This window comes from Heterodontus francisci, chromosome 35 (assembly GCF_036365525.1).
Source record: "Heterodontus francisci isolate sHetFra1 chromosome 35, sHetFra1.hap1, whole genome shotgun sequence".
NCBI classification, from domain to species: Eukaryota; Metazoa; Chordata; class Chondrichthyes; order Heterodontiformes; family Heterodontidae; genus Heterodontus; species Heterodontus francisci.
In genome coordinates, this window is record NC_090405.1 from 38,376,607 (window position 1) to 38,588,424 (window position 211,818).

The window sequence follows — 211,818 nt, forward strand, 5'->3', positions numbered from 1 at the left end:
TCACTCCCTTCACCACCGGCAGCAGTGTGCACCATCTACAGGATGGTGTGTGAATTGGAGGGGTACTTGCACTGCAGCAACTCACCAAGGCTCCTTCGACAGCACTTTCCAAACCCACGACTTCACAGTCTCTGGGTCAAAATCCTGGAACTCCCTCCCTAACAGCATTATTGGTGTACCTACATCCTAAGGACTGCAGCGATTCAAGAGGCCGCTTACAACCACCTCCTCGAGGGCAATTAGGGATGCGCAATAAATGCTGGTCTAGCCAGCAATGCCCACATCTCATGAACAAATAAAAACTGATGGGACAGCACAGTACAATCAGAATTGTAAATTAGTTTTTCACCACTGGGCAAGTAAGGGCCCATTTTCACCTGTGAATCTAGAGCTGATCTAGTCCATTTTGTTCTCGATCCATGAGTAGACACTGCCTGAAAGCGGGTAGAAGCAGAAATCCAGATCCCATTTAAAAGATAATTGAATATGCACTTGAAGTGCCGCAACCTATAGGGCTACGGACCAAGGGTTGGAAATGGGATTAGGCTGTTTAACTCTTTTCCGGCTGGCACGTACACAGTGTGCCAAACGACCTCCTTCTGTGCTGTATACTTTCCTATTTTTCTAAGAAGCAGCTGGTCATGAATCTGGGAAAACGGCTAAGATTTGCCCCCAACAGGAAAGTAAAAAATCAAGAATGAAAAAGCAAAGCAATTTCAAATATGATCCAACAGTAGATTTTCCTCTATCAGTGCCCAGTGGGGGCGCACAACCTCGGGTGCACTGCACTGGAGAGAGAGGACCTCCTCAATATTGTTTTTGCCCACTCAGACAATCTTGGGGAGGAAACAGGAGTGCAATTGCACTCCTAACTGGGACCATTGTGGCCTTTTCACTGCTGCTGGAGAACAGTAGCCAGGTGGCTGAAATGACTTTTAGACCATTCAGAGGGAGGGTGGAGGAAAGATCAGAAAATAGTTTAACTTAACCTGCTTGATCTTCAGACTGCTCTTAGCACCCTTGAAAACTCTCCAGTCCAGGGGCTGGCCCATGCGTTGGGTATCTTCAGGGCCCAATGGGCATAGCTAGCACAAAAAAAACTGGTCCTCAGGCTGAAGTCCTAAATTGGGGGAAGGCTAATTTTGATGGCATCAGACATGAACTCTCAAAAGTTGAATAGGAGAGGCTGTTTACAGGTAAAGGGACGTCTGGCAAGTGGGAAGCTTTTAAAAGTGAGATAGGAAGAATTCAAGGCCGGCATGTTCCTGTTAGATGGAAGGGCAAGGCTGGCAAGTTTAGGGAACCTTAGTTGACGAGGGATATTGAGGGTCTGGTCAGGACAAAGAAGGAGGCATATGTCAGGTATAGGCAGCTGGGATCGAGCGAGTCCCTCGAGGAGTATAAAGGATGTAGGACGACACTTAAGAAGGAAATTAGGAGGGCGAAAAGGGGCCATGAGATTTCCCTGACAAATAAGATAAAGGAGAATCCCACAAGATTCTATAAGTATATTAAGAGTAAAAGGGTAGCTAGGAAGAGAGTAGGTCCCCTTAAGGATCAGTGTGGCAATCTATGTGTGGAGCCACGGGAAATGGGCGAGGTCTTAAATGAATATTTCTCGTCCTTATTTACCGTCGAGAAGGTCATGGAAGCTAGTGAGTTCAAGGGAGGGAACAGCGATATCCTGGAGCATATCAACATTACAAAGTAGGAGGTGTTGGAGGCTTTGAAGCGCATTAAGGTGGATAAATCCCCAGGGCATGACCAGGTGTATCCTAGGATGCTATGGGAAGCAAGGGAGGAGATTGCTGGGGCCTGGCAGAGATTTTTGTATCATTGTTAGCCACTGGTGAGGTACCGGAAGACTGGAGGATAGCTAATGTTGTGCCTTTATTTAAGAAGGGCAGCAGGGATAAGCCAGGGAACTACAGGCTGGTGAGCCTTACATCAGTGGTGGGAAAGTTATTGGAAGGGATTCTGAAAGACAGGATTTATATGCATCTGGAAAGGCAAGGTCTGATTAGGCATAGTCAGCATGGCTTTGTGTGTGGGAAATCATGTCTCACGAATTTGATTGAGTTTTTTGAGGAGGTGACCAAGAAGATTGACGATGGCAGGGCGGTGGACGTTGTCTACATGGACTTTAGCAAGGCCTTTGACAAAGTCCCGCATGGTAGGCTGGTCCGGAAGGTGTGAACACATGGGATCCAGGGTGAGCTAGCAAATTGGACACAAAATTAGATTGGTGATAGGAGGCAGAGGGTGGTAGTGGAGGGTTGTTTTTCAAATTGGAGGCCGGTGACCGGTGGTGTGCCACAGGGATCGGTGCTGGGCCCTCTGTTGTTTACAACAGGATATAGATCAACTGGGAAAGTAGGCAAGGGAGTGGCAAATGGAATTTAACACAGACAAGTGTGAAGTGATGCATTTTGGGAAGTTAAACCAGGGCAGGACATATACAGTGAATGGCAGGGCCCTGGGGAGTGTTCTTGAGCAGAGAGACCTTGGGGTGCAAATACATAGTTCCCTGAAAGTGGCAAGACAGGTAGACAGGGTGGTGAAGAAGGCGTATGGCATGCTTGCCTTCATCGGCTGAGGCATTGAGTACAAGAGTTGGGACATCATGTTACTGTTGTACATAACGTTGGTTAGGCCATACTTGGAGTACTGTGTGCAGTTCTGGTCGTCGCACTACAGGAAAGATGTGGTTAAGCTAGAGAGGGTGCAGAAAAGATTCACAAGGATGTTGCCTGGTTTGGAGGGCTTGAGTTATAAAGAGAGATTGGATAGGCTGGGTCTGTTTTCCCTGGAGCGAAGGAGGCTGAGAGGGGACATGATAGAGGTATATAAAATTATGAGAGGCATAGATAGGGTAGATAGCCAGAGTCTGTTTCCCATGGCAGGGGTGACTAAAACTAGAGGGCAAAGATTTAAGGTGAGAGGGAGGAGGTTTAAAGGGGATCAAAGGGGTAAATTTTTCACACAAAGAATAGTGGGTATCTGGAATGAGCTGCCTGAGGAGGTGGTGGAGGCAGGAACAGTAGCGACATTTAAGAGGCATCTGGACAGGTACTTGAATGAGCAAGGCATAGAGGGATATGGAATTAATGCAGGCAGGTGGGATTATTATAGATAGGCATTATGGTCGGCATGGACATGGTGGGCCGAAGGGCCTGTTTCTATGCTGTACGACTCTATAAAAGAATTGATGGGGTAGTGCCAAAGAGAGTAGTGCGGGGAAACGTAAAGAAACAAAGGATATGTCCAGAGGAGGTGTCAATGGCACAATAATGAACAGCTGCCATCTGAAAGCAAAAATAAGAGATAAGAATAAGCGATTAAGGCTGAAAAAATGCAAAGAAAATGAATCAAAACGGGGCAGAGATTACGGTCTGAAACTGTTGAATTCAGCGCTGAGTCCAGAAGGCTGTAAAGTGCCTAACCGAGCTTCCAGTGCGCTTCATTGGAACACTGCAGTAGGCTGAGGACAGAGATGTCAGCATGAGAGCAAGCTTTAAATTAAAATGGCAGGCCACCGTAAGCTCGGGGTCATGCTTGCAGACTGACCGGAGATGTTCCACAAAGCAGTTACTCAATCTGCGTTTGGACTCCCCAGTGTTGAGCAGATCGCATTGTGAGCAGCAAATACAGTATACTAAATTGAAAGAAGTACATGTAAATCGCTGTTTCACCTGGAAGGAGTGTTTGAGGCCTTGGACAGTGAGGAGGTAAAAGGACAGGTGTTGCAACTCCTGCATTTGCATATGGAAAGGGACCATAGGTTTTGGGGTTAATAGAGGAGTGGACCAGAGTTGCAGAGGGAACAGTCCCTTTGGAATGCTGAAAGGGGAAGGGAAGATGTGTTTGGTGGTGGCATCGCGCTGGAGGTGGCGAAAATGAGAGAGGATGATCTGTTGAATGCAGAGGCTGATGGGTTGGAAGGTGAGAACAAGGGGAACCCTATCATCATTCTGGGAAGGAGGGGAAGGGTGAGAACAGAAGGGTGGGAAATGGGTTGGATATGGTTAAGGGCCTTTCAACCACAATGCGGAGGGAATCCTCAGTTGAGGAAAAGGAAAGACATAAGAAGTGTTGGTATGGAACGTTGCACCATTAGAACAGATGCGTCGGAGATGAAGAAACTGGGAGAATGGAGTGGAGTTTTTACAGGAAGCAGGGTGTGAGAAAGTGTAGTCGAGGTAGCTGTGTGAGTCAGTGGGCTTATAATGAATATTTGTTGATAGCCTATCCCCAGAAATGGGGACAGAGAAGTCGAGGAAGGGAAGAGTTGGAGATGGACCATGTGAAGGTGAGACAAGGGTGGAAATTGGAAGCAAAGTTGATGACGTTTTGCAGTTCAGAGCAAAAGCAGGAAATGGCACAGATACAGTCATCAGTGTACCAGAAAAAGAGTTGAGGGAGGGGGCCCAAGTAAGATGGGAACAAGGAATGTCCCACATATCTCACAAAAAGGCAGCATAGCTAGGGCCCATGCGGGTATCGTAGCAACACCTCTTATTTGGAGGAAGTAATATGAGTTAAAGGAGAAGTTGTTCAATGTGAGAACAAGTACAGCCAGGCAGAGGAGGGTGGTGGTGGAGACTGGTTGGACCTCTGTTCAAGAAAGAAGTGGAGAGCCCTCAGACTGTCCTGGTGGGAGATGGAGGTGTAGAGAGGTTGGCCATTCATGGTGAAGAGGAGACAGTTAGGGCCAGGAAATTGGAAACTTTTAAAGTGATGGAGGGCATCAGAAGAGTCACGGAACATGACATGTCTGTAATCAACCGCTGGGAGATTCACATGTAGAGTACACAGCAACTCACTTTTTGATCATCTCTCCCACTCTATGAGGAATGCCTTTTATGTTCTTTGAGTCTTTTCCTTTCCTGACTAATCAGCTGACATTGTGAGTTTATTGTGTGGGGGCAGATCCACCTCATACTGTGCAGTAATGTGTGCGTCAGTAATGCATTGAAAGAATTTTCTCCATATTAATTTTAGAGATTGGTATGTTGGGTTGTGTCATTGCATTTCTATACATTATAAATACCGTATCCATGAAGTTGTTTATATGTTTGTCAAAGGAATCTTCATATCCACTATTTGTATGCAGTATGTTTTGTGCTTGTTGGATTTTGGCTATATCGCAAGAAAGAAATTACTTGTATTTAGATAGCAGCTTTCAGGACCTCGGGAAACACGGCAGTCAATTGTGGACAGCAAGGCCCCACAAACAGCAATGAAATAATGACCAGATAATCTGGTTTAATGATGTTGGTTGAGGGATAAATTTTGGCCAGGACACCAAGAAGAACTCCCCTGCTCTTTGAAATAGTGCCATGGAAAATTTTAGGCCACCGAGAGGGCAGATGGGGCCTGGGTTTAACCTCTCATCTGAAAGATGGCACTTCTGACAGTGCAGCACTCCCTCAGTACTGCACTGGAGCGTCAGCCTAGATTACGTGCTCAAGCCTTTAGCTAACTATTCAGTTTTCAGTTTGTGTTGGCAACATTATACCCACTGCTGCCTTTGGGCTGTACAGTAAACAGTACCTTACACAGGCAGCACAGATATTTTCCACTGTGTGAATTTACACATTAAATAAAATAAACCAAGACATCCAGAAATAGCAAACACAGCCATTGGGTGTGCAGTCTGATGGGGACCTTGAGAAACCACCACTCTCTAAACTTAAAAAAAAAAAATGATCCTATCAAAACATTTTTTTACATATCAGTAAAAATGCTAAATAATCTCAATATATTATGACAAGTTTAACGCTCACTGGCTTTGCGATGATGTCTTAATTTCCTTTAATTGTCCCACTTCCATCAATTTGATGTTTTGTTGACTTACTTTTGCTGTCAAATAATATCTCGATAGTTGTTTATAAAACTTTGATCTATTGATTCATTCTGGAATTTTCTTAAATTTCATATATGCAAGAATCCAGAAAATGTTTGCCTCAGAGTCTAGCAGTTGGTTTAGTGACAGGTTGCTACGACATATTAACACCACATAATGTAAAGTGAATGGGCCATTTTCTAACTAATGATAAGCGCTGCTTTGTTTTCAGAGGTTGGTGGCAAGTGCCAATGAATTCCAAGACCTTGACTGAGTAGTCAATCCGCCTTCTGCTGCTGCACACCATAATGCAGCGGGCTGACTGTTAAAGCAGCAGATCTAGTCAATGCCCAAATTTCTCACTGTGCGGTTTCTTTATATAAATAGATTCATTCCTATGGGGCTCATAAGCCTGCAGCGTTTCACCCCACGTTGCTTGTCACGGTTGACACGGTTCATGTTGAATGAGGCCCTCTGCTGGGAATCTTCAGAACTGTGTGCCAATTTGTAGTGTGGTTATTTACTGCATGCCAAAAACATGCCCACATTGGGCATAGTAGTGTAGTTAGTGGTTGTATTACTGGACTGATAATTCAGACTATTTCCAGCATTTTCTCTTCTTACATGTGATTCAGAGGCCTGCATTCATAAGCCAGCGAATGCTCGTTCAAATCACACCATGGCAGTTTGAAGATATGAATTTTTTTTATTCGTTCATGGGATGTGGGCGTCGCAGGCTAGGCCAGCATTTATTGCCTATCCCTAATTGCTCTTGAGAAGGTGGTGGTGAACTGCCTTCATGAATCGCTGCAGTCCTTGGGGTGTAGGTACACCCATAGTACTGTTCGGAAGGGAGTTCCAAGATTTTGACCCAACGACAATGAAGGAACGGCGATATAGTTCCAAGTCAGGATGGTGTGTGGCTTTGAGGAGAACTTGCAGGTGGTGGTGTTCCCATGCATCTGCTGCCCTTGTCCTTCTAGGTGGTAGAGGCCGCGGATCTGAAAGGTGCTGTTGAAAAAAGCTTTGGTGAATTGCAGCAATGCATCTCGTAGATGGTACGCACTGCTGCCGTTGTGCATCAGTGGTGAAGGGAGTGAATGTTGAAGGTCGTGGATGGGGTGTCAGTAAAGTGGGCTGCTTGTCCTGGATGGTGTCGAGCTTCTTGAGTGTCGTTGGAGCTGCACCCATCCAAGCAAGGGTTGACAGGCATTGGGGAGTCAGGAGGTGAGTTACTCACCGCAGAATTCCCTTGGGAAGGTGGTGGTGAGCTGACTTCTTAACTGGTGCTGCCCTAAAGTCTCTGACCTGCTCTTGTAGACACAGTATTTATGTAGCTGGTCCAGTTAAGTTTCTAGTCAATGATAGTGGAGGATTCAGAGATGGTAATGCCATTGAACTACAAGAGGAGATGGTTAGATTCTCTCTTGTTTGAGATTGTCATTGCCTGGCACTTATGTGGCGAGAGATGTTAATTTTGGAAATAAAAAGCTGGTATCAGTATACCATGAAGTTGTCAAATTGTTGTAAAATCTTAATTTCCTTTAGGGAAGAAAACTTCCCTCTGAAGTGGCCTAGCATGTCAGTCAATTGTACAAGGGCAACTAGGGACGGACAATAACTTCTGGCCTTTCACAGCAACATCCACATTGATGAATTTAAGAAGTTGAGCATTTGGGGCAATTGCTGGTATTAGGGACAGTGGAGCATAACCTGCCCTATACTAAAATTGGGGTTAGAAATAAATTCTCTTCTTCCATCTCCCAACTTGGGCTGTGCCTAATCTACATGCCGCGAGTTTTCAGAAGAATTTCTTCATGTGACAGCTTTCTTTAACGGCCATCAATACGTAGATGGATCCAACTGCGTTACACAGGCGCTAATACAAATTGAAGAAAATAAATTTAAGTGCAAATAGTTAACAACCTTCATGCTTCTGAAAGTACTGTTGAGTATCATGGGCCAAAAAGTAAAATCAAAGGGTAGTAACCTAATGACCTGGTGTAGTGACATCCTTCATCATGGAGCTTGCACCATGCTCCAAGCAGCAAGTTCCCAGTCTCGTTCAGACTGCCAGGAGAGGTCAGGGTCTAGTAGGGAGAAAAGTTAAATCATGCACCTACTGACAAGATATCAGCTATTTCCTTCCTTTCTTTCAGTTGAGGACTGGGTTATGATATGTGTCTTGGAAAGGAACCTAATAAGGTCAGAAAAGCGACTGAAATATGAGGCAATAAAATTAAAAATGACCCATCGGTGTGGAGTTGAGCTTAACTGGTGCTTCTATGAAGTCAGTAGCTCAATGTCACTCCTAGCAGGCAGTAGCAGTATTGCAGCCACTTGCCCAATGACTAGATGAGGACAAACATACATTAATACAGTGCTATATCTTCTTCTTTGGCCTCCTTATCTCGAGAGACAATGGATAAGCGCCTGGAGGTGGTCAGTGGTTTGTGAAGCAGTGCCTGGAGTGGCTATAAAGGCCAATTCTAGAGTGACAGGCTCTTCCACAGGTGCTGCAGAGAAATTTGTTTGTCGGGGCTGTTACACAGTTGGCTCTCCCCTTGCGCCTCTGTCTTTTTTCCTGCCAACTACTAAGTCTCTTCGACTCGCCACACTTTAGCCCCGTCTTTATGGCTGCCCGCCAGCTCTGGCGAATGCTGGCAACTGACTCCCACGACTTGTGATCAATGTCACAGGATTTCATGTCGCGTTTGCAGACGTCTTTAAAGCGGAGACATGGACGGCCGGTGGGTCTGATACCAGTGGCGAGCTCGCTGTACAATGTGTCTTTGGGGATCCTGCCATCTTCCATGCAGCTCACATGGCCAATCCATCTCAAGCGCCGCTGACTCAGTAGTGTGTACAAGCTGGGGATGTTGGCCGCCTCGAGGACTTCTGTGTTGGAGATACGGTCCTGCCACCTGATGCCAAGTATTCTCCGGAGGCAGCGAAGATGGAATGAATTGAGACGTCGCTGTTGGCTGACATACATTGTCCAGGCCTCGCTGCCATAGAGCAAGGTACTGAGGACACAGGCTTGATACACCCGGACTTTTGTGTTCCGTGTCAGTGCGCCATTTTCCCACACTCTCTTGGCTAGTCTGGACATAGCAGTGGAAGCCTTTCCCATGCGCTTGTTGATTTCTGCATCTAGAGACAGGTTACTGGTGCTAGTTGAGCCTAGGTAGGTGAACTCTTGAACCACTTCCAGAGCGTGGTCGCCAATATTGATGGATGGAGCATTTCTGACGTCCTGCCCCATGATGTTCGTTTTCTTGAGGCTGATGGTTAGGCCAAATTCGTTGCAGGCAGCCGCAAACCTGTTGATGAGACTCTGCAGGCACTCTTCAGTGTGAGATGTTAAAGCAGCATCGTCAGCAAAGAGCAGTTCCCTGATGAGGACTTTCCGTACTTTGGACTTCGTTCTTAGACGGGCAAGGTTGAACAACCTGCCCCCTGATCTTGTGTGGAGGAAAATTCCTTCTTCAGAGGACTTGAACGCATGTGAAAGCAGCAGGGAGAAGAAAATCCCAAAAAGTGTGGGTGCGAGAACACAGCCCTGTTTCACGCCACTCAGGATAGGAAAGGGCTCCGATGAGGAGCCACCATGTTGAATTGTGCCTTTCATATTGTCATGGAATGAGGTGATGAATGAGGCAGTAGCAGTATTGCAGCCACTTGCCCAATGACTAGATGAGGACAAACATACATGAATACAGTGCTATATCACCTCTCAGAAAACTCTCAAAATGCTTCACAGGCAATGTTACTGCTTTGACACCGAGTGACATTTTTTGTAGGCAAACACAGCAGCCAATTGGTACACAGCAAAATTTCACAAACAGCAACTGGACAAATGACCCGTTAATCTGTTTTGCCAGCATTTCTTGGAGGAGGGATATTAAAATACATTCTTGTGGTATTAAGGCCTCAGAATGTGAAGGGATTTTGCTGTCTGATAAGGTGTCTTGTGGGATTCTTTGGCACATATCTTATTGTATTCAGTTACTGGTTGCAATATAGTTAGTGATTGCAATACGGTTACTAGTTACTGAACCAATCCAGTTCACAATAATTGGGATGTTGCACTACTCTGAGAGTATCTGAGGGTTGGAACTGGCCACAGAAAGAGTTAATGGCCTTCTGGGCTTGTTAAAACAGAAGGGCAAGGACTGAAGGAATTGCTACTGCTCAGTAATTGTAGCTGTGGCACTTCATTGTTGATTTATGACATCTTTCAGTGTCACTGTTTAAATACTTGCCCAAGATCTATATCTGAACACAATTTGAGCACTATCATTACCACATTATCACTGTCATTATAGGAGCAGCTCTGTCATTACATTTTCATGCACAATGTCAGAATACTTTACTGCTAAAGGCAACCAGTTTAGCAACAGGAATTCTATAAAGCATTTCACAAAACACTACATATTGCCTGTGTCTCTTTATCTTGCTCTGTCTGTGTGAGTTTCTGTTTCAGTGTTGATTTTGTGCAAGTCTGCTTCTGTGCATTTTTGTCATGCTGATCATAATACTATTGACAGGATCCTTAAAAGAGGAATGCTAACCTATGTCACAATCTACTGCCAAGAAAAGGACAAGAAATCCATACCTTTTCTTCCTGTCATGGAGCAGTTCTAACATAAGCAGAACCATTTGTAGCATTCGAGCTGAGATCAACTGACAGCACAGATCAGAGACACGAAACCTTAAGATAGCTCAGGGGTTGTCGGGAGGCTGTTGGATGCTGTGATGGGATTGTCTGTTTCAATGGAAGGATGGGCTGAATGGCCTTCTTCATCTGTATCCACCTTGTGGTAAAATATGATGCTAAGGTTTAGGGGACTTTTATAGACTTTATTATTGTGGTTCCCAGCCTTACCCAAGACCTTTGATCACATGACACTTTTCTAGTACATACTTGGAGTTAATCACAAAAGAAACATACTACAGAAGGTGCTTCTAATGAGGGAGTCCTACGGAATACAGCATGTGTTATTGAAGATTGTACACAATGAACTTAATATCTGTATATGTATCTCAGAGAAGCTATTCTCAGTTTGCACAGGACATCATTTAGATAACTCGTGCGCCATCTGAAATGTTAGAAAAATCAACAACAGTTTGTCATGCTCCCAAATGTCATTCCCTCTCCTATGGTAAGCATATGACACACTCCATTTGCAACGTGGGATTGATTTCCAATTATTTCTTATCTAGCACAAATAAATAAAATGGTATCAGGTATTTCTTTGGTGGGATTTTTCAGGTGTCAAGTGTTAGTGCCTTTAATGGTGGATTTATTTTGTGTACCATTATTAAAGAAAGAATGAAAGACTTGAATTTACTTTATAGTCAATGAAGTACTTTTGAAGTGTAGTCACTGTTGGTAAGATAGATAACACATCAGCCAGTTTTACACACAGCAAGGTTCCACAAACAGCAATGTGATAACGACTGGATAATCTGTTTTTTTAGTAATTTTGATTGAGGGCTAAATATTGGCTAGCATGCCAGGGAAAACTCCCCTACTCTTCTTTGAAATTGTTTTATTTTTTCATGGGATGTGGGCATTTCTGGCAAGGCCAGCATTTGTTGCCCATCCCTAATTCCCCTTGAGAAGGTGGTGGTGAGCTGCCTTCTTGAACCGCTGCAGTCCATCTGGTGCAGGTACACCCACAGTGCTGTCAGGGAGGGAATTCCAAGACTTTGATCCAGTGACAGTGAAGGAACGGTAATATATTACCAAGTCAGGATGGTGTGTGACTTGGAGGGGAACTTGCACATGGTGGTGTTCCCATGCGTCTGCTCTCCTTGTCCTTTTAGGTGGAAGAGGTCGTGGGTTTGGAAGGTGCTGTCGAAGGAGGTGTGGTGAGTTGCTGCAGTGCATCTTGTATATGATATACTCTGCTGCCACTGTGCATCACTGGTGGAGGGAGTGAATGTTTAAGGTGGTGGATGGTGTGCCAATCAAGCGGGCTGTTTTTTCCTGGATGCTGTCAAGCTCCCTGAGTGTTGGAGCTGCACTTATCCAGACAAGTGGAGAGTATTCTATCATACTCCTTACTTATGCCTTGTAGATGGTGGGCAGTCTTTGGGGAGTCAGGAGGTGAGTTATTCATCGCAGAATTCCCAGCTTCTGACCTGTTCTAGCAACCACAGTATTTATGTAGCTGTTCCAGTTCAGTTTCTGGTCCATGGTAATCCCCAGGATGTTGATGGTGCAAAATTCAGCGATGGTAATGCCATTGAATGTCAATGGCAGATGGTTAGATTCTCTCTTGTTGGAGATGGTCATTGCCTGGCACTTGTATGGCACGAATGTTACTTGCCACTTATCAGCCCAAGTCTGAATGTTGTCCAGATCTTGCTGCATATGGACACAGACTGCTTCTGTATCTGAGGAGCTGTGACTGGTACTGAACATGGTACAATCATCAGCAAACATCCCCACTTCTGACCTTAATAATGGAGGAAAAGTCATTGAAGAAGCAGCTGAAGATGGTTGGGCCTAGGACACTACCCTGAGGAACTCCTACAGCAATGTCCTGGGGCTGAGATGATTGACCTCCAACAACCACAACTATCTTCCATTGTGCTAGGTATGACTCCAAGCAGTGGAGAGGTTTCCCCCTGATTCCCATTGACTTCAATTTCGCTAGGGCTCCTTGATGCCACACTCGGTCAAATATTGCCTTGCTATCAAAGGCAATTACTCTCACCTCACCTTTTGAGTTCAGTTCGTTTGTCCATGTTTGGGCCAAGGCTATAATAAGGTCAGGAGCTGAGTGGCTCTGGCGGAACCCAAACTGAGCATCAGACAGCAGATTTTTGTAGTTTAAGTGGTGCTTGATAGCACTGTTGATGACACCTTCTCTCACTTTGCTGATGATAGAGAGTAGACTGATGGGGTGGTAATTGGCCGGATTGGATTTTTCCTGCTTTTAGTGGACAGAACATACCTAAGCAATTTTCCACATTGTCGGGTGGATGTCAATGTTGTAGCTGTACTGAAACAGTTTGGCTGGGTTGCCGCTAGTTCTGCAGCACAAGTCTTCAGTACTACAGCCAGGATGTTGTCAGGACACATAGCCTTTGCAGTATCCAGCATCTTCAGCTGTTTCTTGATGTCGTGTAGAGTGAATTGAATTGGCTGAAGACTGGCATCTGTGATGCTGGGGACCTCAGGAGGAGGGCTGAGATGGATCATCCACTCGGCACTTCTGGCTGACGATGGTCGCAAATGCTTCAGCCTTTTCTTCTGCACTGATAGAAACAGAACAACATAGCAAATAGGAGCAGGAGTAGGCCATTCGATCCTTCGAGCCTGCTCCGCCATTCATTATGATCATGGCTGATCATCCAACTCAGTAACCCGTTCCCGCTTTCCCCCCATATTCTTTGATCCCTTTCGCCCTAAGAGCTATATCTAACTCCTCCTTGAAAACATACAATGATTTGGCTTCAACTGCTTTCTGTGGTAGTGAATTCCACAGGCTCACCACTCTCTGGGTGAAGTAATTTCTCCTCATCTCAGTCCTGAAAGGTTTACCCAGTATCCTTAGACTATGACCCCTGGTTCTGGACTCCCCCACCATCGGGAGTATCCTTCCTGCATCTACCCTATCAAGTCCTGTTAGAACTTTAGAGGTTTCTATGAGATCCCTCCTCACTCTGCTGAACTCCAGCGAATATAATCCTAACTTACTCAATCTCTCCTCATACGTCAGTCCCACCATCCCAGGAATCAGTCTGGTAAACCTTCGCTGCACTCCCTCTATAACAAGAACATCCTTCCTCAGAGAAGGGGACCAAAACTGCACACAATATTCCAGGTGTGGCCTCACCAAGGCCCTGTATAATTGCAGCAAGACATCCCTGCTCCTGTACGCAAATCCTCTCGCCAAGAAGGCCAAGATACCATTTGCCTTTTTTATCGCCTGTTGCACCTGCATGCTTACCTTCAGCGACTTGTGTACAAGAACACCCAGGTGTCGTTGCATATTCCCCTCTCTCAGTTTATAGACGTTCAGATAATAATCTGCCTTCCTGTCTTTGCTACCAAAGTGGATAACCTCACATTTATCCACGTTATACTGCATCTGCCATGCATTTGCCCACTCACTCAACTTGTCCAAATCACCCTGAAGCCTCTCTGCATCCTCCTCACGACTCGCCGTCCAACCCAGTTTTGTGTCATCTGCAAATGTGGAGATATTACATTTAGTTCCCTCATCTAAATCATTAATATGATTAGATTAGATTAGATTAGAGATACAGCACTGAAACAGGCCCTTCGGCCCACCGAGTCTGTGCCGGCCCTCAACCACCCATTTATACTAATCCTACACTAATCCCATATTCCGATCAAACATCCCCACCTGTCTCTGTATTACCCTACCACCTACCTGTACTAGTGACAATTTATAATGGCCAATTTACCTACCAACCTGCAAGTCTTTTGGCTTGTGGGAGGAAACCGGAGCACCCGGAGAAAACCCACGCAGACACAGGGAGAACTTGCAAACTCCGCACAGGCAGTACCCAGAATCGAACCCGGGTCCCTGGAGCTGTGAGGCTGCAGTGCTAACCACTGCGCCACTGTGCCGCCCACAGTGATTTCCCTTTTGTAAATCCATGCTGACTCTGTCCCATTCTACCACTATTCTCTAAGTGCTCTGCTATAAAATCTTTGATAATGGACTCTAGAATTTTCCCCACTACCGGCGTCCGGCTGACTGGTCTATAATTCCCTGTTTTCTCTCTACCTCCTTTTTTAAATAGTGGGGTTACATTAGCTACCCTCCAATCTGTAGGAACTGTTCCACAGTCTACAGAATATTGGAAGATGACCACCAATGCATCCATTATTTCTAGGGCCACTTCCTTAAGTACTCTGGGATGTAGATTATCAGGCCCTGGGGATTTATTGGCCTTCAATCCCATCAATTTTCCCAACACAATTTCTCTACTAATACTGATTTCCTTCAGTTCCTCCCTCTCACTAAACCCTGTGTTCCCCAACATTTCTGGTTTGATATTTGTGTCCTCCTTTGTGAAGACACAACCAAAGTATGCATTTAGTTGGTCTGTCATTTCTTTGTTCCCCATAATAAATTCCCCTGCTTCTGACTGTAAGGGACCTACATTTGTCTTCACCAATCTTTTTCTCTTCACACACCTATAGAAACTTTTACAGTCAGTTTTTATGTTCCCCTTAAGCTTATTCTCGTACTCTATTTTCCCCTTCTTAATCAATCCCTTGGTCCTCCTTTGCTGAATTCTAAACTGCTCCCAATCCTCGGGTCTGTTGTTTTTTCTGGCAAATTTGTATGCCTCTTCCTTGGATCTAATGCTATCTCTAACTTCCCTTGTAAGCCATAGTTTGAATACCTTTCCCGTTTTACTTTTGCGCTAGACAGGAATAAACAATTGTTGCAGTTCATCCATTACCTCTTTAAGTGTTTGCCATTGCCTATCCATCATCATCCCTTTAAGTAACGTTTCACAATCCATCATGGCTAACTCGTGGCTCATACCTTCGTAGTTTCCTTTATTAAGATTCAGGACCCTAGTCTCAGAATCAACAACGTCACTCTCCATCTTGATGAAGAATTCTATCATATTATGGTCGCTCATCCCCAAGAGGTCTCGCACAACTAGATTGTCAATTATTCCTCTCTCATTACACAATACCCAGTCTAGGATGGCCTGTTCTCTAGTTGGTTCCTCAAAGTATTGGTCCAGAAAACCATCCCATATATACTCCATGAATTCCTCCTCTACAGTATTGTGACTAATTTGATTTGCCCAATCTATATGCAGATTAAAATCACCCATAATTACAGATGTTCCTTTATCGCATGCATCTCTAATTTCCTGTTTAATGCCATTCCCAACATCACCACTACAGTTTGGGGGTCTATATACAACCCCCACTGACGTTTTTTGATCCTTAGTGTTTCTCAGCTCTACCCTACAGAAATCTACAGATTTCACATTATCAGAGCTAATATCCTTCCTCACTATTGTGTTAATTTCCTCTTTAACCAGCAATGCAACTCCACCGCCTTTTACTTTTTGTCTGTCCTTCCTAAATACTGAATACCCCTGGATGTTCATTTCCCAACCCTGGTCACCCTACAGCTATGGCTCCGTAATCCCGACTGTATCATACCAATTTACATCTATTTGCGTGATTAATTAATCCACTTTATTGCGAATGCTCCGTGCGTTAAGGCACAAAGCCTTAAGGCTTGTCTTTTTAACATTGCTTGTCCCCTTCCCACTATTTTTCACTGTGGCCCTGTTTGATTCTGGCCCTTGATTTCCCTGCCTATCACTTATTCCCCTTACTGTCTTTTGTTCTTGTCTTTGATCCCCCCTCCTCTGACTCCTTGCAAAGGTTCCCATCCCCCTGCCATTTTAGTTTAAACCCTCCCCAACCACTCTAGCAAATACTCCCCCTAGGACATCAGTCCCTGTCCTGTCCAGGTGTAACCCGTCCAGTTTGTACTGGTCCCACCTCCCAATGTCCCAGGAATCTAAAACCCTCCCCCTCACACCATCTCTTCAGCCATGTATTCATCCGATATCTCTTGCTATTTCTACTCTGACTAGCATGTGGCACGGGTAGTAATCCTGAGATTACTACCTTTGAGGTCCTACTTTTCAACTTACTTCCTAACTCCCTATATTCTGCTTTTAGGACCCCATCCTTTTTTTTACCTACGTCGTTTATATCAATGTGTTCCATGACCACTGGCTGTTCACCCTCCCCCTTCAGAATGTCCTGTAACAGCTCTGAGGCATCCTTGACCCTAGCACCAGGGAGGCAACATACCATCCTGGAGTCTCGTTTGCGGCCACAGAAATGGCTATCTATTCCCCTTACAATTGAATCCCCTATAACTATTGCATTCCCACACTTCTTACTCCTCCCTTGTGCAGCAGAGCCTACCGTGGTGCAACAAATTGGGCTGTTGCTGCTTTCCCCTGAGGCGCCATTCCCCCCAACAGTATCCAAAGCAGTATATCTGTTTTTCAGGGGAATAGCCTAATCTCAGAATGTGCTGGGCTCCTGCATCATTGAGGATGGGAATATTTGTGGAGTCTCCTCTTCCTGTCAGTTGTTTAATTGTCCACCACCATTCATGACTGGATGTGACAGGACTGCAGAGCTTAGATCTGATCCATTGGTTGCAGGATCGCTTAGCTCTGTCAGTTGCATGCTGCTTCCACTGTTTGGCATACAAGTAGTCCTGTGAAGTAACTTCACCTTGTTGACAGCTCATTTTTAGGTATTCCTGGTGCTGCTCCTGGCATGCTCTCCTGCACTCTTTATTGAGCCAGGGCTGATCCCTTGGCTTTATGGTAATGGTAGAGAGGGATATGCCTGGTCATGAGGTTGTAGATTATGCTTGAATACAATTCTGCTGCTGATGGTCCACAGCGCCTCTGGGCTGCTAAGCTTTGAGCATGATAATTTGTTCTGAATCTATCCCATTTAGCACAGTGGTAGTGCCTCGCAACATGATGTGAAGTCGGGACTTTGTTTTCACAAGGGTTGTGTGGTGGTCACTCTACCAATACTGCCATGGACGGATGCATCTGCGACAAGTAGATTGTGAGGCAGTGAGGGGACACAGTTGAGAAGAGACAGTTGCCTGAGTGAGTCATTAGCCAGAGTGAATTTGGAAATTTGCTGCATGTGGGAATTCGGTGCAGATCAGGAAAGAGGGGTTCATTTTCCTATCTTTTTCAGTCTCCGGCAATTGGTGAGTCTTCTTCCTCTGACTGCAAGGCAGGTGAGTGCAACTTTCCATTACTTCAGCTTGACTATTTAACTAATTAACTAATAGAAGATTATACAGAGATGGCAGGGCCAGTGGTGTGCTGCACCTGCAGCATGTGGGAATCTGTGTAATGCACTGCAATCTGTCAACCATATTTGCAGTATTGTCTGCCGTTTGCACGACTCCAGCTCAGTCTTAACATTGCACTTGGAAAAGCATAGTATGATTAGTACAAGTCAGCATGGTTTTACTAAAGGGAGATCCTGTTTGACAAATTTATTAGTTTTCTGAGGATGTAACTAGTAGGGTAGATAAAGGGGAACCAGTAGTACACCTGGACTTTCAAAATGGCATTTGATAAGGTTCCACATAAAAGATTAATAGGCTCATGGTGTTGAGGATAATATGTTAGCATGGATAGAGGATTGGTTAACAGACAAGAAGCAGAGAGTGGGCATAAATGGGGCATTCTCAAGTTGGCAGGCAGTGAATAGTGGGGTGCCGCAAGGATCAGTGCTGGGGCTTCAGCTATTTACACTCTATATTAATAACTTAGATGAAGAGACAGAGAGTAATCTATCTGTTTGCTTATGATACAAAGCTCGGTGGAGAGGTAAGCTGCGGGGAGGATGTAGAGAGGCTGCAAGGAGATGTAGACAGCTTAAGTGAGTGGGCAACAAGATGGCAAATGGAATATAATGTAGGGAAGTGTGAAGTTGTTCACTTTGGTTGTAAAAATAGAAAAGCAGAATATTTTTTAAAAGGTGAGAAACTTGTAAGTGTTGCAGTTCTGGGCACCACACTATAGGAAGGATGTGATTGCATTGGAGAGGGTGCAGAGGAAATTCACCAGGATGTTGCCTGGGCTGGAGCATTTCAGCAATGAAGAGAGACTGAAAAGGCTAGGGTTGTTTTCCTTAGAGCAGAGAAGGCTGAGGGAGGACATGATTGAGGTATACAAAATTATGAGGGGCATTGATAGATTAGATAGGAAGAAACTTTTTCCCTTAGCGGAGCGGTCAATAACCAGGGGGCATAGATTTAAGGTAAGGGGCAGGAGATTTAGAGGGGATTTGAGGAAAAATGTGTTCAGCCAGAGGGTGGTTGGAATCTGGAATGCACTGCCTGAAGAGGTAGAGGCAGGAACCATCACAACATTTAAGAAGTAGTTAGATGAGCACTTGAAATGCCAGAGCTTACAAGGCTACGGGCCAAGTGCTGGAAAATGGGATTAGAATAGGTAGGTGCTTGATGGCCAGCACAGACACGATGGGCCGAAGGGCCTGTTTCTGTGCTGTATGACTCTATGTCTCTACGACTCTATGTTCAGAGACACTTGGGAGTACTCGTACAAGGAATGCACAAAGTTAACATGTAGGTGCAGCAGGCTATTAGGAAGGCAAATGGTATGTTGGCCTTTATTGCACAGAGATTGGAGTACAGGAATAAAGAAGTCTTACTAAAATTGTACAGAGTTTTGATGAGACCGCAGCTGGAATACTGTGTGCGTTTTGGTCTCCACATTTAAGAAAGGATATACTTGCACTGGAGGCAGTGCAGCAACGATTTACTAAATTGGTCCTTGGGATGAGGGGGTTGTCCTATGATGGGAGGCTGAGTAAATTGGGCCTATAGTCTCTGGAGTTTAGAAGAATGAGAGGCGATCTAATTAAGACATACAAGATTCTGAAAGGGCTTGATAGGGTAGAAGCTGAGAGATTGTTCCCACTGGTCAGAGTATCTAGAACACGGGGACACAGTCTCAGGATAAGGGGTCAATCATTCAGGACTGAGATGAATCTTTGGAATTCTGTACTCCAGAGGGTTATGGATACCCCATCATTGAATGCATTTAAGGCTGGGATAGATAGATTTTTGGTCTCGCAGGGAATCAAGGGATATGGGGAGCGGGCAGGAAAATGGAATTGAAGCCCAAGATCAGCCATGATCGTATTGAATGGTGGAGCAGGCTCGATGGGCATATGGTCTACTTCTGCTCCTATTTCTTGTGTTCTTGTGTTCCCTCATGTCAGTTCCCTCGCCACCTGCAGCAGGTCCAGTCTGGCAGACATGTCCTTCAGGACTCAGCCAGCTCGGTCAGTAGTGGTGCTACCAAGCCACTCTTGGTGTTGGACATTGAAGTCCCCCACCCAGAGTACATTCTGTGCCCTTGCCACTATCAGTGCCTCTTCCGAGTGGTATTCACCATGGAGGAGTACTGATTCATCAGCTGAGGGAGGGTGGTAGTTGGTAATCTGCAGGAGGTTTCTTTCCCATATTTGACCTGATGACATGAGACTTCATGGGGTCTGGAGTCAATGTTGAGGACTCCCAGGGAAACACCCTCCCAACTGTATATCACCGTGCTGCCACCTCTGCTTGGTCTGTCCTGCTGGCGGCACAGGACATAACCAGGAATGATTTTGGTGGTGTCTGGGATATTGGATGTATGGTATGTTCCCATGAGTATGACTATGTCAGGCTGTTGCTTGACAAATCTGTGGGACAGCTCTCCCAATTTTGGCACAAGCCCCCAGATGTTAGTAAGGAGGACTTTACAGGATCGACAGGGCTGGGTTTGCCGCTGTCGTTTCCGGTGCCTAGATTGATGCCGGATGTTCCATCCAGGTTTATTCCTTTTCAACTTTTGTGTAGTGGTTTTGTACAACTGAATGGCTTGCTAGGCCATTTCAGAGGGAAGTTCAGAGTCAACCACATTGCTGTGGGTCTTGAGTCACATGTAGGCTAGACCAGGTAAGGACAGCAGATTTACTTTCCTAAAGGGCATTAGTGAACCAGGTCGGTTTTTATGACAATTGATGGTAGTTTCATGGCCATCATTACTTAGACCAGCTTTCAATTCCAGTTTTTTATTAATTCATTGAATTTAAATTCCACCAGCTGCCGTGGTGGGATTTGAACTTGTGTCCCCAGAGTATTAGCCTGGGTCTCTAGATTACTAGTCCAGCGATATTACCAATATGCCACCATCTCCCCTTTACAGGATCCTTTACATTCACCTGAAAAAAACAGTTGTGCTCTTGGTTTAATATATCATCTGAAAGACAGTGTCCCCTTAGTACTCTACTGGAGTACCAGCCTAGATTTTGTGCTGAAAAAATATCATCAATATTGCCATAACAAGACTTGTTCCTGGGTACTCCACTGGTCATGGAAGTTCAATTAACACCATTGCTGTTGGTGTTTGACCTCCTGCCCAATCATCTACCCAACTGGTGTGGAACTTGGATATTACGTGTTTTACTTCAGCCATAGGTCTGCTCCGAGGAATCCTTTGTTTGAGAGGAGATATTAAATATAACTGACTTGCCATGCATATTCTGATGCAATTGTGACAATGGAAGCAACGCATAGAATTAAGAATTCTAAATTAGAGTGTCAGCAAGGTAAGAACATTTGATGACAGCACTGCCTTAGGACAAGGACTAAACACATAATCAGAAAATTCAATTGAGACATAATCTAAAGAGGTGTTGACATTCATTCACATGTCATCCAGCAAGACTCAAAGTGGAATTGATTAAACTGGTAACATTTCACTGTATCCAGCAAGGTAATTGGTGTTCTTTGAAACTGTTTAAAGTAATACTTTGAACTATCACATCAAGCATTCTGCCTCTAAATCTAGTAAATTAATTGTATTTAATTCCTTTAATAGCTAGATATATGTCCAAATCCCACTTGTAAAGGTTATCTTTCTTTATTCATTCATGGGATGTGGGCATCGCTAGCTAGGCCAGCATTTATTGCCCATCCCTAATCCCTCTTGAGAAGGTGGTGCTGAGCTGCCTTCTTGAACCGCTGCACTCCATGTGAGGTAGATATACCCACAGAGTGTTAGAAAGAAAGTCTGCATTGATATAGCAACTTTCATGACCTCAGGATGTCCCATTTGGATGTGCCAACTGAGTACTTTTTGAAGTGTAGTCACTGTTGGAAATCCTGGAACTCCCTTCCTAAAAGCACTGTGGGTGTACCTGCACCCCAAGGACTGCAGCGGTTCAAGAAGGCAGCTCACCACCACCTTCTCAAGGGCAATTAGGGATGGGCAATAAATACTGGTCTAGCCAGCGATGCCCACAACAACCCATTAACAAATAAAGAAAAAATAATGCAGGAAACGCAGCAGCCAATTTGCACACAGCTAGACCGCACAAACAGCAATGTGATAATAACTAGATAATCTGTTCTTATGATGTTGGTTGAGGAATACATATTGGGCAAGATACCAGTGAGAATCACCTGCTCTTTGGAAAAAATTCCATGAAATTCAATGGACATTCACATTCCTGTCACCCACTCCCTGATCATGCCTTGACAGTTAACACCATTGATTATCCTCTAATATGAAACTCCATTTATGCCCAACTGATACCCAATGCCTCACGACAAGAACTTGAGAGGGAAGACAAGTTAGCATCTTATCCACAGTTCCCCTAACAATACAGCACTCCCTCGGTACTATACTAGAGTGCCAGCCTAAGTTTTGTGCAAGCGTGCTACCAACTGAGCCACAGCATCAGCTAATTTTGAAAATATTCCTTGTGAATGAAGTGGCTTTTGGCTTGGAATTTACAAAAATATTCCATATGTGTCCATGAGGCACTAATTTTGAATAAATCCAGTTTCAAAATGGAATCCATTTCATGTCTCTGACAGTTTATAAAAGTATGCTTCAATATTGAGGAATGATTGTGGGGTGTAGGAGGATATAATATGTACTTGTTGATATGTTCTGGTATTGTCATCGAGTCTCCTTCCTTTGGCTTGTGGTTATTGAATTTTCCAAATCCCTCATGGGCATTCACATTCCTGTCACCCACTCCCTGATCATGCCTTGACAGTTATCACCATTGATTATCCTCTAATATGAAACTCCATTTAGCATTCCTAACTATCCTGACGAACTGGAACAGTCAGAAACCTTAAGGGAAGATGGTATAGAAAACTGACACCCTACAAATACCTTTCCTCATGTCTTAAAATGAAACCTTGACATCTGGAAGCTGAAGAGAAACTATTAAGACAACTGAATGGACCATCTACTCTCTGCCCAACTGATACCCAATGCCTCACTCCAAGAACCAGAGAAGTGGAGTATACACTTCCTTCCTCTATACCTCTACCTGTTTGCTCCTGATTTATAGGCTAATCTCATGAAATAATCAAATGAAGATCATTTGAAATTGAGCAAACACTGCTGTCATTCTCATGTAACTATTAATTGTGGAATTATAGTGTGTCAGCAGCGCTTGAGATGGCTTGGCCATGTGAGCCGCATGGAAGATGGCAGGATCCCCAAAGACACATTGTACAGCGAGCTCGCCAATGGTATCAGACCCACCGTCCGTCTATGTCTCCGCTTTAAAGACGTCTGCAAACGCGACATGAAATCCTGTGACATTGATCACAAGTCGTGGGAGTCAGTTGCCAGCGTTCGCCAGAGCTGGCGGGCAGCCATAAAGACGGGGCTAAAGTGTGGCGAGTCGAAGAGACTTAGTAGTTGGCAGGAAAAAAGACAGAGGCGCAAGGGGAGAGCCAACTGTGTAACAGCCCCGACAAACAAATTTCTCTGCAGCACCTGTGGAAGAGCCTGTCACTCTAGAATTGGCCTTTATAGCCACTCCAGGCGCTGCTTCACAAACCACTGACCACCTCCAGGCGCTTATCCATTGTCTCTCGAGATAAGGAGGCCAAAGAAGAAGTGACACAGAAATGCGTGCTTTTTCCTCTAACTGTAATAAACGTCTCTAATACAAGTAAAAAGCTTATTTTCCATGAATGTTTTCTGTAGCTGCATTGAATATTGCACAGATTTCGTTTAATACTGAAGATTGACTCCCTTCAATGATAAGCCTTATAAGAAGTGAAATTTATAACCAAATCAAACACAAACCAGACTGTAAAGATATTAAAGTGCCTCTGTTTGTTGAGAGATGCGGTGAATTCGTTCTTTTTCTTAAAATCCAATTGTGTGAACTTCACTCCAAGTGATTAAGACTTGACAGGGTCTGCCCTGTGTGCTTGGAAATCAGCTAATGATTGCTTTAAGATGACATCATTTGTCCACAAGGGTTACTCAGACTCTGTAAATTTGTATGAATGTCACAACAGTTTGACAGATCATTATTTTGCTTGCTTGAAACAAAGCCATACGTCAAGTGATATCTCGCTCTCCTTCCTCTTACAAATTATGCTATCACAATCTATTCATCCAACACTGTTGCACAGAAGCCTGACGATGCATTATTTTGCATTTGAAACTCATCAATCATGTGTTGGTATCTACTTTTTCTCATTATTGCAAACTTGAATATCCATATTTTCTACAGGTCTGGAATTTTAAATAACCTCTCTCCCCAAAAGACTGTGAATGCTGGGATAATTGGAGCTTTCAACACTGTGATATTTCTGTTAGTTAAGGGTATCATGATATGGAAGCAAGGTAGAAAAGTGGAGTTGAGGTACAGATCAGCCATGATCTCATTGAATGGTGGAGCAGACTAGAGGGGCTGAATGGCCTCCTCCTGTTACTGTTGATTCTAAGGCCTTTTATAGATTTTCTCAATTTAAGTTCCAATGAAGTGGAAACAACGTTGACATTCTTCACAAACTATGCTTTTGCCACCTCTGCAACACTGATCACAGTGACCTCTACACATTATGGCTGCTGTTCTAATGGTGCACCTGTAGAACCATAGAAAAGTTACAGCAGAGAAAGAGGCCATTCAGCCCATCGTGTCTGCGCTGGCTGAAAAAACTAGCTGCCCATTTTAATCCCAGCACCTGGTCCATAGCCTTGCAGGTTACAGCATTTCAGGTGCGTGTCCAGGTACCTTTTAAATGAGTTGAGGGTTTTTGCCTCCACCATTGATCCGGGTAGTGAATTCCAGACACCTACCACCCTCTAGGTGAAAAAGTATTTCCTCATGTCCTCTCTAATCCTTCTACCAATCATCTTAAATCTGTGCCCTCTGGTAATTGATCTCTCCACTAGGGGAAACAGGTCCTTCCTGTCTACTCTATCTCGGTCCCTCATAATTATGTACACCTCAATTAAATCGCCCCTCAGCCTCCTCTGTTCTAAGGAAAACAACCATAGCCTATTCAATCTTTCCTCATAGCTGCAATTTTCCAGCCCTGGCAACATTCTTGTAAATTTCCTCTGTACTCTCTCCAGAGTAATTATGCTCTTCCTGTAATTTGGTGACTAGAACTGTAAACAATACTCCAAATATGGCCTAACCAGTGTTTTATACAGTTCCAGCATTACATCCCTACTTTTGTATTCTATACCTCAGCATTCCAGATACCTTCATCACCACTTTATCTACCTGTCCTGCCACCTTCAGGGACCTGTGGACATGCACTCAAAGGTCTCTCACCTCCTCTACCCCTCTCAATATCCTCCCATTTATTGTGTATTCCCTTGCTTTGTTTGCCCTCCCCAAATGCATTACCTCACATTTCTTCGGATTGAGTTCCATTTGCCACTTTTCCGCTCAGTCAACCAAACCACTGATATAATTCTGGAGTCTACAGCTATCCTCTTCACTATCAACTACATGGCCAATTTTTGTGTCATCTGCAAATTTCCCAATCATGTCTCCCATATTTAAGTCCAAATCATTAACATATACCACAAACAGCAAAGGACCCAAATCTGAGCCCTGTGGAACGCCACTGGAAACCACTTTCCATTCACAAAAACATCCATCGACCATTACCTTTGTTTCCTGTCACAGAGCCAATTTTGGATCCAACTCGCCACATTCCCCATGGGCTTTTACTTTTCTTACCAGTGTGCCATGTGGGACCTTGGGCTGAATTTTCCTAACTCGCTGCCAATCTCGGCAGTGAGCTTCAAAGATGGCGGGGCGCATGTGCAGGATTTGCTCTGTGGAGCTGCTGCGATATTCAGTGCGGCTGCTCATTTATGTGGCCGGGGCAGACATTTGAATTTTTAAAGTGGGAGGCATTATGAATTTAAAGTAAAAACTTTAATGAAAGTTTCAAGCCATTCTCCCACCCGACCCCATCACTAAACAATTTATTACTTGCCCTCTCCCTCCACAAAAAACTTACCTTGCGATCCTGACCTTCCCCCCACCAAAGTTTATGAACTATGAACTTTACCCCTTCCAACCACCCCCTAGGCCAATCAAAAAGATTTCACCCCGTTTCCCCCCACCATGAAAACTTACCTCCTCCCCCCTTCCCGTCAGCATTCCGCCTCGGATTTCCGGACAGAGATTCAGAGGTGCGGGAGTCCCGGCAACCAACCGGAATATGGCAGCGGGACGGCCACATTCATTCATTAATGAATTAATTCATTCATTAATTAAAATATTTAATCATGCTCCTGTCGCCAAGCGGCGGGTGGGGGGGCGGGGGGCCACCACGAGACTTCACTGCTGCCGGTAATATGGGGCGGGGCCTTCCTGGCGTTGAGGCCCATGGCGGGCCTCTCCTGGAGAAATTCTCCGTGCCCCCCCACAACGACTCCCATGTCGGGAGGCTGGTAAAATTCGCATCTTGTTAAATGCCTTACTAATATCCATGTAGACAACATCCACTGCACTGCCCTGATGCTTGTTACTTCCTCAAAAAAATTCTATAAAGTTAGTAAGACACAACCTTCCCGTAACAAATTCATGCTGACTATATCTGATTAATCGTGCCTTTCTAAGTGATAGTTTATCCTATCTCTCAGAATTGATTCTAATAATTTGCCCACCACCGAGGTCAGACTGACCAGCCTATAATTATTTGGCCTATCCCTCGCACCCTTTTTAAACTATGGTACAACTTTCGCAGACCTCCAATCCTCTGCTGCCTTGCCTGTATCCAGTGAGGATTTGAAAATGATCCTCAGCGTATCTGCTATTTCCTCCCTGCTTCCTTTAACAGTGTAATCACTGTTGCAATGTAGAAAACGCGGCAGCCAATTTGCACACTGAGCAGCCACAAACAGCAATGAAATAAGCAACCAGTTCATCTGTTTAGGAGTTGATCTGTTTTAAGTGTTGAATAAGGGACAAATGTTGACCAGGTTGATGGGGAGAACTCCCCGGCTCTTCAAAACAGTGCCATGGGATCTTTTATATCCACCTGAGAGGACAGTCAGGGCCTTGGTTAAAGACCACATCCAAATGACAACATCTCTGATAGTGTCACATTCCCTCAGTCCTGCACTGGAATATCAGCCTAGATTTTATGCATAAGTCTCTGGAGTAGGACTTGAGCTCATAACCCTTGTGAGTTAGAAGCAAGAGCATTACCCACTGAACCACTCATAAATTCTCCAATTCTTTCTGTGCGGGAGATGATCCCATTACGATGCAATTTCACACATTGGACCATGCCAATATTGCAAATTTTAAAAGACAATGAAATGTGAGCTAGATTAGCTTCTCTATACTAATTTTAGCAAATGTAAACATGAGTAATAAAATGCACCAGAATATTACCACGGCTCTAAAGAGTTAGATTATGAGGAAAAAAATACATGAACTAGGTTTGTATTCCCTGAAATATAGTAGATTAAGGGGTGATTTTATTTAGGATTTTAGGATTTTGAAAGGAATTGACAGCGTAGATAGGTAGGGAATTCTAGGACAAGCAGATATAACCTGAAAATCAGAACCAGGCCATTCAGGAAAGAAATTAGGAAACATTTCTTCACACGGAGGATGGTAGAAATGTGAAATTCTCTCCCACAAAAAGCAGTGGAGGTTAGCTCAATTAATAATTTTAAATTTAAGAATGATAACTTTTTTGCTAGCCTGGGCTATTCAGGAATATGGAGCCAAAGTTGATGGATGGAACTGGGATGAAGATCAGCCAAGATCTCATTGAATGGCAAAACAGGCTCAAGGAGCTTGTTCCGAATATTCCAAAGGCATGTGATGTTGATACAAAGCACGAACAGACTGTTTTTAACTTTAGTGCTGATCTGAAGATTCGAAACCTTCCAAAAATTGATTAATGAACACCAACAAAATGTAGGTGTAAAGTTCTCTACTTTTTGTTGCTCTGTAAGACTTATTGAAGATTAATGCAGATTTTATTCCAGATTTGATGATCTTCAGCAAACTCCTTAAATCAGTGTCAGTTTTAGATCAAAAAGCTGACAGTCGCCAGTAATAGCTCAGTTTCCATGTGTTAGTTTGAGGATGAGCTACTAATTCTGTGAACTCCTCATATGCTGCGTTTGGTGCTAAAGTTACATCAGAACAATTCACCAAAGCTCTTTCCAAACAGCACCTTCCAAACTTGCGACTTCTACCACCTAGAAGGACAAGGGCAGCAGATGCATGGGAACACCACCACCTGCAAGTTCACCTCCAAGTCAAACATCATCCTAGCTGGGAACTATAACACCGTTCCTTCGCTGTCGCTGGGTCAAAATCCTGGAACTCCCTCCCTAACAGCACTGTGGATATACCTAAACCACATAGACTGCAGCAGTTCAAGAAGGCAGCTCGCCACTACCTTCTCATGGGCAATTATGGATGGGCAACAAATGTTGGTCTTGCCAGCGATGCTCACATCCCACAAATTAATAAATAAAAAAAATTGCTTAAGTTTGTGTAATACATTGTACCATGAAATGAGACATCAAAGATTTTAAGATTGAAAATAAGTCATGAAAAATGTGAAATTGTGACTTTAGAAAGAGCACAATGGGACTCATAAGCACATTAGCTTAGTTATCTTCCAATTTATAATTCATGATTTACTCTCAGTGTGAGGTGTAGTCAAGAACAAATGCAAGAGTTTTAGGTTCACTCTGTTCCAAAAAGGCCAAATGAAAAATTACATTCTTATATTGACCGTTATAGAAAAGACATTAAAGCCACAGAGATTGCATAGGATGGATTCATCAGAATGATGCCAGGGAGAAGAAACTGGTTATGAGGAGATAGTTGAAATACCAAGCCTATTGGAGCAGAAAAGGCCAAAGGATGTAATAGATGATTTTAAAAATTTGGAAGGGTTTTGATAGAGTAACTACGAAAAGAGTTAGGATGGAAGCTGAAAGGCAGGACGAGCAGAGTAGTAATCTCAGGATTGTTACTAGTGCCACGTGCCAGTGAAGCTAGAAACAGGGAGCGAGTGCAGCTGAACACGTGGCTACAGAACTGGTGTAGGAAGGAGGGATTCAGATATGTGGATCATTGGGATACCTTCTGGGGAAGGTGGGACCTGTACAAGAAGGACGGGTTGCATCTGAACTGGAGGGGCACCAATATCCTGGGCGGGAGGTTTGCTAGAGCTCTTCGGGAGGGTTTAAACTAGTTTGGCAGGGGGATGGGAACCGGAGCCACGGATCAGTGGATGGGGTAGCTGTTGAACAGGAAGATACAGAGTGCAGAGAGTCTGTGAGGAAGGTTAGTCAGTTGACAGGGCAAAGTTCAGCCAGTATGATGGGTTGAAGTGTGTCTATTTTAATGCAAGAAGTGTCAGGAATAAGGGTGATGAACTTAGAGCATGGATCAGTACTTGGAGCTACGATGTTGTGGCCATTACGGAGACGTGGATATCTCAGGGGCAGGAATGGATGTTGGATGTTCCGGGGTTTAGATGTTTCAAAAGGAATAGGGAGGGAGGTAAAAGAGGTGGGGGAGTGGCACTGTTAATCAGGGATAGTATCACAGCTGCAGAAAGGGAGGTCGTCGAGGATGGTTTGTCTACTGAGTCATTATGGGTGGAAGTCAGAAACAGAAAAGGGGCAGTCACTTTGTTGGGAGTTTTCTATAGACCCCCCAATAGCAACAGAGACATGGAGGAACAGATTGGGAGGCAGATTTTGGAAAGGTGCAGAAGTAACAGAGTTGTTGTCATGGGTGACTTCAACTTCCCTAATATTGATTGGAACCTCCTTAGTGCAAATAGTTTGGATGGAGCAGTTTTTGTCAGGTGTGTCCAGGAAGGTTTCCTGACTCAATATGTAGATAGGCCGACTAGAGGAGAGACTATGTTGGACTTGGTGCTTGGCAACGAACCATGCCAGGTGGCAGATCTCTCGGTGGGAGAGCATTTCGGTGATAGTGATCACAACTCCCTGACCTTTACTATAGTCATAGAGAGGGACAAGAGCAGACGGGATGGGAAAATATTTAATTGGGGGAGGGGGAATTACAATGCTATTAGGCAGGAACTGGGGAGCATAAATTGGGAACAGATGTTCTCAGGGAAATGCACGACAGAAATGTGGAGGTTGTTTAGGGAGCACTTGCTGCGACTGCTGGATAGGTTTGTCCCGATGAGGCAGGGAAGGGATGGTAGGGTGAAGGAACCTTGGATGACAAGAGATGCGGAACAGCTAGTCAAGAGGAAGAAGGAAGCTTACTTAAGGTTGAGGAAGCAAAGATCAGACAGAGCTCTAGAGGGTTACAAGGTAGCCAGGAAGGAACTGAAGAATGGACTTAGGAAAGCTAGAAGGGGACATGAAAAAGTCTTGGCAGGTAGGATTAAGGAAAATCCCAAGGCGTTCTACACTTATGTGAGGAACAAGAGGATGGCCAGAGTGTGGGTAGGGCCGATCAGGGATAGTGGAGGGAACTTATGCCTGGAGTCGGAAGAGGTAGGGGATGTCCTAAATGAATACTTTGCTTCAGTATTCACTAGTGAGAGGGACCTGGTCGTTTGTCAGGACAGCGTGGAACAGGCTGATATGCTCGAACAGGTTGAGGTTAAGAGGGAGGATGTGCTGGAAATTTTGAATGATATGAGGACAGATAAGTCCCCAGGGCCAGACGAGATATACCCAAGGATATTACGGGAAGCGAGGGAAGAGATTGCTGCGCCTTTAGCGATGATCTTTGCGTCTTCACTGTCCACTGGAGTAGTACCGGATGACAGGGGAATTGAGTTTAAGAGCCACGAGGTTATGCTGCAGCTCTATAAGGCCCTGGTTCGACCACACTTGGAATATTGTGTTCAGTTCCGGTCGCCTCATTATAGGAAGGATGTGGAAGCTTTAGAGAGGGTGCAGAGGAGATTTACCAGGATGCTGCCTGGACTGGAGGGCATGTCTTAAGAAGAAAGGTTGAGGGAGCTAGGGCTTTTCTCATTGGAGCGTAGAAGGATGAGAGGTGACTTGATAGAGGGGTACAAGATGATGAGAGGCATAGATAGAGTGGATAGTCAGAGACTTTTTCCCAGGGTGGAAAGGGCTATCACCAGGGGGCATAATTTTAAGGTGATTGGAGGAAGGTTTCGGGGAGATGTCAGAGGTAGGTTCTTTACACAGAGAGTGGTGGGTGCGTGGAATGCGCTGCCAGTGGTGGTAGTAGAAGCAGATACATTAGGGGCATTTAAGCGACTCTTGGATAGGTACATGGATGATAGTAGAATGAAGGGTAGGTAGTTAGTCTGATCTTAGAGTAGGTTAAAGGGTCGGCACAACATCGTGGGCCGAAGGGCCTGTACTGTGCTGTACTGTTCTATGTTCTAATGTTGGGAACTAGTGACAAGCGTAACAAGTCACTGAGAAACTGAGGAGAGGTTCATTGTGATCTTTTCATGGGTTCTTTTACATAGAATTTCCAGCACAGAGACGGGCCATTCACGTAACTATGCTCCACAGAACTTTCCTCCCACTCTATTTCCTTCATATCACCTTGACATTGACATATCCTCTATCCCTTTCTCCCTCGTGTACTTAAATCCATCCATGCAATTCACCTCAACCATTCCATTTGTTCCATGTTGGAATGTGGAATGCTTTGCTTCATGGAGTAGTTGAGACAGGGCCCATTGCATCTTTACAGGAAAAAATAGATAAATTGTTGAAACAGGGGAAAGGCAGTTGCATTAGTTTTGGATTGCTCTTGCAAAGAGGTAGCACAAAATACAATGGGCCTAATGGCTTCCTTTGGTGCTGTAAACTTGGACAGTTCTATTCTGGATTATAACATATCAAATGAACAGATGTATTACTGAAATATTCTTAAATGCTCCCTAGATATGGATGGCTCAGGATCAGCAACAGAAGTGTTTTGCAATTAAGTATTAATGATGAAATTCACTAATGAGGAGGAGGTGAGTGGCAGGTTTGCAGCATTGTATAAGGACTTAAGCCCTCTGATGTCTTAGTGGTAGGTTCCTGCTGGATGTGGCTCAACTTATACACATCTGAACGAGTGAAAGGCTTTGATTTTCTGTGGTTCCCCTCCATCCAGCCACTGGAGGTGCATTCTCCAGCCTCTGCTGACTGTAAAAACAGCATTTTGAAAAATAACTTGCTTCTCCGTCTACTTCCTGAAGATGTTGTGTGAATGCTTATACAGACTCTGTGTCAAAGGAAATGTTCCACCAACCCCTCCCCATTCTGCTGTCCTTCGAAGGTTAAATACCTGACCCTAATACATTTGCCTTTATTTTCCATACAGCCACGCACATCAGGGAGGGCACCTTCTGTGCCACTAGACTCAGTCACTGGGAAATGGAGGTGAGTTGGAGATGTGGTGAAACGTGTCCCTGAGCACTTTTCCACAATGGCCACTCCAGATCTACTGAAAAATTGTCAGGGGCTGGGATTGTGGGGTGGTGGTGGAGGGGGGGTGGGGGGTGGTGGTTGGGGGTTGTTTGGCCTATTTTGTTGGTACTCTGGCTAGGCTTTCCATCCATTGACCATAAATCTAGTACTCAATTTCCATGTCTGTCTGGCCAGCTTTGAGTTAGAAACAAAAAATCTCACTACCATATTAGAACACAGGTCCATTTAGTCTGTTTTACTGCTGCCTTAGTAGCTATAATGAAGACATTTCTCTTCAAGATACTTGTCCAATTTGAACCTGAAGAGATCTAAACTATTTGCACTTACCACGTCCCAGGGGTATGCTATTCCAAAAACTGGTCACCCTCTCAGTAAAGTAATGCTGTTTTACACCCTGCCTGAGACTACTCATTTTTAGGAGGTGTGACATTCTCAGTCATAATTTTACATCCCTTTTCTCCAAATGAAATTTCTTTTTCAACTATTTCACTCAGTCCTTCTACGGCTTTTCAATTATTGTAGCATCGCAGAATAGAATTCCAATTGACAAAGTTCCCTTTTGATTGCTTAATACTACATTACTCGGTGTTATTTTTATGCAGCCAATACTGATTGGAATTTTTACCCTGAGACCATTTAATGTTCAGCATCACACAATGTTTCTGGTACACTTCCTTCCTCAGCTGCATTTTATCTTGTAAATATCAACCATTGTGTCTATTCGTAATGTCTATCATGTCAATGAAAATGCTATTTCCACTTCTAATACTTTACTTACTACATCATAACATCGACGCTACAAATTACTGTTGTTGGTACTTGTGGTCCCCATTAAAATAAAAGACACGGAAACTGTCAACATATATAAACTAGATTTTCTGCTCAGTGTTAGAACTATAGATTTTTACAACACGGAGGAAGGAATTCTTCTATTGTGGGGGGCAGGATGGGGGTAATTTAAATTTTGGACAAAGGTGTAAAACAGATGATATTGAATTAGCTGTACATTATGCCACACCTAATTTTCCTGTGCATTGATGTCAATAGCAGGTAAAATTTGGCAGGGTGTATAAACAGTGGTTAATTCAATACCACCTGCTTTACATAATCATCCGTAGTTAAAATTACCCCCATTGTGTCTGTGTTGGCTCTATACTAGAATTATTCCAAACTAATCCCACTGCTCCAATCTCTCCCCATAATTCTATATTTTCCACTGCTCCCAATTTTCTGTTTAAAATAAATGGCTTAAAGCTGGTGTTAAAATAACTGAACAGTATTCATCTGACTATTCATCTGCTAACCTTACCAGTAATAACTATTAACTGTCTGTATTTCTCACATATATCATTACTTTCCTACATGTGCATATATATACCATGCTGCTACTTGTCCTTGTGCTCTTCTTTAGGTTCTTCTTTCTGATCTCCAGCCAGGTCATAGGTTCATAGAATCTTACAGCACAGAAGGAGGCCATTTGACCTATTGTGCCTAGGCTGACTCTTTGAAAAAGTTATCTAAATAGTCTCACTTCCTTGTTTTTTCCCATAGCCTTTGCAAATTTATCCTTTTCAAGTACATATCCAATTCCCTTTTGTAAACTACTATTGAATCAGCTTCCACCACCCTTTCAGGCAATACATTCCAGATCATCATAACTTGTTACGCAAAAAAAAACTAATTTCCCCTCTGTTTTTTGACAAATTGACAGTGTGTCAGTTGTGCCTCAGTTGGTAGCATTCTCACTTCTGAGTCAAAAGGTTGTGGATTCAAGTCCTATTGCAGTGACTGTTGGAGGTGCCATCTTTCAGACGAGATGTTAAACCAAGACCCTGTCTGCCTTCTCAGGTTCCTTGACACTATTTGAAGAAGAACAGGGAAGTTATCCCCAGTGGCCTGGCCAATATTTATCCTCAATCACATCACAAAAACAGATTATCTGTTCATCACATTGTGTTATATCTGGGAACTTGCGCAAATTAGCTGTGTTTTCTACATTACAACAGTGCCTGCACTTCAAAAGTTCTTAATCAGCTGTAAAGTGGTTTGCGATGACCTGTTGTCGTGAAAGGCGCTATATAAATGCAAATCTTTCTTTATTATCTCAATTCCTACGACCAGTTCATTCTTTTAGTGGCACACTGCTGGGCTTTGCACCTTCTTTGATTCTTTGGGAGCCGTCCTCTGCCAAATGTTTGCTTGTGATTCTCCATGACAGTTTTTGCATTATCAAAATTGGCATTCAGCCTTTTTCCTCACAAATAGTGCACTGCACAGCAGGAAATAATATCATTCAGGCTAGTTAAATAATACATCAGTAGTTTGAGAAGCATTTCAGGATGAATACTGCATATGTGTCATGACTGGTTGCTCAACATTATTTTTGCTACTAACAAAACTGCATCACATTTTTTAATGGAGTGAGTATTGACACTACTGTATCAGTCAATGAGTTGGAGGCAGGGCAGGACTTAGGCAGTACGTACAGCAAACAGTCTATTTAAACAAAATCTCTATGAACTACAACAAACAGAATGTATTTTACAGCAAGCAGAGTGTATTTAAACAGAGTTTCTATGAAATACTCAATCAGAACTCATGAACAAAACTACAGCAAAGTCTCCTGATAAAAGCAGGATTATTTCTCCAGCAAAATCAAGTGATTGGAGAGTATTTACATCATACAAATTGTGTGCGTAAAATCAATCCCAGTCACTTACAGCAGTGGCGATTGACAAAGGGAATACACCAGGCATGATTGACGAAGGGAATTACCCAATCAGCTCCATTCTGGCCAGGATTTGTGGTGTTACTATATGCCACCATTAATAAAGACAAGAATTCCTGTCATTTCATTAGTGATTGATAATCCTCGTTGAAATCCAGGCATTCCTCTTGCTTTTTCATTAAGATGAAAATCTAAGCCATAGTGCGGCAAAGATATAATTACCAGGAATTTCCTCGCGGGTTCTTCTGAGCGGCCATGGAATTGTTAACGGCAGATGGGTAGGAATCCTGTTCATGCAGTGTAAGATGGCTTTATGTTGAAGTTACAACAACAAAGCAGAAAACACCCACACACCCAAAGAAATCCACCTCCAAAATCTCCCAGAGCTCTGTGATGCTTCTAGGCCCTAAAATAAGTGATGCGACACCAGTTTCATGTCAGTCTGATGCATGTAACTCAGCGGATAAGACTATATAGAATCATGGAAGTTACAACACAGAGGAAACTATTGCACCTGTGCTAGAAGACTTGCATTTATATAGCACCTTTCATGAACCCAGGACATCCCAAAGTGCTTTAAAGCCAATTAAATATTTTTCAAAGTGTAGTCATTGTGATAATATAGGAAACGTGGCAGCTAATTTGCGCTCAGCAAGGTCCCACGAACATTGATGCGATAATAACAGATAATCTGTTTTTAGTGATTTTGGCCATGTTTCCTACATTACAACAGTGACTACACTTCAAAAAATGGTTCATTGGCTGTAACGTACTTTGGGACATCCTGAGGTCAGGAAAGTCTTTCTTCTAGCACAGGTGCAATAGTTTCCTCTGTTTTAACTTCCATCATTCTATACAATCTTCTCTGCTGAGTTGCTTTCTTTTACCTATGTGTAAAAGTACCAGAAAATTGTAATGTAGTTTCAATATTCAGCCAACATTCATGAGATGTAAGAAGTTAGTTTTACAACTACTGATACCATCAGGATCTTAGAACTGAATGCTGCTTTGCAGCCCAGTACCACATGTATTATAATTCAATTTATTGCAACTTTTACTTCCCTAATCGTGACTGCAAATCGTGAGAGCTAGCTTCACTTTTAACAATAATAAAGTAACTGTAACCTCAGGTTAAAAATAGAAGTAGCACATTATACATGCGTCAGGCACTTCAGAGAAAATGAGTCCCTATAACTACTTATTCAATTGTGTCCAAGCTTCATAGGAACTATGCATAAAGCTTATGTAAAATAAAAGTGAAATGAAAGCAAGATCTGGAAATAAAGACTTATATAATGGAGCTGCTGCTAACCTTTCTGTTAGCCCAATCAGTTTAACTGAAGAGCTGTCTTTGAATCTTTTCAGTCTTGGCATTGCAAAGTTTTGTTTGAAGTTTATTTTTCTTAAATTATTTAATACAAGTCTCCAAGATCTCTGCACCCCTCCAATTCTGGCCTCTTGCACATCTCCAATTCTGGCCTCTTGCACATCTCCAATTATCATTGGTTCACCATTGGCACCCATGCCTTCAGCTGCCTGGGCTCTAAACTCTGAAATTTCCTCCCTAAACTTCTCCACCTCTCTACCTCACTTTCCATCTTTAAATGCTCCTTAAAATCTACCTCTTTGATCAAGCTTTTGGTCACCTCTCCTAATATCCTAAAATGTGGCTATGTGGTAAATTTTGTTTGATAACACTCCTGTGAAGTGCCTTATGACATTACATTATGTGCTACCTAAATACAAGTTGTTGTTGTTGTTGTTAAAGAGATTCTGAGCCTTCATGGGGAAGACACATCCTAACCTGTTCTGCATAATGATATTGCAGTTCTCTTCCTCCTCTCCTAGAGTAACTGCAGTAGATCCTGACTTTGTGTGGGTGATTGCTAGTCAGCAGCCTGTTTTACCTCTCTCCCTATTTTTATTTATATTAACCTTCATCGAAGATCGATTAGAATTAGGAACTTTCTACTACATGGAGTGGCTGTGGCAAATAGCACAGATGCATTTGAGGGGAAGATAGATAAGTGATGAGTGAGAAAGGAGTAGAAGGGTGAGATGAAGTAGAGTGGGAGGACGCTTGTGTACATAAATGGCCTGTTTCTGTGCTGTAATTCTATGTTAGCTGATGTTTGCGCAAAACCAAGCACTACTCCATTGATATTTGCTGGGGGGCATTTGCACGGGTACTGGAAGTCATTCGGCGTGCAGTCCAAGTAAACATTACTCATGAGTGAGCAAAATAGTGAGCTAATATCAGCTTGTTACCTGACCATAGGGAACAATGCAGCCAGGGCATTCTTACCATTGCCGATAGAAACATAGGAAATGTACTGCACTGAAGGAGGCCATTTGGCCCTTTGCATCTCTGTCAGCCAAAAAAGAATTTTCCAGCACTTGTCCATCGCCTTGTAGGCTATGACATTTCAAGTGCATGTCAAAGTATTTTTTAAATGCATTGAAGGTTTCTGCCTCTACCATCTTTTCAGGAAGTGAGTTCCAGGTCCCCACAACCATCTGGGTGAAAATATTCTCTTCAACTCCCCTCTAATCCTTCTTCCAATTACTTTAAACCTGGTTATTGAGCTCTCTTCTAAGGGAAACAGGTCCTTCTTATCCACTCAATCTAGGCCACTCATAATATTATACACCTCAATTAAATCTCCCCTCAGCCTCCTCTGTTCCAAAGAAAACAACCCCAGCCTATCCAATCTTTCCTTATAGCTAACATTTTCCTGTCTTAGCAATATGCTCGTACATCTCCTCTGTACCCTCTAATGCGATTACATCCTTCCTGTAATGCAGTGACTAGAACTGTTTGTAGTACACTAGTTGTGGCTTAAATAGTGTTTTATATAATTTTAGCATAACCTCCCTGCTCTTATATTCTATGCCTTAGCTAATAAAGGAAAGTATCCCGTATGCCTTCTTAACCGCTATTTGCATGCACTTGTTTGTAAGTGTCATCGGATTGTGATCATTTGAGCTTTCTTCTAGCTCAGGAACACTGCAGCGAATTGCGACAACGCAATTGCTGCCTCGGTAATATCAATTTATACATATATTCAACCTAAATGTTCCTCTTTGGCCCCCACTGCTGCCAAGCATTGCCGTGCTCCCTGTATCCCTGGCAGTTTCAGGAACTGAGCTTGCCTCAAGACATTGTTCTGCTTTAAAAGGATTATAGAGGACCACATTTCTGTGCCAAACCTTCAAGAACACTGGCATATTGGATATGATACTGCAGAGAAGAAAGTATACATTAAGGAAGATAGTAGTGAAATGGTCTGTAGGCAACAGGGAAATGACACTTAGTTATTTTAGTCACTTTGTGCTTACCACTTGTTCTGTCAGCCCTTTTTTGGTGGGGATTGGGAGTATGGTACGACTGCTTTAAGTTATTTTTCCCTCTATGACTTTTTCTTCCATTTTCTCCCCTTTGCTCCTGTCCTGAATTTGTAAATCAGTGTGGACAGTTATTGCCTTGGTCTTGTAATGTGGGTGATGAAGAGGTGCCATGTTCCATTAATAGTGTAAAGGATGCGAGACTGGACTGACTAATTCCACATGTCCTTCACTTTAGTTCTGCCTCTTTGTACAAGGACAAGGGTAATTTCCCTGCATATTTATTTTGTGTCACCTTCAATTTTATGGCATGGGTATTTTTTTCAGTAATGAATTTGTCCAACCTGTCCATGCAGAAACTTTTGTGTCTACATGCTTACGATTAACTTCCACCCCTACAGCCTTGCTGACAATCAACCTTTCTATTCTTGCCTCAACAAAGTAGGAAAAGCAATTTATTTTCACTTTGCTGCTCTTTCCGGTTCTGACTACTTTGATCAAATTAAATTGTTAGTGCTAAAATTACAGGCCCTATTTTAGTTCTCACAAGCTGTGCACCATACTCTGATTGAGGAGCTGAATGAGCTACTTACTTATAGACGTTTGTAAATAGTTCACTTGAAAGGTTTGCCTGGTATTAGCTTTGCAAGGATCCCAGTTATAATGCCTACAGTTACAATTGAAGTCTAGTATTCTTTCCTATTCCCAGTGTATCAATTCTTCCCATTCACAATATTCCTCAATGTGTCAAGTCTTTTCCCATTCACAATTGCGTGCCAAACAGCATAAGCAGTGATCCCACAACCAACAGACCAGATCTAAGCTCTGCAGTCCTGCCACATCTCGTCGTGAATGGTGGTGGACAATAAAACAACTAACAGGAAGAGGTGGCTACACAAATACTCCCATCCTCAATGATGGGGGAGCCCAGCACATCAGTGCAAAAGATAAGGCTGAAGTATTTGCAACATTATTCATCCAGAAGTGCCAAGTGGATGATCCATCTTGGCCTCCTTCTGAAGTCCCCAGCATCACATCTTCAGCCAATTCGATTCACTCCATGTGATATCAAGAAACGACTGAAGGCACTGGACACTGCAAAGACTATGGGCCCTGACAACATTCCAGCAATAGTACTGAAGACCTATGCTCCAGAACTTGCCACATCCCTAGCCAAGCTGTTCCAGTACAGCTACAACACTGACATCTACCTGGCAATGTGGAAGATTGCCCAGATATGTCCTGTACACAAAAAAGCAGGACAAGTCCAACTCAGCCAATTACTACCCCACCAGTCCACTCCTGATCGATAGTAAAGTGATGGAAGGGGTTGTCGACAGTGCTATCAAGCGGCACTTGCTTAGCAATAACCTGCTCAGTGACGTTCAGTTTGGGTTCTGCTAGGGCCACCCAGCTCCTGACCTCATTACAGCCTTGGTTCAAACATAGACAAAAGAGCTGAACTCAAGAGGTGAGATGAGAGTGACTGTCCTTGACATCAAGGCAGTATTTGACCTAGCAAAACTGGAGTCAATGGGAATCGGGAAAACACTCCACTGGTTGGAGTCAAACCTAGCGCAAAGGAAGATGGTTGTGGTTGTTGGAGGTCAATTATCTCAGCTCCAGGACATCACTGCAGGAGTTCCTCAGGGTAGTGTTCTAGGCCCAACCATCTTCAGCTGTTTCATCAATGACCTTCCTTCAATCATAAGGTCAAAGGTGGGGATGGTCACTGATGATTGCACAATGTTCAGCACCATTGGCGACTCCTCAAATACTGAAGCATGCCGTGTAGAAATGCAGCAAGACCTGGACAATATCCAGGCTTGGGCTGATAAGTGACAAGTAATATTTGCGCCACACAAGTGCCAGGCAATGACTATCTCAAACAAGAGAGAATCTAACCATCTCCCCTTGACATTCAATGACATTATGATCATTGAACCCCCACCATCAGCATCTTGCGGTTACCATTGACCAGAAACTGAACTGGAATAGCCATTTAAATACCATGGCTACAAAAGCAGGTCAGAGGCTAGGAATCCTGTGGCAAGTAACTCACCTGCTGATTCCCCAAAGCCTGTCCACCATCTACAAAGCACAAGTCAGGAGTGTGATGAAATACTCTCCACTTGCCTGGATGGGTGCAGCTCCAACCAAGAAGCTCGATATCATCCAGGACAAAGGAGCCCGCTTGATTGGCAACCCATCCACAAACATTCACTCCCTCCACCACCGACGCACAGTGGCAGCAGTGTGTACCATATACACAGCAGCAACACACCAAGGCTCCTTGAACAGCACCTTCCAAACCCGCGACCTCTACCACTTAGAAGGACAAGGGCAGTAGATGTGTGGGAACACCACCACCTGCAAGTTCCCCTCCAAGCCACACACCACTCTGACTTGGAACTATATCGCCATTCCTTCACTGTTGCTGGGTCAAAATCCTGGAACTCCCTTCCTAACAGCCCTGTGGGTGTACCTATCCCACATGGACTGCAGTGGTTCAAGATGGCAGCTCACCACGACATTCTCAAGTGCAATTAGGGATGGGCAATAAATGCTGTCCTAGCCAGCGACGCCTACATCCCTTTGACGAATAAAAAAAAAATTCCTCAATTTATCAAGCCCCTTCCCATTCACTGTAAATCTCAGCAGCCGGGAAATTCCTTGGAGATTTACAACTGTATCTTCACTGGTAGTGCGTTGGAAAGCATGTTTACACATCTGGCAAAGTTTCAGCAGTGGAGCAGGAGCAGTGCTGAAGAAATTCCAAGCCTGTGTATCAAACTTCTGGCCATTCACTTTAAATCCCAGTTCGCCACCATCTGCTTGTTAAGAGGGACATAGAAGATCCATGGCAGTAATCAAAGAAGAACAATGGTTTCTCCCAGTTTCCTGACCAACATCACTCTGTCAACTCGCACACCCAAATCAGATTAACTGGTCATTTGTCTCATTTTCCTTTCGCTGACTCTTGCTGAGCACAAACTGTGCTGGGCTTGCCTATATAACAGCTGTAACTAAAATAATTCACTGGCTGTGAAGCATTTTGGGACATTCTGAGGACTTGCAAAGTGCTATATAAATACAAGTTTCATCTTCTTTCCCATTCACTGCAAATCTCAGTGTGTTGAATCTCTTGCTATTCCCATTGTCACAAATGGAGTTTTACAAGACTTTGTATTAGGACCATTTCTGTTCATTTTTTTAATTAACGAGGTGGGCTTAAATGGAGCCAGCATCAAATTTGCTGAAGACCCTAAAACGTGCACGGGAGTTAGTAATTGAGACCAAAGCAATAGATTGCAAGCTAAGTTAAAAGAAAGAAAAAACACTTGCATTTTTATAGCCCTTTTCAAGACTTCAGGGGATCACAAAGTGCTTTACTTTTGAAGTAGTCAATGTTGCAGATCAATTTGCACACGGCAAGCTCCAACAAACAACTGTGCGATAATGATCAGGTAACCTATTTCCGTGATGTTGGTTGAGGGATAAATTTGGCTAGGACACCAGGGAGAACCTCCCTGCTCTTCTTTGAAATAATCCCATGAGATCTTTGTGTCCAACTGCGAGGGTAGATAGGGCCTAGTTTAACATCTCATCCAAACGATTGCACCTCTGATAGTTCAGTGCTCCCTCAGTACTGCACTAGAGTGTCAACTTAGATTTTGTAGATAAGTCTCTGGAGTGGAACTTGAACTCACAAGTTTCTGACCTTAGAGGTAAGAGTGCTACCATTGAACTAGCGGCTGACACAGGATTATGGGCGGGTGCATGACAGCTGTCATTCAATATGGATAAGCAGTGCCATATGATTGTAATCAGGAAACTCCCATTATGTTTCTACATGTAGGAATACCTGTTAAAAGTAACACATCAAGGAAGAAATCTAGGTATAATACTTGAGAGGCTGTAAGAAAAACAAAGGATTTTAGTTCATAGAACCCTACAGCAGACAAGGTGGGCATTCGGCCCATTGTGCCTGAAACAGCGCGATGAGAAAACTATCCAATTAGTCCCACTCCACCACTATTTCCCCATATCCCTGCAATTTTTCCTTTTCAAGTAAATAGCTGTATTGTAAGGCTTATCAAGTTCAGAATGAAGCTATATAAGGCTCTGGCACATTTGTGCTTGGAGTATGGGAAAAAGTTAAGTTAGATGCCAGTAGATATTTCTGCTGAAAGTCATTTCTCTGTAAAACAGGCTGTCAGAACATGCAAGGGCTCAGGAGTCACTGCAATCCCTTCAAAGGGAACTTGGCAGGTCCATAAAAAACATTTCCCATTGGAGTGTTTTAGTTTTCAGTTAGCTGTGATTGAGATGTTGTGGACAATCACAATCTCCTGGCATTTGCTTGATTGCCATAGCGAGTTGAAAAGGAATTTTTCAGAGTGTACCTGAAGTGACCGCAAGTTGTTTTCTGTGGGTTTTTTTTTTGCTTCTCCTAAGGAATTACTTGATTATGGGGTGGGTGAAGAGTGTATGATCTTGCAGCATGATCTAGATAGGTCGGGTGTGATGGGCCTGATAGTCTATTCTCACCTCATTACCTAATCCCCATCTGTCAAACTCCACTGTAAATGCAAGTCTGTCAAAACCCTTCCCATTCATAATCCAATCCCAGTGTATCAACCCATTCTCAAAAACTCTCCAACCCCAGAATATGAAACTCCATCCCATTCAGCATCCAATTTCAGTGTATCAGTGTATCACTATAAGATAGTCACCAAGAAATCAAAGAGAATTCAGAAGAATGGTGAGAATGTGGAACTCACTACCACAGGGAGCAGTGGAGGCAAATACAAATGACATAGGGGATATGAGGATAGTGTGGGAAAAAGGCATTGAAGTGGAAGATCAGCCATGATCATATTGAATGGCGGGGCAGGCTCAATGGGCTGAGTGGCCTACTCCTATTCCTATAGTATAGACGCATTTAGGGGAGGTTAGAGAAGCATATGAGAGAGAAAGCAATAGAGGGTTATGCTGGTAGCTAGGTGAGGAAGGATGGGAGGAGACTGGAGTGCAGCATGGACTGGTTGGGCCAAATAGCCTGTTTCTGAACTGTAAATTCTATGTAATTCACTATTCAATTCTAATGCATCAATGTTCACATTCATCATTTAATCCCAGTGTATCAAACCCCTTCCCATTCACCATCCAGTCAATGTGTATCAAATTTTCTCACTCTAAAATCCCAACATATCAAATCCTATCTCAGAACTATAAATCACAGTCTAGCAAACTTATTATTATTGTTTAAAGAGTTTCAATTTTTCAAATCCATTTCATTCACTGTAGAGTCCTTTCTTGTGTAACCATTTAGCATGCAGCATAGGTTTCTTGCATAATAAACCTTTCGCATTTGACTATAGAATCCCAGCTTATCAACTCTGTCCTAACCACTTTAGAATTTCTGCTTACTTAATCTACAAGGAAAAGGATTCGTTGAACAATGAAATAGTTAAAGGAGAGAATCACATTAATCTTCACCTTGTTGCTTTGAAAATCATAATGATGAACATCTGATCTTAATCTAACATTGCCTTTGTTCAAATTGCTGGAGGAGATTGGTGCTAAATTTACCTTTGCCTGAATAAGCATTCAGTGGAAAGAATTGACGAAGAAGCCTATCAGCATTTACGGATAATTGGTAAAATATTAAATAAATGTTTTAAATCTGTCATTACAATAAAGGTTACATTTCATAATTGACACAATACATAAATTACCCTGTCATTGATTTACTTCTTCCGTAAAATAAAGCATTTTGGTTTAAGGCCAATGCTATATGGGGCCAGCCAATACAGAACAAAAGTCCGCTCACCCACTGGCTTTGCAAATTGATGGTGAAGTGAACTTACAGCTCCTAAACAGTTTAATTGTACTAAATATATTGGATTATTTATTATGCAGGACAGTGAAAGACCAGCTTCTCAAATCCCTATCTCATATTGCATGACCTCCAGGATCATCTGGCATAACCCGCATGTAGTCCTGAACAGATAAAAGCTCCCTGAAGGGTCAAATTTCTCTTACTGTAATATGTAGATAATGTGGATAAATGTGAGGTTATCCACTTTGGTGGCAAAAACGGAAAGGCAGATTATTATCTGAACAGCAATAGATTGGGAAAGGGGGAGGTGCAGCGAGCCCTGGGTATCCTTGTGCACCAGTCGCTGAAAGTAAGCGTGCAGGTGCAGCAGGCAGTTAAGAAGACAAATGGTATGTTGGCCTTCATAGCGAGAGGATTCGAGTACAGGAGCAAGGATGTCTTGCTGCAATTATACAAGGTCTTGGTGAGACCACATCTGGAGTATTGTGTGCAATTTTGGTCTCCTTCTCTGAGGAAGGATGTTCTTGCTATGGAAGGAATGCGGCGAAGGTTCACCAGACTGATTCCTAGGATGGCAGGACTGACGTTTGAAGAGAGATTGAGTTGATTAGGCTTGTATTCATTAGAGTTTAGAAGAATGAGAGGGGATCTCATAGAAACCTACAAAATTCTAACAGGACTGGACAGACTAGATGCAGGAAGGATGTTTCCGATGGTGGGGGAGTCCAGGACTAGGGGTCACAGCCTAAGGAAAAGGGGTAAGCCATTTAGGACTGAGATGAGGAGGGATTTCTTCACCCAGAGAGTGGTGAACCTGTGGAATTCTCTACCATGGAAAGCAGTTGAGGCCAAATCATTAAATATATTCAAGAAAGAGTTAGATGTGGTTCTTAGGGCTAAAGGGATCAAGGGATACGGGGAGAAAGCAGGAACGTGGTACTGAGTTTGAATGATCAGCCATGATCGAATTGAATGGTGGTGCAGGCTCGAAGGGCCGAATGGCCTACCCCTGCTCCTATTTTTGTGTTTTTCTATGTTTCTATGCTTCCTAATCTGCTCAGGAATCTGAAGGCCTGTTTCAAGATTATTATAGTGTACTCGGTAATTAACTTATATATAATGTTAGGGCCAAGGCAGGAGTAATGCACTGTTAATTCAGTCCCACTACTCCATAGGCCATAGCATATTATTAAAGTTTCCCACCTACCGGAAATTAGCCAAATTAAACATTTGCTTTGTCCCCCAGAATAAAGCACACCAAACCAGGTTTCTTTAAACAACAACAAAATTAACTATTTATTAATAAATTAAGTCTTAAACAATAATGAGATAACTCTATATGTGAAAGGATTCTTTTCAAACTACTTATTCTTCCTAACCCTCATGCACACACACATTTTTTAAAAAACAGTTATCCAGAGAAAAAGGCTTTTTTGGTTTACAACTGTTTCTTAGGAATAATAAAATAATTGAATTTTCACAGTCTGGTAGGATATTTCCGGGTCGGTGAGGTATCCCAGAGTCGAATAGTCGGATGCCACTCGTAGTCTCTCCAGGTGAGATTGACGAACAATTTGTGATGGGTAAGTGTTCAAGGCAATTCATCTGCAGAAGGTGTCACACAGATCTTTCAGCAAAAGGGTGTGGCAATAGGTCTGCTTGGGGTTTGTAGTAGCAGTATAGCAATAGAAACTTTCTTGAGATTTCAGGATCTCCCAAAACACAAAAGGCAACAGGAATCACTTTTGAGGCAGGGATTTTCCAGAGACTAGATGCAATAGGAATTTGTTACCTTTCAAGTTGCAGGGCTTCCTCTCTGCAAAGCAGTTTTCTTCCAAACAATAGCAACTCCTCTTTTCCTGGGTTTTTTTCTCTCTCCAGGGGTCTTTTCCTCCCTCCAGGCAGACCACAGCCACACCTCAAATGTAGGATTTCTTTTCTCAAGAGAGGCAAGTCTTCTTTTACAGAGAGTAGGTCTTTTCTCGGGTCTGCAAGCAAGTCCCAGCTAGCCTCCTGCCTGTCCAGCCCACTGGGCTCACAATGCAGAAGTGAAACCAAAACTCTAACAATAAGTCATATGACCTGTCATTTCCCTTTATTGAGTTGTTTGGAACAGGTGTCTTGCAGTCTGTCCTAAAGACCTGCTCGGGTCTGCAAATTAAACCCGACCCGAGCCCGACAGAACCACATCTGACCTGACCCGAGTCCTTTTATTTTTTCCCGCGCCCGACCTGACCCTACCCGACCTGACCAGCGGAATAAAGTTGATTATATTAAAGAGGTTGTGCTCTACCTTTGATGGAATCATTCACTGCAGACTAGTGCGGAGCGTTTCCTGAATTGACATCCTGGCTGTCACTGTGTCCAACCCGACCCGAGCCCGAATGCCTGAGCTGGAAGTGCGACCTGACCCGGAAGTGCGACCTGACCCGAACCCGACACATGTCGTTGGGTTCGGGTCGGGTAGCCATGCTCTAGTCTGTCCCACTCAGTTCAAACACCAAGTTTCAGCATTCAATGTTCATAGAAAAATTATTTTTCTCAGTTTTTAAACACACACAGAATTCTTAGCTTTCAAATTAAAAAAATCTCTTGTGGCAATAAAAAAAATCAGAACTCCAGCTATGAAAAATCCAAACAAAAATGACAACATAAAAACTCCACCTCCACCTAGTAATTTTTTGAGAGGGCACAATGTGCTTTGACTTTTTTCACCCACTTTACACAGGGGTGAGTTGAATGCATAGTGTTTACCTTTGAGAAAGTCAGGGAACTGCACAATGCCTCAATATAATGTCATCGTCATCAATCTAAGTATGAAGATGATGGTGTCAGCCATGACTCAGCATTCTTGCCTGAGTCAGAAGGTTGTGAGTTCAAGTCTCACTCCAGAGACTTGAGCATATAATCTAGGCTGACTCTCTAGTGTAGTACCGAGGGAGTGCTGCACTTTTGGAGGTGCCACCTTCCAGACGAGACGTTAAACTGGGGATCCGTCTTCCTTCTCAGCTGACATATGAGATTCCACGACGCTATTTCAAAGAAGAGGCAGGCAGGAAAGTGGACACTCAGATCAGCCATGATCTTATTGAATGGTGGAACAGGCTCTCGGGATCAAATGACCTACTCCTGCTCCTATTTCTTATATTCTTTTGTTTGTATGAGCAGGGGAGTTCTTCCCAATCTCTTGGTCAATATTTATCCCTCAACTAACATCTGATTATTTCCTGTAATATTAACATCTGAAATACTTCCTTCTTTCTCACTCACAAGAGCAATTTAGTCTGGCTGGAAGATGAAGTGCAGCCCAACACAGGCAGGGGCTCATTGATGCAGATTTCTACCTGATGTCCCGGCCTTTGCACTCCTCTGCAGCAAAAATTATTCTGCTATCCAGAAAATATGTATTATATCAACATATTCACACATGCTGATTATGCACAAGTGCTCAATAGCTATGTGGCAAAACAATATGATACAATCCAAATGAGTAAATGTGATCATGTGCCCATAAAAGGTTAAGTCAATAATCACATGTTCATGACGGGAAGCCAGGTTGGATGGCAGCACAGGATGGAGAAGTACTGTCACCCTGTATCTAATCTGTGCTCTCGTTGAACAAGGCTCCCCATTAGGGGATGCAGGGTTGATCAGTTTACCCTATTATGACTCAATTGCTCTCCCTACAGAGCTAGGAGAAGCTGTTGACTGTGACAAACAGGCACTGAGCAACTCTCGTCACCACACTTGCATTTCAAGTATCGGAACAGGCATTTTCTAACAATAAACAGCTGCAGCACAGATTTTAGAACTCAGAGTTCAATGTTAAACATAAGCAGCAGCACACAGAGGGAAATACTTAAAATACAGATCAGCCTTGAGCTAATTGATTGGCAGAATAGGCTCAAGAGGCTGAATAGCCTATGTTCCTTAATGTACAGTTGCAGAAATTGCATATGATTGCTGTAACTGTATCAAGGACATAAGTTGTCAAAAATAATTGGGATGATCACCCATTACTAGAATGTCAGAGAAGCTGGGCAGAAAGTGCTACACCATCATTATAAATAGAAATATATACATGTCTTACTAGTGACTACCAGCTGCGAATTCTCCATTATTTTTAGCAAGTCTTAAGATTCCATCGCAAAAGACCACTGTGTTGACCTGTGCATGTGTGATGTAGAAAACATCTGAATAGAGCCCATTTCAGGATCTATTACCAGTAATAAACCAGAAACAGCTACTCACAACTGAAAAACAAAGCAAGTGGATTAAATGAAATAGCATTTCATAACCTATCAGAGGAAAACTCTTTCAAGTCACAATTTTCATTGCTTTAGTAAAGTGGTAATGAAGTTCCATAATCTCTGTCAACCATTCCTGAATTAAGGATTCTATAACGATGGATGGAAATTACAAATATATTGGTTCTTAAGCTCTTAAAAAGTGATTGCATAGGTTATTAAATTAATTGATTCTTTAATAATTAATAAAAAAGCTACTAAAAGATAAATTATCTTTGATGAGATGTATTGAGTGTATTGGTTCTAGTGACTAATTGTAACTCCCATCCTTGGCTAACTTGGCTGAAGTCAAAGGAAACTTTTACCCATTTAAATTCTAAAATGAGTGATTCTGAACTGAATGGTTTTAATTGTGAAATCACTTAAAATCCAACAACTATATCGTAAGGTACCAGCAACTTCCATTATCTTCTATTTTCTGTGTACATTGTCATGAATGTGGTATGCTGAATGATGAGTTTTAATTCATCGGTTGGAAACCTAAATTCAGCTTTTAAAAAGAAAGCAGCTAAGATGAGGGATTACGAAACCTGAATTCCTAAAATTTGTGGCCAACAATTTTGCACTTGAAACTGAAGAATTGGAGACAGGTTTAGAGTCAGAAACAGACAAAGTAACATTAGCTAAGGTACAACTAGAATAGAGGAGACTAGAATTAGAATTCCAGAAGGAGACAGCAGAGAGAGTTTCAGGAAAGGGAAAAAGAAAGAGCTTTCCAAAGGGAGTTAAGGCGGCTTGAACTAACTAGGGGAAGACTCAATACACCCAGTGAAGGCACCATTAGTGAACGAGCTATCCCTGCCTCAGGACTAAGTTCTGAGCTCTTAAAGTTCTCGCAGTTGATTCCAAAGTTCAATGAGGGGGATGTGGAAGCATTTTTCATCTCTTTTTGAAAAGTTTTCAAAACCGCTGAAGTGGCTGGCAGAGAACTGGACCTTGCTATTGCAAAGCAAACTAACAGGAAATGCCCACGAGGTTTATTCACTGTTGCCTGATGAGAGCTCATCAGACTATGAAATGGCCAAAAATATTATCCTGAGTGCATACAAGCTGGTACCGAGGAGTACCGCCAAAAATTCCAAACCCTCCGAAAGCAGCCTGAACAAATTTATCTCAAGTTTGAAAGAGCTAAGCAACTCACTTTTGACAAATAGATACAGGCATTCAAGATAGAGCCCACATGTGAAAGCCTCAGGAGGTGATTCTTCTCAAGGAGTTCAAAAACTCACTTCCCCTTTCGAACAAAGGGTTCCAAGAACCAGGCAGGTTGCAACACTGACTGATGCATTTACGCTTGTCCACAAGCACTTACCCCAAGGGAAACCCTTCCCAAGTCACCTCCAAAAACTCAAAAAGGATAAAAAGTGGGAGGGTGATAGGAGCCTGAACAGCCATGGGCAAGAAGGGAAAGCTGAACACACAGGGGCCCTTCTCAGGCCAAAAATGAGGGCGCTGAGAGCAGGAGTGATGCCTGAAAGCCTGTGTGTTTCCATTGTAACAAGGCAGGTCACTTTCGAGCTGACTGCCGGAAGTTACAGGGAAAACAAATAGAATTAATCAGGGCACACTAGGCCAGTGCAGGAAAAGGGGCCCTGATGGAAAGCACAGCAGACCAGGCTGTGACTTTAACTGTGGCAACGAGACCCAGTAAATATTGCTGTGAGTGCGGGAAAGCATAACAAAATCCCTGAGAGTTACCAGGATTTTGTGTCCCGAGGAAAAGTGACCCCATATCCCTCAAGTGAGGCAAGCAAGCCCATAGTCATACTTAGGGGCCACCCAATCCCTTCTGCTAGGAAAAGACATGACCTTTCCCCCACAGAGTGCATTGAATGCTAGAGTGCTAGTAAATGGGCGGCATAGTGGCGCAGTGGTTAGCACCGCAGCCTCACAGCTCCAGCGACCTGGGTTCAATTCTGGGTACTGCCTGTGTGGAGTTTGCAAGTTCTCCCTGTGTCTGCGTGGGTTTTCACCGGGTGCTCCAGTTTCCTCCCACCACCAAAGACTTGCAGGTTAATAGGTAAATTGGCCATTATAAATTGCCCCTAGTATAGGTAGGTGGTAGGGGAATATAGGGACAGGTGGGGATGTGGTAGGAATATGGGATTAGTGTAGGATTAGTATAAATGGGTGGTTGATGGTCGGCACAGACTTGGTGGGCCGAAGGGCCTGTTTCAGTGCTGTATCTCTAAATAAATAAATAAATAAAAATAAATGGTGTCGGAGGAAGGTATATGCCCATACCTTTATATTGGGCGCACTTGGAGTGTGATCTTGTTTTAGAACCGGTAACTGTGGGGATTGTCCCTACTTTACTGTGGACGGGGTCGACCTGCTCCTGGGTAATGACCTGGCAGTGGTTTTAGAGAGACCAAATGAGATCCGGAAGACAGAGTAGTTGCAGGAGAAAGTCCCCCGCATTTTCCCTGACTGTGCGGTGACCCGGTCCGTGGCCAAGCAAGCTCTTTGAGAGGAGGCTGAATTGGCACTACATATAGATGACTCTACTGTCTGGTTATCTGAAACCTTCTTTAGGAGGTTAGAGGACTTCCTTGGTCGAGGCTCAGCAAGCTGACCCAGGGTTAAAAAAGTTAGCACAGACTGCCCAAACTGAAGCTGAAGGAGAGGGAGTCCCAGAGTGCTACTGTTTAAAGAATGAGGTGCTAATGAGGAAGTGGAGACCTTCTCACAGACCTGCAGATGACGAGTGGAAATTAGTTCACCAGACAGTGGTACCGCCAAGGTACCGTAAGGAAATACTGAGAATAGCCCACAAACTTCCAATGGCTGCACGTCAGTATACGAAAAACCCAAGCCCACATAAGACAGCATTTTGACTGGCCACAACTCCACAAAGATGTGGTGGAGTTCTGTAAAACTTGCCACACGTGCCAGGTTTTGGGGAAGCCCCGACCTGCAATAAAACCTGCATGCCTAATTCCAATACCTGCTTTTGGGGAATGCTTCAGCAGGGTGCTGGTGGATTGTGTGGGACGCCTGCCGAAAACAAAAGGGGGCTGCCAGTATCTTCTCACCATTATGGATGTGGGTACCCAATTTCCAGAGGCCATTCCCCTAAGAACTTTCTCTGCCAAGGTAGTGATGGAGGGGCTAACCCAATTCTTTACCCGATATGGGCTGCCTGCCAAGATCCAGATGGATCAGGGCACGAATTTCATATCTGGTATCTTTCAAAAAGTCATGGGTATTCTGGGCATAACCCAGCTAAAGTCAGCCTATGACCTAAAGTCACAAGGGGCTTTGGAACGATGTCACCAGACCCCAAAGACAATGATCAGGGCATACTGCTATGAGTAACCCCATGACTGGGACAAAGAGCTGGAATTTCTCCTGTTTGCGCCAGGGACTCACCCAATGACTCCACTGGCTTTAGTCCCTTTGAATTAGTTTATGGACACAAGGTGAGAGGTACTCTTAAACTAATCAAGCAGAGGTTTTTGAGACATAGGGATGAGCCTTCCATTTTGGACTACATTGCCATTTTCTGGGAGCAGCTCACTAGAGCCTGTGCAGTGGCTCAGGAGTACCTAAAAACCTCCAGACAGCTATGAAAAGGCAGGCAGATAAACATGCCAAGGCCAGAACATCTGGCCTGGAGACCATATATTAGTACTACTCCCAATACAGGGTGAATCCCTGACAGCCTGGTTCAGTGGCTCCTATATAGTAAAGAAAATTGGCAGGGTGAACTATTTAATTGACACCCCAGACCACAGGAAAAAAAACAAAGGTGGGGTCACATTAATATGTCAAAGCAGTATCACAGGCAGGAGAGGGACAAATAAGTCTGGTCTGTCAGGCATTCCGGAAAGAGGAGGATGAAAAGTACAGTGAGGATGAATTAGAGAAAGGCCTGGAGGATTCCCAAATCGAATCCCTACTGTCTGGTTAGCCAGCACTGAAATGTTAAGAAAATTAGATACTGTACTCTCCTATTTAAATGCAGAACAAAGAGGAGCCCTAACAAGGCTGCTCACAGCTTTTAAAGAAATCTGCAAGGAAAAAACAGGGTGCACAACCCTAACCTTACATGATGTGGATGTAGGAGACACCTGTCCCATAAAAAAAATCCCTATTGCCTAGGTCCCAGGAAACTGACCCAGGTTCAGGAGGAAATTCAGTATATGCTAGAAAACAAGCTTGAGCGCAGCCAGAGCAGCTGGAGTTCCACAATTGTTCTGGTGCCCAAGCCCAATGGCTCAACAAGACTCTGTATTGATTACAGGAAGGTTAATGCAATGACCAGAACTGACTATGACCCAATTCCTCGACTGGAAGACTGTATTGATAGAGTAGGAAATGCCACCTACATAACTAAGGTAGTTATAATCCAGGTACGCTACACAGTTGAGTAGGCCAGCCACCTTCCAAAGGCTGATGAGCCAGGTAATGGCTGGCCTACTCAACTGTGTAGCTTATCTGGATGATTTGTTAGTGTACAGTGAGACCTGGGGGGAAGACCTAGACCAATTAGAAGCCCTCTTCCGAAGGTTGATCCAGTGGTAAACCTTGCAAAAGCGAGTTTGCTGAAGCTCAAATAACCTATCTAGGGCATGTTGTAGGTCAGGGGCGAGTGCTGCCCAGAGCAGCAAAACTACAGGCGCTGATGGATTTTCCCATCCCAACGACCAAACAGGAAATAATGCGATTTTTGGGGATGTATGTGTTTTACCACAAGTTTGTCACCCCACTGACAGACTTACTGCAGAAAAGAGCAATGGTGGTGTGTTCAGAGAGATGCCACGCAGCTTTTGAAAGGCTAAAGTCCATAGTAACCAATGAACTGGTGCTTGCAGTTCCGAATTTTAGGAAATCATTTAAATTGGCAGTTGATGCTAGTGACCTAGGGGTAGGTGCCATCCTGCTCCAAGATGATGAGTCAGGCATTGAGAGACCAGTTGGGTACCTCGCAAAAAAATCAAACTGACACCAAAAGCGGTATATTCCACTGTGGAAAAGGAAACACTCGGAATGTTGCTAGCTCTCCAGCACTTTGAGGTCTACGTCCAAAATTGATATAGGGAGACTATAGTCTGTACTGACCATAATCCTTTAACCTTTGTGGAGAAATTAAAAAATCAAAATGCAAGGCTATTTCGATGGAGCCTGCTTTTGCAACCCCTACCAGTTAAATATTACCCACGTTGCAGGAAAGAACTATGTGATAGCTGATGCGTTGTCCAGAGTCTACCTCACTGCAGAATCATCTCCTGTTGTCACATTTCATTCCGTGTGGTGTGGAGGCGTCATGAATGTGGTATGCTCAATGATGAGTTTTAATCCATCGGTTGGAAACCTAAATTCAACTTTTAAAAAGAAAGCAGCTAAGATGACCACCACAATTTGCATTGAAATGCTTCACATTCCAGGGTAACGAGGTGAAGACATATGTCTGAATAGCCCTCATCCAGAACAATGGCTTGAGCAGTTTGAATGAGCTACCTGGTTTTGCCTTCATTAGCAAGATATTCAGAGCCATCTTGGAACATTAACACTAGTGGAGATGAACCTCAAGGGGTAAATATTGAAACAATAAGACACGAGAGAAATTGGAATTATGGGACAATCATGTGACATTCTCTCCATCTGTGTGACAACCTGGATACATCAGACAAGCATCTGAGATTTTAAAAGTGCAAGACCCAAGTGGTCTATCTGCCTCTCTCTCTCCAGTCAACACTGCAAGTTTCGAACCCTCCCTGTGGACTGCAAAACCTCCAAGCCTATCATTGCTGCAGGCAGAGACTGCAGGGAGAAAGCCTTCCAGATCACTGTCTCCAAGAAAGGATGGCACAGTGGTGCAGTGGTTAGCACCGCAGCCTCACAACTCCAGGGACCCGGGTTTGATTCTGGGTACTGCCTGTGTGGGTTTTTGCCGGGTGCTCCGGTTTCCTCCCACAGCCAAAGACTTGCAGGTTGATAGGTAAATCGGCCATTATAAATTGCCCCTAGTGTAGGTAGGTGGTAGAGAACATGGGATTTCTGTAGGGTTAGTATAAATGGGTGGTTGTTGGTCAGCACAGACTCGGTGGGCCAAAGGGCCTGTTTCAGTGCTGTATCTCTTAAATAAATAAAATAAAACCCTGAAGCAGGTGACCACCTCTACCAGCCAGAAACTTCAGGACCATGAGTTCCGCCAGAAGAAAACTGAATTACCAGACTCCACAGATTGTATATTATTTTATTTGTTCTGGATTCTAATCCAACCAATCTACTCTTCTTCACTGCATTTGTCTGCATGTGTGATTCTTGTGTATGTATGCGTGAAAGAGCAGTGGCACCACGGCTGGCACTGTTGTTCAGCAGGGAGAGACAAAGCGCAGAAGAGCAATAGTTATAGGGGACTCTATAGTCAGGGGCACAGATAGGCGCTTCTGTGGACGTGAAAGAGACTCCAGGATGGTATGTTGCCTCCTTGGTGCCAGGGTCAAGGATGTCTCTGAACGGAGAGGGGGCATTCTGAAGGGGGAGGGTAAACAGCCAGAGGTTGTGGTACACATCGGTACCAATGACATAGGCAGGAAGAGTGATGAAGTCCTGCACGGGGAGTTTCGGGAGTTAGGTAGTAAGTTAAAAAACAGGACCTCCAGGGTTGTAATCTCTGGATTACTCCCTGTGCCACGTGCCAGTGAGGCTAGAAATAGGAAGATAGTGCAGCTAAACACGTGGCTGAGCAGCTGGTGTAGAAGGGAGGGTTTCAGATATCTGGACCATTGGGCTCTCTTCAGGGACAGATGGGACCTGTACAAGAAGGACGGGTTGCATCTAAACTGGAGGGGCACTAATGTCCGGGCTGCAAGGTTTGCTAGCGTCACTCGGGAGGGTTTAAACTAGTGTGGCAGGGGGGTGGGAACCAGAGCAGTAGGACAGCTAGTGAAATAAATGAGGAAGACATAGTAAATAAGGCCAGTAGGACTAAGAGGAAGAGCAGGCAGGGAGATGTTGCGGAGCACAGCGGGACTGGTGGTCTGAAGTACATTTGTTTCAATGCGAGAAGTATAACAGGTAAGGCAGATGAACTTAGAGCTTGGATTAGTACTTGGAAATATGATGTTGTTGCTATTACAGAGACTTGGTTGAGGGAAGGGCAGGATTGGCAGCAAAATGTTCCAGGCTTTAGAAGCTTCAGGCGGGATAGAGGGGGATGTAAAAGGGGTGGGGGAGTTGCATTACTGGTTAAGGAGAATATCACAGCTGTACTGCGGGAAGACACCTCAGAGGGGTCATGCAGCGAGGCAATTTGGGTGGAGCTCAGGAATAGGAAGGGTGCAGTCACGATGTTGGGGGTTTTCTACAGGCCTCCCAACAGCCAGCGGGAGGTAGAGGAGCAGATATGTAGACAGATTTTGGAAAGATGTAAAGGTAACAGGGTTGTGATGGGGGGTGATTTTCACTTCCCCTATATTGACTGGGACTCACTTAGTGCTAGGGGCTTGGATGGGGCAGAATTTGTGAGAAGCATCCAGGAGGCCTTCTTGAAACAGTATGTAGATAGTCCAACTAGGGATGGGACCATTCTGGACCTGGTATTGGGGAATGAGCCCGGCCAGGTGGTCGAAGTTTCAGTAGGGGAGCATTTCGGGAGCAGTGACCATAATTCCATAAGTTTTAAGGTACTTGTGGATAAGGATAAGAGTAGTCCTTGGGTGAAGGTGCTAAATTGGGGGAAGGCTAATTATAACAATATTAGGCAGGAACTGAAGAACTTAGATTGGGGGCGGCTGTTTGAGGGTAGATCAACATCTGATATGTGGGAGTCTTTCAAACGTCAGTTGATTAGAATCCAGGTCCAGCATGTTCCTGTGAGGAAGAAAGACAAGTTTGGCAGGTTTCGGGAACCTTGGATAACGCGGGATATTGTGAGCCTAGTCAAAAAGAAAAAGGAAGCATTTGTAAGGGCTGGAAGGCTAGGAACAGACGAAGCACTTGAGGAATATAAAGACAGTAGGAAGGAACTTAAGCAAGGAGTTAGGAGGGCTAAAAGGGGTCATGAAAAGTCGTTGGCAAACAGGATTAAGGAAAATCCCAAGGCTTTTTATACGTATATAAAGAGCAAGAGGGTAACCAGGGAAAGGGTTGGCCCACTCAAGGACAGAGATGGGGATCTATGTGTGGAGCCAGAGAAAATGGGCGAGGTGCTAAATGAATACTTTGCATCAGTATTCACCTAAGAGAAGGACTTGGTGGATGATGAGCCTAGGGAAGGGAGTGCAGATATTTATTTATTTAGAGATACAGTACTGAAACAGGCCCTTCGGCCCACCGAATCTGTGCCGACCATCAACCACCCATTTATACTAATCCTACACTAATTCCATATTCCTACCACATCCCCACCTGTCTCTATATTTCCCTACCACCTACCTATACTAGGGGCAATTTATAATGGCCAATTTACCTATCAACCTGCAAGTCTTTGGCATGTGGGAGGAAACCGGAGCACCCGGACAAAACCCACGCAGACATAGGGAAAACTTGCAAACTCCACACAGGCAGTACCCAGAATTGAACCCGGGTTGCTGGAGCTGTGAGGCTGCGGTGTTAACCACTGCGCCACTCTGAGATAGTCTCAGTCATCTCATTATCAAAAAAGAGGAGGTGTTGGGTGTCTTGCAAAGCATTAAGGTAGATAAGTCCCCAGGGCCTGATGGGATCTACCCTCGAATACTGAGGGAGGCAAGGGAGGAAATTGCTGGGGCCTTGACAGAAATCTTTGCATCCTCATTGGCTACAGGTGAGGTCCCAGAGGACTGGAGAATAGCCAATGTTGTTCCTTTGTTTAAGAAGGGTGGCAAGGATAATCCAGGAAATTATAGGCCAGTGAGCCTTACGTGAGTGGTAGGGAAACTATTAGAAAGGATTATTCAGGACAGGATTTACTCCCATTTGGAAACAAACAAACTTATTAGCGAGAGACAGCATGGTTTTGTGAAGGGGAGGTGAGTTTTTTGAGGAAGTGACGAAGATGATTGATGAAGGAAGGGCAGTGGATGTTATCTATATTGACTTTAGTAAAGCCTTTGACAAGGTCCCGCATGGCAGACTGGTACAAACGGTGAAGTCACACGGGATCAGAGATGAGCTGGCAAGATGGATACAGAACTGGCTCAGTCATAGAAGACAGAGGGTATCAGTGGAAGGGTGTTTTTCTGAATGGAGGGATGTGACTAGTGGTGTTCCGCAGGGATCAGTGCTGGGACCTTTGCTGTTTGTAGTATATATAAATGATTTGGAGGCAAATGTAGCTGGTCTGATTAGTAAGTTTGCGGACGACACAAAGGTTGGTGGAGTTGCGGATAATGATGAGGATTGTCAGAGGATACAGCAGGATATAGATCGGTTGGAGACTTGGGCGGAGAAATGGCAGATGGAGTTTAATCCGGACAAATGTGAGGTAATGCATTTTGGAAGGTCTAATGCAGGTGGGAGGTATACAGTAAATGGCAGAACCCTTAGGAGTATTGACAGGCAGAGAGATCTGGGCGTACAGGTCCACAGGTCACTGAAAGTGGCAACGCAGGTGGATAAGGTAGTCAAGAAGGCATACGGCATGCTTGCCTTCATCGGTCGGGACATAGAGTATAAAAATTGGCAAGTCATGCTGCAGCTGTACAGAACCTTAGTTAGGCCACACTTAGAATATTGCGTGCAATTCTGGTCGCCACACTACCAGAAGGACGTGGAGGCTTTGGAGATGGTACAGAGGAGGTTAACCAGGATGTTGCCTGGTCTGGAGGGCATTAGTTATGAGGAGAGGTTGGAAAAACTCGGGTTGTTTTCACTGGAACGATGGAGGTGGAGGGGTGACATGATAGAGGTTTACAAAGTTATGAGTGGCATGGACAGAGTGGATAGTCAGAAGCTTTTTCCCAGGGTGGAAGAGTCAGTTACTAGGGGACATAGGTTTAAGGTGCGAGAGGCAAAGTTTAGAGGGGATGTGCGAGGCAAGTTTTTTACACAGAGGGTGGTGAGTGCCTGGAACTTGCTGCCAGGGGAGGTGGTGGAAGCAGATAAAATAGCGACGTTTAAGAGACATCTTGACAAATACATGAATAGGAAGGGAATAGAGGGATATGGGCCCCGGAAGTGCAGAAGGTGTTAGTTTAGGCAGGCATCAAGATCGGCGCAGGCTTGGAGGGCCGAATGGCCTGTTCCTGTGCTGTATTGTTCTTTGTTCTTTGAAAGTTGGAGTGTAGTTTATTTTTACTTAGATCGGATTTTGATTTTAAGTACAATAAACTAACCTCTTTCTTGTTTAAACTCAAGAAAACCTGTCCAATTGGTTCTTTTATGATTATAGCATATAAAGGGTTAACCACTCACTGAATTGGTAAGCACATCCACTGTTTAAAAGAAATAAACACTGTTGCGGTGAAACAAGGAAAAGGACAAGAGGGGAGCCTTTCAACCCCTCCTCACCTAATCGTAACAACATGGATTCTGATGCTGCAATCATTTCAATATCTATGTTTATTAAAGTTTCGAGAGCATCAATTACTCTTCAGCCATGTTTTGTACGAAACAGTAACAAAAATTGAATACGTACATACAAGCATACAAATTAGGAGCAGTAGTAGGCCACTTGGCCCCTCAAGCCTGCTCCACCATTCAATAAGATCATGGCTGATCTGATTGTAACCTCGACTCCACATTCCCGCCTACCCCTAATAACCTTTCATCCCTTGCATATCAAGAATCTATCTAACTTTGCTTTGAAAATATTTAAAGACTCTGCTTCCACTGCCTTTTGAGGAAGAGAATTCCAAAGACTCACGACCCTCTGATTGAAAAAATTTCTCCTCATCTCTGTCTTAAATGGGTGACCCCTTATTTTTAAACAGTGATCCTTGTTCTAGATTCTCCCACAAGGGGAAACATCCTTTCCACATCCACCCTTTCAAGACCCCTCAGGATCTTATATGTTTCAATCTTACTCTTCTAAACTCCGGCAGATACAAGCCTGGCCTGTCCAACCTTTCCTCATAAGACAACCCACCCATTTTTGGTATTAGTCTAGTAAACCTTCTCTGAACTGCTTCCAATGAAATTACATCCTTCCTTAAATAAGGAGACCAATACCGTAAGCAGTACTCCAGATGTGGTCTTACCGATGCCCTGTATAACTGAAGCATAACCTCCCTAGTTTTGTATTCAATTCCCCTCGCAATAAACGATAACATTCTATTAGTTTTCCTAATTACTTGCTGAACCTGCATACTAACCTTTTGCAATTGATGCACTAGGACACCCAGATCCCTCTGCATCTCAGAGCTCTGTAATCTCTCACCATTTAGATAATATGCTTCTTTTTTATTCTTCCTGCCAAAATGGACAATTTCAAATTTTCCCACATTATACTCCATTTGCCAGGTCTTTGCCCACTTAGTTAACCTATCTATATCCTTTGTAGCCTCCTTATGTCCTCTTCACAACTTACTTTCCTATCTATCTTAGTGTCATCAGCAAATTTAGCAACCATAACCTCAGTCTCTTCATCCAAGTCATCTATATAAATTGTAAAAAGTTGAGGCCCCAGCACTGATCCCTGCCGCACACCACTCATTACATCTTGCCAACCAGAAAATGACCCATTTATGCCTACTCTCTGTTTTCTGTTAGCTAGCCAATCTTCTATGCATGCCAATATGTTACCCCCTACACCATGAGCTTTTGTTTTCCGCAATAACCTTTGATGTGGCACCTTATCAAATGCCTTCTGGAAATCTAAGTACAGTACATGCTCAGGTTCCCCTTTATCCACAGCACATGTTACTTCTTCAAAGAACCGCAATAAATTGGTTAAACATGATTTCCCTTTCACAAAACCATGTTGATTCTTCCTAATAACCTTGAATTTTTCTAAGTGCCCTGCTATAACATCTTTAATAATAGCTTCTAACATTTTCCCTCAGACAGATGTTAAGCTAACAGGCCTGTAGTTTCCTGCTTTCTGTCTCCTTCCCTTTTTGAATAAAGGAGTTACATTGGCTATTTTCCAATCTAATGGAACCTTCCCTGAATCTAGGGAATTTTGGAAAATTATTGGAAATATCTAAAAGAAAAAGAAACAATTATTTCTTGCTGTTTTTAGCGACTGTGGGGTAGATTTTGACTTTATGTGATACTGTAAAAAGGGTGACTGAAAATCACCAGCTGCTTTTATATCTCCCCCCATTGACTCCAATGAAATTAATAATGAGATGTAAAACGGGCTGCTGCTTGCTATCACCCATTTCACAGTATCACACAGTCCAGGTCTGCTCTCTGGAGAGTTTGGTGAAATAATGAGAGGAAAATCAGTCAGCAGCCAATCCAGAGGAACTTCCAACAAACAAGTCATTAATTTTCATTTGATTTCAGGATTTATTTGGACCACTTCCCCCACAGGTCGCACCTGAGCAATTGTCTTAAAGAGCCAGACAGGTCAGGTATGCACCTCTGGAGATGACAGGAGTGATTTGCTGCAGCGGTTCTCTCTGCTCATCTGCCATAACCTCACCATTTTTCCTGGGGTTTCTATGGCTCTTCCACCAAAGTTACAGCAGACAAGGGGGAGAACCCCTGCCAACATTCAGTCCAGATAACCTGTGCTCCAGACTACATGTGAGCAACATGACAGTTGATCAGCTTGTGACAATACAAATCTCATTATTGAGAATTTACTGTCATAAATGGATTGTTCAGATGAAGGTAACTTATAAATCAAGTCACACTGCTGAGTTCAGGATGTTGAGATACTCCAATGGATAATCTGATATTCCAGAATTATTGGGGGAAATTTTAGCCTGAGTTACTTCGCTGGAATCCTACGGGATGGTGCAGAACACCCCACCCAATATTACCTTCCACTGACTTCAGTCAGGCAGGGTGTAAAACCAGTGTTACACCACAACCTGTCAGTTTTCCAATGGGCGGGCTAGGTTAAAATAGCGTCCATTGAATCATAGAGCGTAGAAGGAGCCCAATCAGTCTATTGTGCCTGTGCTGGATCTTTGTAAGAACTATCCAATTAGTCTCACTCCCCTTTTCACATAGCCTGCAAATATTTCCTTTCTAAGTATTTACCCAATTTTGTTGAATCTGCTTCTATTACCCTTTCAGGAAGTGAATTCCAGACCACAGGAACAGGAGTACGCCATTTAGCCCATCAAGCCTGTTCCGCCATTCAATGACCTAACTCCATATACCTGTCTTTGCCCCATACCCCTTAATACCTTTGGATATCAAAAATCTATCAATCTCAGATATAAAATCTTAACTTCCTGTGTATAAAAAAATTCCCATCATCTACCCCCGTTTTTTTGCTGATTATCTAAAATCTGTGTCCTTTGGTTTGTGGCCCTCTTCCAATGAAAATAGCTTCTCCTTATGTACTCTATCAAAACCTTTCCTAAATTCAAACACCACTTTTAAATAGGCATAGAGCTGCTAGTAAATTTGGGAAATTGTCGCAACTGCAGGAATAGGAGAAAGATAGGGGTAGATCTTGACTTTTTATTACATAGAATTTACAGTATAGAAACAGGCCATTCGGCCCAACTGATCTATACTGGTGTTTTTGCTCCGCACGAGCCTCGTCCCACTCCACTTCATCTCACCCTGTCAGCAAATTGTTCTACTCCTTTCTCACTTATTACTTATCTAGCTTCCCCTTAAATGCATCTGTGCTATTTGCCACAACCACTCCATGTGGTAGCATGTTCCTAATTCTAACCACTCTCTGGCTAAAACCAATGTAAAGAAAAATAGGGAGGGATGTAAAACGGGCTGCCAACTCACAATCATCTGCACAAGGTCAGGATCTACTGCAGTTCCTCTAGGAGAGGAGGAAGAGAGCTGGAATATCATCAGGCAGAGCAGGTTAGGATGTGTCTTCTCCAAAGTTTAACATAGTTAAAACCTACCCCATAACCTGTAATACAGGAGGCAAGTTTTTTTTAATCATTGCATAATTCTAAGGAAAGACAGGGTCAGAGAAATGGTGCCTCATTGTTGTAGCTCTGATTGTGTCTCATTATGGCTGCCTGCTGGGAGACAACATCACTGCGTTCATCCTACAGACCATTGTGTTAAGGTACTCACAAGAAAGCATCAGCTGTGGACCATATTGATTACTAAACAATGACAACTTGTATTTACATAGTGCCTTTAGAATAGTGAAGCATCCCAACTTACTTCATGGAAGCTTTATAAAATAAAATATGGCACTGAGCCACATAAGGAGATATTATGGCAGATGGCCAAAAGCTTGTTCAAAGAGGTAGGTTTTAAGGAGCAGTTTAGGAATGGAATCTCAGAGCTTGGGACCCAGTCAGCCTAAGCCACAGCCACCAATCATGCAGCAATTAAAATTGTAGATGTTCAAGAGGCCAGAATTAGAGGAGCGCCGATATCTCGGAGGGCTGTGGGTCTGGAAGAGATATCCGTTTAATTTGAATTCTAAGAAAATAATTTCTGGTTGACACTATTGACTCCGGCCCAATTTTCAATATTTCTTCCTTTCCTTCTTTCTCACTTGAGATTGTAAACGTTATTGCATTATTTCTGACTTATTGCAGGTGATAGAGCTCTGCGTCATTGAATCAGCAGTGAAGGGATATGCATTCTCTAATCCTGTTAAAAAGTGATAAAGGTCTGATTTTATGAATGACATTTAGAAGACAGTCTTTCATTGGAAGCTTGAATTGATTCACACTGACAGATCAGCACAAAATACTAATAATGTCCTCCGCTTTGCTGTCTCTTGTCTTGCTCCCCTCCCCCTTCCACTCCACTCGGACTAATTCTACCTGTTACTATCTGTTGGCTGAGACTGATTAGATCAGTAATTGCCTGGGAACTGAACCCCAGAGGTCACCCGCACACTACAAGCGCAATAAGATTCTGTCTGAGTCACACACTCTTCTCGTTGCACTGATCCTATTAAAAGGGAAATTAGCCGGTGACAAACAGAAAAACATCAGTGCTAACTGCATTCTGTAATCGCATATCAGAGCAAGTGTTGCACTATTGCAGCCCAGCACCTCGAGTACCAAGACCTTCAATGTCAAAGCAGTTATGCACGTCACGGCAAAGGCAATAAAATAAAACACAGAAAATGCTGGAAATGAATGGCAGGTCAGAAAGTTAGATTAACAGTTGCATCTTCAACTTAAGCATTAATTTATCTCACTCGTTCAGATACTGATTGACCTGCTTCATATTTACTTTCTAGTTTTACAGTTTTTCTTTTGTGGAACTCGCTACCACAAGAAGTAGCTCTGGAGAATAGCACAGATACCTTTAAGGGAAAGCTGGATAAGCAATAAAAGGGTGTGCTGCTACGATGAGAAGCTGGAGGCTCGTGTAGAGCGTAAACGCCAGTCTAGTTTAGTTGTGCTCTATGTCCCATTTCTGTGCTATAAAATTCTATATAATTCACTCTTTTATAAACTACTTTGCTGTTGAATATACCCCCACGGCATTACATTTTCATAAATGCTTTGTGTGCATCGGCATTACAATATTGAGGGAAGGATTGTGTTTCCACTTTTGGCATCCAGTGTCAGCATCGAGTATTCGACGTCCAGTAACAGGTTGGGAGATGTAGGATTGGGTTTCCTCTACCCCAACGATATGCTTTCATCCTTAACCTTGTAAAAATATCTCCTACTGCATTAATACGATGTTCCCATTTCCTGTACTTGCCACTTCTTATGAGTGAGATTATAAAGGCCAAGCAACAGATTGTGCCTTTTTTCCCTGGAACCAGGATTACATTTACAGCAGATAAGATGAATGTTCCACTACCTGTTGGCTGGAAGGGTCCTGGTGACAAGAGTTTGGGTATCCTCAATGCAATATCCTTGTGGTTTACCATGCATAAAGATGATGAGCGGCAATCCGCTAACAACCATTTTCCACTATCGCATGTTTTGCTACCGGCCTTTTTATACAAATGCCAGCCGCCATTATATCTGAAATAAAAACAAGAAATGCTGGAATCACTCAGCAGGTCTGACCTGTGTGAGCTTTATGCTGATATTGGTTGCCTGAAATGTAAAGTTATTCTTTCCCAGCACTGACATCCCTCACATTGGTGATCACAACATTTTTACAGAAAAATAAATCAGTAAAGACATCCAGCAGCAAATCCACTGCTTCCCACCTCCATTGTTACTACTAGCAGGTATCAGATTGTTCCAGACTGAAAAATTATGCCCATAGTGATCTCACTGACTGGTAATGAGATCAAGATGACCATCTGTGCATGAATGCCGCAATATTCAACAGAAAAGTAATCTCCAATCTCCCGCTTGTCAAAATGCCTTTAATTCTCCTGTGATGCTCATAATGCAGCTCACACACACTATGCTGCAATATTGAAGCATTACTGGTGTTAGGTTTGGGTTGAAATCAGGAAGCAAGGAAAGGAAAGAAGAGAGCAAACTACTGCAGATGCTGGAAACCTGAAATAAAAGCAGAAAAGGCTGGAAATACTCAGCATGGGAGAGAGCAACACAGTTAACGGGCTGAACTGTATGCCGGCGACAGGGATCCCAGCGGCGGGACGAAAGGTAGGGGGTGACTCCGCCTCAGCCTACTTTCAGACCCCAGGTGCAATTCAGCGGCGGGCAGCCAATTTTATTGCCTGCTGTCGGAGAGGTTGTCCCTTTAAGGCATGAGCTCCCACCTCCAGAGATGCTGGCCAATCGGAGGCCTGCAGTGGCAAAGATGGAGGCGACACTGGGATGCAAGTAAGTGAGGTCAGGGTCACTGAGGCCCAGTCAGGTAGGCCCAGGTGAGGGAGTGGGGAGGGTGTTGGTGAGGGTGGGGCCGACATTGCCACCAGGGGTGGGGTGGGGGGGGAGCCATCCTTGGGCAATGGATTTCCCCCAGAGGAAGGACACCCCTGAGCCTACCAGGAGGCCACCATGTCAGACCTGGCAGTGTCGCCATGCGGCAGTGGGCCCCTCCGATGTAGGCTAAATGCCAGTGGAGAGCGCCCTCAATTGGCCTCCCAGCCAATTTCCCGTCCACCACGATGACCGCCGCGGACAAAATGGCATGGGGGCAGGATAACATCGAGCCATGGATAGGCACCATGGACATTTGACAAAATTATTGACTCAGCCACAGACATGGGGACAACTGATTTGTATATAAAGTGTATAGCCAACCTAATGCCATCAAAACACAGTCTGATTTAAAACGCGTTTTCTCCTCATTTAATGAGTACCTGGCATTGTTTTTGCTTGCACTAGTAGTCAATGTCTGCCCATACACTTGATGTAGCGACGTCGAGAATCCAGATAGATGTCCATCTGTCAGAAGTGATCTTGATCTCTTTCTCTCCCCTCTCTGTGTCAATCCCTACCCCCTTAACTGTGTCCATCTCTCACCCCTCTCTCTCCCTCTCTGTGTGAATCCCTATCCCTGCTCTGTGTCCATCTCACCCCTTTCTCTCTCTCCCCCTCTCTCTCTCCTCTCTCTGTGCCCATCCATCTCTTCTCTCTTTCTCCCTCTCTCTACTCCTCTCTCTTTCTCCCTCGCTCCCCGCTCTCCTCCCTCTCTCTCCCTCTATCTCTCCCCCTCTCTCTCCAATCTCTCTCCCCCTCCCTCTTTCTCTCTCTCCTCCCTCTCCCTCACCTTCTCCAGCCTCTCTCCCTCTCTCACCTTCTCTCTCCCTCTCTCTCTTTCACCCTCTCTCCCCCTCCCTTACTCTCACCAGCCTCTCTCTCTCTCCTTCTGTCCCCCCTCTCTCCCCTGTCTCTCACAGCCTTCAGTTGCACAGCTGACAGGTGCTGGGAGTGGGAACAGCGGCTTCTGAACTCAGGACAAGTTCGGGGTTTCTCTGGCGGGCTTTTAAAAAAAAAAATCAGAACCTGCCAGAGAAACCCCGTACTTGTCTTGAGGGGGATTGTGATATACTTGAACAAATTAGCATTAAAAGGGAACAAGTATTAGCTGTTTTAGCCGGCTTACAAGTGGATAAATCCCCAGGCCCAGATGAGATGTATCCCAGGCTGTTATGAGAGGCAAGGGAGGAGATAGCAGGGGCTCTGACACAAATTTTCAAATCCTCTCTGGCCACAGGAGAGGTACCAGAGGATTGGAGGACAGCGAATGTGGTACCATTATTCAAGAAGGGTAGCAGGGATAAACCAGGTTATTACCATCAGTGGTAGGGAAACTATTGGAAAATATTCTGAGGGATAGGATTAATCTCCACTTGGAGAGGCAGGGAATAATCAGGGATAGTCAGCACGGCTTTGTCAGGGGGAGATCGTGTCTAACTAACTTGATTGAATTTTTCGAGGAGGTGACTAGATGTGTAGATGAGGGTAAAGCAGTTGATGTAATCTACATAGACTTCAGTAAGGCTTTTGATAAGGTCTCGCATGGGAGATTGGTTAAGAAGGTAAGAGCCCATGGAATCCAGGGCAATTTGGCAAATTGGATCCAAAATTGGCTTAGTGGCAGGAGGCAGAGGGTGATGATTGAGGGCTGTTTTTGCGAGTGACCAGTGGTGTCCCGCAGGGATCGGTGCTGGGACTCTTGCTGTTTGTAGTGTACATTAATGATTTAGGCATGAAAATAGGAGGTATGATCAGTAAGTCCACAGATGACATGAAAATTGGTGGTGTCGCAAATAGTGAGGAGGAAAGCCTTAGATTACAGGACGATATAGATGGGCTGGTAAGATGGGCGGAGCTGTGGCAAATGGAATTTAATCCTGAGAAGTGTGAGGTGATGCATTTTGGGAGGACTAACGAAGCAAGGGAATATACAATAGATGGTAGGACTCTAGGAAGTACAGAGGGACCTTGGTGTACTTGTCCATAAATCACTGAAGGCAGCTGAACAGGTAGATAAGGTAAAAGCAAAATACTGCGGATGCTAGAAATCTGAAACAAAAACAAGAAATGCTGGATTCACTCAGCAGGTCTGGCAGCATCTGTGGAAAGAGAAGCAGAGTTAACGTTTCGGGTCAGTGACCCTTCTTCGGAACTGACAAATATTAGAAAAGTCACAGATTATAAACAAGTGAGGTGGGGGTTGGGCAAGAGATAACAAAGGAGAAGGTGCAGATTGGACCAGGCCACATAGCTGACCAAAAGGTCACGGAGCAAAGGCAAACAATATGTTAATGGTGTGTTGAAAGACAAAGCATTAGTACAGATTAGGTGTGAATATACTGAATATTGAACATCAGCAAGTGCAAACCTGAAGAAAAACAACCTGAAAAAAAACAGTGGGTGAGCAAACTGAACAAACTAAGATGAACTGAAATAAATACAAAAAAAATTGTAAAAAATGTAAAAAGGAATGCCAAAAAAAAAAGGAAGAAAAAATAACTAAAAATGACTAAAAATGAAAGTAAAGTGGGGGGCTGTCATGCTCTGAAATTATTGAACTCAATGTTCAGACCGGCAGGCTGTAGTGTGCCTAATCGGTAGATGAGATGCTGTTCCTCGAGCTTGCGTTGATGTTCACTGGAACACTGCAGCAATCCCAGGACAGAGATGTGAGCATGAGAGCAGGGGGGAGTGTTGAAATGGCAAGCAACCGGAAGCTCAGGGTCCTGCTTGCGGACTGAGCGGAGATGTTCCGCAAAGCGGTCACAAGAAATGCTGGATTCACTCAGCAGGTCTGGCAGCATCTGTGGAAAGAGAAGCAGAGTTAACGTTTCGGGTCAGTGACCCTTCTTCGGAACTGACAAATATTAGAAAAGTCACAGATTATAAACAAGTGAGGTGGGGGTTGGGCAAGAGATAACAAAGGAGAAGGTGCAGATTGGACCAGGCCACATAGCTGACCAAAAGGTCACGGAGCAAAGGCAAACAATATGTTAATGGTGTGTTGAAAGACAAAGCATTAGTACAGATTAGGTGTGAATATACTGAATATTGAACATCAGCAAGTGCAAACCTGAAGAAAAACAACCTGAAAAAAAACAGTGGGTGAGCAAACTGAACAAACTAAGATGAACTGAAATAAATACAAAAAAAATTGTAAAAAATGTAAAAAGGAATGCCAAAAAAAAAGGAAGAAAAAATAACTAAAAATGACTAAAAATGAAAGTAAAGTGGGGGGCTGTCATGCTCTGAAATTATTGAACTCAATGTTCAGACCGGCAGGCTGTAGTGTGCCTAATCGGTAGATGAGATGCTGTTCCTCGAGCTTGCGTTGATGTTCACTGGAACACTGCAGCAATCCCAGGACAGAGATGTGAGCATGAGAGCAGGGGGGAGTGTTGAAATGGCAAGCAACCGGAAGCTCAGGGTCCTGCTTGCGGACTGAGCGGAGATGTTCCGCAAAGCGGTCACAAGAAATGCTGGATTCACTCAGCAGGTCTGGCAGCATCTGTGGAAAGAGAAGCAGAGTTAACGTTTCGGGTCAGTGACCCTTCTTCGGAACTGACAAATATTAGAAAAGTCACAGATTATAAACAAGTGAGGTGGGGGTTGGGCAAGAGATAACAAAGGAGAAGGTGCAGATTGGACCAGGCCACATAGCTGACCAAAAGGTCACGGAGCAAAGGCAAACAATATGTTAATGGTGTGTTGAAAGACAAAGCATTAGTACAGATTAGGTGTGAATATACTGAATATTGAACATCAGCAAGTGCAAACCTGAAGAAAAACAACCTGAAAAAAAACAGTGGGTGAGCAAACTGAACAAACTAAGATGAACTGAAATAAATACAAAAAAAGATTGTAAAAAATGTAAAAAGGAATGCCAAAAAAAAAGGAAGAAAAAATAACTAAAAATGACAAGAAATGCTGGATTCACTCAGCTTTGTGACCGCTTTGCGGAACATCTCCGCTCAGTCCGCAAGCAGGACCCTGAGCTTCCGGTTGCTTGCCATTTCAACACTCCCCCCTGCTCTCATGCTCACATCTCTGTCCTGGGATTGCTGCAGTGTTCCAGTGAACATCAACGCAAGCTCGAGGAACAGCATCTCATCTACCGATTAGGCACACTACAGCCTGCCGGTCTGAACATTGAGTTCAATAATTTCAGAGCATGACAGCCCCCCACTTTACTTTCATTTTTAGTCATTTTTAGTTATTTTTTCTTCCTTTTTTTTTTGGCATTCCTTTTTACATTTTTTACAATTTTTTTTGTATTTATTTCAGTTCATCTTAGTTTGTTCAGTTTGCTCACCCACTGTTTTTTTTCAGGTTGTTTTTCTTCAGGTTTGCACTTGCTGATGTTCAATATTCAGTATATTCACACCTAATCTGTACTAATGCTTTGTCTTTCAACACACCATTAACATATTGTTTGCCTTTGCTCCGTGACCTTTTGGTCAGCTATGTGGCCTGGTCCAATCTGCACCTTCTCCTTTGTTATCTCTTGCCCAACCCCCACCTCACTTGTTTATAATCTGTGACTTTTCTAATATTTGTCAGTTCCGAAGAAGGGTCACTGACCCGAAACGTTAACTCTGCTTCTCTTTCCACAGATGCTGCCAGACCTGCTGAGTGAATCCAGCATTTCTTGTTTGTGTAGGTAGATAAGGTGGTTAGGAAGGCATATGGCATACTTGCCTTTATTAGCCGAGGCATAGAATATAAGAGCAGGGAGGCTACGATGGAGCTATAAAAAACACTAGTTAAGCCACAGCTGGAGTACTGTGTACAGTTCTGGGCACCACACTATAGGAAGGATGTGATTAAACTGGAGAGGGTGCAGAGGAGATTAACCAAGATGTTGCCTGGGCTGGAAAATTTCAGCTATGAAGAGAAACTGAAAAGGCTAGGGTTGTTTTCCTTAGAGCAGAGAAGGCTGAGGCGGGACCTGATTGAGGGATACAAAATTATGAGGGGCATAGATAGGGTAGATAGGAAGAAACGTTTCCCTTAGCGGAGGGATCAATACCAGGGGGCATAGAATTAAGGTAAGGGGCAGGAGGTTTAGAGGGGATTTGAGGAAAAATTTTTTCACCCAAAGGGTGGTTGGAATCTGGAACACACTACCTGAAGGGGTGGTAGAGGCAGGAACCCTCACAACATTTAAGAAGCATTTAGATGTGCACTTGAAATGCCATAGCATACAAGACTACGGGCCAAGAGCTGGAAAATGGGATTAGAATAGATAGGTGCTTGATGGCCGGCCCAGACACGATGGGCTGAAGGGCCTGTTTCTGTGTTGTATAACTCTATGACTCAATGAATCGCTTCTGCCCTCTCTAAAGTGTCCAACGCTGGATAAAGTATTCTAACCATGGTCTAATAATAATTTCCAGAGGGTCACTTCTGGGATGCTCTGCAACATTAACGCAATCGCACAAAGCTCCTGCAACTACCGGTGTAGTCCTGGGATCCCCTGTCCTAACTTTCCAAAAGAATTGTCATCAGGAAAACAGTCCCATCACTACAGAAAATGCACTTTTTTTTGTGCAGCAACAGAAATAACATGAAGATAGAAAAGTTCACAAATCCGATGATAGATAAACAGTTTGAAAACCCATGGTCTCAGGTTTCCTGCAAAGTAAATGATGGACAGGAGCTTTACTCCAGTTGTATTGTAATCTGAGGCAAGAGGAAGACAACTGACATTAATCCAGGCAATCTTGGCTCTGTCAGATCTAAGGTAATTAAGGCAATTTACAAAGTTTACCGATGAAACCTGGCAGAAAACAGCCTGCAGTGACAGTTGAAAGTCTGAGAGATAACACGGATAATTGTACACGTTAATCAGCACTGCCATTCTCTTTTTTAACATCAAGAAGGCCACAATCTAAACATCAACATGGCAATTACAAATCTCTTACACAAGATTTCCACTCTTGTTTACTTTACAGAGTTGGTACCAGTCTAGAGCTTTAGCATACAAACCACTCGCTTTCCTTTCTATGTGCCAATGGAAGTGTTCCCCCAAAAATCTGGTGACAGGGAGTGCATTGGGACTTTATTCCCTCTGGCTTTTATGCCGAGATCAACAAACTGAACCACGATGGTCTGAGTACTGGTGGGCAGGCCTGTTATTTGTGCTCCCAGATGCCAGCACAAGGCCATGCCAGCAGGAAGAGCACTCTGGTGGTATAAATTGCCCAGGCCATTTGGGACCCCGGGCCTTGCACCAAGTGAAACTCCGTTCCAGTACAATGCACCCATAATGTGGATAGCAGCAAGGGCAATGAGGGAGGAAAATTGGCCTTAATAACTGGCAGTCACTGTCAACCATCAGCTTAGGGTGAATAGATAGATAGATGGGAGGAGAATTGAGTGCATGGGAGAGTATCGGGTGGATGGGAGAGGATCGAGTGGATGGGAGAAGGATCATGTAGATAGGAGAATTTCATGTGGAATGGAATAGGACCTAGTGGATTGGAGAGGATCTAGTGGATGGAAGAGGATTGAGTAGTTTGGAGAGGATCTAGTGGATAGGAGAGGATCATGTGAATGGGGGGAGGATCTAGTGGATGGGAGAGGATTGTGTGGATGGGAGAAGATTGTGCGGATGGGATCGAGTGGATGGGAGAAGGCAACGTAAACATTGTTGGTCTTGCATTGTAGGAGGGTATATCTGACACTCTGAACACTTACTCCGTAGCTACTGTGATGCCAGTACGTTTGTCAGGATTCACGTAGATCTGGAAAAGGTCCTTTCCTTTTACCCAGCTTCTCTCCTCATTAACACCACTACAATTGGCTTAAAAGCTCCTGGGCTAGGGAGTAAAAAATAAATAGTCAGAGTTCCTAGGCTAGATCAGTATCCAGGACAGTAGGCAGCATGTACATGATAGGAACCCTCCACTACCTCATCCAAGAAGGTGTTCTTTATGTGCCAGCTTAGACAATGAGAGGTTACAGGTTATTATATTATGGGTGCATTGCAACCTAGCTTGCTGATCCGGAAGTCTCAATACCTCACCTGCGGTGCACTTACCCATTCAAGCAAATTGAAATAACTCAGCATTACCTTCATGCTCCAATGCGCTCTTCCACAGCGCAGTATGATTGTAGCTGAATGTCCATCATTCCTGATTTCCTGTATGCCACTGGGAGGAAACTACTCCTCTATTGGCATTCACAGAATCAGGAATCAGGTGATTTGTCAAAGGAGAGACTGGGAGATATAAATTGGAGAGCAAGTAGATCACACTGATATTGCACATTACTTAATGACCAGGCAACAGCCCCTTCCCTCCTGTCTGTATAAAAATGCAGCCTGACAAGGTGAAGAGGAAAAAATACATATAAAACAATGAAGCTGCATTTAAACAGAGCATTCAACGGCCATTCCAAAATGCTTCACAGTCGATTAACTACTTTTGAAGTGTGGTCATGTGGGCAAAAATGCCAGCCAGTTTGCACAGCAAGATCCCCCACACGTTAATGAGATAAATGGCCAGATGTCGGAGATGGTTACATATGAAGGTTACGTACTGGCCAGGACACTGTGAGAACTCCCCAACTCTTTTTTTTCTTCAAAATAGCATTGCGCAATCTTTGATGTCCACCTGAACAGATAGATAGGGCCTCGATTTAGTGCCTCATCAAAATAACAGCGCCTCGAACATTGCAGCACCATGACCTCAGAATTTTATCCGTTGGGAGTAGGTTCCGAAGTTGGGACCATATGCAGGCAGCAGGACTGCATCGGCAATTTTCCCGCAGACGGCCTCCAAATTGGTTGTCTTTAAGCCCACTGTCCCATGAAGGACGGCGGGCAGGCTCTCGATTGTGCTGGTCCAATCAGAGGGCCGGCAGCTCTAGAACCTCAGAAGCACCAGTGGGAAAGATGGACATTGCTGAGGCAGGCCGGAGAACAAGAGGGCCCTTCAACATGGAGGCGCCCTCGAGAAGGTAATTTAAATTTTTTTTAAATTAGGTGGCCAAGGACTGTGGGCCCCACCAAATGGAGGGGAATCCTCTGCGGATGCATCTTTGAAGCTGCGGGTGGGGGGGGGGGGGCGCAGAACTTTCCTAGCCCTGGCCCCTGCTCCAGGTCATAGAGCCTCTGGCTCTGATGACCTCCGGAAACTGGCTGGGAGGCCACCTCCATGAAACTGGCAGCCAGCCCACACTGTGGGGATGGGGTGGGGGTAGGGCCATATTCCACTGCTGACAAAATGCTGATGGCTCTGGAAAATGGGCCTTAATTGGGTGATTGACTATTCAAATTAGCTGCTGGCCTCTTTTTTAATATTCTTTCATCACATATGGGCATCGCTGGCAAGGTCAGCATTTGTTGTCCATCCCTAATTGCCCTTGACAACTGAGTAGCTTACTAGGCCATTCAGAGGGCAGTTAAGAGTCAACCACATTGCTGTGGGTCTGGAGTCACATGTAGGCCAGACCAGGTAAGGGCAGCGGATTTCCTTCCCTAGAGGAAATTAGTGAACTAGATGGATTTTTACAACAATCGATGACAGCTTCATGGCACCAATAGTGAGACTAGCTTTCAATTCCATATTTTCATTAATTAATTGAACGTAAATTTCACCGGCTGCCATGGTGGGATTTGAATCCCTATCCCAGGGCATTAGCCTGGGCTTCAGAATTAATAGTCCAGTGACATTACCACTACACTACCATCTCTGTTCGGTAAGCAGCTGTTCCAGCATGTAGCCCGCTCTGGAAAACTTGTCTAGTGGCATGACTGCGTCGGGGAGCTGTCAGGGGTCGGCAACACGTCCATACACGGACACCAGTGTCTGTGGTAAAAATTTTGATGTCCATGACTGGCAATTTCAGAAATGAGAAATTTCTCATTGACTTCTTCTTTCCAGACAAGTCCGACTTTAAAGAAATTCTCAGCCATCAGTTTTAGTTTCACACTGACAGGTGCTGGAAGAGGAATCAACGGCTTCCGAACTCAGGACAAGTTCAGGTTTGTCTGGTGGGTTTCGATTTTTTTTTTAAAAAGCCCACCAAAAACCATGACCCTGTCCTGAGCTCGGAAGCTGCTGTTCCCACTCCCAGCACCCGTCAACTGTGAAACTGACAGCTATGAATTTTTTTTTAAAACTGACCAATCACAAAGCTACACTTGAGAGAGTTCCTGCACTCTGCAACTGTCAGAGAGAGAGGGAGGGGGAGGAAGAGGGAGAGGGAAGTGAGAGAGGGAGCGGGAAGTGAGAGAGGGGGAAGGAGAAGAGGGAGAGGGGAGGGAGAGAGGGGGCAGAGGGAGAGGAGGATGACAGAGGAGAGAGGAGAAGGGGTTAGAGAAAGTGGGAGAGGGGAGAGAGAGAGAGAGGAAAGAGAGAGGGGGAGGGGGAGAGAGAGAGGGTGAGAGAGTAGAGAGAGAAGAAAGGGATGGGGCGGAATAGAGGGGGGGCAGAGAGGGAGTGGGGGAGAGATAGAGAGAGGGAGAGAGGGATGGACAGAGAGGGAGGGAGAGAGAGGAGGGAGATGGATGGACAGATGGAGGAGGGAGGAGACAGAGATGGGAGAGAGATGGACAAAGAGTGGGGAGAGAGAGGGGGGGTGAGAGATGGACACAGAGAGGGGATAGGGATTGACACAGAGAGGGAGAGAGCGTGAGAGGGGAGAGAAAGAGATCAAGATCACGCCTGACAGATGGACATCTATCCGGCTTCTCCACATCGCTACATCAAGTGTGGGGGCAGACATTGACTACTGGTGCAGGCAAAAACAATGCCAGGTACTCACTTAATAGGGAGAAATGCATTTTAAATCGGATTGTGTTTTGACAGCATTAGGTTGGCTAATATACAAATTATATACAAATTAAATACCCCCATGTCCCTGGCTGAGTCAATAATTTTGTCAAACATCCGTGGTGCAATATGTTGGTTTCTATCCCTGGGAGCTGTCCTGATGCAGCTTCCCAGCATTTTACTGGCACACTCACCTCCCAGCCGGTGCCTCAGGGCTGGTAAAATTGGCCTACATGTTTGAGTCCCAGAGTGGGTCCTGAATCTCAACTTTCTGGCTTAGATGTGACAGCACTATTGCTGATTACCAACTGATGTCCCTATTTAGACAGAACAGATTAATGAACATTGTTTTCCTCTAAGCCGTGAATGCTAATATCCTCAAAGTTTATAGCATAATTTTTTAAAATGTCATTGTCAAAAATAAATTGGCATCTATTCATTATAATCACATTAACTCATACTATCAGCTAACCTTTCCAGCACTGTTGGCAACAGGTTGTTGGGTAGTTCTCACACACACTAGAACGGGTTGTTTTCATGGGCAGTGTGAGGCTGTTACTGATAAAACTTAATTAGAAATGACTTAAACGAAGCCATTGTTACGTGGTCCTAAATTCTAATCGGAAGCAATGCGGTAATGTCAAAATGTGACCTTTCTCACAAAATCCATTAGCATTTCTTCAGAATCTGCTGGCATTTCTGAAATAGAAGCATTTTGAAAAATAATCTATTCAATAATATGCTGATATTGAAGTGCCATTCTCTGACTTATTATAAATAAAGTCGGCGCATTTATTTGTCCAGATTGTTGCTGAGCAATCGCTATTGATGTCAGCACGTCACCGCACCTAGGACATTGACACTCACGCAGGCCGACGTTCTATTTTAAATAAAGATTTGCATTTCTATTGCACCTGCCACATCCTCAGGACATTCTAAAGTGCTTTATGGCCAATCCAAGTACTTTTAAAAATGTAGTCATTGTTGTAGGAAATGCAGCAGCCAATTTGTGCATGCGTGTGCTCCCACAGTGAGATAATGAGCATATCAGCTGTTTTAGTGATGTTAGTTCAGGGATAAATATTGACCAAGATATCAAGGGAAGTCCACAACCTTTTGAATAATGCCATGGTATCTTTGATCTTTTACCCAAAAATAAGCAGTGCAGCATTCCCTTAGTATTGAATTCGGAGTGTCAGTCTAGCTAATGCACTCAAATCCCTGGAGTTGGATTTGAACCCACAACCTTCTGATCAGAAGTGAGAGTGCTGCCCACTGAACCATGGCATCATCGTTGTCAAGTTTTAGGGTGGCATGTTTGTCTCACATCCATATGCCCTTTTGTACTTGATACCACCTAATTGGATTGACACTTGTGTGAAAGTATTCTGTGAATTGGAGATGCATTGCCAATTCCTCAAGAAACTGGTGTGACGATAGGACCAAAAAGTAGGTCTGCTTTTTTCTAATATAAGAATTCCCTGTCTGAAATGGTTGAGACTCCATGTGGAGTCACAACAATTGGTGATGAACTGAACAACAGTTTATTGTTGAAATTGCACCTGACTCATATTTCACTGCTGGACTGGAGACTGCTGAATACTGCAGGCAAGAGATTTATACACTGGAGTTGATGTCCCACTGCCCGACTGAATCAGCTTGGTCATTTAAACTAGAAGTGAGTGCAGATTGTAAACCAACAGCTGTATGTTGGCAGGTCTAACATACATTAGGAACTGAATTCTGCTAAGAAGGAATGTGGTATTTCATGCAACTCACTCATTGAACTTTGCATGTCTATCTGTACGTCTCTTACACAACGACCACATTGTGCAAGAAAGAACATCTATATAGATGGCATCTTTCACCACAATGTAGGAAATGCAGCAGTCAATTTGTGCACAGTAAGATCCCAACCAGCTGCAGTGCAATAATGACCAGATTATCTGTTTATATTGATGTTGGTCAAGGGATAAATATCAGCCAGGATACGAACTTCCCTGCTCTTTGAAATAATGCTATGACATTTTTTACATCCACCTAAGAGGGTAAACAGGACCTTGGTTTAACATCTCACCTGAAATACAGCACATCCAACAGTGCAGCACTCCCTCAGTGCTGCACTGGAGTGTCAGCCTAGATTCTGTGCTCAAGTTTCTGGAGTGGGACAGGAACCTATATCCTTACTGACTCAGAGGTGAGAGGGCTACAACTGAGCCATGGCTGGAGTACAACATAAATACACCATACTTTGGACCTATAAGAGTGGATTTACTTGTGAATCAAACTTAAATTTTCTCTCTTTTGATTGACTGATTAATATTGAAAAGAAAAGGTGCATTTTTCATGAACAATTTCTATGCTCCATTTTAGAAGAGGTTCTCACTGCATGTTGAGTTGCACGTACATTAGGTTTGCCGGGCCTGGGAGATTGGGTGACACTGTTGCCCTTTGATTTATAAAACCCTGGGTTTGATTCCTCAAACAAATGGGTTAAAGCCTTTTCAGTCTGATGGCTGTAAGAGTCCCAAAGAATATGAGCTTAAGTGAGCTTAAGTCAATGGCCCAGATTATGCTGAAAAAGTAATGGTATCGGAATGACGCACGCCATTAGTAATATGCGAAGTGAACAGTTACAAGTGTTCTGTCTCATTCCTTAACGTTGTGAATTGTTGGAGATTTTTTTTAAATGTTGTTTTTCATTTTTTTTGTCTTGCCTTTCCTTTCAGTCTCATTTCCTTTTCTTTTATCCAACTTTCTTTCTCTCTATTTCTCTTTCTGTACCTGATTTGATATTGAATTTACCCACTGCAATTTACACTTCCTTCTCTGTCCTTGTGGTGTTAAATTCCTAATCCTTAAATCTCATTGGTTAAAGAGATACCCTGATTGTTCTGTTGTTCACCAAGGTCCCAGATGGCCCATTGCCCTCACTGCACTGCTATCAGCATGCACTTCCAGCAGCCTTGTGGGCAAAATGTTTTAAAACCTAAAAATGCATGAACAAGTCTAACTAACTGGGCATGCACGCGATGCCCACTCCAGCACAGCCCAAAACTCACAGATGCCTGATGTGGAAGATGTAATCACAGCAAGGAGTATTTTTCTGACGTTGATATTGATGTTAAGGCATATAATTGCAAGTACATTTTGAAATTCCATGTTACAATCTAAAACAGGGTAAGACAAATTTAATGAAGCATAAATGCACATAAAGAAGCTTTGAAACATAAAACCCACATCAGGTTAAGTCTGGTCTCAGAGATATAAATGGAAATGTTATTATAGTGCTCTCGTTACACAAATAGTAATTACACAACCCACATTGATAAGGCCATAAAACCACCGACAACAATCTTCTAATGTGATCTTATCACCAGATTGATATTGATCTGCCATCACTTCCTGGTAAAATCACACTTTTACCTTCTGCTTACAGGAATGCAGCTCAGTGCTAAAGGGAGATATAGCGGAAGTGCTTATAAACCTTCCTACACTGCAGCCTGCTGCTGTACAAGCCAGTGACAGCTGTGGACAGTGCCTTCAACCTGAATGCAAAACCTTTTTGCCTTGTTTGAATTTCAATCCTTTTTCCTCTGTGTTGTTGACTCTTTCCAGATACAGAAATATCATGAGGTAGCAAAAGTTGCACAATCCTTGCAGGAGCTGAGACTTCACTCTCCACTCGTTCACACACATGTTGTATGATTGCCTTTAAGAGTGATGTCCATTTAAGATCTTAGTATGCTAATGAGCTAAGTACCCAGGATGTAGGCATGTGACATGAAGCCAGAGTCACTCTGCAACTGTAACACCATGGGGAAGATTCTATAAATAGTTTGCTCTGTACTGTATATAATAGTTTAGCTGTAATAAACCTTTTTGAGATCTTCAGCATAATTGGACTCCACACATCTCATTTATGTTGCATCAGACAACATAAAGAACTCATTGCATGGTGGCAGCTGTGGTGAAAAGACAAAGTCTAAGTTCGAAGACCGCAGGTAAAACAGCTCTGAAAGCGACCATTCCTACAGCCATGAAAGCAAAAGTTCAAGAGAAATACTGGCCCAAACAGTGAACAGAAAACAGAACTCATCTCCAGCTGTAGACGACAGAGCACAGAATGACAGGCTGCAAGTAAATCGGGTGAGTCATTGTGCCGACAGTTGAAGGATACTGGTTTTAAAAAAAGATAGTTTTGCTTCAAAGATAGTTTTTTTCTAAAGACTCCGTAAAAATGAAAGGGGAAGACCTGACTCCTTTCCCAGGCTGATCAAGGTTGGTGCCATTACAGTTGGTGTCCAATTGCAAAAAACGCAGGAAAACCTCGATCACGGAACAGCTTCCATTCATGCAACCACAGCTATAAAAAGACCACTAAACAACTCAAGTGTGAAGAATATAAACAAACTAGAAAAAAGCACCTAGTCCAAATAACAGAGAGTCGCTTAAAGGGGAAACAGTGCAGAGTCATAGAACAAGTCTTAAAGCAAGTTTTAAGCAAAGGAACAGCAGGAAGATGGATACCAAATTTCCCAGCATGAACTGAAATGCCATGGATATCCTATCCGAGTTTCAACTTTTCAAACAAAGAATGCTGTTATGCTTTACAGACCAAGTGATTGTAGAACCAGAGAAACAGGCTCTAAAATAATGATAACATTTGGAAATGAGGGATTATACAGAATCAATGTCTCTGGCTTATCTGAAGAAGAACAGAAAGATCCCACAAAGATATGGAAAGTCCTAGAAGATCAGCTCCGATTAAGAGTGAATTTTTGAATTCACTGCCTGGAATTGATGTCCTACAGGCAACAGCCACAGGAATCAATAGACCAGTTCATCAGCAGGTGCTGTAGTAAGGGCAACAAATGTGATTTTTCAGAAGCTGAGCTATCAGAGCAACTAATGGAGCTGGTGATTGTATCAGCACCCATTGAAACGTTTCAGAAAGAGCATTTGGGGAAAAAGAAAGGTCACAGCATTGATATGCTGTTAGAAGATGGCAGGAAATATGAAGGCATTGTAGCTGGGCAACAGCATCTGCAAGCACTAGGTGCAGCTAACAGTATCAGCACGATAACCAGGTTGAAAAGAGCAAGCAAGCTGTGTGGTCAGTGTGGTTGATTCCACTCATGGTGAAGTTGTCTTGCATTTCAAGACCTGTGCAAGGCGTGTGGTGCAAAAGAACATTGGGCCAGCCTATGCAAGAAATCTGGCTCCAGAAGCCAGAAGTCACAGTAGGACACAAATAAACAAAAGACAGGTGCAGCAGTAGCAGCAATGAGAGCTCCAGAGCCCTGCATAAACGCAAGCCGATACACGAAGTCCACATCAAAACAGACCTGAGGCGGCACAGAGAAACAGACATGGGGCGGCACAGTGGCGCATGGTTAGCACTGCAGCCTCACAGCTCCAGCGACCCGGGTTCAATTCTGGGTACTGCCTGTGTGGAGTTTGCAAGTTCTCCCTGTGTCTGCGTGGGTTTCCTCCGGGTGCTCCGGTTTCCTCCCACATGCCAAAGACTTGCAGGTTGATAGGTTAATTGGCCATTATAAATTGCCCCTAGTGTAGGTAGGTGGTAGGGAAATATAGAGACAGGTGGGGATGTGGTAGGAATATGGAATTAGTGTAGGATTAGTATAAATGGGTGGTTGATGGTCGGCACCGACTCGGTGGGCCGAAGGGCCTGTTTCAGTGCTATATCTCTAAACTCTAAACTAAACTAAACTAAAGACTCAGAGAAGAGTAATTCTGAGTCAGAAGACAAACAGGCATTTCACATTGTGAACATGACACATCATGTTGATGAAGCTTTTGCTACCATTAATGCCATGTGCCCAAAGAAAGCTGGCAAACATACTCAGGATTAAGATTGATTCCGGCGCTAGTGCAAATATGCTACCAATCCGAATCCTGAAGGATATGTAGCGGAGTCTGCATACAATGGGTCACCCATCCCTTGCAATAGCACACTAACAATGCAATGCAGATATGGCAAGTCGGCATGGAAACCAGAAATATTCTACATGGTAGACAAGAGCAGACCAGCTGGCAGGACTACCAGTGTGCAAGGACCTCAACATCATGACCATCCACAAGGTCACCTTGGTACCCATTACAGCAGAAGAGACCAGTGGTACCCACATTGAGTCAGTCCATGACCTACAACAAATGTACTTGGACAGGTTCGACGCCACAGGAGATTTCAAAGACGATTCTGTACTGAACCTCAGAGGGTGCAATTCTGTCAGTCAACCCTCCCAGAAACTGCAGTTTGCACATACAAGAAAAGCTTAAACGCGGGTTAGATGACATGGAACGCAATGGCATCATCTGTCATGTGCATCATCACACAGACTGGTGCAGCTCAATTGTGTGCGTACTGAAATAGGATGGAGCAATCAGGGTACGTCTAGATCTGAGGTGTCTAAAGAGATGCCCCCACAAGATTCCGACACTTGAGGAATTGAATCCCAAGTTCACAGGCATCAAATTCTTTTCCAAGTTGGATGCTAAACATGGATATTGGTCAGTACACCTGGCTAAGGAATCTCAAGAAATCACCACCTTCAGGATACCATTTGGAAGATATTGCTTCCAGAGACTATCCTTCGGCTTATCTGACAGTCAAGATCTGTTTCAGCAGCACATGGATGGAATTGTAGAAAACGTGCCTGGATGTATATGCAATGCTGATGACATTGCAATAATGGGCAAAACCAAAGAAGAACATGACCAAAATCTTCATTCAATGATGGCAGTAGCTCATTGCTAAGGGCTCATTTTTAACAGCAAGTGTCAGGTGAATGTAAGTCAGATCAATTTCTTTGGCTCCATCTATTCCGGTTGCAGAATCCGTCCTGACCCAGGCAAAGTTGAAGATGTAAGGTATATGCCTACTCCATAATAAAGGAAGATCGACAGAGATGTCTTGGATTTTTCAACTTCTTGGCACCATACATTCCAAATTTTTCTGATAAAGCATCATTGCTGAGAGAGCTCTTAAAGAAAGACGTACCATTTGTTTGGCAGGAGGACCATCAGCATATGTCTGAGTCTCTCAAACAAGCATTGTCAGCAAACACCTGTACCCTGCAGTACTGTTATCCAAGGAAGAAAACAATCCTGGATGACGACGTCTCACAGAAAGGACTAGGAGCATGCATCCTGCAGGATGGCAAACCAATTGCATTTGGGTCCAAATGTTTATCCCTTCAGCACAATCCAATTACTCAAACATAGAGCATGAAACACTTGTTCTGGTGTTTGGGATCACAAGGTTCCACACCTACCTGCTCAGCAAGAAGTTCATGGTGGAAACTGACCACAAACCACTGGAGATGATCTGGCGCAAACCATGGACAAGCACACCACCATGACTATAGCGACTCTTAGTGAAAGTACAGGGGCATGACTTCGACATCTGCTACAAACCTGGTATCAAAATGGTCACCTTGGATACACTGAGCAGATTTCCAAACTCGAACAAGAATGGAGAAGTTCCACTAGATCTACAAGTAGACAGCATGGACATCGACGTGGAAGATGTGCTCAAAATCTATTTATCGCATTTTAGCTGGCACAAATTTGACCATACAATCAGAAACAGTCAATGACCCACATCTGAAGGCATCGTGGAGGGTCATCATAGAAGGTTGGCTGGAAAGTGCCAGAAACCCGCAGGTGCTTTTGGCCTTATAGAGATGAGCTCAGTATCTCAAGAGTCATCACCTTCAAGGGAAAACAAGTGATTGTGCCCAAAGCTCTCTGACAGGACACTTTGTCACAACTTCACCAAGGCTATATGGGCAGAGAGCGAACAAGACGACTGGCACGAGACATTGTTTATTGGCCAGGGATCAACAGTGACATCGAAAGATTAGTGAGTATGTGTGAGGCATGACAGAGCCACCAACCACAACAATGCAAAGAAGTGTAGGACAACGAATCAAGACTTTCGTGTTCCATGCTCCACCTTAGAGCTACACCTATGGATATGGGCTTACCGTCACCAGCAGAGATCATGTTTTGGCAGACAAGTGCAAACAATTCTGCCAAGTCATCATCTGTCCAAATTCTCCGAGATGCAGGAGACACTGCTCGAAAAACAGGGGAGAATGAAGATGGTGCATGACCAACATGCAGGGGCGGAACTACCTCAGCTACAGGTAGGAAAAAAGACCAGTTTCATACACCCCACAATGAGAACATGGTCACCTGCAGAGGTATCTAAAGAATGTAGTGAGCCTAGGTCCTACGAGGTTACAACATCTGGAGCAGTGTTGAGAAGGAACCGAAGCCAACTGAGAGAAGTGTGCAATACTCCAATTGCGCACAGCAGACTCAAAAGAACATACTCCAACGATGAGGGTGTGACGGAACAACAGGACAATAACCAGCACATTGACCACATGCCTGCAAACCCAAAACAGCCAAGGGTGAAATCCACATCCCCAGAAGGTTATACCATAACTAGATCTGGATGAGTTGTCAAACCACCAAAATGATATATGGACTTTTAAGCCTCTGCCCTTGTAAATTGCACAAGCTTTATCCTGTATAACTAATTTTGATGTTATCTAACTATATGTATTTTTACTTTTAGCATACAAGACTTATCTTTGGAAAGAAAGGGATGTTGTATGATTGCCTTAAAGAGTGACGTCCCTTTAAAATCTTAGTATACTAATGAGGTAAGTACCAGGACATAGTCATGTGACTCAAAACCAGAGTCACTCTGCAACTGTAGCACCAAAGGAAGGTTCTGTAAGTAGTTTGCTCTGTACTGTATATAATAGTTTAGTTGTAATAAACCTATTTGAGATCTTCAGCATAATTGGACTCCACACATCTCATTCATGTTGCATCAGACAACATAGTGAACTTATTACAACACTCACACACACATAATTTCTCAAGTTCCACACAGATGAGACCAGCTGTAGGCTTTTCTATTGGAGCCTTTTTCCCAACATCCGTATGACACACAATTCTCTAGAGCTACCATGTCAATGGATATCATGCCCTACTTGATTAAACTGAATTCCTACTTTTGCCATCAGTCACTGGGCAGAAGCCTTTCAGTATAAAGTACATAATCCTTTATACAAATAGCCAATTCTTCTAACTTTTCTTGATCTACCTTTCATTGTTAGTTGAAGGCCTTCTCTGTGGGTATCATGAGGGTGGTATTTATTCTACCAAGGAAGGTGAGATGACCATGCTTTGCTGATGTTGGGCTAGATTTTCTGCTCATTCACAATCAATAGCTAAAATCCTAGCTGATCATGTAAGGGAGTCTTCATAAAGCTCATGAACTAATCCTTACTGTCTGCAAAGTAGTACTTTAGTCACTAGCTCAGCAACACGTTTCATGATTTTTATAAAACGGAACAGGAGAATTCCCAGGCACAGGACGGAGGGAAATAGAGTAGGGATGCGTTACATGAGGCGTCTAGGATTTCCCACGAAGGTTTACTGGGCTGAGCCTGTTGTGATGCATGCCTGTTATTGGTATTTTAGTGAGTTGTTCCATGCTTGTCAGGCTCCCACTGGGTATCCAAAAGGAAAATTCCCCCCAATGTCTTCTATCATATAAAGAAAGCTATCCTTTCCCTATCTATGAAACATGCACATACAGATAGGAACACAGGAAGATAGGAACAGGAGTAGGCCATTCAGCCCTTCGAGCCTGTCCCGCCATTCAATGAGATCATGGCTGATCCGCGGCCTAACTCCATATACCTGCCTTTGGTCCATATCCCTTAATATCTTTGCTTAACAAAAATCTATCTATCTCAGATTTAAAATTAACAACTGTTCTAGCTTCAACTGCTGTTTGTGGGAGAGAGTTCCAAACCTCTACCACCCTTTGCGTGAAGATGTACTTCCTAACATCTCTCCTGAATGGTCTGGTCCTAATTTTTAGACTATGCCCCCTAGTTTTTAAATCTCCAGCCAGTGGAAATAGTTTATCTATATCTAGGCTGTCTTTTCCCTGTTAATATCTTGAAGACTTCAATCAGATCACCCCTTAACCTTCTTAATTCTAGCGAAAACAGGCCTAATTTGTGTAATCTCTCCTCGTAACTTAACCCCTGTAGTCCAGGTATCATTCTTGTAAACCTACGTTGCACTCCCTCCAAGGCCAATATATCCTTCCTAAGGTGTGGTGCCCAGAACTGCTCACAGTACTCCAAGTGGGGTCTAACCAGGGTTTTGTACAGCTGCAGCATAACCTCTGTGTCTTTATACTCCAGTCCTCTAGATATAAAGGCTAGCATTCCATTAGCCTTTTTGATTATTTTCTGCACTTGCTCGTTGCATTTTAAAGATCTATGAACCTGAACCCCCAAGTCTCTTTGGACATCCACTGTACTTAACTTCTTCCCATTTAGAAAGTACCCTGCTCTATCCTTTTTTGGTCCAAAATGGATAATCTCACACTTGCCTACATTGAAATCCATCTGCCATAATTTTTCCCACTCACCTAGTCTGTCGATATCTCTTTGCAATTTTATGCTATCATCTAGCCTGTCTACAATACCGCCTAACTTTGTATCATCAGCAAATTTGGATATATGACTTACTATGCCATCATCCAAGTCATTAATGAATAATGTGAATAATTGAGGCCCCAACACAGATCCCTGCGGGACACCATTAGTCATATCCTAATCAGAGTACTTACCCATTATCCCCACTCTCTTGTCGCCTACCACTCAACCAACTGCCTAACCATGTCAATAATTTGCCCTCAGCTCCATGGGTTTCTACCTTAGATAACAGTCTCTGATGTGAGACTTGATCAAATGCCTTCTGGAAGTCCATATAAATAACATCCATAGACATTCCCCTGTCCACTACTTTAGTCACCTCTTCGAAAAAGTCAGTGAGATTTGTCAGGCATGACCTTCCCGTCATGAATCCATGCTGGCTGTCCCTGGTTAACTGAAATTTTTCTAGGAGTTCAATCATCCTATCCTTGATTATAAACTCCAGCAACTTCCCCACCACAGATGTCAGGCTAACTGCTCTGTAATTTCCTTGGTTCCCCCTTTTACCCTTCTTAAAAAGTGGAGTGACATGTGCAACTTTCCAATCCAGAGGGACCACTCCTGAATCTAAGGAACTCTGAAAGACTATAGTTAGGGCATCTACCTGTACTTCCTGTAACACCCTCAGATGCAAACCGTCAGGTCCTGGAGATTTCTCACTCTTTAGTTCCATTAATTTCTTTGTTACTGATGTTTTACTTATGTAATTTACTATACCATCTCCCTGGCCACTGTGTCACACTGAATAGGACTGTTGGTAACCTCTGCATCCTACTTGACCCTTAACTAAACCTCTAAGTCCATGTCCTTTCCATTACCAATACCACCTCCATGATATCGCCCATCTCCATCCCTGCCTCAACCCCTCTGCTGCTGAAATCCTCAACCGTGCCTTTGTTACTTCCAGACTCGACTACTCCAATTCTTTCCTGGGCAGCCTCTTATTGGCCATTCTCCATAAACTTTAGCTCATCCAAAATTATGATGCCTAGATCCTAACCAAATTCCATTCAGCCATCACCCCTGTGCTCACTGACCTACTCTGGCTCCCAGTCTGGCACCAACTAGATTTTAAAATTCTCATCCTCGTTTTCAAATGCTTGCCCCTCCTTGATCTCCTCCAGCCCTACAACCCTTCTAGAACTCTAATTTCATCCAACTCTGACCACTTGCACATCCCCCACCTTCCTTTAGAGTATCATTGGCAGCCATAACTTCAGCTGTCTTGGCCTTAAATTCTGAAATTCCCTCCCTAAAGCTGTTCATCTCTTCACCTCTCTCTCTTCTTGTAAGATGGTCCTTAAAACCCTTTGACGAAGGGCCACCTCTCCTAATGTCTTCTGCAACAGTTTTTGTCTGATTACGTTCCAGTGAAGCTCCTTGGGATGTTTTACTCCATTAAAGGCACTATGTAAATGCAAAATGTTGTGGTAAATCACAGCAACACTGGTGGATGCCTAGAAGATAGCCCTCCCACTTTCTTGACTGCAATCAGTATGGAACCTTAGGCGACCAGGAGAATATTGGAAGTTTTCATACCTCATAAATAAATATACGTCCTAATTGAAAAATCAATATTCTGTGACTAACTTGGAATAACTTTGTGTGCAAGTACATTGAAATGTGATACAACAGTGTTCTTAAGTGAAGACAAAGGACAATATCTATATTGTATTAAGCCTAATTAATCAGCAAGTTCCATTGACCTGGAGCTCTGTCACCTAGAAACAAATCTTGAGATGGCTCCTTGGGTTAGAGGCTGCTGGAAGTGCATCATTGGCGAACATTGCCCTCTTGTGGAAGGTTGGAGTTGAGTGGACTCAACTGAAATGGAAAGCAGCATCAACGTTTGTGCCGACTGGAATCATTTTGAAAATGTTCTTTAAGTGGGAGAAGGGGGAAGTATATTGGTGCTCCAGTGAAACGATCAGATGCTGTCATTAGGTGTGGGTGGAGTGGGTGTATGAGTGTAGGCCTTTTCTGCTAAGTAAACTAAGTTGGGCCAATTTATCTTCCTCATCTCTTAAGAATGTGAATTGGAGAACAGGAAAACCAGGAGTACTGTTCCAAGTAGGCTGTGGCACTTCACATTGAAGCAATTCTGTCCCACCAGGCAATCATGTTTTTATTTTTTAATTTTATTTATTTAGAGATACAGCACTTAAACAGGCCCTTCGGCCCACCGAGTCTGTGCCGACCATCAACCACCCATTAATCATATTCCTACCACATCCCCACCTGTCCCCATATTCCCCTACCACTTACCTATACTAGGGGCAATTTATAATGGCCAATTTACCTATCAACCTGCAAGTCTTTTGGCTGTGGGAGGAAACCGGAGTACCCGGCGAAAACCCACGCAGACACAGGGAGAACTTGCAAACTCCACTCACGCAGTACCCAGAATTGAACCCAGGTCGCTGGAGCTGTGAGGCTGCGGTGCTAATCACTGCGCCACTGTGCCGCCCGTTATTGAAATAAAAAGCCAAAATGCTGGAAACACCAAGAGTTCTCAACCTTAGCTGAACTGTTGTTATACAGACGACCAAATTCTATCTGTAGAGGAGGGAGAGAGATCTTGCATTTATATAGCATGTTTCAAGTCTTCAGGATATCCCAAAGTGGTTCACAGCCAATGAAGTACTTTGGAAATGTAATCACTGTTATGTAGGTAAACGTAGGAGTGAATTTATGCACGGCAAGTGAGACAAGTGACTAGTTTATGTGTTTTTGGCGATGTGGGTTAAAGGATAAATATTGGCTAGAACACCCATTTTTTAAATAGCGCCATGGGATCTTTTATGCCTGTCTCAGCAGACAGACAAGCCTTGGTTTAACAATACCTCCTGCAATGCAGTATCAAAGCATCAGACGAAATTAGGTGCACATGCCCTGGAGTGGGACTGGAACCCACAACCTTTCGACTCAAAAAGTGAGAATGTTACTACTGCATCACTGAAGTCAAATCAGAGTGAGTACAAAATTGTGCGGGATGTATAACGTGAGCAATCCACTACTGTCCTTGTGTGTCCCTCCCCAAAGTTGTAATGATCCCCATTAGCTATCCTGTAAGTTTAGGAATCAAAGCCAGTGCTGCAGGCATAGAAAACAATGCTGAAAAGAGTGTTCAAAAATAAAACATTATTGCTATGTAATAAATAGGCTAATAACTGAACGGCTGCACGGTCTTTAAAACTTAAAAATTCCATATTGAGAAGAATGGTAGCGGAGGAAGTGTGAGGCGAGTGGGACACCAATTTGCCGGAGATTGCCAATCAGATCCGCCATGCTGTGAATATAACACATCACATTCTGATCAGCATAATTGATGTGTGGAGACTTGCATCTTCATTTAAAAGGGTTCACCAACATCTATGTCCCTGAATCTCATAACTGCCTGTTGAGACGGGAGTGCGATCTTCACAGTCGTTTTTGGAATTCTTTCCAATTTTATTGACAGTGCAGTTGACAGATTAGTGTGTTGGACTTGACATGTATATTTCATACCAGCCCCAACTATTGCCAAAGAAGCGTAATTAATCTCTGTTTGAAAGATCTGCTTCAACATTGTCAGATAGTAGAGCTCTCTGTCAGTCTCGTTACACAGAGAAGGGACGGATGAATTGTCTTTGATATTCATTTGGAGCTTTACTCTCAAATTGCAAATCAAATGCTCTCAGTTACAGCTAACCAAGAACTAATTTATTATAGTTATAGTCTCTTTCTTTCCTCCTGCTGTTTCCTATGCCTCATTCACTCTGGAACTTGGTGACCCTTAGACTTCATGTTTTCCAATCTTTTCATAGAATGGTACCTGAACTGTACACTCCCACATTCCATCACTATATTCTTCTTTGCCTGCCTATTGATCTATTACATTAACTTATTACATCGACATTACAGAGTGAATAACTTTCTCAAAGGCTCCCAAATAACGTGCCCACCTGATGTCACTTTTCTCATGATATTCAGCCTCATTGCCTCTTTTTTGTACAAGTTCAAAGATCCTCTCATAATTGTTCTTCTGTTCCAGATAATTGTCTGTGACACCAGAACACAAGGTGCCTCCAGTTTGCTTCAGTGTTCAAGGCCCAACTTTTAAATCTTTACAATGCTGTTGGCACATTTACATAATTGCACGCATGTATCCAACACATAATTACTCTAATATAAAAGCAAAATACTACGGATGCTGGAAATCTGAAATAAAAACAAGAAATGCTGGAATCACTCAGCAGGTCTGGCAGCATCTGTGGAAAGAGAAGCAGAGTTAACGTTTCGGGTCAGTGACCCTTCTTTGGAACTGACAAATATTAGAAAAGTCACAGATTATAAGCAAGTGAGGTGGGGGTGGGGCAAGAGACGCATCTGCTCTGATGATGCTACCTTCCATGACGGTGCTTCTGATATGACCTCCTTTTTCCTCAACCGAGGATTTCCCTCCACTGTGGTTGACAGGGCCCTCAACCGTGTCCGACCCATTCCCCGCACCTCTACCCTCACCCCTTCCCCTCCCTCCCAGAACCGTGACAGGGTTCCCCTTGTCCTCACTTTTCATCCCACCAGCCTCCATATCCAAAGGATCATCCTCCGCCATTTTCGCCACATCCAGCGTGATGCCACTACCAGTCGCATCTTCCCCTCCCTTCCCCTGTCAGCATTCCGAAGGGATCGTTCCCTCCGCGACACCCTGGTCCACTCCTCCATTACCCCCACCACCTCGTCCCCGTCCCAGGGCACCTTCCCCTGCAATTGCAGGAGGTGTAATACCTGCCCATTTACCTCCTCTCTCCTCACTATCCCAGGCCCCAAACACTCCTTTCAGGTGAAGCAGCGATTTACTTGTACTTCTTTCAATGTAGTATACTGTATTCGCTGCTCACAGTGTGGTCTCCTCTACATTGGGGAGACCAAGCGCAGACTGGGTGACCGCTTTGCGGAACATCTCCGCTCAGTCCGCAAGCAGGACCCTGAGCTTCCGGTTGCTTGCCATTTCAACACTCCCCCCTGCTCTCATGCTCACATCTCTGTCCTGGGATTGCTGCAGTGTTCCAGTGAACATCAACGCAAGCTCGAGGAACAGCATCTCATCTACCGATTAGGCACACTACAGCCTGCCGGACTGAACATTGAGTTCAATAATTTCAGAGCATGACAGCCCCCCACTTGCCCCACCCCCACCTCACTTGCTTATAATCTGTGACTTTTCTAATATTTGTCAGTTCCGAAGAAGGGTCACTGACCCGAAACGTTAACTCTGCTTCTCTTTCCACAGATGCTGCCAGACCTGCTGAGTGATTCCAGCATTTCTTGTTTTTATTACATAATTACTCTAACTCTATAACATCAGCCTCAATTTTACAGTTTCCATGTTGCTAAAACAACCCTTTTGCAATTGCTACCCTACATTTCTTTTTTCCTTGGCCATCCGGTTCTACTGAAGTAACAAAGTTATCAAGTTAAATTTTAAGATTTAGCACCTCAGCAAGAAGCTTCAGCAAAGGGAGCTCCTACTGGGAGTTTGGACAGAGTTCAGCAAGACTGATTCATGACCCACATCATTTTCTATCCTTGTTTTAATATTCATTCATGGGTGACGCTGGCAAGGTCGGCGTTTATCTCCTATCCCTAGATGTCCCCGAGAAGATAGTGATGGGCCTTCTTTGTGAACCGCTGCAGTCTATGTTGTGAAGGCGTTAGGGAGGGTGTTCCAGGGATGTAAATAGTAATGCTATCTTTTTATCTCTGGGTCTCTGCACTGTATTGATTCACTTCCCTTAGGACATTAGGAAGACTCCATAATTGCATGTGATGTACATGACCTGTTGGATACAGTGGACAGGATGGGACAACTGACTTTTCCTCAATCAATCATTTTTTAAACTACTTTTTAACTACTTAACTGACATTTGGAGGCAAACAGCCAGAGTTATGATTGTACCTCGAGTTACCATGAAGGGGATGTGTGGGCTGAAATTACTCTCATCACTGTTTGCAATGGACATGAAGTACATTTGTACAAAATTCCTCTGTGCTATTTTGATACATGCATTTAAAACCAATGTGTTACAGTAGCTCACAGAGCAATTTCAGGCCAATGCAAAAGCATTTCTGTTCCAAATACTGCTGAGAATAATTTCAACCCAGTAGAGTCCTATTGGTTTGCTATTTATGAGACACTTTTATTAGAGAAAAGCAGCTTTGGTTCCATAATATATTAAACACAAGACAATCTGTACATCAGCTGCTTTTCCCCTATGTTTATAATTCCCCCCTCTGCAGATTGTAGCAATTTTTCTCTCACATTAGCACTATTTCAGTTACAAACTAACCCCCTTTTCTCCAGCACCCCCACTAACTTTCAAAGAAGGCTGTGGGGAACCTGCTGCTTCCTAAGATCCCACCAGTAGCACTACTGGATAGCCACAGGGAGGTGCAATGGACTGACCCACCAGTGAACTACACTGATATATAACATTACAGCTGCATCTCATCTTCCTCTGCACGCTTTGCTTTCTAAGAATACTGTGAATAAAATAGCTGTGCTTCGATATGAATCTTATGAAGGTTTGAAAAATAAATTCTCAGTAATTGAAAAAGGCAAATTTCAGAGGCAGCTTCCTAATGACCAAACCTAAGGGGTGATTCTACAATCCAGCGCTCCCGGCTGGGAGCTCTGCTCACAGGGAGCATGTACCAAGAATCCATGAGCTGCACACCCTCAACTTCCTGAGAAACTCTTCCTGCCAGTGCAGTTTCCAGTGTGAGCATTGGGTTGTGGAATCTTTCCTTCAGGGTCGTCTGGACTGTGACTGCGTGACCAGGACTGGGCAGTGAACAGTTAAGCAATAATCAGCCTTTATTAGCACCTACAGCAGACTTTTAGAAAATATGAAGAACCTGGCAGTGAACAATAACTTAGATTTATATAGCACCTTTAACATATTCCAAGTTGCTTCACAGGAGCATTATCAAACAAAATTTGACACCAAGCCACATAAGGAGAAATAGGAGAAAACCTTGGTGAAAAAGGCAGATTTTAAGGAGCATTTTAAAGGAGGACAGAGAGGCGGACGGCTTTGGGGGGAGGGGGAATTCCAGAACTTAGGGCCACGGCAGCTGAAGGCTCAGCTGCCAATGATGGAGCGATGAAAATTGAGAATGCACTATAGGCCAGAATTGAAGGTGTGCAGATATCTAGAGGGTTGCCTGGAGGAGATTACAGAAATAGGGAGGGGGCGATGCCATGGACAGATTTGAAAGCAAGGAAAGAGATTTGAACCCAAGAAGGAAGTGGAGGAAGTCACTACATCCTTGTCTGGCATACAGGCACAACACTGCAGTCAATAGAGCTCAGATGTGATGGGGTTCATGACATCCTTGGTTCACAAGGCAAAGTTGTTAGTGCTGACATGAGATGTTTTACTTCCTCACTTATTAGGAATTAAAATTCACAGAATCTTTATTTCCCTGCGAGGAGACAGGATCTCTATTTATAGGTTCGTAGAAGCAGACTTAAAACAGAATTTACAAGTCAAAGTCAACATAACATGTCATATTTAGTTGGTTAGGACATAGGTATTTAAATTCAGTCCCCTGTATTCTAAAAGATCAATTAAAGCATGGGGGTGTGTTGACGGTGGGAGAGGGAGAAGGAGAAGGAGGGGAAGGGGGAGGGTTTTACATGGGATGGGGGGTAGTTCACTTGGGGAGTTTATCAGACGAGGGGAGTTAGGTGGAGACTAGCGATGTGGGCTCTTTGGTCTTGTGGGATGATTTTCGCTTTGGGGTGCTTGATCGAAAGATATGAGAGGTCCTGGAAGAGCTCAGAATTCTCCCTAACTTCTAGATTCTTGTTATACAAGGGAATTAAAGGTTATCAGGGGTAGATGAGAGTGTGGAGTTTGTGACACCAACAGATCAGCCATGATCTTATTGAATGGCAGAGCAGGCTAGAGAGGCCGCGTGGCCTACTTCTGCTCCTAATTCGTATGTTCGAAAAGCTCCTACTACATTGCCCTTTCATTGAGATACCTGTGGCTATATTTCCTCAGAAAGAATTACTAAAGTTCCCTTGTTGCTGTGTGTTACTATTACTCGTCAATTAAACATGTGGGTACATCTCGGTTTCCCTATGTTGGGCTCCTACCCAATGAATTTTATAATGTTGGCTGGCAGTAATTGGCGAATCAGCATGTACCTGGTCTGATGCTGTTTTTCATACCTCTTAGAGGTCACTGGTGCTGAGTAATCATTATTACCTCTCAACGGATTGTAAATACAGAGGTGGAGTAAGGTAATTGGTATAGGCATGGGTCGTTCACAACGTTGGAAACTCCCACTTTTCTAACCAAGGCGACAGATACAGGAAACAAGATGATCTTTCTGGAGCCACTAACCTGCTTTGTTCCTAAGCTGCCTGGACTTGGATTACTGAGCTTAGAAACTATTGAAGATACTTGAGGATGGGCATAATACATAAACGGAGCCTTTACTACATACTGGGTTCACATATTTCAAGCTGACAATCCCATCCCATCCCTAATTGCCCACGAGGAGGTGGTGGTGAGTTGCCATCTTGATCTGCTGCAGTCTATGTGGTGAAGGCTTACCCACAGTGCTGTTAGGTAAAGAGTTCCTGGGATATTGACCCAGCTACAATGAAGGAACAACATATTTCCAAGTCGGGATGGTGTGCAACTTGGAGAGGGACTTGGAAGCGATGCTGTTTCCATATGCTTGCTGCCCTTTTCCTTCCAGGTGGTGGCAGTCATGAGTTTAGGTAGTGCTGGCACAGATTAAAAAGTGCCACGATAAAGCTGATAGCCTTTAACAAATCAGGTCTACAGTTATTTACCCTGCGCCTGATACAACGGTAGTGAAGTGCTACCAGTGGAGAGCAATACCATGAAGCCCCTTATTTAAGGCTGCGATAGACAGATTTTTGGTCTCTCAGGGGATCAAGGAATATGGGGAATGGGCAGGAAAGTGGAGTTGAGGCCGAGGATCAGCCATGATCGTATTGAATGGTGGAGCAGGCTCGAGGGGCCGTGTGGTCTACTCCTGCTGCTATTTCTTATGTTCTTATATCATTGAGTAAACTATAGTGACCCACTCCAATATGGAGGCAGTAGGAAGCACTCCTGTTGAGGAGGTGGGAGATATACAGCAGTTAGCACGTTCCATGTTCATGCTACCTTCTGAATGTGAGACAGATAAAGGTGTGGAAGACCATTCAACCAATAAAAGCTCATCCATTCACAAAAACTTAAAAGTGATACATCCAGCAATTATGCTGTGTGAGGCTACAAGCTAGAGAAGGCAACCAGGATGATTGCAGGGATGGAGGATTGGATTATGATAAGTGGCTATGTTAATAATTCAACTGTAGAGAAGGTTGAGAGGCGATATACTTTCTGTTTGTAGGATTTTTTTTATTCATTCCTGGAATGTGGGCATCGCTGGCTAGGCCAGCATTTATTGCCCATCCCTAATTACCCTTAGGAAAGTGGTGGTGCGCTGCCTCCTTGAAGTGCTGCAGTCCAATGTGAGATAGGTCAATGCCGGGTGGTCTGTCCAGTTGTATTCTTTATTGACTTCGTAGTGGTTAGATACAACTGAGTGGCTTGCTAGGCCATTTCAGAGGGCATTTAAGAGTCAGCCACATTTCTGTGGGTCTAGGGTCACATGTAGACCAGACCATACCAGGTAAGGACAGCAGATTTCCTTCCCTAAAGGACATTAGTGAACCAGATGGGTTTATACAACAATCAACAATGGTTTCATGGCCATCATTAGACTAGCTTTTTTTAAAAATTCCAGATTTTTATTAAATGAATTCAAATTCCACCTTCTGCCGTGGTGGAATTCAAACCCATAACCCCAGAGCAATACACTGGGTCTCTAAGTTACTAGCCCAGTGACAATACCACTACGCCACCACCTCCTCCGCTACAGGGACTTGATATTGTGGTTCATGACAAGCTATTTTACCTTGTCTGGAACCGTACAACAAGAGGACACAGTCTCAACTTGAAGTCTAAGTTCAAAACTAATCTGCAGAACAATGGGATCAATATCAACTCTCCGAGGAGGATGGGAGAGGGTCCTGGGTGGGGAGTTTAAGAGTTAAAAATAAACAATTGCAAAATGCAACTCAAGCTGCTGCATACCCACCCTTTTTACACTGTTACAGTGCCGGTGCAGACACGAGGGGCCGAATGGCCTCCTTCTGCACTGTAATAATTCTGTGATTCTGTGACAGGGCATGTCTATGTTCCACACTCGAGAAGGCAAAAGACTTCATTATAATATTTAGATCCAGCTCCCACTGTGCAACTGGGAGCCTTTAAATTTACTGGTTCTGTCTGGGTGTCCCAGGGTTGAGGAAAGTGGGTAGCAAAATGGAGAGGGGAGCTACAGACTCAAGCAGTTAAAGTGTCTTTTAGAGCATTCATTGTGAGTTAAGAGGGAGCAGGCGTGCTTCCTCTGGCTCTTCAAGCAAACCTTCTGCCAATCATGGCTTCTCCCCACTTCCCCTCTCCAGCCCCGATGTTTCCTTCCCTCCCTCGCTCCCGATGCTGGCCTCTGATTCCTCCCCCCCCCCACTTAAACCTAACCTTTCCTGATTGCCAGGAACCGTCCACAACGGTTCCTGGCTGTGCTTTTCCTCCATAGACTTTCCTGCCCGACAGTCAGTCAGCCTATCAAACTGTCTGGCTTCTGGGAAGGCAACAGAATAAAAAATAATATAATAATAATAAATGCCAGTGAATTCAGCAGGACCTCCCCTTCCCCAGGGTAATCCCACTACAAGCAAGTTCCCTCCTCTCCTCCCCGTAAATATAAGGGTGAGAGAGAGTGGTCAATCTACAGGATAGACTCCTGAGGAAGACAGTGGAAGGAGAAAGTGTTAATTCCTTCAAATTAAAATTATATAAGATTCCTTTAAGAAAATAATGTATCTTAGGGTGTAGTATATGAGTAATTTGAGACATGACATGAGGTTAGTGTAAAATGTATGGGAGGAATAACTGGCTTTGGACATATGGTTTCCCAAATCTCAAATGGGGGCTTTCCTTGCATCATATGTGTGCTTTGTTGTAGATTGATTGAGCGCTTGCTATGATCAGTCAACAACTCCAATATTGTTGTGTCACGCAATAGCCAGGATGGTAGAAAGAGTCCTAGATGATATTGGTCTAATTCCGTCTAGCAATATCATAATGCGAGATCAGCTAATTTAAAGGTGAAAGAGTGGAAAATTTCATCAACTTTGCTTCCAATTTCCACCCTTCTCTCACCTTTACATGGTCTATTTCTGACACTTCCCTTCCTCGACCTCTCTGTCTCCATCTCTGAGGATAGGCAGTCTACTAATATTCATTATAAGCCCACCGACTCCCATGGCTACCTTGACTACACTTCCTCACACCCAGTGTCCTCGAAGGACTCCATCCCATTCTCTCAGTTTCTCCATCTCCGACGCATCTGTTCTGATGATGCAACCTTCCACAACAGCGCTTCTGACGCCTTCCTTTTTCCTCAACCGAGGATTCCCCCCCCCACTGTGGTTGACAGGGCCCTCAACCGTGTATGGCCCATTTCCCACATTTCTGCCCTCACCCCTTCCCCTCCCTTCCAGAACCATGACAGGGTTCCTCTTGTCCTCATTTTCCACCCCACCACCCTCCACATCCAAAGGATCATGCTCCACCATTTCCGCCACCTCCAATAAGATGCCACCACCTTTTGTCCTCTTTCCCTTCCCCTCCCCTGCCAGCATTCCGAAGGGATCATTCCTTCCGCGACACCCTAGTCCACTCCTCCATCACACTCAACACCTCGTCCCCTTCCCATGAAATCGCAGGAGGTGTAATACCTGCCCTTTTACCTCCTCTATCCTCACCATCCAAGGCCCCCAAACACTCCTTCCAGGTGAAGCAGCGATTTACTTGTACTTCCTTCAATTTAGTATACTGTATTCATTGCTCACAATGTGGTTGCCTCTATATTGGGGAGACCAAACGCAAATGGGTTGACCACTTTGCGGAACACCTCCACTCAGTCCGAATGCATGACCCAGAGATTCCCATCACTTGCCATTTCAACACACCCCAGCTCCTGCTCTCATGCCAACATTTCTGTCTTTGGCCTGCTCCAGTGTTCCAGTAAACATCAACGAAAGCTCGAGGAGCAGCATCTGATCTTTTGATTAGGCACTCTACAGCCTTGTGGACTGAACATTGAGTTCAATAATTTCAGAGCATGACGGACCTTTTTAAAAATATTTTTTGTTTTACTTTATTTTTTAACCATGTGCCTGTTCTTCATGTAGACAGAGCTGCACATTATTCCAGTATTAACAGTTTCTCTGGACTAATGCTTTGTCTTTCACCACAAGCATTAACACACGCTTTGCCTTTGTCCCAGGACAACTTTGTTATTTAATCTCTCCTGCCCTCTGCCCATCACATCTCTTTCCCCCCACCCTATTCACATGCCTGAAACCTAATTCTTTTCTAGCCTTTGCCAGTTCTGATGAATGGTCACAGACCTGAAATGTTAACTCTGCTTCTCTCTCCACAGATGTTGCCTGAAGTGTTGAGTATTTCCAGCACTTCATTTTTATTTCAAATTTCCAGCATCTGCAGTATTTTGCTTTTATTTAAATATTTGGAGGGTGCTCTCAGTTCACAAGATGTGCTGGGAGAGCATCCAGGTAACTGAGGGAGGTGATCAGGCACCAGCCGTTGATAAAGGGCTGCTGGCTACCCTTAAAGCAGTGCCTTTTTTTAAAAAAGTTGCGCAAGCCCGTTTAATTTGTAGATCATACGATGGAGGCTATTCTATAGGAGGTACAGTCTCACAAGGTGTCCCTGCCTTGAGGAGAGGGTAACCTAGCAAACCAGTCTGTCACAAGTCTAAGGGATCCTGCCCATCCCTTAACAGCACAGGCCCTTTCCATCCATTGAACCGTAAAACTGCAGGCTCCCTTACAGGCATGCACTCCGCCTGACCGATCCCCCCCAGTGTGACAGGTCAAACCAACATCCCCAGTCATAGGAAGTTCTGCTTCATTATAACATAACAGACAAAGAGAAAACCAGGTTCTGAAATGGCACAATTTAATAATGTAACAAAAAAATCATAACACAAAAATATTCCCAACTCTACATTTCAGATAATTAAATAACACATTTAAAATTATTCAAGTAAAATTTATATATTAGTATCAAAGTACAACTTTAGTATCAACCAAAAGGTAAGCTCGCCAGTATTTTTGCCAGTTGTGTTTTTACTGTGCAGTTCTTTCCACACTTCTCCCTCACCTGAATATCCTGACTCATGCTGGTGTTTGGTTTCACAGGCCCTCTGCTATTTCAAGTGGTCAAACTTCACATGCCAACCTAAACAGTGATATGCTGGCTGACTATTTGACATTGGGGACCATCACAGTGATGCCATATCTTGGTCTCACCGAACAGTGACAGTGGTCAATAGGGGAGACCCTGGTTGTCCTTTTACCCTCCCTAACCTGAAGAAGCCAAGGCTTCTCCACCGCCGTCACAGCACAGACCAGCGATCAGTGCTGCTGTTCCTGACCAGTATGGTTTGTATCACAGCATGTGTATACAGTACTGTTTTAACTACAAACCAGAATCAGATTTCTGAATTAAAAGACAACTGGAGCCAGACTACTTACATCAACAAGTTGTAATTAAAAAGCACCTATAATATAGTAAAAGGTTCCCAAGGCACTTCACAGGGAGTGTAATCAAAGATTTGACACTGAGCCTCATAAAGCATTATTAGGTGGCCAAAAGATTATCAGAGAGGTAGGTTTTAAGGAGTGTCTTAAAGGAGCAGAGAAATGTGGAGAGGTTTAGGGAGGGAATTTCAGAGCTTCGGACCCAGGCAGTTGAAGGCATGGCCACCAATGGTGCGGCAAAGGAACTGGGGAATGCACCAGAGTACAGATTTGATAGATGTGTTCAAAATCATGAAGGATCTAGACAGAGTAGATAGGGAGAAAGTATTTCCATCGGCGGAAGGGGACACCAATTTAGGTTGAATGGAATAAAGAACCAAAGGCGACATCAGGAAAGACATTTTTTTTTAATGCAGCGACCAGTTAGGATGTGGATGCAGTGCCCGAGAGTGTGGTGGAGGCAGATTTACTCGGGGCTTTCAAAAGGGAATTGGATAAACACGAAGAAATATTTGCAGGACTATGCGAAAAGGTGGGAGAGTGGGACTAACGGAGTAGCTCTTACAGAGACACAGCACTAACAAGATGGAATAATTTTGTTTGAAGAGTAGGTACAGATGAGTTATTGGATGAAATAACCAAGCTTGAGTGTGAGGGAGCTGGAATAATGTCAGCAGAGAGGTACAGTTGTCAGTTGAAACCATGAGGATAATTTTAAACTAACTCGCCTGGTGGGAAACCAATCTGTTGGATCAGCCGCCCAATTACCATTCCACCCCAATTTTATTTTCATCGAATTCAAAGGGGATTTTAGATTCAAAGGACCTTTTATGTTTGTGCTAATTCAGCTCTCGATACTTTGAGGGGTTAGTCCTCTCACTTGTCCTTTTGCACGGCTGGTCTCTATAACTAAAATATTGACCCCCTCACACTACATAGTTTCAACGTCACTGCGGTGATTCTTCACATTGTGTAATAGTGTAAAACGGGTGATAGCGGGTTAACAGCCTGCTTTACACCTCTCCACTGGGACCTCAATGCAATAAAAATCGGGAGAGACTCACTATCACCCGAATGACACTGTTGCACAAAAGGTCAAGGGCTGGATTTTACCGAACCCCCAATGTCAGGCCTTGACACCGGGAAGGCCCGGCCCTATACTGCCGGCGGCGGCAAGGCCTCATGGTGGCTCCCTGCCGCTCGGCAACGGGGCCAACATTACCATAGTCAAAAAAATGCAATGTATGCATTAAATACTTACCTGCTCCCGCCATCCATTCCGTCGCCATATTAGTGACAGCTGCCAGCACTCCCGTGCTGCCGGATCTCCATTTGGAGATCCGATGCGGGACACAGATGGGGAGGGGGAGCAGGTAAGTATTTCAATGCGGGGGTGGGGGTGGGGGTGGGGGGGGGGGTTGGTGAAGAGGGGAAAACTATTCTGATTGGCCGAGTGAATGGTGGGAAGGGGTTGAAGGTCAAAGTCAAATGAACTTTGGCGGGGGGTGGGGTGGAAGATCAGGTATTCAAGGTAAGTCTTTTGGGGGGGGGGGGGGGGTGGGGCAGGGTGAGAGGGCAAGGAATAAAGTAAATGGATATGTTGGGGTGGGGGGGGGGGGGAAAGTGGGAGAGGGGATGGAAACTTTTCTTTCATTGTTCAAATGAAATGTAAAGTGCCTATTCCTTTAAATATTGAAATTAAATGCAATGGCTGGAAGCCCTTTAAAAATGGCAGTGACGCCAGACACCATTGCGGGGGATGGATTGCCCGCCCTCTTCATGTCATCAGTGACGAGCTTGTAAAATGCAGTCCAAGATCTTTCCCTGTGCCTCTCCTGATCCACCAGCCCAGCACCTTCAGAGCAAAGAGTTAGTCACAAAAAAAGAATGTTCAATAATTCTTTGTCACCGTTTGATTTTTTAAAATCTCATGATGGCATCAGCTCTGGCAGAGATATGGATCCAGTTACAAACATTTGCTGTAAACTGGGGAATGAGAACTGTAATTGAGGGCGGTTCTCCAGCCTTCTAGTGATTCGCCAGCTGAGAACTTTAGCCATCACCAAAAATAACATCTACATAAAAATAAATACAGCCTAATAAAATCTAAAGAAAGGTCCCATAGCTTGTTGAGAATGCATTAGCATCTAGCCAATGTAGTCCGCACAGCTCAGCAGTTAAGCCCAGAACCAGACAACATCTTACGATTCCATTTCTAATCCGATGCAGTGTAAAATATCAAAACATTTGACATCATCCTGACCAGCAGTTTTCCAACCTGGAGAGTAACCAGGAGATCAGTAGAAAGATTTATGCCAGCGTGTGCTATTAAAGAATGAGGAATAATGTTGAATTTTTCTATGAATAAATGTGCATTTTTCTTCGCACGATACCTCACTATCAGCAGTGTTCCGAGTATAATTTAGAAAATACAATTTTCCCATTGTGTGCACCATATAAAAACAATGCTGTTCAAGGGGGTTTCCTTATATGTGGGCCTTTTACTAATCACCTAATGTTGAGACTCCCAAGGGCAACTCTCATCTTTCTCCTCCTTCCCTGTGGAATGAACCCAAGGCTGGAATTTAAGCCCTCACACCCCTGTCCCCAACCTGCGGAGCAGGCTTAGAAGGCGGGGCGGGGAGAGGGGGGGTACGAAAATCATGTAGGAGGCAGGGGTGCCATGCCTGTTGCCTACCTGCCCCTACTGCTATTTTACCAGCAGTGGGGAGGTGGCAGATGGTCCAACTGCCTCCCCAACAGGCCAACTGAAGGCCTTAACTGACCAATTAATTGCCACTTAAGGGCTTCTTTCCACCGCCACTGGTATTTGCAAAGTACAATGCCATATCTTTCCTGAATCAGGTTCCCATGTCAACTCCTATCCTTTCTGGAAATCTGCAATGTACAGTGCTATCTGCTCCTAAGGCAGAGTTGCCAATGTACATACAGTGCTATCTGCTCCCAAAGCAAATCTGCTCTCCTTTATGGGGACCTGTCATCAGTTTCAATCATGGAAAACACCAAATTCTTTCACTAGCAATGGTATTAAGTGTGATTAGACAGCTCTTGTGCAGAAACTCCCATTTACAAACCACTGCAGAAAATGAGCAAATAAAATTAACAATTCCTTCAACAGAAATAAACAGGAGAATAAGGCTGAATCAGATTTTTCAACACGATTTGATCACTGATCAGTCTAAACAGGAACTACAGCTTCTGGAAGCTCACCCCAATTTCAACATCCTTGGATCATTTGCCACTATTTTATGCTCTTGGCATTCAATATTAATGCATTGTTTCCCATCATTTAGGACAGTGTGTGGGTGTCAGGATTAAGTAACAAAGCCCTTGCACAATCTGCCTCAAAAATACATCTTGGGTTCAGTGAGTTTATCCAGTAAGTATAGAACAATAATTGCCCAGGTTCGATTTCAGGTCCTAAAGTGTGTGCTAAGTTACCTGACCTTAGCCAGGAAGCAGGGCTACGGTAAAAGCAATTACGATTGGCTTTACCTCCAATAAGACAAAGTTGCTGTTGATCCCTATCTGGTGACTCTGCTGAGAAATACTTCCATGTGGATATTGGGTTTGCCCATATATATCCAAGCTCACCGCCAAAGTTCACTCATGAATACTTGACAATAACACATTGGTAGAAAGAAAGATGGAGTCCCTTGTGTCTAGTTCGTCAAAGCACATGGCAATAGCATTCATACGAATGACCACACCCACTTCAGGCCTCAGCTGTGGCCTCTGTTATATCTGACAGACTCACCATCAAGAACAAAGAATGTGATGACGTGTGAACTGCAGCATTCAAGTTGGTAAACGATACAACAGTGACCAAGGTCGAGACCCCAAGGCTTGAGGTTAGGATCAGATTATCCGGAAATCCTGCCATTGGCTGCAGGCCTTTGCATTGCACATTGATGGTACAGTTACATAACATTTCCTGACATTGGAGGCATCAGATTTTGCATTGAGTGGTTCCAAACTATTTTGAATGCTTACAAGAAATAAGCAGCAACTTTAGAAATTGGTGCCAGTAGGAGGTGGTTGGAATATAAAAGCAGCCAATGTAACATCACCCCAAGCACATGATGTGGCATGATAGGGTGTCTATAGGTTGATGTGGATCTGCATTCAAATTGGCAAGGGAAGTTAAGAGTCAACCGCATTGATGTGGGACTGGAGTCACATTTAGGTCAAACCAGTTAAGGACAGCATGTTTCCTTCCTTAAACGACATTAGGAAACCAGCTGGGTTTCTACCACTGCCCGACAGATTCATGATCATTTTTACTGATACCAGCTTTTTATATATTTAATGTTTGACCTTCAAATGACATTTACCTTATTGGTAGCCCCTGCCGACTACCCACATTCAGTGGGCTTTTGAGCTGAAATTGAATAGTGTGTTGGCCAGAGAATATTTTTGGTAGACATCTGCATTCTGAAGAACAGCAGGCCCAATTCTTTTCTAGAACCCTGTGGTAATTTGACGTCCAGTTTAAAGGAAATTTATTTTTGACCTTTCGTAGGTTTGTCGATACCTTCAGAATGTGTTGTATGTTCACACAGCAACAACAAAGATCAAGAGCAGTCGACTTGGCTTACATGGAATCACTATCCAACCTTTAGTGCACTTGGTGCAAAGCTTTACACACTGGGAGTTTTTATTAGGAATTGGGGTATGCACCAGCTGCAGTCTTTTACCCCAAATTCCTGATATGTGCTCCTGTGCACTGGGACAGCTCAGGGTTAGATGAAGTGATGGCCGAGTTATTCATTCTCTAGCATCATAACCTGGCAGTGTGTCGTCAAATGCATAAAATGAGCCAGTAAGCTAACCGTTTAGAGTATGTCAACAGCAAAGAGATGTCCAGATGGCAGTAAGCATTGACAAAAATGAGTCTTTAACCCAGGCATTAGATTTCCTTTGTAGCAGATTTTGGTTAGGTTTGCCTGGAACCTGTTGGCATTAGACAGCTGACTATCCGAGATGGCACTACCAGTGGGGAGTCCCCTCCCACAGTCCACGAATGAAGGGCCTCACTGGCAGCACAAATTCGAAGAACTACCCACCTAATTCCAGAAGCATGTAGTCATTTTTGGGATGGAAACAAGGTAATAATTTCATCATCTCCGAGAAACAAATTCAACAGGTTGGCAATTAAATTAACAACACAGACTTCATTCAAATTGGTGACTCAAGTCTTCAACACTGAATCCTCCCAATACCACTTACAGACCCCAGGAACTGACGAAGAGTTGCCCAGCAACCATGCCGACAGTATAAGTTTCTGACCTAAGTCTAATTGTTACCATTGAGTGCATAACTACAAATATTTAATATTTAGTACACTCTGAATAAAGCTTGATCTGCCCACTCAGTTCAATGCAAGGAGAATGTGCTACCGATTCTTATTTAATACTTCACTCTCATCATTTTCCTCTGGTTGGTTGAACCTTCTAGCCGGGCTGGCTGAGGGCTTGACCTCTCGCTTATTTGTTGACTTCTGTGTTCCCGACCCACAGGCCCTGCTTATATCCTTGGCGGCGGTACTGTTGGGTGCCAGGGCACAACCTTGGTTGGCGCTGGCGGTGCCCCCTTCTGCACGAGCAGTGGGCATTGTCCTGTAAAGCTCCAGCTGTGCCACCAAGGGGTGCCCCAAGTTCACCACTGTTGTTTCTTCCATCTTCGGACTTTCCTTAAAGCTACGGTACTGTAGGGTTACCCGTAGGATCAAAGGGCGCTGTAGAAACAGAAACGCGCATTAAGAGGAGTTCCTAAGGGCAGCTTTTGAAGGTCAAGTGCTATCACTTCAATTGTTACATTTATATAAAGCTCTGGTTAGACCTCATTTATAATACTGCTTTCAGTTTTGGGCACCATACCTCAAAAGGAGCACAGTACAGATTTACCAGAATAATACTGGGGTTGAAAGGGTTAAGTCATGAGGACAGGATATGCTTGTCTTGTCTTCAGTACAGAAGATTAAAGGGGTGTTCTGAGGGGATTAAGATGATTAATCCACTCTAGGAAAGAGGTGATTGCACTAGAGAGGGCCGAGAGGAGATTTACGAGGATGTTGCCTGGACTGCTGAATTTTACTTATGAGGGAAGATTGGATAGGCTGGGGTTGTTTTTTTTGGACCAGAGGAGGCTGAGGGGCAACTTGATTGAAGTGTATAAACTATGAGAGGTCTAGATAGAGTGGTTATGAAGGCCCTATTCCCTTTGGTTGAGGGGGTCCATAACCAGGGGGCATTGATTTAGAGTAGGAAGTTTAGAGGGAATTTGAGGAGAGATGTTTCACCCAGAGGGTGGTGGGATCTGGGACTCACTGCCTGAAAGAGTGGTAGAGGCAGAAACCCTCATAACGTTTAAAAAGTACTTGGATTTGCACTTAGTCCATAGCCTTGTAAGTTATGGCACTTCAAAAGCTGGCAAGTGGGATTAGGCCGGATGGCTACTTGTTGGCCAGTGTGGACACAATGGGCTGAATGGCCTCTTTCTGTGCTGCATATTCCCACAATTCTATGATTTGATAGATTAGAGGGGTAGAAACTATTTCCTCTGGTGGGGGAATCCAGAACAAGGGGACATAACCTTAAAATTAGAGCCAGACCATTCAGAATTGATGTCAGGAAGCACTTCTTCACACAACAGGTAGTGGAAATCTGTAGCTCTGTCCCCTAAAAAGCTATTGAGGCTGGGGATCAACTGAAAATGTTAAAACTGAGAGATAGATTTTCGAAATAAAAACAGAAAGTGCTGGAAGTACTCAGCAGGTCAGGCAGCATCTGTGGAGAGAGAAGTAGAATTAACGTTTCAGGCCTAACAGAATGGCGCGAAACAGGCATGAGGGGCTGAATGGCCTCCTCCTGTTCCTGTGTTCTTAGTTCATGAAGGGTGGCTACTGCTCAAAATTGCATTCCTTTTGTGGGCTACTGGTCTACCAACGAACATGCCAAGTGATCTACAGACAAGAAACATTGGCAACACTCCAAATAATCCAGCTGCAGCAGGAGTAATGAAGGCAGAGAAAGCCCATGCCATAACCTCTGGGCTGAGTAAGAATGGTAAGTGTTAGCAGTACCAATGCAGAGTTAACCATCCAATGCACTGGTGTCGCTCATGCCAGTGTTATCAACTATGTATGCCAGAGTCTGCAAATTGAAGAAAGCTCATAAGAACATTAATATTGGTTATCGATTAATGCAGCTCAGAAGTGCGCAGAGATTTTGGACATGAAATACAGGACGAAGGAGGACCTTGTGCTAATCAGCCTCTATAATCTCTGCATATTAGGAATGAAGGAACAAGAGGCCATTCAGCCCCTCTGGTCTGCAAAACCATTCCATTAGACCATGGCTGATCTGAACCTTAACTCCATTTACTAGACTTTCCTCTATATCCCTTGACTCCCCTACCCAATAGCAATATACTGATATCAGTCTTGAAAGCTCCAGCTGCTGAAGGCATGACTGCCAATGGGTAGGGGTGAAGAGCTTGGAGGGCTAGAGTTGAGAGTTCTCAAAGGCTTGTAGGGCTGGAAGAGGTTACTGAGATAGGGACAGTGAGGTCTCAGAGGGATTTAAAAATGAGGATAAGAATTTTAAATCTGAGCTGTTGGAGGATCAGCAGTCAATGTAGGTTGGCAAGCACAAAGGTGACAAAAGGTATGGATAAGGATTTCAACAGCAGATGGGCTGAAGCAGGGGTGGAGATGAGCAATGCTACAGATATGAAAATAGGTAGTCTTTGTGATGGAGGGGATATAGCATCGAAAACTCAACTCAGTGTCAAATAGTTTGTTGAGGTTGCTAACAATCTGGTTCAGCCTGAGACAGCGGCTGGGAAGGAGGATGCATTAGGTGCTGAGGGAATGGAGTTTGTGGCAGGAAGTAAAGACAATGGATTCTATCATCCCAATGTTTAACTAGAGGAAACTGCAGCTCATCATGACTGGATATCGGAAAAGCATTCTGACAACAGAGATGGTGGAACTGCCAAGAGAGATAATGGAGAGATAGAGCTGGGTGTTCACAACGTACACGTGGAAGGGGCAGCATGTAGTTGAGGAAGAGGAAGGGCCTAAGGATAGATCCTTGGAAGATTCCAGAGGTAATGGTATGGGGACAGGAAGAAAAGCCATTGCTGGAGATACTCTGGCTATGAATGGATACGCGAGGGCAAGCAGTACCACCAACGAGAAACGTTGAAGAATGGCAGGGTTGACTGTCACAAAGTGGAGAGGGGTATACAGGGATGAGAGGGGATACTGCACCATGGTTACAGTCACAGAGGATATTACTTGTGACTTTGATTAGGGCCAATAGGTGCTGTGGCAGGGGTGGAAATCTGATTGGAGGGATTCAAGTATAGGAGGTGGCAGTGAAGATAAGTAACAGCTTCATTTTTCTGGACCCACTGCTGTTTGGCCCACAAGCTGACCTTTAGAGTCTGTATTGCCTGGTGTCCGAGACTTGAGCACATAATTGAGGCTGACACTCCGGTATTTAGACAGCGTTACACTTTTGGAAGTGCCGTCTTACCAATGAGACATTCAACCAAGGCCCCATCAGCATCCTTGGGTGTATGTAAAAGATACAATTCTATTTTGAAGAGAAGGGGAGTTCTCCCCAGTGTCCTGGCCAATAGTTATCTCCCAACCAATATCACTAAAATAGACTATCTGGTCATTGTCACATTTCGCTTTTTGGGATCTTTATCTTGCTGTGTGAAAATTGGCTGCTGTGCTTCCTACACTACAATAGTTATCACACTTCAAAAAGTACTTCATTAGTTGTAAAGGACTTGCGGAGGTCCTGTGGTTGTGAAAGCTGCTATATAAATGCGTTCTTTTTTTTTTTTAGTTACCTCCAGTTTATGCAGGCCGCACAGTTTCAGTGTAGTGTCTGACTGTTGGTCATCATTGAGAGAAGACAGCAGGGAGTCGATACGGGACGAGTCTCCATCGAGGTCTGAAAAGGCATCTGCCAACTCCTGGGGTAAAAATAAGACATGTTAGTCATCTAACAAGCACTCAACATGTCCCAAAATTGTAAAGAAAGAAGCATCTGAAGTTTATTTATCCGCCCGCTCAGTCCAGCTTCTTTATTTTTCTGGTCCTCACTTGAACATCCCTTTGTACCACAGACCACTAATGAGATAGACCAATCAGCCACTTCCTAGATTGTGTCTTTTGCATGATTAAATCCTCTAGGTTGGCCCCTATGTCAGTCCAAGGTTTCAGGCCCTGTTGTTGTGAATAGAGTTGCTCCAGGCAGCCCTTTCTCATACCCTACATCAGCTGAGGAGGGAAGGAGATCCTGAAATGATGCTTGCTAATGAGGCAAAACAATTGAAGATATGTTCTGATAGGCAAAGAAGTATATCACCATATCTTTCCAGTTGGACAACAGAGGAGTAGTTTGAACAAAGTCCTCTTGCAGCACATTTCTGCCCTATAAGGTTTGATGTGTCAGAGGCATGAGGGTTTTGTTCATGTTTACTAACAGGGTCCAGGGCCATTCTTTTGATACTGACCCACGAGTCGACCATTGCGCAAGAGAAATGAGCTTTCGCTCTAATGGTTGTTGACTTGGCAGCTCATTCCACAATCCACCTCTCAATATACTGCTTGGTCACAAGATTACTGAGAGGTTTTTGTAATTCTTTGTGCTCTGCTTATGACCTCCAAGGCATGTGATGGCTGAAGGAATCTGGGTGTTGCCATATTTCATGGTGCTTCTGGCCTGTTGATGTCAGTCAGAACAGGGGGTATCAGTTGATATTCCAATGAGCTATCTGATCCAGTTGCACTATTTATAAGCATGTTGAGAACTCGTATCCTACACCCCTATACACTTGGAGAAAGGGAACGTGGCATCCTGCACCCTCACACTGGGACGGTGGAGGGATGGGGTGGGGTGGGGGGGGGGGGGTGGCGGGTGTAAAGACTCACTCACAAACTGGGACAGGGGGGTAAAGACTCAACCACACACTGGGGAAGAATTGCTCTAGTTGCTATGTGCAGTGACATAATAAAATCATCCAAAAGCAGAGTGGCTCAGTGTCCCCAAACAAAACAACCAGAGCTATTTTTCCCATCATCCCATAGAACCATAGAAAAATTATGGCACAGAAGGAGGCCATTCAGCCAATCGTGTCGGCGCCAGCCGAAAAAACTAGCCGCCCAATCTAATCCCACCTTCCAGCACTTGGTCTATAGCCTTGCAGATTACAGCACTTCAGGTGCATGTCCAGGTACCTTTTAAAAGAACTGAGGGTTTCTGCCTCCGCCACTGTTCCTGGCAGTGAATTCCCGACACCCACCACCCTCTGGGTGAAAAAGTTTTTCCTCATGTCCCCTCTAATCCTTCTACCAATCTGTGCCTCCTGGTAATTGACCTTTTTGCTAGGGGTGAGAGGTCCTTCCTGTCTATTCTATCTAGGCCCCTCATAATTTTGTACACCTCAATTAAGTCACCCCTCAGCCTTCTCTGTTCTAAGAACAACAACCCTAGCCAATCCAATCTTTCCTCACAGCTGCAACTTTCAGGCCCCGGCAACATTCTTGTAAATCTCCTCTGGAGTCTCTTCAGAGCAATGATATCCACAGTCCTTAATGCTTTGTCACACTCGGGCATTAATGAGTGAAGACACCAACAATCATGCAAGCCCGTATTAATGAAAGAAGGAATCTGTCACAAGCAGAAATAGGTATTCATTTACTGAACTAATATTGGGCTGCATTAGTACAATTTTTGTGAGCCTGCCCTTCAATGTTTGACTGAGTCTGTAGGTGACACTGACAGCATTGAATGAATGATAAGAAACTTGGACCTCAGGCCATGCCATTAGTATTTGGGTTACGGTGACTCACCTCTGGTTTCTGAAGGGAAACTTTGCACTCAGACACTTGCAAAGGCCTTGCCTTGATGTTGGCATAAACGATCATTACATTGGAGAATATTGCACTGCAGCTTAACTCCACCCCCACCCCACAGGGGAAGCGAATGGTCCTCCTCTCAGGCAGCTCTGGGAAAAGGTACCAAGAAAAGCATTAGGCAACTCTTCACCGATTATATATCGGAATACTGTGACCCTGACCTCTCGTTACACTAGGGAGTGGCAGAGGGAGGGACATTTGAAACAACTGGAATTTTACTAACTTATTTTACCTCAAGGAAAGATAGACAACCTTGACAACAACTTGCATTTATATAGCGCTTTTAATGGAGTAAAATGCCACAGTAGTGTTACCAGACATAATTTGACAATGAGGAGATATTAGGACAGGTGACCAAAAGCTTGGTCAAAGAGGTAGGCTTGAAGGAGGAGGGAGAGGTAAAGAGGCGGAGAGGTGCAGGGAGGAAATTCCAGAATTTAGGACTTAGGCAGCTGAAGGCACAGCCCCCAATGGTGGAGCAATAAAAGTCGGGGATGCACAAGAGGCCAGAATTAGAGGTGCACAGGAGGTTACAGAGATTGTGAGACAAGATATACACTCCATGCAAGGCACTGACATAGCTAAGGATGGAGCTGAAAGAAATCTCAGTGGACTCAACATTCAATACATCCAACCGATACACCAAAAGACAAAGCATACTATTTTATCCTTATAAAGCCCCTTGTGAGGCCTCAAGAACACTGTGTCCAGCTTTGGTCTCTTCACATAGTCGGAGATATTGAGGCTTTGGAAAGGATGTTGAAGAGGGCCATAAGATCAATTCCCCGGTTTAAACCAGTTTATTCAGAAAGATAGGCTTATAGAGCTGGATCTCTACACTTTTAGTAGACTTGGGGGGGGGGGGGGGTGATCTGATTGAAGTTTACAGGTTGATGAAAGGTACAGAAACTGTTTGTGTTAGACAATTTTCTTCCAACCAAATAGGTTAGGGAGGACCAGGGGTCACATTCTCAAGTTGTGTAAAGGTAGATTAGATGTTAGATATCGTTTTCCCAGTTAATAGTAGGCCAGTCTGCTGACTCGTCCAGTGAATGCTGATTCACTAAATTCCTTCAAGTGCCAGCTGGACCTGTTTCTGGTGAGCTGGAGGTCATCTCTTATAAAAGCGGATACTGTGTAATATTAAACAGGGCCAGAGTGCTCTGCTGAATGAGCTTTGATTGCCTAAGTTGGGGGTGGGGGAGGGGGCAGTCAGAGAGAAATTTTCCAGAATTGTTTCCCCCCCAATTACCCTGGGTTTTTATCCGGTATTTCACCTCTCCGAGATCCCATGGCATTTGGGCAGTGTAGGACATGCTGGTATTGTGACACAAAAGACATCACAACTGTGTGGGATATGCTGTAAAACCAGTACGTTCCATTTCCTGTCCACCATTGTTCACAATTTAGAGCAACGATCAATAAAACAAATAAATTGTTGAACTACATGGTCAGAACAGTAGAATATACATCAGCGGAAGTAGGGATCAAAGTGTATAGTACTCAGACCGTAACACTGTGTCTAGGTTTGGTCACCAGGAAACGACGGAGAGAGTCAGTCAGAGAAAAGTCACAAAGTGATCCATACTGTCAGATTTGATTTAAGATAAAATACTGGGCTTTTCATCTTAGAAGGGAGGCGTCAATAAGGTGATCTTATAGAGGGATGAAAGATTGTCAAGCAAATGGCTCAAAGTGTAAGCCCAGAATAAATTATGGGAGTAGGACATTTAGCCCTTTGAGACTTTTCCTCCATTTAATAAGATCATAGCTGATCTTGAATTTTGAGGGGCCTGGTTAGAGTGGAGGTGAAGTAAAAGCTGGCTACCCGACCCGAACCCGATGATGTGTTGGGTTCGGGTCGGGTCAGGTGGCACTTCCGGGTCCAGCATTTGGGCTCGATCGGGTCAGGCTAGGTCACACAGGCTCTACCACCACCTCCGGTAAGTTGCTCCAATGTTAATGTACTTTTTGAACTTGAAATGTGGTTTTGTTACAGTTATTTTAAGCTTGTGCAGATAAACAATAAAGTGAAAAACGGAAGGTAGGTTAAATGATGGTCGGGTGCGGGAAAAAAATGAAAGGATTCAGGCCAGGTTGGGCTCAGGGTCGGATGTGGTTCTGTCGGGCTCGGGTCGGGTTTTATTTGCAGACCCGAGCTGTCCTTTAAGGTGAAGCATCTATTCACCTTAGCAGAGAGGTCAGTGACGAGGGAGCATAGATTTAAAGTGATTGGTAGAAAAATTAGAGGGGAGATGAGGAAAAATGTTTTCACCCAGAGGGCGGTGATGGGCGGGAACTCACTGCCTGAAAGGGTAGTTGAGGCAGAAACCCTCAACTCATTCAAAAGGAGCCTGGATATGTACCTCAAGTGCCGTAAACTGCAGCTCCAGACCAAATGCTGGAAGGTGGGATTAGAATAGGTGGATCGTTTTTTGGCCGGCACTGACACGTTGGACCAAGTGGCCTCTTTCTGTGCCTTAAACTTTCTCTGATTCTATTCTATTTATTTATTATTTATTTAGAGATACAGCACTGAAACAGGCCCTTCGGCCCACCAAGTCTGTGCCGACCAACAACCACCCATTTATACTAACCCTACAGTAATCCCACATTCCCTACCACCTACCTACACTAGGGGCAATTTACAACGGCCAATTTACACATCACCTGCAAGTCTTTGGCTGTAGGAGGAAACCGGAGCACCCAGTGAAAAACCACGCAGTCACAGGGATAACTTGCAAACTCCGCACAGGCAGTACCCAGAACCGAACCCGGGTCGCTGGAGCTGTGAGGCTGCAGTGCTAATCACTGCGCCACTGTAATCTGTATCTTAACAATCCACCCGCCTTGGAATACACAGGTTCCATCGATATTAGTTAGGACTAGCATCAGGAAGTTCTTCATACCAAGAGTGATCAATGTGTGGAATAAAGCTGCAGATAGGGGAGTAGAGGTGGAAATCTTGGAATAATTCAAGAACAATTGGGGGACCTTTAGGTCTTTCGAGATGGATGAACCAGGACGGGCTGCCTGGCCTTCCTCATCTGCAATTATCTGGTGAAATCTGGAGATTGTAAACCTGCTCCCACATACAGGTGCCATGAGTTAGGAACATGTCAAGTTTGACACAGATACTGCACACATTACTACAGGAAGATCATGACCTCCATAACAAAGGAACCTGACCTGCACATCAGGAGACAGCAGGACCTCAAGATCAAAGAGGTCACAGTAACAATCTGGGCAGAAGTGATCTTAATATCAAAAGTCAAAGATAATCATGATAAAGAAAACCTGTACTTCTGACACGAGTTTACCAATGCTGCACTTGATGATGCAAAGGTTCAAGCAGCACAGGAGATTGAGATCGGTCACTGACCACTCATACACTCACATCACCAGATTAATCAAGGTACCTGGAGTGTTATAGGCTTTAAACTGATCCATGCCTCGAGATGATTTACACATAAATGGATAGCTGAGTGTGATTAACTAGCTGAAAATGAATCAAGGGTTCAGTGATCTATATATAAAATTGTATATGCCTGAAAATATGAGTTACAGGCTGGAATCTAACAGAGGGATTCAAGTGAAAGCGTGTAGCATGAGCATGGCCCCTGCAAAAGTTTTGAAGTATCCTTTGATCCTAATTACATAAAAATATTTAACTCACTACCTGTTCTGTTTTATGGAATGTGCAGTATGTGTGGAATTCTGCTCTTTAAAACCATTAGCATTTCTGGGAGTGTTCCAGGTCTCTTTTTCAGGAATGTTTAGCCTCTCCGTTCACTGCCAGGAGGTGATTACAGAATCCCCCTACTGCAGGTTTAGTAGAGTTTTCTATGTTGTAGATTTCAGGGAGATTTCCCCCCCCATGCACAGTACAGTATTAATTATAACTAAAATAACTAACACTGGCAGCTTACCCCTCCCCACACTATTCACTGTAGCTAAGGGGAAGTCAGGAACTATTCACACTATAGCAGCATTGTTATCACAAATGGTACTGCAGCCATTGCAAATGCTGCCTCATTTCGGACTCAGATCCTGAGCTGACCTGAAGGAACGAAGTGGAATAAGAGTCCCTAAAGTTATACAGAGCTTTGCTCCGATCCCATCTGGAATACTGCATTCAGTTCTGGGCACCACGCCTCAGGAAGAATATACTGGCCTCAAAGGGGCTGCAGCCCAAATTCACCAGAATGATACGTTAGAGGGTTCAATTATGAAGACCGGTTGCATGCTTGTATTCCCTTGAGTTTGGAAGGTCGAGGGGTGATCTGATTGAGGTGTTTAAAATGTTAACAGGATTTGTTAGGGTAGATAGGGGGGGTGGGAATCCAAAATTAGAGCTCAGCCATTCAGATTGAGGAAGCATTTTTCCACATAAAGTATATTAGAAATTTGTATGTCTCACCCACTCCCTGCCAGAAAAATGCAGTGGGGTGGGGGGTGGGGGGGGACAGTTAGACCTTTCAAGGCTGAGATCAACAGACTTTTATTAGGGAAGGGCATTGAGGGAATTTGGAATTAAAGCAGGTAAATGGAGCTGAAGCAGAGAGCAGCCATGATCTAATCAAATGGTGGCCTAACCCCGTCCCCAATGTTCCTAAAGATGTGAATAAGCCTGAGGGTATAATAATTGCAATCTAAAGGTGTTTCAAAACCTAATTATTGAGATATATGGAATGTGTTACCATCAACAAGGCACAAGTCAGGAGTGTGATGGAATAGTCTGCACTTGCCTGGATGGATGCAAATACAATAACACTGAAGAAGTTCGATACCATCCAGGACAAAGCAGCCCACTTGATTGAGTGTAGCCATGGCTCAGTTGGTAGCACTCTCACCTAAGTCAGACAGTTGTGGGTTCAAGTCCCACTCCAGGATTTGAACACACAAATCAAGGCTAGCACTTCAGTGTAGCACTGAGGGAGTGCTGAACTGTCAGAGCTGCCGTCTTTTAGATATGACATTAAACAAAGGCTTTGTCTGCCCTCTCAGGTGGGCATAAAAGATCCCATGGCATATTTCAAAGAACAGCAGGGGAATTATCCTCAGTAACCTGGCCAAAATTTATCCCTCAGTCAACATCACCAAAACATATTATATGGTTGTTACCACATTGCTGTCTGTGGGAGCTTGCTGTGCAAAATTAGCTCCTGCGTTTCCTGTAACAGTGACCACACTTCAAAAGTATTGCTGAAAATAGAGACAATCAAATTGGTTGTCAGTAGGACTCGCAGTGTGGCACATTTGCGTGTACTGGAAGCTACATATATTAATACACAGGGCCCTGTTCTTTGCAGACAGAAAGAATATGTACAAACATTGTGCCTGTTTCATCTAAACAAAATAAGTGACAGCTGGTTCATTCCTCAGGGCAATGCCTTGACCAGAGTCAAGCTGCCTGGCTTAAATTTCAAACAAAGCTTGGCAGTTCACTGTCAGTCACCATAAACTGGTGCATTCTCCATGGCAATGCCTCTACCAATCAGAGTTCACTTGCCAACCAATCAGCACTCTCTTCTCATACAGTATAAAATTGTTGTTTTTCCTTACATTGGTTATTCTTGTGGATTGTCCTTATGAGTGCAAGATGAAAAGCTTCGACAACCTGTCTCTATTTTCAGCAATACTCAAGTTCTGCACTACTAAATGACTTCAAAAGTACTTAATTGGCTGTAAAGTGCTTTGAGACCGCAGGTGGCAGTGAAAGGTGCTATATAAATTGAAGTTTTTTTCAGTCTCAGTCCTGCAGGGGGCAGCACTGCACAATAGTATTCACATCAAGCTCCAGACAATTTCATGGACTTTATCATTTAAGTCACAGAGATAGATTGTCTATTCACAACATTTAGGAGGAGAATAGTCTCAGAAGCAACAAATTTATATCGCAGTCATGTCACTAATCAGATGGGGGGGGGGGGTTTAATTGAAGTGGGGGGGGTGGGGTGAGGGAGGGATTACTAATTGAGGTGGGGAGCTGTTTTGCTGAACTGAAGCATTCCAGTAATTCATTAGCAGTTTAGTTCGGCTTAAAGATTCCACAGCAGAGGATAGCCTGGGTTCATCAGTAATGAGGTCAGATACTTGCTTTCAACAAATATCTTGCCCACAAAATAGTTTTGCTGGGGGAAGTACAAATGAAGAACCCTACCAACAAAGTTGGGATATATGATGCAAAATACAATGAAAAGAATACAGGGGCGTTACTTCACACTACCTTATGGATTATTGAGAGAGGGGGAATTAAGTTTTATTTTTTTAAATTTATTTATAGATACAGCACTGAAACAGGCCCTTCGGCCCACCGAGTCTGTGCCGACCAACAACCACCCATTTATACTAATCCTACATTAATCCCATATTCCTACCACATCCCCACCTTCCCTCAATTCCCCTACCACCTACCTATACTAGGGGCAATTTATAATGGCCAATTTACCTACCAACCTATCAAGTATTCCTGTAACTTAGTTGGTGAAGCTGGGCATCTTACCGTTGGCTCGTCTCCAGCGTTCGTTCCTTGCTCTCAGCTGCATCGTGTGTCCTGTGGCACAGATCTCATCAGTCAGTGCACGGCGCTCCTTCAAGGTGTGCCTGATCTCCATTACCTGCTTGCCAATAATCAGCTGGTCTTTCCCCATGTCTGTGGTAGAAAACAACAGTCACTGATTCAATGGGGAAATAGACCCAAAACATTGACAGCGTACAACTAGCCATGTTTCATCACTCACGGTACGTCTCTGTTGTTGAAAAAAAAAATATCAATCAGGGTTTAGAAATTCTTAAATAAAAGCAAAATGCTGCAGATGCTGGAAATCTGAAATAAAAAACAGAAAATACTATAAACACTCAGCAAGTCAGGCAGCATCTGTGGTGAGAGAAACAGAGTTAATGTTTCAGATCGATGACCTTTTATCAGAACTAACATTAACTCTGTTTTTTACCCCAAATCTGCTGAGTGTTTCCAGCATTTTCAGGTAGAAATTCACTGGGTGAATAATATTGGTTTTCAAATCATTCTTTTATTCCCATTGACTTCTGGATGCACACGGACTCTCACGCATCTACAGGTGCTCTGCAAGATTTCACTGTAATAGGATGTGTCAAAAGCAAAATTCTATATGAAGCTTTAAATTAGGAACAGCCAAGCTTTTTGTATTCATGGGCCATGTAATTGCATAATATGGTCCTTGGGTTCCATTACTGCCCATGCTTAGTTGAGAAGATAGTGACTATTTTTCTCGAACCACTGTAGTCTGTGTGAGTGATGGTGCTCACAATACTGCTAGGTAGGGAGTTGGACTCAGCGACAATGAAAAACAGTGATATATGGCCACCGAATGGAGTGTGGCTTGAAAGGGGACTTGCAGGGGATGGTGTTCCCATGCAGCTGCTGTCCTTGTTCTTTTGGGTAGTGGAGGTCATGGATTTGGGAAGCACTATCGAAGTATCCTTGGTGAGTAGCTGCACTGCTGCCATGATACATCAGTGGTGGAGGGGCTGGATGTTTAGGCTGATGGATAAAGTCCCAGTTAAACAGAATACTTTTTCCTGGATGATGTTGAGCTTCTTGAGTGTTGTTGCAGCTGCACCCATAAGGAGATGAATCATTTGCCACAGAATACCCAACTTCTGACCTGTTCTTGTAGCCATGACATTTATGTGGCTGGTCCAATTGAGTTTCTCGTCAATGGTGACCCCAAGGATGTTGATATTGGGGGTCTCGGTATTGTGATTTAGAACCAGCCACCATTGAGGTAACAATGCTAGAAGGAGCTCCTGGTACACATAATACATTAAGATATCTATAACAGGTAAAGTAACACATTTCAGAGAAACTTTTTATTATAGATTTTCCATAAGGTGGAGTCTATGATGTCTCTCCCAGTCTTGTCCTGTGGGTGGGGACAGATTGTGAACAATTAGATCAGATGGCTAAAATGTGATGAACTATTGGATTCAATCTGAAGTCGAAAACCATAAATGCAAATATAAGCAGTTTATTTAAGTCAACACATTAAATGGAGTGGTTTACATCCACCGAGGAAATAACGGGAGAGAAACCAACCACAGCTGGAGAGTTCCTTTGGTAGCCTGGCCAACATTCATCTCTCAACCAACACTACTAAAAACAGATTAATTGGCCAATGGTTTCAGTATTTTGTGAGATCTCGCCGTGAACAAACTGACAGTCTCATTTGCCTACATTTCAAAAGTGATGTGCTTTGAGATGTCTAAAGGATTTGAAGGGCACTTATAAACAACAATGAGAAAATGGATTTTGTCGATGGGAGAGCATCAATGGGGATGCAGGAAGATGTGTACATGTTGAAAGCTTCTCAGAATGTGTGCATCAATAGTAGAGGTGTCTGTGATGTGAATTATATGATCCTGTTCTCCATTTCATTCGTGACCAGTCCCACTCCAGAGACTTGAGCACAAAAATCTAGACTGGCGCTCCAGTGTGGTACTAAGGGAGTGCTGCACTGTCGATGCCAACTTTTGGATGAGACATTAAACTGAGGTCTCATCTGCCCTCTCAGGTAAAAGATCCCATGACACTATTTTGGAGGAGAGCAGGGGAGTTCTTCCTGGTGTCTTGGCCAATATTTATCCCTCAACCAACATCACGAAAACAGATTATTTCGTCGTTATCACATTGCTGATTATGGGAGTTTGCCGTGTGCAGATTAGCTGCTGCATTTCCTACATTACAAGACTGACTACACTTTAGAAGTACTTGGCTATAAAGATCAATCGGATGTCCTGAGGTTGTGAAAAGCACTACATCAACGTAAGTCTTTCTTACTCCACTCTAGAAGTAAGGCGAGCACAAGAACTGCTCCAAGGCAGCTTTCAAAAAGAGTTGGGTGTGAAGGTTAGTCGATCAAAGTTCTTCATACCAAGAGTGATCAATGTGGGGAATAAACTTCCAGATAGAAGTGTGGAGGGAGAAACCCTGGATTCATTAAAAAACAATCGGGGACTTTAAAGGTCTTTCTAGGTGGATGAACCAGGACGGGCTGAATGGCTTTCCTCATCTAGAACTATCTGGTGAAAATTGAGACATTATAAACCTTTGCAGTTAAGAACATGCCAGGTTTGACACAGGCACTGCACACAATACTACAGGAAGGTCAAGATCACCATAACAAAGAACTTGACCTGCACATTAAGAGACAGTAGCGACCTAGAGAACAAAGAGGCCACAAGAGGCAGAAGTGACCTCAATATCAAGAGTCAAATCATGATAAGAAAAAAACTGTACTCCCAACACGAGTTTACCAATGCTGCACTATATCATGTAAAAGTTCGAGCAACATACAAAATTGATATTTATTTGTTTTATTTATTTAGAGATACAGCACTGAAACAGGCTCTTCGGCCCACCGAATCTGTGCCGAACAACAACCACCCACTTATACTAACCCTGCAGTAATCCCATATTCCCCATCACCTACCTACACTAGGGGCAATTTACAATGGCCAATTTACCTATCAACCTGCAAGTCTTTGGCTGTGGGAGGAAACCAGAGCACCCGGCGAAAACCCACGCGGTCACAGGGAGAACTTGCAAACTCCGCACAGGCAGTACCCAGAATCGAACCCGGGTCGCTGGAGCTGTGAGGCTGCAGTGCTAACCACTGCGCCACTGTGCCGCCCCCTGACCACTCATACACACACATCACCAGATTAATCATCAAGGTATCTTGATCAAACTCCTTAATGAGACTGCACCTTCTTCTTACAAAAGCTCCCACTATTATTGTATTGCATGACTTCCGGCATGGTAGAGGCTCGATAAACCTTGTCCTGTTTGCGTCTAGCAATTCCTATGTTCTCCTTTCCACCCACCATTCGTGACTAATTTAATAAGTCACTATGAGGCACATGAATGTGTTATGGGACATGGGATGACCTTAACAGCAGACCACCTTAAGAGCTAGAAGTGAAAATCACAAGAGGAAATGATGTCGCATCACACATGACTAGGGAGTTGTGGGTGTAACGTGACAGAGTGAGATGTATATATATATATACACACACACACACTCTAGTTGAGCTATAGTTAAAACCCATGTTTTCATTGGATATTACTTGTAGTCCTGTGAATTTTACAATAGTTCACATACCAAAGGGACAAGTAATATTTCAGAAAGTGCATCAGTTAAAATGCATCTAATGAACTCAGCTTTCTGCATCTTTTTTTTGATAGTTTCCCTCCCCTTCCTCCGCCCTCCAGAAGGTATTGACTTGCGATGGAGGGGATCTGTGCATCATTGACTACAGCAGACTTTTGATGAGGTAAATCAGGAGAAAATTATTTCCACTGGTTGGAGTGTTGGTAACCAGGGGGTGTATATTTCAGATCTTCGAAAGAAGAAACAACAGTTCTTGCAGAGGGTTGTTAGGATATGGATTGACTAGAAAATAGTGTGGAAAAGTGAATCAGTAATTCATTTAAAGTAAAGTGGATAAACATTTGAAAAATAATTATTTGGAAGGGTATGGGAATATGCACCAGACATGTGGGTCTAGATACTTGATCTACTTAAAGGCTTCTACATTGTAATGGTTGTCGGGTGTTTGTGGACAAATTCATTTCAAAGCAGGCATCCTGTGTTTTTCCGGGGAAGCATATCAAAACTTCAATGCAAGATCTGTAGCGAGGAATTATTTAATATTTAATTTCTCAGATATGCCTGCCTTGATACTCAGAGCAGCTGTACTGTCTCCAATACCCATCCCAACTCTTTAAATAGACCGAATTTACATTTATTCCCTCAACAAAATACTTGCTGTTGTAGTATCCCCTTTCATGTGGAACTAAATGTCTAATTCAATAGGAATTCCAAAACACTCCATATTTTGCTACTCCATGTTACTGATTGACACTTAAAGATCAGCAAATCATTAAATAACTCAAATATTCAATTCCATTAAAAACAGGAAACTTTCTGGCCAACTAGTATGAAATAGAAAGGTAACTAATTTTGCATTAGTGAAATAAAACAGCAAAGCTCAGTAAAACAAGCTTTGTTTACGGGCGACTGATCTTGGACCGATAAATCCCACCACTGCCAGGCCACCAGCATGACCGATGGTCATCGATTGGTTGGTTGGGGGGGGGGGGGGGGCGCGGAGGGGTGCAGCAGGGCTATGATAATGGGAGTCTCATTGTTTGGGCAAGGTTCACAGGAGGAGCGCAGAGGGTCCCAGGAAATTTATGGTGTGGTGCAAGCACCATAGCTTTCTATAAATAATAACAGTATTCACCACGGATTCAAGACGCAAGTTTCCAGCAGATTCAGGCCCTTTATCTCTGGCTGCTCTACAGACCCCTCGTTGCCATGAGCAATAGCTCCAGCCAGCCAGGGATTGCATTAATCACAGTGCCCGTTTCTATTTAAACCGTCACAGCCTTTGATTTCGATCAGCCGTCGAAAAGCTGGGAGTGCTGTTCCATGTTCCTGTCCTGCATCAAGCTGCTGGTCCACTGCAGAGGCAGCTGTCAATGCACGAGGCCAAAAAGCTCAAGTTTCCTACATCTGAAAGCTCAGCGTGCATTTCAGGCAAATGAGGTCACTGCTTACGCAGGTCTTGCCCGCAAAGAGGAGTCTGATTACCAGACAGACCTTTTAACTGCAAAATTATCAACCAGGCAGAAATAGTTGATGTTGATTAACAACTCCGTGCCTCTGAACGAGAAAAGCGATTTAGCTTTGTTCAAATATTTCTGCTTCTCTGCTACTCCCACACCATTCTCTTATCAATAGCCTAAAAGATTCAGAAGGTTGCGGGTTCAAGTTCCACTCCAGGTGCTTGAGCACAAAATCTAAGCTGACACTCCAGTGCAGTACTGAGCAAGTGCTGCAGTGTCGGAGGTGCCATCTTTCAGATGAAAAGGTTAAACTGAATGTGCTCTCAGGTGGGCTTAAAGGATCCCATAGCACTATTTATCCCTTGGCCAGTATCACGAGAACAGATCACCTGGTCATTATTTCATTGCTGTTTGTGGGAGCTTGCTATGCACAATTTGGTTGCAGCGTTTCATACATTTGTCATAAGAGTTTTGTTTTTTAAAAAACCTAAGAGGTCGATGTGCCTTTAAGACTGAGGGAAAAAAAAGGACTTTCTGTGAACTAAATGTTGACATTTGGTGTTTGAAGTGCAGGCTGTAAAACTCATATCCAAGCAACCAGAAACTTTTACGATTGTCTTGCGACTTGGTTGTTTTTGAAGGTTTTTAGGCAGCTCTGCAGTGTGAAACAGATCAGGGAACAGCTAGCAATCAGCTGGCTGGGGCTGTGATTTGCTGATAGACCAGAAAAAGACCTATATTCTCTGAAAAGAAGCCTTCTGATCTCATATAAAGAAATACTACATTTAAGGTTTGGTTTTGACCTACCTGAAGAGAGAGAAAAGGCCCAGAGGAAGAGGAATATATGCACTCTGGAGGAACACTGCTTTGGAGAAAGGAAGCCTTGTGTTTCAAGTGCGGCAGGTTGCTGTTTCCTCCAGTTTCAAGAATCCCTGCCTCAAGAATGAGTCCTATTGTTTTTCATCTTTTTTGGAAGTTGCTGACATCTCAAGAAAGTTTCTACTGTTAGACTGCTACTTTAAAATTTAAGTAGACCTGTTGCTACACCTTAAGCTGAATGAACTGTGTGACACCTACTGCAGATGAATTGCCTTGAACGCCTACCTATCACAGACTGTTTATTATACTCACCTGGAGAGACATCAAATGGTATCTGACTATTCGACTCTGGGACACCTCATCAATCCGGAAATATCCTACCAGACTCTGAAACAATTATTTTATTGTTCCTAAGCAACATTACAACTCAAAACACCCTTTTTCCCCGGTTAACCGATTTTTGAATGCAAGTGTGTGTGCACGAGGATTAGGAAGAATGAGGAGTTATAAAATCTTTTCATACATATAAATTTATCCCATTATTGTTTAAGATTTTATTGTATTAATAAATAATTAATTTTGTTGTTGTAGGTGGGAAACTTTACTAATACGCTGTGACCTGTGGAGTAGCGAGACTGAATTGACAGTGCATTACTCCCGCCTTGGTCGTAACACATTACAACAGTGACTACATTTCAAAATGCTTCCTTGCCTGTAAAATGCTTTGGGATGTCCTGAGGATGTGAAAGGTTCTATATAAATGCAACGCCTTTCTTTTCCTGAATCAAAAGAGTGGCACCATGCAATTTATGACCAAAGTCAATGTGTCTTCTTGTTCAAACAGTTTGGAGGTACAATTCAGCACTGTGGAAAGGGAACTGCCTTTTCTCCTCCCCCAGCATATATAGCGGAGATTGACCCAGCCTAGTTCTCCAATCAGGGGACCAATACTGTTGTTTCTTTTCCTTCATTCCCACCTCCACCACCGCAATTCTCTCTTGTAGGTGCAGAGTCTCAGCTGGCATATAGTTCATAGGCATGCAGCATTTTGGTATCTGCCCCAATGGATTATTCTTGATGTGCAAGCCCAGATCGTGAGTGCCGTTGGCCTATTTGACTGTGGGAAGCGTCACTGCCTAGTTCAATCATACCTTCAACTTACTACTTAAAAAGTTGGGATTTTCCATCAAGATGGGGTGGGGAGGGAGGGGCACTGGATGATGATCATGTGTAGGAGCCCTTCCCAACCCAAGGTCTTTGCACCCAGTGTAGCACCCTGACTCAGATCAGTTAAATGAGCCCAGACCGGAAGGTGAATCTGGAACTTTCCCTGTCCATGTTGTTCAAAGTACAAATACAATTATGTCATACAGAGCCAGTGATCACCTGGACTGGTTTCTATTGTCTGAGTGGGAGGGACAGAAAGGAATTTCCCAGAGAATTTCTTTCTGAAATTGGCCTGAGGTTTCTTAAAAAAATATTTTTTCATCGACTCTCCCAGGAGATCGTATGGCTTTTTGGGGGTGTTGGGGGGAGATATACAAGGTATTATAATTATGTAGAACAGGCTGTCTGTCATTGTCTGTAATTCTATATTCAGAATTGCATTTACTGCACTTAGCCATCAGGGAATGTTGAGTTTTACACCTATTCATTCTGTATCAATGTATTTTTAATGTGTCATCTTAAGAGCCCACAGTGAAGCAGCCAGCAATACAATAACAGGATAATTGTAGGGGCCAGTACTATATATGCAATATTCCCCACATATATTTGCATCTTTACAGCTCAATAGTCAATATATTTAACAAATATCCACTATCCAGCTCACAGTCACAAATAATCCACCTGGATCTGGATCTCACCATGCTCTGCCATAATGCCTCAACTAAGTCTCTTTCCTATAACTGGTTGGGAGTGACTGGCCACTTTATAGCCACCATTATGAAACAAAATGGAAAAGTGTAGTGCATATATAGTGAAGCAATAACATCAGTCTTTCAATTCTAGCTTGCCTGAGGCATGAATTATTTAACAGAGAGTCAGAGCACCTCATTGTTTGGACAGCACTGTAACTACCATATAATTAACCTGAATTCAGAGCCAGAGGAGCTCCATAGTAATAGCAGCTGACATCTGTGAACGCAAGTGAGTATACACCATTATATGGAAACCGTATTAACCAATGACTGAAATCAGCTCACATTCCTTACACAGGCTTGGTACCTTCCACTCACTGTATGATCCACTGATGCATGCTGCCACCTCTTTTTCAAATGTCTCTCCTTCCTCCCTGAAAGGGAGATCTTGTGAGATACAGTTCCATGACTGGTGCCCACTTTGAAATCTCACCCAAGACTGATGCCCCTGCCACTGGACTCAATATTCACCCCTCCACTACCTGCGGCTGCAGCGTGCACGGCAGCAACTCACCAAGATTTTTCGACAGCACCACCCACCCTTGAGACCTCCATCACTGAGGAAGGCAAAAGCAGCAATGTTAAGGGAACACCACTACCTTCAACTCACATACCATCCTGACTTGGATTCAAACCTTCATTATTGCTGGGTACAAATCCTGGAATTCACTAAACATTGCACGAGTGCCATCACCACAAGGACATACAAACACACGAATTAGGAGCAGGAGTAGGCCACTTGGCCCCTCGAGCCTGCTCCACCATTCAATAGCTCATGGCTGAACTAACTACTCTACATTTCCACCTACCCCGATAACTTTCCACTCCCTCGCTTATCAAGAATCTATCTACCTCTGCCTTAAAAATATTCAAAGACTCGGCTTCCACCGCCTTTTGAGGAAGAGCGTTCCAAAGACTCACGACCCTGAGAGAAAATATTTCTCCTCATCACTGTCTTAAATGGGTGAGCCCTTATTTTTAAACAGTGACCCTAATTCTAGATTCTCCCACAAGGGGAAACTTCCTTTCCACATCCACCCTGTCAAGACCCCTCAGGATCTTATATGGTTCAATCAAGTCACCTCTTACTCTTCTAAATTCCAGCGGATACAAGCCTAGCCTGTCCAATCTTTCCCCCGTAAGACAGCCCACCAAATCCAGCTATTAGTCTAGTAAACCTTCTCTGTACTGCCTCCAATACATTTACATTCTTCCTTAAATAAGGAAACCAGAACTGTACACAGTACTCCAGATGTCGTCTCACCAATGCCCTGTATAGCTGAAGCATAATCTCCCTACTTTTGTATTCAATTCCCCTCGCAATAAACGATAACATTCTATTAGCTTTCCTGATTATGTGCTGCACCTGGATACTAACCTTTTGCGATTCATGCACTAGGACACCCAGATCCCTCTGCATCTCCGAGCTCTGTAATCTCTCACCATTTAGATAATATGCTTCTTTTTTATTCTTCCTGCCAAAATGGACAATTTCAAATTTTCCCACGTTATACTCCATTTGCCAGGTCTTTGCCCACTTACTTAACCTATCTACATCCCTTTGTAGCACCCTTATGTCCTCTTCACAAGTTATTTTCCTATCTATCTTTCTGTCATCAGCAAATTTAGCAACCCATACCTTCAGTCACTTCATCTAAGTCATTTATATACATTGTAAAAAGTTGAGGCCCCAGCACAGATCCCAGTGGCATACTACCCGTTACATCTTGCCAAACAGAAAATGACCCATCAATCTTCTATCCATGCCAATATGTTACCCCCGACACCATGAGCTTTTATTTTCTGCAATAACCTTTGATGTGGCACCTTATCAAATGCCTTCTGGAAATCTAAGTACAATACATCCACCGGTTCCCCATTATCCACAGCACATGTAACTCCCTCAAAGAACTCCAATACATTGGTTAAACATGATTTCCCTTTCACAAAACCATGTTGACTCTGCCTGATTACCTTGAATTTTTCTAAATGCCCTACTATAACGGCTTTAATAATAGCTTCTAACATTTTCCCTAAGACAGAGGTCAAGCTATCTGGCCTGTTATTTCCTGCTTTCTGTCTCCCTCCCTTTTTGAATAAAGGAGTTACATTCACTATTTTCCAATCTAACGGAATCCCCAAATCTAGGGAATTTTGGAAAATTGAAACTAAAGCATCAACTATCTCACTAGCCATTTCTTTTAACACCCTAGGACGGCATGGTTCAAGAAGGCAGCCATCACCACCTTCTCAAGGCACCTAGGTATGGGCAATGAATGTGGCCTTGCCAGCATAGATATATGTACAAAAAGAGGGCAATCTTTCATGCGTCAGCCTTGACCGTGCATTTTGACAGCTATTTGATGGAACATGATCTCACCCAATGACGGACACTGACACAGACGCACGCATGCACGCGCACACGCAGGACATTAGCTCAGCCCCGAGCACAGCATAGCTAAATAGCACTCAACAGAAATCAGCTATATCTGCACAGCTTGGACACCGCACTCTGCACTTTGAACCTTGCTGTGTATGTCTCCATTGAAGAGAAAGTTGTCTGTACAATACCAGTTTCTAAAACAAAAGACTCAACAAAAACAGCACTAGCCTGTTGATGAAAAGGGTCCTAGCTCAATGAGAATGTGTTTGACAAACCATTTCTTTACTCACACACAATGCAATACGTAAACTGTGTTAAAAGTAGCACAAAAGTAAAAGTTGGGTTTTTCCCCTTAAGAACCACAAATTCACTTCAAAGTCATACATTCATTACATGTAACATCTTATCAGATCTCTTGAGTGTTTCACATCAGTGCAAGGCCCTTCCTGCAGCTAGATCATCTCAGTTCCTTGCAACTTCATCGTAACAAAAAGATATTTTGGGGTTAGTAATAACCTAACTAGCCAGGCAGGAAACCCATAGGATTGGGTAAAATTCTCATTTTACACCCCACCCAAAGGGCGGCACAGTGGCGCAGTGGTTAGCACCGCAGCCTCACAGCTCCAGGGACCCGGGTTCGATTCCGGGTACTGCCTGTATGGAGTTTGCAAGTTCTCCCTGTGTCTGCGTGGGTTTTCTCCGGGTGCTCCGGTTTCCTCCCACAAGCCAAAATACTTGCAGGTTGATAGGTAAATTGGCCATTATAAATTGTCACTAGTATAGGTAGGTGGTAGGGAAATATAGGGACAGGTGGGGATGTTTGGTAGGAATATGGGATTAGTATAAATGGGTGGTTGATGTTCGGCACAGACTCGGTGGGCCGAAGGGCCTGTTTCAGTGCTGTATCTCTAATCTAATCTAATTACTTTTCGTTGACTTCATTAGAAAGTAAAATCAGCATTACATCTAAACCTGTCAGTTGCCCAACAGGTGGGTTAAGTTAAAATGACCCCCTTTGGGTTTTTCTCCCTCTCAAAATTCAAGCAGGTTTGCAAACACTTTTTTGTGCAGACAGCAGAAACAGGAGAAGTTGGATGACACATTTGGACAGACTCGAGAAACTGGGAGTGTTTTCCTTTGAGCAGAGAAGATTAAGGGAAGAGTTAAAAGACCTGTTCAAGATCATGAAGCATTTTGATAGAGTAGATAGGGAGAAATTGTTTCCACTGGTAGGAGTGTCAGTAGCCAGAGGACACCGTAAAGGCTATGGGCCCTGACAACATTCCAGACTTGTGCTTCAGAACTAGCTGTGCCCCTCGCCAAGCTGTTCCAGTACAGCAACAACACTGGCATCTACCCGGCAATGTGAAAAATTGCCTAAGTATGTCTTGGCATGGACAAATCCAACTTGGCCAATTACTGCCCTAGTTCTTATCTTCTTACGTTCTTATCAGTCTACTCGCGATCATCAGCAAAGTGATGGAAGGGGTCGTCGACAGTGATATCAAGCAGCACTTGCTCAGCAATAACCTGCTCAGTGACGCTCAGTTTGGGTTGCACCAGGGCCACTCAGCTCCTGACTTCATTACAGCCTTGGTTCAAACATGGACAAAACAGCTGAACTCCAGAGGTGAGGTGAGTGTGACTGCCCTTGACATCAAGGCAGCATTTGACAGAGTATGGCATCAAGGAGCCCTAGCAAAACTGGAGTCAATGGAAATCAGGGGAAAAACACTCGCTGGCTAGAGTCATACCCACCACAAAGGAAGATGGTTGTGGTTATTGGATGTCATACATCTCAGTCCCAGGACATCACTGCAGGAGTTCCTCAGGATAGTGTCCTAGGCCCAACCATCTTCAGCTGCTTCATCAATGACCTGCCCTCCATCATAAGACCAGAAGTGGGGATCTTCACTGATGATTGCACAATGTTCAGCACCATTTGTGACTGCTCAAATACTGAAGCAGCCCATGTCCAGATGCAGCAAGACCTGGACAACATCCAGGCTTGGGCTGATAAGTGGCATGTAACATTTGCGCCACACAAGTACCAGGCAATGACCATCTCAAACAAGGAGAAAATCTAACCATCTCCCCTTGATGTTCAATGGCATTACCATTGCTGAATCCCTCACTAACAACATTCTGGGGGTTACCATTGACCAGAAACTGAAACGGATCAGCCACATAAATACTGTGGCGACAAGAGCAGGCCAGAGGCTGGGAATTCTGCACAGAGTAACTCACCACCTGTCTCCCCAAAGCCTGTCCACAATCTACAAGGCATAAGTTAGGAATGTGATGGAATACTCTCCACTTGCTTGGATGGGGGCAGCTCCAAAAACACTCAAGAAGCTCGACACCATCCAGGACAAAGCAGCCCACTTGATTGATAGTGGATGGGGTGACATTCACTCTCTCCACCACCGACGTACAGTGGCAGTGCATACCATCTACAGGATGCACTGCAGTAACTCACCAAGGCTCCTTCCAAACCCGCGACCTCTACCACCTAGAAGGGCAAGGGCAGCAGACACATGGGAACACCACCACCTGCAAGTTCCCCTCCAAGCCGCACACTATGCTAACTTGGAACTATATTGCCGTTCCTTCACTGTCGCTGGGTCAAAATCCTGGAACTCCCTTCCTAACAGCAGCGTGTACCTACATCCCAAGGACTGCAGCGGTTCAAGGTGGCAGCTCACCGCCACCTTCCCAAGGGCAATTAGGGATGGGCAATAAATGTTGGCTTTGCCAGCAATGCCCACATTCCATGAACAAATTAAAACAAAATTGTTTTCATGGAAATGGAATCTCACTATCTGCCTCACCAATGAACTGCATTGAATGGTGTTAAGTTACCACATTTTCATGGTAGGTTTGAACTGAACTTGCTTGTCCATTTCAGTCTGTGTACCCTTTACTGACATGATAAATATTAATTACTATCAGTAAACCTCTCTGGCACTGAAAATTAATTATTACAAGTGTGGCGTCTTGTTCCTTCAGCATTTAATTGTTGGAGATTTTAAAAATAAAAATTGTAAAACTTGTTTGTTAACCTTTCCTTTCTGTCTCTTTTCTCTTAACTTCTGTTTAGATACTTGATTTGACATTGAATTCAACCACTCGAATTTACACTTCCTTCTCGGTCCTTGCACTGTTCATTTCACAATGCTTCAAACTGATTGGTTAGGGAGATACACAGTTACTTGCCCTATTCACTCAGGTCCCAGATGCCCAGATTGCTTCACTGCGCTGTTATCAGCTCACACCTTCAACAACTTGCAAGCAAAATTTTAAAAACCTACACATTCAAGGGCAAGTTTAACCAATGGCAGACGTTGTCCAATGCCCTGTTACAGTTCAACTAAACAAAGGCCATAATTTGCTGTAACTCTTTGTCCTTGGCCTGATCAGTGGAAACTCTGAGGAGGCTTTTCTTTGTTGTCTCTTTCCAGCCATTCATATATCTATTTACATGAACTGTGTTTGACTGCTTCTCTGTTTCTATTTGTAAGCTATCTACTAGTGACAAGTGACTTTATCATTTGTAACAAATACAGCGATACCTCCCCCCCCCCCCCCACCCCGCCCCCTACCTCCCTGCTGTTTATTTTCCCTTTTCTCTTCATTCTGATCAGAACTTGCATTTCTATCGCACCTTTCATGACCTCAGAACTCAGGCTTTACAACCAATCAGGTACTTTTTGAAGTGTCATCACTGTTACAATGTAGGAAGCGCGGCAGCAAATTTGTGCACAGCAAGCTCCCATAACAACAATGAGGTAAATGACAATATCAAATTTTTAGTGAGAGTGACTGAGGGATAAATATTAGTCAGGACACAGAGAAGTCCCCTGCTTTTCTTCGAATCGTGCCATGGGATCTCCGACATCAGATTATCTGATCATTATCATATTGCTATTTGCAGGACCATATTGTGTGCCAAATGGCTGCTGTGTCTCCTGCATTACCACAGGGACTACTTCAAAAAGTACTTCCATCATTCTAAAGGCCATGAAAGGCACTGTATAAATTCAAATACTTTCCTTTTTCTCATTTCCAGCCAAGCAAAGATAAGCAGCGCATTATCAGCAAAGACTGGCATTTGTCTAAAAGGACACTTACCCTCAGAGACTTTCTCTAAAATCTGGGTGACTTTCTCTTTCTTCAGAATGTGCTTCTTAAGATACTTCATAAAGATTCCCGAGCTGTGTTCCCCATCTTGTACCTCATACGCTTCTGCATCTTCACACCTGCAATTACAGCTCAGATTAAGGGTCTGATAAAGGCTCACAGACCTGAAACGTTAACTCTGCCTCTCTCTCTCCACAGGTGCTGCCAGACTTGCTGAGTATTTCCAGCATTTCCTGTTTTTATTTCAGATTAAAAATATGATATCTTTTCCATTGCTATAGGTTTGGTTTGCTTCTTCCTCCCATGTTACCCCTTTTCTCTCCCCATCTGCTGAAGACCTGGTTACTCCAGCTTTTACAGCAGTGTTGTCCAATAGATTAGCTACTAGCCATAGATGGCTAACAGGAAGTCCTGATGTGGCTAACTGCATTTCTGATTAGGAAATGAAAAATGGCCAATTGATAGCATTTGTGGGCTTGTGATCTCCGTACTCATGTTGTGTTCATTGGTAAAACCGCAAGATGGAAAGCAGAGTGTGAAAGTTTTTTTAAAAATCAATCATTGAGTGTTCCTTAATAACGGATTGAAACTGGATGTTTATTAAGTAAACATTACACGAGAAGTATATTTATCTGTATTGTGTCAACGTGCCTAAGGCATTTAGTGCATGTGACTAAAACAGCAGGCTGGAATTTATAACCTCACTGCCGATGACATGGAGGGGCGGGCGGTCCATCCCCGGCAACAGCATCAGGTGCCGATGCCATCTTTTAAAGGGCTTTGAGCCCTACATTACAAATTTAAGTTTATCCTGAGCCTCTCCTACCCCTCCAATAACCTGCCCTCTCCCCCCTCCCCCCAAAAACACTTACCTTGTGCTCCAGACCTTCCCCCCCCCCTCAAAGTTCATTGACTTTAAACTTTACCCCTTCCCACCACCCCTTAGACCAATGAAATTAGTTTTGCCCCGCTCTCCCCCAGCTCCTGCACTGAGAAACATAGCTGCTCCCCCCCGCCCCACCAGTTTTTCGCCTCGGATCACCGGTCGGGAATCCGAAGGCACGGGAGTGCTGGCCACCAGCACGGATATCAGCGCGGCACGGATGGCGGGAGTCCGCCGCTCATTAATGCAGGTATTTAAATTTTTTTTGCACATGTAGATTTGTCTTCCGTTGCCGGGCGGCAGGGTGGGTGTGGGGTGGGGGGGGGGGGGGGGGGGGGGGAATGGGTTGCTGCTTAAGGCCACGCCACCACCGGCAATATCAGGCCAGGCCTTCCCCACGTCAAGGCCCCGTGTGGCGGGTCTCTGTCGGAGGCATTTTCCGGCACCCCGCCACCACAACCCCCAACATTGGGCGGCTGTAGAATTCACCCTAGTGTCAGTGAAACCATACCTGCGGGTAGTAAGCATTTTCTATTGGACGACATCGTTGCACAGGAGCTGACTGCCCTCTGGTGCCTTGGCTGAGTGGCAGCACTCTTGCCTCAGAGACACAAGGTTGTGGGTTCAAGCCTCGCTCCAGAGGCTGTGCACAAAATGCAGGCGGACATACCAGTATGGTAATGAGGGAGTGCTGCACTTTTGGAGGTGCTGTCTTTTGGATGAGACACTGAACTGAGGCCCAGTCTGCCCTCTCAGATGGATGTAAAAGATCCCATGGCACTAATTCAAAGTGTTTCTCAATGTCCTGACCAATATTCATGTCTTAAACCAACATCACTGAACAGGTTATTTGATCGTTATTTCAATGTTGTGTGTGGAAATTGGCTGCTGCGTTTCCTATATTACAACAGTGACAACATCTCAAGAGTACTTCATTGGCTGTAAAAGCACTTTGTGACATCATAAGGTTATGAAAGGCGCTATATAAATGCAAGTTTTTCTTCCTAAAGTGACTGAACATTTGCACGACAGTTTTTCTGCCCCGCACTAGAGAATATGATCAGCTTGGGCTCAGATAACACGGAGCAATGCTGCTCTTGGAGCTGCCCACAGAAATCACTGGTTTTTGGGGAGGCCCAGCCCTGAATACGCCCAAAGCTGATTTCCAGGTAACCAACTAACTCAGGCCTTAGCAGCTGTGGGAGTCAAACATAAACCTGCAACACCGGTATTGGGAATGGTCACTACTGTTGTGGGAGCACCACCCAGCAGTCACATATTTCTGGAAAACTGCTAATATTAATCAACAGACAGCATGCCTGCGATGTCCCCTCTGTGCATAGCTGGTAGACTGGACTGTACAGATGATAGGGCAGCCATCAACACTGTTCCACTGTTCTGAAACAGCACTGCTGTATCACATGGGAAATCTAATGCCCAGCAGGATTTTCCATCTTTTAACTTTCATGGATGGAAATATCATGGGATTGGACTGTGTAATGTTGTAGTACACACAGCTGGCTCACAACAGAAGTGGGATGATCAGATTTCTTAACCCCAAGAGATGATGGGGAGAGGGGCTGAGGGCAGGTAGAAATCTGGAACTCTCTCCCCCACCGCCCACCAAAGCACTGCTGAGGCGGGGGTGGTGTGGGAGTTAACTGATAATATCAAAATTGAGATTGATGGATTATTAGGTAGGGGTATCAACAGATATGGAATCAAGGCAGGTAAATAGAATTAAGATACAAATCAGATGTGATCAAATTGAATGGCAGTCAGGCTTGAGGGGATGAATGGTCTTCTTCTGTTCCCATGTCACACTGCCTCAGTAGGAGAGAGAGGATCTTTTGAGGCTGTGGTCAGAAAACATTTGTTGGGGCCCAGAAGTGAAGGCCTCAGTCCTACATCTGACCTACGAGACCTCAGGGCTGACACCAAGTAGAGAACATGCCTGCACATAGCTGTTGTTTACTCCCGGAATGGAACAGCAGGAGGGATACTCACGTTGCGTATCCATAGACAATATTCCCAGTGGGAGCAAGTGGCTGTAGATCAGAGGGAAGGTAATCCTGATTATACCTGGGAAACAAATGCAAAAGGGATTCACTGAAACATTTCAAGTCTCTTAAAAGCGGCTACATTCATGTATTACAGGTAGTGGCTGAACTGAATCCAACGCCAGGCAGGATGGGATCTGCAAGGGCCTGCAAAGGCCAGGGGCCAGGTGTGAGGTGCAGGCTGTCACTTAAGACAATTAGCATAGCATCCAATCAATTTTGGTCTTAGGCCCTAATTAGTATGTGGTGAACGAACTGCCAATGCAAAAACCTGCCCCTCAATTGGCAACTCACTTATCTATGGGGAAAATTTCAGATGGGGTGGTGGAATGTGAAGGGCCTGCATCAACACCAAAAGGCGAGGAAAGTTGTGCACAGAATCAAAGCACTTTAGGGCAGTGTTGGCCAATATGTTAGCCACTAGCTACATGTGGCTACTTGAGAATCCAGATGCAACTAATTGCATTTCTGATTAGGATATTAAAAAGCAAAAGGACATTGTCGTTGGGTATGTGTGAATATGAGCACGGAGATTATTGGATACGTATGTGAACTTTAATTGTTTCGCGCATTTGTTGGTAAAATTGTTAGACGAAAAGCAGAGTGCTTGTTTCTCGATCATTGTGAGTGCTTTATCCTGGTTAGTGGTGGTAGATGTTTGTTAAGTAAATACACACGTGAAGTGTATTTACCTGTATTGTGTGCAAAGAGTCTTCTACTAAAATTAGTGCATTTGGCTAAAACGCTGTTACCACCGTCACACCAGTGGCTAGTCAGCAATTTCGACTGAACAGCACTGCTTTAAAACAGCAGGCATGGTGGGCTGAACTTAGTGAGCCCGTCGCGGGTCCTGGTAGCGGACCCAGAAGTCAGCACCATTCCTGCTAGTCACATGGGCAACCGGCCCACTGCGATCACGTGGCGGGTGGCCACTTGGCATAATGGAGGCATGGGGCCCATCCAATCACACAATGGGGGTTGGGATGCAAGATGCTGAATAAGGCATCAGAAGATTCCAGAGCAGGTGCTGGTGCCATATTTAGAGAAATGCACTCATTTGTTGCTAGCTCGTCAAAACTGGAGACTCATGTTGCACTGACTCTGGACCCCCCACCCACCCCCGAGGCAGACCCCGCAGGATGGCAGAGGAAAGATATTGGTTGGCCCCACGGTTTAGCGATGCCTCCCTGGAAATTCTCCTCCAGGCTGCAAGGGAAAAGATGGGAGGTCCTCTTCCCCAGCAATGGCAAGAAAAGGTCCTCCCACTGACCAAGCAAGCCTGGATGGAGATAGCTGAGGAGGTCAGCAGCTCTAGGGTCAGCCCCAGGAAATGGGTACAAAGCTGCAAGAGGGTCAACGACCTCCTTCGTTCCGCCAAGGTGAGTGCTCCATACTTCTCTCCTTTTTAGGGATTGCAAGTGGCTTTGCAGTAGGAAGTGGGAACTGGGGAGGGAGACATGACTATGGCGATGGCAGAGGGGGTTAAGCATTATCTCATCCTGAGAGATGCATGGCTGTATCTCAGCCACAGGCCACTCTCTTTCGCAGCACACCCCCATTAACCCGCCGGAGAGCAGACAGGAGCATGAGCTATACAGGAAACCCCAGTAGGGGATGAGGGGCTGCCACTGCAAAGTATGACTATCTCCCTCTTTTCACTTGCAGGACAAGACGGCCTGTAACAGGAGGGAGACAGCCAGACTGACAGAAGCATCTCAGACATCAGGGCCTCTCAGCAGAGGAAGAGGCATCAGAATTGGCAGGATCCCAGGGCAGCCGTTCCATATCAGACTGCAGGCCGACAATGGCCTCAGCAATGTTGGACATGGCTGCCTACCTGTCGTGGCACTGAAGCTTTGCCTCGGTGCCATCAGCTTTTAACAGTCAAGAATCTGATGGCACGTGAAGGCCGCCCGCCGTCCACTTAATCCCAAGCAACGCCACCCCCCCCCCCCCTCCCATTGAATCGCGATGAATTGGATGCAAATGTATTAAAAGTAAGTCTTCAGCAATTTCAAATTACATTCCTGTCACGTCAGGGTGGGGGTGGGATGCGATTCCTCCTTGGTGGTTTCCCACCGCTGACTAAATCCGGAACTGACGGCACAACACCAGATTTTCGGGAGGTGCTTCGTTGCGATTCTCCGTCCCTCCACGCCACCATTCCCGCTCTAAACCGCACTAAATTCAGCCCACTTGTGTGCAGACCCTACAGCAATAATTACTTGACCTTTAAAAGTATTTGAAAGCTTAAAACCCCAGGGCCATAAAAATGTCTGCTCTCCCCCCACCGCCTGCAGCTGAGGATCCCTTTAAGCATCACAGGAAATGTGGTACCGCCATGCTCGGTATTGGGAGCAGGAATTAGCTGTTGGGAACGTGGTAGGGACAAAAATGACATTAGGTGGGGGTCTTAACTGTCTCTTCTTACCCCGACGCCCACCTATCCATGAGCCTCCCTCCTGTTTCTGATAATGCTCCAGGCACCAGGATAGAGATCTGTCTAACAGTCAGGGCAGACTGAAACTGGGCAGGCAAGTGGTTTTCACTGGTCACATTGTTTCAGTCTCACGACAGTACCCCACCCTCGGTTAAGTGCAAACTTGGCAGATGTGCCATGAGAATTGATCCTAGGAATAGCACTCAAAATGCGAAATAAGTCACTGCTGAAACAGGTCATGTTGGAGGCCCAATTCAACTGATTTGATTTATCACACACGCCGTGGCGGTTTCTGATTGCCTGTCCTAACACACCATGGCCCCTTCACCCATCATCCCTGTGCTCTCTGGCCTACAATTGGCTCACACTCTGGCAATGCCTGGATTTTAAAACGCTCATCCTCATCTTCAAATCCCTCCATGGTCTCTCCCCTCCCTATCTCTGTAACCCCTACAACTCTGCAAGCCCTCTGCATTCCTCCAATTCATCTTGTGCATCCCCAACTTTTACCCCTCCACCACTGGCAGCCATGCCTTCAGGTGCCTGGGTCCCAAGCCCTGGAATTCCCTCCCTAAACCCCTCGTAACTCTACCTCTCTCTCTCCTCCTTTAAGAGACTCCTTAACACCTACCTATTTGACCAAGCTGTTGGTCATCTTGTATCTAGGAGTCAAATATTGTTTGATAATGCTCCTGTGAAGCACCTTGGAATGTATTACTACATTAAAGGTGCTGTATAAATGAAAGTTTTTCTTGTTGATGGCGAGTCCTTGAAGTAGTAGTAAACTTAACATCTCACAAGATTACTTTTACTTCAGGGATATGTGAAATTGCACACTGCACAGGTTCCTGGAACTGCAGTCATACAAACGAGACCCAAATGGTAACACATTGTTGGCTACAAAGGTCAATGTACAGGGCAGGGGTCGGCAACCTACGGCTCCAGAGCCACATGCGTCTCATTAAGGTCTCATGCTGTTCCTAACCTTGATCAATTGAACCCATTTTGATGGTAATTAAATGGCTCATTTTGTTTTGTTAAAACTTTTATTAACATTGCACTTGAAAAAGCCTTGGTAAAATCCATGCTGGCTACATCAAACTACATCAACCACCCTGCTTCTCATTTCTTCAAAAAGTTCAATCATATTAGTCAGACATGACCTTCCCTTAACCATGCTGACTATCCCCGATTAATCCTTGCCTCTCCAAATGAGGATTTATACCAATTCTCAGAAATGTTTCCGATAATTTGCCCACCACCGAGGTTTAGGCTGACTGGTCTATAGTTACTCAGGCTATCCCTTCCTCCCTTTTTATAAAATAGTACATCAGCAGTCCTCCAGCACTATGCCTGTAACCAGAGAAGATTGGAAAATGATGGTCAGAGCCTCTGCTATTTCTTCCCTTGCTTCCCTCAGTAACCTGGGATACATTTTGTCTGGGTCTGGTGATTTATCCGCTTTCAAGAATGCTAAATACCTTATTATTTCCTTCCTCACTATGTTTATCTCATCCAATATTTCACGCCACTCCTCCTTAACCACAATGACTACTTCTTCCCACTCTTTTGTGAAAATAGACACAAAGTATTCATTAAGAACCATGCCCACATCTTGCCTCTACACACAGGATTCCTTTTTGATCTCTAATTGGCCTTACTCTCTCTTCAGTTATCCTCTTACTTTATGTATTTATAAAAAATCTTTGGATTTTCCTTGCCAATGTTTTTTCATGCACTTTCTTTGCTTTCCTAATTTCCCTTTTTAATTTCAACCCTGCACTTTCTATACTCCTCTAGACTTTCTGCAGTTTTTTTTTATTTGCTCTTGGAATGTGAGTGTCGCTGGCAAGGCCAGCATTTATTGCCCATTCCCATTGCTCCTTGAGAAAGTGATGGTAAGCTGCCTTCTTGAATAACAGTGGCTTGCTAGGCTATTTCAGAGGGCAGTTAAGAGTCAACCACATTGCTGTGGGTCTGGAGTCACATGAAGGCCAGACCAGGTAAGTACAGCAGATTTCCTTCCCTAAAGGACATTAGTGAACCAGATGTGACCTTACAACAATCCAGTAGTTTCATGATTATTAATGAGACTAGTATTTTATTCCAGATTTATTAATTGATAGAATTTAAATTGCCTTTGGAGCATTAGTCAGGTCTTCTGGATTACAAGTCCAGTAACATTACCACTATGCTACTGTCCACCCATTGAGCTCTTGGCATAGTATAAGTTTTCTGTTTTTTTGCCTCATCTTCCCTGTATGCTCTTTGACATCTGGCGGTGGGAGGCAGTCCTAGATTTGCAAGTCCCATCCTTTTTCTTTGTGGAAACATTTGTGCTGAATCCTCTTTAGCTGCTCCTCAAGTGCCTCCCATTGATCTCACACTGATTTACCTTCAAGTAGCTGTTTCCAGTCCACTTTTGCCAAATCACATCTCAGCTTAGTGAAGTTGGCCTTTCCCCAATTTAAAACTTTTACTCTTGGTCTATCCGATACCCCTTCCATCTGCCCAGATTCCCTAAAACCAAGTCCAGAATAGCCCCTTCTCATTTTGGGCTTGCAACACACTGGCTAAAAAACAAAAAGTCTCCTGAATATATTTCAAGAATTCTGCCCCCTTTGTACCTTTCACAATGAATTTATCCCTGTTAATATTAGGGTTGTTGAAATCACCAACTGTTACAGCCCGAAGAGTTCCGAAGAAGGGTCACTGACCCGAAACGTTAACTCTGCTTCTCTTTCCACAGATGCTGCCAGACCTGCTGAGTGATTCCAGCATTTCTTGGTTTTGTTTCAGATTTCCAGCATCCGCAGTATTTTGCTTTCATTTAACTGTTACAGCCCGTTTGTTTCTGCACTTTTCAGCAATTTAATTACATATTTGCTCTTCCATCTCCTTTTGACTGTTTGGATATTTAATATACACTTCTCGCAGTGCAAGTGTTCCTTTTTTGTTCCTCAGTTCAAACAAAATGGCTTCATTTGATGCTCCTTCTAGCATATCACACCTCCTCACAGCTGATAGTTTCTTTAACCAATATTGTGACCCACCCCTCCTTTATATCCTTCTATCCTCTCTGAAAACCTTGTGACCAGGAACACTGAGCTGCCATTCCTCCCCTTCTTTAAGCCGTTTCTCCCTGAATAGTGTGGATCTGAAAGTGTTGTCACAGCAACAGATGTCGATATATTATAAGTGAAAGTGGGAGGGTTATTTCAATCCCGGAGAAGAACCAGGAATTCTAACAGCACATATGCTATTCTTGGCATTTAAAAAAAAACAATTTCTTAAAACAAGTGGCCCAAAGAGAGGGAGAGGAGATGGCCATACCATTTCCGGCACATGTCCAGTAGGAGAACGTTCAGGGCTGTATTCTTCTCCTGAATCCGGCACAGGATTTTCTGGACGTTGATACAGTTCTCTGGCCTGTACGGATTTGGAGCGTTTACTGGCACCATGTAATTCCGGCCTGAGCATTCATAGCCGTGCCCAGCATAGTAAAAGAGAGCTATTGGGTCAAAAACAGAAGACAGAAAATTAAATGCATCCAAACCACATCTTCATAGATATCTTGTTCAGAGAACCGTCCAGTATGATATGAAATTCTCGCATTTATAACTACCAAGTCCATAACAGACCTTGCATTGAGATCACTCCCATTCTATCCCTTAATTAAAACGCCCTGACTTTTGATACCATGCATGAACTGTTGTGACTCTCTGCATTTCAGAACCATCAATGACTCTTACACAGATGGCACGAAGCCCCACATATCCACCGGTCACATTTAAACCACAATACTCAACAGATTTGGCTCAGTTGGTAGCACTCTTGCCTCAGAGTCAGAAGGCTGTAGGTTCAAATCCTTCTCCAGGGACTTGAGTAAATCAAGGCTGACCCTTTAATGCAGTACTGAGGGAGTGCTACATTGTTGGAGGTGCCATCTTTCAAATGCAACACCAAACCAAGGCTCTGACTGCCCTCTCAGGTGGATGTAAACATCCCATCACACTGGCCAAAACTATCTTGAAACTTCTGTCAATCTTGGGATTGCAGAGAATTTACAGCACATAAACAGACCATTCAGTGTTTATGCTCCATATGGCCTCCTCCCACCCTACTTCATTTAACCCGATTAGCACATCTGCTTTCCCTCATGTACTTATCGAGCTTCCTTTTAAATTCATTTATGATATTCCACTCAACTACTCCTTTTGGTGGTGACTCACATTCTACCCACTCTTTGGGTAAAGATGTTTCTCTTGAATTCTTTATCAGATTTATTCGTAACCACCTTATAGAAACATAGGAAATAGGAGCAGGAGTAGGCCATTTGGCCCTTCGAGCCTGCTCCGCCATTCATTATGATCATGGCTGATCATCCAACTCAGTAACCTGTTCCCGCTTTCCCCTCATATCCTTTGATCCCTTTTGCCCCAAGAGCTATATCTAACTCCTTCTTGAAAACATTCAATGTTTGGTCTCAACTACTTTCTGTGGTAGCGAATTCCAGAGGCTCACCACTATCTGGGTGAATTAATTTCTCCTCATCTCAGTCCTGAAAGGTTTACCCCGTATCCTTAGACTATGACCCCTGGTTCTGGACTCCCCCCACCATCGGGAACATCCTTCCTGCATCTACCCTGTCAAGTCCTGTTAGAATTTTATAGGTTTCTATGAGATTCCCCCCTCACTCTTCTGAACTCCAGCAAACATAATCCTAACTGACTCAATCTCTCCTCATAAGTCAGTCCCACCATCCCAGGAATCAGTCTGGTAAACCTTTGCTGCACTCCCTCTATAGCAAGAACATCCTTCCTCAGAGAAGGAGACCAAAACTGCACACAATATTCCAGGTGTGGCCTCACCAAGGCCCTGTATAATTGCAGCAAGACATTCCTGCTTCTATACTCGAATCCTCTCGCTATGAAGGCCAACATACCATTTGCCTTTTTTACCACCTGTTGCACCTGCATGCTTACCTTCAGCGACTTGTGTACGAGAACACCCAGGTCTCGTTGCATATTCCCCTCTCTCAGTTTATAACCGTTCAGATAATAATCTGCCTTCCTGTTTCTGCTACCAAAGTGGATAACCTCACATTTATCCACATTATACTGCATCTGCCATGCATTTGCCCACTCACTCAACTTGTCCAAATCACCCTGAAGCCTCTCTGCATCCTCCTCACGACTCACCGTCCAACCCAGTTTTGTGTCATCTGCAAATTTGGAGATATTACATTTAGTTCCCTCATCTAAATCATTAATATATATTGTGATTAGCTGGGGTCCTAGCATCGATCCCTGCGGTACCCCACTAGTCACTACCTGCCATTTGGAAAAAGACCCGTTTATTTCTACTCTTTGTTTCCTGTCTGCCAACCAATTTTCTATCCATCGCAATACACTACCCCCAATCCCATGCACTTTAATTTTACATGCCAATCTCTTATGTGGGACTTTGTCGAAAGCCTTCTGAAAGTCCAAATAAACCACATCCACTGGCTGTCCCTCATCAACTCCACTAGTTACATCCTCGAAGAATTCTAGTAGATTTGTCAAGCATGATTTCCCTTTTGTAAATCCATGCTGACTCTGTCCGATTCTACCACTGTTCTCTAAGTGCTCTGCTATAAAATCTTTGATAATGAACTCTAGAATTTTCCCCACTACCGACGTCAGGCAGACTGGTCTATAATTCCGTTTTCTCTCTACCTCCCTTTTTGAATAGTGGGGTTACATTAGCTACCCTCCAATCTGTAGGAACTGTTCCAGAGTCTATAGAATCTTGGAAGATGACCACCAATGCATCCATTATTTCTAGGGCCACTTCCTTAAGTACTCTGGGATGTAGATTATCAGGCCCTGGGGATTTATTGGCCTTCAATCCCATCAATTTCCCCAACACCATTTCTCTACTAATACTGATTTCCTTCAGTTCCTCTCTCTCACTAAACCCGGTGTTCCCCAACATTTCTGGTATGATATTTGTGTCCTCCTTTGTGAAGACAGAACCAAAGTATGCATTTAGTTGGTCAGCCATTTCATTATTCCCCATAATAAATTCCCCAACCTACATTTGTTTTCACCAAGCTTTTTCTCTTCACATACCTATAGAAACTTTTACAGTCAGTTTTTATGTTCCCCGCAAGCTTACTCTCGTACTCTATTTTCCCCTTCTTAATCAATCCCTTGGTCCTCCTTTGCTGAATTCTAAACTGCTCCCAATCCTCAGGTCTGTTGTTTTTCCTGGCAAATTTATATGCCTCTTCCTTGGATCTAATGCTATCTCTAATTTTGCTTGTAAGCCATGGTTTGGCTACCTTTCCGGTTTTATTTTTGCGCCAGACAGGGATAAACAATTGTTGCAGTTCATTCATGCGCTCTTTGAATGTTTGCCATTGCCTATCCACCGTCATCCTTTTAAGTAATGTTTCCCAATCCATCATAGCCTTATATTTATGACCACAAGATCTCACCATCCCTCACATTTGAGGGTATTTCTATCTAAAAGGGACAAAGAGTGAGTGTGTGCATATATATGAACAAGCAGTGACAGATGGGACAAGACCCTCCAGTCCATCCAGCCAGTCCCAAACAGAAATGACACTCCCACCCCACCCAGAAGCCAAGTGATCTGGGAGAGGCGAAAAACCAAACTAAAAACCCAGTGTAATCTGACGGAAAGCAATGTGAAAAATTCTTCTCTGACCTCCCGAGGTGATCAAAAACATTCCAAAGATCACTAAAATAAAAATAAAATACTGCAGATGCTGGAAATTTGAAATAAAAACAGAAAGTGCTGGAAAAACTCAGCAGGTCTGGCAGCATCTGTGGAGAGAGAAGCAGAGTTAACGTTTCAGGTCAGTGACCCTTCTTCAAAACAGGCAAATACAAGAAATGGAGAAGATTTTAAGCAAGTAAAGAGGGGGTGGGGTAAGAGATAACAAAAGAGAAAGTGCTAATAGGACAAGGTCACAGAATAGCTGACCAGAAGGTCATGGGCAAAGGCAAACAATATGTTAGTGATGTGCCAAAAGACAAAGCATTAGTACAGATAGGGTGTTAATGGACTGAAAACGGAATAGCCACAAGCACAAACATGAAAAAAAAAAGTGGGTAGGCACAGTAGAAACAAACTGAACAAACGTTCTGCAATATTGTGCAAATCCAGCTCATGGCCTCTAGTCCTATGCAAGCAGTGGATGGGAAATAAAGAGCTGGCAATGGGTCATTCTGTGACATGTGTTTCTGCTCTGCACTGAGGGAGCACAAGTGCCATTTCTGTCCCATTAGTGGCACCACAGAATGAAGACATCATGAGATGTAGCCATAAGGATACAGAATCTTCATATACCCAAAAGGTGAGGAAATCTGCAAGTTATTTATGGTGCGTTTCATGCCTGAAAACATCAGACTACACTTATGCATTCAATTTTATTTTTGAACTGCAATTATGAATTTTATTTAATTTTTCTCTGAACAAAATGAAACATCTTTGCCAAATTTCTTGATGATCTGGTGTGAGGTGTCCAAAATTATAAAAGGGTTTTGATAGAGCAGATGGGAAAAAAACATTTTCCAGTGGAAGGAGGGATGGTAATCTATGTCAGAGGATACAGATTTAACATAATTGGCAAAAGAATTAGAGGGAGGATGTGGAAAAAAATTTTTTTATGTAGGGAGTTGTAATCTGGAATGCACCTGACTGTAAAGGGCAGTGGGAGTAGATTCAATTGTGATTTTCAAGAGGCAATTGGATAAATACTTGAAAAGGAAGAATTGGCAAGGCTATAGGCAAAGAACAGGGGAATTGAACTAACTGAATAGCTCTTTCAAAGAGCCAGAATGGGCACAATGGGCCAAATAGCCTCCTTCTACTCTGTAAGAGTCTATGAGTTCCATGATCTGTTAAGTAAACTCTGGATGAATCTGTAGAGAGGTCATTTAAGGCAGATGCTCTGAGCTCCAGTAATGTATGTTTTCGGAGAGCTCCTTCGCTTTTTAAAGCCATTCTTTGAAGTGTGACACATCAACTTGAGAGCAACAATTAAAGTATGAGAAATGACAAATACTAGAGGAGTACTGTCTTTATCATATACTGCAGTTTCCCCATGGGACTGTTCAGTGAGTCAGGGGATAGACTTGTTTTTATAACAATGGGGTGAGGAAAGGTTATACCATGACAGGAAAAACATCAAGTCTACAATTCACATTGGGTAAAGAAGTCAAATTCCATTTTGATTAAATGTTACACTGGGAATTTTCCTGGTACTTTGGGGAATAAATTTCATAATTCTGTCCATTCCATTATTCTGAGAAATCCCTTATTAAGTGACCTCTATTTTATACATATGCATTCTTTTTTATTTAGAGTTTGTGTTGATGTATCTAATTTTGAATCTTTTAATTTTGTTGTCAAGCTAAGGATATGCTGTAGGGTAGTATGCACAATCTACCAATTGGAATTAGACATCGTGGTGGCTCCAGGATAGAGGTGCACCAAAAATCTCGGGAAAAAACTGCTGCCCGTTCCTGCTCTCAGCATGGCCGACTTAGTCCTCAAAGAGGCTTACCGTTTAGTGGCTGGAGTTTCACCTTTTAGAGGCGCAAGATCACCTTTAAAATGGTGAGCAGGGTCCTGTGATGCGTATAGGACCCTGATCTTCATATTGGGAGGCAGTGCTGTGCATGCTCCAATATATCCAGTTTTACCTCGTGGTACAGCTCAAATAGGTCAAGTTATTTAAACCATTGTTGTTGGGATCAGGAGGATTAGGAGTGCTGCTTCAGGCTACACATGAATAAAGCAGACCCTCCCTGCCGATGTCCACAATCAGTAACCCCACCTCCACGCTGCCCGATATTGCGCCAGCCTGAAGCCAGCAGGCAGCGGTGGCAGGGGGGCGTCGGTGGGAGGTATGGGGGCACAAGTTTGATGCACGCTGTCCACAGACAACACGGGAAGGAGACCTGGCCCACAAAATGAAACTTACAACTATCCCCCTCCGCGGGGCTCAAACCATCAACTATACTCCCGGCAGCAGCAGCACCCAGGAGATCAACGATTAATTCCAGAAACATCAAACCAATCCAGGAAGACTGGCAGCCCAAGACAGTAGTGAAGGGTGGGGGAGAGCAATGGGCCTGATGTTAATTGTGTATTAATTATGTTTAATTGTTTTCAGGTGGTGGGCATTAACTGGGGATTCACTTGTGCTCCTATAAATAACAGCAGACAAACTGTGGTTGTTGGTTGGAGGTGCATGATATGGGAATGTGTGTGGCTGTAAATAAAAAGCAGTAAGTGTATAAAGACTAGGCTCCAGTTCTATCTTTCACAGCCTGGCTGTCTGAGCGGTACACTTGTCACACTGCCTTGTATGTGATTGTCTCAAGTCAAACTTGGTGTTTTGAGCTCGCTTTATTGTCTGCTTCACTCTCCTCTCTTTCTGTCTGCCTCTCTTTCCCTCAAAGACATTAGTAATTAGAATATTTACATTTTCATAAACACCCAAAATGTCTGCAGTGTGTCACACATGGATCACTGTGGATAAAAACAGTAGCATGTTTCTCTTACAGCACAATGTGAAGATTATTCTGATGTAAATTTTCCCTTGCGTTCCGAGAGGACCAATTCGCTAAGTTTATGCTGTGGTTGCGGCCTTGCCTGCTGGCTGTGCATTGTGGGAATTCTCAAGTGTACCGCTCACAATTTGCCATTCATGAGAGGGGGAATTCTAGGTAAGACTTTCTCAAAATGTTCAGCAGCTCCTTCACTGAATTGGTTATATATCTTAATCAGATTACACGACGCAAGTATATGAGCTGGCCTTAAAGAAGACGTTTCCAGTTGTGGAGGAGACCAGGGGCCATAAACAGAAGAGAGTCACTAATAAATCCACTGAGGAATTGAGGAGAAACTCCTTTACCCAGACCGTGGTTAGGATATGGAACTCCCTCCCACCAATGAGTGTTTGAGGCAATTGGCATAAATGCATTTAAGGGGAAGTTTGATAAATAAGAGAGAGAAAGGAACAAAAGGTTATGCCGATTGAGTTAGATATGGAGGATAAACAACGGCATGGACCAATTGGGCTAAATAGCATGTTCCTGTGTTATACAATCTATATAATTCTATGTAAATAGGGCCTAGACATCTCAGAGTCATCTCACCATCAAAACTAAAGTAACACTAGTGTGAGCAAAGCAACCCACCATGGTGCATTGCAGTCTGTTCCCTGTCAACACCTCTTGACTGTCCCGTCTGAGTGTGGGATGTCTGACTCTCCTGGTGACATCTGTAGAAATAATGCAAGGCAGCAACCAGAGCGAGAGGATGCACGCACTCTCTCTCTCTCCCTCTCTCTCTTTCACACACAACCCTGTACACTCTTTCTCTCTCTCTCTCTCTGTTTTTTCATTCCCTCCCCATTACCAAACACGGAGGTGAAACAGTAGCAAGCCAGAAATAGCACATATCACACATCCCCGACACAGGCTGCGTCCTGGCTTCTGCTGCACTCCTCCCAACTGTCATTCAACTGCTGCCAATACTAACAAGAGATGCCAGTGGACAGATACTGCTTTCAGTGGGCCCCACGCTCTTGTCATTCTACAATTCAGAAAAAATGAGGCCCTTTTGCAGTAAGACTGCTCTATTTGCTGAATCCTGAACTGTTTAGCTAAGGTTGCATGAAATAGACACTTTGCAACTGCTCATTATCTGTCATTCAATACATTTCAACAGTTCCACATCGAGCAAACTGCACACCGGCTCCCACAGGAAGCTGCCCAAGGACAGAACTAAAGTGCAGGCAGAGACTTGCTCCAACAGGTCTCAGGGCCTGTCGCAGCAGGAGAAAGAAGGCAATCACTGAGCTGCCTGAAGATGGAATTTTTTTTTTCCCCTTCAGATTATCTTCTGCTGCTGCCACTCCTTCCAGGGGCTGAAATCAGGGTGACTGGTGGGAATCTTTGTCTGCCAGGTCGTCTCTCTGGAAGGGCAGCAGGGTAGAGGTGGGGAGGGGGACGGATGCAGTTCAACATATTTCCGAGCACATAGTCACATCTGCTCCAGGTCTGCCTAAAACCTGGCTGGGACAGACCCAAAAATCCAGGCCCCATACCAATCTACTAGACTGTAGAGGACATCAGGGCTCATCACAGGGTTGAGAATTCCCCAAAAATGAAGCAACGCCAGAAATGTGATTGCAAAGACTTGAGCAACATTTGGCGAAAATTAGAATCATCATCATCATCACCATCAACTTGCATTTATATAGTGCCGTTAATGTAGTGAAACATCCCAAGGTGCTTCACAGGAGCGTTATCAGTTCTCCCAGTGGCCAGGCTTTGGGATCTTGCTCTGCACAAATTGGCTGCTGTATTTCCTACAAATGACCGTGACAACAGTTCAGAAATGAACACCTTTGATTGTAAAACACTTTGGACATTCCGAGGTCGCCTTGGGACGGTTTACTACATTAAACGCGCTATAAAAGTACAAGTTGTGTTGTTGTGAAAGGCCCTATATAAATGCAAGTTCTTCCTTTCGATTAGCAATAGTGAATCTCTCATTGCACTGCACTAAGGGAATGAAGACAATATGTATTCTTCAGGTGGAAGGGAGTTAGAGGGCAGGGGATAATTGGACCAGAGTGCACAATGTCACTGCATCCCCCTTTTGAAGTTATACAGTCTGTCCTTATTTACATTAAGCGGCAGCCATCAAGATCTTGAGACAGCTTCACAGGCCACTGCTCCAATAGAAGTTTGAAGACGCACTCCAGAAGGTTTATTCTGCCAGGCTTGGGCTCTGGCTAGCGTCAAGTGAGGTCTGAAGAATCAGGACTCTGAATTTGTGGCCCTTTCCATGACCCGCGCTGGTGTCTATTGAGACTTAACCCTGGATGTGTTGCGTCAGCTTTGAGCTGTGCTCCATTTCTGCTGGCATGGCGCACACTGCTGGGTTAACGATGAGCAGCCCAATAATCTCAGTTCCAGGAGCTGAGCACATACCTCACTATGTATAGACATGTACCCAATGGAAAAAACGAGAGAAACAGATGGAGGGACTTTGACGCAGGGGGTGAGATGACTTTGAGACCTCGGCTATGTCATAGGTTATAATTACAGTAGTTATGTATTGATATTGATCTATAGGTTAGAAATGCAGGCTTTTTCACAGGCTTTCAACTCCCACAAACAGCAATGTAATAATGACCAAACAATCTATTTTAACAATGATGATTGAGAGATAAACATTGGCTAGTACACCAGGGAAAACTCCCCTATTATTCTTTGACATATTGCCACGGGATCTTTCACATCCACTAGAGAGAGGACAGACAGGGCCTTGGTTTAACATCTCATCCAGCAGGGTAGCACTCCGTGGAGTGTCAGTCTAGATTTTATGCCCAGGTCTCTAAAGTGGGACTTGAACCCAGACTCAGAGGAGAGAGATGTTACCAAATGAGCCATGGCTGACACCACAATGTCCGGCTCCCAGCACATCCAAGAATATCTGCTGCAAAGAATAGTGCACCCATTCCTTGGAGCAGCCCTGTAATGGACACACCATCCTCTGTGCCCAATATTCAGATATGCACCCTACTCCTCTGTGTCACACTGCAAAAATGGATGTTTTGTCTTATATTTCTCTTAATTTTTAATTCCTCCCTGCCTCCAGTTCTGTCTGAACTTTGCAGCGTTCCACTTCAACCCATGACCCAGGATTCACCTTGAAACAGCTGCGAGGGGCGAAGAGAGGCGATAGCATGGAGGTAGAGGTAGGCAGTCTTGGCAATACAGCAAATGAGGTTAGAGGCTCAGATCAGTCCAATAGGACTCCAAGGGCTGAACCAGATTGCTCAGAACTATGACAGTGGCGAGGGAGTGGGTAGGAATCTGTGTTTGGGGAATGAAGAGGGTGGCCATTGTTATTTTCTGATGGCTTGGCCATTATGCCTATTAAGTACATCTGAGAGCTCCCAATCACTGACACTAAAGCCTACTAAAGAAAACACATATGATTCATAGCTTAAGAGTTCAATAGCGACTACAGTCTGACACCATGCAACGTATGGGCACTCACTCACCCACAGATACACACAAATGTAGAAAGCAGTTAACAGAAATCAGTTTAAATGTTCTCATTTTGCCTAATAATTATAATTCAAGAATAAAGCAACACCCACTGATTCTGCCCTGTATAGCATCCTGTAGTCACTATTCCATTATATCACTGAATCTATGCAATATATGCCATCGACATTAAAAAGCCACCAAAAATCCAACGAAGCAAAATAATTCTATTAAAATTCTCCTCAATATAATTTAAGTGATACTTGTAATCTGTCAAATTTTCTTTGATAAAGCTCCTGTGGGATGTTTTACTACAATAAAGGTGCTATATAAATGCAAGTTGTTTTTGTTGCTGCTGGTATACATTCTGGAAATATGAAGCATTCTGGAATGAAAGATTTAAAAAAACCTGGTTGCCACAGCAGTTTTTACCACTTCCCCTTCTGTGTCCAGGATGTGAAGACCACCTGACTAATAATTAATGTGAGACAGAAAACTCTCGGCTGTGACTACATACACTGATGACCATAAATGGCGATGCTTTCCCACTGCAGCTATGAAACAGATATTCCATAAATGTAGTGCCATTTTGATAACTGGGTATTTGCTGGGTATAGTTAGAGGGTTCAAGGGCTCATTGCTCAGGTCTCACACATGTTTCAAAGAACGTACAGGGAGGTGAGTGTGGTGGAACTTGTTTGGGATGGAAATGCAATATTGTACTAATGTGCCTCCTGGCTTGCTGTAGTCATATGACCTCTACCATGAAGCACTCACTACAGGCAGCCATGACAAGTTCAGTTCAATAAAGACACAGTACAAGCAAGACTGTTGTTCTGTGAGCTCATAACATGGTATCCGAGTGGAGCTGATACTGAGTGTTGAAGAGCTGTATAGAAGCACAGCTACTGAAAGAGGAACACAGGAATGTTTAGAACTGCTAAAAGCCACAAAAAAAACAAAGCATTGAAAGCACTGGGTAAGACACAATGGCTGCAAAATTTCCTCTCCCGACACCGGTCAAAATGAAAGGTGATATGAAGCAGAACTGGCAGCTTTTCCACTCATAATGGCAAAATTACGAGTAGCTACACTTTTATCACTGTTGGGGTGAGACTGTTACAAAATGTATTCTATCTAAATCTCTCAGAAGAATGAAAGAAATGGACAGCAGAAATTTTGAAAGCCTTGAAGGCACATTCCCAAGTGAAAGTAATTTATGAATGGTATGTCTTCAATATTAGGTCCCAAGGTGCAAAAATATAGTCCATTGACCAATAACTTGCAGAATCCTGTGAATTTTCTCAACTAAAAGATGATCTATTTAAAGACTGGGTTATATTAGGCATAAGAGATCCTGCAGTTAGAGTACGTTTACTGAGAGAGGACGAACTTACTCTCAGGAAAATGTAGAAGTGCTGAGGTTGTAAATCAGCAGCTACAGCATATTCATGGGAGAACAGACCAGGCCTTGCATTATGCCGATAGACATTCCCGGCCGAAAGGGCAGAAAGATCACGGACAAAGGGCATGATGCAAATACTGCGAAGGACATCACACAAAGGAAAAGAAGGCATGTCCAGCGTGGGGAAAGTGGTGTTCCACGCAAGAAGCTGAATCATTTTGTACACAAGTGTTTGGCTAGAAAGAAGCACAACAAGCAGGTAGAGATGGCCAATAGAGCGATATCAGCTGAAGATTCTGATGAATCACTGTACACCATACAACAAGTTGGTTCAGTCAGGTTGATAGGTGATGAATGGTTTGAGACTGTTGGAATGATGATTTCAGAAGGAGAATATCAAATCAACAGAAAGTGTCAGATAGACACCGGTGCGTCATGCAACATCGTGACCTTCACAGACCTGTGCAAAGTGGTTCAACATGGCGATCCAAAAATGAAGCCCTCTAAAGTAAGGTTGAGGCTATATGATGACACCATACTAGTGCCGAGAGGACAAATTACTCGGAGAGCCCAATGCAATGACAAGGACGAAGATCTGGAGTTCCAGATCATAGATGGCAAGCAAAAGCCACTCATCTCAGCCGATGCAAGTCTAAAGCTTGGACTGGTAACCCTCAATGTGCAAAAAGAGATTTGCAATGTGTCGCAGCACACTAAACCATTGACTACGGAACAGATCCCAGAGAAGTATAACAACGTGTTTACAGGTTTAGGATGTCTTCCTGGAGAATATCATCTCGAAGTAGATGAAAGGGTAAGACCAATTCAGCATCTGCTCGAGGAAAATTCCAGCTGCCCTCAAGGCCAGCCTGAAAGACAAGATAGAAGAGCTAGAAAAGAAGGGAGCAATCAAGAAAGTGACAACCCCTGCAAAATGGATTGGCAGCATGGTAGCAGTGAAACAACATGGAAAGCTGAGCGTATGCATCGACCCAAAGAAGCTAAATAAAGCTCTGAAGAGATCTCACTGCACCATGCCAACCATCGAAGGAATTTTGCCATAGCTTGCAAAGACAAAAATCTTCACTACTCTAGAAGCGAAGGATGGTGAGTGGCAAGTGAAGCTGGATGAAAGAAACAGCCCAACAACATTCTGCACACCATTCGGGAGAAACAGATAGTTGCGCATGCCGTTTGGCATTTCCACGGCTCCGGAGGAGTATCAACACAGCATGAGATAGTTAGTGATCTCCCGTAGTGGAAGCTATTGTGGATGATCCGCTAGTTTATGAATGTGGAGACACAATGGAAGAATCCGTTGCTGACCATGATCAAAATCTAGTGCAACTGCTAGACAGAGCTCGCCAGATGAACCTGAAGCTGCTGCACAAGAAAAAATTGTGATTAAAGATGCCCGAAGTCAAGCACATAGATCATGTACTGACGACAAAAGGTCTTCGCCAGATCCTGAAAAAGTGAGAGCGGTCGCAGCAACGAACAACAGAAGTAAAAGCAGTGCAACGATTTGTTGGATTCGTCAACTATTTAGCAAACTTCTTGCCCCATTTGTCGTCGGAGTGTGAACCATTACGCCAACTCACTGCCAAGGACATGCAGTGGTATTGGGGCACAGAACAAGAAGCAGTGTTCACTAAAATCAAGCAACTAGTGACAGCAACGCCAGTGCTGAAATACTATGGACGCAAATGATGAAGTTACCCTGCAGTGTGACACCAGCAAGAGAGGACTTGGAGCAATCCTAAATGCAGCAAGAACAACCGGTGGCACTTGCATCCAGGGCATTAACGCAAATGGAATGACGCTATGCTCAGATCGAGAAAGAGTGCCTGGCCCTTGTCTTTACTTGTGAACATTTTCATCAATACCTACTTGGAAGAGAAAGTGACAGTTGAGTCCGACCACAAGCCACTTCAAAGCATTTTCCTCAAGCCACTACTGTCTGCTCCAAAGTATCTGCAAAGAATGTTACTCTGGTTACAGAGATATCATCTGGATGTGACATATAAGCAAGGGAAACAGATGTACATCGCGGACATGCTGTCGAGAGCAGCACGCCCTATGATGAAAACAGACGACAGAGTGTGAAATGTTACAGATTCAACGTGAAGCTGCAGCTCAACATGCTCTGGAAGTCATCAACCCAGCACAGACATTGAATCTGACAGACACGCACCTTGCTCAAATCAAGCAAACTACCCAAGAAGATGTAACTCTCCAAGCGTTGCAAGAAGTAGTGATGAAAGGTTGGCCTGACAGCATCAAGGACATTCCTGTGGTCACAAGAGCGTACTGGCATAGAGATGAATTGACAGCCCAAGATGGCATCTTGTACAAAGGAAATGGAGTCATTATCCCTCAGGTGTTGAGAAGATGCTAAAGTGCAACCATGCAAGCCACCAAGGAATTAAGTAGAGTCTGAGGAAGGCAAGAGAAGTGCTCTACTGGCCACATATGAGCAATGAAATTAAGGACCACTTCAGCCAGTGTAGTGCATGTAACGAGTACCAAGCTAAGCAAGCTAAAGAGCCACTGATGACACATGACATCCCAGACAGACCATGGATGAAGCTGGGAGTAGACCTCTTCACTCTCGCAGGAAATTATCTTGTCACCGTAGACTACTGTTCTGACAACTGGGAGGTAGACCAGCTGACTTCAACAACTATCGGTGAGATTGTTGAATGCCTGAAAACACACTTCGGTCGTTACGGCATTCCAGACATGGTGTTGAGCAACAATGGCCCTCAGTTTACGAGTGAAGAATTCAGCCACTTCATAAAGGATTGGGAAATTCAATACCATACATCATCTCCACACTATCCTCAGTCAAATGGAAAGGCTGAGGCGACAGTGAAAATTGACAAAAGGAATCAAAGAAATTGAGCAAATCCAGCACAGATATATACAAGGCAATCCTCGGGTGGAGAAACACACCTACCGAAGGCATGGAAAGTAGTCCAGTACAAATGTCACAACGCACCCAAACTACTCTTCCAATAGCAAAAAAGCTACTGAAGCCAGAAGTAGTAACAGGCATGAGTGACAAAATCAAGGTCTAACAGCAGAAAACCAAATTTCATTTTTGACAAAACATTGCCAGAATTGAGCATTGGGGAGCCAGTCAGGGTACAAATCTTCAACGCTCTCATCAAGAGTCAGCCCAAGTGGCATTTTGGGACCTGCATAGAGCAGTTGTCACCTCAATCGTCCACGGTGGAAGTGACCGACCAGATATACCATCGCAATCGCAGACACACACGCACAACTGGAGAAGCTGTTCCTTCACTGCAGTTGGTCGATCAGGAAGATGTGAACTCACCATCTGCACAGACCACAAATCAACCATCAGTTCCAGAGGTCCACAGCACCCCAACAACAGAAATAGATCAACAGTTACTGCGGCAACAACAAGTGACCAGGTAACGACACTCACCCAGACAAACAGCCAACGACAACGCACATGCACACCATTAAGAGACCAGCGTGATTTAAAGACTAATTGTGCAACGCATGTGCAGAGACTGACGAGAATAAGGAACTGCTAATGCACGAGAACAGTTGCGTGCATAGTGAGTAACTTGGGCAACTCACAGTGTAAATGATAATGCATGCAAATTTTTATTTTTGTTTTTTGTATGAAAGGGGGATGTTTGGGATAGAAATTCAATACTGCAGTAATGTGCCTCCTGGCTTGCCATAATCATGTGACCTCTACTATGAGGCACTCACTTCAGGCAGCCATGACAAGTTCAGTTCAAGAAAGACACAGTACAGGGAAGATTGTTGTCCCGTGAGCTGGTAACAGAACTGGTGTGTCTTCCACCTGACCCCCTCCCCCCCCCCCCCCACCGGGAGAAGTCTCCTCGTGACCAATCTGCTCACTCTGTTTCATTCCCAATCCTCAGAATTTTGGCTTCAGAGAAATGTCGATTTGCAGTATTATACCTACAATTAATAGATTCTGTGTGGCTATTTTCATCTGGATTTCAGGTCATTTAGTTTAAGAAGGTAGATGCCTCTGTTAAAACAAAAGATCTGCCAAATGGGTTCACTTCTGATATTGCAAACCTTAATTTCCGGCTATGAAATTTACCCACCGTATTCTCAACTAACAGAGATTCAAAGTACTTATCTTAAAAGTTGAACTACCACCACCAACCTGGATATAAATGAACAATTCGACAATCGTTAAAGTGTAGCTTCAACCAATGCCTAGTAACAACATCTGCCAATATATGACACTTATTGATTTCAACTTAGAACCATAAAGGTTTATCGCACAAAAGGAGGTCATTCGGCCCATCATATCTGTGCTCACTCTTTGCAAGGGCAAATCGGAAGCTAATGTCACTGACCCTCTGCTTCAAGGATTTATCCACTTTTCCTCCAAAGACCATTGAAAAATGTGCAGGTTCACCCTAGGCTGAATGTTATTGGGTTTGGAAGGTTTGGTACAACTAATTTCTACTGTCCCATTAATTGGTGACTTTCTCTTCATTATTTGGTCTTCCTTTTCCTATCAATAAAAGTGCATATAAATCTCAAAGCAAATGAAGAGTCCAATGCATTTAGCTTGGCCAAGTCCAAGATCTGCAACAGAGATTTCCTTCAAACTGCAATCTGAATTTTCGGATTTGTTCTTGTGAATGAAGGTAAGTGTACAGGAAAAGAAAGCCCCCGTATACGAACGTACTCGATTCCAACAGCTGAACCAGACTTTATCTGGCTTGGAGTAATGAGCCATAAAGTATGGGAGAAAACGGAGGACCACAAGACAAGAGATCGACTATTGACATGCTGTTCTCCCTTCGTCAGATACAGGAGAAATGCCATGAACAACAGATGCCCCTCTACATTGCTTTCATTGATCTCACCAAAGCCTTTGACCTCGTCAGCAGACGTGGACTCTTCAGACTACTAGAAAAGATCGGATGTCCACCAAAGCTACTAAGTATCATCACCTCATTCCATGACAATATGAAAGGCACAATTCAACATGGTGGCTCCTCATCAGAGCCCTTTCCTATCCTGAGTGGTGTGAAACAGGGCTGTGTTCTCGCACCCACACTTTTTGGGATTTTCTTCTCCCTGCTGCTTTCACATGCGTTCAAATCCTCTGAAGAAGGAATTTTCCTCCACACAAGATCAGGGGGCAGGTTGTTCAACCTTGCCCGTCTAAGAGCGAAGTCCAAAGTACGGAAAGTCCTCATCAGAGAACTCCTCTTTGCTGACGATGCTGCTTTAACATCTCACACTGAAGAATGCCTGCAGAGTCTCATCGACAGGTTTGCATCTGCCTGCAATGAATTTGGCCTAACCATCAGCCTCAAGAAAACGAACATCATGGGGCAGGATGTCAGAAATGCTCCATCCATCAATATTGGCGACCACGCTCTGGAAGTGGTTCAAGAGTTCACCTACCTAGGCTCAACTATCACCAGTAACCTGTCTCTAGATGCAGAAATCAACAAGCGCATGGGTAAGGCTTCCACTGCTATGTCCAGACTGGCCAAGAGAGTGTGGGAAAATGGCGCACTGACACGGAACACAAAAGTCCGAGTGTATCAGGCCTGTGTCCTCAGTACCTTGCTCTACGGCAGCGAGGCCTGGACGACGTATGCCAGCCAAGAGCGACGTCTCAATTCATTCCATCTTCGCTGCCTTCGGAGAATACTTGGCATCAGGTGGCAGGACTATATCTCCAACACAGAAGTCCTTGAAGCGGCCAACACCCCCAGCTTATACACACTACTGAGTCAGCGGCGCTTGAGATGGCTTGGCCATGTGAGCCGCATGGAAGATGGCAGGATCCCCAAAGACACATTGTACAGCGAGCTCGCCACTGGTATCAGACCCACCGGCCGTCCATGTCTCCGTTATAAAGACGTCTGCAAACGTGACATGAAATCGTGTGACATTGATCACAAGTCGTGGGAGTCAGTTGCCAGCATTCGCCAGAGCTGGCGGGCAGCCATAAAGACAGGGCTAAATTGTGGCGAGTCGAAGAGACTTAGTAGTTGGCAGGAAAAAAGACAGAGGCGCAAGGGGAGAGCCAACTGTGCAACAGCCCCAACAAACAAATTTCTCTGCAGCACCTGTGGAAGAGCCTGTCACTCCAGAATTGGCCTTTATAGCCACTCCAGGCGCTGCTTCACAAACCACTGACCACCTCCAGGCGCGTATCCATTGTCTCTCGAGATAAGGAGGCCCAAAGAAAAGAAGAAGAAACAAGACAAGTGTACAGAACTTAGACAGACACTCGCCAAAGCACTTCTGGCAAGTTCAGATCAATTCCTTCTCACTAACTTTTAAAACAATTTTCCCTTGCTGACATGGACCATGCTTAGAATCAAGTGGGAATCCAATTGAATGCATGGTTCTCTTGTGATCACTCACCATATACGCCATTGTCCAGGAGCTGGAGGAATTGCTTGACTGCACTCTGCATCTCCTCTTTGGTCAGGTCCATCAGGGAAACTACCCGGAAATCCAATTGGTGCAGCAGATTTGACAGTTCAAAAACATCCATCATGGTGGCTACCAGCTTGGGGTGATTCACATAGTTCATGTTCCCAATCAGCAGTGCCACTTTGTCAGTTGCTGAAATACAAGGAGTACAATGTTATTACTGGATTGGTGCTGCAGGAGGGCACTATCCAAAAAGTACAGGGGCCAAGTGGTGGCGCAGGACCTGCACTTCAACCTCGAGTCAAAAGATCATTGGCTCAAGTCCCACTTCAGAGACTTGAGCATAAGATCTAGGCTGACCAATGATTGCAGCACTAAGGGAGCACTGCAGTGTTGGAGGTGCGTCTTTTGGATGAGATGTTAAATCGAGGCCCCGTCTTCCCTCTCAGGTGGGCATAAAAGATTCCATGGCACATCCAAAGAAGAGTAGGGGAGTTGTCCCCAGAGTCCTGGCCAACATTTATAAATCAACCAACATCACAAACAGATTATCTGGTCAGTTTTCCTACATATAACAGTGACCACTCTTCAAAAGTACATCATTGGCTGTAAAGCACTTTGGGACATGCGGAGGGCATGAAAGGTGCTATATAAATGCAAGTTTCTCATTGTTGGCCCAATGTACTCACTTAAATAAGGGATTGGGGGTTGTTCTTCACTACCTCATTTTTACGTTGTTTGGCTAGTTGGGCATCCAGACACCAGGGCACCCTAATAGGCCGATAGCAAGCCTGGCATCCCCTCAGATCTGAAGGCTTTAGGAAGCCAAGCAGGAAGGCCATACTGCTTTAGCAACAGGTTGACGTTTGAGTAGGGAGGCCTACCAGCTGACGCTCTCTGACCTTTAGTTGTAACATACCTGATTTATAGTTTATAGGTTAAGTCACACGGTCTGACAGAGCATTTATTGCTCTGCTATCCAAATACAAGGAGAACATGAAGAAGCTTGCATCAATTCAGTTACCTAATTAGGGTAACAAGAGCTTCTATCAGATCACAGCCAATACCACATTACCAGAGATCACGTGGGCAAAGTTTCATTTTGATTTGTAGACAGGAAGAGCTTGCTAATCAGAATGGTCTTTGGTGTTGAGTCTAAGTGAAATGTCTGAGTAAAGCCTTAAAATATAGCACCTACATTACAACAGTAACTATACTTCAAATGTACTTACTGGCTGTAAAGCACTTTGAGATGTCCTGAGGTTGAGAAATACGAATGAACGTAAATTCTGAAACTCTCCAGGGACACCCCCCGCCCCCACCACCCCCCCATTCCCGTCAGTGTTGACACATCCCTGGGAGCCCCTGTAAATACTGACACACTCCCTCAAACCCCCTATCCTTCCCCCCCACACACTTAAGTAAAGTCATTCTCCCGGGGAGCTCCTATCTTAACTATCAAGGATAGAATTAGTTAACCAAAGGAAATAGTAATAAAAACAGTTCTGTTGTTATATAACTAACAACAACAGAGATAATGAGCTAGTACGTTAGCACAAAAAAAAAGTGATTGTATGCGGGTTGATATCAGATTGCAGAGGGACTGATATTTGAAGGCAGACTAGCTGACATCCAGTGGCCTTGTGGACCCCATCTTGGGCCCTGCCCCTCCCTGCCGCATCCAGGAACCCCAGTTTGATAACTGACACATGAAGTGGACCTACTCTTCCACCTGCATCAGAGGTTTGGCCATTCACTTTGATATGATCTTTGCCATGATATCAGAAAGTCAAGATTCAAGACCCTGGGTTGTAGCTGCAAAACAGAACATCTGTTCTATCATTTAGTATACAGGCATCCTCATTGCTCCACAGTGACAAGTTGCCACTCCTGCTTAGCCTGCCCTGTCTCATGGCCTTCACCAATATCATAGGTACGGAAGACACTAAACTTACTTGGACAACTCCAGGCTTCAAGAGCTGTCTTCACTCTATCTGCCTATCAAACCCCCCCTCTCTTTTTAAAAAAAAAAAAACAGTCCAACCCTTCCCTTCTGACCCCCTCAAACTGTGGTGTGACTAGCTACTGCGATGATTATCCCAAAAATTACTACTTGTAGCACTCCAGTATAGTGAAATAAAAGCAAAATACTGTAGATGCTGGAAATCTGAAATTTAAAAAAATGCTGGAAAATACTCAGCAGATCTGGCAGTATGTATGGAGAGAGTAGCAGAGTTAACGTTTCAGGTCAGTGACCTTTCATCAGAACTGGCAAAGGTTAGAAATGTAATAGGTTATAAGCAAATAAAGTGGGGGTGGGGCAAAAAAGAGAACAAAAGGGAAGGTGTTGATAGGACATAGGGTCAGAGAATAACTGACAAGGAGGTTATGGGGCAAAGGCAAAGAGTGTGTTAATGATGTGGTGAAAGACAAAGCGTTAGTGCGTTAAATGACAGAATAATGAACAGCCCCAGCCAAAAGCACAAACATGAAAAAAAGTGGGCAAGCACATGGTAAAAAAATTGAATGATGAAACAAACCAAAATAAAAAGTAAAACTAAACAAAAAAAAGTTGGGGGGGTGCGGTAGTCATGCTCTGAAATTATTGAACTCAATGTTCAGTCCGGCAGGCTGTAGTGTGCCTAAATCGGTAAATGAGATGCTGTTCCTCGAGCTTGCGTTGATGTTCACTGGAACACTGCAGCAATCCCAGGACAGAGATGTGGGCATGAGAGCTTTGGGGGGGGGAGGGGTGGAGGGGGCGGGGTTTGAAATGACAAGTGACAGGAAGCTCGGGGTTATGTTTTTCGCACTGAGCGGAGGTGTTGTGCAAAGCAGTCACCCAATCTGCGTTTGGTCTCCCCAATGTAGAGCAGATTGCATTTTCAGCAGAAAATACAGTATACTAAATTGAAAGAAGTACAAGTAAATCACTGCTTCACCTGAAAGGAGTATTTGGGGCTTTGGATAGTGAGGAGGGAGGAGGTAAAAGGGCAGGTATTACGCCTCCTGCGATTTATCCTGTCCCTCAGAATAGATTCTAACAATTTACCCACCACTGAGGTCAGACTGAACGGCCTATAATTATTTGGCCGATCCCTTGCACTCTTTTAAAAACGTCACATTAATACAGGTTCTTTCCATCAGACATGTTGCGTACATCATACCTTCCCCATTATTCTCACCATCTCCTGATTTTCTTTTGATGGTAAGAGATTACCTCAATTTAAAATAAAGGTAAAGGTAATGAAAAATAACTTACTTCTACCTCTCCGCTTTTTAGTTTATGGATGAGGTGGTGAGAGGGGAAAACATGCCAGTTAATGATTAGGATAGAGGAATAGGTCATTCACTTCTCCTAAAGAGAAATATTAGCGCCTTTACGACTCAGGACATTCCAAAGAGTTTTACAGCCAATGAAGTTCTTCTGAAGTGCAGTTACTGTTGTAATGTAGGAAAAGCAGCAGCTAATGTGAGCACAGCAAAATCCCACAAACAGCAACGTAAATTCTGACCAAGTAATCTGTTCTAATGACATTGGTTGAGGGTTAAATACTGGCCAGGACAAAAGAGACGACCCCCCGGGCATCCTCAAAATAGTGCCTTGGAATCATTGACATTCACCTGAGAGGGCAAATGGGATCTCGGTTTAACACCTCATCTGAAAGATGGCACCTCAGTGCAGCACTGGAGTGTTAGCCTACGTTTTGTGCTGAAGTCTCTGCAGTGGGACTTGAACTCACAACCTTCTGACTGAGAGGCAAGAGTGCTACTGAGTCACAGCTTACATCTAGCCCTCACCTTCCACTTAGTGACCTCTGAAACGAATGTAGATTCAATACAGGAAACTGAAGGAGTAAAGAATATTGGCAGAAAGTCCCAGCAGCTATCGCAAGTCTAACCCTACTCATTATCTAATGGTACAATGGAGTGGGAGAGTCAGCTGATAAAGTCCTGCTGACTGTTTGAGGCCATTCTGGTAAATGGTGGTATCTAAAAGTGTAACCGCACTCTCTGTAAAACTAAAAGAACTGGCAGTATGCATGCACATCCCAGATTTAGTCATGGAATTTCTGCAGAGGTTCTCTAGCAGTAGATTGCTGGAACCCACCCCACGACTAATGACATCAAGGGATATGGGGATAGCATGGGAAAGTGGCATTGTGGTAGATGATCGGCTGCAATCTAATTGAATGGCGAAGCAGGCTCGATGGACTGAATGGCCACTCCTGTTTCGATGTTCCTATCTAGAGAAAATGCAAAAGGGATGGTTTTTAGCTGATTGCGCTGTTTCTCTGGAGATTCCACTAAGCTCCTGTTAAAGTTACAGTGGGAGAGCGAGGGAACCATGGCGCCATGAAAAGCAGGGCCCTTATCTTTACCTTAACACAGGAAGCAAAATATAACCCTTATGATCATAAAATCATAGAAAGTTTAAGGCACAGTAAAAGACCACTTGGCCCATCGTGTCTGTGCCGGCCAAAAAACGATCCACCTATTCTAATCCCACCTTCCAGCATTTGGTCCGTAGCCCTGCAGATTACAGCACCTGAGGTGCATATCCAGACTCCCTTTGAATCAGTTGAGGAACTCAGGCAGTGAGTTCCAGACCACCACCACCTTCTGGGTGAAAAAGTATTTCCTCATCTCCCCTCTAATTTTTCTACCAATCACTTTAAATCTATGCCCCCTAGTCACTGATCTTTCTGCTAAGGTGAATAGGCCTTTCACCTCCACTCTATCCAGACCCCTCAAAATTTTGTATATTTCAATCAAATCTCCCCTCAGCCTTCTCTGTTCTAAGGAGAACAACCCCAGCCTATCCAATCTTTCCTCATAGCTGCATTTTTCCAGTCCAGGCAACATTCTCGTAAATCTCCTTTGTACCCTCTATGGTGGAATTACATCCTTTCTGTAATGAGGTGATCAGAACTGCAGTCTACTCAAGTTGTCGCCTAACCAATGCTTTATACAGTTCCTGCATAACCTCCCTGCTCTTATATTCTATACCTCAGATAATAAAGGAAAGGATTCCATATGCCTTCTTAACCACCTTATCGAGCTGTCCTGCTACCTTCAGAGATCTGTGGACATTCACTCCAAGATCCCTCACTTCCTCTACACTTCTCAGTTTTTTCTCCATTAATTGTGTATTCCTTTGCCTTCTTTGACCTCCCCAAATGCATCTCCTCACACTTCTCCAGGTTAAGTTCCATTTGCCACTCTTCTACAATCTACAACACGGCCAACCTTTGTGTTGTCTGCAAACTTCTTGATCGTGCCTCCCTACACTTACGTCCAAATCGTTAATATATACCACAAAAAGCAGGGGACCCAGTACTGAGCATTTTACCGACATTTAAGCAGTCGGGACAACTACTGAAACCCATCGTGCTCAAACTGAGCCACAATTTCAGCATCGATGATCCCTTCCTGTTAAACACCTTGTGACTAATCTACAGCCTGTCCTCAATACCAAGCATTCTAGGTCAAACCCATTTATCAGATCAACACAGTACAACACCCTTCATAGACCACATAACAGGGGAGGGATTTGATGAATATGTTTTTCTTGTCAACTTTTGTTATTCTGTATAGCTCATGAAGCTTTAAATCAGAGTTATAGTTTGCCCTGTTAATGGGCAACATAGGACAAGATGAATTCAGGAATGAGGAAGCTTATATTGAACACAAACATCGGCATATTCCCGCTGGCCGAATGGTCTGTTCCTATACAGTAAATACTCCGCAATAGGTGACAGCAGCTAATATGTGTAAAAAAAATTAGGACATAATTTCTGGTTTCAGATTTATGTTTGTTACTGATGGGAAATGTCACATTTTGAAGAGGTTGTGACAGTGTTTTATGCGGTTTTGAGTGGACACATCGCAAAACCCAAAAACTATCTGCAAGTAAATAAAGATAGTGCTGACATACCACACAGTCTGACTTCTTGACGCATGTCTGAAAGGGAAAAAGAGAACATGTTCTTTCTCGTTATTAAGACAGAAGAAAAATTGTGGGCAGATGAAGCCAGGCCATTTACCTCCAGAAGTAAAAAAGTCGTCAATGAATCTTGACTTTTATTAACAGTGCTGGCACCCTGATGAGACTCTGGGCATTTGTGAAGTTACCGTGGCAACACTGCCAACCTTCACAGCACACAGACCACGAGATCACCAGTGATCCTTAATTAATGGATCCCAGACCTACAATGGTGGCCGGGGGTTGGGGAGGTCAGTAAAGAAACCGATTATAACTCAGCCCTGCCCTGTTCAGAGGTGGTAGCGGCTTTAAAACCGAAGAGCTAAACTTGCTGCCTGGCTCCTGTTCTGCTCTCCCTGCTGTCATTTTGGCTTGGGCCTTTGAGGACAGCTTGCGTGTCTGCCTGAAGCAGGTGGGAGCCAAGTTAAAGTATGAAACTTGGGCCCCTGTGATCTACATAGGACTCAGATTGCAGTTTCAAAGCACAACTGGATGGAGCTCGAGCTGTATGCACCCTGCTCATTTCCACCAGGTGCCGAACAACACAACAGGCACAAAACGGCCTAGAACATGTCCTTTTTTTCTTTGGTGGGGCCTGAGGAAGCAGTATCGCTCCTCTTTGGCGCAAACACAAATCCAGGCTGATGCTGGCTTGTCTGAGGCCTTCCCCCGACTCAAGAGCACCTCTCCCACAGGTGCTGGCCATTGACCAGTCTGGAGTGGGAGACGGCCGATTTCCTGCCCTCCCAACTGAAGAGACGCAGTCTGCCACCCATAGCTGGCTAGTGGGAGATAAATTAAGCTCAGGTCAATGAATGGATTCACTAAATTGACTCCTGGAATAAGAGGGTTGTCCACGGAGGAGATTGAGTAAAATGGGCCTATATTCTCTGAAATATAGAAAAATGAGAGTTGATCTCATTGAAAAGTATAAAAGTCTGAGAGGGTTTGACACAGTAGATGCTGAGACGCTGTTACCCTTGGCTGGAGAGTCTAGAACTATTGGTCATAATCTCAGGATAAGAAATCAGCCATTTAGGACTGAGATATGGAGAAATCCTTCACTCAGGATTGTGGATCTTTGGAATTCTCCATCCCAGAGGGCTGTGGATGTTCAATCATTGAGTATATTCAAGACCTAGATCAATAGGTTTTTGGGATATGGGAATTGGGCGGGAAAGCGGAGCTGATGCAGACGTTCGGCCATGATCTTATTGAATGATGGAGCAGGCTCGAGGGGACATATAGTCCACTCCTGCTCCTATTTCTTATATTCTTATCCTCCTGCTGGCAAGAAGGGATGGATGGCAAGGCTCAGAGCCAGCAAAATACGAGAGGGTTCGGGGTTGCAGCTCTTTCAGACAGCAACACTTATTTGTGAGTAACATGAAGAAGAACTAATACAAAAGACTCACAATAGAACTGTGCAGGATTGTAAATCTGTTTTTAGGAGGGAAAGTTAGGGCTTTCTGATTGTCACTCACCCACATCTTTAACATGCAAAACCCAGGGATGGGTACAGATATCTCCCTCTAGAAATTTTGGCTGTGCAGTGATTTAGGTGATTTCAAATAGCAAGTAAGTCAATGCCCAATACATAATAACACAGATTCTATTTTCTTAATGGAAGATTAGGCCATTAGCCAGGGGTTTTGTACATGGAAGCTGTGTTTGCAGGATTGGGCAGCATGGAAAATGCCCACTGCAGGTTTCAGCTGGAATAAATTTACGCAACGAGCAAACAAATTGAGATCCTGCCAAGCGCTCTCAGTCCTACCTGGCTTCCAGCAGACTGTTGGGGACTTTCCTGCTACCTGCCTTTCACTGGAGTCTGGAAATGAATAACAGCACATTAATACCTTGGCAACAACATGCTAAAACAGGTCTTTAATTAAGTGAACTAGCATGCTCCCTCATATAGAAAATTAAGGGATGATCTAATTGAGATTTTTAAAAGATGATTTAAAAACAATTTGATAGTTTCTGTCAACTATCCTAGTCCTCTGGTGGGAGAGTCCAGAGCAAGGTTAAAATTAGAGCCAGTCCATTCAGGATGATATCAGGAAGCACTCTTTCACACCAAGGGTAGTGGGAAATCTGGAATCTCTTCCCCAAAAAGCTTGACACGCTGGACCGGTTTCACGTCCTAGTTTTAGGTGAAACTGCCAGACAGCCCTTTCCAATTTTAGAATTGGATTTTTAACACTTTGTTTCATCATTGCTTATTGGAAATGCACAAAGAAAAAATTAGTTCTTACCGATCGCTCTGAGGGAAGGTAATGATACTGCTATAGGTATGTTTTCAACTGTAAGAGAGAAATGGATGAGATTTAATTACACATTTGGAAATGTCTCAGACATGCCTGGAACAGGAATGTTAGAACAGGCCATCAGAAAACACATGAACATCTGTGCACATTACTCAATGATTAACCAATCACGCTTCAGGAATATAATCTTTTTTATTATGTATTGGAGCATACACATCCTGGACAAAGCAGCCCACTGGATTGGCACCCCATCCACCACCTTAAACATTCACTTCCTTCATCACCGGCACACAGTGGCAGCAGTGTGTACCACCTACAATGCAGATGCATTGCAGCAACTCACCAAGGCTCCTTCGACAACACCTTTCAAACCTGCGACCTCAACTGCCTAGATGGACAAAGGCAGTAGGTGCATAGGTGCATCACTACTTCCCCTCCAATTTACACACCATTCTGACTTGGACATTTATCACTGCTCCTTCATTATTACTGGGTCAATGTCCTGGAACTCCCTCCCTAACAGCACTATGGGAGCACTTTCACCACATGGACTGCAGCGGCTCAAGAACACAGCTCAGCACCATCTTCTCAAGGGCAATTAGGGATTGACAACAAATGCTGGCTTTGCTCATGATGCCCACATCCAGAGAATGAATTTTTAAAAAATTACACAGGTTAAAACTGGTGTTAAAAAGGAGCACGTATGGATTTCTTACAAATGCATATACCCTACAGTCAAAGTGGGAATCAAAGAGTTTTCATAAAAAATCAAAGCAGAAATGTTTTGTAAGTGAATTTTAGAATCATTGAGAGGAATGTATCACTTCTTAAATTTTTGGCACCCAATGCCAACAAGAATTAATCCGAGCCAGGCACAACACGAGTTAGCTGCCGAGTGAAGCCCAATTTATTCTGATCAGCCCAGCACCTTTAAGTCAGTTACAAGACGTCTCAGATAAAACATACAATGTTTTTTTGTCCCAAGTTTAAATGAACAGAACCTAGGTGACATTTTCATGAATCTCACACCAACCATCCTTTCTTTCTTTCTTTGGCCTCCTTGTCTCGAGACTGGCAACTTGGTGACAATTAGTGTGGAATTAAGAATCTAGAACACATGCTCTGTAATAAAAGTGTGACACGCTTAAGGCTTTCATATGAAAAATATATTTTCTGCTATTTTAGCAGCGTTTACATGTGAAGAGAGACGTGCATTTATAATCGAGCCTTTTACAACCTCAGGATGTGCTTTACAGCCAATGAAGTACCTTCAAAATGTAGTCACTGTTGTAATGTAGAGCATGTGGCAGCCATTTTTCACACAGCAAGCTCCCATGAACAGTAATATGATAATGATCAAATAATCTATTTTATTTTTAAAGAGATGGTGATTGAGGATTAAATATATTGGCCGGGACACTGGGGAGAACTACTCTGCTCTTTTTCGAAATAGTGCCATAGCGTCTTTTGTGTCCACTTGAGAGGTCAGACTGGGCCTCACTTTAATGTCTCACTCGAAAGCTGGCCCCTTTGACAGTGCAGCACTCCCTCTGTACTGTCTGCCTTGTTTTTTTAAAAACACATGTTTACATTTGATTTGAACGTGTAAAGTGTTTGCTTGTTAAAATAGCTTGGTGTAAGTATCAGCATTGAGTGGGCCGGCCCTTCAGACTGGGTGGAATTCCTGGGCTTGTGATAGGAGGCCTCTTTTGATCATAAGCAGTCACAACCCAGTTTCAGGGCACCAGTCCACAGCACAAAATATTGTCCCACTCACCTAGCTGAGCAAAGCAACCTCACCCCAAAGAATAAAAGATTAAAGGTTATAGGCATTAAAGTAGATCTATTTACGGTGCCATTCTCTTACTGTCCATTATATAAAAACAATTATTCTATCGAATATAAATAGGAGTGAGGATTTGAAAATAAGGCATCATAAAAATCAATTCAGTTATCAATCATCACTGTCCTAATATCCTGCAGAATATTCATGGTTATCAATTTAATGCCAACACAATATTTTTCTTGTTCCAAACACTAAGACAAGGATCAAGGAAAAAAAATCAGAAGCGAGTTACTTTGAGATGCTCTTGATACATGCTGGTGGCCAGTTAATGTTAGAAGTTACCCAGGCCCGGCAAGGTGTTAAAGAAACGCATTGTAACTGTGAATTCCAGAAACCACAGCCTTCGATTGTTAGTATTTACAATTATCGTCATGGTGCAGAGGTACCCCAAATCTTGTACCTGTATGGATACATGAGATGAGTTCTTGAAAATTGGTGCATTTAAGGGGGAGCAAGATAAGTACATTAGGAGAAAGGAATAGAAGGATATGATGATAGGGTTAGATGAAGAGGAGGCTTGTGTGAAGTGTACAGACCAGTTGAATGACCGGTTTCTGTGCTGTAAATTCTGTGTAATTCTATACAAGTCTTCGACATGTTAGCGACAGTGCTGTGCCAGTATTTACCTATGCTCACGTCAGCAGCAGAACTCCAGCACTCCTGTCCTCGGTCATTGGTGACAGCACACAAGTATGTCCCATGGTGTCTCATCTCAGCCGTGGCTATCTAGGCACGCAGAGAAAATAAAATGTACCTTCACCCATACAACCTACACTGCCACAGCATCTACCTGGTCACAGTTCAGTAATCACACTTGCCTGGGCTCATTTCCCAGTGAGGAAAATGTGTTTTTGTTCACATGGAGGGCACAGACCAAAAAGGACTGATTTGGTTGAATGGCCTGTTTCCATGTGCAACATCTTTGTATTTGTAATAACCAGAAGGCATTGACCATGGTAATGAAAGAAAGATAAAGAAGAAGCTTCTAGAAACACAAGAACAGGAGGAAAATCAGCCCCTCAAGTCAGTCGTATCATTCAATTAGATCATGGCTGATGTGCATCTTAACTCCATCGAACCACTTCAGATCCATATCTCTTAATACCCTTCCCTAACAAAAATCTATGAATCTTAATTTTTAAATGACCCTCAGGTGCCACAGCATTTTGAGCAGAGTGTTCCAGATTTCCGCTATCCTTTCAGTTCCAAAAACTTGTCTATATTAAGCTTGCTTTTCATTATGTCATCTTCAGGCTTCTGGCCAAAGGTCACACTCTACTCTGTCCTTTTTTATGTCTCCTGGCGCAGTCAACATCCTGGAGTGTATTACAGTCTTGTTTATTTAATAGTGCTCACAGCAGGAGGCCAATAGCCTGCAAATTCAAACCAAGGATCAAATAATCAAAAAGGCTAATGGAATATTTGCCTTTATAGCTAGACGACTAGAATATAAAAGAGATTGGAAGTCATGCTTCAGCTATACAAAGGCCTGGTTAGACCATACCTGGAGTTACTGTCAGCAGTTCTGGGCACCACACCTTAGGAAAGGAAAGGCCCTGAGGGAGAGCAGTGTAGATTTACCAGAATGATACCTGGACAATAAGGGTTGAGCTACAAGGAGACATTACACAAACTAGGATTATATTCTCTGGAATTTAGAAGGTTAAGGGGCAATTTGCTACAAGTTTTCAAGATATTATGCGGAACAGATAGGATAGATTGGGAGAAACTATTTCCACTGATTGGGGAGTCTAGGACTAGGGGGCATAGTCTAAAAATTAGAACCAGAGCTTTTTCGGGAGTGAAATTAGATAACACTTCGACACACAAAGGCTGGTAGAAGTTTAGAACTCTCCTCTTAGTTAACCTAAGGTATTAAGGGATATGGGGCAAAGGCAGGTATATGGAGTTCGATCACAAATCAGCCATGATTTCACCTGAATGACCGAACAGGTTTGAGGGGCTAAATGGCCTCCTCCTGTTCGTGTGTCTTCCAACACTGAAGTATTGGGTCAATCACCAACTCCTACTCCAAGCAGTATTTCAGTAACTTTGGGTAATTTGAACAGGGGGCAATAGTGCAAAACAGATGATATCAGATTGCTGGCCATTATACATCTCTGCCAAGTTGCATTGCTGCCAATAGTTCAACTTATTTCCTGGCTCCGAACAGTGCTCTGACATTGGGCCATTCAAATGTGGCATACTCTTCAGCATTGCATTAGTGAGCCAATCAAATACCCTCACACCCTTCAACACCAGCTCTCGACCAAATACTCTCACACCTTTCAGCTGTAGTTCAATCAAATACTCTTGTATGGATCAGAACTGTGACAGGCAAACAGCGCTGTCAAACTCCTCAGCAGAGCTGCATTCAGACCAAACAATTAGTCTTTCATCCATCGATATTAGTAAAAGACACAAATCTATTTCAAGTCAACTTACTGCCAATTCCTCCTTGGTTTGGTGAGGTAAATGAATGCCATTCTTGTACCACTGGTATTTTGGAGCAGGAATTCCGAATGCAACACACTTCAAGGATGCTCTCTGGCCAACTTTTACCCTCAAGGATTCAGGCTGCAGTCCAATCACTGGCTCTCCCTGCCATCTGTGGGGTAATTCTGTTGTCAAAGTACACAAAACAATATTTATAATAAAAGCAAAATACTGCAGATGCTGGAAATCTGGAATAAAACAGAAAATTACATAGAACTTGCAACACAGAAACATGCCATTCAGCTTAATTTGTTATGCTGGTGATTATGCTCCACACAAGCCCCATCCACTCTTTCACCCAACCCTATCCACATAACCTTCTACTCCTTTCTCCCTCTTAAAATGATCTGTGCTATTTGCCTCCACTACTCCATACCATGTTAGGGAGCATTCCGAAGAATACAAGAGACTGAAGGATTGGTATAGGTTAGTTAAATGGGCAGAAAGGTAGAAGATGCAGTTTAATAACATTGAAATGCGAACAGTGAAAGGAAGCCTACCCTAAACACAAAAAGGTGGGAGTGCAGGCAAAAAATGAAGTCTTAAAAAAGGCAAAATGGTGTTCTGTGTTGCATGTGTAGAGGCACTGACATAGCAAGGAAGTGATACTAAATTTGTACAAGACATTGGGCATAGTTGAAGAACTGCAAGCAGAGCAAAAAAGAAACACATCATGGGATGTACTGAAATCAGGATCTTTAGCCAATTGCCTATAACACTGTAAATTCACCCCCCCCCCAGCAGAGCAAGTAGTTGTATCTGGCATAGTCAAAAAAGCTACACAAGCAGTGAATGCATTTGACTGCCTGAGCTCTCCCTTGCAACAGCCAGAAGACAAGTTTTGAATTGAGTGTCAGTGTTAATAAGGAACACCTAAAGTCAGAGTTGCTGACTGACATGGAAACAGCTGACATTGTGTGGGATTGTGCTACTGAAAATTGTCTTCGGCCTCCTTATCTCAAGAGACAATGGGTAAGCGCCTGGAGGTGGTCAGTGGTGTGCGGAGCAGCGCCTGGACTGGCTATAAAGGCCAATTCTAGAGTGACAGGCTCTTCCACGGGTGCTGCAGAAACATTTGATAGTCGGGCTGTTTCACAGTTGGCTCTTCCCTTGCGCCTCTGTCTTTTTTCCTGCCAACTGCTAAGTCTCTTCGACTCGCCACACTTTAGCCCTGCCTTTATGGCTGTCCGCCAGCTCTGGCGAACGCTGGCAACTGACTCCCACGACTTGTGATCAATGTCACAGGATTTCATGTCGCGTTTGCAGACGTCTTTAAAGCGGAGACATGGACGGCCGATGGGTCTGATACCAGTGGCGAACTCGCTGTACAATGTGTCTTTGGGGATCCTTGGGAGTGAGATAAACAAACAATCTCGTCAAGCAATGGATATAAGAGAATAGCCCCCACAACAATCACGGTCTCCAGTTAGATGCAATTTCTCAGGAACTAATTGACAATTATGCCAGATTTTCAACGGGACTTTTCTGTCTGCTGACTAGAAATGCCAATTTTATGGTTGAATATAAAGAGGAAAATAAATCCACAGCAGAATATTTTGCAATGTAACTGAACTTTGATATTGTGCAGCTCACATTTTGAGCAGAAATCTTTCAATATTTATTTTGATATTTTATGGAATATTTCGCAGTGTTTTAGTGTAATGTTTAACTAAATTTGCATAATTCACTCTTAATTCAACTGGATTTTCTGACCACGAGATGACTCAGAATTAAGAGAAGACTGTAAAAGGATATGGAGAAAAGGCAAGGAAATAGGAACAGGATTGCTGGCTCCAGTTGACGAGTTAGCAACACAAGCACAATGGGTCAGAAGGCCTTCTTCCTGCTGTCAGTCTAAGGATATATTTGCCTTGGAGGCAGCATGGTGAAGGTTCACTAGATTGGTACCTGGGATGAGAGGGTTGTCCTATGATGGGAGGCTGAGAAAATTGGGCCTATATTCTGGATTTTAGAGGAATGAGAAGTGATCTCATTGAAACATACAAGATTCTGAAGGGGATTGACAGGGTAGACACTGAGAGGTTGTTTCACCTGGCTGGCGAATCTAGAGCACAGGGACACAGTCTCAGGAGAAGGGGTTAATCATTTAGGACTGAGATGAGGAGAAATTTCTTTACTCAAAGGGTTGTGAATCTTTGGAATTCTCTACCCCAGAGGGTAGTGGATGCTCTGTCATTGACCATATTTAAGGTTGGCCTAGGCAGATTTTTGGTCACTCAGGGAATCAAGGGATATGGGGAGGGGGCGGGAAAGTGGAGTGAAGGCAAAGGATCAGCCATGAACATATTGAATGGCGAAGCAGGCTCGAGGGGCCGTGTGGTCTACTCCTGCTCCTATTGCTTATGTTCGATGATTAAAAATTGGGATGTTTCTATGCTGTAGCAATACTGGCCATTCAAGCATCCTACAGTTTCCTTTTTGTAGGCCCCACTCTCCCTGTCCATGTACAGCAATACTGATGCATTCTAAGAGTTGTAGTCCATCAGTGCGATGCTGGAAAACACTCAGTAGGTCAGGTGGCATCCGTGTAGAGAGAGAAACAGAGGTAACCAGCAGAATTTAATTCACCCGTCGGGAGCAGGTTCGGGTAATCTGTGGCCCCTGCCCCAATACCTCACCCAACCCAGGGTTTGCCTGACTGGCCCCGGTAAGTCCGCCCGCACCTACCTCTTCTTTGAGGCTCCTGCACTGCTCCTAGTCCTGCACCTCCTGCAGAACCAGCAGTGGCCACCGCTCCCAGTGGCGCTGCTGGAACTGCTAAGCTGACAGCCCTCTGATTGGCCAGCAGCTCTTGGAGGCGGAATCCCCACCCTTAAAGAGACGGGGACCCCAATGCCAGGACTGAGCACTGTTAAATGCAGCTTGGGGTCCCCCAAACAGCTGAGGCAGCGTTCCCCTTGCCTTTCTGGCCCGGTGTCAGGACCCCCGCAGGCTGCATAAAATCCAGCCAAACGTTGTGGGTCAATAATCTTTGAAATGTTAACACTGTTTCTCTCTGCACTTATTCTTATGTAGAAATTATAATGGTATTAGACCTTTAAAACGGAGTATATTAATGTGCAAACATACAGTATATGGAGTCGCCACCTGAAAACTCAACCTATCTCTTTGTTTCCAAATAATAATGGAACTAGAATGTATTTCCAGATGTAGCAGGACAGAGATGAAGAGTCTAGCTCCTGGCTGGAGAGATTAAAGACAAATTGGAGGGGAGTTATGCTGAAATCGCTCACACCTTTAAGCATATAGTCCAAGAGCAGCCATGGTAAAGACTGTCCTGGACCCTTCAGATGGGAGAATGGAGCAAATTACTTTAAAGGCAACTGATTTTATTCCCTCCAAAATAGGAAACAAAGCAAATTGAAAAAAAAAAACATGAAAGATTTGAGTTATGAGAAGCAGGAGCAGCAAATTATCTCACGGTTCATGAAGCAGGCACTTATTCTGACATAACAACCAATTATAAATTGAAGGAACCATTACCGGATTTGATAAAGTGAACTTTGACCTTTGCCCAGCTGCTGAATACACATTGGTTCTGCTGATCGTGCACTCGGCACACATAGATTCCAGTCTTCCCTTCATTAACGAACAGCACTGACTGAACGGCCCCAGCAATCTGTAATCAACATAAAAAGCTCAAAGTAGGTCCTTCAGAAACCAACAACTGCACCGTCACCATGGCAAGTGACTTTCAACAGGTCAAGAGAATGGGCCAGATCTGAAAGGGTCCCAGAGGTTAAATCAATGACAGGTTTTTAAACCTCAGATTTAAAATGTGCAGCACCACACATCACTGGCAATGTGATGCCATCACCAAATTAATCACCTTGTGTGCCCCTCTTGCCTAAACTATGATGTTCGATGAGGAGTGTTTGTAATATCAATTACTTCTCAAAATACTAGGTTCACAGATGGAATTAAGCATACAGTAATAACTGTCGAAACTGCCCATTGCTTTTTACATCAACAAATTTATTTATATAGTGCTTTTTACATCCCAAGGCACTTTACAAGAGCGTTAACAAATTTTGATACTGAGCCACATAAGGAGATATTAGGATAGGCGACCAAAGGCTTGGTCAAAGAGTTAGGTTTTAAGCAGCACCTTAAAAAGGATGAGTTAGAAGTGGAGATGTGGAAATGGTTTAGGGAGAGAATTCCAGAAGTTAAGGCCTTGACAGCTGTCAGCACAGCCAGCAGTGGTGGAGCTATGACAATCCCACCTCTATTAACAAAATAATGCAAGCTTGGCTTACAATTACACTTTCACTCTTCCAGCAGAAACTTACCTAACAGGTAAAAGCCAAAAGTTATCACGACAGTGTCAACTCTTTCCATACATGCTACAGTGTCTTCCAGAACAGTGCCCCTTTAAAATATACCCAAATGACATATTACTGATATGCAGGAAAAAAAGGTGCAGAAAATGTTAAAGGAAAAATTGGGATCAATATTCCAGAGAGGGGTAATTAAGGAGTCTTGGTTCCAGTACTGCCGAGAGCAACGTTCCAGTCCTGCTCTTGCCAGAATTTCTAAAATCACTTAAATGCCCTCTTAAACCCAGCCGCTCAAGGTTTTGTTTTTCATACCTGCCTTTCAGTAAGTAGTACAAGATCCATCACCCTATCCATCACCTCTGCATCCGACGAGATCAGGACATGAGAGTTAAAAAATAGATGGCATGGTGCTAACTGGATCTATGCAGTGCACACATTGCGTTCCACTTTAATAGGGGAATATTGGGCAGTGCAGTGAGGCCCTTGAGCCAGGCAGATGAGGGTTTCACTGTCATTCCAAATCAGGATCTGAGGACATCATTCAGACCCCACTGACTTTTTAAAATCAGCGGCAGCCAAGACTGGAACTTGGTGGCGTCGTTACCAAGGAAACCCAGTGCCAAGGAGCAGCAGGCCGAGAAGAGGCCCAAAAAGACATGACTTCCCCGCCTCGAGCTTCCTGTGATGAGCAGGATTACCCCCTGACTTAACTTTTCCAGGGTCCATTCCCGTGGGTCCACGTCAGCAGCCTCCCCCGGTCCTGCCTGTTGGTGCCACATCATTAGGTTGAGAAGGCAGTCTGAACTAACTTATGTAAATGAAGCTCAGGGTGGTCTGGCCCTCATATCAGCCAGCCTGATATTTGGCCTACTGCAAGTTAGCTGCATGTTTTATAATGTGTGCCTTTTGTGTTAAACTAGATAAGGAGAAAAATAAACTTACAATTAGCGAAATACCACTCCAATGACAACAGGTTTCTGGCTTTTCAGTTCTTTGTGTGAATAAGACCAATAATTCACACTGAATGAGTCTTTAAACTGGATTGCTATTTAAATGAATAAATGACCTATTGTGCCAACCGTATCAGTCAATCGCTTAGAAGAGCAGGTTTCTGGTCATGAATCAGAGTATGAAAATCTAATTGGTTCATGCATTTAGCGAGGGAATTTAGATAAGTTACTTATGAGTGAACATTGCATGTTTTCAAGAAGGAGTTAGATATAGCTCTTGGGTCTAAAGGGATCAAAGGGTATGGGGTGAAAGCGGGAACAGGCTACGGAGTTGGATGATCAGCCATGATCATAATGAATGACGAAGCAGGCTCGAAGGGCCAAATGGCCTACTCTTGCTCCTATTTTCTATGTTTCTATGAAGTGGGTAGGCTATCGTCTTCTTCTTCTTTGGCCTCCTTGTCTCAGGAGACAACGAGTAAGCGCCTGGAGGTGGTCAGTGGTTTGTGGAGCAGCGCCTGGAGTGGCTATAAAAGGCCAATTCTAGAGTGACAGACTCTTCCACAGGTGCTGCAGAAACATTTGTTTGTTGGGGCTGTTACACAGTTGGCTCTCCCCTTGCGCTTCTGTCTTTTTTCCTGCCAACTGCTAAGTCTCTTCGACTCGCCACACTTTAGCCCCGCCTTTATGGCTGCCCGCCAGCTCTAGCGATCGCTGGCAACTGACTCCCACGACTTGTGATCAATGTCACAGGACTTCATGTCGCGTTTGCAGACGTCTTTAAAGCGGACGGCCAGTGGGTCTGATACCAGTGGCGAGATCGCTGTACAATGTGTCTTTGGGGATCCTGTCATCTTCCATGCGGCTCACATGGCCAAGCCATCTCAAGCGCCGCTGACTCAGTCATGTGTATAAGCTGGGGATGTTGGCCGCCTCGAGGACTTCTGTGTTGGAGAGATACGGTCCTGCCACCTGATGCCAAGTATTCTCCGGAGGCAGCGAAGATGGAATGAATTCGCCATATGTCTCCCTCAGTACAGCACTGGAATATCAGCCTTGATTGCGTGTTCAAGTCACCAGAGTGGGACTGGAACCCATAACCTTCTGACTTGGAGGCAAGAGTGCTACCCACTGGGCCACAAATGACAACCTGGTTCTTTCCCATGGGTGACTTGACTGAGCAATATTTGATGCTCCCTCTTAATGAGCTTGCCAGGGCAATCAGGAGAGTGGCCTCCGTCACCTTACTGCTCAGAATTTGAGCTCAATTCAACATTGTTGCAGGGTTTGTAGACTGGATTCTTTAAAGGAGTGATCAAATCCATTCACTCAACATCACGAGCCAGTCAGTACTGTTGTGAGTATGTGATCTAAACTAAACCAGCTGTAATAAGTCATCATATTTCAGTTACCACAACTTGGCTCAGTGAAATCTCACCAACACCACTGGGTTGGCAGGATTTGGGCAGACTGCGATTCAGCTGCCAGTGTGACCAGTGGCAGTGCCACTTAGTTATCCTGATAAGAGTAAAGATGGCAGTGCTGAACAGGAGCAGCAGAATGAAGGAGATAGTAGAAATGATTCAGCTTTTCATTGGAAATCTACCCCCCCAAAAAAAGCAGAGAAGGCAACAGCAGGCTCGCTCCCTACTCTCAGCAGGGCTGTCCAGTTGGAGAGACAAGGCTACCATGTTGAAGTCCCATTTGCCCAACCCTCCCTTTGATGGTCACTTACCCACTAACACGAGTTACTGCTTTGGTCGAAAAATAAATGTTTGCCAGGACTGAGAGAGAGTTCCTCTGCTTTTCATCTAATTGTGGCATAGTATCTTTTGGTCTAGAAATTCAACGGGACCACGCCCATTTTCCAGACTTTAAATGGATACCTAAGCTTCCAATATGGAAGGGAAGAAATCCACTTTAATTCTACATGTGACCTAAGTGGCAGGTCCTTGAAAGGGACTACTGCGGGCAGCCACCAATAAGGTGAGCTTGTGGGGAAAAAAACACTTGCCTAAATGTGGACATTTTTCCTGAACCTGCATGAAAACCTTGGGTTGCTAATGGCCATTTCTTGCCTGTGCACCTCGTCACAAACCCACCCTCATTCCCAAACCACCCCCACTTCTGGTTGCCCGCTATCCTACACTTCAGTCTGGTTCTTGCCAGTCAGTCCCCTCTCATAAGGCAAGCCATCAATTAAAGCAAAGAGGGAAAATACAGAGCACCGAAAGGAAAAGACAGATTTAGGTTTTTTTTGGCATAGGCCTTTCCTCAGCTGATAATGGACATACATTTTCGAACTTACAGGTTGTCTATTTTCATTCCCCAGCCCTGGTCTGCCTCTTTGTTGTTATATTGGAGATGGCAGGGGATAAAAAGCTGGTCTCGTGCGAAGACTGCTGAAGCAATTAAAAAAAAAGCTAGTGGAGGATAGAAGATGGTAAAGTCTAACTAAGTGGTAAACATTAGTCGCAACAAACTGTTTGTACTGAGATGTAGAGAGTGGGGGTGTGGGATGGGAGGGGAGGATACAAAATACCAGGAATTAGATGAGGGGAGGTTTGAAGAATTTTTCTTTCACCTTTCCAGTCAGTCTGCTGACATACCTATAACTAAGTGCTTCCACATCAAAAAGAGATTGTTTATCTACTTAGAAGGTCTTAAGATAACAATACAGGAAGCCTCGCCTGATCTGTACAACCGCAGTAATTCAGAAAAGGTCACCAGATATTCGAGCAGGTTCCCAGTATTGTATTTACTCTGTACACAGTATGCAGATGGTATAGTACAGCTTTATTTCCATGTTACTGACTTTACATTACCCTGTCGCATTGGGCCTGTAAGGTGCAATAAGTCGTTGGCAGCGCTCTCACTTCTGAATCAGAAGATAGTGGGTTCAAGCACCACTCCAGAAACTTGAATACAAAATCTAGCCAGACGTTCCAGTGCAGTACTAAAAGGGGTTGTGCTGTCAGAGGTGCTGTCTTTCACATGAGACGTTAAACAGAGGTCCCATTTACTTCGTCGGGTAGATGTAAAAGCTCCTAGAGTACTATTTTGAAGATGGGCAGGGGGAGTTCTTCCCGGTGTCCAGGACAATATTTATCCCTCAATCAACATCACAAAAACAGATTACTGGTCACCATTACGTTACCCATGGGAGCTTGCTGGGTACAAATTGGCTGCTATGTTTCCTATATTACAATAGTGACTGCACTTCAAAAGTACTTTAGCTCTAAATTTTGTGGGACATCATGACAGCAGGTATATAAATTCAAATTATTATTATTTTTCTTACACCAGTCCTTTTCATCACCTGACCGAGAAGCCAAACATGCAAGCTGCTCTCAAATCTCGACAACCCTTTTAATCAGGTCCTCCCACCTCAGGATGGCCATTAGAAGCCTGTTGGGACGGAGAGAGAAAAAAAAAAATCCCACGGACAGTCCACCTGTAAAGGAGGGATGGACACAGGGAGGACTCCATTTCCAATCCTGATTAAACAAGGGCTTGTGCCAGACAGTTGGCATAGCTCAGTAAACAGCACGTGGCACAACCTCTGTGGCAGACAGGAACTTGTTAAATTACATAGATCTGTACAAAGAAGTTACAACACAGAAACAGCCAATCTGTGTGGATGTTTATCCTCCAAACAAGGATGCAGTCCTAATCTCATTTATCCATCCTGCTCCCAAATCCTATTTATTCCCCTTTTCTTTAACCACATATCTATTATTGTATGTTGACATGGTCTCTTGTTCAGTAGTGCGTTCCACAGCCTGTCTGTTTAAAAAAGGGGTTTCTCTAGCTCCGTCACGAAGTACAAACCCCTGGTTAGTGATAGATGTTAATGGAACTCCCCAGGCATTGCTGCACCTGGCTTGCTAGAGCCCAAATGATGTCTCCGTAACATTAGGAGTAGGAGTAAACCATTCAGCCCCAACTAACAATTTCTCATGATTGAACAAAATCCCACAAATGGCAATGAAAATTGGCCGTCACAAAACAATGGCTGCACCTCAAAAGCAATTTATTGGTTCTGAAGCACATTGGGATGTCCGGAGGATGTTAGTGGCACTCTCAAATGAATCTTTCCTTTCTTTTAAAACCGGTTTATGTAATTTTTTGATCCATATAGATCAGGGTGATTTCAAATCATAAAAGCATTTCCACAACCTTATTGTCAAGTGTAAAGTGTTGTATATGGCCATGTCTGATCATTTCCTTTAATGAGTAATGATGGTGTCATTGGGAGATTCCACTCATCACTATGCTGAGACAGGGTGCGAGGGGGTAGGTGCAGGGATATGTCCAGCTAAGATGGACAGTCAAAGCAAAGCAACACCAGCTCACAAATACAAAAGCAAAATACTACAGATGCTGGAAATCTGGAAATACTCAGCAAGTCGGGCAGTGTCTGTGGAGAGAAAGAGAACAGAGTTAATGTTTCAGGTCTGTGTGAGCTTTCATCAGATCTGCTGAATATTTCCAGCATTTTCTGTTTTTGTTTCACCAGCTCACGGGGGTGTGCGTGCCCCCCCCCAATCTTCAGTGAGTTTGTTCATCCACCTTCAAATCTTCAAGGCATTTCTCCCTCCAACTCTTCAGCAGCTTTCTCGCCTATCCCTTCCTCTTCCAACCCTCAGTAGGCTTTTCCTCCCATCACCGCACTTTCAATGCTCTAGATACATTCGACCAGTCACAGTTTCTCCTGCGGCTTTCTTGTTACTGGAATCCTCTGTGCCCCAACGTAACTCCTCCTATTCCAAACATTTTCTTTCTCGTCTATATTGAAGGTCAGTTTTATTCTCCTTTAGAATTCATTTGAGGTTCAAATAAAGCTCAAAGAACATTAAAAAATTCACAAAGAATGGAAGGATAAATGAAGGGGGAGTTTAGTTTGTTCAAAAAGATAGAAAAAACACATTGCATTTAATAGCACCTTTTATATTCTCAAGACATCCCAAATTGCTTCACACTTCCAAACGAGTACGTGTAGGAATTGTGAAAATCAACTTGCACACAGCCAAGATCTCACAAACAGTAACAAAACAATTGACTAGATAATCCATTTTTAATGATGTTGGTTGAGGAATAAGTGTTGGCTAGAGCCCAACTGCTCAAATAGTGCCATGGGAGCTTTTATATCCAACAGAAAGGACAAGCAGGGCTTCATTTGAAAGATAGCAGCACTGACAGTGCAACACTTCCTCAGTACCCTATTGCAGTGTCAACTAAAACCTGGCTAACTGACCTTAACCCAACTAGACCCGACTACATGTGTTGGGTTCAGGTCGAAATTCCGAATCCAGCATTCGGGCTCGGGTCCGGATCAGGCTTACCCATGATTCCCCACAACTCCAGCTACAGGAATAGCCTGCTGCCAGAACAGATGAAGGAGATTTGTGACAGGTCGGGCGTGAGAAAAAAATTAAGGGGCTTGTGCTTGGGTTGGCGGTGTTCGGGTCAGGTTTTAGTTTTATGCCCGAGACAGGCTTTACAGCATCAGCCTAGATTTTGTGCTCAAGTTTCTGGGGTAGGGGTTGAACTCTCGACCTTCTGACAAAGGTGACAGTGCTGCCCACTGAACCATGACTCACAGCCTTAGATCAGTTGTAGCACTCCAACTTGGATTTTTTATATAAAAAAAAAATTTAACACCCCTGCTGCCGGGGAAACCCTAAGGATCTACTTGACGTGTCCAGTGAGATTATGCATGGGGACCCTCCCAGAGTGGCTCCATTATAAAGAGTGGGGAAAAGGGCCTTTAAACCCAGGCTGTGGAATACCCTCCAGTCTGTACTGGTGAACAAAGTCTGAAATGCACCATCATGAGAAAGTCGCCTCCTTCTATAAATGTTAAGAATAAGTTCTATTTGATAAGTGATGAGTAGCTGTTAGAGATTTTCTCAGCAATGGCACGTAACATAACTATTTTAGGATCAATGGAACAAGCATTTCATGACCTCAGCCTCTTAACTGTTGTGTTAAAGGAGCCTTCAGCGCAACCGACTTTTATGCAAATGACAGGTTTAGTGGTTGCGTGGGCTCGGATGACTTCATCCTGAACTTCCTCTACAGTTTGTCCTGTGCACGTGCTCAGCTCATGTGGCTGTTGCGAAGGAGATATTTTTGTGACTGAGGAAATCTTGTACATAACGCATGGGCTAAAGTATGTCAAAGTTAACTTGTGAGACAGAGGTCAACATTTTCCAATCACCGTTGTTTTAACACTGGCATTAACCTATTCATATTTTTTAACTAATTAATAAATCGGCATTTAAATTATGCCTATTGGAAGATTGAGGCAAGAAGGTCAAAAGTTCAGGGCTTAGGTTGATTAGGTTGCTAAGAGGCAAAAAGCTCCAAAAACCTATGTCGGGATATGTTCCTCGTCACTTTATAGTGACTTGCTCAGTAGGCTGCTGGGGAGGAGTTCTTGGTACCTGTGGTCTGCGTATCGAGGGCTCAAGCTCACCGTGGTCAGTTGTTTCATGGCCACACAATGCCTACTGTTCAAGAGGGGGGGGGGTGACAATCCCTTGGAAGTAGGAGAATGGAAGCGAGTTGATTCATTCATCCAATACCCGAGTGGGGCAGGTCCTCTATTCAAGGGTGCCTTAATGAATGATCAACCTGGTTGTCTCATCGAAGGGATAGACCTATTCTACAAGGTACTGGAATACTGCCCACTCGGCTCCAGATAACTAAGCAAGTGAAAGCCCTCTTAGAGTAGGGTAGTGCTGGCAGCCGGAAGCTCACCTGTTCTCAGTGCTGGTTTAACTGCTGCACAAACCCTGTGCACAATTGGATATCTCCAAGCCTTGGCACTTGCCAACCTGCACCACAGGCCTATGGGTTTAGATATTGGAGACATCGAGGGATAGGTGTTTGGAGTGAATGACCATATGTTAATATCAGTCTCCATTCCCTGCTGAGCCTTGCAGTGGGCATCAGCAGTGAATCAAAGTAGCGAGACTTTGTGGATCTGCAGAAGAACATATTCAATTGCAAATACCTCCTACATGGCCCTGGGCTTTTTAAAGTTCTTGAACCAAGATTCTTGGTTTCTTTGATCTGAGGCAGTGGCAAAATAAAGAGTCTCCAGTACAATTAATCAGAATTACCAGGGGCTCCTGCAGTGTTTGGACAGGAGGCCTCTACTCAGGACTTCTACCTCATTAGACTGACTGAACAATTCATATATTTGGCAAACAGAACAACTTAAGGAATGGTTTACGGATCGTGGTTGAAAAAAACTTTTAAAATTGCAGAGTGCTATGTATAGACTGAATATATATATTAACCCAGGCCCCGTCTGTCCTCTCAAATATAAGAGCGAGCCCACGGTACTATTCAATGAACAGCAAGGAATGCTGGGTGGGGTGACGGGACTGGTTCTCCCAGTGTTCTGGCTAATATTTCTCCCTCAACTGTCTCCTAACAGACAGACAATCTTGTCATTCATCACACTGCTGTCTGTGGGAGCTTGCTGTGCACGAAGGGGCTGCAGCGTTTACAACAGTGACTACACTTCAAAAAGTACTTCATTGGCTGTAAAGTGCTTTGGGATGTCCTGAGGCCATGAGAGGTGCTATATAAATGCAAGTCTTTCTTTATAGAACTATACTACAAAAGCGTTTCATTGACTGTGAAACTCTTGAGGGTGTTCGAAGGATGTGATAGACTTTAAATAAAAAAGGCAAAGTCTTCCTTATTCTGGTTTAACTAGATGGGAATTATTTCTCCTGGCACTGCTGCCCTTTGTCTTTAATGCAGGTTTGGCCAGATTGGAGTTTATAGCTGGATGATGAGCCCTATGGATAAGGCTGCCCTGATTCAGCACTGGGGCAGGGCTTCAATTTTCACCTCTGAAGCACAGGCAAGAGAGATCATTTGATTCAATCAAGATATAATTGTGATTTATCATCAAGTAAATGAACAGTCAGACTGTGGTCTACCAGCTTTGAAGATACTCAACAGCCTAACAATGCTGCTTACCTCCTTCTTGCCTTCAAACCACTGGTACTGAAGTGGGGTAGGTCCAATGGCAGCACAATGAAGGGTAACAGGACATCCAGCTGGGACAGAGGCACACTCTGGCTGCTTCGTGATCACAATACCTGCAGCGTAAGACACATTTTGTTAAAATCGGATTCATTTTATTAAATGGTCGCGCGAGCCAGTTTGAAACTGCAGAGGCATCACTGGAGCTTCCTCATGCCAGTCAGTGATAGCATGAGTTGACCACGTGGGAGTTAGAGAATGTGATGTTTTATAAGGCGGAGCTATTCAGCCCCGGCAGTAATCTAACTCACCAGTCAAAAACTGACAGGATCGGGTGTAACACTGGGTATTTACACTCTGCCCGATTTTAACAGAGTGGAGTATAAATCCAGTGTTACAGCCAATTCTGTTGGCGAGTTAGCTCAAAATTGCCCCCAAACATTCCAGCACAAAAACTGGCCATTCAGCTCATCACGCCCGCACCGGCGTTTTTCCCCACCTAGTCTAATCCCACTTGTCTTGCTTTCACCTGATCCCTATTAACATTTTCCTTTTTCTAATAGCTACTTAACTACTTAAAAGTTCTTTTTTAAAGAAGTTATGGACTTTGCTTGTGAAGCTGCTTGCTGGCAGAGAATTTGTCACGCAGGCACGTAAACAACAACAATGCAAAACTCAAATTAGTAAAAAAAACAAGCAAAGAAAACAAGGAGGGGAAAATAAAAACAGCGCAATTCAAGCCTGGTCCCAAACAATATAACTCAATAGGAATAATGTTAACACAGTGCAGAGACGACAGTTCAAAATGTAATTCATTGGCTGTGAAGCACTTTGGCACATCCCAAGGACATGAAAATATTTCTCCTGGTTCTTGCGAGAGGATTTTCTCAATTTCTTTCCCCACCACCCCTCACAGCACAGTATCTCTCCCTTTTCTGTTCTCCACCTCATCAGGGTCTCTGCAAGCCATTCTCTACCCCTACAAGGTAATGGGAGCAGTGACTTGCTCCATCTGATACACAGACTGAATGTGCTGCTGATGATTGTGGAGGCTTGGAGCCTCTTCAGTTCTTTTGGACATGACTACTTGGGCTGAGTTTTTTGGGCCCCAGCGACGTTGAGAACGGAGGTGGACATGGCCCGAAAATTACGAGTCTGGCCGGTGTGCCTGCTTCCCGGCCCCGTTCCTGACATTGGCCATTTTGACCGGGTGGGTTCTGGGTCCAGGAAGGCCACCCAGCCCCATGAAGCAGGCAGGCAATTAGGCTCATTAAGGGCCTTGTTAGAGGTGGGTAATGGAGGCCAACTGGGATTTTCCAGTTGGTCTCCAGTCTCCTGACGCAACGGAGGGCAGATCAGCTGCCTGGAAGTGGACACCCAGTAGTAGGCAGGGATGCCAGCACTCCTGGCAGGCATACAGGCCTTACCTGACTGCCTCGGTGGGGGAACAGCCAAAGACTACGCAGTAGAGGGATTCCCCCCACCCCCACCCCACAGTGGTGGCCTGCCCGCTTTTTGCGTTTTTTTTTTAAATTAAATTTTTATAAAAGTAACTGAGGGCACCTTCTTAAACAGCCCTCCCAGTTACTTACCTTGTACTGCAGCTGGATGCTTCTTTGAAGCTAGAAGTTCTCTGATTGGCTCTCCAGCTTTGAGAGCCCACCCACCGCCCTTAATTGTCCAGGGAACCCGTCTCCGTGCCAATTAAGGGCTCACCCACGCGATAATCTGGACTTTAATTTCAGTTTCCCACCGGAGGCTGTTTCAGGACATGAAAATAGTCCCGGGTCCGGTTTCCCACCTCCAGGGGAACAATTCAGTCCCATCTTAGATCCTCCGATCTATTTGGGATGGGTACAAACGCCAGAACTCAGGATACTTAGGGTGGTATTACATTTGGGTCTTCAAATTGGCTATTGCCTGTTTGTGGGAGCTTGCTGTGGGCATACTGGCTGGTGTACTTACCTATATTATAGTGATCTATATTAGAATAGTAATCTGAAAAAAAAAATCTAGTCACTGCAAAGTCCTGAGGACATTAAAAGATGCAGTAAAAATCTAAGCTTTCTTAATCTCTGGAGATGTTTTGGTGAAATGTGATCAATAAATAGCAAAAGCAGAAATCAGAAGCGAGCAAAATGAAGGAACAAAATATTTAAACAAAGAAAAGTTTGAATTAAATCATGTTAACAATAGACTCAACATATATGACAAACACAAAAGGCTTTATTACAAAAGGGAGGTGCAACAAGGCAAGTGAGGAAACAATGGGAGGATGCTGAAGGTTGTAGGAACAAAAGGCCCACAGACTCTTAAAGGTAGCAGGACAGGTCTATAAAAAGGTGGTTAAGAAGGCATATGGCATGCTTTCCCTTATTAGCGGAGGGATAGATTAGAAGAGCAGGGAGGTTATGCTAGAAATGTATACACTAGTATTTGGACCACAGCTTGAGTTCTGTGTAAAGTTCTGGTCATCCCATTACAGGAAAGACGTGATTGCACTAGAGAGGGTGCAGAGGATACTTAAGAGGATGTCGCCAGGACTGGAAAATTTTAGCTATGTGAAAAGATTGGATAGGCTGGTGTTGTTTTCCTTAGAACAGAGGTGGTTTACTTTAGGTGTATAAAACTATGAGGGACCTAGATATATAGAGTAAATAGGGATGACCTATTTATCTTAGCAGAGTGGTCAAAAACCAGGGGGCATAAATTTAAAGTAACTTCTTCTTTGGCCTCCTTGTCTCGAGAGACAAATGGGTAAGCGCCTGGAGGTGGTCAGTGGTTTGTGAAGCAGCGCCTGGAGTGGCTATAAGGGCCAATTCTAGAGTGACAGACTCTTCCACAGGTGCTGCAGATAAAACTGGTTGTCGGGGCTGTTACACAGTTGGCTCACCTCTTGCGCTTCTGTCTTTCTTCCTGCCAACTCTTCGACTCGCCATGCTTTAAAACCCGCCTTTATGATTGCCCACCAGCTCTGGCGATCGTTGGCAACTGACTCCCACGACTTGTGATCAATGCCACAGGACTTCATGTTGCATGTGCAAACGTATTTAAAGCGGAGACAAGGACGGCCGGTGGGTCTGATACCAGTGACGAGCTCACTGTACAATGTGTCCTTGGGGATCCTGCCATCTTCTATGCGGCTCACATGGCCAAGCCATCTCAGGCGCCGCTGGCTTAGTAGGGTGTATATGCTGGGGATGTTGGCCGCTTCGAGGACTTCTGTGTTGGAGATACGGTCCTGCCACCTGATGCCAAGTATTCTCTGGAGGCAGCGCAGATGGAATGAATTGAGACATCACTCTTGGCTGACGTACGTTGTCCAGGCCTCGCTGCCATAGAGCAAGGTTTGGAGGACACAGGCTTGATACACTTGGACTTTTGTGTTCTGTGTCAGTGCGCCATTTTCCCACACTCTCTTGGCCAGTCTGGACATAGCAGAGGAGGCCTTCCCCATGCGCTTGTTGAATTCTGCATCAAGAGACAGGTTACTGGTGATAGTTGAGCCTAGGTAGGTGAACTCTTGAACCACTTCCAGAGTGTGGTCGCTGATATTTATAGATGGTGCATTACTGACGTTCTGTCCCATGATGTTCGTTTTCTTGAGGCTGATGGTTAGGCCAAATTCGGTGCAGGCAGCTGCAATCCTGTCGATGAGTCTCTGCAGACACTCTTCAGTGTGAGATGTTAATGCAGCATCGTCAGCAAAGAAGAGTTCCCTGATGAGGACTTTCTGAACTTTGGTCTTCGCTTTTAGACGGGCAAGGTTGAACAACCTGCCATCTGATCTTGTGTGGAAGAAAATTCCTTCTTAAGACTTGGACGCATGTGAGAGCAGCAGGGAGAAGAAAATCCCAAACAGTGTAGGTGTGAGAGCACAGCCCTGTTTCACGCCACTCAGGATAGGAAAGGGGTCTGATGAGGCACCGCTATGCTGAATTGTGCCTTTCATATTGTCATGGAATGAGGTGATGATACTTAGTAGCTTTGGTGGGCATCCAATCTTTTCTAGTAATCTGAAGAGACCACGTCTGCTGACGAGGTCAAAGGCTTTGGTGAGATCAATGAAAGCAACGTAGAGGGGCATCTGTTGTTCACGGCATTTCTCCTGTAGCTGGCGAGGGGAGAACATCATGTCAATGGTGGATCTCTCTGCTCGAAAGCCACACTGTGCCTCAGGGTAGACACGCTCAACTGGTCGAAGGATTAGAGGGGAGATGAGAAAATGTTTTCACCCAGAAGGTGGTGGGGGATCTGGAACTGACTGCTGAAAGGGTGGTCGAGTACTTAGATGTCTACTTGAAGAGCTGTAGGGCTAAGGACCTAGAGCAGGAAGGTGAGATTAGGCTGGGTGGATCTTCATCGACTGGCATGCACAGGATGGGCCAAGTGCCTCCTTCCATGTCAGAAATTCTCTATGATTTCTATGACATTGAGATGCACGATGAGGTGCAATGCAAGCTCAAGACTTTCTTTTTCTGAGCGACTGGCAAACGCTTTTTTTTTTTAAAAACCACTTTAAATATGAAGAATGTTTCCTTAAAGAATGTCAGAAAAGCTGTCAGCACGTGCCTTTGATGAACCTCTGAAGGGCTTAGAAATTTAATAGCTGATTTTCCTCACCCATTTCCACCCCTCCCATTCCCCCCCATACCCCAATCAAAGCACAAGTTGGGTAAAGTGCATCTGGAGTTTGCTCCATCTGATGGGACCCGATCCCAACCATATTTACAGCTTCAAGTCATTATAATGGCTCTGATGTTCCTCAGGATCAGAAATATCCTTTATTCATTTCCTTTATTGGCCAAAATTGGCCAGAAAACAAAAGCAGGGATGAAATGCTGGTTAGGCCACAGCTGGAGTATCGAGTACAGTTCTGGTCACCACATTACAGGAAGGACATAATTGCTCTAGAGAGAGTACAGAGGAGATTTACAAGAATGTTGCCAGGGCTGGAAAATGGAAGCTATGAGGAAAGATTGGATAGGCTAGGGTTGTTTTCCTTAGAGCAGAGGAGACTGCGGGGTGACTTAATTGAGTTGTACAAAATTATGAGGGGCCTAGATAGGAAGGACCTGTTTCCTCTGGCGGAGAGGTCAATTACCAGGAGGCACAGATTTAAAGTAATTGGTCAGGGGATTAGAGGGGACATGAGGAAAAATGTTTTCACCCAGAAGGTAGTGGGTGTCTGGAATTCACTGTGGTGGAGGCAGAAACCCTCAACTTATTTAAAAAGGTATCTGGGACCTGCACCTGACATGTTGTAACCTGCAAAGCTACGGACCAGGTGCTGGAAGGTGGGATTAGATTGGGCGGCTAGTTTTTTTTTCAGCTGGCACAGACACGATGGGCTGAATGGCCTCTCTCTGTGCCGTAACTTTTCTATGGTTCTATGGAAAGCAAAGAAGGAGCCTGACTCGCAGCAATGGTGTGGCTGCTGGCAAAAAACAGCAGCCAGAAAGTCTTCAGTTTCAATCCTGGTTCAATCCTGACAATGTTAGCTAAAACATACTTATCTTCCAAGTATCCCACCTGTCCCCCTCCTTGCATGCTGCATTTTGATTGGCGTTGGGTGCAAGTGCTAAAGCCAGGGTTGCCAATTGTTTTCACCATATGACCTCCTGCCCCGTCCAATTAAGCTGACATTCCTCCACCCTCTCCAAACGTTCCTAACTAATAAATGAAAGTATTCAAACAAAATGAGAAAAAAATAAATTTTTTTTAAAAACTGTCCTTAGATTTTATTTTCTTGGGTTTTGCTTGCAGCAGTGTCCAGGAGACTCCAGGATAATCCTGGAGGGTTGGCAACCCTAGCTAAAGCCCACATGCTGTGGGCCTCTGCTCTTCTCCTATGCTTTATACCCAGAAACTAAGTGTACCAGCAGAGGAAAAATCAGTCCCATCACCTTTATGATTATTAACAGATGTTTGAACTTTTTTCTTCGATGAGAGACTCCAATACTCTTCCTACAATGTCCTTACCAATATTATCCCTCAATCAACATCACTAAAATATATCGGGTCATTATCACGTTGCTGTCTGTGGCAGCTTGCTGTGTGCAAATTGGCTGCCACAATTGCCCACGTTACAACACTGACTGCACTTCAAAAGAGTACTTCATTGGCTATAAAGTGCTTTTGGACATCCTGAGGTTGTGCAAGCTACTATATAAATGCAAGTCTTTCTTTCTTTCCTTTCATTCATAGCAATAATAATGAATCACAAAAAGTTAACACATATGTAATTAGGAAGACAAATGGAATGTTGTCCTTTATTGCAAGGGGGATGGAGGACAAAAGTAGGAAGTCTTGCTAAAACTGTACAGGGTGTTGGTGAGAATATACCTGGAGTAATGCACACAGTTTGGTCTCCTTATTTAAGGAGGGATATACTTGCAGTGGACGCAGTTCAGAGAAGGTTCACTAGGTTGATTGCTGGAATGAAGGTGTTGTCTTATGAGGAAAGGTTGAGCAGGTTGGGCCGATGCTCACTGGAGTTTAGAAGAATGAGAGGCGACCTTATTGAAATATAGAAGATTCGACAGGGTGGATGCTGAGAGGATGTTTCCCCTCATGGGGGAATCTAGAACTAGGGGGCACAATTTCAAAATGAGGTGTTGCCCATTTCAGATGGACATGTGGCAGAATTTCTTCTCTCAGAGGGTCGTTAATGTTTGGAGAGCAATGGAGGCTGAGTCATTGAATATATTTGAGGCTGAGCTAGACAGATTTTTGATCTTCAAGGGAGTAAAGGGTTATGGTGGGCAGGCAGGCAAGTACAGTTTAAGGCTATAATCAGATCAGCCATGATTTTATTGAATGGCAGAGCAAGTTCGAGGGGCCAAATGGCCTATTCCTGCTCCTATTTCTTATGCTCTTATGTTCACTGAAACACTGTGCTACACGAGCAGCTGGTTATGAGAGGAAAGCAGTGACTTTCTGCGTCTTGTCTGGAGGAAATCTCTCCCGCGCCCGAACACAGGTGTTACAAAAAAAAAGTTACAAAAGTCACACTTTTCCTGTGGAGCCACACTTGCCCAGTGCATTGATCAACAATGGATGTTTATCACAAGACTGTCCCTTTAAGTAAAAAGTACAAAAGGTTGTGACTCTGGAGCTGTTAGAATCAGGAATTGAAACAGGAGCCAGTGTTAATATTTCCGTTAGATAGAGAAACTCCAGTTCTCCAATTGACTTATTTGAAGACTGGTTCAAAATTGCATTTCCAACACAGGTCTATTTTCATGAAAACAGGAAAAGCAAGTTTCATAGAGGATGTGTGAAGAGAAGGTTAGGAGTTCGGGGTCAGCAGACAGCCATAGAAACGACTTGCGATAACATGGGAGGGCTTCGGCAAGAAGGGGGTTTCACTTACATTCTACCCCTGCTCCATTCTCTCATCCTTCCCTGATGCCATCAGGGGTAATTTTCAACAGCACTACACCCGAGCAGTGACTCCTCCCAACCCTTCTCCAGCTGCCATATTCAATGTGAGCGATTCCTCAGGGGGACAGTTGATCACCGGTGATCCATCATAGATCAGCTCTCTCAGCTCACCTTCATTGTACAGCCCAGTATCATCACACAGTACATTTATCTTACCAACAACTATCAGCAGAGGCTTAGTAACCCCTCAGACTATTTCTCTCTGATAACATTGGCCTTCACTCTTCAAAAAGGATCACTGCCTTTGTGTTTGATGAAACATTTTTTTCTTGTTATTGGGCAGGGCAAACACCTAGAATAGTCTTCTCATTATTTTACATTGGCCCAAGACTACGAACACAAGAAAAAGACAGGGATAAGAAAAGACTGATTCACCTAGCCTATCATTTAGGAAACAACAAATTTGCATTTATATAGCGTCTTTCACAATGTCCCAAAGCACTTTACAGTTAATGAAGCACTTTTGAATCATTGTTGTAATGGAGGGAAATGCAGCAGCCAATTTATGCACAGCAAGCTCCCACAATCAGCGATAAGGTAAATGACCAGATAATCTGTTTTTCTTTAAACTGATGTTGGTTGAGGTGATAACCGTGAGCCAAGGCACTGGAAGAACTCCCTTGATCTTTTACGTCCAACTGGGAAGATAAGATTGGTTTAATGCTCCATCTGAAAGACAGCACATCCGCGCTGGCAGGTCAGCCTAGATTATGTACTCAAATACTTGGCGTGGTGCTTAAACCAACTACCTTCTGAATCAGAGGCAAGAATGCTGCCACTGTGAGAAAGGTGGCATCTAGCCAGCTATATTATGAATACCTCACTTCAGTAGGTCATTGCAAATATGTATCGCCCCTTCAGTAATGTCATTTTTCCCCCAAGTCTGGTAAAATGTACTTTTTACTCATTTAAATTTCTCTCTCTTCTAGCCTGATGTATCCTAAAGTCAAATTCTGGGTTTTCAACAAGTTCGTACCTCACCTTTCTTCTCTCTGGACTGCAAGTTTCTCTCTTTACTCATAATTTACCCCTTCATACTTAGGATCATCCTTATTCTTTCTCTATACTCAGTCCAATGTATATATATATCTTTTCAAGTGTTGCAAACATATGCAACCTCAATTCCTTTAAAGTAAGGTATTCAGAATGAGAGAAACAATTTTTCAGTACTGAGCGAAATGTCAGCCTAGGATGATGAGCTCAAGTCTCTAGAATGGGGCTTGAACCCATTACCTTCGGATTCTGAGGCGACAGTGCTAGCATTGAGCCACAGCAATTTCCTGAAGGCTGCTGTGGAAAACGTGACCCTTGATTACCACTTCTCAAATTCCAGTCTACCTCACTACACCGGTGAAAAGCTGGGAGAATGGGGGTTGTGGTTGAGTGGGAAGAACTAAACAATAGTTTCTGCACCACTTCCTCTGCAGGCCTGGTAACAATCCACCACCTGCAGCTTGAAGATAAAAAAATAAGTGTAAGGTGATCCTTTTCCAAAGAGCTGGTTACACATTGCAGTTCCCTCCTTTTCAGCCCATTTAGCCCCTCCCAACTACACTGGTATGGTGAGCCAGTTTGTATGATTCCCATTAAATGCAAACGTGCTTTGAATTTTCTTCGGACTTCTGCTCCGCCATTTGAATTTTGGTGGAGGTTTGGCAGAAATCCTGTTTAAATGCATTCCATAGCTTTGTCCCATACTTCACTAAAGCCCCAACACTTGTAGCACAGTTGGTAGCACTCGCACTGTTGTGTGGTGTTCAAGTGAGTACAGAAAAACTAGGCTGACACTCGCAGTGCAGCACTCCCCCAGGACTGCAATGACAGGAGATGCCGGCCCTCAGATCAGACATGAAAAAAGAGGCCAATCTGCCCTCTCAGGGGTCATTACAGATCCCCTAGCATTATTTTGAGGAGCAGGGGTGCTTTCCTCAGAGTCCTGATCAATAGTTATCCCACAACCAACATGAACAAATTATCTAGTCATTATCCCACTTCTGGGAGCTTGCTGTGCCAAATTGGCTGCCACTTTACCTACATTACAGCACTGACCACACTTCAAATGTTCCTCCGACTATAAAGCACTTGGAGACATCCTGCAGTCATGAAAGGCGCTATACAAATAGAAGTTTTTCTTCACTGTTTAATACTTGGATTATCCCTTACCTGTCTTTTCTCTGGGTTGTGGGATTGAGCTTTTTTTAAACCTTCCCTCCCAACTCATCCTCCTCACAGCCGGAATCTTTTCGCTTTCCCTTCTCTGCACCTTTTCAAGGGAATGGGTGCGCGCACATCTTTTTTGTTTTGTTAAAGCAGGAAGACAGCTGGTCAATGAGCAAGGATTCACTGTCATGCAATAAAAAAAAAGCCCTGTAACATCCTGTGGGCTTGCATTCACAAATGTTCATATTAGTCACACAGCTGCCCAGAGAGCCTCCTGATCCTGCAGGATAGGAGAAGTAAAAGCAAACAGTGCAACCACATCCGTTCCCTTATATAAAAGCACGTTAAGCTCAGACTCAAGCTTGGAAAAGTCCCTATATTTCCAGTGCTTTGGCATACCTTGCAGCATTCGTTTCCGACATTACAAGAGTAACTACACTTCATTAGCTTTAAAGAGCTTTTGGATGCCCTGAGGTCAAGTAAGGCCATGTATGTATAAATGCAAATCTTCCTTTCTCGGTCATTTCGAAAAGGAGACACATCTTGGGATGCTTTACTACATTAAGGGTGCTAGATAATTGCAAGTTGTTGTTGTTGTTGTTGAGAAGCCTATACAGAAGGCAAGCACTCAAGATGAATTTGCAATTGGATTGAAGCATGTTAATTGGTTCCTCCTGTACAGATATGACAGATAGTCACTGCTAATAGCACAGAGAAGGGGGCGAAATGCCATTTGACTTGAAACAGTGAGTACACTTCAAAAAGCACTTCATTGGCTGTAAAGTGCTTTGGGATGTTTGAAGATCATGAAAGGCATGATATTAACAAGTGTTCTCTTTTTTTCAGGACGGTGTAGAGTCCATCTGCAACAAGCTGCTGAGAATACCTTTGAATCCTGCACAATCCATAGCACTGTATAAAGTGGTGCCTGTGACACCATATTGGCCGCATATGGCAACACAAGTCCTGATTAGAATGGAGATGATTGGTTAATTGCCCCATCAATTATGCCTGGAGTCACCACTGTAAGTGACTGGGATTGATTTTACAAACAGTTTGTATTATAGAACTATCCTTCACTCAAAGCATTTTGCTGGAGGATTAATCCTGCTTTTAACAGAGGGCTTTGCTGTGAGTTGAGTCAGGAGTTTTGTTTGCTGCAATTTGTAGACTCTCTGGTTAAATAGACTGTTTGCTGTAATTCCTGCCATAAGTCATGACCCACCTCCACCTCATTGGCCGACAGCGCTGTCAGTACTCCAACTACCAGATTGTTGTAAAAACCCATCTGGTTCACTAATGTCCTTTAGGGAAGGAAATCTGCCATCCTTACCCAATCAGGCCTACATGTGACTCCAGATCCACAGCAATGTGGTGACTCTCAACTGCTTTCTGACATGGCCTAGCAAGCCACTCAGTTGTATCAAACCACTACAGAAAAGTTAAAGAATAGAACCGGACTGACCGCCCAGCCTCAATCTAAGTACTGGAAACAACAAAGGCAGTCAAACTGCAGAGTCCTCCTCCCTAACATCTGGAGACTAGTGCCAAAATTGGGACAGCAACAGCCTGACATCATACTCACTGAATCATACATTACAGCCAATGTCCCAGACTCCTTCGTCACCATCCCTGGGTTATGTCCTGTCCCACTGGCTAGACAGACCCAGCAGAAATGGTGGTACAGTGGTATACAGTCAGGAGGGAGTTGCCCTGGTTGTCCTCAACATAGACTTCAAACCCAATTAAGTCTCATAGCATCAGGTCAAACATGGCCAAGGAAACCACCTCATGATACTACCTACTGCCCTCCCTCAACTGATGAATCAGTACTCCTCCATGTTGAACACCACTTACAGCACTGAGGATAGCAAGGGCACAGAATGTACTCTGGGTGGGGGACTTCAATTCTCATCACTAAGAGTAGCTTTAATACTGACAGAGCTGGCTAAGTCCTGAAGGACATATCTGCCAAACTGGGCCTGTGACAGATGGTGAGAGAACCAAGAGGGAAAACCTACTTGATCTTGCCCTCACCAATCTGCCTGTTGCAGATGCATCTGTCCATGACAGTACTGGTAGGAACGACCACTGCACAGTACCTGTGGAGACAAAGTCCCATCTTCACACCTGAGGACACCCTCCATCGTGTTGTGTGGCATTACCACTGTGCTAAATGGGATAGACTCAGAACAGATTTAGCAGCTCAAAACTGGGCATCCATGAGGCGCTGTGGGCCATCAGCATCAGAATTGTATTCAACCACAATCTGTAACCTTATGGCCCGGTATATCCCTCACTCTACCATTACCATCAAGCCAGGGGACCAACCCTGGTTCAATGAGTGTAGGAGAGCATGCCAGGAACAGCACCAGGCATTCTTAAAAATGAAGTGCCAACCTGGTGAAGCTACAACACAGGACTACTTGCATGCTAAACAGCAGAAGCAGCATTCTATAAGCAGAGTTAAGTGATCCCACAACCAACAGATCGGATCGAAGCTCTGCACTCCTGCCACATCCAGTCCTGAATGGTGGTCGACAATTAAACAACTAACGGGAGGAGGAGGCTCCATAAACATCCCATCCTCAATGATGGAGGAGCCCAGCATATCAGTGCAAAAGACAAGGCTAAAGCATTTGCAACTATCTTCAGCCAGAAGTGCCGAGTGAATACTCCATCTTGACCTCCTCCTGAGGTCCGTAGCAACACAGATACCAGTCTTCAGCCAAGTTGATTTACTCCACACGATAATCAAGAAATAGCTGAATGCACTGGATACAGCAAAGGCTATGGGCCCTGACAACATTCCGGCTGTAGTACTGAAGACTCGTGCTCTAGAACTAGCTCTGTCCCTAGCCAAGCTGTTCCAATATAGCTACAACACTGGTGTCTACCTGACAATGTGAAAAATTGCCCAGGTATGTCCTGTACACAAAATGCAGGACAAATCTGAACTGGCCAATTACCGCCCAACAGTTTACTCTCAATTATCAGTAAAGTGGTGGAAGGTGTCGTCAACAGTGCTATCAAAGCAGCACCTACCTCAGCAATAAACTGCTCACTGATACAAAAACAGAAAATGCTGGAAATACCCAGCAGGTCAGGCAGCATCTGTGGACAGAAGAACAGAGTTACCATTTCAGGTCCGTGACCTTTCATCAGAACTGATGTTTAGTTTAGGTTCTGCCAGAGCCACTTGGCTCCAAACCACATTACAACCTTGGTCCAAACATGGACAAAAGAGCTGAATTCCAGAGGTGAGGTGAGAGTGACTGCCCTTGACATCAAGGCAGCATTTGACCAAGTGTGGCATCAAGGAGCCCTAGCAAAATTGAAGTCAATGGGAAATTGGGAGAAAACTCTCCACTGGTCAGTCATACTTAGCACAGAGGAAGATGGTGTGTGGTTGTTGGAAGTCAATCATCTCAGCCCTTAGACAGTACCCTGAGGAGCTCCTGCAGCACTGTCCTCGGTCCAACCATCTTCAGCTGCTTCAATAACCTTCCCTCCAAAACAAGGTCAGAAGTGGAGATGTTTGCTGATGATAGCACTATTCGCAACTCCTGGAGAACATTCAGGCTTGGGCTGATAAGTGGCGAATAACATTTCCACCACACAAGTACCAGGCAATAAATCTCCAACGAGAGAGAATCAAACCATCTCCCCTTGATGTTCAATGGCATTACCATCGCTGAAACTCTATCAACATCCTGGGGGCTACCATTGACCAGAACCTGAACTGGAGTAGCCATATAAATACCATGGCTACAAGAGCAGGTCAGAGGCTGGATATTCTCTGGCGAGTAACTCACCTCCTGTCTCCCCAAAGCCTGTTCACCATAGGCGCAAGTCAGGAAATGTAATGGAATACTCTTCACTTGCCTGGATGAGTGCAGCTCTAACACTCAGGAAGCTCAACACCATCCAGGAAAAAGCAGCCCACTTGACTGGCACCCCATCCATCACCTTAGACATTCACTCCCTCTACCACTGGTGCACACAATGCACTGGAGCAACTCAATAAGCCGCCTTCGACAACACCTTACAAACCAGTGACCCTGTCAGATAGTTACCGATTCCCCCCTTCCTACCTATATCTTTATTTCTCTCACCATGCCTCCTTTTGTATTATCGCCCACACCTGAAATGTTAACTTTTCACTTTACGTAGAATTTGCAGCACAGAAACAGGCCATTTGGTCCAGCTGGTCTGTGCCAGTGTTTAAGATCCACAAGAGCCTCCTACCACCCTATTTCATCTAGTCCTATCAACTTATCCTTGTATTCCTTGCTCCCTCATGTACTTATCTAACCTCGCATTCTCTCCACAGATGCTGTGCCTGACTTGCTTTGTGCTTCCAGCACTTTCTGCTTTTGATCGGAGAGACTATTGTTGCCCAGTGTACATCAAAATCTAAACTAGTCACATACTTTAAATGGCAATGTTCTCTTCTCAGAACTCTGTCACATTTCCTTTTTCAAAGATGTAGTGAGCCCCACACTTACCACAATCCTTAGCAGCTTCTTCCACAGAGCAATGACTCCGAATAGAAAGACTTCCTAACATCTAACATTATGGATTTACAAGCATATCGTCTTCCAACATCCTTAACTGTCTCAATTACCTTATCTAACCTGACTGTTAGTTGGTTGTAGTTACATTGTATTTGCTTTCAAGTTGATCTTTTATTTGATTGGCAAATCGCTCATGGACATGGCTCAAGTCAAGGCGCCTGCATAGGGTGGGCTACCCACCCGCAGACTGGGATTGGCGACTTGGAAAGTTTGCATGAGCACATTCTTGCACGATAAGAGTGCGTGGCAGGAAATGGGGAATAGAGGTCAGCAGCCGAATAAACATGAATCGTCCAGGAATGGACACAAGTTCCTTGAGTTTTCAGGCATCACAGCATACAGATCTATAGGCGGGGCTTTAAATTTAAAGCGCCACGGAATAATTTAACCGGCTTACAGTGAAAAATCAGCTGGATAACAGAAAGCAGAAGCTGGGTGATTAATTGTCTATTCTGGGTCCCCAACTTTACATTATTTGTAAATGATATGGACGAGTACACAGCTGGCAATAATAATAATTGCTAAGCTTCGGGCTTGGGGCAGTCAAAGCAGATGGGTTTGGCTGTATCAACATTTCAGGTGGAGGGAGTTACTATTCAGCTGCTAGGTAGGCAGTTAGCTCAGTTAACACCAGCAGCGAATCAATGGCAGTGGTACCAGCATGTCATCTCTGGAAGCTAACTGTGCTTTCAGTTGATACCATTGAATGACACCGTGTAAAAGACAATGACAAGGTGAACCATCAGTGGAAGTAATTTAGTAAGAACATCCTTCATCACATTCTCAGGGCATCCCAAAATGCTTTGCATCCAACGAATTACTTGTACAGTCACCATTGTTATATCGACAAATGGTATGATCATATTTGGAACTTGTAATTCAGAGATTACCTACAAAAAGGAAATTACACAATGGAGAGGATTCAGAAAAGAGCAACAAAATAACATAAAAATCTAAAAGGTGATGAAGAAAGTCTAACCTAAAGTGAGATAGCAAAGAAATTCACCCAGGTCTTTAAAACAGAGAGGAATGTGTAATACAAACAGGTAATTGAACAGAAACCATGATTACATCTAGGGAAGTGCCAATTTTGTAAGCATGATCAGTTCCAACTATAAATACTGCTCCAAGAAAATGAAATATACACAATTTTATTTTAATGCCTCTATAATTCCTCCCCCCACCCCCTCCACTCCACCCATGCCAAAGATTTCTGCTCGCATCAGTAGGTTCAGTTTACAAATGCTGAATACCCAGGGGTGCTTTATTCCTTTTGACTTAACATTCAAAGCAATTTTCATTGTTAATTAGAAATAATGGATTTTTCCCCCTTAAGTCCCATAGCAGTTCATAGCCTGGTGATAGAAAATATGCTCAAGGTGGGATACCAGTTCCATTTAACACATAGATTGATTCCTGGGAGACTGCAAGAGAATTCTGGAGGGTTGACAACCCCAGACTAGTGAGCCTTATCAAAATTCAGTCGTGGATAGGCGACAGCACTGTTAACTCCAGAGCAAAGTCCAAAACAATGGTTATTAAGACCACTCGGCTTCCCAGTCACTCATCAGTGCAAGGTGGTACAGTATTTAAAGTTTGCCACATAATTTTAAGAACATGTATATACTGACAGACGCAATGTTTCTATGAAACAAGTCTGAGTAAGGCCTTCTGAATGGGAAAGAATGACAACGGAGACAAATCAAAAATTGAAAGCAGACAGTTGAATAAACCAGCCACAGGAAGAGTTTTGATATAACGAAAGTGTAACTGGATGAAATATTATTTTAATCCATTGCCCACAACAGCAATCGAAAGCAAGTTTACAATTGAAAGAGAGGTTCGGTGTTACAAGCAACTTCCATTTAATACACAGAATACAACAGGACTATGTGGTTACCAGCCCTAATCAATTATCCCCTTTATCTGTCGCAACCAACATTATTTATAAACGCGACAGTTCCAAGGTATTTCACAAGAACGTTCCAAACAAAATTTGATACCAAGTGAAGGAAGGAGACATGAAAACAGGTGACCGAAATCCTAAACAACTGTCTAATCTCTCATTTGCAGCAGGCATTCACTGTTCATCCACCAGATGATGTCCGACTGCAGCCAGAAATGCAGATTTCTAGGGAGGACTGAATAAGACAATTTACCAGTGGTTGAACAAAGACTGTTAATTAAAGGGCCGACTGGAAAAGTTTGCACTGCAGCATCTGCTGTAAATTACCAGACAACAACATAGATGCAAAAAGCGTTATGGCCAGAACTGAGAGAGAACTGAAACCCCAGTTCCCTTCCCTTTACTATCTGTAATAGTATGATCCTCAATTGAAGGAAGATGCAAGTGTGCTTCTTAACCCCTGAGTGTATGGCCAATTTGAATAACTGACAGCACGCTTTTTGTGAATTTGAATAAAGAGGATTATTATTATTTACACGTTCATCCTGAAAGTCTAATGCCACGCACACAGGCACACACGAGAAAGAATGCCATTAAAGAGGATGGTGCACTTTTACCAATTGCAAACAAAGTTTGCTAGTCACGTGATTTTAGCCCATCCTGGAGAAAAGGCATGCGTTGCGGGCCTGATGAAGGTAGCGTTTTCACTCCTGAAATGTAGTTAGGTAGATTCGATAGCCAGAGTCATATATCAAAGTCGTTGCAGGATTCTCTTGCAGAGGTGGATTTTCAGCAGGTCATCAAGTTAGTTGCTTGTAGTCTCATTACCAGGTCAGTTTTCTGTACTGGTGGACTTGAAAAGGAACAGGCTTGGAGACCTTAAGATGTTGTAGTCTCCAGTTTTAAGGCATAGGTATTTTGCTTTTTCTGCAGCTGACATTTTCAGACTGACCAGTTTCTCCCTGGTGCTTTGGGTAATAAGATCCATTTTCTGTGATGAGTTTAGGTCAGGTGGCCACCTGATCAATATTTCTACTGTCCACCCAGAATGATTTGAAGGTCGAATCCATTGCTACACAGTGGGGACGGATGCTGGACATTTGCACCTAGTTATGATTTAACTGTTTTCTTCTAGCTCTCTTTGTTAAGTTTCGAGTTCAGAGACAATGAGTCTAGGAGTCTGTAGATATTGACCACAAATAATAGGAGGTGTGAATTCCACAAATGGTTTCATCCAAGCAAGGTACTCCACCCATGGTCATTCAATTAGGAACTTTCCAGATGCTCGAGATACTTCTGAATCTGGGCCAAAATTCCAAAAATCACCTGACCCTCGGCAACCTTCTTATTACAGCATTTTACTGTCTGTTCTGGTTAATTTAAAAAGAATATTTCACTCCAGAAGATTCTATGTTGAATAGAATACAGTCCAATAAAGTTTAAAGTTATGAATAAGACACGCCTTTATAAAAGTAAGTTTTAAGGGAGGGTCTAGAAGTAGAAGAGAGAGAGAGAGGTAGAGAACCTTTAGATGTGTACAAGTCATATGTCACTGACAAATGATTCGAAGTTCAAGTAATTTCAATCCGTTGCTCATAGCTAACTCCACAACAGGAGGCAGTGGTGTAGTGGTAATGTCATTGGACTAGTAACTTAGCGACTCAGGCTACTGTTGGGTTCAAATCCCACTATGGCAAATGGTGAAATTTGATGGGAATTTAAAAAAAAAGCTAGTCTAATGGTGACCATGAAACCATTGTCAATTGTTGTAAAAAACCCATCAGGTTCACTAATGTCCTTTAGGGAAGGAAATCTGTTGTTGTTACCTGGTCTGGCCTACATGTGACTCCAGACCCACAGCAATGTGGTTGACTCTTAAAATGCCCTCTGAAATGGCTCAGCAAGCCACTCAAATTAATGCCAATCAGGGATAGGCAATAAATGCTGGCCTAGCCCCAACAATGCCTGCAACCCACTAAGGAATAAAAAAAAATTACTGACTCAATATATTTAATCATGTCGACTTCATCGTAATGTGTCTCTGACAGACTTGGATTCAAATTATTGTTCAAAGTCAACATCCCCACGATAACGAAACAACATTCCATGTCCTCCCTAACTAACTATTGCAGAAGTTCCTCCCACTTTGAGGGGGGAGATACCCGGTTTAAACTGGGGAGCGGAGATGACATTGTCAATTGATTTAAGGTTGGGGTTAGGGATTTCAAGTGTTGCCTCCTCGGGTACTGAAAGCAGGAGCGCCGATTGGGGGGGTAAAAATAAAAAAGCACTGGGATACTGGTATTAAGTCATGTCCGACTTTGCCCTGCAGTGTGAAATGCAGAGCTGAGTGTGGAGCCTCAATTGATGGGAGCACAGATCAGAGATCGGACTACAGAAGTCAGTACTGTCAATTGGCGACAATTGATATTATTTACACAGAACGTTTAAGACAGAAGCAGGCCATTTGTCCCAACTGGTTCCAGGGTCCATCACTGGGGGCTGGGCCAGAATCCAGGGCCCATTGCTCAGGACTAGCCCTAAACCCAAACTTGGGGCCCATCACTTGGGCTAGGCCTGAACCCCAGACTGACTACTCTGGTTTATGGATTTATATTTCTATCACCCCGACTCCATCAACAAAACCTCCTATTCCTTTCTCCATTATGTACCTAATTAGGTTCCCCTTAAATGCTTCTATACTATTTGCCTCAACTACACCTTGTGGTAGCATGTTCTAACCACTCTCTGGGTAAAGAAGCTTTGCTTGAATTCCTTATTGGATTTATTAGTGACTACCCTATATTTATGGCCCTGCTCTAGAGAAATGAGCCCCAGCATGTTCCTGATAGGTATAACCTCTGTCATGCTATCATCTTTTTAAATCTTTTTTGTACTTTTTCCAGTGCCTCTATATCCTGGCTATAATATGGAGTCCAGAACTGTGCTCAGTATTCCAAGTATGGTATAACCAAGGTTCTATACAAATTTAACATAACCTCTCTGCTTTTCAATTCTATCTGCCAAAAAATCAGGTGTGCTACCAAGACCCTAAAGGCTCATTCAATGGTACACTCGCAAAGCAGCAACTCATCAATATCCTGTTTTTTAAAAATTAAATTGTGCGCCAGGACCACACTTCCTGTCCAAAAAGTTTACGTCCCGTCACCATTTTTGGTTTATACTGGTCAACAATTTATTGTTCAAGTCACCACATCAATTAATTGCCATATCAATTTTCTTACGGCAACTGACAGGATGTTGTTGCAGGTTCTGGCCACTAGGTGGCTCTGTGGAGAGAGTTTCCAATGTTCCTTCCCCTTCCTCACCACACCCAAACTCTGTCACCATCTTGCATATACGCAAGCAAAACCTGTACTCATCAACTGATGTGGGCAATGTCACAGGCGATTAATATTCCCCAATGGTACAAGCAGGTCTCCGTCCTAGTTTTGTAAATATGAAACCAGCAAGTATTAAACATGCAAAATAGGTCTCAGAATCTGTGAGGCTAGGGAGAGAAAGAGAGAGAGAGAGAGAGAGAGAGAGAGAGAAAAAAAAAGTCATACTGGGTTCCTGCTTATGATATTTGCTCTGGTGAATCCTGCTGGAAGTGCAGAGAACAGATGAGGACATGATCCAATTTGGCTGTGGTTGAGTCACCAGCTGAAAGTCATTACCAAGTTTCATATGCGTACACGTGGGTGCAGCACAGAAGGGCTGCCGGCAGCTTGGACCTGTACCCCAGCAAGTGCCCTCACCCACAGGACAGGAGGGGTAAAGAAAGGATCTTAGGAAGTGCCACATAAAGGTTGTTATTGTTCAGTGAGAAAAGAAAAAGCAGGCTGAATTACATCTTCATGCAACCAGCCGTGCGTACAATTCCCACAATGCTTCAACCTCGATCAAAAGCATAGGACTTCTGTTTCTAGCACCTGAACTGTCTTAATCACCCATGTTTAAGTGACCTTGCCCCTTGCAATCTCTGTAACCTCCTCCAGATGTACAGTTCCTCCCAACCCCAGAATTCTCTGATGATCTAACTCTAGAGCATTGTGCATCCACCCCCTCTTCACCCCATTATTGGTGGCCGTGCCATCAGCCACATAGGCCCACGCTCTGAAATTTCCCTCCACTAAATCCCTCTGCCTCTCCATCTCCCCCTCTTCTTTCAAGATGCTCGTTAAAACCCATCGCTTTGACCAACCTTTTAGTCACCCCACTTGATAATCTTCTACTGTAGCTTGGTATCCTCTTCTATACCTCTGGGAGGTGTCTTGGGACATTTGTCTGCATTAAAGCCCAGTATAAATGTAAACTGTTCCTGTTCATATTAAGTATTCAAAAAAAACATGGTTCACATATCAACCTAATTTGCAGCAATGACATTGACTTATTTATGTAGTTGCAGTAAGGAAAACACCCAATTATTTTCCAGGAACCAAGCTAAAACCACTTTGGAAAGATCGGTTTGAAACATCTTTCCAAATCCTTTCCCTGGAAGAGTGCATTGATTCCATACCCCAGTAACCCACCTCCCCCATCCCTGCTGCAGTCAACATCACAGGAGATCTGCTATATTAAAAGTATGTGTAGACATCACATTCCAGACAATCTCAAGATGCTGCCATTTCTTAGCTGTAGCCAGGGGCAAGGCAAGTGCATTTACTTGAACAAGACAGAAATTGTAATATGGAAACAGGTTATTCGGCCCAACCAATCTGTTGGTGTCTAATCTGCACATGTGCAATGGTCCTAATCCCGAATGCTAGCCTTGTTCTCATATCCCTCTATGTCAATTTTCTTCAACCACTTATCTAAGCTATCTTTAAAATTGGCATGATCTCTGGTTCAATCACTCGCTCCAACATTGCATTCCACTTTTGCGTAATAAAGCTCCTGCTCTCTGTTCTAAATCTTGTATATTTAATCTTAGATTTATGCAGCTTCCTTCTAGTCCAGTCAACATTGCAATATTGGAAGCAATATTGTGTCCATCTACCCTGTCCCATTCTGCTATCAAATCACCCTGTAATTTCTTTGCTAATGAAAACAGTCGAATTTCTCACGTCTTTCACTATTTGCATTTCCTCATACCAGGCAGCATCCTAGTAAATTGGTTTTAAAGGGATGCAGATGCATCTCAATAGAATAATACACTACATGTTGCATGGTTTAACACCCCTGTCCTTATAAAGCAACATATCACCTGATCTATGAGTCACACCGTAGGAGATTGACTTTTTTTTTTAAAAAAGTAGATTTTATAAATAAACACTTACTGAACATAGAGCACATTTTAATGACAATTTGCCATGTGATTTGTTTACCCAACAGTACAAATTACTCTTGCTGTTCCTTCCAATCCACACTATAATATATATGAAGTGCGCACGCAACAGCTTTCCCCAGAGTTATTCTTTACAGTGTTTCCAAACTTATTACATTTATACATGTTCCCTTAATGGGAACGCACTCTTTCAGCTTTGCCATTTGTTTGAAGTCCCACTCCCCTTTAAACACAGGTCAAAAGAATGTGAACGACGTTGTAAGATATTTCCTAACTGTTTTCTTCACTTGCTATGTTAATCTTGAACTGACTCAGCAAACTCCCCATTTTGTTGTGCTTTCTATCTCCTATCAAACAAGTTAAACCACTTTTCAAAATTACTCAACGGTACAGATAATCAGCCATGTATATTAAAAAAAATTGTTCATAGGAATGTGGACGCCACTGAGAAGACCAGCATTTATGGTCCATCCCTAATAGCCCTTGAGAAGGTGGTGAGCAGCGTTGTTGTACCACTGCAGTCCGTGTGGTGGTAGGTACACCCACAGTGCTGTTAAGGAGGGAGTTCCAGGATTCTGACCCAGCGATGAAGGAAAGTCAATATATTTCCAAATTAGGATATCATGTGACTTGGAGGGGAATTTGCAAACCAGTTCCCATTATCTCGGACTATTTTTCATTCAAACTGCAAGTGCTGGTGACCTCATTAAGTGGATTAGCTCCTACAAGTGGGAGGAAGCCTTCAAAGTATAACTGACAGAATCACTGAAGTGTCCTGCGCTAGTAATGATGTTTGTTATAGACAATAATTCAACTCCATCAAACCGTCATGGCTCTGTAACTCATCCAAGCAACTGCCTCTGTACAATGTCTTCAACCCTTTTCCTGCTTAAATCAATGTAAACTAGTGGACTTCCCATGGCATTGCTCACAGTCAGAGAATGCACTGTTTTACTTGAATGATACACAATGTATTAATCTGCAGTAAGGTGAGCCTGCATGTAATCTGGACTACTTAATGCCACAAGATCTAACAGTGCTAAAAGGCACATCCTGAGATCAATTGCATATTAATTCCTCTTGGTGACATCAGCAGTTCATTTAATGGGTAACATTTCTTTGTAGCTTAGAGGACAGGCTGCTTTATATCAATGTGGACATTAGCAATGAAGTGTGATGGGAATTGTGACAGGGAATGCACAACAGGAAGAAAGCTCGACACAAAGCGAATGTTTTATGCAGGACTTTTAGTATATCATAATGAGATTGGCGTATATATGAGATTCAGAAGGTAAAAAAGGATATTTATCATAACTGTTGTTATTTAAAAGAGAAGTCCTGAGGTTGAATGACCATTGCCTTCGGAGTCAAGTATCGATAACATGACTAGAACAGCAGTTTGGCTCTACTTAACCAATTTCGACTACATCGCCTCCACTTCTAATTTCTGGGTTCAGGTTAAGCTGCAACCTGACACAAGCACGATCAAAATTTAGGCCATAAAGCAAAGGTAAAATAGCACAGATGTTGGAAATCTAAAAGAAAAACAGAAAATGCTGGACACTCAGCAGGTCAGGCAGCATCTGTAGATACACAGAAAAAAAATCCACTACAATCAGACAACACAATACCACATTTAGTATATATAAAATAAATGGTGAAAGGGTGCTTTACAAAGAAATAAACCACTCTCTGTTTGGCCGTGTGGTTTATGAGATCCAAAGCCACTCAGCTTCTTTTCAGTAAGTCACAGCACCTGATCGTGTAACCCAGTTGTATCCAGAGATTAGTCATTTCAAAATCTCTTCACTAAAATAGGTACTGTGGCAAGAGATGATTTTTGGCGATTTTTTTTTTAGCTGAATTAGCCCATTGAAAAAAATACCTACTAACCAAACCCACAGATCGTCAGTTTGCATTTCTGCTTCTTGAAAGCAGATTCTCATTTGGGGAAGTGGACAAGAGGCGTCTGACCCACATTTTAACAAATCTTCTCAAATAATCATTTTAAAAGGGAATCTTTGCCTTTTCCCTGAAGTGTCCATTCTGTATAGATGCAACAACAACTTACATTTATATAGCCCCTTTAACATAGTAAAATGTCCTAAGGCACTTCACATCTGCACTATCAGAAAAATCTGATGCCGAGCCACATAAGGAGATTTCATTATAGGTGACCAAAAGCTTGGTCAAAAGATGTCGATTTTATTGAGCATCTTAGAAAGGAGGGAGAGAGAAGCTAAGAGGTTTATTGAGGGAATTCCAGATGCAAGCTTTGCTGCTCATATTGTATACGTACATACATACCTGCACCATCAGCACAGTGTACTGACATGAACACACAGCCATCAGTACCCACACTAGGCACCCAGTGGCGCATCACCTCTCCCAGCCTACCAACCGCACCCCCCCCCCCCCCCCCCCCCCCACAGTTGTACACGTATCCTGCACTGCCACATTGCACGCATGTAGCCCACAGCAACCACACTGTGTTAAAGTGGGTGCAGGAACAGAGCGAGCTCATACTACACACATTTTTGAAGGTGGCATGTTGATAAAGCCAATTTTTAAAAAATGCATAAGATCATGGACTTTACAATTAGAGGTTTGGAGTACAAATGCATGAAAGCTGGTTAGGCATTAGCTGGAGTATTGTGTCCAAATCTGGACACTACATTGGAAAGGAGTGATAAATGATAACAGGGATGATGGAGACTAGAGAAGCTGGGATTGTTCTCCTTGGAGCAGAGATCAGAGATGGTTAAGGGGAGATTTAATAAATGTGTTCAAAATTATGAAGGGTTTTGGTAAGAGTAGATAGAACAAAACGGTTTCCATTGGCAGGAGGGTCGGTAACCAGAGGACACAAATTTAAGCTAATTGGCAGAAGAACCAGAGTGCAGGTGAGTTTTTTTTTTTAAATACTGAGTTATGATGATCTGGAATGCACTGGATAAAAGGGTGGTGGAAGCAGATTCAAATCATAACTTAAAAAGGGGATTGAATATACATTTGAAAACGAAAATTTTGCAAGGCTGTGAAGAGCAGGGGAATGGAACTAATTGGATAGCTCTTTCAAAGAGCCAGCACAGGCACAATGGGCTGAATGGCCTCCTTCTGTGCTGTACGGTTCTATGATTAAAGTTCTATGATTAATGGCGTATACAAAATTAATGTGTACCTGCATTCTACCCATGTACTCGGAGTATACTGTGTGCATGCAACCTGTATTACCCACACTAGGTACATGCAGCTCCCACCATGGATATGCACTGAGTGCTTTCCACAGTATACACATCTACACATAGGCCCCAACTTACATTTAAAGGCTAAATGGCGCACAGAATACACCACCCACAATATAGACATGCAGTCCCCACCATGCACGTGTGCAAACCACTTGTTCACATACAAAGAACAAAGAACAGTACAGTACAGGAACAGGCCATTCGGCCCTCCAAGCCTGCACTGATCTCGATGCCTGCCTAAACTAAAACCTTCTGCACTTCCGGGGACCGTATCCCTCTATTCCCATCCTATTCATGTATTTGTCAAGATGCCTCTTAAACGTCGCTATCGTACCTGCTTCCACCACCTCCCCCGGCAGCAAGTTCCAGGCACTCACCACCCTACGAGACCTAGATTATGTATATGAGGTTGACACACACACAAATATACAGCAGGCACTGTACACATAGCACTGAGGTTTAAACTGTATATATACACACACAAATGCAAAGGGCAGAATACAGTCAATGAACTTCAGCATTAATTTGCTTTCCACCTCTTTATACCAGCTTTTATTATTAACAGTCTAAACTAAGAGTCTTAACTCAAAAGTCACTCAGTACAAGTTCTCTGATAAATCAGTTGTTAAGCACCACGGTCTCACTTCTCTGTGTTACGGACTTTGGATAATTCAAAATGTTAGCTCTTTGAAAAAAGGGAATTTGAAATGATCAGGAGTAGACGCCCCTCTCCAGACATGGCTATAATCCTGCTTCTCACTATATCCTGATTATTGCAAAGAGACAAAAGTATTCAGCTTGTATTTAAAAGGGAAGATTTCTATAGAACCTTTCATTATTTCACATCCCAAAGTGCTTTACAGACAAAGAAGTAGTTTTCATGTGTAGTCATTGCTGCAATGTAGGAAACACAACAGCAAATTTGCACATGACAAGGTCTCCACAAACAGCAAATGTCATAATTTATTTCATGAATTAATGTTAGTTGATGTATAAATATTGGCCACGTCACTGGGGAGAACGCCTCTGCTCTTTTTCAAAATAGTGCCATGGCATCTTTAACATCCACTTGAGAGAGCAGAAAGGGCCTTGGTTTAACCTCTCATCTGAAAGACAGCACCTCCTACAGTGCTGCACTCCTTCAGTACTGCACTGGAGTCCCAGCCTAAATTTTGTGCTCCAGTCCCTGGAGTGGGGCTTGAACCAAGACTTTGTGAATCAGAGATGAGTGATACCCACTGAGCCACAGCTGACACCAGGGACACTCAGTGCCCATCTGCAACTGATCCTAAACCAGAATACTGGGAGAGTGCAAGATCCAGGCCACACCTCCCCTTAGTACGGAGCAAATGTCAGCATCACACCCAATGACAGACCTTTCCCGACCCAGCCCCGCATTGTTCCAAAGCATAAACCTAGTAAATCATCTATTATAGAACGATAAAGAATATTCAGCCCATTGGGTCTATGCTGGCTCTTTGAAAAGGGCTATTCAATTAGTGCCACTTCCGTGCTCTTTCCCATAGCCCTGAGAATTTTTCCTTTTCAAGTATTCAAACTGTTCCCCTTTGCAAGTGTATTCCAGATCAGAACAACTTGCAACAACTTGTCACCTCTGGTTCTTTTGCCAGTTACCTTATATCTATGTCCTCTGGGTTCTGACCCTTCTGACACTGCAAACAGCTTCTTATTTACTCCTGAAACTCTAATATTTTGAACACTTCTATCAAATCTCCAGATAGATTATTACTTTGCACTCTCAGCTAAATCAACATTGATCAATACTACCACCCCTCCCTCCTTATTTTCATTCCCTAGCTGTCCTGAATACTTTTGTCGCCAGATATGTTAAGTGCCAATTCCTCTTGTTTGAGGCAGTTCTCAGCTAGTGACACTCCATTGTAATTCCATGTGGCTATTTGTGCTTGCAGCTCACCAACCTCACTTACCATTCTCAATGCGTTGAAGGACTGAAAACCAGTTTGAAAGTGCCACACTCCCGGAAGATTGCTGCACTGCCTGCCTCTTCCTACCCTGCCGGATGGCCACCCAGCTACTTACCTCCTGGGCTCACTGTAGCTGCAGAGCAACCTCCTCCTGGATCATGAATTCCAGGAAATTCTCAGACTGCCACATATGCTGGTGTGACTCCACCTGCTCCTCAAGCTCAGAAACTCTGAGCTCGAGTTTGAGCAACTGGAGGCACTTCCTGCATGTGTGGTTATCCAGGACACGTGAAGCATACTGGAGTTCCCAAATATCTCACGAATTACAGGCAACGGGGCTCAGCCCCATTATTTTGCTTTAAAATCCATCTACTTATGATATAGAGTTTAGTATCCCTTTACTCCTCCACCAGATTTATATTTAATTCAATTTGGACCCTCTTTAATGTTGCTATCCTCTACTTAGTTCACTGTATTCTTATCCTTAAATCTAGTTAACAAGTCTGCTTATTTATATATTTACTGTTGCCCCTGAAATTCCAAATTCCCCCTCTCAGCAAATTCCCCTCGCCAGTCCGTTTAGCAGCTTCACAAATACAAAAGCAAAATACTGCGGACGCTGATTTCTGTTGCACCAATTTCTGTGCTAACAGGGAAAGAATCAGACAAGAGGATGTTTGTAACATGTTTCTCTTTGGGAAGGGAGTTTTAAATACAAGTTCTACAGAGGCTTCTCTGAATTTCGCCCCTGAAATTGGCAAGGTGGTCAGTTTCCAAAGCCCTCCCCGTGCACTCACCTGGGGAGACGGGAGTCGCTCTGGGAACAGCCGGCATCAGGAGCGCTATTGGATCTTGCGCCGATCCCTGGGCACAGTTCTCCTGGGCGAAGAGGGCAGCGAAGACTCCCGACAACCGCAGCAACCTCTAAAGCTCAGCCGAACCTACAGCCAGAACTGAACAGCAGTGACCGCCTCGCCATCAGTAGCAATCATTTAACCCACTTCAGGCCTTCAGAAAAATCCCCGGAAGTTAATTCACATGCAACAGGCAGAAAGAGAGAAAAAAAACTTTCTTTATGGAAAGTTCCACCGCACATTTAAAAGCCGCCTCGGCTCCTCTAAGGTCCTAACGCCTCCGTGTTATAGCGAACACCATTCCTCCCTCTGAAGGTCAGCTTACTGTAGAATGGTGTCATTTACCCAATTGCTAATGAAAACAAACACCCATGGTAAGAATGGAACTGCATCTTAGAGCTTTTCAGTCTCTCAGCACATCCCTTTATAGCCAATGAAGCTGTTTGATTTCTAGGCTAATGAGGGGTTAATCTGGACACAAGAAGATCCCACAAAATTAGTTAAGTAACCCAGTTAATCCGTTTTGGTGATGTTGGTTGTGGATAAATGTTGGCTTAGGATACTAGGGAGAACTAATTCTGATGACTTGAAACACTAACTCTGTTTTTCTCTTCACAGATGCTGCCAGACCCACTGGGTATTTCCAGCACTTTCTGTTTTAATATTAGTTAGAACGCCACTGATCTTCTTTGAAATTGTACCATGGGATCTTTTACATCTGTCCTGGAGGGCGGGCAGAGCCTTGTTTTAATGTCTCATTCCCCCATCAGTGCTGCACTTCTCAGTAACGTGCAAAAGTTCTCGAAGTGGGACTTGACACATAATCTTCAATGTCAGAGGTGAGAATACTACCACTGAGCCAAGGCTGCCATCATTTACTTAGACCCTCACCTGCCCTGAGAGGATCTTCTTCTTCTTTGGCCTCCTTGTCTTGAGAGACAATGGATACGCGCCTGGAGGTGGTCAGTGGTTTGTGAAGCAGCGCCTGGAGTGGCTATAAAGGCCAATTCTAGAGTGACAGACTCTTCCACAGGTGCTGCAGATAAAATTGGTTGTCGGGGCTGTTACACAGTTGGC

At 43.9% G+C, this 211,818-nt stretch overlaps 1 protein-coding gene across 2 annotated transcripts; it reads right to left on the bottom strand.

The window, feature by feature from the left end:
- Window positions 1–98,724: 98,724 nt before the first annotated feature.
- Window positions 98,725–211,057, bottom strand: malt3 (MALT paracaspase 3). Of its 2 annotated transcripts, none has more exons than XM_068015393.1 (16): window positions 210,685–211,057; window positions 183,309–183,430; window positions 173,558–173,693; window positions 170,003–170,178; window positions 168,184–168,283; window positions 165,700–165,747; window positions 165,219–165,272; window positions 163,394–163,420; window positions 157,444–157,647; window positions 139,864–140,041; window positions 134,038–134,112; window positions 131,139–131,266; window positions 116,778–116,927; window positions 110,207–110,361; window positions 108,199–108,324; window positions 98,725–105,067 (listed from the first exon to the last, which is right to left on the bottom strand). In XM_068015393.1, the coding sequence occupies exons 1-16, from the start codon at window positions 210,719–210,721 to the stop codon at window positions 104,726–104,728; spliced, it is 2,058 nt and encodes a 685-aa protein (XP_067871494.1). In that variant the 5' UTR covers window positions 210,722–211,057; the 3' UTR covers window positions 98,725–104,725. The 2 variants fall into 2 exon arrangements, with proteins under 2 accessions (XP_067871494.1, XP_067871493.1); XM_068015392.1 differs by lacking the exon at window positions 210,685–211,057 and adding an exon at window positions 192,924–193,068.
- Between the last annotated feature and the right edge of the window lie 761 nt (window positions 211,058–211,818).

Bases quoted from the DNA above. Each gene is read 5' to 3' on its own strand.
- malt3 (XM_068015392.1), bottom strand. From the start codon at position 192,981: ATGAGTTGGGAGGGAAGGTTTAAAAAAAGCTCAATCCCACAACCCAGA. The intron at 140,042-157,443 runs GTGAGTGATCAC...TTGACCCAATAG, and splicing joins CCTGGACAATGGCGTATATG to CTCTCTTTTACTATGCTGGG. The intron at 108,325-110,206 runs GTGAGTCACCGT...TTTTTACCCCAG, and splicing joins TTTCCCTTCAGAAACCAGAG to GAGTTGGCAGATGCCTTTTC.